At 37.4% G+C, this 254,537-nt stretch overlaps 1 protein-coding gene and 1 pseudogene across 10 annotated transcripts; both read right to left on the bottom strand.

The window, feature by feature from the left end:
• Nucleotides 1-19,633: 19,633 nt before the first annotated feature.
• ANKRD28 (ankyrin repeat domain 28) lies at nt 19,634-216,174 on the bottom strand. Of its 10 annotated transcripts, none has more exons than XM_042956698.1 (29): nt 215,764-216,174; nt 164,048-164,120; nt 138,453-138,536; nt 104,533-104,611; nt 86,563-86,633; nt 80,453-80,653; nt 78,799-78,886; nt 73,402-73,544; nt 69,879-70,091; nt 63,220-63,298; nt 62,188-62,302; nt 60,853-60,935; nt 59,192-59,255; nt 57,671-57,739; nt 55,379-55,519; nt 48,931-49,042; nt 47,881-47,907; nt 47,387-47,461; nt 43,897-44,098; nt 40,330-40,417; nt 39,982-40,099; nt 39,194-39,413; nt 33,259-33,346; nt 33,087-33,170; nt 32,326-32,471; nt 31,640-31,722; nt 31,074-31,156; nt 29,904-29,995; nt 19,634-22,896 (listed from the first exon to the last, which is right to left on the bottom strand). In XM_042956698.1, exons 2-29 carry the CDS (start codon nt 164,063-164,065, stop codon nt 22,610-22,612), a joined length of 3,153 nt encoding a protein of 1,050 aa, XP_042812632.1. In that variant the 5' UTR covers nt 164,066-164,120; nt 215,764-216,174; the 3' UTR covers nt 19,634-22,609. The 10 variants fall into 10 exon arrangements, with proteins under 10 accessions (XP_042812632.1, XP_007087421.1, XP_042812631.1 ...); XM_007087359.2 differs by lacking the exon at nt 215,764-216,174 and adding an exon at nt 205,910-206,017; XM_042956697.1 differs by lacking the exon at nt 164,048-164,120.
• LOC102949322 lies at nt 125,484-127,369 on the bottom strand (annotated as a pseudogene).
• Nucleotides 216,175-254,537: the final 38,363 nt, after the last annotated feature.

Consider the following 254,537-nt stretch of genomic DNA (forward strand, 5'->3'; position numbering starts at 1 on the left):
GAGGTTGGCCCTCTGTAGTCATTCATTAATCTGATCACACAACAGGTGTTTTTGGAAAGCCCACCAGGTGCAGAGCAAGGCCCTCCCACAATAGGAGTTCCAGATGCAGAACCAACGTAATCAGTGAGGGAAGACATTTTTAGGCCACTCATTTCTGTATTACTTGTAGCCAACATTTCAAAGTCATTTTGAATCAATGCCTAGTAACTCAGATAATTTTTAAGTAGGAAAATGAATAATTTTTAAGAAGATGGATAATTAGCCTTCTGTGATTTGCCTCTTCCATGGTGTGGCTGTTTAGTTTTTTTTAATTAGGTTTTTTAAAGCAGTATGTGCATATATATAATTATACAAAGTAAAAAATGGGATTCCTTCCCCATTCCCTTGCAGCATAGCCTTCTAGACCCCTTTTCTGGCTTTTAGGCAGAATAAAGAGTACAGACCCTGGTCTCAAGACTGTCCAGGCTCACATCCTTGGCCTCACGGCTTACTCTTCACTGCATAGACCTTGGACAATTTATTTAAACCCTGTCACACCACGGTCTTCTCATTCATATAATGTGCGTTGAATAATCCATGTGGGAATGATCCAAAAAAGCAAAACCCCTGCTGACTCACTGCTCACTCGCAAAGGTTTGGAGTGAGTCACATCTTTAGGGAATAAGCAGGAAGAACTCAGAATTCCTGAGGAAGGCCTGGGAAGTCCTCCTGGAATGGGAGCGGGACCCCTCCCACCAAATGGCAGAGCCTGCCTGCCGTCCCCAGTGCAGGACCTGCCAGGAGGAGTGAGCTTGTCTCTCTGGATGTGGCTGTCTGCCACCCACTTAGCTCCCTGCCCCAAACACCAGGGAAATAGAAATCATCTTAAAAATGCATATTGTTGCTTCATGCCAAGAGTTTTCAACTCAGCCTGAGAAAAAGACGTACAGAGACAGTAGACCTAAATACAGACTTGGTGGAACTACTCCACCCAGTAAGCACTTATGAAGCACCTGCTGGATACACATTCTGCCCTTCTGAACAGAGCACCTAGAACTTTCCCTGAGTTACTTTCTATTGACAAGTTAGAACCAATTGTTTATGAAGTAGAAATGAGGGAAGATATAAATGATGGGGGTAACACAAAATTATTTTTATAATAAAAAGTAGCTGCCAGCTGACAGAACAAAGAGGAGGATGGGAAAATGAGTAAAATGAATCATTTTCAGGAAAAAAAAAAACACCTATGACTAATGGTTGTGACATGCTTTTGTCAACTGTAATCCTGAAATTCAAGGAAACAAATGGTAATCTTGACCATAACATAGAGGCAGGAAATCAAATGTATTTTTGGTCAAATCAGACTTGGGGGAAGTCGGTTGGTCCATGTGGTTTCTCATGTAGGTGCAGCTGTGCCTGTCTGTGGCTTTCCTCACAGAGGAAGTGAGAGGCACAATGAGCTGTGTTCACACTGGACTTAAAAAGGCCTGTTCCTAGAGAAGACAAAATCCACAGCCTGATCACAGACTGTCAATGCTGGTGCCCACCGCCCCCTCCTGCAGGGAGAGACAGCCTGCCCATGGCCCTGCTGAGGGAAACCCACCTGGGCCGCCCCTTACCCACAGGTGGCCCTGCTCTGTACCTTGTGGCCCCATCCCCTGACCATCACGCATTGAACCGGGAGTATGCACCTGACCCCAGACCAGCCAGCCAGCCAGCCTGGCACCGGAGCTCTGCCCAGAGAGGGAAAATCTGAGTCAGCTGCATGGATTCCCAGTGAAACTCAGAACTGCTCAAACACCCAATTACCCACTAGATGAACAAATGGTTTCTCAACAAAGTGAATGTACATAGGGAAAAACTTTTTAAAAAAAGTTTTAGCAGTATGAAATGTTGCATAAAAAGGCTCTGATTTAAAATAAATGCTGATATGACCTGAAGATCTGTTGAGTAGGATTGCTGTGGAGGCCTTTGGTCTTTTACTGCCATGTCTTCCTCCTTGTGTTGATTGCCTATTCCCACATAACAAATCTTAGTGGCTTAAAGCAATCGTGAACATGATTAATTCACGCAGTTTCCATGAGTCAAGAATCTGGGAGTGGCTTAGCTGGGTTGTTCTAGCTCAAGGTCTCATGAGGCTGCAGTCAAGATGTGAGCTGGAGCTGTGGTCAGCTGAAGGCTTCACTGGAGGTGGAGAACGTTATCAACAACTGTGTTCCCCAAAAAGATGCGTTGAAGTCTTAACCCCCATACATCATAATGTGATCTTATTTGGAAATAGGGTCTTTGTAGATGTGATTAATTAAGATGAGATCACACTTAAATAGGGTGGCCCCTTAATCCAATGTGACCCGTGTCCTTATAAGAAAAGGAGAAGATATAGACACACAGGGAGAAGACAGCCATGTGACAAGAGAGGCATAGTGGAGGGATGCATCCATGAGCCAAGGAACACCAAGGATTACTGAGAAACATCAGAAGCTGGCGGAGTCAAGGAAGGATTCTCCCCTACAGGTCTCAGGAGGAGCATGGCCCTGCTAACACCTTGATATTGGACTTTTAGCCTCCAGAACTATGAGGTAGTAAATTTCTATGTTTTAAACCACCCATTTGGTGGTACTTTTTTATGGCAGCTCTAGAAAACTACTACCCATCAGTTTGGTGCAGCCACATGGCTGGCTGCTGGCAGGAGGCTCAGTTGCTCAACACAGGGTCCTTTCTGTAGGGCTATTTGGCTGTCCAAAGTGGCAGCTGGCTTCCCATGGAGCAAGTGATCCAAGGGAGACCAAGGTAGAAGCCACAGTGTCTATTATGACCCACGCTCAGAAGTCACACTTTATCATTCCATACTATCTTCTTGGCTTACCCAGATCAGCCTTGTTCATTGAAGGAGGGGACAGGACACAGGCCAGGAGGTGAGGATACTGGGCACCATCTTGGAGCTGGTTACCAAACCCCTCAGTCCAAATCCTGCTTCTCTTTTTCCTCGCCTCCCTGAAGTTCATACCCTACACAACCTGCCCCCTGCCTATGCTGAGCCCCACGCTGACCCCACACTATGAATCCAGCTCCCTGATTCCGCCATGGCCAAATTCTCTCAATTCCCTGATATGCTGAGCACAATGTGGCCTTAGCAATGTTGTCTTTGCTAAAATGCCTCTTTTGATGGGGAAACTCCTCCATCCTTGAAGGTCCACTCCATGACATGCACTTTGTGAATCTTCTTCCACCGAATTGACTTTTCCTGTTCCCAGAGCCCTTCCCCATCGGGCCATAATACTTATCCAGGTCCTCTCTGCCAGGATGTGAGCTGCACCGAGAGTATCTGTCCTGTAGTGAGTGACAGCTTTGTGCTGGATGTGGCACATAAATGGCTCCCTTAACTTTCTCCATGAGCCTTAAAGAAGGCTTGATAGGGCCATCTTGCAGACAAGGAAAACTGACAGAGATGCTAGTGAACTGCCCATGTGCTGAATAGAGCTGGTGCTGGAATCAGCATCTTCTTCACGGTGACTATGGAGATGCCATCTGAGAACACAGTCCAAGTGCTACTAATCTTTGTGTCTATGGCTCCTGGCACCCCTCTGTGGTTTTTAAAATCTGGGCTCAATACATGGGTGCTGAATGAATGAGTGAATGAATGAATGACTGAGCAGTCACCAAGCATGCTTATTTCATTTAGACAGGCTGAAACAACAAAAGAACAACAATTTTTTTCTCTTTTTAAAGTTTTCTAGCATTGAAGTAAAAATCTAACAAACGGTTAAAAATAAAATTACCAATAGATCAATGAGCTGCTAGGAGTCATGTATGTGTAACTCACGCACTTTTTTTTTTTTTTGGTTTGAGCAAAAATTATCATTTATTGACTTATGTAACTGAAGAGTCTAGAGAGTAGATCTCTTCAGGCATGGCTGGATTCAGGAGCTGAAACAGTCTGTGAATAGCATCTGTGTGTGTATGGGTGTATGTAGTATGTCTGTACTTGGCGTTCTTTATCAGCTTCTTTCCCAGACAGACTCCCCATATAATGGTAATGATAATGGCCACCACAGCCCGAGGCGTCATCTGATGCTTTAGCAACCCCTAAGGAAAGAGCTTCTCTTTTCACAAAGTCCCAGAACTGAGCCTTCCTGGCTCTGCCTTGGGCCACATGCCCAATCACTGTTCAGAGGGCCATGATATTCTTATTGGCCTGTTGGCCAGCAGCAAATCCCAGGCCCGCCGGGAGAGTGAGGGATCATGGGCATGGCTCTGACAAGACACAGGAAGTGGGCAGGGCTGGATCCCCAAAGGGAACGCTGAGGCAGGGTGGTGGGTGGGATATGCTTGGGCAGAAACAGTAGATGTCCACCAGGCCTGCTTCCTCTGAGCATAAATTTCTCTCTGACACTAGTTACATGCTGTTGCAGTCAGGGTCATAGCAGGAAGGAGACTGCACACCCCATTAACACAGAGGAGTAATAACAGAGCAATTTACACAGGTGTGGGCAGGGGTTATAGGGAAGCCTGCAAAGGGCAGTCCAATATTCAGGGGCTAGCAATAGCAGGAGCCATTAGCCTCCCAGGCCTGAAGGTATGAAGGGCTCAAGTGGTTACAGAATCAGGGGAGGGAAGGAAGCTGTATGGAGAGAGCAGCCCGGCAGGAGCTGCAGCCTTTAGAAGGGAGATCCAGGCAGACTACAGTGATCTTACACAGAAGGAGGCCAGGCAAGAAGTACCATGTCTTTTCTCTCTTCTGCTACCCTTTCATCACCTGCTGCTGCTTCCTATTGGTTGGACCCAACAGCAAGGCAGAGAACAAGAAAGTGCAGCTGGTGCTGTCTGCAGAAGTCAGTGCTACGGTCACACAACAGGATGGAGAAGGGGGGAGTGTGTAGGGAGGAAACTGCAGCACATGATGCTCCCAACACATTCTGGGAGCTTATGAACAAGTTCATTTGAGAGAGGGAGTCAGGGAAGAGACAGCCCTGTGGACAAACAGGTTTCTTAATGAGCATAACCATGGTAGCTAGTCTTAACATAGCTCCCACTGATCCCTATGGACACTCTTGTGTGGTGCCTTCCCACATTGTTCCATGGTTGTTCTATGTGACCACTAGAACATGGCAGACACAATGTCCTGTTATTTTCTGAGATTAGAGATCAAAGACCCTGTGGCTTCTGTCTTGGTTGCCTACCTTCCATGTTGGATCACTTGCTCGGGGGAAAGCCAGCTACCATGTCTCACGGAGCCTTATGGAAAGGCCCATTTAGCAAGAAACTGAAGCCTCCTGTCGCTAGTCCCATAAGTGAGCTGTGTTGCAAGTGGATCCTCTAGCCCCAGTCCAGCCTTTAGATAACTGCCACCCTGGCCAATGTCTTGACTACAACTTTCTGAGAGACTCTCAGCCAAAACAACCTAGCTACGCCACTCTCGAATTGCTAACCCTCAGAAACCTTCAGATAAATGTTTGTTGTTTTAGGGGTACCTGGGTGGCTGTCAGCTAAGCATCTGACTTCAGCTCGGTCATATCTCACAGCTCGTGAGTTTGAGCCTAGGGTCAGACTCTGTGCTAACAGCTCAGAGCCTGGAGCCTGCTTCAGATTCTGTGTCTCCCTCTCTCTCTCTGCCCTTCCCCCACTCATGCTCTCTCTCTCTCTCTCTCTAAAATAAACAAACATTAAAAAGAAAGAAAATTAGGGGCGCCTGGGTGGCTCAGTTGGTTGAGCATCCGACTTTGGCTCAGGTCATGATCTCAGAGTCTGTGAGTTCGAGCCCCGCGTCAGGCTCTGTGCTGACAGCTCAGAGCCTGGAGCCTGCTTCAGATTCTATGTCTCCCTCTCTCTCTGCCCCTTCCCTGCTCATGTTCTGTCTCTCTCTGTCTCAAAAATAAATAAAAACATTTTAAAAAATTAAAAAAAAAGAAAATTAAAAAAAATGTTGTTTTAAGCCTCTAAGTTTGGGGGTAATTTTTTACGCAACGATAATGAATGCAGTAATCTTCCTGACAGCACCTCAATCCCCTGCCAAAATTCCAATGCATCTGATGCTCTGTCTTCCAGCTGTCCTGACTACTGCCCCTTTACAGGTCTCTCTCCCACTATATATGATACAAGTGCTACTAGTAGTTATTATCTGCTGGACTAGCTCAGAAGTAACCTTTCTTTTCTCATGGTTTTGAAGACTGAAGTGCACCTGGGCAATATTCTCAAATAGAGGGAGAAAACCACAAAGAGGGGCCCACAATGAGCAGATGTTGGCTGCTTTGAAATTGGAAGTTCTAGAAAAGGCATTCTGAGAGTGGCCAGGAAAATCTTCCTGTCTCCAGAATTACCTAACCCTCCGCCCCCCTCCCCATACCCGCCCCGTCCCCCCAGCCTGGCATCATACAGACAGTGGTTCTCAAAGGGTGGTCCCAACCCAGAAGCACTAGCGTCACCTGGGAACTTGTTAGGAAAACAAATTCTTGGGCTCTGGGGATAGGTCCCATCACTCTGTGTTTAATAAGCTTTCAGGTGATCCTAATCAAGTGTGAGACCATTACTCCAGTGCTGTGCATTTTTCAAAGCATGTGTGCACGCCTTAGTAATCAGCTCCCCATATCAGTTCTCTGAAAGGGGCAAGTGTGTCCATTTTAAAGAAGAGAGAACTGAGGCTTGGATGGGAAGTGCCTTGCCCAAGGCTAAACCAGTATCCTAGCATCAGAGCTAGAGCCTGGAATCCCCACCCCAGGACCGAGGCCTAGCTAGTTTCCAAATGACCAGTTCAGAACACTCTTCTCTCCTATCCTCATGCTAATTTTCAACCCATTATTCCCCTTTCTGTGGGACTTTTTTTGTCACCCAAATACATTACTTTTCTTTGATCAAAGACAAATCAGTGTGGGGAAAATATGATCTATAGTTAAGGAATTGCCTTGCATCAGATTGTGTGTAACTTTGAAAGTTCACAAAAGGCTTCATGGGAATGCAGAAATCTTATGGAAACTATCTGCAGATATTTTTAAAAAATTTTTAACATTTATTCACTTTTGAGAAACAGAGAGAGACAGAGTGTGAGTGGGGGAGGGGAAGAGAACGAGGGAGACACAGAACCCAAACCAGGCTTCAGCACAGAGCCCGATGTGGGGCTCGAACTCACAAACCGTGAGATCATGACCTGAGCCAAAGTTGGACGCTAAACCAACTGAGCCATTCAGGATCCCCAATCTGCAGATGTTTTCAGTATAATCCCTTTATTCAGTTCCAATGGAAGAAAACTGGCATGGAATGCTTTTGAAATCTTTTAATCTGGTGCTTCAACATTTTGAATAAAATATATAATAAGATGGTTGCTTGTTTTTATGCTTACTGGACATGCCTGTACTAAACCTTCCATGCAAGTCAGATGATCGGTTTTATCAATACTTTCAGTGTTTAAAATTTCTGATATATTACCACCTGATTTGGCAGAATAAAATTCTTGATGCTGTGCCCTTTAACTTCAAGACTTATTTTGTAGTTTATCTTATGAATCCCGAGTTTATTGCCATAGGGTCCTGATGTGATAACTAAAGATACTACTACACTGAAAGTAAAGACACCGCCTTTCTCATTTCCACACTCTAAATATTCCTACAGAACCTGTAAATGGTCAGCATTTGCATTTTCTCTGAGTACTGGAATGTTGAAAGTGGTATCTATTGATCTCAAAGAATTGTAGGGTTCCTAAAATGATTCCTGAATAATCAAATAAAGATAAAATTATGTACAGTGTGATTTTAAGATAAAATATATTTGGGGATTTTAAGTCTTTAAAAATTATTGACTCAATTATGAATATCTTGCAGCTCATAAAATCAGGTGTGAAAATTAAGTGTTAGCTGCACATAAAATACTGTGTTAGAAATTGTACAGTTTGTAAACACATAAGAAAAGACTATTATCTTTAGAGAGAGCTTACCACCTAAGGCTCAATTAAAAATGGGATTTATGCACGCGCGCGCGCACACACACACACACACACACACCCCAAAAGAAATCAGTAAAGCATATTGTGGTAATTTATTTTCCAAAAATGGCTGCAACATTTCCAGTGCTGCTTGCTCCTCCAAAACTTTGCCATTCCCCATCATGAGATCTATGCTCCTTCCCTTGACCCTGGGCAGGACTTCATAACTGCCTCCATGAATGTAGTGTGGCAGATGTGACACAGTGTGGCAGACATGACTTTCAAATCTAGGTCGTGAATGACTTATATGGTTCCTGTCTGGTTCTTTCTTGGGGATTTCACTCTTGGAACCTAACCACACTCCAAGGAAATGAAGGCCGCATGGGGAGATTCATGTGGAGAGAAATTGAGGTCCTCAACTCTCAGCCCCAGTTGGGTTCCCATATGACAGCAGAGCCAGCTTCTCAACCATCAGATCCCACAGCCCTCAGATAACAGCCCCAGCGTGCCGAGCAGAGGTTGGCTTCCTCCACCTTGCACTGACCAAGTTGCAGATTCATAAGCAAAATGAGTGGTTATTTTAAGCCATTACATTTTGAAGTGGTTTGTTACCTATGACAGTCAGAATGATTTAAATCAACCATAGAAGTTTGTCAAACTTCAGGTTATGCAGGCCCTGGTAGGCCATGGCAGGAGTTTGAGTTTATATGGGAAGCAGTTAGAGGGTATTAAGCAGGGGAATAATGGCACAGTCAAAGTGATTCCTCTGGCTGCTGATGGGGTTTTCAGAAACCCCACTCCTTCCTGAGACAGTCACAGTTCATGACCACCCATGAGGACTCACCAAGAAGCTCTGAAAAATAGTTTAAAATTTATAATAAATTAACTAGTAATTGAAGGGAAAAAGTAATTATTTGGGATTATCCATTTTAAGTTTGATATTTTCTAATATAATCCTGCATCAGTTTTTAGAAGACTACTGAATATGTCAAAACAAACGGAGAAAAAGAACCCCTGTATTCACAGATAACAGACAGACATTTGTTTTCAGTAAAATACACATCATCAAAGAATGGCTGCAGTCCAAATTTTTCAGCCACCATTGAAAAAAAACAAAACCAAAAACAAAAAACCAAAAACAAAAAAAACCCACCAAACCTAAAAAACATAGAAGGATGTGTCCTCTGAATCATAATGTGCTGAGTACTGGGGGTGGGGGGTGGGGGGTGGGGAGTGAGTCATCATACAGTGAGTGTGAAATGTATAAGGATAATTAGTGGGTTGATGGAATATAGAGACAAAAAGATACAATAAGAGCCACTATTTTGGCATTACAAATGAATCTGAAAAGGGTGAAGATTTTCATTGTTTTGCAACGAGTATACCAAAATTGGCTCCTACATTCCACAGGCCCTGATAACATTCTGTTTCAGACCTTTCCTAGGGACATGGGCACTGTCTGTTGAATGTGTAAAATGGATGTGTCACAAAATAGATTTGTTCCTGCAAGGTAGCACAACAAAAATATAAATAAACCAAGAAATAAAACAGTATTTTTAAAGTTCTGGCTTAAGAGTGCAGAGGCAGGCCTAGCTTCCTCCTAACTTGCTGTGTGACCTGGAGCGCCTTCTCTCCCTTTTCCAAGCCTAAGGTCCCATCCGTAAAAGGGGGTTAAACTCATTGATTTCAGTTCAAACACCCTTGGAGACTCTTTTCCCTGTGTCCTTTCTAGGAGTAAATAAGGACATAAACAGCATCCACATATGACAGGAACTCTTGTATTTTGTAAAACAACTAAAATGAGGACCTAATTTGTAACATGAGTCATCGTTTCCCTAGGCTAGAGACTACCCACTCCTTCCAACTCATTCATTTGTTTAGTGTTTAGATTTTCATAATCAGTGTTGTGATTACTGCTAAGTAACAGAACTACCCCGAAATGTAATGACTTGAAATAACCATTTCAATTTGCTCATGGCTTTGTGTGTCAGGAATCTGGGAAGGACTCGTGTGTGTAGCAGCCGGTCTCTCTCAAGCTGGAATGGTTTAGGGCTGGCAACCCCACTTTCAAGATAGTTCCCCCACTCACATGCCTGGCACACTGATGGGGGCAGCTGACAGGCTCTGCTGGGTCTCTCCATGTGGTCCTCGAGCGTGGTGGTCTCAAAATAGACTTCTAACAGGACATCTGTTAGAAGAGACAGGAAGGGGGAGTTGTCAGTTTCTGAAGGCTGGGGCAGTGGCTCTTCTACCATATCCTATTGGTAAAGTTGCTACAGAGCCCATCTGCATTCAAGGGGAAGAAACATAGACACAACCCATTGGTGGGAAGAATGTAAAACAATCTGTGACCATTCTAAATCTACCTCAAAGGAGACTGCAATATTGATAGTTTTTATTTATTATTATTGGGCATAGTGACTCAATTAATCTTTCCAATAACTCTATGAGACAGAGATCTATATTACCTGAATTTCACAAAAGAGGAAACAAAGACATTAAGGTTAAACCACAGGCTCAAGCCCACTCAGTTGTAGGAGCCAGGTTTTGAAACCAGGCAGTGTGTGCATGGTAAATCAATGAATTAACTAGGCTTTCTTATCACAACTTCATGTAATCATTAACATCAGTAATGAAGCATATTGCAAGCACTATGCAAGAGTGTGGACTTCCTATATTTCAAATAAACACCCCTTCTCAGGTGTGGATGGTCCCAGCTGCCTTTTTGGTATGGGTTTATGGATCCAGAAGATGGTGCCTGTGGGTGAGTGAGGGGTTGAGCAAAGGCACCTTCTGCAGGAATCTTTGGTACCCTTAATTGAAATCTATTGGCCATAGATGAATGGGTTTATTTCTAGACTCTTAATTCTATTCCACTGATCTCTAGATATGTCTATCATTAAGCTAAAGCAAGTACCACATTGTCCTGATAACTGTAGCTTTGTTGTAAGTTTTGAAATTAGGAAGTGTGAGTCTTCTTTGTTCTTACTAAAATTGTTTTGGTATTATGAGTCCTTTGCCATCCCGTATGAATTTTAGGGTCAACTTGCCAGTATCTGCCAAAAAGACAATGGAATTTTCACAGGGATTGCATTCATGTGATAGATCAATTTAGGGAATGTTGCTATTCTAACATTAAGTCTTCCAATTCATGAATACAGGATGTCTTTCCATTTATTTAGGTATTCTTTACTTTCTTTCAGTGAGGTTTTATATTTTTTGGGTACAACTCTTATACCTCTTTTGTTAAATTTATTTCCAAGTATTCTTTACTTTTGTGGATGCTATTATAAATGGAATTTTCATTTCATTTTTGGATTGTTCGTTGCAAGTGTATAAAAATGCAATTGATTTTTAAAAATGTTTTATTTTTCTGAGAGGGCACAAGCAGGGGAGGGGCAGAGGCAGGGGACAGAAAATCTGAAACAGGCTCTGTGCTGACAGGGCGAGAACAGCAAGCCTGATGTGGGGCTGAACACATGAACCACAAGATCGTGACCTGAGCCAAAGTCAGGCACTCAACTGACTGAGACACCCAGGTGCCCCCAAACACAACTGATTTTTGTATCCAGCAATCTTGCCAAATTTATCAGCAGTAACACTTTTTTGGTGGATTCCTTAGGATTTTCTATATACAAGATCATGTAACCTACAAATAGTTTAACATCCTTTTCAATGTGGGTATCTTTTTTTTCCTAATTGCTCTGGCCTGAACTTCTAGTCCAATGTTCAATACATGTCATGAGAGTGGACATCTTTGTCTTGTTCCTGATCTTAGATGGTAAGTTTTCAGTTGTTCATCATGAAGTATGATATTGGCTGTGGGTTTTTCATAGATGCTCTTTATCAGGTAAGTTTTCCCTATTCTTCCGTTGTTACCATGAGATGTTGAATTTTTGTCAAATGATTTTTTCCATCAATAGAGACAATCTAGTGCCTCCTCGCCTTTATTGTATTGATAATATATTATGTACTTCATTGACTTAGTTTTGTATGTTGAAACTACCTGGCATTCCTTGGATAAATCCCACTTGGTCAAGGTGTATAATAATTTCTTATGGATTGATGGATTCTATTTGATACTATTTTGTGTGTGATTTTTACATCTGTATTCGTAAGAGATATCCCTGGTGTACAATGCTTTCTAGATAGTGATGGGTTCAGTTTGATAGGATTTTGTTAAGGATTTTTTACATCTATCATCAGAAAGGATATCGGTCCGTGGTGTTCTTTTCTTGTGATACTTTGGTTTGATTTGGTATCAGGTTAAAATCAACCACATAGAGTGAGTTGGGAAGTGTTCCTTCCACTCCTTTAAGAAAAAAAAAAGTTTTTGAAAGAAAGATTGGTAATTCTTTACATGTTTTGCAGAACTCACCACTGAAGTCTTCTGGTCCTAAGCTTCTCTTTTTGAAATATTTTATTACTAATTCAACGTCTTTACTTGCTATGGTCTACTCAGATTTTCTGTTATCTTCCTGAAACCGTTTTGATAATTTGTCTTTCTAAAAATGTGTCCATTTTGTCTAGGTTAGCAAATGTGTTGGTATGTAATAATTTGTGTTATTTATTCTTTTATAATTCTTTTTATTTTTATGAAGTCAGTAGAATGCCCCCTCTTCATTCCTGACTTCAGTGAGTATTTTTTTCTTCTTGGTCATTCTAACCACAGATTTATCAACTGTGTTGATCTTTTCAAAGGAACAATTTTGTTTTGTTGGTTTTTCTCTAAGGTGTTTTGAATCTCTACTTCGTTTATTTCGGCTATAATATATTTATTATTTCCTTTCTTCTGCTTGCTTTGGGTTTAGTCTGCACTTCTTTTTTCTAGTTTTTTTTAAGGTCAAAGATTAGGTTACAGAATTGAGACCTTTCTTTCTTTTTATGTTTACAGCTAGATTTCCCTCTAAGCACTGCTTTCACTGCATCTCATAAGTTTTGGAATGTGGTACTTTTGTTTTCATTTATCTCAGATATTTTCTAGTTTATTTCTTGACCCATTAGTTATTTAGGAGTACAGTCACTACCAGCTCTTTTGGTTGCTGTTTACATGGTTGTTTATTTTATCATCTTCTTACTTTCAACTTGTGTCACTGAATGTAAAGCATGTCTCTTCTAGGCCGCGTATAATTGATGTCTTATATTCATTCTATTAATCTCTATCTTGTAATTATAGAGTTTAATCTACTTACATTTAATGTAATTACTGATAAGGTAAAATTTACAGCTGCTGTTTGTTTTCTATCTGCCATATCTTTTTTATTTCTCTAGTCCTCCATTCCTGGCTTATTTTGTGTTAGATATTTTCTAGGGTTACCATTTTAATTCTCATTGTCATTTCTTTTATATTTTATAGTTATTTTCTCAGTGTTTGTCCTGGGGATTACAATTAACACCTTAATTTGTATCAATCTAGTTCAGATTAATAAAACAAAATTTCAATGCTATACAAAATCTTTCCTCCTATGTAGCTCTATTTCCTGTACCTTTGTGCTGTCATAAATTACATTTTTAGGCACACATGGTCCTTATCAACGTAATTTGTAATTGCAGCTTTATGCAGCTTTTATTTTTTATTTATTTTTAAATATTTATTTCTGAGAGAGAGAAAGAGCACAAGCAGGGGAGGGGCGAAGAGAGAGAGGGAGACACAGAATCTGAAACAGGCTCCAGGCTCCGAGCTGTCAGCACAGAGCCCAACGTGGGGCTCGAACCCACGAACCATGAGATCATGACCTGAGCTAAAGTCAGATGCTTAACCGACTGAGCCACCCAGGCACCCCATGCAGCTGTCTTTTAAATCAGACAGGAGTAAAAAAGAGTTACAGAAATACATTTACATATTGTCCTTTAAATTTACTTTGCTGTTACCTTTACTGCTGCTATTTCTTCATGCGCATTTGAGTTATTGTCTAATGTTCTCTCGTCAGTCTGAAGGACTCCCTTTAGTATTTCTTGAAGGGCAGGTCTGCTAGTGACATGTTCTCTCAGTTTTGGTTATTCTGAGAATGTCTTAATTTGTCCTTCATTTTTGAAGGATAATTGTCCTGGATAAAGAATTCTTGATTGATAATCATTTGTCTTTCAGCACCTTGAATAGGTCAACCTACTACTTTCTGATCTCCACTGGACTCTCATGAGAAACTAGCTGTCAATTTTATTTAGGATTCCTTGTACACGGTGATAGTTGTTTCTTTCTGCTTTGAAGGTTCTTTTTTGTCTTTTGATAGTTTGCTTATAACATGCATACATTAGATCTCTTTGAATTTATTCTACTTGGTGTTGAACTTTTTTTTTTTTAATATTTTATTTATTTAGAGTGTGTGAGCAGGGGAGGGGGAGGGGAAGAGGGAGAGGGAGAGAGAGAATCTTAAGCAGGCTCCATGCCCAGTGTAGGGCCGACATGGGGTTCAACCTCACAACCATGAGATCATGACCTGAGCTGAAATCAACAGTTGGAAGCTTAAATGACTGATCCACCCAGTCACCCTGGTGTTGAGGGTTTTTTTGTTTGTTTTGTTTTTGGTTTTGAAGTTTATTTATTTTGAGAGAGAGAGTGTGAGTGGCGAAGGGGCAGAGAGAGGGGAGAGAGATGGAGAGAATCTCAAGCAGGCTCCATGCTCAACATGGAGCCCGATGCGGGGCTGGATCCCATGAACCATGGGATCATGACCTGAGCTGAAATCAAGAGTCAGATGTTTAACTGAGTCACCCAGGCAGCCCCTGGTGTTGAGTTTTTTGAATTCGTACATTAACATTTTTCAAACTTGGTCAGTTTTCAGTCATAGGTCTTCAAATATTCTTTCTGTCCCCCTTTCTGTTCTCCTTCCAGGCTTTCCCTTATGTGTATGCTGGTATGTCTGATTATGTCACACAGGTCTCTCCGTGAGTCTCTCCCACCTCCAACACACATTCCTTAGGCTGGCTACTCACAATGGACATATTTTCAAGCTCACTGATTTTTTCTTCTGCCTACTGAAATCTAATATTGAGACCCTCTATTTCAGCTATTTATTGTACTTTCCAAATCAAAGATTTCCATTTGCTTTTTAAAATATAATTTCTAAATAATTTATTGATAATCTTTATTTAGTGAGGCATTCAAAAATACTTTCATTTAATTTTTTAGACATGGCTTCCTTTAGCTCCTTGAACATAATTTAAGGTCTTTGTCTGGTAAGCCCTATGTCCTTGAAGAAGGACAGTTTCAACTGATTGTTTTTCCTGTGTATGGGCCATACATAGCTTTTGTACGTATCAAAACCTTTTGTTGAAAATTAGACATTTTAAATAATATAACACAGTTCTGGAAATCAGATTCATCTCCCTCCCCAGATTTGCTGTCATTGCTACTTGTTACAGAATTCTGAATGAATAGAATAACAAATTCTGTAAAGTCTGCATACTTTGCCACGTGTGGTCAATGAAATTTTTTACTCAGCTTAGCAGCTGGCTAATGATTAGACATTTCCTCAAACCCCCGCAACAACAACAACAATAACCACCACAACATAAAATTTCCCAGTTTTTGCCAAGGGGCTGTGTGTGTATGTGTTAAGGTATGCCTTCCTAACAGCCTAGCAGTTGAAAACTAGCTTCCACTTGTTTGTACAGCCTCAAAATTAGCCACAGGTGAGAGCTTAGGGTGGCCTTAGGTCTTTCACAGGTGGCAACAGCCCCGTGTGTGCATATGACATTGTAGATTCCTAGAACTATGTAAGAGCTTTTCAAAGCTCCTGTGGATATCGATTCCCTCGGCTTTTCCTTTTCAACTCTTTGGTTAGTCTATTTGCTTGACTCAGCTCTTTTCAATCACCTAAGGCGAGTGCAACATTAAGAGTCTTGCCTACAAATGTTTTTAACAAACACCCCTCCAATGAGAGTACTTTTTATACTGGGTCCACTCTGAGTTAGTTCAACTACAGACAGCCTTATAAATGAGGTATTCCAGGAAACCATCAGGCAGGCCAAACAATGGCATCTCTTTGGGAATGAGGCTTCAAAAGAGCTCTAGCTTTGTTTTGTTCTCTCTGGTGACTAATAGACTGCATTGGGAATGTGGACTGTTAGCCATCTGCTACTGCAGAGCTGGAATGAGGAATGGCATTAGAGCAAGTTAAAATGTCACTACGGTCACTGTTCTTACAGGTCCTTCCTCTGCCATTTTCACTGACATCAGTTAGTAAAAGCTATTTGACCACTTAGTGTCTAATCCTATTAGTTACCTAACTGCAGGCAATTGACAGACTTCTTCCCATGCCTACACATTTATTGCTACCTAGAGGTAGACTGAGACAAATGCCTTCAACAGAATCTCCTATCCCTTGAATTCTCCTCATTCACATTTTCTCAGATTTTAGCATTTCTTACCATGCATATCAGAACCACAAGCTACTTTTCTCTCCTGTGTGCTGGGTCCTGTCATCTTTGTGGCAGACATAAGGGCTCAAAAGCAGGTTATACAAGAAGCAGGTCATGTAAAAAACTTACCTATCAACATAAAAAATGCACTTTGATTATTTCTACTAGGTCTGAGACAGTGTTACTCATAGCACCCGCTATTATTTTGGGTACCAGAAATGAACTTCCCATTTTGGTGGGGGAGGGTTGGCCAACTATTACATTAGCATAGAGCTCAAGTTTGAGAGCTTAGTGCTAACCTGTCCAACCTTAAGCATTGTGCCATCTTCATTTTTAGTTGGAAGGTGAAGCAAGTTACATGCCATGGACTGGGGAAGGTTGACCCAGCAGGCATCTAAGAAACACTTTCAATCAACCCAGATCAAATGATAATCGATCCCTAGGTTGACCTATGACATGCTTTTGGGTCAGTTAGCCTCAGCAGAATCCCCTGGTTTACTTTTGTGGATTAGCTCATCCTCTCAATCTATCCTTTCCTGCTTTTATTATTTTGTTACTTCAACATTCTTCCACTTTCTCAGCAAAATCTGTGTCTCACATCAGAATATTTGTGTAATCCCCTGGTGCACAAATGGCAAAGCATTCTTTATCCTCAAGGACCTCTCCCTCCTATCCAGGTATTCTCACAAATCCTTCTTTACAGAGTAATCACGTTCTGTCATCTTTCTTGTCTGTCTCCCCAACTAAAACATGAGCTTCTTGATGGCAGTGACCTCACCAGGTTTATTATTGTATCCCTGGTACTGCTCCAGTATTTAAACAGTATTTGTCACAGTATATGTACTCAAGAAGTGTTTGCTAAAGGGCTAAATAGGCCTTAAAAGTAAAAACGTGGGGCGCCTGGGTGGCTCAGTCGGTTCAATGTCTGACTTTGGCTCAGGTCATGATCTCACGGTTCGTGAGTTTGAGCCCCACGTCGGGCTCTGTCCTGACAGCTCAGAGCCTGGAGCCTGCTTCGGATTCTGTGTCTCCCTCTCTCTCTGCCCCTCCCCCATTCACGCTCTGTCTCTCTCAAAAATAAACAAATATTAAAAAAAAGTGAAAATGCAGTTTTTCTTAAAGTTTAGAGAAGGGTAAAGAAAAGAAAATATTTTAAGATTAAACTACTGGCTTTTCTAATTAAGGAAATAGCACTTGAGCCTGTATTTCAGTCCTAATTTAAGAGAGAAGACCACTAAAAATCTTAAGTGCAAGAGAGTAAAATAACCATAAAGAAATGAGAACACAAAAAAGAAAAATGAAGTGGAGAAATAGAGACTTACACAAGTGCTGGAGAGGGTGAGATGGAGAAATGATCTAGATAGAGTGGAGCACTTTATACACTAGCTTTTTTTTTTTTTTTTTGCCTTAAAAGTAAGTCACTTAGCCAAGCTTTACTTTCTAACTTCCATTAGACTGGGCTCTGGTTTGAAAGGGATGGTCACAGTTAAGATCCAAAAGGGGACTGGTACTACATTCTTCTGGAGTTTTAGGTAGGCAAAGAGTTGACTTCACCACCTCTGGAAAAGGGCAAATCCAACACCTAACCAATCAGTTCTGCACTGTCAAAAACTTTACAATTCAAAATAAAGTCTTGCTACCCAGTTTTATATCTGAACCACCTACACCACCAGAAGGGGGACCACAAGAAAGGAAGGAGCCAGAAAACAAAAGACTACCAAGAATGCCCATGGACAAATTGCAAACAATGACAGACTGGTTGACTCATCAGTTCAGGGCTAAGTGAATTGTGGGAACTGAACTCAAACTATCCCTCCCCAGTGGGCAGAGCCAAATGGCCCCATCCCACTGAGGCTGGGTTGGCCATGTGACTTGCTCTGGCCAGTGGAGTATTAGCACATGTGACGCACGCAGAAGCATAAACTGTGTTTGTGTGATTAGGCTTGCCTTCTTGTGCTTTTGTCATCGTCACTGAGAACTTCTGGACAACTTCTGCAGTCTAGTCCAAGTCCGAAGAACACAGATGGAGCAGACCCGAGCTCAACTCATGGCAAGTAGTCAAGCTCAGCCAGATCTCCAGCTTGAAGCAGTCACCCAGCCAAGCCTGTCAGCCAACCTGCAAAAGCATGAGTGAGAACGATTATTTTAAGTTGAGCAGATTTGGGGCAGCAATAGCAACTGAAACCTAAGTACGTATCATTCTCTTAGACTCATCGCAAGGGCAAATCTTGTTCCCTTTTCCTTCACTGCAACATGCCCAGAACCTAGCAGTTTCTGTACAGAGCAGATGTTCAAAAAACATCTGTTGTGGTCACATTTATGTTTCTTCTAAAACTGGGGACGGAGGAGAATAACAAACACTGAAAGGAACTTACATAATTGAGTTGTCAGGAATGTGGTCCAACTTGAAAATCACCAATTTCAGCAAAGACCAGAAAGCACGTTAGAGATCATTAGTTGGATAAGAGCACAGACAATGGAAATGACTGCTGGGATTTAAATTTAGGCTTCAGGAATTACTGGCCAGGCAATCTTGGGGAAAAGTCACTTCACCTCTCTGCCTCATTCCTCACCTGTTAAATGGTACTATTAATAGTACCTACCTCAGGATAGTTCGTGGATTAAGAGATGTACTTCAGTTTCTTACAACCTCGCCTCGTACATGACAAACACTGTACAGGCATTTTGACTTATCATTACCAGCATAAGATGATTTTGAGCAAGGTTATTAAAGTCCTTTTTGCCTGCTCCTCCAGTCACCTATTTATATCTATTTGTTCTCACTTTTGTAGCTCATCTCCGTGCATGTGTATAATTAGCTCTTTTGTAGGTCTGCACGGTCTTTTTGTGCTCTGGAGTGCTAAGTGCTAACACCTATTCCATCCTCTCCCTTTCACCAGCCATTTTACAAACTACTGATTTTGCTCTTCTCACCTAGGCTAATATTTGCCCCTCTCGACCTGCCCAAAATATAGCTGTTCCTCCATGTCCAGTCTCAAGGTCATCTCTCCCAGAAAGCCTGTTTTGATCTTCCTTTTGTTCTCTGACCTCCCCTAGCAGTTCATCTCAATTATACTTTTGTCCTTTCTATTTTCAGGTATATGTCTTTCCATGATGAGATGAGAACTCCTAGAGGATACCACCATGCTTCCTAGGTTCTTTCTGCCCATCCCCACCCTCAAGTATATGGCAAGCAAGCAATAAATATTTGTTGAGTGAATATTTGAAAAACCCCATTAGGCTCATCTAAATTCTAAAACAGCTTTTGTGAGAAGTCAAGTTTTTAAAGAAGGGTAAAAACTAGTCTGAATACTAATTAGCCATCAAAAGATAAAGAAGTTTGAAAAAAAAAGTTTGCATGTAAAAATGAAAGACACTTGATTTATTGCATTAAAAAACTTTATTTCATTTAAAAGGTCCAATATAAGCCAAATTAAACCCCAAATGACAGCTACACTTAGAGATCTCCTGAACTAAATGGCACTGTTTGAGATGAGTGTCTTGTTAAAGGAAGTCATTTGCTATTACCACCATTTCCCCCAAAGTAGTTCTAGAGCAGAAGCTGGTTTTACTATAATACACATCAGATATTTCAGATGTCATCTTCCATGCAGAAGTTAAAAAAGCAAACAGGCTCTTCTATTCTGTATGAGGATAAAAACCACTTCAGAGCAGGGCCTGAATGCTTTTAACATACAAGGTGTAACTGTAAAGGAACTTACTGTGGCCCTGTGTTCATTCACTGAAGCTGTCCATGTATGTACTCCAACCATACTAGTGCTGCTCAAATACTATTTGGACCAGTAGCTTGGGATTTCCCCTCATTAGGTTCAGACCAAAGAAGTGGCTGATCAGTTGGGGACAGACTATCACAAAATGCGACCACAAAGCAAGGAAACAGATTTCCTAGTGGGCAAGCAATTGAAATAACCACCTCACAAACAATTTCAGCAGTGGCATCATTTACATAAAGTGATGCAAGACCTAAGTTTTGGTGTGTGTGAGGAGAAATTAAAAACAGCTTGTTACTTTATAGCTACACCTTGGATTTCATTAGATGGGTAAATCTAACAGTGTGTTTCATGAGTCCTTCTGGAAATCACTTCAGCAGGTAAGTCAAACAGCCTGTAAAAGAGAAGACATGGCAGAGGGCGTAAGATTCATCCTTCCAACGTTCTCAGCGTTCTCTTGGAGGACAGACCCGGGCACAAGGACAGAAGTTACCGGGAGGGAGGCTTCAACTCCATCTAAGGAAGACCTTTCTAACAGTTAGAGCTGCTCAACAACTGAATGGACTGCTTGGTGAGGTAGAGTCACTGGAAGTGTTCAAGGTGGAAAGATCACCCTTGTAGAAGGGACTCCTGCATTTTGTTAAGAGGTTAGACTGGATGAACCTCAGGTCTCTTTCAATTCTGAGATTCTAGAAAATTCCCTCAGGGAATTCAGAAGAGAATTCCTAAAAGGAAAGAGAAAGCACACATATGTATACTTTTAGAATCCTCTTGAGTTTTTTTTCATTTTTTTCAAAAGGTACAATAGAAAATGTAGTCCACTGTCTTTAAAATGCATATTCACCTTCCTACCACTAACAATTAGGAAGGGTCCATTATGACTTCTTTATATTATAAAGAAAAGATGGAGGATTACATTTATAATTTCTGTAAATATTTTAGAAAAAAAATGCTTAAAATCTAGTAGTCAATGCCCTAGAAACTTTATAGATTTTTAGGTAATATGCACAGATACAAATACATTATTCATTAAATACAACTCACATCTGTGTTTTATTATACTCTAAAATATACAGGTATCTTGATGTACTGAAAGAGTGCAAGTAAATACAGTATTCAAGCAGTCACTATTTCTATGTACATGCTCATTAATTCTTCAAAAACCCCACAAAATTATCAAATAGATCAAAATACTGTTCTGTGTTTTCACACTTTATATTCAGAAAAACCAGCTGATAATTTACAATGTCATAAAGTTTCCAGTTGCACAATACAAAAAGGATAAAATGAAATTGGGTATCATTCTGTGAAAATTTCTGGAACTTCACCCAGATCTGTAACACCCCTTACATACGTGAAATCACTCTTACTGGGAAAGTGACAGTTACAGTAAAAGCAGAACCATATAAATGGTTATTTAAAAACCTAAACATCAGCCTTTCTGTTATTTGAAAGGCAGTCTTCCAATTCGACAGGCAACTGCTTCCTTCCCCAAGTAGTAGCATGTTTAAATCTGAATAGGACCCAATACAGAAATGCCTTCCAAGAGACCCGATGATGTTAACATATCAGTAACAAGGGATTTTCTTTTGATTATTCACCAAACAGTGAAAACAAAAATCCCCCAATCCATTGTGGAGGCACAAAAGTAACATAAGAGACAAAGCTGTACCATCCAAAGTAGTGAGGTTGAAAACTCCATTTCCCAGGACCATATAGCTGCAATAGGGTGAAAATAATCTACTTTTTTGATTTCACGAAATTTTCTTCTTCTAAGAAATTCTTTACATTTTGAAACAAAAATAGTTCAATTTTAAACCTAAACCATTCAAAAGTGGGCAACAACAGCCCGACTCCAATCTATCTCATGTCAATATCACCAGTATTTTCACCCTGACTGCACTCAGTCAGCTGGTTTTTAATTCTAATATTATAAAAGTTGGAATTTTTAAATTTTTATGTAAAAGAAAAAATGTAAAAATACATCTGCTTTCTCTCATGGTTTAATACAGTATTCGAAGGCTTTCAGATGTTTTCTTAAAAAAAAAAATCAACATTTAAAACCAAATCTCAGCTTCATTTTCAGAAATATTAAAGTTTGGTTTAGATAATGTCTCATTTCACCTATTCCAGTTTCCACAAAATGGCATTCTATTAAAAAACTTTTAAGTTACTTGGTCCTTTGGCAATTTGCTGTGCACATAATGCCTACTATACCAAACTTTTATTGCCCTTAAATTTAGTTGTAGTTTTATTGGTAAATTTTTAATCTAGTGTCCTTATCTCTTCTTTTAGAATAGTGTTGCTTGTGTAAGCAGATTAGGGTGCACAGTGTCCCAAATTATTCCTGGCACTGCAAAACCAAATTAAACAACTCCACAAAGTAACTTGACATCAAAGTGTTTTTCTCTGGTCAAGTCTATTTCAAGATTCTAGAAGTTCCTTTTGCAAAACTTGCCTTTAAAACTCTTCTTCCTAATGTATCACATTTCTCATACTTGCTCACTCTGTGATCTCTCCTTTTAGGTTGAATTTGTACGTGAGTAAGAAAGTGCCTTTTTCCTGAAAAAGCACAATCTGAAGCGTTAGCGTCAGAACTCCTCACTTAGACCTCTGGCTCAGCCTCTTAGTAGGTCTCGGAATCAGAGTCATTGAGCTCGTCCACATCGGTGTATAAGTACTCCTGTTCCCCGCCAATGTTGTTGAAACTGCAATAGGAGCTAGGTTCATTCCTCATGATGGGCAAGGCTTCAAAGCTGACTGTTTTTGAGGTGTTGGTATAACGGTTAATGGCATTGAATGTCAGGGATGATAAAGGGCTACTTGATGAGACAGGCATCATGGTGGCCAAAATGAGAGCCAGGCAATCAGCCACATCCTTATTGGGAGCACAGGCCAAAGCTGGGGTATAGCCTAGAATTAAAGATAAAATTTAAATAATTAGACATCCTGAGACCCACTGCATGGATATAAGGAAATAAGCTCAAATGGCCTTCAATTTCAGACATGTTTTAAATTACCTGGTTTATAATGAACTGTTTGTTTAAAACGATTTAGAAAATTTCCACTCAGTAGAAAAGAGAAAAGTCATAGAAATCTAGTATGAGAGGAGACCTTAGTTATGTTACAGAAGAGGAAAGAAACTGAGGCCCGGAGATGGTGATTGCTTCAAGATCCCAAAACTTAAACCATATCCACCTGAGTTCACAGAAGATACTGAGCTAGAATTTAAAAACAAAAACAAAAACAAAAACAAAAACAAGAACACCTCAGACTGATAAAGCTTCCTTCAGAATGCCGGAAGAATCTTAATCATTAATTTATAGTTACTTAAGAGTTTACATGCTGAGAAATCTAAAAGTGTACACATTCATGAATGAGGCACTGAGCAGGTGCCCAAAGATGTGTATTGAATGAAAGACAGTTGGCTATCGATCAACTTTTTGGTAAACTTTATTATTATTATTTTTAATGTATTTATTTTGAGAGAGAGAGAGAAAATCCCAAGCAGACCCTATGCTGTCAGTGTGGAGCCCTACCTAGGGCTTGAACCCATGAACTGAGATCATGACCTAAGTCAAAACCAAGAAGTTGGATGCTTAGCTGACTGAGCTAACCAGGCGCCCCAAAACAGGTAAACTTTAAAAACTCCTAAGCCAAAACAAATGTTTTGCTTTCAACTGTTTCTTTCGTTAGAAGACTGACTAAGCTTAGCCTTAAGGCACTGCAAAGTATCAACAAACTGAGTAAGTAAACATTTGGTACCCCGGCTGGTACAAGACCCTGAGGATGAAGTGAAAGAGAAGATGGGGAGAGCACACAATATGATGCTCAGTTTAGATCACCCCATATGGAACTTTAGCAGCAAATCTCTTAAAGTTTTAATATACAGCTTCATTTTTGTTGCACATTTGGACACAGTTTTCCCTATTACTATATACACTCATGTTTTAGCTTTCATACTCATATATGTACAAGCTGACCCTTGAACAATGTGGTGGGAAGCTAGGGGCATTGACCCCTGCATAGTTGAAAATCTGTAACTTTTTAAAAAATTTTTGAGAGAGAGCAAGAACACGAGGGAGGGGAAGAGAGAGGGAGAGAGAGAATTCCAAGCAGGCTCTGCGCTGTCAATGCAGAGCCTGACGCGGGGCTGGGAACTCATGAACTGTGAGATCATGACCTGAGCCGAAATCAAGAGTTGGACACTTAACCAACTGAGCCACCCATGTACCCCAAAAATTTGTGTGTAACTTTTGACATCCCAAAACGTAACTCTGAATAGTCTACCGTTGACTGGAAGCCTTACCAATAACACATAACAGTTAATCAACACATATTTTGTATGTTATATGTACTATAAACTGTATTCTTATAAGAAAGTAAGCTAGAGAAAAAAGTCCTAAGAAAATACATTTATAGTACTGTAAAAAATCCATGTTTTTAAATGACATGTGGTTCAAACCTATGTTGTTCAAGGGCCAGCTGTATATATTTTGTAAACTCGTATTTGTTTTTTATTTTTTTATTTAAAAAAATTTTTTTTAACATTTATTCACTTTTGAGAGACAGAGAGAGACAGAGCACAAGCGGGGGAGGGGCAGAAAGAGAGGGAGACGCAGGATGAGAAGCAGGCTCCAGGCTCTGAGCTGTCAGCACAGAGCCCGATACGGGGCTTGAACTCACGAGCTGTGAGATCATGACCTGAGCCGAAGTCAGACGCCTAACCGACTGAGCCACCCAGGCACCCCTTGTATTTGTTTTTTAAATAGCTAAATGATTTATAAAAAAACATTCATGTAACCACCATCCAGATTACGAAAGAATATTCTCAGCATACCAGGAGACCCCATGTTCCTTACTAATCACTACCCTTCTTCTTTTTCACAAAGGTAACCACTATCCTGATTTGGTAATAAACACCTGATGTGGTAATAAATACCTGATGTAGTAATAAACATGGCTATGCTTTCCTTTCTAGTTGTATTCATAAACACTATAGTTTAGACTTTTTTTGAACTCAATATAAATGGAATCACACAGTATATATTAGTTTATACCTTGATTCTTTTGCTTAACATTATGTCTGTGAGATTTATCCATGGTATTGTATATAGTATATACCATTTTCACTGTTATACATTCCACTATTGTGATTATACCATGGTTTAGTTATCCATTCTAACTACCGGCATTTGGTGGTTTCCAGATCTCCTATATATTTTTATCCGTGCTGTATTAGCCTTCAGAAAAAAAAAGTTGTTTTTTCCCCTTCATAAATCTTCCCTTTGTCAAGGGCTGAAGGGAACAGCTGGTGCCCCTACAAGCTTGGCAGGAGTGACTGAAGCGTGTGCATTTTCAAATTTAAAAAAAAAAAAAAAATTTTTTTTTAAATACTTATTTATTTTTGAGAGAGACAGAGTGTGAGCGGGGGAGGGGCAGAGAGAGAGGGAGACACAGTATCCAAAGCAGGCTCCAGGCTCTGAGCTGTCAGCACGGAGCCTGATGCGGGGTTTGAACCACAAACTGTAAGATTATGACCTGAGTCAAAGTCGGAAGCTTCACTGACTAAGCCACCCAGGCACCCCACATGTGCATTTTTAAATTAAACCCTGTTTACTCAAAATGTGTAGGAGAGTGCTTCAATGCCCATACTTCTTTAAAGGGCTCTGCTGAAAGTCTGAAGGTACCTATTGTATTGTAGTCAGAGTGACCCATTAGATAGGCCATGATCCCTTGGATGAGTAGGGATTGGGGGAGAAGAGCATCTCAGGAGTGTTTTATAGCTGGAATATGATGAAAACCAGGCTCCTCTCATCTGCATGGAGTTGATATGGTCAGCTAAAGAGAAAAGTAAGAGAAGTAAACTGCCTGAGGACAAGGGTCTAATTTATCCCATGCAAGTATAAAACATTGCGCTTCCTCCAGAAAATCCATGGAAATATATTGCTATGACATATCAACTTTGGACCATGATTACTATTTCACATTGCAAAGTGTGTTAGAAGATACCCAGGTGGTCATAGGTGACCTTCATTATGATGTTATATTATCCCCTGTATTTCTTTATAAGGAAAAAATATATATAAAATCTTCAAAATGATCAACAAAGATTTGAATGTTAGCTATTGATTCAGAGTCTCACAATGTGGCCAAACATATACGGTTAGCATTTTAGGCTCCTCATTTTAAACTATATATAGTAGCTATATTTCCAGAAATGTAATTTACTGATAATGAAAATTTATTTTAAAGCTATGTAAGTCTGGGGTGCCTGGGTGGCTCAGTCGGTTGAGCATCCGACTTTGGCTCAGGTCGTGATCTCATGCCTTGTGGGTTCGTGCCCTGCATCGGGCTCTGTGCTGACAGCTCAGAGCCTGGAGCCTGCTTCGGATTCTGTGTCCCTGTCTTGCTCTGCTCCTCTCCTGTTTGTGCTCTGTCTCTCTCTCTGTTTCTGTCTCTCTCAAGAATAAATTAACATAAATGAAAAAAAAGCTATGTAGGTCTGAATTTATAGGTGAGAGCATTCACTTCTTTGGATTTCATGACTACATACACTTATGATTCCCACATCTCTATGTCCAATCTAGATCTTGCTTTTGGGCTCCAGATCCCTATGTCCCATTATCCACTTGGGAGTCTAGCTCTAGCTCTTCCTCCTACTTTCTAATCTTAAACAACAGCACTTCCATCTACACAGCACTCGAAGGTAGGTGGTGTGAGACCTCTTCCCTCACACAGTCCCTGTGAGTCCCATCATAAGATCTCTAGAAACAGTTACATTTTTTCATCTCCAGTGCTTCTACCATAATTCTGGTCACTACCTTATCTCAACTATAAATGTTAATTTGTTTTCCCATTCTAATCTAGCAGACAAACTGCTAATTTCCTAGTGCACAGATCCTTTTTGCCACTTGATCTAAGAGACTCTGGTGTACTCCAATAGTTGGTGTCTTCTGTTAGATTTTTAAACATGTCACTCTCTCCCTACTTTTTTTACTTGTCCTTTGGATTTTGGCTTATAAGTTGCTTTTTGGGGATGCCTTTCCTGATCCTGCAAGAGTCTAAAGATTCTCTTAAGTGTTTGCATTGCATTTTAAGTTTATTCCAAACGAACCACTTCCAGGGCACTCTAACAGCCTGTTTATACTCCATTCAAGGAAGTAGACGGTCTTATTCTACATCGTTATCTTCAGAATTGAGTACAGTGCCTGGCACAATCACTCACCCAACAAATAATCACTATATCCAGGCACTCACCTCAGCACTCAGAATATAACAACGAATGCAAATGATATAGATTCCCTGTCCCCATGGAGCTTATCTTATGTTCATTCTAGTGGGGAGACACACAGTCAACATAATAAAAAAGTAAGTCATATACAATATATTAGAAGATAAGCTCTATGGAAAAAAGGAAGAGGAAAGAATAGAGCATGTTAACCAGGACTAAGCATGCTATGGTAGCTGTCTATAGCAGGTTGCAGTACAGATGGGGTTCAGGATAGGCTTCAATGAGAAGATAAAACTTGAGTAAAGATTTGAAACAGGTGAGGGACTTAGTCAAAGACTGAGTGGGGACAGAGTGTTCCAGGCAGAGAAAATAGCCAGAACAAAGATCACAATGCGTGTACATTCCTGGTGTGCAGAGGGGCTGGCATGGCAGAATGGAGTGAGAGAAGGAAGAGCAGGAGATGAGGTCAGAGAGATAATATGGCCACGGACTAGTCATGTAGGGCCTTGTAGATCATTATAAGTGAAGACTCTCACATATTTTAAAAGGATCCAGGCCAGGGTGGTAAGAATAGAAGAGAAAAAAGTGGGCCTTTTTTGGAGGTAGATCAATAGTATATGAAGGACACTACACTAGGTGAGAGAGAGAGAAGTCAAGGATGACTCCAGGTTTTTGTCCTGAGCATCTATAAGGATGAGAATTGTCATCGACTAAGATCAGGTGGCTGTGGGGAGAAGGGGCTTGGCAGGGAAAAGGAGAATCAGTTAACTTCTGAGCAGGTTAGGCTTGAGCTGTTTATTAGACATCCATACAGTACTGTCAATTAGGCAGCTGGATCTGCAAATGGATCATATCTCCACAGAGATTATGAGAGGTCTGGGCTACAGATACAAATCCAGAAATTCTCAGCATGTAGGTAGTATCCAGAACCAAATGACTGGAGGTAGATAGGGAAAGGAAAAAGAACCAAGGACTGAGTCCTAGAGCCCTCCAATATTAAGAAACTGGGCACAAGAGGGAGAAACTCCACAAAAGAAATTGAGAAGGAGTAGCTAGTAACATACGACAAACCCCAAGGAAGTATGAAGTCCTGAAAGCCAAGTAAAGAAGAGTTTTAAGAAAAAAGTATATACCTGAAATTAACATTAATATTGCATGTTAGTTATGCCTCAATATAAAATAAAATAAAAAATTAAAAATTTTGGTTCCACTGAATCTGGTTATTTAATCCAACCATCAAAATACCAAATTACAAACCCTCACCTGGTTATTAATTCAAGGAACCATGTATTTGTGGATGAAGGCAGACTGTGTTCACCTAAAGAAGGATACTATAATCTTTTTTTTTTTTAATTTTTTTTTTTTAACGTTTATTTATTTTTGAGACAGAGAGAGAGACAGAGCATGAACAGGGGAGGGGCAGAGAGAGAGAGAGACACAGAATCAGAAGCAGGCTCCAGGCTCTGAGCCATCAGCCCAGGGCCCGACGTGGGGCTTGAACTCACGGACTGTGAGATCGTGACCTGAGCTGAAGTCAGACGCTTAACCGACTGAGCCACCCAGGCGCCCCTCCCTTTTTTTTTTTTTTTTTTAACACTTATTTATTCTTGAGAGACAGGTGTGAGTGGGAGAGGGGCAGAGAGAGAGAGAGAGAGAGAGAGAGAAACAGAATCCGAAGCAGAATTCAGGCTCTGACCTGTCAGCACAGAGCCCAATGCGGGGCTCAAACCCACAAACCATGAGATCAAGACCTGAGCCAAAGTCAGACACTAAACTGAGCCACCTAGGCACCCCTGTAATCTCCCTCTTACCCTGACCTAAAGTAATCTGTACCTATTTATCCATGTAACTGTGTGCAGTATAAAGGGAAATATGGAGACTCTTTGGATTATTTGCCACAGACACTTGCTATGGCAGATTGCAACCTTCACATCCCCAGTTAGTCCCTTATTCCTGTCTATTTTTAATTCCCTATTAAAAGCCTTATTCCTATAAAAAAAAAGAAAAGAAAAAGAGAAAGGCATAATCAGTTATGCCAAACTCTGATGTCATTGGTGATCTTGAGACAGTTTACCGGTGTGGTAGGGGCAAAGGTCTGACCGGAGGGCCCATAGGAGAGAATGAAGGAGGAGAAGAAATGGGGATAGCAGAAAGCCAACACTTGAGTAATTCTGCTGCAAAGAGGAAGAGAAATATGGCAGTAGCTGCAGAAGTAAATTAAAGGAAGATTTTTTAAGATGAGGGAAATAATGTTTATATACTGATGGGAATAATCTAGGAAGACTCCTACAAAAGGTCCTTATTGCAGGACACAAAGTGAAGAATTGCTAAAGTGATAGTCTCAAGTAGGCAAAAGGGGATAGGATCTAATGAGTTAGTAGGAAGATTAACTTTAGGGCCTTGGTAAGTATTTGTTGACAGAACAAATTCTTTGAATACTAAGATGAACAAAGGTGGTAACACTAAACCAAAGTTAGTGAAATTCCGAAGTTCATCTGTTAGACAGACTTTTCTTATTTTTCTTGCCCTTATTCCTTTTGCCACAAAGTACTATTCAATATTAATTTCAGCTGTTCTCTGTGACCAATAAAAAATATCCACATTTACTTTACTTCAAATATGGATCAAAAGATAAGAGCTTCTAGTAAAATACAGTTTAAGGAAAGAAAATACAGAACCTACTTACCATTTTCATCTACTGCAAGCACACTTGCTCCTTTCCCCAAAAGTTCCTGAACCACCATCGTTAGCCCATTTCGGGCAGCAACATGCAGAGGTCTAGAGGAAAAAATGTATATATGTACACACAAATAGGTACAAGGCCTTGCATGTGCATGCGCGCACATTCTCCCTCTCTCTCTCTCTCTTTCTGTCTCTCTCTCTCTCAATCCTGGTTGTTGAGGAGCACTTTTGCAAAGTTATGATGACCCAGAGATACAAAATTGAGGCACCCAGTCCTAACAGCAATAAAGATGGTAATGGGGGACAAAAAAATCAGCGTGCAGAGTACACTGTCAAATCTTGCCAATGTGCATAAGCACAACCCTGGGCCTCACCAGCAATTCACTTTTACCAATACCTCTTGTTTCCTTCTAAGACTCAATGTTTAAAAAGATTTTACTAACTAAACTGCATTCTTAAGTGGTTGTTTTGAGAAATGAAGTTGGCAAATGCATATAATAGAATATACAATAAAAGTCATAAATTGCAATAGCACAAATTCCAATAGGCTTTGAAAGTAATTTACAGGTTCCATAACTAGTTTCTAGAACCTCAAGAGATATGGCTGATATGTGAATGGGAACCAGTATTATGAATTTTTTGTTGTTGTTGTTGTTGTTGTTGTTTTTACCAAGACTCAAAGTAGAATAGCAAACAGAAATTAGAAGAGAAACATGGGAGATGTATGTCTAAGACTTAAGCAGTCACTTGAAAGATGGCTGCTCACATTAAGAACTTGATTCTTTCTGAAATCTCTCTAGTTTACAGACACATGTAAAGCTTTTACCTCATATACTGCTGGTGTCAAATAACATATCATTCCGGTTCATTTCCATAAAAGACACAGAATAGTATTACTTTTCTTCATAAAATTATGGGTAATCAGATCAAGAAAAAAAAAATCCACAGTATTTTCCATTATAAAGTTTCAGTCCAAAAACTTTTAAAATGATAAGCCTTTTAATTGTGATGACTTTAGAAATGAATTTTGTCAATTATAAAAATGATACTCTACTTTTTAACTGCTTCTGTGACTGAGACTGATGCCAATAGTCCCATGTTAGAAAAAAAATAACTATTAATCATTTTTATAATTCTAGGTCACAAGGTTTATACCAGACATGAAAATACTCACGTTTGCAAGGCTGCATTGGTTGCATTGATGAGGTTTCTATCTGTTATCTTTTCCAGTATTAACAAGGCACTAGTTTCATGACCCTAAAATTATGGCAAATAACTTTTAAAAACGTAGGTATCATTAAAGATAAATTTACAAATACAGTAAACCTCAACTCTAGTCCATACAATATGTACATCACCATATAAATGCCATGAATTTTCTTGGCTAATTATGCCTTAAATATTTGTCCAACATGTGTTGGTGGAGTAGGCTTAGGGCAGAGGACAAGAATATTTAAGATTGGAGAGATTAAAGGAAGATAATAATTACATTTAGGCTTATACTCCAAAACTTACTTGGCCCACTGGAGACTTTCATATATCAGGGTGACTAATACAATATTTTCTTTTTTTTCTCAAGAAATTTGATGTCAGTCAGAGATATCATTACAGAGGTTAAAGAGGTTACAGATCATTACAGAGGTTCGATCTCTAGCTCTGTTCACTTTAGTGAAATGGAAAAATTTTAAATGCCATTGTTGATATTAACAATGAAAACATATCCTTAAAATGAGTACCTACCTTGCTGCAAGCCAAATGGAGGGCGGTGTTTTTACTGTTATCTTGTAAAGTCAGATCTGCACTAGCACTGCTAACCAGCATCTCTGGGAGGAAAATTGCATCAAATCTTATGTTTATGAATACATATCTTGGATTACTAATAAACTCACTATAGAGAAAGATACAAAGCAAAAATATCCCTCTAGTGAAAGTTTAAGGACAAGAAAAATACTGTAATATACAATGTACACACTATATGGTCACATTACTGTCTAAGGCACAGACACAACAGCAACTAACTGTGAGAGTTTAGTGCCCTGGATTCATATTCTCCAGTAACTCTACAAAGTAGGCCCCTGTTATTTTTCTCAACTTTAAAAATTAAAAAATTGAGGCATAAGGTCATTTAATTGGCAGAGCTAGGACTCACATGCAGTCCATCTAACTCCAGAGTCAGTGTCTTAACCTCTATTCTATACTGCCTTGCCACAGTGGACTGTTCAGTTAGTAAGGGCAAATGAAAACATTGTGGCCCTAGATAAAAATGTGGGCTGAAAGCTGGTTAATAAAGGTTTAAAGCTCAAGGGTGGGGAGAAAACTGGCAGATTCAATAGAATCAGAAGGTTTGAGATCTAAGTTTTCCATAAGTTAAACATACATAAGCAACATAGCATTATAATAATAAAAGCCTTAACCACTTTCTTTACCAACTGTATTTGTCTGTCCATTTTCTGCGGCCATCATGAGAGGTGTTTTCCCAGAAGAGTCCACAGAATTGACTTGAGCATTATGGCTGAGCAGCAGCTGTAAACACTCTACGTGGTCTGTGAAGGCGGCCGCATGGAGAGGGGTTCTGTAATGCAAAGAAATGGGAAGACTTCACTAAATCTGTAGGTTGTATACTCTCGAAAAAATTATTCCTGAATTTATGATAAGCAATTTTCAAGGGTTTACATATTAGGCTATAAAATCATTGCGTGGATACAAATAGGTTTACTGGAGCTTACTAATTTCTAACAGAGTAATTTGTATTTCTGATAATGTAAAAGGCCCTTAATCTAATATAACATAAAACTGTTAAAAAAATTACATCATTAAAGAAATAAAGGAAATAAATCCTGACCCAGTATTGCCACCCATTGCAACCACTGGACTTTCCTTCAGTCTTTATTCCTATTTAGAAAGCTGCTAACTTTATTAACAATAACCTCTGGGTAATAAACATACCTTTAAAAAAAGGGAAATCTTTATATTTTAAAGTTTTAAAGAGGAAGACTGGCTAAAAATCATAATAAAAATAAGAAAGTCTTTTATAATGAGAACATAGTTAAGATTTTATAATTAATACTTGCAAATATAAAAATCAGCTTTTAGTTAATAAAGGGTTCTCTACAAATTCTTCCACACTAGTAGCTAAAATTTTTTCCTATTGCAAATCAAACTATTTCCTACACAGTGAAGTTCCTACCTTCCTTTTGAATCTGTGGCGCTCACGATGCTGGCACCTAATGTATCGATTAACATTTCAGCAGCACCTTCGTTGTCATTTATCCTGTGTAAGGTAGCACAGTGGTCACTCACAGCGATGGTGCACTTCGTAAATAGTTAAGAACAAATGTGATTCATCTGCCTTTACTTACACGGCACAATGCAAAGGACTGAAAGCATTTCCCTCCATTTTCTGGAAAACTTCCTGTTCTAAAAGGAGTTCTACACATGTCTCATGACCTAAATAAGTAAATGAGAATTGGATATTAAAATCCAAAAAAGATACTGAAGTGCCCACATATACACCCACACATCCCTAACACAGATAAGAAAAAACTTTACATGGATTTAAAATAACTAGAGTTCAATGAATATGTTAAACATCTCATTTCTAGGAGTTTGAAATCCAAAGCACAACCTCAAGACCTGAAATTCAGAAGCTTCTTATAATTTTATAGCAGTTTATTAACTGCTATAAGCAGTAATAAACTGACACAACAAATGTTTGTTTTATGGGGAAAAAAATTAGTCTCATTATCTTTTTCATAGTAACTAGTTCCAGTCATTTTTAAAGTCATATTTCTATAGCATAATAGAACTTTAAAATTAACATATTTATACAGCATAATTAACTTCAAAATTTAAATATTTTCTGATTTTACTAATGAGCTAATGATAAAATCTCAAATACTACAGAAGTGTCTGGAGGGAAAAAGTACATGCCCCTATCCCTACCCCCAACTCCAGTTCCACTTTCTAGACTGTAATACTATTATCTTAACACTTCCAGAAAATTTCTAGGCATATACAACTACATGCACATAAACATGCACTTCTTTTTAAAACTTTTATGTAAATTTTTAATTCTGCAACTTGTTTTTCACTTAATAAATTGTATACATCCTTCCAAAGTAGCATATAAAGAAATTGTATTCTTCAATGTTTAGAAAAACTTCACAGTATTAAAGTCTATCATAAATGATCTAATTTCTAATTATGTATTTTGACTGCTGGTTTGTTTTTGTTATAGTACCAACAATACTGTAAATGAAACATTCCAGTACTTAAAAAAAAAAAAAAATTTTGTAGGACAATTTTGTAGGACAATTTCCTAGAAATGATACTGCTGGGCTGAAGGACAAGTATATGGATTACTGCTAGATTTCAGGCTCACACTTTTTAATAGCAACTTTGAAGACAAGGAAAAACCCAAACCTCAGATTTTCTTTACCCAATTTTCAAAGCAGGGTTTTAGTTTTAAAATACCCCAACTGCTGTACTAATTGCTGCCAATAAAAGGTTGCATCCTTTTTTATTTTAAAAAAATATTTATTTTTTTATTAAAAAAATTTTTTTAAATATTTATTTATTTTTGAGAGAAAGAGACAGAGCATGAGGGGGAGAGGGACAGAGAGAGGGAGACACAGAATCCAAAGCAGGCTCCAGGCTCCGAGCTGTCAGCACAGAGCCTGACACAGGGCTCAAACTCACGAACCGTGAGATCATGACCTGAGCTGAAGTCAGACGCTCAACCAACTGAGCCACCCAGGTGCCCCAAAATATTTTTTTTATTTTTAAGTAATCTCTACATCCAATGTGGGGCTCGAACTCACAACCCCAAGATCAAGAGTTGCATGCTCTACCGACTGAGCCAGCCAGGCACCCAAGATCTTCCTTTATCTTATAACTGTTTTTACCATAAAAGTATGTTTTAGGAAATCTGTAGTTGTTCCATCTTCTGTCAGTTCTTTTCTCTAATCCAGGGATTCCCAACTGGAGCAATTTTGCCTTTCAGGAGACATTTAATCATGTCTAGAGACATTTTTGCTCACCACAACTGAGGATGGGGTAAAGGAGTGCATACAGTGGGAAAGAGGCTAGGGATGCTGCTAAACACCTTCAATCCACACGTTAGTCCCTCACAACAAAGAGTTATCTGGCCCACAATGCCAATAATGCTGAGGTTGAGAAGGCTTTTATTTAAGTTTAATTTTATTTAATTTAAATGTTTTACTTATTTTGAGAGAGAAAGAGAAAGAGAGAGAGAGAGAGAGAGAGAGCGAGCATGGGAGGGGCAGAGAGGAGGAGACAGAGAATCCCAAGCAGGCTCTCCACTGTCAGCCCAGAGCCTGACCTGGGGCTCAAACCCATGAATCGTGAGATCATGACCTGAGCTGAAACCAAGAGTGGGACACTTAACCCACTGAGCCACCCATAGGTGTCCCTATGTTTATTTTTGAGAGTGAGAGAGGGAGCATGAGTGGGGGAGGGGCAGAGAGTGAAGAAGAGAGAGAATCCCAAGCAGCAGTGCCTGCCACTGGGGGTGTGTGTTTTTGGGGGGGGGGTGGATCGTAGGGGGCTCAGTATCAGGAACTGTGAGATTCTGACCTGAGTCAAAATCAAGAGTCAGATGCTTAACTGACTGAGCCACCCAGGCACCCAGAAAAGCCTTGCTTTCATTCTCTCCAAATGTCAACTCATTACCAAGAAGTAGCCATGGAAATTTGTCCATTATAGATTTAAGGGTTTCCTATTTTCCTAGATAGCAGTTCTCAAGGTGTGGGTCTGGGGAACCTTGGGGTACCACTGATAACTAGTGTTCTGAACTAGCCTGTAAAGAAATTTGCCACTCTTCTAACTAAAATTCTTTTTTGTTTTGAAAAGAGGTTATTTTTTATAAAACTGTTATTTTATACTATGTTTTTATAATGTTATTTATATTATAAATATGTTTTTTATAAAATGTTATTTATATTAACATTTGATGGATCACTTTAATTAATAAATATTCTTAAGTTTCTGTTCTCATTTCCAATATAGTAAATATTAATAGCTCTAACTCCCAGGTCCTGAGACTGAAAGGTTTGAGAATCACTCTCTGAGCAGACTGCATACTGCAAAGACAGAGTTCTGGGCTATGGATTATCTCCAGCAATCATATCAAGGTGAAAACTCATCACTTTGTGTCCTTGTTTATGGAAGGATGAGAAAACTGGTCTCTTCATGTTTCAGAGGGATATTCTGAAGATACACAGAGCTTCACAAAAATTTATAAATTTTTAAAAGCAACAAAAGGATAATATAAATACCCTTAAGAGTGTCCTGTGATTGAATGACTACATAAACTGGAAATCTGGAACTCTAAAACTTAGCATGTATAACCAATTCTTTTGTAATACGTTGTCATCATTCCATTTTAATTTTTAGACAAAGGTTGTTTTCTGGTCTACTGGAGTGCATCCAGTTTTGTTTTTAGCTACACAATAATTACTAGCAGAAGTAAAACCATTTTATATATTCTACTCTCAGAACACCAAACTATAAAATAGACTTTTGGCTATAAATATGGTATTAATTTTAGACTGTCTGTATGGTCTCTTATTGCATATAGCCAATACACATCTAATTCATTCCAGCTCAATTCAGAATCATCACAATTTTGCTACAGTCTGGAAATTAGACACATCTGTTATGATCCTTAAATAGCAACCAGGCATGAAGCTCATGCAAAATTTTGTCTATTTTGTCTCTTGTACACAACATGTTTAGAGTCTAAATTCAGCAGTAATACAGCAGGAACTCACTTTAGGGAAACCATGTTCTTCATAAAGATCTGATAAGAAATGTACTAGATAGCAACTCTCCAAAGGATAGTTACAGCAGTGTATTCACACTAAATACTGTGCCTGAGGACAGATAGCTTACTGTGTGATTTTTCCAATGGTTAATTCTGATATGTTTAAAAAAAAAAAAATCAAGCAATAAAAGTCTGCTTCAAAACACTTTCATTTCTTAAATAAAATTCACATCCATAAGGTGTATCCCTACTATATTAGATCGTTTTGGTTTTCCTCTACTTGCGAAGATGTCAAGTTACATCATAAAAACAAATTCCATTGGCAAAATACAGTATCTTTTTTGACTCTGGACTTCAGCCTGAATATTTGGCCACTTCACTCTACTCATTAAATACCAACTTTACTGAGTTAAAAGGGAAAAAGAATCTAAAATCCCAAAGGTTTTAATCTTCAACAAAACTGTTCTGGCTAGGGATCTGAGGCAGTAAAAATGAAACTGACTAAACTAAGCTTGTGAATTAGTAATACATTGAACTATTCAAGTTTTGATGGTACCATCAGTACTCAGAGATGATGGATGCCCAACAGTAATCACAGAACAATCCTTAAGAAGAGATCAAAACTTTCTCACAGCAAAAGATTAGAACTCTCAATTCTGGCACAAGGATTAATATGAGCATTCAAATACTGCATCTATAAAATACTTATGAAAACATTTAAACTATAATTTTGCAAGATTCAGGTTTCTCTTCTTTCACCATAACTCAATAACATTATTTGTCAAAATGGCTCCAGCACGGGGTGCCTGGGTGGCTCAGTAGGTTAAACATCTGACTCTTGGTTTCAGCTCAGGTCATAATCTCACAGTTTGTGAGTTTGAGCCCCACATCAGGCTTTGTGCTGACAGTGCAGAGCCTGCTTGGGATTCTCTCTTTCTTTCTCTCTCTCTCTCTCTCCCTCCCTCCCTCCCTCCCTCCCTTGTTCTTTATCTCTCTCAAAATAAGTTAAAAACAAAACAAGACAAAAACAAAAAACCTCAAAATGGCTCCAATGAAGAACCATGAAGCAGCACAGTACAGAAAGAGAGAAACCTAAACTCTCTCATAAAGCAGACAGCTGAATTTTAGAACAGATACTATACTTACTTTTTTAAGCACGTCAACATTTATATCAAGAGGCAATTTATATTTTCTTAACATTTTAAAAAAAAAATTTTTTTTAACGTTTATTTATTTTTGAGACAGAGAGAGACAGAGCATGAGCGGGGGAGGGTCAGAGAGAGAGGGAGACACAGAATCGGAAGCAGGCTCCAGGCTCTGAGCTGTCAGCACAGAGCCCGACGCGGGGCTCGAACTCACGGACCATGAGATCATGACCTGAGCCGAAGTCAGACGCTCAACCGACCAAGCCACCCAGGCGCCCCTATTTTCTTAACATTTTGAGGGAAAGTTGTTATGATTATGAACTAGTTTTTTCTAGGTATGCTCCTGACAACTAATAGTAATCTGAATGCTACAATGAAATTCAAAACAAATAAAAATCTTCATATCCCTGGCTAAGCCCAAAGCCCAAAATTTGACAGAACTGATGTCTGGAATGTATGTCATGTATCTTAGCATTTTACAACATGATCAAATCTGTGGCCCTACACAAGGCAAAAATCATTCTCTCTCAACATGCCTCATTACTTATTTTAGTGATATTTCATAAGCCAAACTCCATTTTGAACAGTTATACCTTAAACATAGCTCTATACTTCTCTGAGTGAAGTGAGCTTACCTATAAAAGGAGTATCTGGCTGTGAGCCTCTAGGAAGCTAAAAGTATGTGTGTTCTAACTATGCAGCAAAGTTAACAATAGAAGTTTCTGAAGTTTCTACTTCTGTGATCTGCTAGAATTTAATTCCCTTAAAATGTTGAGCATACATGTTACTATTGACATAAGGATCTATGCAGCAAAGTTAACAATAGAAGTTTCTGAAGTTTCTACTTCTGTGATCTGCTAGAATTTTATTCCCTTAAAATGTTGAGCATACATGTTACTATTGACATAAGGATCTTATCTCACAATATGCTCTGAAAACATGCACAGATTTCAGTTCAGAATGTGATACAGTTTCATTTTCTCCACCTTTTTTTGCCTAACACAAGTGCACTTAGAAAGTAAAAGAACATAATCAAACTACAAGCATACTATACAAAAGACATCACACATGTTATAAAAGTATGTTAAAAATGCAAAATACCTGTTGAAGCAAAGATTTAGAAAAAATTCAGACTTAATGAAAGCTTATCTCAAAAGATCTTTGACAAACTAATGTCTTGGCTTTAGCATGACAAGGGATAGGAGTAAGCTAGAACTATGTAGTAGATGATGTCTATGCTTCCTACCGATCTTACACTTTGCCTTACAAATATTCATGAATATCAGAGTGCTATATACTAGAGTTTCTTGTCTCTACTTGTTGCATTAATGGTACTTAATGTAGATTTGCATGTGTATACTTAACCATTGTAGCAAGCCCAATGAAGTGCTGTATATCCATGATTGTCTGTTATGGCTGGATTTGCATCCACAGATGCTGCTGACTGCAAAAGGGCTCCAAGAACACCAATGTGTCCACAGGCAGCTGATAAGTGTATAGGTGTCCGGCCCCTGCTATCTCGAAATAAGCACTTAGCACCATGTTGAAGTAATGCATCTACACATTCTTCATGGCCTGTAACTGCCTGAAAGAAAAATTATTTGCAGGTAGTTGAATATGTCATCTTGGGTAACATGCCAATTTTTGCTAATTAAAAACTTTTGAAGTCCGTATTTCCCATATTCTACCATCAATCAAAGCATTTATCATTTTTTGAGTAATTCAATATTTTTATTGAAATTTGCCTAAAAGTTTATCTAAAGCATTAACTTTGTCAAAATACACATATTACAAAAAACAGGAACAAAGGAACTTATAAATCAGTGAAAACAACGTAAAAAGGTGAAAGGTTTCAAAGGTGAAAACGACAAAAATGTGTAAGAAAATAGTTGTGATGAGAAAAAGTAAAATTGACATTAATTCTACTTAAGGTCTTAGGTTTTTAAAATTTTGTTCCAACATTATTGTTTCCTGGATTAAGTTGTGTTTTACAGCTGTTTAAAATTCACACTCAAAAACTATAATACTAAAAGAAAGAGTAAAGACTATCTGGGAGAAATTTAATGAAGAAGAATAAACATAGCCTAGTTCAGTTTTAGGTAAAAGGAGATCCTAAGAAATTTTTGAAAGGCAATGGGAATATTTTTGCTTACCCCTCTATGCAATGCTGTCCTTCCCCATTTATCTTTGGCATCTACATTTGCTCCCTTGTTCAGCAGTGAGTAAACACAGTCCGTGTGCCCGTTGAGAACAGACAGCATCAGAGGAGTCCTGAGCAACAAGAGTAATAATAGGTTCAGTGTTACAACTTAAGACTACTCCATGAAAAAAAACTCCTGTTTTCTAAATATGCCTTTTTGTGATACAACTTCTAAAGTATACTTAAAGTGAGAAAACTGTATTTGTTGTTACTCAGTTACATAGTATGACAGACTTTTAGGGTTAAAAGTATGAAGATTAACACACATCTTAAAAATAATTTAAAAATTATTAAAACTTACTGTCCATTTCCATCTTGAATGTCGACTGCATTCTGTGGTTCTGCATTTCCTATTAGTAGCCGTAAGCACTCTGAATGACCATTTGTTGCTGTAAAGTGGTATTTTAAAATTTCAGTAATTACAATGATAAAATAGAAAATTTCTATCATAGAGCACATTTTCTGGATATAACTGTGGGATAGTTTCATTGAATTTAATAGTCTAAGAGAAAAATATATAGATACAAAGTTTTATATTGCCTTTGTTGGTGAAACTGACTACAGGTATCAACTCCTCATGGTTAATTATGGCCATAGCCATCCCTCACCATCTGCCCTGGTATTATAACGCTCGTTTTATCTGGTTTTCGTGGTGGCAATGTGGTCAAGGGAATGCCTTCAGCCAAGGGATGAAACCATGATTAGATCAAGTCCATCACAACTCTGTTCTCTGCCAATGACAGCTTCCAAGATAAGTGCTGATCCAGTTCTGACCACTGAGATGCTAAGTCTGAAGGCTTCTGGGAAATATTTTTATCCCTGATAATGACAAGTCCTCCTCCTTTTCCTGATTTTAGAGGTGATACCGTAAAGAAGCAGTAGCCATTCTGTGCCATGACTGCAAAGGCAAGAGAATAATAGAGAGTTCTGGTACCATTGCTGAATCAGTCAATCCTGGAACTGACTCTACCTCTGAACATTTTATGTAAGAGGTTAAAACTCTTGTCACTTATGCCACCTTTTAGTTGGGTACTATGAGAATTCCAACTGATACATATACAATAAAAGAAAAAATGATCTCTCTAAAGAATGCATTTATATGTCCAAATACATAAAATGGGCAACGGTATAAAGTAGAAGTAACCAAAAGAAAATAATAAGCTTTTAAGGTAAATTAAATTCTCTGCAAAATTCAGGTCCTTCCCATAATATAATAAAATCTGAAGTTGAAAGAAATATGTAAGTCACGTAATGATGCAAAAAGGAATATCTGTCACTATTCTTCCTAATTAAAAGATGACAATATTTTTTAATGTTTATTTTTGAGAGAGCAAGCGCATGCGCGCGCGCGTTGGAGTGTAGGAGGGGAAGAGAGAAAGGGAGACAGAATCCAAAGCAGGCTCCAGGCTCTGAGCTGTCAACACAGAGCCTTACATGGGGCTCAAACTCACAGATCACGAAATCATGACCTGAGTCAAAGTCGGATGTTTAAAACAACTGAGCCACCCAAGCGCCTCGAAATGACAAATTAGTGAAAGCAAGCTAGGTGCCTAATATTCTATAGTAACTTCTAAAAGCTATATTAAATTCTAATAGCGATTAAGATTTGTGGTAACAACATCACTCCACATCTGTATGCTACACTCAGCCAGCAACTCTCATAGTAATCAATAACAGCTGTCACTGAAGCATCCCACCTGGGGATGTGTCGAGGAAATTGTTTGACCCACCATTTCTTTATTTTTTTAACTGCTATTTATTTATTTATTTGAGAGAGAATAGAATAGAATAGAATAGAATAGGAGTAGAATCTTAAGCAAGCTCCATGCTCAGCTCAGAACCCAATCCGGAGCTCGATCCCACAACCCTGGGATCATCACCTGAGCTGAAATCAAGAGTTGGATGCTCAACCAACTGAGCCACCCAGGTGTCCCAGCCCACCATTTCTTTAAGTGACTCGCTTGCACTCAGTACACAGCAGCTACTGAGGAGTTTTTGTGTTTTCTAAGTTCAGTATCTAAAATATCAAGCATAGTACCACTGTAGGAGAAAACTGGCTCACTTTCAGAAAAAAAATAAAAGATCACAGTGTTCTCTTCATGACTTATGAGTACGGTACTCCCTAGCAATCTCCTAATTTGAAAGACATGTGTAGAACCAAAGCTTGTGTTTACTGAATAGGTTGGCACCAACAGTAAACTGCAGCTGTTTCACTGGATAGAATTTATAGACTATATGACATTGGTTAGCTACTTCTGAGGGACTGGCTAGTGTCTTGGTTCAATATTTATCTATAAAGAGTGCAAACCACTCCATAAAAGCTTTAAATCAGCTCTTCAAATGATCTGTGCTTACGGCATAATTTTTCAAGTTGCAGAATGATATATAACTTCATTCTTTTTCAGAATAAGATAACAGAAAATGGCAGCATTCTGACTTAATTCTTACCATATAACAATATACACACATTTATAGGCGTTTTATTCCACTTAAAAATTTTTTGTTTTTGAGTCCTGCTTAAATATCTAACAGTTTCTGAAAGGCTGCTCTGGAGCAACAGAGGGTGTCACCTACCTACCTAGTCTTCAAAAAGACAAGTTTCCTAAAGGACTAGAAGTAAAGTTCAAAACCCATATTAAAATGTGGTTCTTAAAAATCACTCTACAAAAATAGACTAAGTGAAATGTATCTAATCATATAAAGAAGAAAATAGTAAGGTTTTAAGGTAAATTAAATCCTCTGCAAAATTCAGTAGTGGGGGGTGAAAAAAAAATACTTGGCTAGGATTCCTTCCAGTGGACCGGTCTTATTCGTTTTATTCTTTTAAGTCTATTTATTTTGAGAGAGAGAGAGAGAGAGAGAGAGAGAGAGAGAGAGAGAATGTGAGAGAGCACAAGCAGGGGAGGGGCAGAAAGAGAGAGCGAAAGAGAAAGAGAGAGAATCCCAAGCAGGTTCTGTGCTGTCAGTGTAGAGCCTGAGGCAGGACTTGATCTTACGACTGTGAGATCATGACCTGAGCTGAAATCAAGAGTCAGACACTTAACCCACTGAGCCACCCAGGCACCTCCTACCCTTTTTAAAGTTAGTTTTATTTATTTTTATATTTATGTATTTAGTTTTTAATTTTTTAAATGCTTTTATTTTTCAAAGAGAGAGAGAGGAGAAGGGGTAGAGAGAGGGGGACAGAGGATCTGACACTGGCTCTGCACTGTCAGTAGACAGCCCAACGCGGGGCTCGAACTCATGAACCCTGAGATCGTGATCTGAGCTCTAGTTGGACGTTTAACCGACTGAGCCACCCAGACACCCCTAGTCTTAGTTATTTAAAATGAATACTGACTTGTAGTAATTCCTGTGGAGAGTCAGGAATTTGTATCTGCTAGAGATACACAGCTACCAAGTCCTCACAATGACATGGTTACACAATTTTGCATTCTGACACATTTGCAACATCACAAAATCACACCGTGGAGTAGATCTTGCATAAAGTAGGTGCTCTATAACTCCTGTGTGAATACACGTTAAATGTAGTACTCTGGTACAATAAGTCAAAAATTGTTAACCGTTAAATGAAAGCACATACTAATCCAAAATAATTTCCATCAAAAAGAAGTAAAAAATATTGTATTGTTTTGTTGATAAAGTACTTCAGAAGTTAGACTACTACATAAATCCAACTTCTAAGATAGACAATGATTTTTTAAAGCAATTATAATCTTGCTGTTGGCTTTTCCCTGAGAGAAAAATCATTCGACCTTTCAAAGTCAAGATTATTAAAATAATTACCAGGAGTATAACATATGAAAAATTGAAAAAGAAAAGAGTATTAGAAAGTGGTAAATAAAATCATGCGTAATATTTGACATACCTGCTGCATGTATAGGTGTTCTCTTCAAAACGTAATCTTTTACTAAAATGGAGGCTCCCTGATTAATGAGTACATCCACACATTCAACATGGCCCTTAAAGGCTGCAAGATCTAAGGGTGTTCTTCCACTACTGTTTCTCACATCAAGATCTAACAAAGACTGTACCAACACTTCCAGTGCTTGGTGGTGACCATGATAGGCCTAGGAATAAATAAAAATATAAATTAAAAAAATACATATTTAGACTGACTTCTCAGATGTCTTTGAAAACAAAGGAAGTAAACTTGTCTTCACATTATTATTGTATTTGAGATAATCCAAAACTTGCATTATTGAGAATTCAGAAAACTTAACTGTAAGTATTTCTAATAACCAAATAGTACAACATTAGAGTATATGTTAGAGAACAGGTATACTGCAGAAAATAAATGTTCAAATGACAGGTGATTTTATCACTAGTATACAACTTTCTGATTCATAGCATTCAATGAAAGTGTAACACAGATCCAATTAAAACTTTCATCCTAAGTCTATAATTCCAAAGCCTGTGTTCTTTTTTTCTTCTTTTAAAAGTTTTTTTTTTTTTTTAATGTTTATTTATTTTTGAGAAAGCGAGAGACAGAGCATAAGCGGGGGAGGAGGGGCAGAGAGAGAGGGAGACAGACACAGAATCCAAAGCAGGTTCCAGGCTCTGAGCTGTCAACACAGAGCCCGACGCGGGGCTCAAACTCACGAACTGTGAGATCATGACCTGAGTCAAAGTCGCATGCTTAACTGATTGAGTCACCCAGGCACCCTTCAAAGCCTGTGTTCTTAATCACAATTCAGTGCTCCACTTAACTCCCTGATAAAATTTGACTATACTTAAATTATAGAGATGGCCAGCAACTGAAGTTAATACTTAAGTCTTCTGATTTCTCAAATTAAAATAACTATCCTTACCTCATAACATGCTATATCTAAAAAAATAAACATTTGTTTTAGCACAAAAACAGACAGACTAAATCTGGCTCGAGTAACTGCCATGTGCCAAGTTCTGTCTTAGCTGTACAAAGAGAACACGAAAATTTTTAAAGATTTGTCAGAATGAAGTCCTCTTCTTTATCACAGTTGAGGAAGAAGCTTTCCAGGTAATTCATTTCAAAAACCAACATATCAACTGAACATCTATTACTCTCGTTGGACTAGATGCTGAGCAAGACCTAAAGCAATTAACAAGACCCAGTTCTGGCACAAAACGAATGTTGTCTCTAGTTCACTCATATTACCACTTTGTAGCTAAAGGACTTTTACAAGTCATTTCTGACACCATTCAGACCTACAGCTTAGCAGTTTGTTATCACAGGTGAACTTTTCACTGGGAACTGAAAAATGTAAAATTGTACCATACTTGAGCTAAATCTGAAAATATCCACTTAGCCAGAAATGGGCCCCACACTGCAGCAAAGGGCTGTAAAGTTATTTCTTGCAGAAAATGTCGGAAAGTACCAGAAAGAGGTAAAGTTGCTCTGGGCCTTACTGGTCTCTTTGATGTTTCTCACTACCTACAGAGTTTCTTGACCACCTCGAAGATTAAAGTAACTGGAGATTATGGAACTCTACCGTCCTAGGATCACATCTAATCTTGTTCCGTAATAACCTGGTCAATGAGATGATGCTATTAACAGAAAGAAATGTGAGAGATACACCATATGCATAAGACACTAGGAGTGTATAACAAGAAGAGACACAATAAGGATGACAAGAAGCCATGACGAGTTGCCAGAGAGCCTCCCGTCAGGATGTCCTTGTATAGGACTGAGACAACGAATTTGTACACACAGTATGTACAAAGATAAGAACCAAGACCAGTTTCCTTAAGCCTCAAGCTGGTGTGTTTTCACAGCATTAAGGTGTCTTGCATGGGGTGAGTTTGGAAGGGTAAAAAAGCACTTCGAGTCATTTCTGAAAACCTCCTAGGAACAGATATATAATGTGAAAGTGGTGATATAATCACAGTTCACTGAGCCTAATTTACTAAATTTTAACAAAATTGGTTCCATTTCAGCTTAAAACCACTATTTAGCATAGCCATGTTCATATTTTGCACCACTATTCATAACAGCCATGGAGTAAAAACCTAGCAACCGCCCCCACCCCAAAACAAAAAACCTATAGTTTCTGAGGTAACGTATTCATAAACTTGGCAAAATGCTTAGTGTGGCACCTAGTAGATGGGAAGGGACAGTGCTAGTGTAAGAATGGTGGTGACGGAGCAGGAAGAACTGCCTTGCCATCTGCTCAGACTGCATCTCTCGCCACCAACAGTAAAATGGCTGTTTTCTCCACGCTGGCTTTGCCCTTTCACAGGACTTATTTACTGGGCACGTCTGGGAGAGTACATAGTATTTCCAAAGATCCACAGGGCAAGGAAGCAAGAAGCTGCAGCATGCCTCCCTAGTTATTTAGGAAATGGCAGGAAGTACTAGTGGGGAAAAGGGCAAGAAAATTCAATGAACGTGTGTTGGTGTTACGAAATACGCAAGGAGAGTATTATAAAAAATAATAGCATATATAAGAAGAAACAATTAAATGGATCACTGAGCTTGTAGTGATCCATTAACTTAAGTATACACCCTCCTTATAAGCATTTTACTATATTTAAAACCAGAAGTCTCCCAAAAAGCTGGTGACTATATCGGAGTCTCCTGACTCTTAGTCTCTTTCTCACCCCCAACAACTGTTAATGTGCTCTGTTCCAAAAATAGACTCTTCTTGTAGCACAAAAAGAACTAGACTGGGCCCTGCTTGAAATTTCCTAAAGTAATTCATTCCCACATTTGATTTAAAGAATTGTTACACTTTGCTAACCTTCTCCTCTTAGGGACTAATCATTAAGAGGAAAAATCCAGAGGTTTCTTTTTTTTATAAGTTTATTTATTTTTGAGGGGGGGGGCACAGAGATGGAGACAGAGAATCCCAAGCAGGCTCTGCACTGTCATCATGGAGCCAGACACAGCGCTCGATCTCATGAACTGCGAGACAACGACCTGAGCCAAAACCAAGAGTGGACACTTAACTGACTGAACCACCCAGGTGCCCCAAATCCTATAGCATGAGTAACTGAAGGACCAGTGAGCACACACTCAGTGCTCCAAGATCAAAAAGTAAGCAAAAAGTTGTAGAAATACCACAGAAAATACAGTTCTGTTTAGCAAGTTAGAAGCCATTCCTTTAGGGCAGTGTTTTTTTAAATTCACATCACAGGTATATTCTCTCCCTTAGAGTAGAGTAGGCCTTTGGGGGAAATCCAAAGACCACAATTTTTTTTTTTTTTTTTTAATAAAACAAAACATAACAAAGTGCACTCAAGAAGTCTCTGAATTAAAAAAAATTCTTAAGTTTTAATTTCATGATCATCATACATGGGTACTAGTTTGAGTCAAACAAACATATATGAGATATTTTCAGTAAACCAGCCATCAAGTTGGCTGTGAAGGTAGTACTCACAGCCAAATGTAAAGGGCTTATTGTCGCTCTATTGTCTGAATCACTCAGCATGTCTGTCCCCGAGGTTTCCATTAACTGGGAAGGAAAAGCGTTTGAAATGTCAGAAATGGTACTTTTGGATATATTCTAGCAGTTATTCCTGCTCCCTCTCCCCCAAGTTTAAAGCAATTTTAGAGTAAAAATTGACACTTGAACCATTATATTTTAAAATCTTAGTCCATTATATTATGAAAAACTCCACTCAGCAACCTTACACAATAGATCATCATGCATGTGTGGTAAGTACCACAGAATAAGAACTCTGAGGGAGGGCTATAAACTAGCTTGAGGGAAATGCTATTTACTCACCACCAAGTAAGAACCCCTTCCCATCCCCTGCACATATGATTTCTGTCACTATGTTTGTTCTTAGGAATGTGTAAAACAGGCTTCAGCTCTAGTGAGAGCAAAGAAATAATACTCTGAATAGTAAAGGGATATTCATTATTACTTACAACATCTAAAGGAGTTTCGTTTGCAATCTGAAATAAAATTTAAAATAAGAATATTTAGCTTAGGAAGTATTCATATATATTAGAGATAAATGTTAACTACAGGTCTATTTATACAAGGCTTCTGTTAAATTCTATTCTGAACTTGTGCTTCCTTTGTCTCCCAAGATTGAGTCTTTTAAATAAACAAGTGTATAACAGACCACAAATCTACATTCATGGGTCTAAGATATTAGTCTACAAGATACATAGTAACCTAAGATAATACCTGTTATTTCTGATAGCAGGTTTTAAGTGCTATATTGAATATGTCAACCTGCTTTTTCAATCTTTAATACTCACTCTCTTTGAGGGGAAGCAAAGTTTAATACAATTTATAAGGTAAATCTAAATAAAGAAACCTTTAACTTGAAGCATTTGTTACACACTTGAGAATCTTTTAACTTGTCTTTGATTTGGCAAAATGGAGTGAATGGTGCATATATTCAAGGATGAGACCATAACTGAAATAAAAAGTTCCTTTGCAGTATTGTCTCCCCTACCAGGAGAGGCTGTAAAAAGAACAGGCTTTTCAGAACTCTAAATATGTGGGGAAAAAAGGCCTCCTCTCACAGAAGACATGGTTACAGTTCTTTAGAAATTTCTAGAAAACATTTATTTAAAGGAAGAGAAATGCTACACCAATGTGATGTGGTAATATAAGGGAAGGACAATAAGTAGCCCTCTCCAGAGATCTAATTTTCTCCTTCCCTTTTTTTTATTTTTTAAAGTATGAAACTTATTGTCAAATTGGTTTCCATACAACACCCAGTGCTCATCCCAACAGGTGCCCTCCTCAATGCCCATCACCCACTTTCCCCTTCTCTTTCTTTTTGAAAGGGAAAAGGGAACGCAAGATACTGAGGCAAGCAAGTATGAATTTAAGAGGTATATAGGTTCTAAAAATATTAAAAAGTGATAGAGTTTGTATCTTGATTCATTTATTCTCATTTTCATTATGTTATTAGAATATAAAATCACATTAGCCCTTCCACAAGAATTCAGGAATCTTACCAGCTGAAGACATAGACGGTGACCATAAGCAGCTGAATAATGAACTGCATTGTATCCTTGCTTGTCACGGATCCCTGGATTTGCATCATTTCTTAATAAGTATTCCAGGCACCTATATATAGTAATAACACATTCAAAATTCTAAATCTTGCATTTTACCAAGGATTAAAACAGCCTGCAACCAAAAACTATTTTTTTACAATTACAATTTCTTACAATTCTTTTCTTGAGTAATGTAAAAATCATAAATATATCTACACTACATAAATCTGTCTTTAAATGACATTGACTGTAACTATCGTAAGAATACAAGCAAGATGTTCATAAGAATGAAGAAAATTCATTCAGAGTGAGTATCTCCAGAGTCTGTCAATAAGCTCAGTGTACCTGCGGGCTGTCTTTTACACAGTCACTATGTATGGCACCACCTATTCCACTCAAACAATATCTGACAGGATTAAACTTAGTGGTGGTGAACATCCAATGTTGGCAATATTACTGCTGACGTATCTGGAACACACAGTGAGTGTAAGATCTCATTAGGAAGCTGAAGAAAGGATATAAAAAAAAAATCTCAGGAAAACAAGGTCAGATTTCAATGATCTCGAATCAGAGGACTGAGAAGGGTGTTCTCAGTGGAAAGTGGTATGGTGGTAACAAGAAAGACCTTCCCATGGTAGATTTACTTCATTTCTGTGCTATTAAAACATGAGAAAAATAATTTTCAAAGGCATCATATGGTTCATGACTTGTTACAATTTTATTACGTGTTATTGTTACTGCAGCAACAAAGAGCACTGAATTAGAAATGAAAAGATCTGTCCATAGAACTTGTTATATACTAGTGATCTTGAACAAATCAAATAGAAATTTCAACTTTATGGTGAAATGGCCTCTGTTTATTCATTTGACAGATGGGGGGGGGGAGGGCAGAAATCCAACTAAGGAAGCTAAACTCCATTCAGGCTCAAATTCCAAGTTCATAATTATTCATTGATAATTTGTCTAATATTGCAATATTGACTGTAATATTAACTAAATATTAATACAACTACTGGGGGAAAATTTATAGTCAAATATTCCTTGTTAAAAATTGAAGTTTCCTTAAGGAGTGCACTTGTCATGATGAACAATGGGTAATGTATGGAATAGTTTAATCACTAAATTGTACACCTGAAACTAATTTAACACTGTATGTTAAATATACACAAAAAATTAAAAAAAAAAAAAAACCTATGAAAAAATTCGAGTTTCCAAAAGCATACTGAAGTTACACAAAAACAAAACTCTAAAGCAACGTAATTGGTCTTTCAGTAACTATATCATACATACACATAACTATCATCTATATCTTATCTATATTATCTATTATCTACCCAGGCTATTCTTTTCAATGCCAACCCTTATTTCTTTAATACTGAATTGCTTAAAATCCTTTCAATCCCCTAGGAATTACTTGCAGAATCTATATTTATTATACTATCCTCAATGGTAGCAAATGTCTATGCTTTTAAGTGGGATTTTTATATTTATGTACAGCTAAAATTATTGGTCAAACATGGTGAACTGGGTATCATTGTGATTAAAACAAACAAACAAACAAACAAACTCAATCTGACTCTAAGGTAAGAAGACTGGTATTTTTTGGTATTCATAAATTAGCTCTGAGGAGCCAGTACAAATTGTTCTAGGCAGGGCATAAACTGTATCCCGTTTTCCTAGGTATCCAACTCAGAGGTCAATGCTCACTGGAATGCATAAAAGATCTGCAGGGCTGGAGGACAGTCTCACTGCTTTGCAGGCACAAACATTTCACACAAGGGCATATCTATCTTTAATCAAGTTCTCTAGGTGAGAGAGAGAGAGAGAGAGAGAGAGGGAGGGAGAGAGCAGAAATAGTTCTCCCGAGACCTGAGTACCAGGAAGATTCTATCCGTGGAACAAACTATTTTAAGATAACTTGCTGATATATGAGTACTGAAAAAAAGATTTATTTAAGGAAGGCAAAACAAGTAGGTAAGTTCATGTTTACTTTCTGAAGTAGGAAAGCACATCTCAAGGCATTATCCATAGTGACTAGTCCAAATATACAGCATTAGTGCAGTATTGGTGGTATAGCGGTGAGCGTAGCTGCCTTCCAAGCAGTGAATGGTTTCAAATAATTTAAGTGTTACAGATGCAGTAGGTAGTTCTTATCATATTATTTATTATTTTTTACATTCACATTATTCAGATAATTGGTCTCCTGTAACAAAACAAAGGCTAACGGTTGATTCAAAATGATAAAATTCCTTCTACTGGCATGTCTTTTAGATTTTGCTAAGCAATATAAAATTTCTTAACTACTTTGTGAGATGAGCATTACCTTTAACAACTGGAAAAATTACTGTGGCTCACGAAAATCAAATCATTGGTTCCAAATCTTTTGGCTAGCATATGGCAAAGCAAGGACTAGACCTTAGGTTTTCTTTTTATCCAGTGCTCCTTTCATGCTACCAAATGCCTTAGCACAGGAATTAATGAATTAGAGTGATACTTTAACCTGGGTACTTACAAAATACTGAACCACAAATTATGTGATCTCGAATATCTGGACCTCACATTTAATTTGCAAATAAAATGGAGGGGAGAAAGTCTAATTTTCCTTTTTCTGAAATTGTAAGTTAGCACACACACTGATTTTATACAAGTCAAAAAAATTAAGATGAATATTCTCTTTAATCTCTCTTTCCCCTAACATAAGCTGTATGCAAAACCTGGAGCAATATTCATGGTGAAACAGCTAAGTAATAAACTGCTCTTACTGTTGCATATTTTGTTTCCTTCATTTAATATGTTAGACAAATTAAGTATCATTCCAGTTAAGCACGTAATTTAAACCAGAGTACATTTCGAACTATTTAAATTTCACCTACTCTTCCCCTACCACCCATGAGTCCCATGGCTGGTCAGAGCTCTTGGTAAGACCCACTCAGCCCGGGGCAGGGAATGTGGCATTGTTACCAGAGGCCCTCCTTCCTCTATTTTCTCCCATTATGGTGTATAATAGTGTCTGTTCTTATCAAAGAAGAAAAAAGAAAAAGATATCAAGCATAGTTTAAAAAATACAGCTCATCTTTACAGGAAGATTAGAGGTACTGTTCTAGGCATTCAGATACCCTACACCTTATTTGGCCATTTGAGTTAAGTCAGACTATTCCCCCCATTTCACAGACAAAATGGGTAGAGAGATGTAAAGTAACTTGCCCCAAGTCTCACAACAGGTAGCAGAGCCACTATCAAACCCAATGTTGTCTTACATACATTTTCAAAATGAGTTACACAAGCCTGCTGAATATAAAGTCATGTACAAAAGCTAAATGTATTTCCTCTGTACTACAACAAAAGGAAATTTAAAGATAGGTTTATTTTGGCAATAAAAGTATTAAGTACTTGGGAAGAAATCTAAAGATTATAAAGCTTCTACACAAAGAACTGTATGATGCCATTTATATAAAGTTCAAAACAATGATATTAGAAGTCAAAATATACCATTTTTGTGAAAAATGCCAACTATCACCTTAAAAGTGGATCTCAGTGAAATATATATACTCATAAACATTTATATACAATTACATGAACACAGAAAAGGCTAAGGAAAGGCACATACCAAGGCTTTAACTTTGATTAGACTATGATGGACATGAAATGATCTACATACACACACAGAAATATTCAGGTTAATAGTGGTTATCTCAGGAGAACAGGCATGAAGAGGATTTCTTCTTTATGTATAATCAGAACCCCCCCCCCCCAATCTTTTGCTTCTCTTATACATACCACATGGGTATGGAGGAGATCCTTAACCATCTTGCTCAAAGACAGCCCTATTTCTCTTCAACTGGCAAAGAGAATTTTACTTATTAATATTTAGTACATTAAATTAATATTTAGTACATGTTTCTTGTGACAGCAACTATGTATTTGAGTCATGACTGTCTATAAAGAATGCAGACACTAGGACAATGGGGGTGACTAAAAGAATGAGTAGAATGAGTCAAGAAAGATTCTACGTATTTTTCTAATATTTATTGAAACTGAAGACAGAGGGACATTAAGGCAGAGGAGAGTTATAAATACTTATATCGCTCTTGGATAGCAGAAAACCAACGTCAGGTATCAAAAATTCCAAAATATAAATAACTTTCCCTGGAGGTGCTGATAGGAAATTAGTAAGTCATCATCAAAAAAACAAAGCAACAGACACATATTACTGAATAATAGTAATATGAAACTATGGGATTTTGTGTTTTCTTTAAGAAAATATTTCATACTTGCTTTGCCAGAATTATATATGAAATCATGCCAAATTCTCTTATTATTCGACCTATACCTGGGAATTAAATGAGCACAACTTAGAAAAATAAATCTTTAATGCTACTATTTAAGCCTCCAAAACAATCACTTATTGAAAGGATGCCTCTGGTATCCTAAAATGGTTACGGTGGCTTATAGCTTCCACAAAGTTCTCAGGGAACAAATCACTGAGTCAATAAATGATGGCATTAAACAGGATCTCTGGGATTCTGATTCTTTAAGGAAACAGAGGCTCTAAGAAACAGTGCTAGATTCTTTTATACCCATGATCTCAGTTTTCCCCACAATTCTAAGAAGTACATTTCTTTCTAATCTTACAGATAAAGAAGATTTTGCTTGGCAATTACTTGCTCAGGCTCAAAGAGGTAAAATATAGAAACTCCAAGATTTAGACTGGGTCTTTTGGACCCCAAAGCTCATGTTCTTTCTATACATTAGGCTGCTTGGTGTAGACACTGAGAATTAAACGTTTAAGCAATAAATATTAGTAGCTATGGCTCTAAACCATTTGTATGGCATGAGAAAACTAATGATTTAATTCACTTTAGTAGTAGTACACCTCTAAAGAAACAGTACATTGGCTTAAAATAAAACCACAAATCCTAAACAGTATGGGCTGAACACTGTTGCTCTTTTGATTTTTGTGCAAGAAGTAACATTTAATGTAATTTTCTAAGGGCAGGAGAACTTTGGGTAATCTCAATGTGCATGTGTGTGTGTTTATGTGTGTGACCTCTCAGTGGAATTTATGTAGATTCTGCTGAGCAACATCCAATAACCAGTCTGTGGGAGCAATGGTAAAGGATTATTGGTAGTGATATAGTCATTTTAGGCATAACCTATTTCAAGAAAATCTATAAATCGAATCCTGAAAGTACAAAATTTATAAATCAGAGGATGATCTATTTTATCCAAATTTACCAAAATACTTTCTTATTTACAAAGTCTTTACCATAGATTTTCTTTCTTTGAAGAGGCACTACCTAAAAACATAGTCAAATAATTTAACTTCTCCCAAAATCTATCTGTACCTAACTATTCTGGGTATATTTGAAATTGTACAAAGCGATATATTGTTGTAAACAAAAAGTACATTTTACTAGTGCTTTCAAGATTAGAGTTTTAGCTATAAACCAACATAACAAAGTGCTACTGATAGAAATGGCTTTGATATCAGTTATAAAATTTATAACAAATTAACATTTGTGAATAATACCATCAAATTATGCTTTTTATTTTGAGGGTAAAAAGCAAATAGTAAAAACCAAAGAAATAGTTCTATGTTAAATAAAACTTCCTTGACATATATTTTATAAAATCTTTCACTAAGAATCACTATTTATTTTTTCTTAAGGTTATTTTTGCTCTTAACTGACCCAGACACATGGAGAATACCACAGACTGAAGATCACGGTCTCCAAGGAGGTTATTTTTTTCCAAGAAGGCAATATATATAAGGTACTATAAACAGTTCTGATCAACTTTAGCTGAACATTAATTATAAAAATAATTTACACATCTCTCAATCCTTTGTTCTTATTCAGTCATTCTTGGCCAATATTTAGTTAGCCTATTATCTCATTTACTTATTTAAGTAATATTTAGCAACAACTACATGTCAGATTCTGCGTTTGGTTACTCCCTTATTGGATACCAATTTATAAGGGTCTCTTACAAATATAAACTCTCTACCTCTGACGGATACTGGTATTCCAATCTCTGCCCCATCTTCTGTTGGCATTGTCCATCTCTCTTCTCCTTCCCTTTCCCTACGATAAACTCAAGGCTGCTGCCTCTGAGAAGTCAGAGGGAAAAAACACGGAGGTGATATTAAGATGTGCTTTTGGCAGAGAGGACGACAAGAGTCCTTTATCTTTCTTCTACCAGACCAGTCAATAAGGCAGGTTGCTGAGTAGAAATAGGTAGTAAACTATGATTTAGGAATAATTATGAAACCAATTTATTTCCCACACCAGAGACTAAAAAAAAGTACAAAAAGAAAATATAAAATTGCATAAAAAACCAACAGCCATCCACATGGAAGATGCTGGTTTATAGAAACAATCCTTCATTCTCACCACATGATACTTACTTGCCATCTGTGTCTGATGTAGCTGCATAGTGCAGGGGTGTGCATCCTCTTTCATCAAGGTCATTCACACTTGCTCCTGATCCCACAAGAGCAAACAGGCACTGGTAATTGCAGTTGGCAGCAGCATAGTGAAGTGGAGATCTTTTGTGCCCAAGTTAATATCAGAAAAATAAAAGCCAGGGACATATACCAGTAAACAAGAGCTTACTCTTACTTGACCCAGTTACAAATAATGTATTTATAGTGAGCCTGAGATTGATTTCTGCCATATACTAAGTCTTTTGGAAGGCTGGACAGAAAGCCAGCTGAAGAAAGTAAGATGGCAGAGAACCTCTAAGAATAGGGAATAAAACAGAAACACAGTTAAATTATTTCATGGTCCCCACAGTAACAATTCTAGTCTTTTGAGTATATCACAGATACTTTCATATTCTGCTCAGAAACTTCAAAACTTTCATTTTAACAAGGCTTTTCTTATACTAATAAAATGTTTTGCAGTACAGAGGTAGAAGAAACGTCTACTCCTGTCTCAGCAGAAGAATAAAGAGAAACATAGAAGCATTTAAAAGAATGCCCAGTTGTAAAGTATACAGTAAAGGTGCACAGTAATAACAGGATTCTTAAGCAAAAAATGCATATTGTTCACTATTCAGAAGAGTTAGAGTACTGTTTTTAATTTCTAAAGAATGAATATTTATTTGTAGCCATTTTCGTCTCAGTTACTGAAATGCAACAGAATGTTACTAAAGTTAGGAGTCCCTAGTCTTTGGATTACAACTCTATGATGATCCCATGACTTTTCACTTAAAAAAAAAAAAAAAAAAGGGGGGGGGGAGGAGGAGGAGGGGGAGGAGGAGAAAAAAAAAAAAAAAAAACAAAGTGAAGGTAAATACAGTCCAGAGTCTTCATGGTATAATCTCTTCTAAAACATTTACTGAGTGAGATGACAGTAAAACATTATTTTACTTTATTGGATAACAATATACTGTAGTAATCGCATTTTAAGAAATACAGTTAACCCTGAATTACTTTCAAGCTTCTAAACTCAGAATATGCTTCCGAGGCCCTCTCTGCATCTGTAGTAAAAAACTCTTCAAGTACTACAAATTAACTAATACAAGATGGATTACAGTACAATTATAAAAGCAAATTGGCTGTAAAAATATTGCATTGCAAAGCCAAAGTGATTTTTGATTTTGCAGGTCATTAGTTCTATTAGTAAGCCTATGAGAGCAGTCTATTCCTCAAAGTAATTATGGAGTCAAGTAGTTTTTTTTTTTCTTCTGTGCATTTCTGATTCCCTACCATACATAATTCTGTTTACTTCTGTACTGGCCCATCACATGCACTGACATACATCCACACATTTCCTTCTGACACACACTCTTTCTTGTCATGTACTTTGATATAATTCTCAAGACACACAACCTTTTTTGCACTGCCACTTTTATTTTTTAAAGTAGGCTTCATGCCCAGCACAGAGCCCCACATGGGGCTCGAACTCAACCCTGAGATCAAGACCTGAACTGTGAGATTAAGAGTTGGATACTTAACTGGCTGAGCCACCCAGGCACCCCTCCACTTCTGTTTTTTAAACCAATGTGAACTGCCTTCCATCATTTCCTGTATGGCTTTAGCACATGCTGTATCAACTCCTACTCGAAATAACTTCGCAGGTCGTGGTGGATATAAGTACTGCTACCATGAATGCTAGTCACAAAAAGGCCTGGGGCTACACAGTGAGAATAAGGATTAGCTAAAAAGACTACAAAGAGACTGTCACTTCACAGGTGCTTTCCTACCAGTCATATGAAGGGGTATGTGTGGATGTGTTGTTATGTGTGTATGTTTACACGGGAGAACAAAAATTTCATATATATTTATAACCTATTTCCCCATAGGGGAAATGACCATGAAATGACTTATGGGGAAGGAGAAATGTATTACTGAGTTCTGGGTCTTATGAGTTTCTTGAAGGAACTCAGGCACCATGGGGGTTTACATTTTCATGGTATAAATATGGGAGGAGGAGGAATGATACCAAGATATACAGAGGTGCTCATAGGGTAGACCTGGTAGCCTGGGGCTGTGGCAGGGGCCCAAGTGGAAGACGACTGTGGGTAAAAATGAGTATTTAGAAGTTACTGACTTATTTGGGCTTCTCAATCGTGATCACAATGCAAATGATACTGAACGGTTCAGTTAATTCTCAGAAGCCAGTTAGAAGGTCATGCTACTCATTAAGTAAATAACATTAATTACGTTCTATAGAGGAACTATATCACACCGTACCTCCCAAATTTGTCCTTTTTGTTGAAGTCTGCACCAGTATTCAGCAGAAGGTTTAGGCACTCCAAATTCCTAGATGGGAAAATACAGTTATAAGACTTAATTGTCAATAATTTTAAAATGAAATTGGTAGGTTTAAATAAGTATCAAAGCATGCTTTCATTCAAGTGAAGGTAAAGTGAATAACATGATTTATATTTTATAAAAATTAAAACATTAAAATTCACCTTATCTAGAATTTTTAAAAGTTAGGTACACACATATTGATCGGCACGTTGATAGGAAATAACAAACGAATCACGTTTAACCGCTATTTAAAAGAAAGTTCACATTTGTAGTTTTCCTGAGAGTTTTTAGGAACCTTTAAAACAAACTTCAAACAACATGCTTTTAATGGAATGGTTTAAATTTAAGTGGTTTTTCATACCAAAATAAATGAAAATGGGCAAAAAAAAAAAATTAAACCTGATAACACAGATAACATTCCAAGATGCTTTCCTTATTTTCTCCTATACTATAATTGCTTAGATGTTTCCTTAGTTAAAATTACAGGGGAGTACATGTGTGGATATTTCTATAATTTCATTTTCAAAAACCAGAACATCAACTTACTACATTACAATAAAAACTGTGACTGCCAAGTGATCAGATACTCATGTTTTCTTTTGTCCCTCTCTGTGGAGGCAAGTAACATGGAAGCTAGCTTTTAACTGGAAGGTTCTTTGGTGACCTTGGAAGAACAAGAGGACCCAGTCATAATAGTTCACAATCCATCTCTGGAACTGAGACTGACCTAGTGGCAGTCTTGGTTCAGCACACTTGTCATCTGAAACCACTGGGAATTATTAAGGAATTATTATCAGGAATAAAATTCTTATAAATGATGTTTTTGATAAACCATCATGAATTAAATGGCTTATTATAGATTTAGGATCTAAACGATCAGAAACATTAGATTAGCAGCATGCTTCAGAGACCAAGAGTTTTAACTGAAGCTTGTTTATTCAAACCAACAGCCTGTTTTCCCGTAGGAGTAGTATTTAAAACTTTGTCCAAAATCTTTCAATCTCAAATTTTCTTCTTCCTATATATTAGCGCTGAGTAGAGGTAAGACATAAACAAACCATCAACACTTTTTTCCCTAAAATTATGACCAAAAAGCCCCAAATACTTTCCCAAAGAACACTAATATTACTCAAAACATCTCTAAATGTTTTTCTGGCTCTCATTTGAAGACATATATTCTTTTCACTTATCCAGAAATAATTTTTCTCTGATAGAAAGCAATAGTTCCTTTTACAGTTTCGCTCTCTCTCTCCCAATCACAATTTATGACTCAGGTGGAAGATTTAAAAAAAAGCATTTTCTACTATCCTGGACTTTTCTTCTCCCAAACCACTCTTATTACAGTTTGTTTTCTATTTTGAGGCAGCTCAGAACTAATAAAGAGAAACAAAGAGAAGAGAAAAAACTGGCACAACCAACTACCTTCTTCTTTAAAAAGTAAAAATTTTGTTAACATACCCTCCAGCTGCAGCTGCATGTAGACAGGTCCTGCCAAAATCATCTGGGGTATCTATGTCAAATCCTGTAAAAATGGATATATCTTATATAGTATCATAGATATGTTACTTCATACTAAAGTTGTAAGTCAAGAAATGTCAAGTGTCACATACACCACAATCTCAAACAAAACTGAATTACAAATAGGCACAAAATTATTGAAAATAGCTTAATAATGTCTAATACTACCAAAATATGCCTCTAGAGGACTGGGAGTTTTAGGACAAGTGCTGGCATACTTGTTTAAAAGCCATAGGATACAATGCTTAGTTGGTTGAGCGTCCAATACTTGATTTAGGCTAAGGTCATGATCTCATAGCTCATGATATTGAGCCTCACATCAGGCTCTGTGCTGACAGCGTAGAGCCTGCTTGGGATTCTCTCTGTCTCAAAATAAATAAACACTAAAAAAAAGCGCCACAGGATACAATGGAATATTATTCAACAATAAAACAACAACAACAACAACAACAACAAAGTACTGACACATGTTATAATATGGATGATCCTTGAGAACATTTGGCTAAGTGACAGAAAAGACCACATCTTGGGTGACCATTTCTATGAACTATCCAGAACAGGCAAATTTATAGAGACGGAATGTAATGATTGCTCAGGGAGAGGCAGGAGGAAATGGGGACTGACTGCTAACAAGAGGATGAGAATGTTCTAAACCCGACTCTAGTGATGGTCACACATCTCTGCGACTATACCAACACTGAACTATATACTTTAAATGGGTGAAATGTATGTTATGTGAACTATCTCTTAGTACAGTTGTTTTTAAAAGAAGCCATAGGTGCTCTGCTATCTGTGGACTATTTCTAACACTGAGGAGAAATTTTAGACTTCTCTTTCATAGATAAATGGGTTTGTGAATACTTGTGGAAATACACAAACTTTCAAAGACTTAAAGTAGAATTAACTTAAAAAATTACTAAGAAAAAAGAAGTGTTGTCTCACACAAAATGTTAATTTTCACTGAAACTTTCCCGTAATTCTTTCAGTAATCGTGAGTATTAACATACAAAATATGTTCAACTTCAACACTCTGAGAAACAGACTATCCTTTAAAATCAATGAAATCATATATATTCAGTAATTCTATGCACTTAATAAGGATCATAGTTTTGTAATGTTTATAGAAAGCTATAGGCCCTGTTTTGTTTCAAACGGACTATGATTATGGTATTTTAACACAGTAATTAGATATGGTATAAATATTTCACAAACCTGGGAGATATTATAGAATGGCTATCAGCTCCTAAAAAAGGAGCATGCAAATGAAGATACTGTTTCTAGGCATAAAGGGAAAATACAAGAAAACTACCATCCAACGAACAGAAACTGCTCTAGAAATATTCTACAACCCATTCCCCCACTAACAGAAAGAAGGAAATCCCTGAAAGATAAAACCTTTCCCAGATCTGAAGAGAAAATTGAATGTTAAAATTAAAGAACCCAACATCTTCTAAGAGGACTTAATAAATGATTCACATTTGGACATATCTATAAGTAATTTTGGGAAAGCAGGATAAAGAGATTAAATTTGGGGGGATTTTGTGGAGACACACACACACACAAAAAAAAAAGGAGAATCAGTCTGCAATGGTTCCACTTACCAGAAGAAAGAAGTTTCCTGCAGCAATCTGAAAAACCACTTAAAGCTGCCAAATGGAGGGGGAACATTCCATGTATGCCACGCCTAAAATAAGTAGGACAGTAACCTCAATACAAGAATAATATAATCATTTAAATAAGTGACAAAGAAACTAGCTACAGTGGAAAGATAATGAGTCCACACTTTTACACTTTGAAGAGCAATGTGGCAAAAGGCTAAAGGTGACTGCAGCTTATTTATTATCTAGCAATTTTCCTCCAGGAGTAGGATATTTCAACCAGGGCATTATTGTCCTGATGAACTTTGTTGGATGTGGGGGGGTGGGGGGTGGGGTGGCGGCTATCCTGTGCGTGCAGGATGTTCAGCAGTGCCCCTGGGCTCTACCCACACCAGATGCCAGTAACATCCTTCTACCAAATTATGACAACCAAAAATGTCTCTGGACATTGGCCTAGGGTGTGAAATTCAATCCCCCTGCCTCACACTTATTGAGAATCATTACCACAACACAAAACGTTCAAGAAGTTTCACTGTAGTAATTGTTGTAGCAATAAAAAATAGGAAGCAACTTATGTTTGCAAATAAGTCGAATGAATAAACTGTGAATTCTTTATAAATACATTTTATAAAATGAATGAACTAGAGGTATTTGTAGAAATGTGAGGAAAAAGCCTGAATTTTATCTACGTGGCTAAATCAAAAAAGTTGCAAAAAGTGTACAGTGGCATCACAGTTACAGAAAGTTTACAAGGAGATTTAAAACATGTTAACGAATATATATAAATGTAATAAAATGTAATAAAAATATAAAGGCACACAAAGGAATGATAAACATCAACTTCAGTAGGATATTTACTTTTGCAGAACATGCAAGAGAATCAATCTTTCTAACAACATCTTTTATAGAAACTTTTATAAAACAGACAAAGCGAGCTGTTCCCACCAAATGAGGGGGCAAAAGACCTACAGGTAGTAGTATTTGGATGAAAAGGAAAAGCATTCAGCATATAAACATTTTTAGGTCTTTTACTTACATTTAGATTACAAATAATTAGATCAAAACAGTGAAGAGCTCTAACCAAAACTGCTTATTATTCATAATCTAGAATGAACTGGGGTAAAAAACATAAAAATACACTATGCTGCCTTACCAAATGAAATCATACTAAACATCTATTCTAGCATATCATCAACACAAAGGGGAAAAAGCTCAAGCAATGAATACCATATTGGGCACAAAATCCACACTTCTACTTGAAATATCTAGAAAACTACAATTCACTGCCATCTGTGTTTCCCAGTCATCACAGCTATCGACGCTGTGTTAAGTACTTACTTTGCAGTGTCAGCACCACTTGTAATAAGAGTGTTGATTAGCAGCTCATGGCCGTACCTTGCTGCTATGTGCAAAGGGGTGTTTCCATTCTTATCCTCACAGTCGATTACAGCTCCTGCAATAAATAGCATACCATCAGATAGTGGACTAATATTAAGTCGCATCTGTTACGTGGAAAGTAACATAAAACACTATTCAAGCATAAACTAATGAATATAGAGATCTAACTAGAGTTCATTCATAGGACATTTATTGGGCCAGGCACTGCAGTTATAGATCTTACACTTAAAACAATTTTGTAAACTAAGCATACGTTTTTAACATTTTACAATGACAAAAGGGTTCTGGGGTCCAGTAAGTTTGGAAACCACTGTATTAAAACAAAAGTAAACATATTTCTTTAGAGCAAGACGTCAGAGCTTTAATGTGCAAACTTCATGTGTCATCAAGATTGCAAGCAATGCTTCAGGAATTATTTGATCATGAAACTACTACTTTTTCTTTGCAGAACCGTAACAGCTATTATTTTGAGAACTACTAACAGTTGCTTGGAACACGGCTTGGCAAACACTAAAGTAATGTACCGAAGAGTTTTTATTTAAAGGTTTAGCTTGGCTAGTGCTACTTCAAATGCAAAAGAATATAAATTCAGAAAATAAATGAAAATCCTAAAAATAGTTCAAAACATTCAAAGGGGGAAAAAAGATACATGCAACAGAGTTTTGTTAACGTGTAATACAAACTGCGATGGAAAGGCAAAGTCTTCTATTCAGCAATGCTTCAAAAAAGCCCACACTAACTGCTGGAGAAATTATATTTATAATTCAGGGGAAACAAAATGAAAACAAATGAAAAACAAATTGTGAAAGATAAATATACGTGGCATTTTGTACTCTTCATTATTTGATTTTCATAAGATCTGAAATCAAATATTAAAAATATATAGACTGTTATAACAATTCCACAATACCATTCATTTTGTGGATGTTTTTACTACATTTAAGAAAAAAAACAAACAGAAATACTTTTTACCACTCTGGATAATGGTTTGTGATCTGGAGAATCTACCGTGGAGGGCAGTCATGTGCAGTGGGGTTTTCCCATCCTTGCTCTGAAATAATCAAATAAAAGAGATTTAAAATTATTATTACATCTGTCATATGTAATCCTTAGTTTTATTCTGAATGTCCTCTCACATCTTTATTTTGTAAAACTATTACTCAAACATTAAGTTTAGTTCAAGCTTATGGAGGCAGAACAGTTCAAGCTGTTCAAAATTAGGCACTTTTAATTAATTTTTAAACATTTATTAAAAAAAATTTTTTTTAATGTTTATTTTTGAGATAGAGAGAGACAGAGCATGAACAGGGGAGGGTCAGAGAGAGAGGGAGATACAGAATCCAAGGCAGGCTCCAGGCTCTGAGCTGTCAGCACAGAGCCTGATGCAGGGCTTGAACTCACGGATGGTGAGATCATGACCTGAGCCGAAGCTGGACGCTTAACCGACTGAGCCACCCAGGTGCCCCTAAACATTTATCTTTGAGAGAGAGCATGTGCACATGAGCGAGCACGTGCAACATGGGGGAGGGGCAGAGATGGGGACAGAAGATCTGAAGTGGGCTCTGCACCAACAGAGAGAGACCAACGTGGGGCTCGAACTCCTGAACCATGAAATCATGACCTGAGCCAAAGTCAGATGCTCAATTGACTGAGCCATCTAGATGCCCCAAGAATTTTTTTTTAAGTACAGATATTATAAAGCACAAATATACAAAAAACCCTCAATACCGACCATTTATAAAAAGCTATGCATGGTAGATATGGTATAATCTTAATATCTTTCCTATTTCATAGGTGGGTAAACTGAAGCACAAGGATGTTAAATGATTCAACCAAGGTCACATAATCAGTAGTGGTACAGCTAGGATGTGTTTCCCACATTTCAAAAATTCACATTGCTACAATTCTTTCATTCTAAGAAATGCTAAATCCCTCCTCAACAAAGAAAAAAATGAATATCTGAATTAACTCCACCACTATAATTCATTTAGAATACTTTATTAATTTGGTCATAATTATTGATAATAAATAGCTTTTTTCTCAAATGACTTAAATTAATCAGACTGGCTGTGCATGTATGTATTTAATATTCAAGTTCTGAAATTCGAAAGGACTTTGTCAAAACATGCAATATGACTGTTACAAAGGAAAGAAAATATTTTGCAATTCCTAATCCCTCAGCAATACTCAGCATACTTTCTGTGTGCGTATGTATGTTTATATATATATATATATATATTTTTTTTTTTCTTCCAAACTGAAATGTGGCAAGTGTCCTAAGGTTACACTAAAATTGTATAATGCAGATCTCCTTAAGATATGCTCCTGTCATAATAATGGAGTGTTAGACGAACTTCATAATTACTTACATATATTTGATTCCATAATTTTATATTAATTTTTTCAAGCAAACAAGCCATCCAATTGGCAATTTATCTCAAAGAACCTTCAAACCTTTGCAGGCAGTGTGTGCACAGGAGGGAAAACAAAACAAAACAAGCAAGCAAACAAGGTAGGCTCTGGAGTCAATGACCTGTGCTGAATCCCAGTTCTCCAATTACCACAGCAAGATTTAGGAGAAACTGCCTACCGTCTTGAGCCCCCACTTCTCGACTGACAGTGGACACAAATTACCTCTACCTCATAGGTCTGTGGTACAGAATAAATAGAATAATCTTTGTAAAACACCCATATAACATACCAGTGTCTGTTATGTTTGGTGTTTTTATCAATGTACCAGTTGTTATTCTTTCAACCAGAAAAGAACAAAACAAAAAGTACAAAAGCATTTTAATAAAGGGATTCTAGTTTGTAGTATCTTTTCAAAATGTTCCCTATATAACATATCTTGATTTTTTAAAGTTTCTTTACTTTGAGAGAGAGACAGAGTGCGCGAGCAGGGGAGGGACAGAGAGAGAGGGAGAGAGTGAATCCCAAGCAGGCTCCGTGCTGTCAGCACAAGCTTGATGCAGAGCTTGATCTTACAACTGGGAGGATTAGGACCTGAGCCAAAATCAAGAGTTAGATGCTTAACTAAGCCACCTAAGCACCCCAACATATCTTAATTTTGTAATGTTAATTTTTACCTATAGACAGACATGTTTTAACAAAAGAAAAAAACAAAGTAAAAAAAAAAACAACAAACTAAACTGTAATATATATTTTGAATGCATAAAATGATGAACTTTGAAATATAGCTAACATTTACATAAATAGTAAGCACTATGTTCCAGGCAGTTTTATTTTTATTTATTTTTAATCTTTATTTATTTTTGAGAGTGAGAGCAGGAAAGGGACAGAGAGAGAGGGAGACACAGAATCTGAAACAGGCTCCAGGCTCTGAGCTGTCAGCACAGAGCCCGTTGTGGGGCTCAAACTCACAAAGCATTGAGATCATGACCTGAGCCTAAGTCCAGCGCTTAACCAACTGAACCATCCAGACGCCCCTGTTTCAGGCAGTTTTAAAATATTTCATATACATTAGTCATTTACTTCTCAAAACCCTATGAGTTACATACTACTGACCTGATTTTATAGGCCATGGGGTTAAGAAATGTAACAAGGTCTCATAGCTAGTATGCAGTCCTTTACTATATACTATAAGGCTATAAGTAGCACTGGATTAACATTTTTACTTTCTATATACTTACTGATTATAAAAAGTATTCCAAATATACTAAAAAAAAAAATTCAGATTACCAACTGAAAAGTCCACCATAAGCCATGTTAGGAAGGGGGAGGGCACATTTATTTCCCTCTGAATTGGGGAGACAATGGGTAAATTTCTTTTTTAAGTCACCTTAACTAATTTGAGAATCAAATTAGGAGTTTTAAACAAAAAATAAAGATCTACCAACATTCTAAGAGTTGGTTTCACAGGTGACCATAAACAGCAACAACAATAAGTAAGCCACACATACTACTTCCTAGATTTAAGTTTTAAATAAAATATTTGGGTATTTTATCTGACCAATATTTATTCTTAAGAATAAGGTTAAGTGGGAAGATACACATTTCAGTGATACAATCAACACAGTAGGGCTCATGTAAAGCAAGGTAAAAAAACCCGACCTATATTGCCTTTTAAACTCCATTCACTTTATGCAGTACTTTGAAAGACAGCCGATTTAAAAACTTATAAATGAATAACTGAATAATTTCAAGCTTAAATTCACATTCCAATTTCTAGTCATCCACAAGTTGATCAGGGACAGAAACACCAAAATGGAGAAAGAGATGACTTGATACAGAGAATATGAGGGCTACACCAAGTAGTATCTTTTATAATGTAAGGCAAGTGTCAAAGCCTTATTAGCTTCTTAATCAAGCAACAATTTGATAGGCACTATATTTGGCAATGATAGGAAACACAGGTGTCTGGAATGAAGATATATTCTTGAATGAATATACATTCTTATTGGTTGAAAGCACATAGCTATCAATAATTTTTATATAATTTCAGATCTGGAAGGTACCTTAGAAGTCATTAACAACATGGGAATTGTGTTCCAATGGAACTTAGCTAGAAGATAACTACACAATTGCATTTAAATGGGATGTCGTACATCCCTAGGCAAGATTAAGGCAACTTTTATGAAATCTATTTCTTTTTATCTTTTTTAACTTTTATTTATTTATTTTGGGGGGGAGGGACAGAGAGAGGGAGAGAGGGAATCCCAAGCAGGCTCTGTGCTGTCAGTGTGCAGCCCCATGCGGGTTTGATCACATGAACCGTGAGATCATGACCTGAGCCAAAACCAAGAGTCAGATACTGAATTGACTGAGCCACCCAGGTGCCCCTATGAAATCTATTTCTAAACCAACATCATAGGTTGTTGCCTTAAAATCTACTTAACCACCACATCTCAATTGCTTTCCTAAAAAATTCCCTTGTCGTGTATAAAATCCACCATTGGTTTTTTTCTAAATCAATAAAGAGGTAGCTTCAAATAGGACCACTGGTCTAAGCATTACACTGTAAATGAGCCTCATGTAGGACTAATTCTCATTTCTATATTTCAAAAGAAAACAGAGTTAAAACAAATCACAAATAGAGTTAAAACAAGAGTCAGCTACATAGGCAATGACGTATGAATCAAGTGATCTATCATCAAATTATATTCAATATTCATGTCTAAATGGCATTGTACAAATAAAAAGCTTAATTTTTACCCCTTAAAGACAGCACAACAGAAACTAAAACATGTGTCACAGCTAATGATATAGGTAAGCCATGATCCTTAATATTTCACACACAAAAGATAATTTAACTATAGTCACTTGATCATAAACAGATCTCATAGAGACTAAAAAAATTTGGTTGTGGGGCGCCTGGGCGGCTCAGTCAGTTAAGCACCCGACTTAGGCTCGAGGTCAGGATCTTACAGTTCATGAGTTTGAGCCCCACTTCGGGCTCTGTGCTGACAGCCCAGAGCCTGGAACCTGCTTCGGATTCTCTGTCTCCCTCTCTCTCTGCCCCTCCCCCACTTGTGCGCAAGCACGTGTGCGCGCGTTCTCTCTCAAAAATAAACAAACATTAAAAAAATTAAAAAAAAAAATCAGTTGTGATCTTTTGAGGAATCTTAAGACCTAATCTGTATTAAAAAATATTACTAGGCTTTTGAGGAAACAATTAACAAATTTCTTTCCTTCACAAATGTTTAAATATTGTTCTGGTCCCCAATTATCCAAACAGCAGGAATTCTTCAAACCAAAACAAGGAGTTCAAATTTATTATCAAAAATTTTTAGCAATTTTTTAGATGATTAAAAAAAACTTTAGTATGTAATATGACTGAGAACTGGAAACCTGAAACATATATTAGGTATTTTAAATTTAAGCATATAGGGGGCGCCTGGGTGGCTCAGTCGGTTAAGCATCTGACTCTTGACTTGGGCTCAGGTCACGATCTCCAGGTACATGAGTTGGAGCCCCATGTCTGGCTCTGTGCTGACAGCGCGGAGCCTGCTTGGGATTCTCTCTCTCCCTCTTTCCCGGCCCCTCCCCTGCTTGCTCTCTCTCAAAAATAGAAAAATAAACATTTAAAAAATAAAAATAAAAAATAAACCTAAGCATATATATAACAGGAGTTCTTTATGATACCTTATATCATATCCTTTCCTTCCTTAAGTATAGTACGCATAAATTTTGTCCTGTAGCTGAGAGGGTAATTTATAGAGCAAAGACCTAATTATATATGGACTTGCTACTATTGCAGCTGTCAGACAGGAAGTCAGTGGCATCACTAAAGGCTTATCTAAAGTTAAGAGACATAAGAAAATGGATTCTTTTCTCTACCAGTCTGAAAGACACTGGCTCATCATACCCACAAAAGATGAAATCTTAAGAAATTAAAGTTCTGAAAAACACATTTTAAGGTTAAATGTTTTCACTAATCTGAAACAGTTCAATTTTTTTTTGTGCTTTTCTTTTCTTCATAACACAAGATATGGACTGGCAAATACTCAAATAATGAACTGATGAATTAACACAGAATCAATGAAAATATCTTGGAAAAATCAAAATGATGATTACACATTATAAAGTAGTGATGTTCAAAACTGTGGCTGCATGTGGCTTCTCATAGAATTATATACTGACAGTACATTTATCGGGGCTCCAGAATTCTCACGTATTTCAAAATTCAAATGCTCATTCCTAAAAGTAACCGTAACCAAAAAACAAAAAACCAGCTATTCCTTACATGTAACACATTGATACTGGTCTTTCAATTTTTGTAAAATTGAAAAAAAAAAAATTGAAAACAGAAATGTTGAAAGATTACTGTGAACACTCATATACATAGCACCTAAATTCTATCACTAATATTCTACTATAAGCACATCATCATATACCAGTGTGTCCACCCTGCCATCTACCCAATTATTTCATGTTTTTCAAAAGTCGCAGGTATGTCTAAATAGGTTGGTATGCATATCATTAATTAGGGTTCAACATCAGCTTGGTGTGTTACCTCCTAAGGGAAAATTTATAAGCAATGAAGCACATAAATCTTAAATGTATTATTTCATGAGTTTTGACAAATGCTTACTTATATAATATAAAGCCTGTCAAAATATAGAATATTATCATCACCCTAGAAAGTTCTTCTATGTCCCTTTTTCATCAATCCCTCCTCACAGGGGCAACTGTTTTATTTCCACTACAGAATCTGGAACCCAATATAGATGGAATTTCATCTGTTCTAGAACTTCATATAAATGGGAATAATATGTATAGTCTTGTGTAAGGCTTTGACTCAGCATAATATTTTTTTTAATGTTTATTTATTTTTGACAGAGAGAGAGAAACAGAGCATGAGCAGGGGAGGGGCAGAGAGAGAGGGAGACAAGAATCCGAAGCAGGCTCCAGGCTCTGAGCTGTCAGCACAGAGTCTGATGTGGGGCTGGAACTCACAAACCGTGAGATCATGACCTGAGACGAAGTCAGACGCTCAACCAACTGAGCCACCCAGGCGCCCCGACTCAGCATAATATTTTTAAGATTCACCTGTGATCTTGTGTCTATCAGTATTTTGTTCCTTTTTATTGCCGAATGGTATTTGTTATCGATATTGTTTTAAACACCCAACTCCTAAATACTATAGTATGGATTCTGATTTTATTTCATACCTTCATATTGACATCAGCCCCATTGCCTACTAGAAGCTCTAAACACAACGCTCCATGTGTTGATGCAGCAGCAAAGTGCAAAGGAGTAAATCCTTTTTCATTCTTTTGATTTACATTAGCACCACAGTCTATAAGTTCATTCACTACAACATCTTGTCCATTATAGCAGGCTACATGAAGAGGTGTATTTCCATAGGCATTTGGTTCATTCATCTATTGGAAGAAAAAAAATCTCAATGTTATGAAGCAGTCTTGCTTCTTGCTTCAAGAATGAAGGTTATTTTAGCACTGTTGTGGTCGCAATCAAATTATTAAAGTGAGAAACAAGGATAAATACACAGATAAGGTTTATAATCCTAAAGTTCTTTTAAAATAATGAATATTCACAAAAGCATTTTGGTGTGAAATAGATTTTGTACATTCAAGGAATATAATTTATACATACAATGTCTGCTTCATGACAAAATTCAATGATTTTGAGAGAGAGATTTTAGGTAAACGAAAACTAAACGTATTTCTAAAAGCTTTCAAAGTAAGGTACAGTTGTAAGAGTTAAATCTAAGAATCATGACAAATTAATGCAAACTGAAAATTCTGAGATATACTGAATAACATGCATATTTTCAATCTTTTCACTTGAAGTTGTTAATGAAGATTAAGATTTTAAACAATGAGTGGCATCTTTTTCTACTTCATTTTTGCAACAAAGTTGGAGTCTAGATATTTTCCAGCCTTACATGTTGATGCTGTAATAAAATGAATGTGTTCAAACGAATATGCTCAATGTTGAGAAGTAATTCTTGCAGCTCAAGTTTCTTTTTCATTTTGTTTCTAATAAAATAGGTGAATACTTTATAGTTTTTTTTTTCGTTTTTTTTTTTGTTTTTTTAGAGACAGAAAGCATGTGAGATAGAAAGCATGTGAGCGGGGGACAAGGGCAGAGGGAGAGAGTAAGAATCTTAAGCAGGCTCCACACTCAGCCCAGAGCCTGATGGAGGCTTAATCCCATGACCCTGGGATCATGACTTGAGCTGAAATCAAGAGTTGGATGCTCAACCAACTGAGCCACCCAGGTGCCTCTCTATGGCTTTTGTGTAAAGAACCAGACCTTTGTCCAAAGAGATACCTGGCCTTTGCCCTTGTCTTCTGGGAGGTAATCTATGGCATACTTGATAGAAGGGTCCTTTATTTAGGGTGGGAGCTGGCTACACTGGATCTTAGAATAGGCTTGGCCACAGTCAATAGTGTAAGGGCAGGATCTGACCATGCCACATAAACCAACTGTGTCATTTGAGGAGAAGGGGGAGCTTTGGCGCTCTCTGTTATCAGTGGACTTGGAGACTGAAATCAACCATGTGGGTAATTGATCAACCAATCACACTTATGTAATGGAGCCCCAGTAAAATCTCTGAAAACAAAGCTATGGTGAGCTTTCCCGGTTGGCAAATACCATGAGCATATTCTCATATATTGATGCTAGGAGAGTAGGGAGTCCTAACTTCATCAGGAGAGAACAATGGAAGCTTTGTGTTTAGAATACTCCTGGGCCCAGCACTATGTGTCTGTTCCTTTGGCTAATCTTAATTTGTATCTTTTTGTGTAATAAACCATGGGTATAATAGTTTTCAGTAAATTTTTTGAATCCTAGTGAATTATCAAACCCGAAGGTAGTTCTGGGCAACACTCCAAACTTGTAGTTGGTTGGAAGTAAGGGTGGTCTTGTGTGGAGACTGTGCCCTCTAACTTTGAAGTTGGCCCCAACTTACCACAACTCTATTTTACATTTTCTTTTCTGAAATCTCTGGGAACAGAAACTGAAGGAAGTGAAAAAGGAACACACTTAACTTTGGTCAAAGTACCTAGATTTCATCACCAAAAGCTAAGACACATGGAATAGATTCCCCTGAGTCTCCAGAACTTTGAGAGATTGAATCTGTTGTTTTAAGTCCCTTACTTTATGGTAAATTGTTATGGCAGCCCTGGGAAACTAATAAATTATGCAATTGGAGGCCACATGTCACTAAACAGCTCTAAGTCTGACCACTTATTTTGAAGAATGCTGTCACCATGGTTTACAAATGTTATTTTACTGTCAATAAAAGAAATTTTAAAAACTGCACTAGAATGGATGTGAAACAGAGCTATAGAACTGCTGAGCTGAAATGAAACTTCTATCTGTTCGTACTCTACAGGACCCTACTTAACAACGTTAGGATTTTTGCAACTTCTCACAATCCTGACACATTTAGTAACTATTTGCTTGCTTCAGGCAGTGTTTCATATAATCCTTAAATTGAGTCTATTCAGCTCCACAATTCTGCCTCGCATTCTTTGTCCAACCAGACTACCATTTACCTTTTATTGTTTTTATAATTGATCTAAAACACCTCCCTCTGAGGCAAACCATAAGACCCTCTTAAATACTGAGAACAAACTGAGGGTTGATGGGGGAGAGGGGAAAGTGGGTGATGGGCATTGAGGAGGGCACCTGTTGGGATGAGCACTGGGTGTTGTATGGAAACCAATTTGACAATAAATTATATTTAATATTAAAAAAATAAATTTTATGTGAAACTAAAAAAAATAATAATAAAAAAATAAAACACCTCCCTCTGGCAGAGCCTAACCCTCTCTCTCCTTCTAATTTGTTCTTTAAAAAAAAAAAAAAATTATTTTCAAGAGAGAAAGAGCTTGAACAGGGGAGGGGCAGAGAGAGGCTGGGGACAGAGGATCTGAAGCAGGCTCCACAATGACAGCAACAAGCCTGACATGGGGCTTGAATTCACAAAATGTGAGATCATGACCTGACCCAAAGTCAGATGCTCAACCAACTGAGCCACCCAGGTGCTCCCTTCTAATTTGCTCTTTTTAATCTATTTTGAACAATCAGGTGAGTTTGTCAAAACTGTACCTAAAATAAATATACTAAGAGAGGTATATAAGCACAAGTGCTTAAAGGATGGCTTGTGAAAGTGACAGGCATTCTTAACTATCTCAATTCAGAAATCAAATATATTCTGATAAAGCAACAACCTTCCTAACCAAACAGATTTATACAGTAAGGAACACTTACAGTTGATGGGCAAGAAGCCTTGAGTTTTCCTGTCTAGCTCTTGCCATTATTTTGTAATGTGAACTGCTACATTTAATGGGAATACTAGACTAACTACTAAGCAAGTAAGACTAACAGTAGAGACCCAGCCATTTAGGAAAAATAATCCAGGTGTGTCTGATCTGCTCATTTCCATGGCTAAAATGGAGCTACAGGGCTTGAAATATGAAGCAGAAAAACCTGCATCGTCATTCCCCTTTGTAATGTACTTTACCTCTTAATATACTTTGACTAATTACATGATCAGATATTAGTGCACTATTATTATGTAAAGAACTATAAATATCTAATTAAAAGACAAATATTATTGTATAAAATTATCTTTTAAGTTTGAAATAAATTCTGCCAACAAGGTAATCACAAACATACAAAATGCCTCCTTCATTTATACTGCTCAATCTATATACCTACATCAACTCCAAGATCCAGAAGGTACTTGACCACGCTGATCATTCCACTAGAGGCTGCTGCATGAAGAGGTGTATAAGACTTCTTATCCTTGCATGTCACTTCAGCTCCATGTGCCACAAGTAATTTCACTACTTCGATGTGACCTGAAAATGTGTTTAAGAGAAAAAAATAAAAGCAGAGGAGCATATGGAAAATATGAAATATAATCGTGGATATCTTTTTAAAAAAGGTAAAAATGCAAATTAATAAATAATGCACAAGTCACCAATAAATCAAGTTATAACCAGAGAAAGGATGGAAGAAAAAGAAGTATTCAGATAATTTCGATAAATCTTGACAGCAGTAAGTAATTGAAAACTATTGTATTTATTATTTTATCCGGTGACAACCTTACAATCTATAACCCTCCGTTTGTCTAGATCTTGATTTCAAGGTTGTTTTAACACATTCGATTTTTTTTTTTTAAATGTTATTTACTTTTGTGTGTGTGTGTGTGTGTGTGCGCGAGAGAGAGAGAGAGAGAGAGAGAGAGAGAGAGAGCGCGCGCGAGCGCAAGCGGGCGAGAGGCAGGGAGAGGGAGACACAGAATCCAAAGCAGGCTCCAGGCTCCAAGCTGTCAGCACAGAGCCTGATGTGGGGCTAAAACCCACGAATCATGAGATCATAACCTGAACCGAAGTCGGACACTTAACCAACTAAGCCACCCAGGCACCCCAACACATTCAAGTTTTGAAGTTAGCTTTTTATGTCTGATATAACACATAAGTTTATGTTTCTCTGCCTTAGTGGAATCTTATACTTGAAAATCTGGGAGTGACATGGGTTTGGGTTTCTTTAAAATGTTACTCTTTAGAACATGTGGTTAAAGACTTCTTCTCCCCTATTACTTCCACCAGATGTCTTTAATCAACTTAGTTTGTTATTCACCTTTGTATCAATCAGGATAGGCTAGGTTATGTGTGCTGTGGTTAAAAATCAGTTCCCAAATCTCAGCGGTGTTTTATTTCTCATCATCACCATGATTGCTTGGCCAGAGGGCTCTGCTCAGTCACTCAAGGACCCAGGTTCATATAGCTGACACCACCTTGCATGTGGCCAGCCAGTACCAAAAGGAGGAATAGACTGCAGAATCTATCTTGAATCAGCAATTAACTGCTCTGGTCCAGAGGTGATGCTGCTATCAATTCACTAGTCAGAACTAGTACCAGGCCCCACCATACCAAACAAGGAGGCCAGGAAGGGGGACATGTATCCAGAAAGTAGGAGAACCACTATTCTCTTTTTATATCCCCTTGGTCTTTATCAGATTAGATTATACAGCGCTTTTTCCTCCTCCCATAATGCTTCCCATCCTTGTGCCTTTGTTCATGGGATTCCTTCATTGCATGGAATGTTCTGCTTGGATGTCTCTTTCCAAGGATTGTTACTAACCCTTGAAGGCCCACATCAGTTCCCATCTTCCCTGATCAACCCCGTTATCTCTCTTCCCTAGAAGCCTTATAAGCCAAAAGCACTACATACCTGTAAATACTATCTGATAAGTATATAATACCTTCTGATGGTTCTTAAACTTATATCATTATTTATTTAATTGCCTCTAATTACTTTTATGTATTAGCTTCCCAAATATATATTTTCAAAGGCAAAGCTATATTCCACAGGGCTGAGAACAGTGTTATAAACAAATAGGCACTCAAATATTTGTTAAATAAATTGTTCATGACACCATTTTTTTATATCCCTTCATAGGGAATGAATATGTAAAGTTAATAACTATAAAAATGAAGCTTTCAAACATAGGCCCCTCTTCCTTGACAAAATTAGGCCAGGTTATAAGATGCACAAAAATCAAGTAGATTTAATTGTTTATATGTAAATTACCAACTAAAGTGGATACTTTCAGCTATTTTTGCCCCCATCTCAATAAGAAATCTCTACCATATTTTTAGGAAAAAAACCAAAGGAATATCTATCAAATCATTAGGTGCCAAATCAAATGTAATTATCACATAAGAGTATCACCTGGCCCAAAGATCACTCACTACACATTACACCTTCTGATCTATGGCTCTAGAAAGATAGCTACTTGCATTTATTGTAATGTGTGAAAATCAGTACCTAGAAGCCTCACACATAAACATAGCTTTTCAACTGGGCAAATGCATATTATTCACTAATACACCAAAAAGAAACAAAGTTCTCTTGATGTTTAAGACTAAAAGGCTCATAATACTAACATACTAGAAAAACTGTTCAAAACCAAAACATCATTCATATAAATGGCACAGAACGTATTAATTGTGCATATAAACTAGTAGATTTCAGGAAGTATGAACTTCTCCTAACATCAATAAAACTTGAAAAGGGGCTACGCATAGGCAAATTTACAATTTTAAAACTGACAAATACTTATTTAAGCACATTTCAGAAATATGGATAAATTCCTTTAACTGAACCACTGAAAATATGAAAAAAGGGGCCTCTCCACAGCCAGTTTGAGGGTGATTTATTTAAAAGAAAAAAGGGAATAAAGTTCCAGAATGAAATAAATGATATTTGTTCTACCTACATTGTGGCCCTGGCCAGAACAAGTACGTGTCCTCCCTGTCAATTTATAGACTTATGCTACCAGGAAGACTAGATTTCATGTAATTTGTCTAGGTGTAGTTTTAGAAAATGGCATTCTTTGGACATGTATAGTATACATAATTTTACTTGAAAAATTCCCTGAATTTTTCTTTTGTTCATGACTGTGTAAAAATAAGGAAAATGAACTGTGATCAGAATTTCTAAGTCTTTATGAAAAGGAAAGGAAGGAGAAAAAAATACTATTTCATATTCATTCAAATTATGCACTGCTTTAAGAAGAAATTCGGGAATGAGTTGCTAATCAAGGTAATTAATATTTATTCAGTACTTTCTATGTCAAAGTCATCATGGTAAGGTGATTTGAGGTAGAACTTGGCTGAATATTGCTAAAAGTACTGAAAGCAACAGAAAAGATGAGTGTATAAAAGGGATATCAATGGAGGTTCACAGTCAGAGTGAACATAGGGTAGGGAGGGGGATATGATGAACTCTTCTGGGATAGAGATATTGTTGCCAAACACTGACACATAATTCAGTAACAGCATAGGGATAAATGGTAGAGCCTAAGAGAAGAGTAAGGGGAACTTCAACCAGGGATAGAAGTCCAGGGCAAACTGGAAGTTTGTGAGAAATAAATTATAAGAAGACTACATGTAATTTTAATGTCTCTTTCACAAATACTGACAGATTCTCTGAATATAACCCTAGTAGGGCCAAAGACCTGGACACGGGGCTTGTCTATGAGACCAGTCAATAGCTCCCTACTTTTACATGTTTAGCTCTCTTTAATCCTGAATGCTTAGAACAGCTGAACAGTTTTAGAAACTATGTGTCAACATTCTTCTTCTTCCATGCTGAAAGAGATAGGGAAAGGAGAATTATAAATCCCTGAATGTTTATGCTCAAAAATTAAATGAGGCCCAAGAAACACAGAATACCTTTTTTAATCCACAACTGGCCTGAAAAGTGACATTCAGTGCACCAAAGAAAACAAAGCTATCAAAGGAGGGCTCCTGAGATATACACACCCAGCTATTCTGGGAGCTCAATTAGAGGCAACCCACAAAATCTGCTGGCCTTCAATTTCATGAAAACAACTGGTTAGTTAAGTCTTAATTCTTTGGAGGTAAGAGGCCTGATGAATTCTGCTTCATGTTTAAATCCTTTAACATAAGGTGTACCAAATCATTCAGAATAGATGCTCCAAAACTATCTGGAAGGATAAGCTACAGAAGAATATTCAGAAAAGTCCCCAAGACTTAAAATATGAAAAATATACAGGCTGTGAGGAAGGGACTTCCGGATGCTACAGGAGACGGGCTTCTGGATGTTTTACTTTCAAGTTACAGAAGAAAACTGCCCATGATATAACTAGAGGCATGAATCTCTGGTGTGAGAGAAATACCAGAAGCCCAAATGTTCAGCATCTGGCTTTCAAAACGGGGACATCCGACAAGGATATTAACCTTCAAGAACCTTCATTTTTGATCATTCCTTATACTCACACTAAAGGTCAGACTTGCAATTCACTATGGATTCTGCTGCTTTTGGTTTTTTCTACTACAGGCAAAAAATGCTGGACCTTGGGGTTATCTACACAACTGGTTTGAGCTCATTTATTTTCTTCCAATGTCATATTTTACAATTTTATATAGTTTTAAAAATTAATAATCTTCCATCAAATCATCCTTTAATTTTTTATTTTTATGTCAGAAACAGGAAAAGACAAAACCAAGAGCAGGGAGTCCTGAGGATAAGCTATGCCTATAAGAAGGGTGGCCAGCTAAATGTCTTTGTAATTAGGTAGTATGCATGGCAAATCAGGGAATGACTCTAGTATTACACATAAGGTGTCAATCCATATGTGATTTTTCTTAAGCCAGAGGAGCCAAAATAGCAGAAGGAGAATTATAACCTTTGGCAGGGAAGAGAAAAAATTCTGAGGCTCCATCGCTACAAAGGGAGGAAGAGTTCTTTCAGTTTTATTTTGAGAAACTTGAAAAATGAATGTCTATATCCAGCTCTTCCTCCCAGAGGTACAACCCTAGCCTTGTAGGACTTGCAAGGTTCGTGGCAGGTTGTACTTCCTCCATACTTAGAGATTTACTTCCACCTGCATGGTTTTAGCACCCACAAGCCTGTTCTTTTTGTGCACTTAAAAATATCTTGAGGTAGGCTCAAGATCTGCCTGCACTCTAGCTGTCCAAGTCACCTTAAGAACCAATTAATGTTTCTGTTAGTACTCTGGTTGCCTGGTTTTGGGTAGTCTACCCCAAGACTGTTTTCCCACGAGCTCTGTCAGGTTGTAGGGTGCAATTTTGCAAATCCCAAGATTTTTCAAGAACATATACATGTCACAGCAGAAAAGCCTACACTCTAAGCCTTAGTTTCTTTCTGTGAAATTACTGTTCTAGAAATCAAACACGATGTTGCCTATTCAACCTAGTGGCCCAAAATAATAGGCTTCTTAAAGCATCTTCATAACTTCTATCTTAATATTCCCATGAAAACAAGGATGGATATAAGAATGGGCTTCTAGTAAACCACCAACTAAGATTATGCTTCCCAGACTTGTGTCTAGGATGTCTCTCCCTTTAAAAGTAAACAGAATTATTTTCAAACAGCTTTAAGAAAACTGGACCTGACATGTCCCCCACTACCAGGCTGGGTCCACTTGGGCAGCAAATTTAGATATGGTGTAACTTCTCACTATCCTTAAAAACAGATGTTATACCAAATGCAAGAACTAAAATGTACAAATTTTCCTGAATACATAATGTCAAAAAATGAAACTTAAAACATACATACCCATATATGCTGCCCAATGAATTGCCCGTCTATCTTTCTTGTCAAAAGCATTAATATTGGCACCTCTAGACAAGAGTAGTTTGACCATCTGTAATAAGAATAAACACAGTTTCATCAAAATTCAGTAGAAGAACTGTTCATGAATATCCCTTATGATGACTACTCATCTCAATCTCTGTGGCACTGAATTTGTGTTGTAGACTAAACAGTGAAGACCCTTTAACATAATTCAATAAATAATAGGACAAAATATGAAAAAAAGATTTACAGTGCACGTTACTGAAGTCAGGCATCAGTATCTTTTAAAGATGCTCTTTTGTGTCCTGTCCCGGTATTTTATGAACAAAGAAGTACAAATATGGGAAGTCTAAAGGTGGAATATTTAACAACAGGTTTTATTTCTTTTAATAGCCCAAAGTGCTGTTAAGATGTAAAGTGCATTCTTATCCCAGAAATGTCTTAAATTTAATTCAAACACAAACGTAGTATCTATAATACGGTTAGATCCAAAGGTCACTGGGTAGTCTACTTACCTCATGATGTAGTACCTCACAGATTTCTATTCTGTCTAACCATATTTATGATAAGTTTCCCCACAGGAAAGGGCATTCCATGTTCCAAAAAAGGGGATGTATCTTGTGACCTTAACTGCAGTGAAGGCAAGGATTCTTTACGTTGCAAAAACAGAGAAACAGTGAAAACAACACTGCAGCCACTAGCACTCAGGCATGGAATCTTGGGAATGTCCCTTTATCTCTGAGTTTCTGTGTCTGCAACAAAAATGAAGGATGGGCAAGCTGGCCTCAAAGGTTTTTTTGTTACTCTGTCTTTCCTTCTTTACTAAGTCTTTTATGTACACATAAACCTTACTCTTTACCATAACAATATCTAACATGAAGCAATGATTGTTGTAGAAGATAACTAAATATTGGGGTGCCTGGGTGGCTCAGTCAGCTAAGTGTCCACCTTCAGCTCACATCATGACCTCATGGTTCGTGAGTTCAAGCCCTGCGTCGGGTTCTGTGCTGACAGCTTGGAGCCTGGAGCCTGCTTCAGATTCTGTGTCTCCCTCTCTCTCTGCCCCTTCCCGGTTTGTGCTTACTCTCTCTCTCTCTCTCTCTCTCTCTCTCTCAAGAAAAAAAGAGAAAGAAAAGAAAACTAAATATTAATTTTCTTAAATTATTTCCTTTCATGGTCTGTTATCAAAGAATTCTTGACTAAACATTGATAATAAATAAGAAAATATTTTCTAATCTCTGTTTTCCTTTTTTACTGTCTTTCTGGGAGCAAAATGAAACTGCTCTATCTTTCTGGATTATTTTTTCCACAATGCCAGAACATACTTTTCACATTGTGTTTAGCTGGCAGTGCTCTCCTTCATCTTCTGTTGTCCTTTGACCATGAAATTCAAGTGTATAGGGCTATATCTGATACGTAAACTTCAAAATTTGAGAATGTTGTGTCACAAATTTTATCATGAAAAGAAGTTGAGGGTTTGCTAAAGGCAAAATTAGACAAAAATGAGCAAGACGGATATTTCTGTTTGCTACTACCATGGATTGAGTGGCTAAAAAGGGCAAGTTCATTAATAATTAGACTGGTGAGTGGGAGGATGATGGGAGAGAGAATCACTGTCTAACTGAACACTACCTACCTCACCATGTCCACTAAAAGCTGCATGATGTAATGCGGTCCTCCCCGCTCGATCAGACACGTTTACATTACTTAGAAGAGGTACCAAAGCTTCAGCACACTTTACAGCTTTATTAGCAGCAGCGATGTGTAAAGGGGTTTGCCAATTTTTGTCTCGAGCATTAACATCTGCAGAATGCTTCAAAAGTACCTGCACTGCTTCCTAAAACATATGAAGGTAAAAGTTACAAAAGACAAATGGGTTAACAGTTTTAGAAATTATATATATATATATATAATATATACATATTATATATATTAAGGAATCATATATATAACTTATATATGTAATATATATATATATAAAATTTAATTCAAGGTTTATATATGTAATATATATATTACATATATAAATTATATATATTAAGGAATTAAAATTTCCTAAGGAAATAAAAAGTCTGGCAGAACCTGCTATAAATGAGTCGGATTTATTCAAGAAAATAAAATATTCTGAACTAAAGGCAGTACTACTCAGAGCCATTATAAAATGCAATGAGATAAAACATTGCCCTTTTCTGTTGTCCAATTAAAGGCATACCAACATTAAAATGTGCAAGAAATACTAACAAATATTCTTTAAAAACATTCATCAGTTCTCATTTTTCTAGATGGCAAGATACAATTAATTTGTACTCTAAATAGTTTTAAAGAGAATTATTACTTTGACAATAAATACATAAAAATTTAAAACATACTGTCTCCCAAATTAATATACACGTTGTATTTTATAAAAGGAGAAATCACTATGATCTGGAGAGAAACAGACGAACAGGTAAATAAAGAAACAGATGCTGTGATGCTAACTGGTGAGAAAGTTAACAGGCAATTTAAGAGTTTAGTATCCAAAGGGATTTGTCTTCCAGAAACACAAGGAAAACTTCACAACACATCTATAAATTGGCCTCATGGCTAGATACTAAGGAATCCAGTATGCAATCTACAGTAAGCAATATAGTCAGAACTAAACTTAGCAAGAAGTTTTTCCTTGTAGTAATAATCCTATCTTTGGCAGATGAATGACAAACTATGTATGAAATAAAAAGGCCCAGAACAGAAATCATCTCAGTTCATTTACCAGGTATAACTATTTAAGTCTAGTAATAATGACCCTTGGTTTTCTTAAAAAAAAAAAAAAAAAAGTACATGAAAAGTGTTCGAAAGTGTCAAAATAACTAAGTAGCGAGGAAGGCTAAACAAAATACTATCATCTCTGATTCACACATAGCTTTCAAAGCCTTTCAAATAAAAAGTAATCAGAACTGTCTGAAATATGGGAAACAGCATAAATACTTATTAACAGGACTGACAAAGGCTAGAGAGAGACCCAGTAACCTTATCAATCTGCTAAGGAAGTCAGCCAGTCATATACATGTATATGTGCGTATATATATGTATAGGCCTACTCTAGACCCCACAATTCCACTCGTTATCTGCCCAACAGAAATTTAAAAAGACCCATCCAAGAATGTCCACAGTAGTTTTATTCAGAAGAGCCACAAACCAGAAATGCAGACAGCCATTAACAGGAAAATGGATAAACTATTGTACATCCATATAGTGAAATACTCTTCAGCAATAAAAGGAATGAACATTCAATTCACGTAATATGGAAGACTCTCAAAAATATTAAGTTGGGGGCCCTGATTGACTCAGTCAGTTAAGTGTCTCTTGGTTTTGGCTTAGGTCATTATCTCAACAGTTAGTGAGATCAAGCCCTGAGTTGGGCTCTGCACTGACAGCACAGAGACTGCTTGAGATTCTATCTCTTTCTCTCTCTTTCTGCTCCCCTGCTCTCAAAAAACAAACAAACACCCAAAACCAAAAGACAACCAACAACAACAAAACTTAAAAAAGTATTAAGTTGAACAAAAGAAGTCAAGATACAAGAGTACATACCATATGGTTCCATTTTTATAAAGCTCTAGAATAAGCAAAATTATTCTATGGTGGAAGAAATCAGAACAGTGGTTGCCTCGGGGACAGGGAAGACTGACTAGAAAGGGACATGAGGTAACTTGCTGGAGTGATGGAAATCTTCCATATCTTGATTGGGAAAAAAGGTTACATGAGTGGATACATGTGTCCAAACCCAAGACTACACATGTGTTCATTTACTGTAAATTATACTTCAATGAAAAAAAAGGAGTATAAAGAAAAGGATACAGACAGGAAGTGGTACAAACACACCATCAGGATTCTCCAACTCAAGAAGGGTATATTGTGATTTGGAGGATAAAACTAACATTATCCTGGGAAATGTTAGTAGACATGTTGATGGATGTACTAGAAAATAATTAAAAACAAAATGAATTTATAATTGGATTAAGTTAGGCAAACAGTGGGAATAAGTGCCAGGCTTCCCTTATTCATTCCCACTCTGGAATTCACAGTGTATACTTCTGAAAAGTATGGAGAATATTTATGTTCCATTAGCAAGAAATAGAAAAATCAAAACTATTTTTTTGTTTTGCTGAAAAACAAGAATAAATCCAGTTAATGGTAGGTGAGGGTGGGTAAGACGGCACCTAAGAAACGCTATAAACATAGTTACCAAGATCCTAGAATCAAGACAGACCAAAGTTTGAACAAGGGGTTCACTGCTATGGACCGAATTGTGTTCCCCCACAATTCATATGTTGAAGCCCTAACCTCCCAGTGTGACTATATTTGGAGACAGTGTCTTTGGGAGGTAATTGAAGTTAAATGAGATCATAAGGGAGGCAACCTGATCTGATACTTTAGAAGAAGAGAAGTGAGAAAGATCCCCCCCCCTCTTTCTCTTTACCATGTGAAGATACAGTAAGAAGTAGCAGTTTGCAAAGCCCAGAAGATAGCCCTCATTAGAAACTCTGCTGGACCTTGATCTGGGACTTCCAGCCTCCAGACTATGAGAAAACAAATTTCTGTTGTTATGCCACACAGTCAATAATATTTTGTTATGGCAACCCAAGCTGACTAACGTATCCACCATTTATCATTCACAATAGGAGGTCAGATCACAATAGCAGTAATCTTTGAAAATTCAGAAAAAAACAAATCGCTACAGACTGGAGGGAGACACTAAACCATACCAAATGCGGATTTCTAGAAATTACAATCAATAAGCCTGTTGTCAGAACTAGTAAAACTCTAGATCATATTATCAGCACATTATAAGTATTTAGAAAATAATATAGGAATAATAAAAGGTATATACGGTTCCACTAATGATAAATATTACCATAGCAACCTTAATTCCAATTTTTCCATTATTAGAGGCTATGTATGTGTAAGAAATACTCCAGGTGTGCCTTGACTTTAAAAAATCAGCTAAGTAGGGCGCTCGGGTGGCTCAGTCGATTAAGCAACCGACTTTAGCTCAGGTCATTATCTCATGGTCCATGGGTTTAAACTCCGTGTTGGACTCTGTGCTGACAGCTCAGAGCCTGGAGCCTGCTTTAGATTCTCTCTCTCTCTCTCTCTCTCTCTCTCTCTCTCTCTCTCTCTGCTCCTTCCCTTTTCATGCTCTGTATCTCTCTCTCTCTCTCTCAAAAATAAACAAACATTAAAAAAAATTTTTTTAAGAAAAAACTCAGCTAAATATCCTATGACACAGATTTTAATAAAATTATGACATATGGGGTGATGACAAAAGGTTAAATAATTTTATCCAAAGAGTATTTATTCATTGCTTGGGGTCCACCTAGAAGAGTTTCTACAGCACTAGCTGTCCGTGGCTCTACCTTTTTAAAAGCAATTGTTACCAATGATTTGAAGTCAGGCATGGGAAAAAGAAGGGCTAACACATTCGCAAATAAACGTAATAGTGGGAGGGACTGCTAATATCTCATGTGATAATATAAACTTGGGGTCTTGACAGAACTAAGATGTAATTCCTAAAGTTAAAAAAGTAAATGTATATCTTCCAGAGGATTTAGCAGTGTGATGTGGCTTCTTAAAAAAAACAAGCTAAAAAAAACCAAAACAAGAACACACAAAAAGCCCTAATACTCAGTAATCAATTTATTCAGAAGAATACTCAGCATTGAGAGAGCTAAATTGTATGCTCCGACTTGAAGAATGGCAGTCACAAATCACCACTGGAGATGAGATGAGTCAGCCAGCCAATACGATGAGGTGTGTGGAAGCCATGTCACTGAGGGAGAGTGAGGAGTTTAGGATTTGTAACCCAAAGCAGCCTTTCTCAACCCAGGTAAAGTGCAGGAATTAAGCACTAAGGCATCCTCTTTGTGATGAATTAACTTCTCCACTATGTTCTATGATGGTGTTAGTTTCCAAAGGCCTTGGAGGATTGGCACCCTCTTTAGGGCTTTCTTCTCTCACAGTACTTCAAAAACATAAACCAAAGCTGCCTAAAATTTTGTCTTTTCCATACCCTTCTGTGGCTATATTTCCTTATTCAATGAAATTAAGTACAGCACTCTTTTGCTCTCAGGATATAGTAGAAAAAATGAAAAGAACATGGGTGCAACTGGTATTCTTGACTAGGTTTCCTACAAAAGAATACTACTACACAGCCCAGTAATTTTTAGGCTGAAAGCATACTCAAGAAACTTATTAAGATCACTGCTTTCTAACCTACAGCTTGCCTGTAAGTTCAGGCTAAGTACATAGTTTTAAAAAATCAGCTGTTAATCTTTGGGCGGAACCTGCTACCTTCCTCTAATATTAATTATCTTAAGAATTTCTGGTCTGTTTTAATTATCTTAAGAATTTCTGGTCTGTTTTACAATCTCTACAAATATGCAAAGTGTCCCTTATGACTTAATTTGGCAAAACTCCATTAATTTTAATAATCATATTCCCAAGGGTCATACTAAAAACTGGATAGGTATGACTAACTCATTAATAGGTCCCAATGACAGTAATGTTTATCTTCCTTAACTGCCTTGTTTACAGAAACTCTTTATAAGAGGGCTAACCACAAACTTAACATTACCAAGGAATTTCAGAATTCAAAATATTTTGGTTAATGTCTTAGTTTTCATGATAATCCCCAGATCTGCCTAAGATCACAGAGCTAGAAAGTGGCAAGTGATATCTGTAGCCAGTTTCTCCAGATCCAAGTTGCACATTCCAGCAGCTACAGCACATCACAGACCCAGATGTGGTAAGATGTGCTCCAGTGCACCACCCACGGTTCTCTCCCTCCCGTTCCTCCCAACTAGGAGGCTACAGCTAACAGACTGCCGCAGTCACGTTGCAGGGTTTGAAATCCCTCCCAGCCGCTCACCCTCTACTTCTCTTCACTTGTTTAATTCGTGTTCTGGGTTCAAGATGTAGTTCATAATGAGAAATACAAAGAAAAGTGAAGAGATAAGAGTTCTTTGGACACAATGCATTTTTAAAATGCACCGAATACATTTTAGAAAGAGTAAAATGACAGAAAAAAGAGGGTCTAGGTTTTCATCCCATTTCTGCTACTCAAAAGTTGAGTGGTTTCTGGCAAATGATGAACTACAATTCCCTCAAAATATCTATCCTACAAGGATGTCATGAGGACTAGAAGTATGAAAAACATAAAAATGAATGTTCTCCAAAAATGTCAGTTATCTTGAAGAGTAAATAGTATAGGGTTACAAATAAGAAGAAGCTGTTCTTCCCCATAAGACACCTAGAATTGTTAGGTTATATATTTAGAACTGGTAAAATGTGAGATCGAGCAATGTTTTTGAAGCTAATTTCAGTGTTTAACCAAACAATACTTCAATGAATCGTTATATACTGCTGAGATTATTTCTTGATTACACTCAGCAGAACCTCTGCAGCCTGTCCAGTAGAGATATGATTGAGGAGGATTTTATAAGATAACAAATAATTTCTCTTGTAGGACATATACAAGGAGGGTTTTCTATTCTTTGCTATTTCAGACTCTTCAAGAGACCTTAGTCACAAAAGAGAAATGGGGAACACTTAACTTGGTTTGTACAAATTCTAAAGTCAAATAACCAATCTAGGTATTTTCAGTTGCTTTTTCCTACTTGTGAAAACACAGAATTTTAATATGGGCTCACAGGCAGGCCTACTATAATGTTTTTATATATGATGTATTTACTAAGAGAAATTTCATACCTCACTACAAGATGCAACTGCTCTGTGTAAAGGTGTCAACCATTTGCTGTCTTTGGCATTAACTCTAGCTCCTGCAACAAGAAGAAAAAAATAAATTGAAATATTTTACATAAAATATTTTAAATAAATTTCCTGAAATATTAGTTATATATAGTCCAAATTGGGTAAGTAACAACTGAAAAAGTAGTACTTCATTTTTTTATACTTTCTGCTAATAAATTACCATTAAATCACAAAACAAAATTCTCCAATAAGGTATTAGCTCTTTTTATTAAAAATAAAAGAAACATCCTTTTATATATAGACTAGAAAAGCACCTTTATACAGAGCATATTAAAGTAAAAATAAGATCCCATTTTAAATCGTGTCTTAAAAAAGTCAAATACTTAATAAGAATACTCCTATCTAAAACGCAGACCATTACAAAGTCTTCATTACATTTCTTTACTAGGAATCTATCATGGTATAAAGCAATATAATATCAAAATAGTTCTTCAATGAGGATAAAAACTGCATTGGGTATTCCTGTGTAAAATGGATACAATGGCTACCGACTTAAGGAAAAAAAACTGAGAAAGAAATGAATGAACCCACATGTCTTTCTGGGTTACACCTAAAGGTTTAAATAATTACAAAAATATCAACTACGTACAGTTACTTAAAAATCATTGCTGGGGCACCTGGGTGGCTCAGTCGGTTAAGCATCAGACTTGGTCTCAGGTCATGATCTCACAGTTTGTGAGTTCGATCGAGCCCTGTGTCGGGTTCTGTGCTGACAGCTCAGAGCCTGGAGCCTGCTTCAGATTCTATCTCCTCTCTGCCCCTCCCCTACTCACACACTGTCTCTCTTTCTCTCTCTCAAATATAAATCAATGTTAAAAAAATTATAAAAAGTCACTGGCAATGGATAAAAATTATCCTTAATAGAATATAAATACATTTAGTGAGACCAAAAAAAAAAAAAAAAAAAAGGAGGGAAAAATCTATTGGCTATATAAAATCCACTGATTTTGTACCTAAATCCCAACCAAACAGAAGCAGCAACCAAACTGTAGCATCAGTGTATATCTAAGTAAAAACACACAGCCCCAGCTCTTAAAAGTGTAGAAGGACTGGCAATAGGTCCTACACTATAAACAATCCTATATTTATATCCAAGATCATTACTAGCTAGTAAGAAAGGCCTTTAGATATCTAGTCCAAACTCCTTATTTTCTAGATGATGAAACACAGGTACAGTGGATAGCTTAACATCAAAGTATAGTAGAACCAAGGCTAAATTCAGATGTCTAATGTTTACACTGTATGTTTTGAGTGTGAGGTTCCAGGGAATAATCAAGTGCAGTGACTCGAAGTTACAGCTCTAATAACTACTAGCTATGGGTTCCTAACTAGCTGTGTGATCCCTCTCAACCTGTTTCTTCATCTATAAAGCAGATCTCCTAATACCTTGTTACAAAGATTAACATGATAAACACACAATACATGTTTATTAGAATAGATTTAAAAGTCTTGAATGTGAGAGAAAAATGAAATGAAATGTAAGTGTATAAAACCATCCACAAATGTAAGAAGTTGAAATTCTGAGAGTAGCTAAACTCTGAGCAGTGACAGTGAGGACACTGAAAGAATCAAGAACCAACATGAGAGCTTTTCATGATTGTTCAGTTAGGCTTTGGGTGAAAGACAGGGGCTCAGCAAAATGAAGAACAGCTACAGAGAGTAGTATAATATTCATGTAATAAACATCTGAACACCATCTGCTAGGCTCTTGGGAGACCAAAATGGTTAAAACACAGACTGCCTGAGTACAATAAAGTCAGCATTTATTTTGTGTAAGATCATCATCAAAAATCATCATGTAGATAGTGCAAACATTTTAAATGTTTACTGGTTAGGAGGTTAGAGTCCTTAGAGACAATAAAGGGGCAGTATAGAAGCTAGGCTTCTTCATTCTCCCATTTATCTGGTTGGAATTTCAATTCTTCTCCATTATCCTTGTACCTCTCTCTACAATTTTTTATTTATGTGTATAGTTGAAAGGCAAGAATTGGCTTTAAAGCCTCAAAGGTAGTGACACACTCAGAAAAGACAATTACTCTGGACAAAGGCAGAAAAGAATGAGGCCTGATTATGGATCTTCAGCAAATGGGAAGGGTCAAAAGTCTGGTTGCAGATATTAATTAACAAGGAAATAGAATGTGGCTGTCATGAAAAATGAGAAGAATCTTTATGTGCTGATAAAGATCTGAGAAATAAAAAGTGAAAAAAGCAGTGAGAACTGTTAGAATAATATTCTTTAATTTTATGTAGAAAATGGAAGAGATAAGTATCTACGGAAAAGATAAATATCTATATTCATATTTGCTTTATATGCAGAAGGAAACTCTGGAGGAACACTAAGACATTAATAACAGTGGTTGCCTATACATTTGTGTAGGTGGTGGGGTACAATGAGAACTGTGTGATAGAGGACTGGGGTAGAAAGGCAACTTCACTGTACCACATACCTTTAAATATATATTTAAAATTTTTAAAATAAAATTGAAATACGACTTACTTAAAAAAAAAAATGTACTGAAGAAGGAATAAAAGGAATGGCCATAAAAAATTCCAAGAATTTGGCTTCAAGTGCTTCAAATTGGAAAGTAACTAGGAAGAAAGTAAAGATAGTTTTGTCTTTCTTTGGAACAGTTATCACATACATAGTTGAAGGACGAAAATCCAATTTTCATGGCCATTTGTCAGCCCAAAGTAAAAGACTCTGCTGGTACCATTTTTCCACTTTAAGTTATGATAATTAAGTAGTCTTTCTTTCTCTTCACTTATTTTTTTTTAATGTTTTTTTTAATGTTTATTTAATGTTTCTCTTTGAGAGAGAGAAAGAGGGAGAGAGAGTAAGGGAGAGGCAGAGAGAGAGGGAGACACAGAATCTGAAGCAGGCTCTGAGTTGCCAGCACAGAGCCTGATGTGGAGTGTGAACCTACAAACTGTGAGATCATGACCTGAGCCAGTCTGACTCTTAACTGATTGAGCCACTCAGGTGCCCCATCTCTTCACTTTTAATAACAAATTTTATTGTTTTTATTATTTTTTAAATGTTTATTTTTGAGAGAGAGAACGTGAGCGGGGGAGAAGCATAGAGAGGGAGACACAGAATTGGAAGCAGGCTCCAGGCTCTGAGCTGTCAGCACAGATCCTGATGTGGGGCTCAAACTCATGAACTGTGAGATCATGACCTGCGAGGCAAATTCGGACACTTAATCGACTGAGCCACCCAGGTGCCTCATAATAACAAATTCAAAGTTAATTTATCAAAAAACATGAGTGACTGTAACAATCCACTGATAGTTTACCGAGGATACAAAATACTACTACTTGCTATTAATGTAACAGGCAACTTGATTAAAAAATCTGGCTTGTTCTTTGTAGATTCTAAAGATAGTTATCTGAAGGAAGAGGAGCACCATAGGATTTTAGACATCTGATCGTATCTTTTTCAGAAGACACTCATCTTTTGTTTAAACCATGTGTTTCTTCTAATAGCATTAATCAAATGTCTTAATTCCCTGGAAATTAAAAGTCAAGTAGATGAGAAATGGTTGAACTACTTCTAAGGACACCAACAGAACAAATATCTCGCCTGCCCACATCCATTAATTAGTATGCGCTTTACATATTAACAGGCAAATACGGCATAGCAATGCACATTATAAGAGCAGCAGTGGGTATAAAATGAAAATGGAGTAAGAGCAACAAGCATGGCGGCACACTTCAGATGGCCAGGCTCCCAAAAATCATCTTATGAGAATTGTGAAGGTAACCAGACTTCTGTTCTACACAGAGGGCTCCAAAATTAACTATATATTCATAAACACAAACTACAAAGTCATTCCACTAATGGAAAATATATTTCTAGAGTAAAGTTTACTAGTCTAATAGCTGAAAACCAGTCACAATGGCTAACAATGAAGATGGAGACAGAGGAAAAAAGATCATATCAACTTAAAACATAAAACAGCCTTCAAAGAGAGAAAATCAAAATGTAACAGCTCTAGTGACTACACCACATACTCTATACATGGCAGAGTACAATATTTGTGGTTTCTAAATCACCAAGAAAGAATTAATTCCTTTACTATTTCCTAATCATCAAAACAGAAGAGAATATATAACAGCAGCTCCATCCCTAGTGTTGAAGTTAGGTTACTGGGAGGCCCTCGGGTAAGAGGAAGAACTGCTGAGAAATTGAAGAAAATTAAGATAGGAATTTAAGAATGGTATTACTGACTGACTACTGCAAACCAACATTTACAGAAAATCTCTCAGTGCAAGAAGCACATTTCATTAAATCCAAGACAGTTATGTCCAATAGTATACCAAATACTTTCTTTACGAGACTCCCCCCGCCGCCACAAATCCACGTATAAGGGAAATCTATGAGCCTTCCCTTAAGATAATAAATAAGCGGCCAGCACATATGCCATGTCAAATATCTGAATTTGGATCCATCTTCCCAGAGTAGAAATGTGATTAGATTTCTGCAATATTAAAAGCAAAAAAGAAAACAAGCAAACAAAAAACAACTGCAAGGTAACCAAAACAGGTTGTATCCATTTGATACCAGAGTTAATGATTATATAGAAAAATTCAGATAACCAGCTTCTCTTTTCATTTCACACAGTCTTTTCATTTAATAATGCATATATATAAAAATGTACTCTGACAGTTTATAAAAGAAAAAAAATTAAGGTGAGATTTCCAAGATTAAGCAAATGCCTAGTTCATTTGAAGATAAACAGGAAAATAATTTTTTTAAAAATCTGATTTACTTACATCAGTCTATTCTGGGCTCTAGACAACAGTGTAGCTGAAGAGAGGTCTGCACTCATGAAGAGACAGTCAGGGGTTAGTGGAAGGAGCCGGGGAGCAGGAACTGTGATCTAATAATGGCTCTGTAACCAGCAGGCTGTGTGACCTGGGGCTGTTCCCCACAACCCAGACCTTCATGTTGTTAATCATAATCCCTGTCTCCTATGCCTTGCTGTGTACATGGAGGGTGGGGTAGAGGGCGAGGGAGGATGGGCCCCAGGTTGAAACAACAGAGGGAGCTCCTGTTTCCACAAAGTGGGTTCCACACGTCAGGAACTCAGATCAGGAGCATCCCACTTGACTCTAGGTCTCAACTCATCTGTTTTTTCCCCTAATCAGTCAACAAAATGTGCCAATTCTCTGAGCTTTGAAAACTCAGTTATTAGTAAAACAAGGGTTTTGCTAAGTGATCTGTATGATCCATTTCTAGTTACAACATTCTATCCTATTTTGAAACAGGTACCCAGAATGAATTATTTCATACTTATTAAAATACCTTGCCCTACCTTAACATTAGGTAGATGAGGTAGCATCTTCATAATCTATACCAGGGTATCTTCAAATTACAGCCCACAGATTGCCAACCACCTACTGGGTAAATAAAGTTCTACTGCAATACAGCTACACCTATTACAATGTTAACTATGTGGCTTTCACATCAGAGGAGTAGAATTAAAAGTAGTTGCCAGGTGTCTGTCTGGCCCTTTACATAAAAAGTCTATTGACCTCTGAGCTAGGCTAAGTACTTGATAGTAGATATTATTAAAGTTATTTCTATTGTAAAGGTGTTTATAATCATTATAAGTACTCCCACTAATAATATTCTCAAGCTTTTCCTTACAGAGAATAATTCTCTTTGCTACTCCTAAGCTTCAGAGGAGACTGTCCAAATCCAGTGAGCTGGGCCAGGAGCCAAACACTTTCATTACTCTTTTCAAACTGGAAATAATGCTTTCCTTTGGCTGCCTACCATAAGCAGTGGTAAAAGCTTCAGATTCTGTTTTCAGGTTGGGAGTGGAATAAGCAAAAAATAATTACATTTCCACTTTTCCACCTGCAATGCTAAAAAACAAACAAACAAACAAACAAAAAATCCAAAAGCTGCTGAACTGTATCATTTATGATGGTATTATGGACACCAGATACCGTGGTTAAACTGTGTCCCCTCCACCCTTCCCAAATTCATATGTTGAAGTCCTAAACCCAGCATCTCAGAATGAAAACTTATTTGAAAACAGGGTCTCTACAGAGATAAGTTAAAATGAGGTTATTAAGGTGGGCCCTAATCTAATATGACTGGTATCCTTTCAAGCAGAAGAAATGTGGACTCAGATATGTACAGACAGAAGACACAAAAAGAAATGGTCATCTACAAGCTATGGAGAGAGGCCTAGAACAGATCCTTCCCTCACAGCCGCATAATAAGTGATGCCACCAAAACCTTGATCTCAGACTTTTAACCTCTGTAATTATGAAAAAATAAATTTCTGCTGTTTAAGTCGCTCAACTTGTGGTACTTTTTTATAGCAGCCCTAGCAAACTAATATACCAGCAATGAAGGTTTTCAAGGGCCACATACTTTATGTCTAATTCCTAATACCAAAAACGTAATATTCGTATTTCCTTATTAAGGACTATATTGTCTATAACAGACTAACCAAATGAATTTTTGACTTACACAACACAGTCATTTACCAGTTAATCACACACTAGAAACAGTCTGAGGTACTGCTAAACCTATCATTTTAAATACAAGCATTAAATGAATAGCTGTCATAAAAATATATATAGTTTGTAGCCAAGAACATTTAGTCCTTAAAACAGAAGTTCTTCACTAAAAGTAATTATCTACACAAATTTTGCTAAGTCAGTGGGCAGAGTGGAGGGGGCAGAGTGAAGAGGGGAGCAAGACTACAGCAGAGTAACTTTTGGCCAGTTATTATATCTAAATACCTTAGTTTCCCTCTCTATAATAATAATACCTTCACAGAGTTAAGAGTGAAAAAGTAAATTTAGAATAGTACTTGAAAGGTAGTAAGAGCACAAAGTTTCCTCTTACTATTTTACCTCAAAAAATAATAACTGTGAAGTTAATTCCACTAGACTCCAGTGTTACTATAGATTCTACAGAAGGATTTACTTGTTTGATTACACATAACACGTCAAGAATGATACCCCTGATCCAAAAATCTTGGAGGTGCATCATGTATAAACGTATGATTTCCAATGAATTTAGTTCTGGACTGCAGGTTAAAGAGAGTCTGTAGTTTTGCTCTTAACAAAAAACCTAACCAAAATATAAAAGAGAATATGAGGAAATAACATCCTTAATACAACGAGAAAACAGTTGCACCTGCAAACCAAACTGAAAATTTCCACCAAATACAGTGAAATCTATACCAAAATGAGGGAGGATACCAAATGAAGCTTCTTTGGATTTGGGGAAGGCCACGGAGTCTTCTAAAAGAATGTGTTTGTGTGTATGTGCATCTGTCCTTTTTTCCCTGCTGTGTCCCAGAACCTCTTTCTAACAATCTTTTAGATGATCTACAGCAGTATGTGGGTAATTCACAGAACTCTAACTTCACAATACAGAAGAACAAAGTGGGGCAGTTCTAAAAGAGGGACCAACCAGGCATCTTTACTACTTTTGACCCAAATGAAGATGGAGGGTAAGAGCCAAACACCAGCAGATGACTACCTAAGGACCTGTGATCTAAGGAGGTAATGACATGAAGTACGCAAAGAACTGAAGGAAGCTCCTCTGCTAGACTGAGAAAACCCATTTAGCGTGAGAGCTACTGGAACAGACAAACCTAACTGATGCTCACTTTTTGCCCCTGCCTACTCTATTTGTTAGCAAATAGCTGTTCCAGAGAGAAGAATATTCTTCAAAGATACATAAAGATGCAGCATGGGACACTAGGGAAAATATATATGGGAGCAGAATAAACTGAGCAAACAGTCAATAGGTATATCTGAAAGAAATTATCCCAGGAAAGCAGAGGATGAATCTATAAACTACTCTATACACAACCTCAGAGAAAGTAAGCTCTGAAGAGAGACCTTAAAGAGTTCCAAGACAGAGGAAAAACAATGCAAAGGGATGAGAGCTGGCAGAGATAAGAAAGAAGGAAAATAAGACAATCATAGATAAAAGCCTAGAAATTACAGAAGGTAAAATAAACATGATTTAAAACACAGCCAGGAATCTGAACCACAGTCAAAAAACCTACATCAGACCAGGTCACTTCCCTCAAAAACTCTCCTTTGGCTTTCCACGTCACTTTAAGGGCCAAACCAAGTCTTTGCCAAAGCCTATAAGGCCACACATGATCTGGAACCTTGCTACCTCCTCCACTTCTTTTCCTGTTTTTTGCACTTGCCTCCAAACATGCCACCACCTCAGGGTGTCTGGTCTTGTTCTCTCCATTTCCTCTAAATATCTGCATGGTGTACAAGGTTTGCTTCCTCATCTCCTTCATTTATCTGCTCAAATGTCATATAACACTGAATCTTTTCCTAATAACCTAATATAAAACAGGAACTGATCCCCACCCAATATACTATTGCTTTAATCTTCTCATAGCAATTATCACTTACAAGACAAGCTACAGGTATTAACTTCTGACTCCTCCGTCAAAACAAACTCCATGAAGGCTGGGACTTCCATCTATTTTATTTACTGCTCTACCCACAGCACCTAGAATAGTGCTTGATACACAGACACGCTCATTAAATATTTGATGCATGAATGAAGGACAATAACCTAAAACTAAAAGGAAAAGATAAAATTACAATCAGAGAAAAAAGCTCATAGAAAAATATACAGTAGAAAAAATTTACTGACAGAAAAACACAGAAATAAAATATTCAAAGATTCAGTGGACAATAAACATGAAATAAAAATCTAAGTTTTAGGGGCATCTGAGTGGCTCCGTCGGTTAGTCTTGATTTTGGCTCAGGTCATGATCTCACGGTTCGTGAGTTTCAGCCCTGCATTGGGCTCTGCACTGACACTGCAGAGCCTGCTTGGGATTCTGTTTCCCTCTCTGCCCCCACCCCCTGCTCACTCTCTTATCACTCTATCAAAATAAGTAAAAATAAACTTTAAAAAAAAATCTAAATTTCAGAGCTAGAAGTGCATACTGACATTTCCCAGCAAAAATAATCAACAGATTTAGCCTACGTAAGTTAGTACTGGATTTTAGGGATAAAGAATTGAATCCTACAGGCATCCAGGCAAAAGAGAAGTGACCATAATGGTGGAGGTGGTATTGGGGGCAGGGGGTGTGGGGGAGGGGGGGAGAGTGGGGAGATGGAAATGGTCAGTAGAGAAGAGCCTGATCCAAGACTTGCATTTAATGCTAGAAGATACTGAAGTAACATCTATAAAGTTGAGAGTAGAAAGCATGAATCAAGAATTTTATAAGTAGCCAATCTACCTTTCAGTTAAATAAAAAAGGCAACAGTCCCAAATAAATAAGAATGAGCTCTTACTGAAAATTAAAAAAAAAAAAGAAATAACAACAACAACAACAAAAAAACACCCAGCCCCCAACAACTTGATGCTGTCTATACAACCAAGAGATACACAAAAATAAAAAAACCTGGGGCTAGAGAAGCAATGGATAAAGACTGGGGGTGTGTGTGAAAACAGTGGGAATTCTGATTACAAAATAGAACGTAAAGTCATAATTCTTGACAATGAAAACACAAGAGTGAAACAAATTAGAGAACACGGTTTCCTACTTCCCACCATAGGAAGTCAGAAAACAATCAAAATCCAAACACGAACATGGAAGGACAGGACTATAGGCTGATGTCAACCTTTTTATCTTCTTCATTTTTCATTTCAGAGAAATATGTAGCAACAAATAACCTTGTTATCAACACCAAAGTAGTTTTTATAATATAAAATTAATACATTTACTTTATTGTGTTTTTATTGAAGCATATCATGACTTTGGTATAATGCAAGAGCTAAATGGGGATTGTTTCACATTAATTTTCTTAAGATTATTATTTTTTTAATTTAAATTCAATTTAGTTAACATACACTGTAGTCCTGGTTTCAGGTAGAACCCAGTGATTCATCTCTTACATATGATACCCAGTGCTCATCCCAAAAAGTACCTCTTTAATGCCCATCCCCCCACCATTATGACTATAAAATGTCACTAATTACTATTATTTTCCAGTTTTTAATGTTTATTTGAGAGAGAGAGAGAGCGCGCGCACGCACACATGAGTGGGGGAGGGGGAGAGAGAGAGGGAGACACAGAATCCAAACCAGACTCCAGGCTCTGAGCTGTCAGCACATAGCCCGATGTGGGACTTGAATTCAGACCCAAGATCATGACCGGAACCAAAGTCAGACACTTAACTGACTGAGCCACCCAGGCACCCCAAAATGTCACTAATTATTAACATGAAAGGCAGGAGCAATCTGCCCTGAACTTTCTATGTTAACAGTTTTCACCGCTAACGTGGGCAGATTAGCCTACTTTTGTTGCCTACTTTCTCCTCTCCATGTATTCCATTCTCTTCTTTGTTTAGAGACTCGATCAGGTCAAACACCTAGTTTCAATTCTAATTCCTAAGTAAACTTATTAAAAGTTCATTCAATATGATTATAAAGTTGTTTGATGGACACAGAATTTGAAATCAAGGGTATGGAAATCAGAGTCTAACCTGGGCCTCAACAACCACAGCTTTCACACCAAATTTAAGTAGAACTCTTAAAGTACCACTACACAAACTTAAAGTCTACTTTTGCAGATTTAAAGTATACTATTTGGAGACTACTGTATTGAGTGATATTTATACTTTTCCTCACAGTTTTATTGCGATATAACTGACTTATTGACAACAAATTTGATATTAAAAAAAGATATAATTGACTTATATAAAATGTATTAGTTTAAAATATACATGATTTGAAACGTATATTGTGAAAAAATTACAGTAAGTTAACATCCATCACCTCAAATAGTTAAAAAAAAATTTTGTGACAACTTTGACGATCTACTCTCCTATAACTTTCAAATATACATTATTGTTTACTATAGTCAACATGCTATACATTACATCCGCAGGACTTAACTTATAACTAGTAGTTCCTACCTTTTGACTGCCTATACTCATTTCCCCCAACCCTGGCAACCAGCAATTTCTTCTGTTTCAATGAGTTCAGTTTTTTTCAGATTCCACATATAAGTGAGAATATGCATTACTTATCTTTCTCTAACTTATTTCATTTAGCATAATGTTCTCAAGGTCCATCCATCTTGTTGGATCATTGACCAGTTATCTTTTTTATGGCTGAACAATATTCCAGTGTACACATACACACGATTTCTTTATCCATCCATTGACAGACATGTAGGCTGTTTCCATGTCTTGCTTATTGAGAATAATGCTGCCATTAACACGCGAGTGCAGATATCTCTTCTAGATAGTGATTTCATTTCCTTTGGGTATACACTCAGAAGTGGAATTGTTGGATCCTATGGTAGGTAGTTCCATTCTTAATGTTTTGAGGAACCTTCATACTGTTTTCCACGGTAGCCCTACCAATTTACACTCCTACCAACAGTACACAAGGTTTTCCTTTTCTTTACATTCTTGCCAAAACTTTTCACCTCATCTTTTTCATAAAAACCATTCAAATGAGTGTGAGACGATATGTCATTGTGGTTTTGCTTTGCATTTCCCTGATGAATAGTGATGATGAGCATCTTTTCATGTATCTGTCAGCCATATGTAGGTCTCTTTTGGAAAAATGTCTTTCCAGTTCCTTTGCCCAAGATTTAATCAGATTGTTCTGCTATTGATTTGTGTGAATTTTCTATATTTTGGATATCAATCCCTTATGAGATACATAATTTTAAATATTTTCTCCCATTCTGTACATTGCCTTTTCATTTTGTTGGTTTCCTTTGCTGTACTGAATGAAACCTTTTAGTTCAATGTAGTCCCTGCTTGTTATTTCTGCTTTTGGTGTCAAATCCAAAAAAATCACTGCCAAGACTGAGGTCAAAGAGCTTACCCCCTACAATTTCTTCTAGGAATTTTATGGTTTCAAGTCTTTAATCCATTCTTAGTTGATTTTTGTATATGGTAGGAGACAGTGGTAAGGTTTCATTCTCTGCATGTGACTGTTCAGTGTTCCCAACACCATTTATTGAAAAAACTGCCCTTAACCTATTGCATAGTTTTGGCTTTGTCATAAATTATCATATACACATGGATTGAGTTCTGGGCTTTCTTTTTGCTCCACTGATCTGTGTGTCTATTTTTATGCCAATACCATACTAGTTTGGTTACTACAGCTTTGTATATAGTTTGAAATCAGAAAATGTGATGCCCTTAGCTTTGTTTTTCTTTTCCAAGATTGTTTGGGTTATTTGGGGTCTTTGTGGTTCCATACAAATTTCAGTACTGTTTTTCCTACTCCTGTTACAATGCCATTGGAATTTTGATAAAGACTGCATGCATTAAAGCTGTAGATTGCTTCGGGTAGTATACAGATTTAACAATATTAATTCTTGTAATTCATGAGCATGGAATATCTTTCCATTTATTTTTATCTTCTTCAATTTCTTTCATCAATGACTTATTTGTTTTCAGTATACAAATCTTTTACCTCCTTGATTAAATTTGTTCCTACCTATCTTACTCATTTTGATGCACTTTATATCTTTTTGATGGGACTGTTTTCTTTATTTCTCTTTCTGATAGTACATTATCAATCTATAGAAAGAAACACAATGATTTATGTATACTAATTTTGTATCCGGAAACTTTACTGAATTTATTAGTTCTAACAGTTTTTTGGTGAACTGTACAGTTTTCTATATATAATGTCATGTCATCTACAAATAGAGATAGTTTCACTTATTTCTTTTCAATTTGGATGTCTTTAATTTCTTTTTCTTGCCTATTTGCTCTGCCTGGGATTTCCAGGATTATGTTGAATCAAAGTGAAGAGAGTGGGTACCTTCATCTTGTTCCTGATTTTAGAGGAAAAATGTTCAGCTTTTCACTGTTGAGTATGATGGTAGCTGTGGGTTTGTCATATATGACCTTCATTAGATTGAACACTATGTTGAGTGTTTTTATCATGAATGGATGATGAATTCTGTCAAATGTTTTTACTGCACTGAGATGATCATGTAATTTTTATCCTTCATTTTGTTAATGTGGTGCTTCTCAATGATTTGCAGATGTTGAACCATTCTTACATTCCTGCAGTAAACCCCACTTGAAAATGGTGTATGATCCTTTTAATGTACTATTGAATTTGGTTTACTGATATTGTGTTGAGGATTTCTGCATCTGTGTTCATCAGGAATACTGGACTATAATTTTCATTTCTCGTAGTATCCTTGTCTGGTTTTGTTATCAGGACAATGCTTGCCTCATAAAAAAAGAAGTCTGGAAGTGTTCCTTCTTCTTCCTTAAAATTTGGTAGAATCTACCAGTGAAGCCATCTGTCTTGACTTTTCTTTGTTAGGAGGTTCTTGACTACAGACTCGATCTCCTTACTAGTAATTGGTCTGTTCAGATTTCCTATTTCTTCATGATGCATTCTTGGTAGGTTGTATGTTTGTACAAATTTATCCATTTTTTCTTGGTTGTCCAATTTGTTGGTATATAACTATTCATTGTCGCTTACGATCCTTCATATATACATATTTTTTAATGTTTATTTTTGAGAGACAGAGTGTGAGCAGGGGAGGGGCAGACAGAGAAGGAGACACAGAATTGGAAGCAGGCTCCAGGCTCCCAGCTGTCAGCACATAGCCTAATGCGGGGCTCAAACTCATGAACCCCAAGATCATGACCTGAGCCGAAGACGGATGTTTAACCGACTGAGTCACCCAGGCGCTCCTGATCCTTTTGTTTCTGTGGGATCCGTTGGCATGATTCCTCCTTCTGATCTTATTTAACTTGAGTAACTCTCCTTTCTTCTCAATAAGTCTCATTAACAGTTTGCCTATCTTTTGGGGGAAAAAAAAAGTTCTTAATTTCATTAATTTTTCTATTGTTTTTAGATTTTCATTTATTTCTACTTTGATCTTTGTTATTTCCTTCCTTCTGGTAACTTTGGGCTTACTTTCTTCTTTCTCTTGTTCTTTGAGGTGAAAAGCCAAGCTGTTTGAGTTCTTTCGCTTTTCTTAATGCAGGCAATTACTGCTATGAACTTTCCTCTTAGAATTGCTTTTGCTACACCTCATAAGTTTTGGTATATTTTCATTTTCAATTGTCTCAAGATATTTTTTGCTCTTTTATTTCTTTTTTTCACCCATTGGTTGTTCAGTAACATGGCACACCCCTTCTGTATAGTTTTAAAATCCGCCCCCCCCACCTTTTTTTGATTCTAGAATCGAGTAAGAATACTGTGTACAGTCTATTTTGTTTCAACCTTTGTCTTTCTTGGTTGTGGAAATAAACTCTTATCTGTATTTCCCCAATAGACAAGTCACTCCTCCAGTTAATCATTTCAGAATGTGAGTGGATTACACAATGGGGAGAGGAGAATTTTTAGGAGATTGTATCTAAAAGTCACAAAAAAGGTAATTCCTGATATCAGGAATTTATTTATTTATTTGGCAGGACCAAAATAAAGTTGAGGAAAGAAAGGAGTGCTTAAAAAATAATAACCCAGGGACTCCTGTGTGGCTCAGTCAGTTAAGTGTCCAACATGGTCTCAGCTCAAGTCATGATCTCACAGTTTGTGACTTCGAGCCCGCATGAGGCTTCTGCACTGACAGTACAGAGCCTGCTTGGGATTTTTCTCTCTTTCCCTCCCCCACTCTCTCTTTCACTCTCAAAATAAATAAATAAACTTAAAAAAATAATAGCCCAAATTTTAATTATCTATGATGTACCAGGAACTTTTTCTAGATATCTTAATAACATCATCTCATTTGCTTCAAACCTATAAAATTTATATTAGAAATATAAATGATTTATATTTAAAATGTAAATTTTAAAATATATATAAAAATATTAAATCTGAAAATAAATATAAATTTATAAATTCCTTCAGAAGAGGAAGTTAAAGCTGAGAGATTAAACAACCTCCCAAAGTTCACAAAGGTGCTAAGAGGTAGGACTAAGATTTGCACCTAAATCTATCTGGCCACAGAATCTATGCTCTTTATACTATCTTCTATCTACTATCTACTATGCTTCTCCTGGCAACACAGAGCCTGGTTCATTTACTTTTTTTTCATTTGTAAGTAGAAAATGGAGGTTCTGGTTTAGTAGAAACTTAGCCTTGGATTTCATTCCAACTCATTTTATTCCAGATCCAAGTAAGTTTTTATTTATTTTTCTTAGAGCCTACGTGGTTGTCTGAAGAGAAACAAAGTCTAAGGAAGAGCTTGAGTTGCATCCATAAGAAACAAATCATTTGTCTTCTTTCCTTTTCTTTTCTTTTTTTTTTTTTTAATTTTGGTATTTATTTTTTTTTTAATTTTTTTTAACGTTTATTTATTTTTGAGACAGAGAGAGACAGAGCATGAACAGGGGAGGGGCAGAGAGAGAGGGAGACACAGAATCTGAAACAGGCTCCAGGCTCTGAGCTGTCGGCACAGAGCCCGATGCGGGGCTTGAACTCACGGACCGCGAGATCGTGACCTGAGCCGAAGTCGGACGCTTAACCGACTGAGCCACCCAGGCGCCCCTCTTCTTTCCTTTTCCACTTACCCTGCACCCCCACATTCCTACCTCATTCCCACCTCTCCCATTCTCACTTCCACGAAAGACCTTAGAAACTGAGACCAAAATGTGAAGAGCCTAAACTTATATTGCTATAACCACACATTCACTCAACAAGTATCCAAAACTATTGTAGGTATTGGGAATAAATATGTTAGAAAACAAAGCTGACTAAATCCATCCTTGCCTTGGAGTTTGCATTCTAGTAAGGACAGAATGATTGGAAACAAGTAGCAAAATTTTAAAAGAATATCAGATAATAAGTACTAGGAAAAAAGATAACACAAAGGAGAGGGAAAGGATGGTGGCGATGGTGGCAGTGATCAGGCGTCACTTCCCCGAGGGGGTAACATCTGAGCAAGGACATAAAAAAAGGTAAGATCACGTGGCTATTTGAGAAAAGACAGTTTGAGGTTAAAGAAGGAGCAGTTCAAAGACCCAGAATGGAAGGCCAGTGGCATTAGAGCAGAATGTGCAAAAGGGAGAGTAGTAGAAACTGAAGGCAAAGGAAATTTGGAGCCAGGAAATAATACAGTGAGAGGTTAAGGTAAAAATGTAATTTTTTATCCTGAGAACTATAAATACAACTATATGAACTATTACCCATGAAACTGATAAAACATAGTATTAAAAGTATTTTTCAAAGACAAGCTGAAATAGTTTTTAATAAATGTATGGTGGTTAATTTTATACATTATTTCTATTCATATTATTCAAAAGAAATTAAGCATCCTCTCAAATGTTTATTATTTTGAAGCTGATATCTGATATTATCATATCATAAGGTTCATCTGACTATATAACACAGAGACAAGGAAGTCAACCTTCTATAGGTAGCTAAAAATCCTTGGTGCATTCACTTTAAAAGCCAGGGATTAAGTCAAACTTTGAGCATTTGAAAAGCTTCTCCTAGGTTAAAAAATTAAAAATGGGAAAAAAGAACCCTCCATGTTAAGTCATAACATCTTTGCATTAAAATGTGAAGTAAATAAACAGAATTCTGTGTTAAAATTAGAAACCTAGCAGTATAGTTCTTATCCAAAGTCCTAGACATTAAATTAGCAGGAACTGTACTGTTTGTAGCATACCTATTTCTTAACAAAAAAAAGAAACTGTTTCTTGGAAAATGTTTGTAAAGAAAATTCCATATATAAATCTATATCCATCAATTAATATTATTATAGTAGAAACCTTAATTAAGAGGAAATATGATTTTTCTCTTGTACCTCCTCCGTTCTTATCTCTAGTAAATTTAAGCTAGAAACTAGGGAGCTAGCATTCACAGAGGAACAGACATCTTCAAGGAAGTTCATCTGTGATGAAGTTACTCATGAAGAAACTAATATAAGAATATCATCTGGGAAGCACTGAGTAATGTGTTTGTTGTACACCTGAAACTAATATAACATTGTAGGTTAATTATACTTCAATAAAAAAAGAATATTAGCTGGGTCAATATTTAATTATATTTAATTCTATATAAGCATACAATTTGTTATAAAACCCAGATTTTAAAACTTTCATAAACTTATAAAATGGCAAAAGTCTATTTAGGCTATTGAATTGGGATCTTCATTCAAAAATTCTCTCAGTGGTCTTACTCCCCAAAATTAAATGAATGATACTATTTCTCCAATTGCACTGTGTGTATATCGCAATTTGACAACACAAGCACAATTCAAGCACGTGCATCCTTTTCCAACAAATATAATTTATAATAACTTGGCTACAACAAAAATGTATCTGAACTCTGTTTGACGACAGACCGTCTGATCTGTACAATAAAGTACAAGTTCCTAAAATGTATTTTACCGGCCTTCAAAAAGAGTTAGATAGAAGCTACTTACAGATAGACACCTGGCTGCCATCACTTTCAAAATACATCAAATTACTACCACTTCTCAATATCTCCACTACAGCACTTGGTCTGAGCCACATCACCTTCCCCTTGAAGAACTGCAATTGTCTCCCAGTCACTCTACGGTGAATCAGGCCTACTATGAATAGTCGATGTACTGCCTGAGCTTATATACTGCTCATCTCACCCCATAATTCTCACCTACCTTTTTATTTTTCTATAGCAGTTATCATCTTCTAACATGCTATAACATTTATTTACTTGTATTTATAGCCTGTTTTTCCTTATTAGAGTATACACTCCAGAAGGGCAGTAATCTTTGTTTTGCTCTCTGATGTACTCTACGCACTACAGTAGGACCTAGCATGTGACAGAAGGTCAGCTGTAGAATGAACAAGCAAGTTTCAGCTTAGGAAACAAATATAAGGAAATAGTCAACTAGGTTTGATAAACATTAATTATGACAAAAATATGCATCATGTGCTCTTATTATATAGAGCTTTACATACCAGATAAAATAAGCAGTTCAATGATTTCTGCATCTCCAAGATAGGCAGCAGCATGCAGTGGAGTTCTCTTTTCATTGTCCTGTGAGAAGAAGGAAATGTGGAACTTAAGTTTTAACATAAACTTGATTTCAGTGTACTTTAAATGAAGAAGAACCATGAACTACCAACTTACAAGTTCCACAACCCTAGTCTAAGTCAGCAAGTCCCATTAACAAAATATTTCCTTGCTAGGAGAAGAAAGACCTGAAAAAATATTTTGGCCTTAAATATAAAGTACAGCAAAAATAAAACCTAAGGTGAACAGAGAAATAGCTTCTTAGGCTTTCTTTGACTAAAGATGCCTATATGCTGCTGATATACGAATGCAAATTTCTTTGACTTCATCCTATTCCTCCTCAATACATTTCCACAATTTTACATAGTTTGGAATTGTTAACCTAACTAAATAAAACAAACCCTAACAAACCAAAAGTTTTGCCTATCAAAATGTTTCCACAGGTACCCCAGAATATTTCTCTGGGGATTTGAAGCTATCCCTTAAAACAGTCGTAAGGTTTTTCTTAAAATTCCTGCCAATTTTGTTTGTGGCTCTAAAATATATTCCTATCTTTTTAAACATAAAAAAATATACAGTTTTCCATTTTGCACAGCAAAAAAAAAAATAAAGCATCAACAAAACAAACAGGCAATCTACTGAATGGGAAATGATACTTGTAACTGATCTATCCTATAAGGGGTTAATATCCAAACTATATCAAGAATCTGTATGACTCAACCAAAACAAACAAACAAACAAACAAACAATCCAATTAAAAAATAGGCAGAGGACCTGAATAGACATTTTTCCAAAGAAGACATGCAGATGCCCACTAGACACTTGGAAAGTTGTTCAACATCACTAACCATCAGGGAAATGTAAATTAAAACCACAATGAGATATCACCTGTCAGAATCACCAAAATCAAAAAGAGAAGAAATAACAAGTATTGGCAAGGATATGGAGAAAAGGCAACCCTTGTGCACTGATAGTGGGAATGCAAATTAATGCAGCCACTGTGGAAAACAGTAAGAAAGTTCCTCAAAAAATTAAAAATAGAATTACCATATGATCCAGTAATTCCACTATTGGATATTTACCTCCAAAAAAGAAAAACACTAATTCCAAAAAATATATGCATCCCTATGTTTACTGCAGCATTACATACAACCATGGAAGCAACACAAGTGTCTATCCATAGATACATGGATAAAGATGTGGCATATATACACAATGGACTACTACTCAGCCATAAAAAAAAAAGAATAAAATCTTACCATTTGCAATAATGCTAAGTGAAGTAAGTCAGGCAAAGAAAGACAAATATCATATGAATTTATGTGGAATTTATGAAACTGAACAAATGAACCAAGAAAAAAAAGAGACCAAAAAAAAAAAAAAAAAAAAACCAACATACACACACTCTAACATACACACACTCTAAAATACAGAGAACAAACTGGTGGTTGCCAAAGAGGAGATGAGTTGGGGGATGGGTGGAACAGATAAAGGGGACTCAGAGTACACTTATCTTGATAAGCACTGAGAAATGTATAAAACTGCTGAACCATTACATTTTACACCTGAAACTAATGTAACAGTGTATTTAATTATACTGTCATTAAAAAATACATAGTCTTCCAAATCTTCCTTCAAGAAGAGAAGCTACAACTAATGTAAGGCGTCATGTACCTCCCCTGCTCAAACACCAATGATCTCCAGTTTCAGAAGCAAGATTGTGGGGTAAAGTGACATTCAGGGATTTTTAATTCATGTTTACACCTCATCTAAAGTTACAAGGGTATTGCTGACTTGGTTGCATCTGAGAAGGCTATTTACATAGAGTTATTTTGAAATTTACACCCAAATTTTTGGATACAGCTTTGTGATAGACTGTTAGTTGTTTTCCATTATTTATTTTCCCTTTTGTCCATACAAATAAAGTCGTAGCTGGTTATTTACCCATGCAGTAACAGAATATACTCCTAGTCTGCCTTTAGGTTTTGTTACTTAGTGTGAACCAGTGTGGTATGTAAGGTGGAAGTAAAGACACAGCATTCAGGTCATCTTTTTTTTTTTTTTTAATTTTTTTTTTCAACGTTTTTTATTTATTTTTGGGACAGAGAGAGACAGAGCATGAACGGGGGAGGGGCAGAGAGAGAGGGAGACACAGAATCGGAAACAGGCTCCAGGCTCTGAGCCATCAGCCCAGAGCCTGACGTGGGGCTCGAACTCACAGACCGCGAGATCGTGACCTGGCTGAAGTCGGACGCTTAACCGACTGCGCCACCCAGGCGCTCCAGGTCATCTTTAATTTAGCAGACAACCACCTTAGAGAAGGACTAATACTTTCCCACTTCCCACAGGCTGGAAGGCAGATGTGAAACTGAGCCAGCTTTGATTCTACAGAGGTTAGGCCAATATACTAGAAGACTATCAAGCAATTAGATGTTGAATGATCTTCTATAGAACAGAGTTGCTCTACAAACCTGGACCACTAACTCCTATACTATTAGGAGAAATAAATTTCCTATTTATTTATCTATTTATTTGAGAGAGCACATGCATGTGGGGGAGAGGGGCAGAGGGAGAAAGAGAATCTTAAGCAGGCTCCATGCTCAGCGCCAAGCCCAACGCAGGGCTTGATCCTACAAACGCCGGGATCATGACCTGAGCTGCAATCATGAATTGGGAGGTTCGACCAACTGAACCGCCCAGCTGCCCCAATAAATTTCTCACTTAAAGAGGTTTGGTGTCTCTTACCGTATTAGAATATGATAGCTTTCAAATTTTAAGAAAAAGAAAAAGTTTATTTCACGATGCAGTAATTTTCTAGTTTGGCAATACCCCAAATACTTTAAGAAAGAATAATTGGACAATTGAGAATAAATTAGGAAAAAAGTTGCTAGTCAAAAGAGAGATGAAGAAAATATTAATAGGCAGTCCAAAAAAGGTTTAACAGTAGCATATAAAAAGGTATTATAAAAATGTGTGTATTTATCACTTGCTCTTCATTGGCTTTTTCATATAACTTTAATACATTTGTGATACTGTTTTTTATCATTTAGGTATTAACAGATGTTTCAGTAACGGGAGGTTGGTACAGTGGCTATTAAAATTGTTTAGTGATAAGAGCTCATGTCTCTCTAACCACAATTAATTTCCACAAGATCATGTTTTTTATTCCAGTATATACCCCACCAAACAGAATTCTTTGCACAGAAATCACTGAATAGTTGTTGATAACCAACATTAGAGCCACTAAAATCTCAGACTTTATTCAAAGCTGAGTCCTAATTTAGTCATTTTAATAAAAGGATCCTTGGTTTAAGGCTTTTCAGTATTAATCATTAACACAGCAAACTTCCCCAGAGTGTTTAAATATGATCAGACTTACTCAAATTGAGAAACATATCTATTGCAAAGGATAAACCACACACACAGCACACACACAAAGTGAGTCATTTATGTGTGAGAGAGGTCTGGAATTCTATGACTCAATGCATTGAATACTATTCATGTATTTTATGACTCATGAACATAGTTTTCCTCTCTACAAATCAAACTAAAGGAAAAAAGGAACACATTGGATAATTTTAAAAGAAATAAATCTACCTATATTTTACTTTACGATAGTTAAGTATTGATAATTACACAATATTTAAGATTTCCCTCTAGCAAAATTTACTAATATGAAAAAATGACTATCCCCTTGTACACACTAATTCTAGTTCAGGGAATTTTTAGATAAAGATATTCCTACGTATATGCAAACAAAATGATTAAGTATATTTATTGATTATTGTAGGAAGCAAAATGCTGGAAACAATTTAAATGCCCACCAACAGGCGAATGGCGATCTAAAATGAAATACAAGAAGCTCTTAACCAACCTTCATTTAACTGACTCACATGATTAATTGATACTCTGTTTTCCTGTGTAAAACTAATGAAGACTCTGGCACACGGTGTATTTTGACTATTAGGCTACCACTTTTATTCCCACCACTGGGTGTCTATTTATCAAGGATAAGATGTGTTTGTTACCACAAATGTTCGTCCAAATTGCAATCATAACTATGTAATTTAAGTATTATTTAAGCTGATAAAATAGGAGTGGGAAAAGCAAATTGTTTCTATGATCACTAGACTGAATATCACATAAAGACTCAATAAAGGTAAGCTATCAAAAAAAGTGCTACTGAACTGGGTGTGGCTGAGAAATGAATCACTAAGGCAAATAGTCAACAAATGGGCAGTTTTGCCCTAAGTTTGATTCTTTTTTTAATGTTTATTTATTTTGAGAAAAAGAGACAGAGAGAAAGAGAAAGAGAGAGAGAGAGAGAGAGAGAGAGAGAGAGAACAAGCAGGGGAGGAGTAGAGAGAGGGAGAGAGAGAATCCCAACCAGGTTCCATGCTGTCAGTGCGGAGCCTAACCTGGGGCTCAATCCCATAAAGAGTGAGACCATGACCTGAGTCAAAATCCAGAGTCAGAAGCTTAACTGACTGAGCCACCCAGGCTCCCTCTAAGTTTGATTCTTAAGTGTCTAAATTCTCACACCACTTAAAGAAACCCAAAATGGGTTACAGATAATGCACTGGGGGCAGGGTCTATACAAGGAAGATAACAATGAACAGCAGAATCCACATTGTCAACAAAAAAGCCTCGGCTCAATTAAAAAAAAAAAAAAAAAAAAAAAGATGGCTGTCAAGTAAACATTATTACAATAAAAAGCTCAAAGATCACTTTTTATAGTTCCCTCTGTCAAACTTATTAACTACCAGTTATAAAAGCTATCAGATGAGAGAACTTCTAGTTGTACATTCATAAAGTGAAATACCATGTAAGGGTTCTACATCCAGTTTCATTGTGTAGGTTTTTTTCCCTCCACACATCTAAGCAAAGCCCCAATACACAATGGTGTTACCATTCAACTCAGACTAGGGGAGAGCATCAGAACCCATAGGCTAAAGGTTCAGTCTTACAAGACCTCCCCCTGCACTTGAAATGCCAATAGCAAGTCCAGGTTGTGTACCTGTACTTCTTCTAACCAAATGGCTATTAATCAAAGGTTCCCCTGACACCCTCCTTGCTACAGTGCTCACAGGGTTCATTCAGTAAACCAGTTTTTCTCACTACACTGCCAGTTCATTACAAGGACATTAGAGGGTACGAATCAACAGCCAGATGGAAAAGAAACATAGAGTGAGATGCTGAACAAAGAACTTTAATCCTGATAGTGCTTCAGGTCCAGCACAGTGGCAGGTGTAAGGGTTTCTGGTCAACCAACCTGGAAGTTCTCCAAACGCCCTCCTTTGGGACTTTTATGAAGGTTTCCTTAGTAGACATGACTGATTGCATCAACACCTGCTGGCAACTAAGCTTAATCCACTCCCCAGAGGCAGTGGTACTGGGGGAAAGGGGGACTGAGAGTCCCCACCCTCTAATCACAAGGTTGGCTCCACTGGCAAGGAGCCCTCATTCTAAGCTTTCCAAAAGTCACTTCATTTACATAAAAAAAGACATCTTTCATTGCTCTCTCACAGGAAATTCCAAGGGTTTTTAGGAGCTCACTGCCAGAAATGGGAACAGAGACCAAATATATACTTTTTATTATAAATCCTAATATCACACCATGCCCCCAATTTAAAAAAACAAGCAGACCTCAATGTTCCTTATCAATGGAAAAGTCTTTAAAGCACAGTGTTAAATGAAAAAATGCAGGCTTAGAACAATTGTATGATAAAAGGTTCTACATCCACTTTGGCTTGATTATGCATAAAATATCTTTGGAAGGATACTCAAGAAACTAATAGAGTGATTACCTCTGGGTGAACGGGAACTGCCGGACTAGGGTTTAAAGTGTGAGAAAGAGTTTTCACTATTTGTAGCCTTTGGTATTGTTTGGAGTTATTACCATGTACATGTTTCAAAAAGTAAAAAAGGAAAAAATTAAAAATAACATTTATACCAACTGAAAAGCTATTTATTAAAAATCCTAAAAATATTTTAATATCCCAGGCATTTTCACAAGTACCAGGTACACGTTACAAAAACAATGTTTCTCAGATATGACGTCAGTTTTTTAAGAAACCACTGCATCTCAATGTAGTATTCTTAAAATAATCCCAACTAGAATTATTGAATATATACACTAGACTCAAACAACAAATATTAACTTTGATCACATAGATTTGATCATATATTCTGAAGTACACTTTTCTTACAGTTCTTATGTAACTACTCAGAAAAAATATTTTGTGCACATGATTAGGGCAACTAAAACTTAACTGCCCACACTCCCCAAATAAGAACAAACAAAAAATAGCTATAACTCTTACAAACGATAATCCTGAAAGAAGATGGCCTACAACAGATGGGTTAAGAAGATCAGGGATTGCTAACAATTTGGGGTTGGGCCAATATGCTGAGCTGGTACATACAAAAGAGAGATACGCAAGTGATCGGAACATGAAGGAGTTCTTCACAGTGATGCAACAGTTCTGTATCTTAAACGTGTTGGTAGTTATACAAATCTACACATGTGACAAAATGTCATACGATTATTCATAAAGACAATGCCAAATAAATGAATGCAAAATAAATAAATGAATGCAAAACAACTGGTGAAATCCAAGAGAAGTCTATTCTGTAATTAGTTGTATTGTACCAATATCAGTTTCCTGGTTTTAATAATGCACATTTGAAGAATCTGGTTGATGGAAAGAAAGGATCTCTCTGTACCACTTCTGCAATTTCTGATGTATCTATAATTTCTTTAAAGTTTTAAAAAAGTATTCAGAAAAATCCTATTATATTTTGGTTTATATGTTGTGTTATAGTGAGCTCCAAAAGGAGTCTATAAAACATAGGCAAGCAAGATTGGACAACCTAGGGAATGAGGCTGTGAGAAAGAAGGGAATCCATGGTAGATCCCAAGCACAGGTCAGGAAAAGGATTGTATCTAAGGGGAAGTATCTTAAGTAAAATCTGGGAACTAAAACTGTACTTGTACATTCTCAATATTTTGTGTAGGAGTTTTTAATATAAAGCAGATTTCAGGATCAGGTTGGAATGAGAGGAAACATATAGAGTAGGAAAACCAAAAAGTGAAAAGTTAGAAATGCTAAAGTGAAAGTGAAACAGAACATTCGTACAAGAAATACTTAGAGACTGTGAGAATTTATCCACTTACATGGATTCAACCATGACTTTCATAGCAAGGACTCAATTCTGTAATTCTGCCCTTGTCCAGTAACTGAAAGTGTTTATATATATTAGCTATAACCTCTTAAGAACAGTAATCCTAAAAATCTCAACAATCAACACTTATCTAGTGCTTACTTTCTGCTAGGACTGCCCCAAGCACTTTACCCTGCAGGGTTAAGGAACCAATGTATTTCCTTATTCTACAGATAAAGAAATCAAGGCACAGGAAGGTTTAAGGAACTTACTCAAGATCACGTGGCAGTGGCAGAATCAACATTCAAACACAGGCAGTTGGGCTCCTAACTTCTTACACAGCCTCTATTTGTAATGTTCCATTATGCACGGGAGCTTTAAGCACCATGGTCTGCTTAAAACTAATAATTCTCCTTCAAAACATTCTGTGGCCTGACTTCACTTTTCTTACCAAATTTTAGTCAAAATTTTCTTAGTAATTTTTTCCCTTTCTCTTTTATCTGTACTATCAGACTGAAACTCCCATGTATAGTAGTCAGCTATTAACTTCCAATGCTGTTTGTGGTCCACAGAGTTCAGCTGAACTTACCTAGGACTTTATCAGACCCAATCTTGTCTTACCCTTTCATAAATAAGTTATAAGGCCTGGCTGTTCTCAAAACTGCACACAAGGAACCTCAGCCTTGGGATACAGTTCTGTAGGGTGCTGGTGGATGTCTGTAGCTGCTTCAAATAAAACTCTAGCTTACTCTGGTACATAAGTGGTACTTTGTATACTTACAGCTGTTTGGAACAATCCTTACATTGTGTTTTATTTACTTTTTTAGTTTTTAAAATTTCATTTTGGGAGAGACAGAGTGCAATCAGGGAGAGGGAGGGAGGGAGGGAGAGAGAGAGGGAGAGGGAGAGAGAGAGGGAGAGAGGGAGAGAGGAAGAGAGGGAGAGAGGGAGAGGGGGGGAGAGAGAGAGAGAGAGAGAGAGAGAGAGAGAGAGAGAGAGAGAGAGAGAGAATCTTAAGCAGATTCCACACTCAGTGTGGAGCCTGATGCAGGGCTCAATCCCATGACCTGGGCTGAAATCAGAGTCAGATGCTCAACTGACCAAGCCACCCAGGTGCCCTGATTATGTTTTATTTTTAAATTCACTACTATCCTCCAACCTTATCCTCTCATCCTCAAATCACGTTAGAGATCCAACTGGTTTACCTGCTAGCAGATCAAACCTGGAAGGCAATTTCACATTCATTAGCTACCCTCCTCAATCCCTGTAGTGACTGTGACCACCACCAATCATCTCCACTCTACCTCTATAACCTGATATTCAAAAGCCACTAACCTATAGCTGGAACCACAATAGTTAATTTCTATTAACAGAATGAGTAATGGCACATTGTCATCTTTCACCTTTGTTCCCTTTGCCCAGAATGTCTTTCCCCTACCCAAATCCCTTCCAGTCTTCACAGCCCAAGTTCTATCTCCTTTACCAAGGCTTCAAGACCATGTGAGTACACTCAAATCACTCTGTGTTCCCTATTATGACATTATCATCTGTACCACACAGCTGACATTTTGGTTATTGTTCAATTTTGGGTTTATGTCATGGCTTCATTATTAGGTAATAAATATCTAGAGAAAATAAGTTGTCTAATTTTATGCCCATATAGCACTTGACTCAATGTTATATACCTCATAGGCACTAGAGAGGTTTAAATAAATTAAAATATTAATGAATAAAATTTGCCATGAATCATGATATTCTAATGTATTATAGGTTGTAGAAGATTTCTATAATTGACTTTGGGGTCCTAGAACAAAGCACATTCTAGAACTGCCTTCTAAGAGATGGCTATCCAAATTCCTGGGTACAGACAACTCTTCATAAATGAATTAAAAACCAGTTCTAAGATGTATGCTATCGCTCTTTCCCAAGAAATATTATGAAAACCTCTATGGAACCTTAAAGTTTCAGATTATGACATGAAAAATCATTAGCATTTAGCAGACTAATATAACTTGAAATAAAAAGTGTTTCAACTAAGTACATTATTGTCTTGTTCTCTAATTGTCCGTAATAGTTACTATTTATTTAATACAGGTATTAGATATTACTGGGTGCAAGTGACAGAAATCTAAATTAAACTAGTTTAGGCAAAATGGACTTATTAAAAAGAGTGAAATGCCTCATGGAATTGGGTATCAAACAAACAAAATTTAGGTAAGGAAGGGGCATGGCTAGACCATAAGAACTAAAATCAAGCACTTTACACATTCAGGACCACTTTTTGTCTCTGTTTTTCCATGTATCAGCTTTTTTTTCCCCCCTTCACCAACAACATTTTTCCTCATAGTTCAAAAAAACAAAAAAACAAAAAAACAAAAAAAAAAAACCCATCCATACAGATCCTGAGATTTACTCTTAGAACTTCAGTAGTCCAAAGAGAAGTCTTTTAATTCCAAATCCTAAAATAGTATTCTGATTGACTCTATTTTGGTTAGATCCTACTCATGTATCAATCAAGTGAGAATAGGTAAAGAAGTTATATTTTATGTACAAAATACAATATCAACATACTGATCACAGTAACTATGTGGAATGGGGAGAGTTTCTCAGAAAATGAGGGCAACCCTACAGATCTTTATTTTGTGGTAGGCATTGCATAAAGCACTTGAAACAGTTGTTTTACTTTGCAAACTTACTGTATAGTTTAAATATTATTTTTAAAGATGAGGAAACTACCTCCAAACTCATGCTTTTCATTAAAATGTTCTATTGACAATAATAATTAACAACTACAACTAAATGTAAGCAGTCCATTCAATCCCTATCTATTCGAAGCTGGACCAGCTGTAGCTTCTCTTGAGCGTCTTTGAAAGCAGCAAAACTGCTCCAAGTAAACTGCTCAGCAATTTGGGCTGGAGGCGGAGTTTCCCCACACCTTAAGGAAGCTGAAATCTAGCTTATTACTTTTAGACACAGGACAGAACTATCACTAACCTATAAATGATGTGTTTCTCTATTCCCTTTCTATAGTCACACAGAAAGGAAAAGGAATAGCTAAGGAACAATCAGGTAATAAGAATACCACCTTTCTTTTCATCCCTTTAGAAAAGCTGTATTAGCTAGATCGAGATCAGGATGTATATATTTAAATACTAGAGACGCTGCATAGGTATGTATGTCTAAACTCCTAAGTTGCTGAAAATTTAGCAATAATAATTCTACCAGACAATTTACCAATGAACAATGTAATATAATCAGCTATGTTTCAAATAATATAAATGAATCAGTTAATTCTTCTGGTTAAACTAAAAAACAAAAACATTTCATCTCAAATAACATATCTTATACATGGCAAGGGATTCTTCATAAATCCTAATCTCTTCACTACAACAAAGGTAATCCAATCTTTAAGAAATCCAGAACAATACAATGGATGTTTAATAAATATTTCCTAGCTTGAATTTATCAAACTCATGGTCAAAACTCCTAAGACAGATAAAAATTAAAGTCAAACAGAAGCACAATTCAAAATGTAAAGTAACTACAAGAGTTTAGTTTTTGACAGTGACAATCACTTTGGATGACAGTAGACAAGGAGATTTTACATGACCCCTCAGTTATTTTACAAAGAACACTGTAATCAACATATTCTAGGGAAGCTAGGGAAGGGGAGTAAGAGATAAGGAAGGAGAAAGAGAGGCAGGAAAAGGGAGAAAATTATTCTCTTAGTTCAATTCTGTATTAATGGGATTTTTAAAGCAGCACTATCAGGACACAAAATTAATGTTTACAATTAGTGCTTTAATTGTATTCTATGTAGCTTTCCAAGTACAGAAAAACACTAACTAAAAATGGTTTAAGGGGCATCTGGGTGGCTCAGACAGTTAAGTGTCCAACTCTTGATTTTGGCTTAGGTCATGATCTCACAGATCTCACAGCACAGACCTGCTTGGGATTCTCTCTCCCTGACTCTGTGCCCCTCCCCGGCTCACACTCTTTCTCTCTCAAAAAAAATAAGCATTTTTAAAAAATGCTTTAAAAATAAGATTTACTCTTATACAGGACAGGGGTAAAACTGGTTGATTTAGCAACTCAAAGACATCAACCAGGTGTAAGAAATTCTACCTTTCTACTTTGCCAACCACAACCACATAACCAAAGTATAGGCTCATCCAAGCTAGTTCACCCCAAACAACAGCCAGTAGCAGGGGGAAAAAAGCCATCTCTTCTTCTCTTGTGATCTTATTTTTTATATTAAAAAAATGTTTTTTTAGTTAACATTATTGTTGGGGCACCTGGGTGGCTCAGTCAGTTAAGCAACCAACTTCGGCTCAGGTCACAATCTCACAGTTTGTGAGTTCGAACCTCGCATCAGGCTCTGTGCTGACAGCTCAGAGCCTGGAGCCTGCTTCAGATTCTGTGTCTCCTCTCTCTGTCCCTCCCGCCCCCCCCCCCCCGCCAAATAAATAAACATTAAAGAAATGTTTAACTAAACATGAAAAAAACTATATAAAAAAGAGACAATTGTTTTAGATTCACAGCAAAATGAAGGGAAAGTACAGAGATTTCCAATATACTCCCTACTTCCAGGCGTGCACAGCACTCACCATTATCAATGGCCCCTAATAGAGTGATACATTTGTTACAATATACAGTGTAGGTGATGGACCCACACTGACACATCATAATCATCCAAAGTTTACCTTGGGTTTCACTCTTGATGATGTAAATTCTATGGGTTTGGACAAATGCATGATGACACTTATCTATCATTATATTATTAGAGTATTTTCACTGCCCTAAAAATCCTCTGTGTTCTACCTGTTCATCTCCATCCCCCACCAACCGTTCCTGTTTATACTATCTCCATAACTTGATACTCTGCTGTTAGGTGCATACACATTAAAGTTTGTTATTTCTTTCTCAAGAAATGACACTTTTATTATTATTTAACACCCTTCTTTATCCCTGATAACTTTCCTTGCTCTGAAGTCTATTCTGTCTGAAGTATATATAGCTACTCCTGCCTTCTTTTGGTAAGTGCTAGCGTATTTTTCATCATCCATTTACTTTTAATCTATAGATTTCTTTTTATTTAAAGTAGGTTTCTCAAAAACAACATATAATTGGGTCTTGTTTTATGATCCACTAATGACAATCTCTGTCTTTTAACTGGTATACTCAGAGCATTAGTGATACAGATGGATTATTATCTACTATATTTGCTACATTTTTGTTTGTTTCCCTCATTTTTTGTTCCTGTTTTTATCCTTCACTCTTTTTCTGCATTTTGTGGTTTTAACTGAGCCTGTAGTATGACTCCATTTTCTTTTCTCAGAATATTGGTTATACTTGAAAAATAATTTTTTAATGGCTGCCCTAGAGTTTACAGTAGAAATTCACAACTAATCCAAATCTATTTTCAAATATCACGATACCACTTAATAGGCAATGTCTTATTAATAACAAATTAATCCTAATTCTCCTTCCTGTCCCTTGTATCATTGCTGTCATCCATTTCACTTACATAGAAGTATAAACAATGAAAAAAATATATATGTGCGTATACACACACACACGTTGTATATACGTAGGATATATATATACACATATATAAGCACACATAATACGTTACTTTAAACAAGCTTATACATTAGATTAAAAATAAGAAAACTATTTTCATTTTACTTTGACATACTCAATTCTCTTCCTTATGTAAATCTGAGTTTTTGATCTGTGTTATTTTCCTTCCATGTAAGAACTTCATTTAACATTTCTTACAAGGCAGGTCTACCAGTAACAAACTTCTTTAATTTTTATTTGCTTAAGAAAATCTTTATTCTCCTTTACCTTTTTATTTCACTTATGTATTCATTCATTCACTCATTCATTTATGAGAGAGAGCTAGTGAGCGCAGGGGGAGGGGCAGAGAGAGAGCAAGACATAGAATCCCAAGCAGGCCCCACGCTGTCAGTGCAGAGCCCGACACAGGGCTCAAACCCACAAACCATGAGATCATGACCTGAGCGAAAATCAAGAGTCAGATGCTTAACTGACTGAGCCACCCAGGCACCATTCTCCTTTACCTTTTTAAATATTTCACTCCACTCTCTTCTTGCTTGTATGGTTTCTGAGAAGTTGAATATAATTCTTATCTTTGCTCTTTTATAGGTACGGTATTTTTTCTCTATCGTTTTCTACAATTTGCAAAATGATACACCTAGCTGTTGTTTGTTGTTGTAGCTGTGTTACTTATATTTATATTGCTTAGTGTTCTCTGAACTTCCTGGATATGTAGCTTAGGGTCTTTAGTTTGGGAAAATTCTCAGTCATGATTGTTTCAAATGTTTATTCTGCTCCTTTTTCTTCCTTTGCCTTTTGGGATTCCTATTACAAGTTGGTTACACCTTTTGTAGTTGTCTCATAGATACTCTGTTATTTTAAGTCTTTATTTTCTTTGCTTTCTCAGTTTATGAGGATTCTATTGTTAGGTCTTCTAGCTCAGAGATTTTTCTTCAGCTATGTCCAGTCTATTTAAGAAGTTCAACAAAAACTTTTTTTTTTTTTTTTTTAATCTTTTACTGTTTTTGATCTCTAGCATTTCCTTTTGGTTCTTTCTTAGGATTTCCATCTCTCTTCAAACTGTGCTTTTTGCCTTTTATATATCTTCTAATTTTTTCTTGATAACCAGACATGATGTACTGGGTAAAAGGAACCACTGTAAATAGGCCTTTCATAATTAATGTGTTGTGAGGTGTGAGGGGAGGGGAAGTGTCCTATGATTAGGTTTTTTATTTAGTGAGCTTATACCTCTGGTCTGTGAACTTCACAAGTGTTTCCCAGCCACCCTCCCCTGCCTCCAGGTGGGACAGAATGGCTAGAGGGGGCTGGAGTTGGGTATTTCCTTTCCTCCAGAGTCAGTCAGCCTCTGGTTAACTAGTCTCCCCCAGAGGGCAGGCCTTGTTAAGAACAGAGTGCTCTGGGGGCACCTGCATGGCTCAGTCAGTTGAGCATCCAACTTCAGCTCAGGTCATGATCTCACAGTTTATGAGTTCAAGCCCCACATCAGGCTTGCTGCTATCAGCGCAGAGCCCACTTCAGATACTCTGTCCCTCTCTCTTTGCCCCTCCCTGGTTTGCACTCTTTCAAAAATAAATAAAACATTAAAAAATAAAAAAGGATGGAGTGCTCTGTCATATTTCAAAATGCTCCCCACCCCCCCACCGCGGGCCCCTGCTAGAAGCGTGAGGGGTTTTCTCTGATATTTACTGTGAGAACCTCATTTGGCTCCTGGAGGTAAACCTTACAATACTGTGGTGGCCTGTGACTGGATCCCCTGGTGTTTTCAACTCTCAGAATTATCCACACTGAACCCTCAGCAATCTGTCAATTAAAGTTCAGTTTTTCCTTCCCAGCACTGATTCCTGAGCAGTTGCTACTCACGAGTCTGCTCTTCAAGCCTCAGCTTTCTATGTTCGTTTGTGTCTATCTGATCTTAGGGGCAGTGGTTTGCCCTGGGTCACAAGAAGGGCTGTTATGGACCCAAGAAGAGCTGTTAAATTTTCAGTCTGTTCAGCTTTGTACTTGTTAGAACAGAGTGGCAACTTCCAAGTTTCTTACATATGGAACTAGAAACCGGAAGTGTCCTTTATGTCTATTTTTAATCAGTGAGGAAACTGCCCCAAAGGCATCCATGTAACTTTCTCTCACTTCTCATTGTCCAGTCTTGTGTCACCTGCTATGCCTACATCAACCACTTGATTATGACACCCTGGAGGTAGGAAGGGGATCATTTTCCAGTGACATGGGGGATCAAATGCCCAAACAAAATCAGAGCTCTGCTCATTAGAGGAAAATGGGAAACAAATGGGCACTAACAAAATAGTCAAAGTTTCTGCCACTTTGTGATTTTTATATAGCCTTTTATGTGTGTAAGAAAAGTAGAACAAGAAAGACACCTAGAGAAAATATTCAAATCAATATTGTTACCACTCACTGAAAAGGGTAACAGAAGAAAAAAGGAACCATTAACCTGATTCTTAACTAAATCTGCTGAAATACCCTCCCGTTCCCCCCAAATTGTTGTGAAATAACCCAGACTTAAGTGATATAATTTAGAAAGCAAATATAATAGTTTAATGAGTTGTCAAAGTAATATATTAGGGATAGAAATAGCCTTAGAGAGCAAGTTCAATCACCTCATTTTACAAATGAGAAGAACAGGGCTCAGAGAGGCTAAACTACTGAAAGACAGACTAGAGTCTAGTTTGCCTGATTTACAGATCAAGGTCCTTCTTGCTGTTTACATTCTGGACCTCTTCACTTCCTTGGAGTTTAAATAAGTTAACAGCAACAGTGATGTAAGCAATCAGTCATTTTTCATGTGCATGTGTTTATCTCTAAATATCTGAACATACGTTAGATTCTGGAAAATAATGTATTTTTAAAAATCATACCAGTATCAAGGGATTCCTCACCCTTACGTAACTGTAGAAGTATGGTCCCACTCTAGAAAATTTTTTCACAATATGGCAATCTTAATATTCTTTTCTACAGCTCTCTATTTGGGTTAGTTACAAGTAGGTGATACTTACAAAGTCTGGGAAAAAGAGTGAGAGATTTTCATTTCTTAGAAAAGAATCAGAACACAGGTGAACCTACCATAAGACAAATCATTTTAGCATAAAAATACCACATTCTTGTCTACAAGACTATACATGCAACTGAAAGATTTATATATTTAAACCAATTACTAACACTTTCAGTTTATGGCTAGTAAACAAGTAAGATACATCTAACAAATAGCTTCACTACTCACACTTCTTGATCAAACTTTTTTTTTTTTTTTGATCAAACTTTTTAAAAAACTAAATTAGTGCCTTGGAGTGACAGGACATTTCACTCCATTAATAAACAAATACCTGAATGAGGCTACCCAAACATGCCCTCACTCAACTTTAAGTATTAATCTACAGCAGTGGTAACATTTTATACAGTAACAACTTGAAGAAAAATAAATCTAGACTGTCACAAATATATGCACATACACTGTCTATAACCATGATATTTAACTGTTAAATTAAGCATATATTCCAACTTAATAAAGGTAATCTGAATATGCAACACTTGTAAATTATACATTTCATAACCTTAAACCTTAATTTAGAGTAGAACTTTAAAATCATGTAAGTTTCAGATTCTACAGCTACTATCAAAGGGGGGGGGGAATCTTGAACTTGAAATATACCAGTTATTTTTTTTTTTTAACCTTTTTTTTTATCATGAAATTTATTGTCAAATTGGTTTCCATACAACACCCAGTGCTCATCCCAAAAGGTGCCCTCTTCAATACCCATCACCCACCCTCCCCTCCCTCCCACCTCCCATCAACCCTCAGTTTGTTCTCAGTTTTTAAGAGTCTCTTATGCTTTGGCTCTCTCCCACTCTAACCTCTTTTTTTTTTTTTTTTCCTTCCCCTCCCCCATGGGTTTCTGTTAGGCTTCTCAGGATCCACATAAGAGTGAAAACATATGGTATCTGTCTTTCTCTGTATGGCTTATTTCACTTAGCATCACACTCTCCAGTTCCATCCACATTGCTACAAAGGGCCGTATTTCGTTCTTTCTCATTGCCATGTAGTACTCCATTGTGTATATAAACCACAATTTCTTTATCCATTCATCAGTTGATGGACATTTAGGCTCTTTCCATAATTTGGCTATTGTTGAAAGTGCTGCTATAAACATTGGGGTACAAGTGCCCCTATGCATCAGTACTCTTGTATCCCTTGGGTAAATTCCTAGCAGTGCTATTGCTGGGTCATAGGGTAGGTCTATTTTTAATTTTCTGAGGAACCTCCACACTGTTTTCCAGAGTGGCTGCACCAATTTGCATTCCCACCAACAGTGCAAGAGGGTTCCCGTTTCTCCACATCCTCTCCAGCATCTATAGTCTCCTGATTTGTTCATTTTGGCGACTCTAACTGGCGTGAGAAATATACCAGTTATTTAATGGTGAAAGAGTAAATGTTTTCCTTCTAAGATCAGAAACAAGGCAAGGATGTCTACTCTCGTCATTCCTATTCATTCTCATACTGGTAGTCTTAAGTCAGTAAGAATAAAAAGAAGCAAAAGGCATATAGATTGGGAAAGAAAACATAAAACTGTCTCTATTTATAAATGACATATTGTTCATGGAGAAAATCCCAAGAAAATTTATTGTAAAAAATCCAAAAATGAGTTTATAAAAGTTGCTGAATGCAAGGTCAATATACAACAAGCAAATGTATTTCCACATACTAGCAATTAACTGGAAATTAAAAATGTTAAAGACTTTACATTTACAATACAAAAGAAGGAAAGAAAGAAGGAAAGAAAGAAAAGCCAGAAAAATGCTTGGGTATAAATCTAATAAAAACTTGCAGGATTCGTATACATTCACTGTAAGATACTCATTAAAGACTTACAGAAAACCTACATAGAGATAACATGTTCATGAATTAGAAGACTCATTATTGCTAAGATGTCAATTTGATCTATGGATTCAATGTAATCTTACTCAAAATCTCAGCAGGATTCCTTTTAGATATTAATGATCTAAAATTTACATGGAAAGGCAAAGATACTAGAACAGCCAGAGCAATTTTGAGTGAAAAGAACATAGTTGGGGGATGGGGGTCTTACACAGTGTGATTTCAAGAATTTCTATGAAGGGGCGCCTGGGTGGCTCAGCTGGTTAAGCGTACAACTTCGGCTAAGGTCATGATCTTGTGGTTCAGTTCTTGAGTTCAAGCCCCACATCAGGTTCTGTGCTGACAGCTCAGAGCCTGGAGCTTGCTTTAGATTCTACCTCCCTCTCTCTCTGCCTCTCCCCCATTCAAGCTCTGTCTTGCTCTCTCTCAAAAATAAAAATAAACATTTTTACAAAAAGCTCAAAAGCATTAACCATAAAGGAAAATATTGAAAAATTTTACTGCATTAAATTAAGACCTCATGTTCAATGACACAAGAGTGAAAAGTCAAGCTGGACTGGGAGAAGACATCTGCAACATACACAGTTCACAAAAGGTTCATATTCTGCATACATAAAGAAATGTAAATTAATAAGCAAAGAAAGAGAACTCAAAAGAAAAATGGGCAAGAGATTTAATAGGCATTTGATAAAAGAGGCTATGTGAATGTCTAATAAACATATAAAAAGGTATTTGACATTGTCATCAAAAAAAACTCAAACTTTGTACAAATAATGAGACACACTAACTACTACATAACAAATAGAATGGCTACAAAACAAAAAGGATGTAGTCCAAAAATGTGGAGCAAAAAGAAATCTCATACAATTTTCATGGGAGTATAAATTGCTTAATACAGCATTCTCATTTAAGCTGAATGAACGTATGCAGAGCCTATATATCAGAAATTCTGAGTGGGCATATATCCTAGAGAAATGCATGCTCATGTGCAACAGAGGCACGTTTCTGAATAGCTGCATTATTCATAATAGGCAAAAAGCTGGAAACAACTATCTATCAATAGCAGAATATGGATAAACTGTGGTGCATGCATTCAGCGGAATATTATGAATAATCTTAGGTTCATATAACACGGGTAAAGTTTTGAAATAAGATAATGCCGTGCAGAAGAACCCAGATCCGAAAGAATATATGTTGCAAGATTCATTTAACTTAAAAATATGCAAAATTAAATTGTATTGTTTGGAGAGGAAAGATTAAATGGCAAAATTATAAAAGAAAACAGAGAGAGACTATTATACAAGTCATAGTAATGCCTATATTGCAGGATGGGAATAAATACTTCTGATCATAAAGCGGGCACCAAGACAGCTTTTGTAGCAATAGCAACATTGTCTTTTTTGATCTGGGTAGAGGTTACATTTAAATAATTCATTATAGTCTACATTTGTTTTACATATTTTTGAGTATTAAAAGATTTTTAAAAGATTTTTAAAGGTTTTTAAAAGATTCAAAGAATCTTTTTTAAAATTTTTAAATTTTTAAAAGATTAAAAGGAGAAAAAACATTGAACATGATGTTCAATCACTTGTCTAAAATATCAATTAAAATACAACTGAACTAAAAGGAAAAGCATATAAAAACCTGGCAGAAGACACAGGACCTAATATGGTATTTCAGCTTAAGAACAACAACAGTAGCTTCCTTTGTTGGTTGGGCAAGTTTTGTTCTCTTGAACTAATGTTCAAAATGAAAACGAAAAAAAAGTCACCTGAAAATTGAAAAAGAAAACTACTCACCCCTTGCACCCATGCCCTTCCCCCAACCACCAATTTGGGTCTACAAAGGAATTAAGAATAAAAACGGAAATTATGTTGACAGAAATTTGTGTAAGGCAATCTTAAAAAACCCAAACAAAAAAATTAATGTAATCTAGCTTCTATGTAAACAAAACCCAAAACCCTCACTGTACACATTTATCTTCCAAACTAATGATAAAAACTTGACATAAAGCATTTTATAAATCATATTTTTCTCATATGCAGAGATAAATGTATTCTAAAATAACTTTATTATTAATTTATTGAGCTTGCACAAGAGAACATGATTTAAATCACTGTGGTAAGTAATATTCAAATCATTAGTTCTGTATAAAAACTACCAAAGAAAACAATGGTACATTATTAGTTTAAAATATTTATGTTGTTTACCTGTTTTACACAAGTAATTATAATAAGATACAGAAAAACATATCTCAAGATGTGTCACTGTAATTTTATGGAAAATGTTTATTCATTTAGTAATTGATCTATTATTAATTAAATCACTCACTTTCATCCTAGGTAATTTAAGATTATGTAATTAAAATATGTTTTCTTTGTGACTACATGATTTGGGTGGGATGGAAGAAGTTGTTTCCTTTCCCAAATCTGACTCTGGCTATTACAGGTACTTTGTTGCTGTTGCTGTTTTCTTGTCAAACATTTATTTATTTATTCCATGAAACACTCAAAGTTTAGGTCAGTGGGAAACAATTTTAATCAAAGAACTGTACAATTTCTTCCCACATATTTTGATTTGTAATAGGAAATGACATTGCAACCCATTTTACTAAAATATTACAAAATATTTACAAGAAAATATTAAAATAGGTCAAACACAAAAGGCAAGATGGGGTAAAATAAACTTTTTTCAGAAATCTCTACTCCAGTGCCAACAGCACACAAGAAGAGAATCAAAACAAGTAACAAAGATCCCCTGACCATGTTTCCAAAGAATTGGAGAAGGGAAACAAACGGGATGAAAATGGTGGTAAGAAGGGAATAGATGTTAGCAGCCTGGCTTCAATAACCAATCTATTCTGAATGAAATAACTCTCTCTTATATGCAATAAATTCTGAACAAGGCTAAATTTTAGGATATTTCTTGAAATGAAATTTAAAAATACCCTGGCAGCTCTTTCACTAAGTTTAATACGAGCCTCTTTCCCCATGAACCACACATGTGAATAGAAACCCGTTCTGGCATTAAAAGCTGTCACGGCAGGGGCGCCTGGGTGGCTCAGTGGGTTGAGCATCCGACTTCAGCTCAGGTCATGATCTCACGGTCTGTGGGTTTGAGCCCCACGTTGGGCTCTGTGCTGACAGCTCAGAGCCTGGAGCCTGTTTGGGATTCTGTGTCTCCCTCACTCTCTGCCCCTCCCCCACTTGTGCTCTGTCTCTCAAAAATAAACATTTTAAAAAATTAAAAATAAAAAAGCTGTCACAGTAGTCCTTCCATTTCTTTCATGAAAGCTTCATAAACATCATCCTTAGTTTGCCCCGAAATGGGAACAGATGGACCAGATTTGGGGGCTGCTTTGGCAAGAGGCACAGCAGAATCATCCTCTGACTTTCTCTGGGGAGCAGCAGCGGTCCCTTTATTCTCTTGATGTACCCTCATTGCAGTAGGCACAAATCAAGTAATCTCCGCCTAGGGATTGGTGATCCGTGGCTTGGCACTGATGGATGCTGTGGCCTTCTTCTCAATGGTGACTGCGCTTGTATCATCCGCCTTGGGTTGCTGAATCAAGTTGGGTGGAGCACTTAAAACCCCCGGGTTCAGCAAGGGAGCTGGTGGGAAAAGCCCAGGTGGGGCAGGTCCAAGTAGAGGCACCAAAGGTGAGCACATCATGCCAGGACGGGGTGGAGGAATACTTGGAGGTTCAGGGGGAGGTAGCCTTGGTGGGGGTCCCCGAAGAGGAGGGCCAGGAGGCAGACCTGGAAGTGGACCTGAGGGAGGGCCAGGGGGCCAGCCTGGGGGTGGGCCTGGAGGTAAAAGTCGAGGTAAAGGCCCTTGGAGCCCTGGCATTCCAGATGGTCTCAGGAATGGAGGAGCTCCTGGAAGTGGTCCAGGAGGAAGGCCAAGTAGGTGGTCCAGGTGACTGTAAAGGTGGAGCAGGTGGTGGTCCAAGAGGAGGTGGTTCTGGCATGGGAGATGCTTGTACCTGAGAAGGAGGAACAGACTGCGTGGGAGCTTGCTGCTATGAAGAGGCGGGAAATGTGCCATCAGAAAGAGAGATTCCTCTTTATGCTGTTTTTGTGACTGCTTTTCCGCTTCAGAATCATCAGAATCACCTTCATCATCATCCTCTGAAATTTCTTCTACTGCTCGTCCCTCCTCTGGGACTTCCTGACCTGCCATTTAAAGCATCATGGCTTGAAGAGGAGTCAGCTCCTTCATGTTCTTTTTCTTCCTTGATTTTCCAGGCATATGTGCAAATCTTACACTCAGACCTGACTTTTTTTCTTCATTGTTGTCTCTTTCATTATCATCACAGTGCACAAATTCAGACCCTTCACTTTCTCCATCTGACCCATCAGTGTCACTGTCATCAGTACTGTCATCATGCTTATCTTGATCCATGTCCTCAGAATACCATCATCTTCACTGGTGCTGGAAACATCATCATCATGACCCCGGTGAGCAAGTTCAGGACTATATAAAATGTTTTCATCCCACCTATGAGGGGGAAAGATCTAGAGCAAAGCCTACTTTACAGCCATATATTTGCAAGACTTGAGGAGGTGGTGGACCAGGGGGAGGACCAGGAGGTTTTCTGCCAGGGGGCAAATGTAGAACACCATGTCCAAGAAGAGGAAATATAGAAACTACCTGCGTTGAAGGTCATAGGCGAGGACGTTTTAAGGATGGAGCGTGGCTGGGCACCAGGAAGTGGAATGTCCTGGATCAGAATGTTGGAAGGAGCATGTGGCATATCTGGCAAGGGAATGCTCTCCACTTCCACATGCTGAGCATTCTTGACAGCATCAAAATATTGGCTAGGTTGAGCCCTCTTCTGTTCATACTCTACTTCTAGCTTTCTCAATTCTTTGTAAATATCCAGATTCTCTTCCACAGAGTTGTAGAATATGTTAAAAGGTTTCACGCAGCTTTTTACACTTATCTTCAGCACCTTCTCATTTAACTGTTTGCTGCACTGGGTTAAGCTCCATTTCATCCAATTTCTCCATGTCCCGAATAATCTGTTTGGGATCTTTCATCCTTAAAACTGCAGCCCGTACCATCATGCACCGTTTCTTGTTCTTCTTTAATTCTCTCTTCTGGGCTTCTTTTTGATTATTACAGGTACCTTGGTTTATGCACAATTACCAATATATCAGCTATTTAGATTTGTTCATATGTGGCACTGCTCTGGCAACATGAAGAGTGAACCCCATGTTATCAAAAACTATACACTGGGCTTATGAGGCAGCTTTTAACAATGACTGGCAGCTTCCAGCATCTCCTCTTCACCTATGAAGTTTCCATCATTTCCTGTGCTGCTTCTGTGCTGTGTGTTCAGCAATTGTGCAAACTTTACTTTTATTTAATGATGATGATTTGGACGTTAATACAATAATATGAAAGCTGCTTTCTAGTTGGTCAGGGAAACTAACACTAAGAACTTTATTAAATGCCTTCCCTAGAACCAACTTCTATTCCTAAGCATTGGGGGCAAGATGGGATTTAGTCCCCTTGACAAAGAACTCGGTAGAATATCCCATCTCATTGTCTCTTTAAAGTCAATGCTCTGACAGATCATCAAGAGAATACTGCAAATGATAAAGTTATTACAGAAGAGTGCCTTTGTCCACATGCTCCCCTCCATGTTCAAAGTCAGCAACGCAGAACCTGCCTCACATCAAATCCCTTACTGTCTTTGTTTCTGACTCTAGATACACATTTAATTTTTTTTTTAATATTTATTTTTGAAAGAGACAGAGTGTGAGCAGCAGAAGGGAGAGGCAGAGAGAGAAAGGGAGACCTAGAATCCAAAGCAGGCTCCAGGCTCTGAGCTGTCAGCACAGAACCCGATGCAGGACTTGAACCCATGAACTGTGAGATCATGACGTGGGCCAAAGTCGGCTGCTTAACCAACTGAGCCACCCAGGCGCCCCTAGGTCCACATTTAAAGGGTTCATGTAATTAGGTCAGGTCTACTCAGCTAATCTCACCTTCCTAGTCAACTGTGCCAAATGTTATAAAATAATCACAAGAGTGCTATCCTATCATATTTACAGTACAGAAAATTATACAGGATATGTACATGGAGGGGGAGTAAGATTCTTGTGGGCCATCTTAGGAATTCTGCCTACTATCAGGGGTAACCTAAAGAACAAAGAGAAACTGAAGATGAAGCAAAGACTGAATTGGAGACAACGCGGGCACAAGCGATATCCTGAGTCAGGAAAGAGCAGGGAAGAATAGGGGGAAAAAGTATGTATGACTGGACTTGTCTCCCCAGTACCCAGCATAGTAACTGGCACATAATTTTTCAAGGGAATGGACCAACATACCAAGTTATACCAAATTAAGCTAGCAGGTATTTACTAAGAGTTTACATACTTAATAGCTATAGGACAAAAGCTAAGAAACTTACTGTAATGTGAAACCACTAGGCAGAATTGAGGGGTGACAAACCAATGGAGACAACATGGACAGAAAACAAACTGGACATTAAGAAAACTAGGCTCTTATGCTATCTCTGCTAAATATAAGTGACCAAATCAAATAAACTCCAAGACTTTAGTTTTGTCTCATCTTTAACAGAGATGATATAACCACTTAATTTCTAAGATCCCTTTCCAGTGCTACCTATCCTACAAAATGGAAGGCATGGTTCTTGCCCTCAAGCATATTCTATTTAGGAAGTTTAGAATGTAAGTATTAATTCATGTTGTAACCCACACATTGCTCTATCAGTAGTAATATTAAAAAGACAATAGGAAGAATCCTATTTTAAACACTGAATTTACCCTCTTCTATAGATTTAGCAGTAAACAGATACTCCTATGCTAAGATTTACTTGCTCTTCCCAGTAAAAAAATAAAACACCAAAATTACATATCTTTATTTTATTATTTTTTTTAGGTAGGCTCCATGCCCAACGTGGGGCTTTAACTCACAACCATAAGATCAAGAGTCACATGCTCTACCAAGTGAGCCAGCCAGGTGCTCCCAAATTTACATATCAATACCAGGTCCTATTAGAATAAGGCAAAGTAAGGTAATGCCACAGTCTGGGGAGAATAGGGACTAGAATTCTCAGGACAGAGTAACAGAGAGAGGATGGTACAGCTAGAAAATGCCAGAGATCTTCAGATTATGCACTTGTATACTCAACTAAGTACTGAGCAGCACAAGTGTATAAAAATACTACCCAAGTCTGGTGAAAAGAAGCATCTAAAGCAATTAAAGTAGTGCTTCTCAACCATTTTCTCCTTATCATCCTAATCCAGGAGGTTTTTGATACTTTATTTTTCCTAACTGCCCTCATGAAATTTTACTACTACTGTGTATCTATCTAATTTCTACAGTTTAATCCTTTGGAAGGCCATAATCATTGTAATATGCAAGATTCTCTCTCTGTCTCTCTCTCATACACACACACACACACACACACACACACACACACACAGCAAAAAAATAAATTTTGCCAAGTTGGAGGTGATAGCATCACCAGTGAGGATACATGGATTTTGAAGGAATAGTGCCTGGATTGCATACAGGGAAGTAATCTGTTCCCGCCAGCCAGGGTAAAAAACTTGTGTTTCCTGGAGCACTGGAGAGAGTACTCAAAAAGAAACTTACCTCAGCAGTACTGGATATTTAACATATTTTGAATTAAATACCATTTATAGTAAGAACAAAATTTGTAAAATATAAATTTAACAAAGTATGTAAAAAGGCCATCCACAGTGAAATTACAAAATCTGCTGAGAGAAATTAAAAATGACCTAAATAAATGGAGAGCTGGGTGAGAAGACTCAATATTGTTAAGATGTTAATTTTTGCCAACTTCACCTACAGATCAACATAGTCCAATTTTCTCCCCAGAGACGGACAAGCTGATTCTAAAATATATATAAAAACACTAAGTACTGGGGCGCCTGGGTGGCGCAGTCGGTTGAGCGTCCGACTTCAGCCAGGTCACGATCTCGCGGTCTGTGAGTTCGAGCCCCGCGTCAGGCTCTGGGCTGATGGCTCGGAGCCTGGAGCCTGTTTCCGATTCTGTGTCTCCCTCTCTCTCTGCCCCTCCCCCGTTCATGCTCTGTCTCTCTCTGTCCCAAAAATAAATAAAAAACGTTGAAAAAAAAAATTAAAAAAAAAAAAACACTAAGTACTCACACAATTTTGAAAAAGAAAAAAGTTGATGATTTCAAGACTTATTATAAAATGCTACCATATCACAACAGTATGGCACTGGCATTAACAACTGACTTAATAAAGACACAAAGACAATTCAGTGAAATAGTCTTGTTTTTCCACAAGTATCTATCTGAATATATCTAACTGAATATATCTACATATTAAAAAAGTGAACTTTGGCATATACCTTGCATAATATGCAAATATTACCTCAAAATAGTCTGTAGATCTAAATGTAAAATACAAAACTTCTGGGAGATACAAAGAAAATCTACATGATGCGGAGATAGAGATCTTTTTAGATACAACACCAAAACCACAATCCATAACAGAATAAACTGATAAACTGGACATCAACAAAATTTAAAACTTCTGCTCTTCAAATACATTCTTAAGAGAATGAAAACACAACCACAGATTGAGTACTTGTATCCAGAACATACAAAGAACTCTCAAAACTCGAGAGCAAGAAAACAATCCAATTAAGGGGGGAAAAAAAAAACAAAGAAACTAGCAAAAACATTTGAAAGACACTTCACCAAAGAGGATAGATATACAGATTGCCAAGAGGCACATGAAAAGATGTTCAATATCATTAGTCATCACAGAAATGTAAATTAAAACTACAATGAGATACACTGTGGGATGGATACACATCTATTAGAATTTTTAAGAGTAGAAAAGACTGACCTTACCAAATATTGGTGAGAATGTGGAAAAACTGGCATTCTCATGTCTTGATGGTGGGAATGTATAATGATACAACCAATTTGGAAACAGCCAGCAATTTCTTAAAAAGTTAAACATATAGATACCTACCATATGGTCTGACCTTTCCACCACTAAACATTTACCCAAGACAAAGGAAAGCCTATATTCATACAAAGACTTGTACAGAAAGGTTCATCATAGCTTTATTCGTAATAGATGAAAACGGGAAACAACTCAAATGTCCATCGATAGTTAAGTGGATAAACAAATTGTGTTTATAGTTACAATGGAATACTACTCAGCAACAGAAAAGAACTGTTAATACCATGCCACAACATGTGAGATTCAAAATAATTATGCTGAGTGAAAAAATGCCAGACAAAAGGAAGACATATTGTATAATCTCATTTATATAAAGCTCTAGAAAATACAAATTAATCTGTAGGGATACAAAGCAAATCAGAGGTTATGGAGGGGCAAATGGAATCTTTTGGAAGTGATGGAAGCATTAGCTACCTTGATTATGGTGAAGGTTTCACAGGTATATGCATATGTCAAAATTTATGAAACAGTATAATTGAAATATATGTAATTCATTGTATATCAATTATACCTCACTAAAACCTAAAAAAAAAAAAAAAAAAAAAGGCTGAGGTACTAGCTGAGACTAACAGACCAATTAGTAACTTTAGCTCTGTCTAAAATTTAGGACAGAATTTATGCCATTTTTGTTATACTACCTAACATATTACTTATATACAGTTATGAGTATAAAAACTCATCAGCATTATTTCAGACTATGCAAGTAAAAGTACCTGATCTCTATTAAAAATATCACAGCTGGGGTACCTGGGTAGCTCAATCAGTTAAGTGTCCGACTCTTGGTTTCAGCTCAGGTCATGATTTCACAGTTCCTGAGTTCGAGCCCCGCGCTGGGCTCTGTACTGACAGTGCGGAGCCTGCTTGGGATTCTCTCTCTCCCTCTCTTTCTGCTCCTTTCTGAGCATGTGTGCACACACTCTCTCTCCCTCTCTCAAAATAAATAAACTTTAAAAAAAACATATCACTGTTTACCCAACATCTATTTATTTATACATGTCCAGTAAAATTGCTTCAAAGAACTAAGAGGACATTGAGTCTATTTGGAAAGATGATAATTTAATAATTTATAATAAATATAAACATTCCAAAATTTTTGCATGTCCACTGAAGCAGAATTTTTGTTTTCTTGGTGAAAAGATCTCAATTTATTTCCAATTAGCAAGATTCAAAATAATCCAAATGCTCTCTAAAAGGGGACTAGTTAAATAAATTACATTATAAACAATGGAAAATGATGTGGCTATAAAGAAAAATGAGAAGTTCTCATTACTAATATGGACTAATATACTACATTCCCAATATATATTCCCCAAATATATTGGAGATGAAAAATGAAAGATGCAGAATGTGTATATGCTAAATAAAAAACAATACATGAATGGAATATAAAAATAAGTCACCATCAGTCTCTAGCTGCAAAAACAGCTAGTTTCATTAGATAATACCTTCTTTGTTTCAGAATCTTCCAAAGCCATTTATAGTCACAATGACAGGATGTAAACTCATTTAAGATCTTGGGGGAAAACTGACCATTGGTGAAGAAAATTTAAAAATCTGAGGCTAGATGCTAGAAGCACTGGCAAGAATAGAGGAGAGGTGTCATCTCTAGGCACCTAGAAACTATAGAGGAATTCTCTCCTGGGTGTTAACTGAGTTGGTTCCTTGCTCTTCTTCACTCCCCCCCTTACTACTCAATGTTCCATGGAAGCCAGATAGAAGTTGGGTGGGTACACTTGAGAAGGGGTTGAAGGATTGGTCACAGGTTCCATTACTAATTACTGTAAGTAGCTAAAAAAGACCATGTGCACATGTACAATTTTAGGGCAGAGAGTGCACATGACCTCAAGTAACTGAGTGAAGAGGTTTTAAGAACTTAGAACACCAACAGTGTGGTATACTGACAGCCAGCAGAAGTGACATGTGGCCACAAGAAAGACTGGTTAAAGATTAGAGCATTTCTTGTTAATTTCCAGAAAAGACTAGAGAACACAGTGAAGGATGGGGGTGGGTAGAATTCAGGCAACCTGTGTAAACTTAGGGTTTACTACTTTGTGTTAACTGCCAACAATATTATTATAATAATAATGAAAACTAATGATCTGTTTGTATGATGTGTATATATAGATTTGCTGAGCACTTCATCTGACAAAGTAAAATCAACATCATTTCAATGATCCCAGAAAGTACTTTTGAAAGCTTAACGATGTTAATAATTTGGAAGGCTATTTTGGCAAATCAATCCCAAAATACTTTGAATGACAAAGCTAAATTCAGAAGCTAATAAAATATACAAGATAGCATTTTCAAAAATACTAAGTTATATGGTAGATATAGGGAAGATCTACTTATTGACTAGCTCTTAAATCAACTCTTTTGTGTTTAAAAAGGGTCACTCATAATCTAAGCATTCCTGTTTTGAATACTGAGAACAGCATTGGCTAAATTATAATTACCTCTAGTTTGGTATTATCTTGAATGACATTTTTATCCAGCCAAAAATTAAGACATCAGGGAGGCTTATGTAGTCACTCATTTGCAATGCTAACATTAACAGCACTTGGTATCATGAAAATTAGGAATCCACTTGAATTACAGTTTAAAAGATAGGAGTCCATAGAATCGACCTAACTTTTTGGGGGAAAATCCACTTCTGAACCATTACTGCTTTATGGCACTATTTGACAAAAGAAAAAAACTATTTCTCTCTCTCCAATTTACTTTATTTTCCCAGTTACTATCAAGTCTGACATGGGTTCAAATTCCTGTTCCTGCTATACTTACTGGTCCTGGAGATATTTAACCTTTCTGAATTGTAGTTTTGTTATCTATTAGTGGAATGTAAATGCTAACCTACCAACATTACAAGATTGTTGTATGAACTGAATCATAACATAAAAAGATTTAGGCATATCACTGTCTCTGAAATAAAATTCTATAATTAACACCAATTTCTATCACTCTGGATACAGGAAAACAATTTCTTTGTGTAGAAATAATTTTCTGACAAAGTCAGACCTTTCCTCTGAAATATGTTATTGATATTTTAGACTAAATTATTTGGACTCTACAATAGGGCATTAAGTTCTACTAAATCCTCGGGAAAGGAAATAACAATAATTATTATTTTGGCTACATATATTTAGAAATACAAATGAAACCTTCTGGGCAAAAGCAGGAGGTCATTCAAGGTCATTCAGAATTTTTAGACCATCTTAAAAATTTTTTTTTAAATGTTTATCTGATTTAATTTTGAGAGGCATGCAGGGGAGGGGGCAGAGAGAGGCTCCAAAGCAGGCTCTGTGCTAACAGACAGCCTGATGTGGGGCTCAAATTCATGAATATAAGATCATGACCTGAGTTCTGAGCCCAAGTTGGATGCTTAACCCCTTAATCTACTGAGCCACCCAGGCACACCTTAGAGCATCTTAAATTTGGAGAGGCAAACACCCTGAAAGCCATTATTGTAATCCACGCATTTTATAACAACAGAGAGCCTCAAAGAACTTAAACGGATTTGCTCAAGTAGTATATACAAGCAATAAGGTAAGAAAACAGGAGTACTTAGGTCTAATAACTTAAATTCCAATTGTTCTTTACACTATATATACATACCACTCTGCTTTCATAAATTTTTGACAGTATCACCTTTTTGATTAACAGTGTTTCTTCCATAACCAGGTAACTTATTTTTCCAAAAGTTTGCTACTTCAACTGCTTCTAGGCAATCAAAAATCTTCTATTAGGTTACTACCGAAACAACTATTTCCCCTTTATGCCTTCCTATGAAAATGCGAATTTTCTCCACATATGGAATGGTAATATAACCAGTGATGATAAGCCTCTAGTCTTGTCCCAGGGGATGAACCAGGTGAAAAACAATGACTAATCTAAGCAAAACGCTAATCCCATTCTACCTTTGCTGGTGGATTGGTTTAGAGTAAGCCAGTAACCAATCCAATCTCAGGGGGAGTTTGGAGGGGATTTGGAAAAAGATAGTTTTGCTTGATTAAAAATACAAAGAAAAAGGAAACTTACAGGGAGAGTCCCCTTTCCATTTCTTTGGCTGTGTGTCATAAGCACAAAATGCATCAGTCATCTCTACTAGGAGAAGAAAGCTGAAAGCCTCACAGAGCCACTCACCCAGAGCTCTGATAGTACGATCTTAACCAACCAAACTGCCTTCCTCTAGAGTAAATTATTATAAAAGCAATAAACCTGTATTTAGTTAGGCACTCAATTACTTGTGGCCCAAAGCCTCCAAATATGAAACTCCAACATTTTTAAAAATTTATTTGAGAGAGAGAGAGAAGAGAGCGCACACGCATGAGCAGGGGAGAAGCAGGGAGAGAGAATCCCAAGCAGGCTCTACGCTGCTAGTGCAGAGTCCGATGCAGGACCCAAACTCAGGAACCGTTAGATCATGACCTGAGCCAAAATCAAGAGCTGGACGTTTAAGCAACTGAGCCACCAGAACTCCAGCATTTCTAGTGAAATCATCTTACCTAAGCCTCCACAACAGAAGACTTCCTTCTCAACCAAATAATACACATGTATTTTAAATTAAGAGTTTTGTTAAAAATCAATTTAGGTATGTTACTAAGAAAAATGCTATTTGGTGATTCACAGTATCCAAAACTTCAGGACATGACTGAAGAAACTAAATCTAAAAAAATACAATGTTCATTTAACAGTACAGAAACAAATCTGAATTTGTATACCCATTCTAAAAACTGATAAAAACAACTTCAAAAACTGTACGTTTCAAAGAGATGTTATTCTCAATTACTTATTTAAATAAAATTATTTTTAAAAAAACACCACTGTCACACTGACATAAAGCTTAAACATACTTTATTACCTATCAACAATCACAGATTTAACTCAGATCACAGATTTAACAAATTGTAAAATTATGACAATACTCTCAACTACTAAGAGTCACATGAGAAAAGACGTAAAAGCAGCTGTAGAATAACTTGTCAAAAACCCATGAATCACTGAAGACTACTGAAGTCACCCACCCTCAAGAAAAGCCTACTGATTTGAAGTACTAACCTTTTAGTTCTGCCCTAAGTCACAGTAAGGGCACCAGCTAGGAGATGTTAAGAAATGGTGGTTATTATGGAAAGAGCCTAAATGTCCATCAACTGATGAATGGATAAAGAAATTGTGGTTTATATACACAATGGAGTACTACATGGCAATGAGAAAGAACGAAATATGGCCCTTTGTAGCAACGTGGATGGAACTGGAGAGTGTGATGCTAAGTGAAATAAGCCATACAGAGGAAGACAGATACCATATGTTTTCACTCTCATGTGGATCCTGAGAAACTTAACAGAAACCCATGGGGGAGGGGAAGGGGAAAAAAAAAGAAAAAGAGGTTAGAGTGGGAGAGAGCCAAAGCATAAGAGACTCTTAAAAACTGAGAACAAACTGAGGGTTGATGGGGGGAGGGAGGGAGGGAGGGGAGGGTGGGTGATGGGTATTGAGGAGGGCACCTTTTGGGATGAGCACTGGGTGTTGTATGGAAACCAATTTGACAATAAATTTCATATATTGAAGAAAAAAAAAAAGAAGTGGTGGTTAAAAGCAAGTAAAGAAAGGAATCTATAAGTAGAGGCTAAAAATCATAAATGTTTGGGGGTAACACACTAATGACACATACACAATAGTTTCCAAGGACATCACAGTAGAATAAACTTATGCTCAAGATGATTCTGAGTAATTTTTAAAAATTTAAAATAATTTGATCAATATAGCAGAAAACAGTGTTGGCTATGAGACTGCATAATGACAGGGAAATTAATCATGGTAAGTAGCATTATAGTCCAAACTTTCTCACCAAGATAAGATTTGTTAGTACTATTAAGAAAACTAGCAAACAAACCCAAAAAACTAGAGTTCAACAGAACAGAAAGCCATTTTTTTCCTTTTCATTAACTCTATACCCCTGTAACTATTTTCTGTCCTAAGAAAAAAATAGACTCTTCAGAACACCCCAATTAGGTAAAGTAACCAGGCACTCCATTTAAAATAAATAAATATATCCTGAATTAGGTGCATGTTTCCAATAAATATAAATTTAAAGGCAATTCATTTAGGAAGGTTTAAAAAAAATGTAGTAATAGCATTTTGATCACTCTAATGTTAGAATGAACCATTTTAGCTAAAGATTAAATTTATTTGGATAATCCAACTTTTAAAAGATTAATACTTTTTATATCTACTTAACATTATCACAGTAGTACTGTATGAAAGAATGAAAGAAAGATGAGAGCTTGAGATGACCTTGCAGGCTTTTGCAGAACTACCAATCATTTTAGGTCATCTGTTTTGGTGTTGCTATGGCAACTTTATGAATCATGACCCCCTCACCACAATAATTCAGAGGACTGAATTATGTATGAAGAATGTACTGTCAACCTGTTTCCCGTAAAAATATACACATTAATGAATTAGATCTTACTATAGTAAATTATATATCTTTAGCCTCAATTCAGTAAATTAAAGAAACTACTGGCCACTAGAGAAACAGAAAATTATCCATATGCCCAATCTGTATAAAACTGTCTCTCATGTCAGTCCTGAATGTTAAATCCACTACATCTTTCAGTTTGGAGACTTTTCAAACAATATGTCTTTCTTTACTGAGAGGCTCAAACAGATGAGTCTGTGTATAATGCTTACCATACTTATTTACAGAAAACAAATTCGATCTATTATAAACTTAATAGAAATGTCTTTTAGAGTTCACAAAAAAGAACCCTCATCTAAAATGCATACAAGTATTTAACAGTCAAATGTCACGATGTCCACAACTTACTTTCAAATGGATTCAGCAAAAGAAAAAACCGTATGTGTCTGTATATAAAATATGTGTAAATATGAGAGGGAAAGCAAATGTGGCAAAATGTTCTCACTGCTGGATCTACGTGGAGTGTATGTGGGTATTCAGAATATTGTTTCAACTTTTCTGTAAAATATTCCCAAGTAAAAAGCTGTGGAAACAAAGGACCCTCACTGGTTCCTAGTCCTCTTGTGTTAGTTTTTACCCTGAATATACACCCAGTCCCCTTCTTTTGAGGCAACTACTTCAAGACCCTCTGCCCTCATTTAAAACAACTGTTACAGAACTGTTACGTCTTTTTTAACAAAGTCATAATTCTAGAAAAGAGTTTTTATAAGTAGATTTAAAGGCCAGTATCAGTGAATTAATTGTTTTACCTGAAAGTTAACATCTTCTTTCTTAAATATTAGTGCTCGAACTTCATCAGGATCTCCATTAAATATAGCTTGCACCAGTGATGGCTAAAACACAAGAGAGTAATAAAAATATTAATCACACTGCATGGATAATTCTAAAGATATTTCCACATAATTTTTAAACCTAAAATTTTTCTTCTCTTTAGCAACAATAATCAATTTGTTTTTGACATTAACCAATACTTTTATTGAGTCAAACTGTATGAAAGTACAGGATTCCTCCTTGAATAAAAAAGGCCTAATTAAAAAAAAAAAAAAAAATCAATTCAGTATGGCCAAAATTAGGTAGTACAATAAACACAATCAAACCTGAGTAGAAGCCTTTTGTTCATATATATGGTAAAAACAAAGTCTCTTCCAAATACAAGTGTGACATCTCAACATCTACTTGGGGGACATAAGTTGTCAAACAAGCCATTGCCAGGCCACACTGATGCCCATGAAGGCAGGCCTTTTTGAAAAGTTCTGTTTGGGGCATTCAATAACTTGCATGGGTTAGCATTACCTGTTACACAGATTTAAATCCGAAGAAAGAAAATCTGGCAATTGATGAAAATCACTATTATTCAAAGACCAAAAAATAGCATATACCTGAATAACACGAAGAGGCAAACACGTGCATGTCTAAATATAACAATTTCTTAATCAACAACAGTCTCTTTGATAAGGTATCATATTATACTAGTCAAACAAACCAATTGACAACAGCATTAAAAATAAGGTTAAGGAAGTCTGATTCTTTTTCATATAAAAGTGCTGCATGTAAATACATAAAATTCATTACAGAAAAGGTTGTGCCTCGGTGTTGCTAGCAGTAGTAAACCTTTCCTAAAACATACAGTTCCTCATTCTCATTACATCATTTTTTAAAACCACAAAATGAAAACAGAAACGTGGTTGCCAGGACTACAATTCTCAAATTATTTTTTAAAAAGTCTTTGTAAGAGAGTAATACATAGTAAGGAAAGTCTGAGAATGTTAGCTAAACGTCTGAAGAAGTAAAACCAAAACTGTGTCCATTTTATACACAAGTAATACTGCATCATATTTACATACCTATACTGCTTTTATTTGGGTTTTTAATAAAACGAGTGGAAGCTACCTTATGTTTATTCTTAAAAGATAAAATTTGCCCCATGAGTTCAGTAGAAGATAATAAACATAAACTCTCATATCTTACCAATACACTTCCAGAAGGTGGTGGTGAATATGGGGATTTATTTTCCTGTGGCAATTTAGAAATGAATGCAGGAGATTCATCTTCTACCTCCTCCAAAACAACAATACACACTCGACTCATTCGCTCTTTTAAAACACTAAATTCCAAGCTATGTGATAAAAGTCACAGTTGGAAGAGCACAAATAGTTTTTCCTCCTCTTCTGTACAACACTTAGGATCATTCTCTGAACAGCGCAGCTGGTTTTTTAAAGTTAGTAAGTACTATCAGAAAAACTGAAGTTTAAAATTATGACTACATAACATAACTTCCTAAAAACAACAAAATTCTGTTATTTTCTGTTGGGTTACTGTAATACTTAAAAGAAATTTCATATCAACATGTCACTAACTAAAACGGAGTCCAGTACAAGCTCATCTAAAAATATTTTTCCCTTACCAAAATAATCATATTGCTCTCTGTCTCACAGAAATTTACTTGCATAAAAAGATTATTGTTTGGGGTGACAACACCACACAATACAGAATGAAATGAGAAACAACTACTGTGACAGAGAGGATTACAGCTATACCCACTCTTGCCTGCAAGGTCATATAGTTACCAGTAGCTGACTTGCTTATAATTGGAAAAAAAAAAAAAATCTCACTATTCTGTTTCCACTTCTAATTTGTCTTCATTTCTTCAGCTTCTGGTTTAAAGCAGATACTATCCAGAGGAAAAAAAAAATATCTAGAGCTCAGCATAAATTCTTAAAATGAAGCTCAGAGGTTGACAATTCTTTCTGTGTTTGGGAAAGAAAAAAAACAACAACACTCTGCATTAATAGCAAAGCTGCAGTACATTTACATGCGATGAGTCAGACCCCAAGAGACAATAGGACTCTTGGTACTAGAATACAGCTTGATTAATCCAGATATCCCATATAAAGAAGAAACACAGATAGCTTTATTCCCATCGATAGCATAAGCAAGGCAGAGCGTTCATTCTTTCTCCATCAGGCAGTTGTCTGTGGCTGCTCCAGCAAAAGGGCACAGCACCAGGCAGAAATAGTGTTAGCAGAGGATCCTAACGGAACAGGCAGGCTGCGAAGGAATTAGAAGGCATTTGAGCTCAAATTACTGCTTCAGGCTTTTCATTTAAAAAAAGAGAGAGAAAAGCCCAGTAGTTTATCATTCCAGTGTTTCCTTTGATCTCCACATGAATACAGCTTCCATTAAATAGTCTTCATTCACAGGAAAAAACAGCAGACTGTGCATCTTCTTTGAGCCAACTACTTTATTCAATCATCTGCTCTGTGCCAATATAGTTTCCTTCCACTGTGAAAACCGCTACAGTTATCCTTTTCAGTAGATTTCAGATGTTTTCCTGTTCCCCAGATGATCTTGCAAAACGGCCACTGATACCTCCAAATAGGTAGGTCCTTAAAAAATCTCTACAGAACCTCAGGATCGGCCCCACAGAAGCATTCCAACTGAGCAACAGTCTGAATAGCAAAGACTGCAGAACCGCAGGATGAAATGCCTAGTAATGCTCACATGTTACACTTACCAGAGATCTGAGCTACTGCTCGGGGATGTAACTTCCTCTAGCAGGAGAAAAAAATAGTGCATTTGGACAGCCTTCACAATTAGAAGGTTCATGCCAGTTCTGTGACTAATCCAGAGCAAACTGAAAAATTCTATAACTGAAAAATGAGTGCGCTTTTAACATTTTCCACTAAAAGCCACAAGGAAATCTGGTGTACTGCCTCTGCTGACTAACACTGGTTTTAGCAAGTAAACAATTCCAAACAGCTTAACTGCTTTCGTATGTTACAATATAGCAAATGTTTAACCCTATAAATGACAACTGCAATAAGAATGTCTGCAGTGGACCCATAAAAGAGATGGAGAAATATTTTATGATAACAGAAAAACACAAATCGGAGATTTTATTTTTTTACCAAGATCATTTTTAATATACCAGATGCATTTATTTTCAAAAATGCAAAAAAGTTTAAGCAAAGAAATTTAAAATTTACAATTTCTGTTGTTGAATTTAATCAATCATGTCATATTTCAAAGGGAAAAAACAAAAATTTCATAATGTAAAAATCCTAGCTCTAAGCTTCTGTGGATCATCTGAATTTCACTGAAGAAATTAAATAATTCCACCTTCCCACCTGGAAATGGAATAAAGCCTTAAATCCGTTAAATAGCGGCATAAAACTATTGTTTAATGCCCTAAGTATTCATTTTCTCTATGTCAAAAAGGCACGAGGTAACATAAAAAAGTCAGATGTTTCTTCCTCTATAAAATTAATTTCCCCAAAGCTACAAGGAAGTGTCAAAAACAACCAATCTATTGTAAGCTTTCCCTTCTTTCTCTATTAAGCATGCGAGTTATTTTCTAACAGAAAAATTACAAATACTATGGTTTCCCTTCAATTTTTGTTCTTTCTCCTATCAACTAGCATTTTTTTTAATTAAGGAACATAATAGCTATTTTTGAACATTTACGATGTGCTAATAAGTGTTGTACATTCTCATTTAAAACTCACAATAACCTTGCTATGTTTCCATATAATAGACGGAAAAAACTGACTCAAAAATTAAGTATTTTATCCAGTCATACAAATTACTAAACTTGTGTCTAATTCCAAACACATGCTCTTTCTTTCTAATCTATTCTGCTTCCACTGAGTGTACGCACTTGTGCACACACCCCCACCCCACTACTCTCTCAAGATCTTTGCAACCTATACTAGATTGTCAAAGTAATCTTAAAAAACAGGTAACCTATAATGGCTATGAAAAGTTAAGGTAACAAAGAATATACTATTTATTGTCATAATACTCCTAAACAAGTTATTTTTAAATGGGTATTTCAGGGCTAGTGTTATCTCATGTGTTTAAGCTAATTTACTTACCAAAACACAAAAAGAAAAAAAAAAAATCCGCATGATATGGATAATATAAGAAATGCCAGAATTTAAGAACAAAAACCATTAAATATCAATCTATTAAAGAACCTGTAATCCTAACATAATTGTACCAAGGTACTGAAATATGCTAACAATTTGCAGAGTTGTATTTTAAAGTAAGCAAAATGGTTTTAAGCCAAATTAAAGACATGCAAATATTTTTGCATACAAAATGATGTTAACTATCTCCACATGACTAACTCAAAAATATCATCTTGATATATGAAATATGTAAAAATTAAATCACTGTGGTGACAATATCCTATATTCTGTCTTCAGGGGTTTTTTGCACCCCAAACAAAATCTCTTTTTATACAGACAATTTTAACTCGTTCCAAAGTATTCAGTGTGTAAGTTCAGCTACTTAGACTTAAGCAGGTACATCCTATTTCTTGTTCTAGGTCAACTTCCATACTTAGGTCTTTCCCAGCCAGAGAACAAGCTCTTTGAAGGCAGAGACTATGTTTACACACACACACACACACACACACACACACACACACACACACACACACACACACAGTTTCCTTCTACTTTCTCCCACTTGTAAACAATTTCAATGAAATTAATTCTATTATGTCACAAGACTCTGGAATAGAGTGGTAAAATTATAAAGACAACAGGGGATTCATGTGTATATATTAAGAGTGTGTGTATATATATATATACACTTACTTTAATCCAAAAACACAAGAGGCATTAAGGTGTAGAAGTTGAGCAACTTAAAATGCAGAAGTTGACAGGATATAAACCAATGATACAGGATGACAGCTAAAATTAAGGCCTCAGGAGGTCAGCCTACCTGGAATTCAAATTCTGATTCCATTATTTATTAGTTCTGTCCTTGGGCAAGCTACTTAAATGCCCTGGGCCTAAATGTCTTTGCACTTATAAAATAAGAATAATAGTCTTCAGAGATTTTTACCTAGGAGAAATACAATAATAGCACAGTGATTGAGAATGTAGGCTTTGTAGCCAAACTGCCTGTGTTCTCATCCAGTTTCTGCACTAACAAACCTAACCGTGACCTTGAGCAAGTTACTTAATCTCGGTCTCACTTCAACATCTAATAAAGAACATTAACAGAATCTACTTCATAGTGTTATTCAGAGTGAAGTTTAAAATAAAATGTAGATAATCTTATTATTATGGATATTTAGGGGAGTAGAATGATTTCCCATGTGAAGGTAGTGAGGAGAGGACTACTGTCGATTTCTCCCCCTACTGGTGAGATGATTCAGACTAATGTCTAGAGATCTCATTCAGTTGCTAAGTACACTCCCCTCACCCTACCCTTTCCAGGCTTCTGGAGAGACTGCTAGAAGCTTGTCTTAACACTGGAATAACCAAACAAGAATTAAGTAAGCATTACGGAGGGGAGGAAGGAGTAAACTTAGGCAAGAAGTAGGATTATGGGTTTTGCCATTCTTGAACATTCACTGTACTTTACAGTCTACGGAAAGAGAACTGGCCCATGAGGTGCCTAGCTGGCTCAGTCAGTACAGCACAAGACTCTTCATCTCACAGTGGTGAGTTCAAGTCCCACGTTGAGCATGGAGCCTACTTAAAAAAAAAAATGTAAAAAAAAAAAAAAATTCATTAGGGTGCCTGGGTGGCTCAGTCGGTTAAGTGTCCGACTTAGGCTCAAGTCACGTGAGTTCGAGCCCCGCATGGGGCTCTGTATTGACAGCTCTGAGCCTGGAGCCTACTTCTGGTTCTGTGTCTCCCTCTCTCTCTGCCCCTCCCCCACTCGTGTGCTCTGTCTCTTGAAAATGAATAAACGTTAAAAAAAAAAATTCCTGGCCCATGATATCCAATATAATCAAAGGAAGATGAAAAAACTGAGATAATTGCTGCACTATTTTTTATTATTTAAGTTAACAGCACCATATAGCACTGTTTTAAATCTTCTACTGAATGAGACAGACCCCTAATACAAGGAATTCACATCTTAAAGAAAAAACAAAACAAAACAGGTAAGTAACTATTTAAAACATTAGGAATGTACAAAGTATTTATGATAAAAAATTACTGACAAAGATAGTGCAAACTTAAGTTCAACAATTTTTTTTTCAATTGAACAATGGTAAGGGGATGTGGTTTTTATCTTGAGGCATTTACTCTTTAAGCCAAATTAAGTTTTTAATAAGCCAATAAATTACAATTCTGACTTCATAATCCTTCCATTCTTTATACTAAATTGTATCCTATCAACAGCTTACTCCTACTCTTCACAGAATCACATAATGGAAAGCTGGTTTAAACCTTTGTTTAACGATAAAATATTTTAACATCGCAAAAGATTTTTTTTTGGTTCCTAATTTTGTTACACCAAAAGTTTTTCGGACACATGTGATTTTTTCTTTCTGCATACAGATTCAATCCAAAGTTATCTTATCTCTTGAAAATCTGTGACCTCCATATTGATTATCATCGAATAGGAATTTTACTCAGGGTGGATAGAGCAGAGCACGCTAGTGTCTTAGTATTGAAAAATAAAAAGCTTGTGGTGAAAGATGGTAAGAAATGGATTTAAACCATGTTTCAGAAACATTTCTCATAGTTCAAGAATCCTGAACAATCTTCTTGAGCTAGGCCTCATCTGTCCATGTATTTTAGAAAAATCCTATGAACAGATTTTAAAAGAAAATGGGGGAGAAGGAGGGGGGAAAAATCTTAAATAGCTCTTGTTAGGTTATTGGTTAGCTTCCTCAGTATTAGTACAGCCACTGAAAAAATAACATTACGTATTTAAAAAGTGATGAATTCAAGATCCTTATAATACATGCAAATTAACTCTCTACATGTAATATATTTACAAACTAGACCACTTTTTAAATGTTTACCCAACCATACTTCCAAAATGGCTGACAACCAATGTTATCCAATGATCTCAAGTGGTTTGACCCCACTGGTATATTATAATGGTATAATGAATTGTTACCCCTTCCATTAATACTATCATATACTGCATATTGTTAACATATATTAATGTTACCTATTATTACTCTGATGTGTTCTACTACGACCTATCTATATTCTGCATCCATTCTTCCCATATTCCATTTGCCCAGAAGACTTAATTTTTAGGTAAGTACAGGGCCTCCTAGAACAATGTCTATACTTCTCAGCCTAGAAGCCTGAGACTTCTAGGCTAGAAGCCACAAGACAAAGTTGTGACCAGCATTTTAAGTAGAGGTGTTATGTGGCTTCCAGAAAACTGCCTATTCCTACAAGGACAAATGGTATATCCACCCTGCTTCCTGGAACATGGATGACTCACCACCATCTTAAACCAAATAAGGACCAGAGTCTAGGGTGATGGAACAGTGTATTAGAGGGGATCTGGGTCCCTGAGGACTTTGTGGGACAAAACTGCCATAAAAGCCCTAGACTGCCCACTTCCCAACTCTTAGGTTACAAAGAGAAGTTCCACCTTGTATAAGTCTTTGTGATTTTTGAGTCTCTTTACTCAGAGCTGAAACTAACACTAAGTGGTACTCTTCCTCTTCCTCCAATCATCAATCAGTGATCCATACTCCAGTACAGTATAGCTACTTAAATTTTCAAAAATTAAAATGGATTATAAACATTAGCTGCAACAAACTGAAATAGAAATAACTAACCAGAAAACAGCTCAAAAAACAAATCCACTATATTAATCCGTGGAGGGAGAAGGAAACATATTTATCACAAATATTTTCATTGAATCCTCAATCACGTCTTGTGGATACTATTATCCAATTTATATACGGAAAGTAGAGGCTCAGTAACATCCAGTCAGACAATGACTCATCCATTCATCTGTATTTATTCATCATCTACTATGTGTCAGGCTTTCTGCTAGGCTAAGGAAACAAAATTATGAATAAACAGTCAATCCTTATTCTAATGGAGCTTACATACAAATAAATATTATATACTGCAAACTGCAATAAAGTGTAGAAGGAAAAAATTTCTTGGAAAAAAACTAGGTCCACATGGCTGCAGTAAGCAACTATGAGCAACTATGAGGAGCAGATGTAGTTGGGAGAAACAGTTAAACTCAGATTATACAGAACTTTGTAAGCCAAGTTATAAAGTTTGTATTTCCTAAGTGATTGAAAAGTCATTAGAAATTTTTAAGCTAGGCAGTCATGATGATTTGCTTTAAAAAGCTTATGTGGCTTCAGTGTAGAGAACAAATTTGAGGAGAAAAAGGAAGTCAGAGGACTAGTTGAAATAATCCAGGAGACTGTTGAAATAATCCAAAGAGTGGGTAATCTGAACTAGGATGCTGGGCATGTAAATGCAGAGACTGAGATATATTTTAGAAATAGGATTTATAGGACATGCTAATAGACCGGATTTAGGGGTGAGGGAGAAGATGGTAACCACAAACAACTCCTAGGTGTTTTATGCAAGCAACTAGTGCTTGCAAGACTTTAAGCAATCTAGGCCTTCTTCAGTTTCCAAAGGTATTAAAATGAGTAATAAGACTTGTTCTATCATATCTAAGGACCCTTCAAGCTCTAAGTTGGTTCCAATCTTAATCCAAAATATGTATCTTAACATCTACTCTCATGATTTGAAAACAAAGTGTTAACAATCCTGAACCTGTCTAAATTCAAAGAGGAGTATAAAAAAGTTCCTAAAGGATGGTAAGATTGGGTTCCATATTACCCAAGATTCAGTACATTGAAATAATCTAAAAAATGTTTGGCAAAAATACCTTAATCTAAAACATTCAAAATTACAATAGCAACTAATTCAACAAATATTTCCTATTAATATTTCCACTCTACTATACACACACCAAGAGATTATGAAATGTCATATATCATCTCCACATTCAAAGGCCTTACGCAACCTAATGATTTTTTGGCTATGACACCAAAAGCACAGGCAACAAAGGCAAACAGAAACAAAAGGGACTACATCAAACTAAAAAGCTTCTGCATGGCAAAGGAAACTATCAACAAAATAAAAAGACAATCAATGGAATGGGAGAAAATATCTTATCTGTAACCATATATATCCAATAATAAATTAATATTCAAACTATATAAGGAACGCATACAACTCAATAGCAAAAAACATATAAATAACCTTATTTTTTTTAATGGGCAAAAAACCTAAATAAATATTTTTCTAAAGAAGGCCATACAAATGTCCACAGGTACATGAAAGGGCACTCTTGTGCTGATAAGGATGTGGAGAAAAGGGAACCCTTGCACACTGTTGGTTGAATGTAAATTGGTACAACCACCATCAAAAACAGTATGGCACTTCCTCAAAAAGTTAAATATAAAACTACTATCAGATCCTGCAATCTCACTTCTGGGTATACATCCAAAAAAAATGAAATCAGTATCTCAAAGAGACATCTACCCTCCCATGTTCATTGCAACATTATTCACAAAGACAAGATATGGAAACAACCTAAGTGTCTGTCAAAGGATGAATGGATAAAAAAAAAAAAAAATGTGGTGTATGTATACACAACGGAGTATTATTCAGCCATAAAAATCAAAGAAATTCTGCTATTTCCTACAACATGGATGAACACAGAGGACATTTATGCTAATAAAATAAGCATAAATAAGCCAGACACAAAAAAACAAATACTGTATGATTCCTCTTACTTGAACTCCTAGAAACAGAGAGTCGAATGGTGGCTGCCAGGGGCTTGAAGGTAGAGATGGGGAAACTCTGGTCAAAGAGTACAAACTTTCAGTTTTAAGAATAGTAACTTTGGGAGATCTATACATACAGCTACAGTTAACAATACTGTACTGTATACTTCAAATCTACTGAGAGTATATCTTGTGTTCTTACCACAAAAGAAACAAAAAAGGTAACTATGAGAGGTGACAGATGTATTAATAAACATACTTTTAGCTTGATAGTAGTAACCATTTCACAATGGATATGTATTTCAAATTATCACATTGTACACCTTAAGTAATACAATTTTTACTTGTCAATTATACCTCAGTAAAGCAGGGGGGGAAAAGACCTTATATAGTCTAAATGAGGTACACAAGAAAAATTAACCAGTACAAGAACACAAGTGATAGTAAAAAGTAGTGTAAAAAGTAGTATATACAGAGACCTAAATATGAAGTATAAGACAAACCTGCTACTAATAAAGTCATTGGTAAGAGTATAGCATATTAACAATTGTAATTGGTACATAAAGATATCTTCTAATTGTCCATTCTCTTAAAAAAATGATGGCTTTTATGAAACTGTTCATAAACTTCACTGTTGCTACTTTTTCCTCTGATTTATTGGAAGGGTGCTTTCTCAAACCAACAGTCAACTAGCTAGAATATCTAACCAAAACCTCCTCTTGACGATTACATTTCTAAGAAAATCGTTCAAACCATTTTATTTGTTAGTTTTATTTAACATTAATACTATTTACAGGGGCTTCTGGGTGGCCCAGTCAGTTAAGCACTGGCTCTTGATTTCAGCTCAGGTCATGATCTCACGGTTGGGGAGATCAAGCCCTGCAATGGGCTCTGTGCTGACAGCTGACAGCACAGATTCTCTGCCTAGGATTCTCTCTCCCTCTCTCTCTGCCCCTCCCCACTAGTGTGCACATTCTCTCTCTCCCTCCCTATAAATACATAAATAAACATTTAAAAAAAAACTATTTACAATGCCAGACTAATAGTTTAGTTACTCAGAGAGTAGACAAGTGCCAAACAGAAATAAAAAATAAGCCACATACTTTAAAATTTTCTAGTAAATACATTTTAAAATGGTGAAAATTAATAATAGCAGTATTTCATGTAATTAAATAGATCCCAAATATTATCATTTCAGCTTGTAATCAATATAGTTATTGGATATTTTACATTTTTTATTACCTTCAAAATTTGTTGCATATTTTATACTTAAAGCATATCTCAATATGAACATTAAATTTTCATTGGAAATAATAGATCTGTATTTAGAGATAAAAAAATTTACAGTTGAGAATGTAAATACATGTGCCTGAGTTGTTACAATCATATATATATATATATTTTAACATTTACTCATTTTTTGAGAGACAGAGCATGAGTGGGGAAAGGGCAGAGAAAGAGACACAGAATCTGAAGCAGGCTCCAAGCTCTGAGCTGTCAGCCACCCAGGCACCCCACAAACATATTTTTTAAGTTCCAGTAACTAAATCATGTATTCTTAAAATTTAGATTAAACTAAATCAAGAATTCAGTTCCTCAGTTACATTAGCCAGCCATATCTGCCTAGTGACTATCATATTACACAACACTGGTTTAGACCTATAAAGACTAACTTTTTAAAAGTTTAACTGTTCTAGACAGAAACCTAAAATATGCTACCTACATCACTGTCTTACAGAAAAGAACATCGATTTTTATGATGGCTCGGAGTCAATAATATGAACATACACTGTTATTGTTAGACTGCTTCATAGTAAAATAATCACAACAGCCTTAGTTGACTGTTCCTAAATATTTCTGTCATAACTTGAATGGTTCACTAGTTCTCTTTCTTTTCCCCTTTGTTTCTTCCCTAAAAACACATACATCTCTCTAATTTTTCACAGTATTAGCCCTGGCTTGAAGGCAACAACATTATTTTCATATGAAACAAAGTACATGAACTTCTTAAGGTCCCATTTTCTTCAGTATTCAAAGGTCTCTTCACATACACTAGGGTTCCATACAGAATTCATAAGTTGAAGTTAACAAAAGTTGACTAGCTATCTGTCAGCACATTACTTCATTTCTTTAGGCACCTTTGTTTTGCTGTTGAAGCAAATGAAATTGACCAAGTTGTTTTCAGTTCTGGCATTTTATAACTTTATGTCCCTTTTCTGATAAGAATAGGTTGATTCATGATGAAAGGAAGGTACCAAAAGTAGTGGTAGTGACCATCGATTAGATTTCTTCAATAAAATTCGCTCTGAGAAAAGAATAAGTTGGGTAATATTTAACCCAAAAAGGGCTAAGGGGAAAAAAGGCAAAGATCAAGATAAACACGTAGAAGGCTAAAGAACTTGATTTTCAAAAAAGAACTAACCAATCAAAAGATATGGTACGACTGAATGGATTTTAAAAATCCAAGATCCAGGGCTCCTGGGTGGCTCAAGTTGGTTAAGTGTCCGACTCTTAATTTCGGCTCAGGTCATGATCTCACAGTTTGTGAGTTTGAGCCCTGTATCAGGCTCTGTGCTGTCAGCTTGGGATTCTGTCTCCCTCTTCCTCTCTTCCTCTCTTCCTCTCTCTCTCTCTCTCTCTCTCTCTCTCTCTCTCTCTCTCTCCCTCCCTCCCTCCCTCCCTCCCCCCCCCCCATAAATAAATAAACATTAAAAAAAAAAGATCCAACTCTATGTGGTCTACAAGAGACTAACTTTAGATTTAAGGGCACATGTAGGCTGAAAGTGAAGGGATGGAAAAGGTATTCCATGTAAATGGTAACAAAAAAAAGAACAGCGTGGCTAAACTTCATCAGACAAAATAGACTCTAAGTCAAAAAGTGTCAAATGGGACAAAGGACTCTATATAATGACAAAACTAGGAAGAGAAATACACACACCCAACATTAGAGCATCTAAATAGATTTAGCAAACACTGACAGAACTAAAGGGAAAACTTGACAGCAATATAATAATAATAGTAGCAGACTTCAATATCCCATTTTCAATAATGGATAGAACATATGACAGGTAATCAGCAAGAAAATAGTTGGCTTGAACAGTATAGACCAAATGGGCTTAACAGAACATTCCACCCAACAGTAGCAGAATACACATTGTTCTCAGGCACACAAAGAGCGTTCTCCAGGATAAGTTGACATCTTAGGTCACAAAACAAATTTCAACAATTTTAAGAAGAAATCATACCAAGTATCTTTTCTGACCAAAACAGAATGAAACTAACAATCCATAGCAAAAGGAATACTGGAAAAATAATGTGTGGAAATTAAAATAACACACTCTTGAAAAACCAACAGATCAAAGAAGAAATCAAAAGGCAAGTTAGAAATATCTCAGTATCTTGAGACAAAAACAGAAACAAAACATACCAAAACTTATGGGATGTAAAAAAGGCAGTACTAAGAGGGAAGTTTATTTTGATAAACACCTATATTAAAAAATAAAGACCTCAATGTCAGGCACAGAGTTGGCACTAAACTTAGGTCTCTGGAATTTTATTCCAGATTTCTGGGGTCATTTCATTCACCCATACTTTCATTCATTTCTTCATTCAATAAACACTTATTGAACAACTATTACACACAAAATAAAGATAACATTATAGTTAAAAGTGCCAACTTTGAAACCATATTGCATAAGTTATCATTCAGATGATACTTTGCAGGAAAAGAAAAAAGTCAAACAATGGGAAGTAGAAAGAGCAAAAAGTAAACCTCTCCTTTTCTACCAATATTTTTTAGCTGTGTGACCTTTATTAAGTCATATAGCCTCTTTGTATCTGTTTCCCCAAATTTAAGCGAGAATAATGATGGAGCCTCATAAGATTGTTGAGAACACATGAAAGGGGCTTAAAACATCTTGTACTATAAAAATGGTAGCTACTAAAAAAAAAAGAAAAGAAAGACCTCAAATAACCTAACTTTACACCTGAAGGAGCTAGAAAAAGCAGCAGCTAAACCCAAAGTTAGCAGAAGGAAGAAAATAATGATTAGAGCAGAACTAAATGAGATAAGGGGAAAAAAACTGGATTGGTTATTTGAAAATATTAAATTGTCAAAACTTTAGCTAGACTAGGAAAAACAGGGAACTCAAATGAAACCAAAAGTGAAAAAGGAGATGAGACATTATAACTGATGCCACAGGAAAGGAGGGGAAGGGGCGGAGGGGTGGGTGGGAAGGATAAGGGATTACTATGAACAATTATAATGCCAAGAAATTGAGTAACCTAAAATAAATGGATGAATTCCTAGAAACATACAACCTACCAAAGACTGAATCATGAATAGAAAAAGACTGAATCAGTAATCAAACACCTCCAACAATGAAAAGCTCAGGACCAAATGGCATTACTGGTGAATTATACCAAACATTTAAATAATTAATGCCAATCCTTCTCAAACTCTTCCAAAAAAATTGAAAAGGAACACTTCTGAACTCATTTTATGGGCCAGAATCACCCCGATACCAAACCAGACAAAGACACTACAAAAAAAGAAAATTATAAGCGAAAACAGAATTCCTGACAAACATAGATACAAAAAGTGTCAACGAAACACTAGCAAACCAAATTCAACATTACATTAAAAACATCCTATGCCATGACAAAGTGGGACTTATGCCTGACATGAAATCATGGTTCATCATACAAAAATGAGTTAACACACGGTATTAACAGAATGAAGGATTAAAAAAATGACACAATCACCTCAATAGATACAGAAAAAAAACATTTGAAAAAATTCAACACCTTTTCATGATAAAAACTTGCAACACACTAGGAATAGAAGGAAAGTACCTTAACATAATACAGACAATATATGAGAAGTCCACAAATTCAGTGGTGAAAAACTGAAAGCTTTTCCTCTAAGATCAGAAACATGGCAAAGATGCGCTCTCTCATTACTTCTATTTAACATAGTACTGAATTTTCTAGCCAGACCAATTAGGCAAGAAAAAGAAATAAATGGCATCCAAATCAGAAAGAAAGAAGTATTCTGTGTGTAGAAGACATAAACTTTGTACAAAACCCTTTAGATTGCACACAAAAAAACCTTAGAATTAATTAATTCAGTAAAGGTGCAGGATACAAATATTAACCAAATCAGTTGCATTTCTATACACTAAGAATAAACTCTCTGAAAAGGAAATTAAGAAAATAATCTCATTTACAATAGCATCATAAACAATAAGATAACTGGTAATAAACTTGACTAGAAAAGTAAAAGACTTGTACATTAAAAAATTACAAAACATGGATGAAAAAATTAAAATGACATAAACAAAAAGATATCCTGTGTTCATAGATTAGAAGACAGTATCGTCAAAAAAGAAAAGATTAAAAATGGGGAATAACTAAAAAACAAACAACAAAAAAAGAATAACTGGGGAAGGAAGATCTCACAGATACAGAAAAAAGGGGGTTGTAGTATGGAGGTGGAAAATTACCTTGAGTTATGAAGAGAAGATCTTTGTCTTCTGAAGCAAGAAGGAAGGGTTGATGTAGGTAAGGTAAGTGGAAGTGAAAGTATAAAGTTGAAAAGGAATAAGTGTGAATGTTTAGCAGCTGAAAGTAATGGGTCATGAGGTCTAGGCTGGATAATAATAAAAATACAGAAGTGCAGGTAGTTTCAGTACAAGAAACAAATTGTGGGATGTGCTTAGTGGAGTATATGGTTAGAGCCAAGCGGAGAGTATCGCTGGTGTGGAAGTTGGTACACTGGGAAGTATGATATTCAAAATGTCATCCACAAAGAAATGAAATCATGTAGATAACTGATATAACTCTGACCCAGATGTAGAACTGCAGAGTGAGATTTGACAGACAATAGCAACAAAAAACAGGAGTCACCTAGCCAGATGGCATGTGCTTCAAAAGATTTTTTATAGATAGGTAGACTTGTAACATTCAATAGCTGTAGTGGACGACTAGAAGAATGCTGACGCCGCTCCCCTCCCTCCTACACACACACACACACACACACACACACACACACACACACACACACACACTCTCACACTCACATTCCCAAGATATACCGGCTATGAGCAGAGGAACAATAATACTTAAGCAGACCTCTGGAGAAGAATGTACTTATGAAAACACAGTTTCAATTAAGACAGGAAACGGAATGGACTTCCTGAAAAGAGTAGAGATTCAAGAGTTATACATGAGACGTTAAGGTCTAAATCAATATTTAAATGACTGTTTTTAGATTTGAGTCCTCATGGCTCGTGAGCTGAGCCCCACATCGGGCACTGTGCTGACAGCTCAGAGCCTGGAGCCTGCTTCAGATTCTCCCACTTGCTCCGCCCCTCCCCCACTCGTGCTGTCTCTCCCCCGCCTCCCAAAAATAAACATTAAAAAAATTTTAGATTTGAGTCTTAAAAGAAACAATTATTTCCTTCAAAAAGTATGCAAGCAAAAAATTTAACAAGACGAATATAACAATTTAGGTAGTTTTCTAGAGTACACTCAGTATGCTAAAAGTAACAGAGAAAGGGGAGGAAACCATTCTGTTGTCAAGTATGTAGTACTGTATTTAAGCAATATTTTTAAAAGTTAAATTATTTTCTTCATAATTTTGATTACCTCAAGAAGTAGTTTGAAATTAAGCAAAAGTATTTATCAGACTGAAGGCTAGAATGAATTAGTTATTTAAGCTGTGTTACTTTTAAACACCTTATTTGATCTGTCTCTTATTAGTATAATTTTTTGGCTGGGATGTATGTTAACTAGCAGAATCTCTGGCATATGACTTATGTCCCACCAGGCCCAGGATAAGCACATTCTCTGAAATATAATTTTATGTTATTATTTACATAATTATTTCTCAGCAACTGCATCAAAGACAACTTATGTCCAATATTACAAATTAGCAGAGTGTACGATTTTTAAACAGGCTGAATTTCTGCCCTCCTTTAAGAAAAAACTAAGGAGAGGTTATTTGCAATTCATTCTGGTTTCTACAATGTGGTGACACTGGGATAAATAATATCCCTTTAAAAACTGGAGAAACTTTTCAATTTAAGAATAAGTTGCTATGGTTACCCAATGTTTACGTTTATAACCAATAATTACATGAGACATCCAAGGGATTCCCACAAAGTGCAGTAAAATCAGTAAGTAAAGTGTATGCTAGTTATTTCACACACAAACTGGGACCACATACACCACTTCCCTTTCAAAGCAGCTATCATTTGGGAAATACTAAAGAAAATGATTCACATCTTTCTAAACTGTAGAAGGGTGGAGACAAAAATACTAAAACTTGTAACTATTTTAAAGTCCAAGTGATGACTCAGATAGAAAAAGACACTTTTCATATTCTTCAGCTCCCTTTACTAAAAAGTGCTATCTAAAATTTTATAAAATAGCTTCTATTGTTAAAAGAAGGAAAGGGTGTTTCTAATGTGTATCAGGCATGGAATTTTTTTGGATAAATAAGATTTTCATGCCGTTGATAAACCTGCAAAAAGCCATGCTTATAACTTGATGTTACTTCAGAGTAAGACAACATCCAATTCCTTTAGATGTAGTCAATTTTGAACTTCTTAAATGGAAAGAAAGGGCCCCTATCAGAATTGATACTTAGCTCAACTCTTGACTAACTGGGTAATTAAATCTGCATCAGTTACTGCAGTACAGAAATGTTTTTGCCTGTTTTGTTCATAGTCTGAACATTCAGTAGTTGAGAATACCCATGAAGTTTTTGACCCGAATATAATTCTAATGTGATCTTAAAATTAATGAGACTCATCATTACATCTCTGTTTTTTAATGTTTATTTTAATTTTTGAGTGAAAGAGGAGAGAGAGAGAATCCCAAGAAGGCTCTGCACTGCCAGCACAGAGCCTGATGTGGGGCTCAAACTCACAAACCGCAAAATCACGACCTGAGCTGAAGTTGGACAGACATTCAACCAACCAAGTCACCCTGGCGCCGCTCATCACTGTATCTTAATGGGCCTTCCACAAAGTGTCTACTTTTCTGTATAGCAGACTTTCAAATATTTTGTTCTTTAACATTAGGGCTACCCTAAACTAAACTAAAACAGCATGTTATAGTCAACTGGTTTAAACAATAAAGAAACTTACCATAAACAACAAGAAGTGAAATTATGGTGGTTCTAAGGTAACTGACTGACATCTAGGCTCTGGCTGAGTCTTCTCTGTCAGACTCAGTACGGCCCTCAGGATAATTCCCTTCATAGTCACAGATAACCTGCCATACTTCAAGGCCATCATATCAGACACATATTGTTGCCCAGCAGAAAGGGAAGTTTCCTGCTGTGTCTCTCATTTTAGGTGCAAGGAAGACTTTCCTAGAAGCTACCTAACCTAACTTTTCCTGACATGTGACCAGTCTTGGTTCTTATGTTCTTCCCGAAACAAATCACTACTAGGTAGAGGAGGATTAGCTTTACACTATTAAGGACTTTTCCAAGTCATGTATAAGAGGAGTAACCAACCAAACAAAACTGGGGTCCTGCAAGGAAGGAAGTGGGTGATGGCTGGTGAATGGACAACAAATAGTATGCTTTGTATTACACTGAAAAACTGAATCTTGGCATTTTATTTCAATAGTTTACTTTACTAGGGGTGCCTGGATGGCTCCCCTTGATTTCTTGATTTCAGCTTGGGTCATGATCTCATGGTTCATGAGATCAGGCCCTCAATCGAATTCTCTCTCTCCCTCTCTCTCTCCAAATAAATAAATAAACTTTAAGAAAACAGTTTATTTTCTCATTCTTGTTAATGAATCACAACACACTAGTGCTAGATAATACTGAGGGCTATAGAGATTTATTTTTAAAGGGGGAAAAAACAGTCACAAGTAATTTATCTTAAAGCAGACTAAAGGCAATCACTTTATAAATGCCATTAACAAGAGTATATTTTAGTGTATGAAATATTAAAATTACACTTTAATTTTGACCCATTAAAATTAAAGTTTTATCTCAAAAAAAGTTTCTCATTAATCTCATTTTCCTCCTCTAGGAAAGGTCAGGCTAATTCCTAGACATAGGTCAAACTACATCTAGAGTAATGAGACTAGAACACATTTAAAGCCAGGATGATGGTGGATCTAAAAACCATATCATAAGTGTCAATGAAGCTGAAGGTATTTTGTCTGAAAAGGAGTCAGGGAGAATATGATAGTGTTAAAATATCTGAAGTGCTATCACTGTGAAGAGATTCCAAATGTGCACAGGTCTAGAGATAAGAACTAGATCAATGAATAATAATAACAAGCAGCAAGATTAGATTTGGTTCAATATAAGATAGTACTTTTATCTAGCATTATTTTATGTGAAGATGGAACAAGGCTGGCTGATCATATGAGGCTGGGATGAACATCCCAGGTAACGTGAATACCTATGACAATTCTAGGTACTTTATGTGTACTCAGTTGTAACATGTCTGTCAAGTAATTTCTCCTTCCAATTTCACAGATAAAACTCTGAGGTGGAAAAGTAAAACACTGGAAATTACATGGCTAACAAGTAGAGAAAAATGGACTCTAACCCAGGACCATTTGTTTCCAAAGCCTAGCTCCTACAAATCACACATCTAAGAGACGTTAAATTAGCAGTTGTTAAGGAAGCAAACAGGTTCTGAGTTGGTGAGAACCAAAACGCATCTGATTTGAAGTCCCTGATTTCAAAATTAAAATGCCAGAAATGAAAAGTATTACTCCCTTCCATTTGATTCAGCAGTTCCTAGTTTAAGAATGCTCTCACATCTATTCCTACATTGCTTCCTCACAGCTATGCTCTAAGGTAAGCAAGCTAGGGAGACACTATTTCTTGGCGTTCTACCTGAGAGAGAAAGAGAACAGCAAGGATGAGTTCCTTCAACTTTCTTCTGGTTTACTTTCAAAGATATTTGTACCTTTGATTTTCCTCTCTGATCTTTCAGTTACTCATGGCCATTTATTAAACACTTCTTACATGCCAGATACCATACCTTAATGACTTTGCAGTCATTGGGAAGGAGCTTATACTCACAGAAGAAAAAGTATTCAAAGCCACTTGTTTCACCCTTGTTTCACCCTACTGCAATCTGACTTCCATACTCACCATTCAAGTGAAATTGCTCTAAGGTCACCAGTGGTAACTTATTACAAAATCTGCATTATTCTCAACTAGTCTGTAATACTGGATACCAATGATCTTTATTAAAACTATCTTCCAGGGGCACCTGGGCGGCTCAGTGGGTTAAGCATCTGACTCTTGGTTTCTGCTCCGGTCATGATTTCATAGTTCGGGAGTTTGAGCCCTGTGTCAGGCTCTCTGCTGTCAGCACAGAGCCTGCTTCGGACCCTCTGTCTCCCTCTCTCTCTACCCCTCCCCTGCTCTCTCTCTCATTCTCTCAAAAATTAATAAATAAACATTAAAAAAAACCTCTCTTGCATAAAGTTTTCACCTCTATTTCTAAACCTTCTTTTTTGGCCCCTTCCACTTGACTTTTCTTCCACCATCCATATTTAAATACTGGCTTTTCTTTCAGCCCACTTTTCTTACCCCTGTCTAATAACCTCCTCTTGGACAATCTCATCTATAATATCAGCCATCACATTTGATACTTTCAAGTCTTTATTTCCAATCCTAACCTCCAGACACAACTTCCAAATGTACAACAGGCCATTTTACCTGCATATTCTAGACTATCTCAGACTCAGTATGTCAAAAATCAACTTACCATCTCTAGTCCACTCCCCCAAAGTGTTCTTTTCCTAACCTTCCCAGATTGGTTAATAATAATGGCATCACCATATATATACAGTAGCCCAGAACACAAAGAATTATCTAGAAGCCTACTCTCACTTCACCTCCCACTTCTTTTTCTTTTTTTTAATGTTTATTATTTTTGAGAAAGAGAGAGAGAGACAGACAGAGTGCGAGCAGGGGAGGAACAGAGAGGGAGACACAGAATCCAAAGCAGGCTCCAGGCTCTGAGCTCTCAGCACAGAGCCCGACGCAGGGCTTGAACTCACAAACCATGAGATCATGGCCTGAGCTGAAGTCAGATGCTCAACTGACTAAGCCATCCAGGAGCCCCCTTCATCTCCCACTTCTAACTGGTCACCCACTCCTAGGCATTTTACCTAAAATCCTCCTGAACTTTCTTCACAGTGATCTATTTCAGACCCACTTAAGTCCTCAACCTGAGTTATGAAAACCACCTTTTTTTTTTTTAATTTATTTTGATAGAGACAGAGAGCGAGTGGGGGAAGGGGGGAGAGAGGGGGGGAGAGGGGGAGAGAGAGAGAGAGAGAGAGAGAGAGAGAGAGAGACAGACAGAGGATCCAAAGCAGGCTCTGCACTGACAGCAGAGAACCCAACGCAGAGCTCAAACCCACGAACCACAGGATCATGACCTGAGCGGAAGTCAGACACTCAACCAACTGAGCCACCCAGGTGCCCCGGAAAACCTCTTAACTGGTCTCTCAATTCCTGGTTCTCCTTTCTCCACTTCTATCCATCCTTATAGTAAACATAGATTCTTTCACAAGAATGCTTTCCTTTCGGGAGTTCATCTGGTCCAAAGATATACAAGAGACCCAGGAATGGCCAGAAGACCACTTACTCCTAGTCACATGCTAATTCAGGGATGAACATATGATCAAAGCCAGATAGGGTCTTTCTTAGGACTTGCTTTCCTGCCAAGGCTGTCAGGAAAGATACTCTCTTTTCTTTTATAATTATAACTAAGGACAATGTAAGCTAAACTGCCTGTAGGAGAGAAAAAAAAAAAAGGACAAAATGTTAAAGGGGTGGGTGGTGATGGGGAATCTACTGTCACCAAGTCCTGGATCTAGCTCTGCCTGGCCAGTAAATTTCCTTTTGCATGTAAGTCATTTTGAGTTGGGATTTTTGTCGTAACCAAGAGTCTTGATTAATAATTCTCTTCATCACCAGTTACTTTCTAAATCATAGATAAAATATTATTTGCCTTTTATTTAGTCACTAAGTTTTATTAAAATACACTAAAGACATCCACCACTTATCTTGTCTTTAAGTTTCACATATATAAATGTACTTGGTGCAATTCAAATATACCATGTCGTTTCCTGTAGCTGTGCCTCAGAATATGCTGTTCCCCCTGCTTAGAATGTTCCCTTCCTACCTGCTTACATAGCAGGGTTACATTACAATAAGGCTGGAAAATCAGACAGGGGCTAAATCATGAAGGCCCTTGGATGCCACATTAAAGTATATACATTTTAACCTGAATACTGGGGAAACCACCAAAAAAGTTTAAGTCAAAAAGTGACATAATCAGATTATATCTTGAAGCCTCACTGTGCATACAGTGTAAATGATGGCCTAAAAATGAGGTGGTATTAAAGACAGAAAACAACAGCAGGCTGCTGTTATTGTCCAACCTAGGGACTACAAGGGATGATGAAAGGAGTAAACTGGGACTTAGGACTTTTCTGGGGAAAAAAGTTTGCCAACTCTTGTCAATAGCATTGATAAGTCTTTCAAATTTTTTAAGCTAGCATTTCTTACAATAGTGTAAATACAAGGAAAAGGGAGGCCTACAAAACTTTGCATGAAAGATTTTACTGAAGTATCATTTATAACAATAAAACTAATTTTATGTTGAATAAAATGATTTAAAACACAGTATATATCATACAATAAAACTGAATGATATTTAGTAACAAAATTTTAAAGAATTTCTAAAAATATGGGACAAACAATACTCATAAAAGTATTAAGTGAAACACAGTATATAAAATATATTCTAATTATGTTAAATAATGATCAGAAGATTTTTAAGTAACAACAGATTAATTAAACTCAGTGGCAGGATTATGGGTACTCTGTTCTTTCCTTCCTGTGTGCATATAATTATTTTTTTCTGATTCTTATCATGATTCTTTCATGATTCTTATTTGCTAAACCCCATCACTACTTTAGAGGTAAGAAAAATAACTTCTACAAGGGTTAAATGACAAAAGTTCACATTCCAAAAAGTAACAGAAGTTAGGACCAAAATTTGAAGAGTGCCTAAGTGAAGACTGACTGTTCAGAAGCAAACTTGCCAAGCCAGAGCCATTTAACAACTCCATACCCATAGCTCCAGGGACTAGAACCACTTAGCACTGAATGCAGAGCAGAGCTACAGAGACCTGAAACTTGCTGGGCTAAAACTGCCTCTCAATTCATACCTCAAAAGCTATCAAATATCTAGTGAAGAGCAGAATGCAAAGGGTAATTTAAGATGCCTGTTTTCATAATTTTGTTCTCATATAAATAATCCTTTAAAGAACAGAAAAGGAAATAATAATAACAGACTGAATTGGAGAACGAAGGCCTAAACAAAAGGTGTTTAGAGACACTGATGCTCTAGACTCTGTACTTACTTTGCTCTTTAAAACATAAGTGAATGCTTTATTACATAAGATTATTATTTCCTTGAACTGGGATCTCTACAACCTTGTTACAATCCCAAGTAAACTCTACAATCCTACATCAACTCAAATTGCTCAAGCAGGATAACTAAAAGTCACTTGGCTACCAACAAAAGAGAATTTCAATGTGTTATTTGTGAAATAAAAGACTTTAATGGATGGCTACTAGATAGAAAAAATGATCATCAAAAACAATTTTAAAAGCCTGAGCTATCTGTATGTATTTTCTAACATTACAAATCAAGAAATGGTGTTTTATTTAGGTGCCATTTAAATTATAGTATCATCTAAAAAAACCAAAACATCTAAAATGTTTCTAAGGTAGTGGACTGAAGACTGTATTAGAAAATATGGTCAGGCTGGGGTGCCTGGGTGGCTCAGTTGGTTGAACGTCCGACTTTGGCCCAGGTCATGATCTCACGGTTCGTGAGTTTGAGCCCCGCATCGGGCTCTGTGCAGACAGCTTGGAGCCTGGAGCCTGCTTCGGATTCTGTGTCTCCCTCTCTCTCTCTGCCCCTCCCCAGCTTGCACTCTGTCTCTCCTTCTCTCAAAAATAAATAAACATTAAATAAATTTAAAAAAAAAAGAATGAAAGAAAGAATATATGCTCAGGCATAGCTCTTAACCATTTCATACATACTGATTTATCTTTTTAAAAATAATTACTATATATATATATATATATATATACCACAAATAATGGTTATGTTGAACTAGTTTGTCTATATGAAGAACTGTATCACTATCAAAATTTAATTTCATTGTTCTTTATGATGTATTTTAAAATAATATGTAAATTTAGACAGTCTGCAGAAACCAACGCAAAACCACCATCTAGTGGTAAAAGATGAAAATTACAATTTACACAATGATCGTATAGCAAAAGTAGTTTAATTTGTGACTGCATGATCTCTAACACACATTATCAGGAAATAAAAAAATAAATGAGCCATATGATATTGATGATGTCTGCTATTTGTTGCCATTTTTCTAATCAAATTTTATCCTTACTATCTTGACACTTTTTCCTTTTTCTGTCTTGCCTACCCATTACTCAAATCCTTGATTGAATTAGGATAGGAGTACTTCAAGACTCAAAGCTTTTATTGAGCTAATAGTTAGAAAATGATTTATAAACAACAGAAATAAGGTGTGTGAGGGGATGTGTTTCCAATGGAATTCTAGCCAGCAAAAGCCATCCAGGTAACAACAAATGAGAGGCATCCTGTGTGTGTTGTGTGTTGTGTTGTGTGTGTGTGTGTGTTTAAGTGATAATTTAGTAGATAATTCTGAAAGGCCAAGTAAAGAGTCACAGCTGGTTAGTTCAAACAGAATTCAAAATTTCAAGAGAATATGAATCTTTAATGTCATAAAAATTATTCCAATTTGAGGAACACAAACTAACGTTTTCCCAATACTCTTTCCCCTCCTACCAGAATACAGATGGACAAAATCTTTCAGCTTTCAACATAATAGCGTTCTATTCACTTCCTCTTTTTTAAAAAACAAAGAAAATTTTAACTAAGAACAAATTGTAACAAAAACCCGGAAAGGGTGATTTGTTTTGTCATAAAACAACTTTGCATTGACTCTACTTAATATCTAATGGTACTACCATTTAGGAGCAAAAATATTTAACAGAAAGTACAGCAAGGTGAAACTTGATAATAGTAAAGAATCCACTTACTGGGCCATTGGTTTTTCCTTTCTACACAACTTTTCGGTATGTTTGAATTTCAAGTAAGAAGCCTAACAAACAATGCCAATGATACCAAACCAGTTTCTACTGTCTTCACAAGCACCTCAAGTCTAACACTCCTAGGTTTTGTGAGATTTTTAAACTACTTTCACTAAAAACATGGGAGTCACTCACATAACTGCTTCCCCAGTGATTAATGAATGGCTGACGTTTACAGAGTGCACCACAAACATGTAACATGTAAGAGAATGAGCTATGAGCAAAGGGATGCATACAACTTGACAAGAATTAAACATCTAGTAATTTACTCGTTTAAAAAAAGAAACTAACTACAATACCATTATTTTCAGCTATTTCATATTTCTCTTCTTCAAACTACAACACCGAGATCTTAAATCAGATTTTTAAGCCCCTCCACTGAAAATCTATTCAAATTAAGTTGTTATAAATAAGTTTTCCAGGAATACAGGGACCACCACACTTCTAAACAAAATGTCTACAACAAAGGATTTATGTAGAAAAGCTATGCTTAATTTATGATGAGGCATAAATACCAACAAACTAACACATTAAGAGAGCTGCCTATATTACTGCAGAGAGACTACTGGAAAATAACCTACCATAATAGGAATTCCCATACTATTTTCCTCTGGTGGAAGCAGTAGTTGTATTGCTTCAATTCCAATCTCAGGCCTGTGGCAGAAAACAGATATCAAAAGCAAGAATATGCTGACCCTAGAAATGAAGGGCTATGTTATAAAAATAACTAGCACCTTAACAAAACATTGAATTATTAGATAATATTCAAAACCTACTAACTCAGAAGTTTTACCCTTCTGTCAAGAAAGAAAATTATTAAACTATCCAACAAGGCAGTTTTTGTAAAGGTTTCGTTTATATATGAACCAATTAGAAGAGACTCAAAAAGTGGGCTGAGTCAAAATTGCCTGCAAGAAGACATTTTCATCATTCAAAAAGAAAAAACCCAAAACTATTCAAATATATTCACTATAATAAATGAATATATAATAAGTGCTTCCATGGGGATGTTTTAATCTAAGAAACTGTCTATGAAGTATAAAATATTCAATCTATATAATTTCTGAACATTTAAAAACATGTTCATTTTAGAAATACATAAATTTAAGAAATCACAATAGTATCTCCCAAAGGTAAATGTACTTTTTAAAAAACTGTGAGAATACACTGTTTAGTAACTTGCTTCTCCCCATTGCTCTCCATTTAACCACATGGACCTTTATCCATCTCGTTAAATATGCCTCTATTACACTTTCAATAACTACATAACATAAAATTTAAAAGTATTTAACCAATTTCCTAAGACTGAACATTTGGGTTGCTTCTGTTTCTTTACACTCTTATATAACAATTTTTCCAGAATATCTTAATAGCCATTTTTAGTGAAATGGCTTATCTTCAAATAAAATTAGGCCTAAAATATTCTGGAACCATCTTTCTCAGATACGATAACCTAGAAAGAACAAAGGTCAGAATTAAATTCCCTGCATAAAAATATGTTGTCAAACTTATTTCTTATTAGGTTTGAGGTACCAGTTTTTATCATCTTTGTCATAGTGATTTCTGCTTTGCTCTAATGCCTTATAGAAACCAATCTATCTACTCTGGCTAGAAAAAGGTTAGCTACAGTTCTTTTTTTTTTTTTTTTCCCCATTTTTTAATGTTTATTTATATTTGAGAGAGAAAGAGAAAGAGAGAGCATGAGCGGGGGGAGGGGCAGAGAGACGGAGACAGAATCTGAAGCAGGCTCCAGGCTCTAAGTTGTCAGCACAGAGCCCAAAGCAGGGCTTGAACTCACGAACCGTGAGATCATGACCTGAGCCAAGGTCAAACACTGAACCAACTGAGCCACCCAGGTGCCCCTAGCTACAGTTCTAAACATATTAAAATTTGTTTTTTCTTCCGTTGTCAAAACTCTTTCTGAACAAATTAACCCTCCCAAAACAATATTAAAAGGGGCATTACCTTTAGTAGGTCTTTTATAGTGTTAATATAACAGACATAGTAATATTATTAATTTGCCATTTGGTGGCAGTAAATACAAAGGAAAGTAAATTTCCTGTGTACTGCTACTGTATTATTACTACTAACACAAAGGTAGTCTTCTCTGAGTCATGTATTTTAAAGAAGAGTTTCAACTTTAAAAAAAGGTGCTTTATAGGTTTTAAAAGTTGTATTTTAATCTTGTTAATAGTCAAGTTCAAAACAATACCAAGAGCAAATTCCGGATTATTTGAAAATAGTCTTCTGTTACTATAGATTTATAAATAAAATTTAATTGCCTCAAAAACTATGCTACTCTCTTGATGCTTATCAAGCAACATGTGATTATAGTAACTTTCATTCCTATTAACTAAAATCAACAAATTTCATGTAAAGATTACATTCTCTTAATCTAATCAATACTAAATCAATAATCATTGGTTAATAACTACTTATGTGCTAAGTACAAGGAATGTAACAGTAAACAAGAGTAGTTTCTGACTTCATGAGGTTTACGCAAAGTCTCCCATATATTCTTTTTTCCAGACTTATAGAGTAGTAAAAGACCAGCTTGAAAGCCTAAGTATTATACAAATATATATAACACAAAAATATTATAGTTTCCCTCCATATATAATTTACTATAAAAATTTACACCAAAAATTGGAGTATTTATATTTTTATATTATGTTATAATATAAAACAGTTTTCTGTTTTTCTATTATGATTTCCCTAATGCCTTTTTTTTTGTATTTTTTTAAAGCCTGTCTTTTTTAAAATATTAAGTTATTCCAAAAGGAAATCTACAAAATACCAAGTAACTGAAATAACTGTCACATTAAACTGAACAATGTATGTATTTTTTCACATAAAATTATCACACACAAAATTATGTCAAGCTTCTCAGTAACTTACAGAAATCACTGCCAAAGTGTCTTATAGTCCAAGACACTGAGAAGTATGAACCTAAGATCACAAGTAGATTCAAAATGAGAGTAAATCTGCACATATATTGACAGATATATGTGTCTACATTTGAATATTGTAAAGACACTGTCTTCCACAGAGAAAGTATTTCCTTCAAGGGCAGGGGTTATATCCCATTTACATCAGTATATTCAGTTCTGGGCTTTGCTTATAAGCATACAACAGTGATAAACAATTTCTTATGCACTAACATTTCTCACACTGATAACTAGACCTTGTTAGCATAAGAGAATTTTCATCTTCTTTTCTTGTTTTACTGTTTGGGTCCCAACTAGACATAAGATTTTACAGGTTAAATATTAGAAATGGTAATTTCATTTGGTCTAACCTAATAATACCCATTATTTACAATGTAAGTTCTTTGAGGGGAGGCACTATTTCTTATTCCGCCCCAAAATGCTCATCTTCTATTAAGAAAAAAAGATAAGTAAAAAGTAAACAGTGAAGCAGTGCAATAAGTGCTCTGACAGAAGTTCGTGGGGGGGGGGGGGGGGGGGGGACATGGACATACATACATATGGTACACTAGTCAATGAAAGATATCAGGAAAACTGGAAGCCATCTGGAAAAAAATTAATAGCATTCTTCTCCTAAGTGGTCATTATACTGAAATGTATGTGTTAAAAGAACTATAAAAATCCTAGGAAATGGACTGATTTCTCCCTGAGGGGAAAAAACAAGACAGGGATGCCTGCTCTCATCAATCCTATTCAGTATCATATTGGAAGCCCTAGAACTGCAATAGGGCTAAAAGAAGAAATAAAAGGCATACAATTTAGAAAGAAAGAAAACTACCTGTATTAGCGCACATGATTATCTATGTGGGAAATGCCATGGAATCTCTGAAAAAGTTTCCATATCTAGTAAGTTCAGCCAAGTCATGGAATACAATTATATTTATACATACTACCAATGAAGTGGAAATCAAAATTTTAAAAGCAGTAGTATTTATAAAAGCACCCCAAAAACTGACATGTTTAAGTTTATGAATTTAAAAAATATATGCAGAATCTGTATGCTAAAAACTATAAAATATTGAAGGAAATCAAAGACCTAAATAAATGAAGAGATACCACATTCATGGGTTCAAAGACTCAATACTGTTAAGATGTCAATTTTTCCACATTTAATCTACAGATTCAACACAATCCCAATCAAAGTATACTAGTGGTATTTGTAAAAATGAATAAATGGATTCAAAAATTTATATGGAAAGGCAAAATTTACAGAGAAGAGCCAAAACAATATTTAAAGAGAAGAATAAAGTTTGAGGATTCACACTACTAGAAAGCTACAGTAACCAAGACAATGTGGTATTGCAAGACAGACAGACATATAGATCTGATAAAATGGAACAAAAGAGTCCAGAAATAGATGCACATATACATGGTCAAGTGATTTTTGACAACGGCACAAAAACAATTCAACAGAGAAAAAATAATCTTCCCCACAAATGGTCTGGAACAACCAGAAAAGACATTGGCAAGGAAAAAACAAAACAACAAAGGATTTATATCCAAAATAAATAACTCATATAACTCATTAATAGAAAAGCCCATGGGGCGCCAGGTGGCTCAATTGGTTGAGCGGATGACTTTGGCTCAGGTCATGATCTTGCAGTCTGTGAGTTCAAGCCCCGCATCAGGCTCTGTGCTGACAACTCAGAGCCTGGAGCCTGCTTTGGATTCTGTGTCTCCCTCTCTCTGCCCTTCCCCTGCTTGTACTGTCTGTCTGTCTGTCTCTCTCTCTCTCTCTCTCTCTCTCAAAAATAAATAAACATTAAAAAAAAAAATAGAAAAGCCCAATTTTTTAAATGGGCAAAGATGTAAACAGTTTGGCATTTCACAAAAGGCGATATACAGACATTAAACACTAGCAGAATTCGAATTAAAGCACAATGAGATACTATTACGCACCTAGTAGAATGACTTTAAAAAAAAAAACTGACTTGGGGCGCCTGCATTGCTCAATCAGTTGAGCATCTGACTCTTGACTTTGGCTCAGGTCATGATTCCAGGGTAAGTGGGATTGAGCCCTTGCAGTCTCTCAAAACAAAACAAAACACACAAAAAAACAAAACCTGACAATCCAGAATGCTGGAAAAGAGGCAGAGCAATTGTAATTCTCATACATTAGTGTTGGGAATGCAAAATGGTACAGCCACTTTGGAAAGTGGACAGTTCCTTAAAGTTATACATATAATTAACACATAATTCAGTAATTCTATTCCTATATATAAAACCAATAAAATAAAAATTTATGCTCACAAAAATCTTATACATGAACACTATATTGGCTTTATTCATAACCTCCAAAACCTTGAAATAACCCAAATATTCCTCAACTAGAGAGTAGGTAAATAAACTGTGGTAAATCCATGTAATAGAAAACAACCTGTCATAGAAAAAGAAGCAGTCAATAACCGAACACACCAACAACATGTATGCTAAATGAAAGGCTACATAATTAATCAATTTCTTATGGCATTTCACAAAAAGTAAAACCTTAAGGACAGAGAAAAGTAGTTGCCAAGAGCTGGGGACCTTAGGAGGCGATGAATACAAAAGGACACAACTGAATTTTTAGGGATGATGGAAATGTTTTATATCTCAATTTCAGTAGTCATTAGATGCATTTGTAAGATATCACAAAACTGTAAACCAAAAAGAATATATTTTACTACAGCTAAATTACATCTTAATAAAAAAGAGAAAAACTATAAAAGAAAAAAGCACACAATAGTTTTATTAAAATAACCTAATAGGAATGGGGCACCTGGGTGGCTCAGTTAGTCAAGCGGCTGACTTTGGCTCAGGTCATGATCTCATGGCCTGTGAGTTTGAGCCCCGCATCAGACTGTGCCAACAGCTCAGAGCCTGGAGCCTGCTTCAGATTCTGTGTCTCCCTCTCTCTCTCTCTGCCCCTCCCCTGCTCCCACTCTGTCTCTGTCTGTCAAAGATAAATAAACATTTAAAAAAAATTTTTTTAAATAATAGGGAAGACACAAAAATTTAGAAAGCCACAAAAAATTCATAATTTAACCATTTAAAAACATTAAAAAGGAAAAACCATTCCACTAAAAACTAGGTAAAGAATAGAAACAATTCATAGAAAAGGAAACACAAATGTGCAAACATACAAAGATGTTCAATTTCATAACAGAAATTCACATTAAAGCTACACAAATAAACCACTGTTCATCTCTCAAACTGGCAAAGATCAAGAAGTCTGAAACTATTCAGGTTCTAGACTGAAATAATGTTTTAATATAATCTCTGTGGGAGAGCAATTTGTTAATATCCAATCAAACTGTGAATGCATATTCTACTCATATGTCCTGGAAATGTATTTCTGTATTTTTAAGGGAAAAAACAGCAAGTTACATTAGAAACTATACAGTCGAGAAAAAGACCTATACATTTGCTTTTATTTGCATATAAAAACATAAAGGATACCAAGGAAAACATAGATACTCATTTGAAGTGGGTTGCACAAGTTTTATTTGTGGGACTCAAAGTGGGAGAAAGACTTCTCAAATATAGCTTTCCTTGGTTTTGGTTATTAAATCATGTGAAAGTGGGAAAAGAAAGGGGGAGGAGGAAGAGGAATTTATCTTATAGTTGATGTATCTACACACAAAGTAATATATGTAAGTGTTAAATAATAAAAAATTTGTCTGGCCTTTGTCCTGGGTACCTGAGAGCTTCTAAAACCTAGTAATTAATTTCCTGAGTGATACCAGTGTCTTTGTTATTAATGGTGAGCCCCTAGACCATATCAGGGTTTATGCTTAATGAGGTAACTCATGGTAGGCCCTAGATTGTTCCATATTGGGCTGGCCATGCTGAAAAGAACAAACATGTGATAAGAGGGTTTGGACTGTGAGCCATGTCATAATAACCTGACCAGCTGACCTCATGGAACAGGGCTAAAAATTGAGTTTAATCATATAACGAATGATTCAATCTATCATACCTATAAAGTGAATCCTCCATAAAAAATCTTGACACTGAAGCTCGAGTATCCATATACTAAGAGGGTGACATGTCCAGAGGACATAGAGACTTATGACTTTGGGACCCTCTCAGACCTCCTCTTATGAATCTCTTTTGCTGATTCAGATCTCTATAAGAAAATTGTAATTGTAAGTATAGCACTTTCCTGAGTTCTGGGAATCATTCTAGCAAATTATTGAACATGAGGGGATGATGGGAAACCCCAAATTTACAGCCAGTTGGTCAGAAGCCATGGGTGGCCTGGGAACCCTGGAGCTATATATAGTGTCTTAAGTGTCCTGTGGAGGACCTTAACCTACGAAATCTGCACAACTGCACTGTAGTATGTGGGTATTCACTGCAGCATTGTTTGCATTAGCAAAAGATTAGAGACAACCTAGATGTCAACAGGGAACAGGATATAGGACCATAAAATACTAAGCAGCCAGAGGAATGTATAAACTCCTTAAGTACTGATGGGGAATGAACTCAAGATACTGGAAGTAGAGTGAACAATCAAGATGCACAACGGTGTATCTAGTATACTATCTGTTGTGTAAAAGGTGGGGAGTAAGAGAGATACTTGCTTATACAGTCATAAAATCTACAGGAAAAAAGAAGAAAATAATACTGACCTATATTAAGGAAATACAGCTATATAGTAAGGGAAGTAAGGGAAGAAGAAACAGAAACTTTAAACAGACTTGGAACAGGCAAAGAGATTGTTTCAGTATTCAAAACTTTCCAACAAAGAAAAGCCCAGGACTAGAAGGCTTCGCTGATGGAAGCTTACCACACATTTCAAGGAAAGTTAACGTGGATCCTTCTCAAAACAGAAAGGGAGAGAACAGATGCACACTTTCTTCAACACACAGTGCTCAAACAAATGGATATCCACATTTTTTGAGGCCAACATTACTAGAACACGGAACCTAGAAAAAGACATCACAAGGAAAAACAAACTACTGACCAATATTCCTTACGAATACAGATGAAAAATCCTCAACAAAGTATTAGCAAACAAAATCCAGCAACATATAAGAGTTCTAAACCATGACCAAGTGGGATTTATCCCAAGAATGCAAGCATGGTAAATACTAAAAAGAAAATTAATATAATATAATATTATTATATAGTATTAATATATATATTAATATAATATATTATTATATAATATTAATATATATATTAATATAATATAATATAATATGCCAAATAAATAGATGAAGGGAAAAAGCCACACGATAATCTCAAATAACCCAGAGAAAAAGTATTTGACAAAATCCAACATGCTTTCATGATAAAAGCACTCCATAAACTAGAAGAGAAATTCCCTGATATGATAAAGGGTGCTTATGAAAAACCCACAGTTAACATCATAGTTAATATTGAAAGACTCAAAGCTTTTCTCCTAAGATCAGGAACAAGACAAAACACCCACTTATGCCACTTATATTCAACACTGTGCTGGAAATTCTATCAAGATTAACTGAGCAACAAGAAGCTAATAAAAGGCATCCAAATTGAAAAGGAAGAAGTAGGGGCACCTGGGTGGCTCAATCAGTTAAGCATCTGACTTCAGCTCAGGTCATGATGTCACATTTCGTGAGTTTGAACCCGGCCTCAGTGAGCTCGAGCCCCACATTGGGTGAGCACAAGCCCTGCTTCTCTCTCTCTCTCTCTCTCTCTCTCTCTCTGCCCCTCCCTCACTTGCACCCGCTCTTTCTCTCTCTCTCTCAAAAAAAAAAATCTATTAAAAAAAAAGGAAGAAGTAAAACTATCTCTTATTTGCCAATGATATGATCTTATATACAGAAAATCCTAAGGAATCTCCGAAAAAAAAACCTGTCAAAACTGATGAACAAATTCAGCAAAGTTACAGAATATAAGATCAAGTCACAAAATCAGATTTTCTATGCACTAGCCATGAACAATCCAGAATTAAAAACATTATTCCATTGGGGTGCCTGAGTGGCTCAGCTGTTTAAGCATCTGACTTCGGCTCAGGTCATGATCTCTCGGGCTCGTGAGTTTGAGCCCCATGTTGGGCTCTGTGCTGACAGCTCAGAGCCTAGAGCCTGTTTCGGATTCTGTGTCTCCCTCTCTTTGCCTCTCCCCCACTCACACTCTGTCTCTGTCTCTCAAAAATTAATAAACATTAAAAAAAAAACACCCCACATTATTCCATCAACAATAGCATCAAACAAACAAACAAACAAAACCGCACAAAATACTTTGGAATAAATTTAACCAAGGAGGTGCAAGACTTGTACACAGAAAACTATAAAACAGTGTAGAAAGAGGGGCACCTGGGTGGCTCAGCTAGTTAAGCGTCCAACTCTTGGTTTTGGCTCAGGTCATGGTCTCATGATTTCATGAGTTTAAGCCCTGCACTGGGCTCTGTGCTGACAGCATGGAGCCTGCTTAGGATTTGCTCTCCCTCTCTCTCTGCCCCTCCCCCACTCACACTGTCTGTATCTCCCTCAAAATAAAACTTAAAAAATCCATGAACCTGTGTTCGTGGATTAGAATACTTAATATTGTTAAAATGGAAGTATTCCCCTAAGTGATCTACAGATTCAATGCCATTACTATCAAAATCACAACAGCCTTTTTTTTGCAGAAATGGAAAAACTGATCATAAAATTCATATAGAAATACAAGGGACTCAGAATAGTCCAAACATTCTTGGAAAACAAGAACACAGAAAGCTCACACTTCATGATTTCAAATGTTATTACAAAACTACAGTAATCACAACATTGTGGTACTAACATAAGGACAGACCTAATACATAGGTCAACAGAACATAACTGAGAGGATGAAAATAAACCCTTACATCTATGGTCAATTAGTTTGGATTAAGGGTGCGAAGACTGTTCAATGGGAAAGAATAGCTTCTTCAAAAATCAGTGCTGAGACAACTGGACATCCACATGCAAAAGAATGAAATTGGAGCTTCACCTTATAACATTCAAAAAAGATCAAAGACCTAAATGTAAAAGCTAACACTATAAAACTCTTAGAAGAAATTTTCGAGTAAATCTTCACCACCTCGGATCTGGCGAGGGTTTCTTAGATACCACACCAAACCGACAAACTGAACTTTACCAAAATTAAAACTTTTGTGCAAAGGACACTATTTAAAAAAGTGGAAAGATGTCCTGAAAGAATGAAAAACTATTTACAAATTATGTATCTGAGTCTAGTATCCAGAATGCATAACGTATTCACACAACTCAATTTCTGCAAAAAGACTAAACAATGATTTTAATGAGTCATATTCATATATGTAAAGCATCTAGCATAATGAACTGTGCTAAATGAAAAAAGTTTAGAAAGCTACATATACCCTTTGTTTAGAATTACGTATTATTCATTCCAACAGTTAGAGTTGTTATTATGTGCTAGGTGCTGCCAACAAAGAACTAGCACAGCACTGTTCTAAAGGATTTATAGTTTAGTAAAGGAGACAAACACATACCCAATGTGTTTATGATAGAAGGATATACAATGACAACTAAAAAAGCCCATGCTTACAAAGGGTCACAAAGAAAATGTTCATAAATAATTAATAAAACATGTGATATAATCAAAGAGAAAGCACAACTATCCTAATATAGTAGAGTAAGATGACCTAAGTATATTCATGTGCATGCATATTGCCGGGTATCACTTCTGCCAGGATGACTTCAAGGTCTTTAAACAACAAAGAGTTTATCAAATAAAGGTAAAATGGCATTTGTAATAGGAGAGAGCAGGATGCAAAGTTAAGATGCAAAACAATGGAAGTGACACACTATGGGTGGAAATATAAATTGATACAACCTCAGGAGAGGGCAGCTGACAATAGTTAGCAAAACTATGAAGGTAAATCCCATTAAAAAAGATCTCCAAAACATATCAGTTGAGGGGAAAACTATACAACAATCAAGCCACCTTGTATGTTAAAAGGGAGAGGAAAATAGGAACATATTTGTATATGCTTGCTTGGCTTGTGTACTGTGGAATCTGCATCATCAATACCCTATTCTATAGTCTCCTCTGAATCACAGGGCAGAAGTTTGGAACTACACCGGAACTACATTTCCCAGAACCCTCCTCCGCCCCACATGCCGCTACCCCACCCCCTCACCCCGCAAATATTCAAGGATGGAATCTGCCAATAAGGAACACTCATGCAAGATTTAATGAAGAGAAGGTAAAGCTATTATTCTCTGATGTCAACTGTGAGAAAAATGCATGGGGAGACAATAGGAGTAAGGTTTGAGGTAGCTGCTGCATGAGAATCTGCTTTTTCCAGACTCAGTATTGTATAAGGTCAATTTTCCAAATTAAATCTGTAATTTCAATGGAATACTAGTTAAGCTCAAGAATTTTCATGGGGATTTGAAATTTTTAAAAATGTTTATAGAAAAACAAAGGGTAAGGAAAAGTCAATTTTGAAAAAAAAAATTGAACCTCACACCATAAACAAAAATAAAATTCTAGGTAGATCAGAAAACTAAGTGAGTAATGAAACTGCAAATTTTAAGAAGAAACTGAATACTTTTAGAACTTTGATGGGTTCCTTACATAAGAAAGGAAAAAAAGAACATAAAATACTGCTAAGTATGATTATGCCACAATTAAAAAGCCCTGAACAAGACCCCATAAACAAAGTGAAGACTAGAAATCTACTGAGATGTTTACTTGGCAAAACCAACAAAATTCATAATGAACACGAACACACACACACACACACACACACACACACACACGACTACACTGTAAGAAAACAAACAGGTGATTCACACAAAAACTTCCAATTGGTCAAAACACATGAAAACATATTCAATCTCACCAGGAACATGGGATACAAATTAAAATAAGATATTACTTCACACCCATCAAACTGTAAAAACCAAAGTCAAACCAAAACAACTATTAACAAGTTTGAGAGTAAAGAGGCAATATAATTGGTATAACCACTTGGGAGAAAATAAAAATCACATAGTAAAGGTGAATGAATATGTATGTATGCTGTGACCCAGGAAGTCTACTGCCCCACACGGACCTCAGAGAAACTGTGATACACACACAAGGAGACATACCAGAACATCTACTCCAACACTCTTTCTAGTAGCTCAAAACTGCAAACTACCTAACTGCACTATTAAGGAAATAAAATGTTTACTTGTATGAGATATATAGTGATTATAACAAATGTATCAACACAGTTAAATTCTTAAAAGAGAGTTGCAAAAGATACATATACCATTTAAAAGTTTAGAAAACACAAAAATGATAACATATATTGTTTATAAATACGAAATACGGTATAAATGTTAAAAAAAAAAAAAAAAAAAACCTTCAAGCCGATTACCCAGGGAAAAATGGGAATGGGGCTCCAGCTGTACATGTAACTATTTCATTCTTATAGAAACACAAACGAAATGTGTTTATTCCTGGTGATATTTAGATTTCTATCGCATTTTATTTTATCCTGTGTGTCTGAAAATTTCAAATCAAAAAATATAATCTAATTTTGAAATCTAACTTAAAAATCATCAAGAAAGATCATTCTTACAGATTGATGAAACCAGGAGCTGGTTTGTTGAAAAGACCAACAAAATTGATAAACCATAACCTACATACATCAGAAAAAAAAAAGAGAGAGAGAGAGAGAAGGTGAAAGAGAGGACTCAAACAAAATCAGAAATGAAACAACTGACACCACAGAAATACAAAGGATTATAAGGGATTATGAAAAATTACATGCCAACAAACCTAGAAGAAATGGATAAATTCCTAGAAACATATAACCTCGCAAAACTGAATCAGAAAGGCAATTTGAAAATTACCAGCAATGAAATTGAATCATTAATCAAAAAACTCTTAAACAAAAGTCTAGGACCAGATGAATTATACCAATTAGTTAAAGAGTCATATTTCCATCAAACTTTTCCAAAAATAGAAGAGGAAGAAAAAATTAAAAAAAAAAAAAAAAGAGGTTAGAGTGGGAGAGAGCCAAAGCATAAGAGACTCTTAAAAACTGAGAACAAACTGAGGGTTGATGGGGGTGGGAGGGAGAGGAGGGTGCGTGGTGGGTATTGAGGAGGGCTCCTTTTGGGATGAGCACTGGGTGTTGTATGGAAACCAATTTGACAATAAATTTCATATATTGAAAAAAAATAAAAAATAAAAAATAAAATAAAATTAAGTTCTTTTGACAGGGGACCTCTGGAATAAGTTTAAAAGCTTTCTTAAAAAAGGCTGCCAGAGAGCCAGTAAAAGATAGTCTATTAGTGTCAACCTAATATTCCAATAAAAGATTCAAAAACTTTCAAAAAAAAAAAAAATAGAAGAGGAAGAAAAGATTCCAAACTCCTTATATGAGGCCAGCATTACCCTGATACCAAAACCAGATAAAGACTACCAAAAAAAGGAACTACAGGCCAACATCTCTGATGAACACAGATGCAATACCATCAATAAAATATTAGTAAACTGAGTCCCACAATACATTAAACAAATTACTCACCACAATCAAACAGAATGTATTCCTGGGATACAAGGGTAGTTCAACATTTGCAAATCAACGTGATACATCACAACAAGAGAAAGGATAAAAACTATACGATCATTTCTACAGATGCAGAAAAAGCATTTGACAAAGTACAACATCCATTCGTGATAAAAACTCTCAACAAAGTAGGTTTACAGGGAACATACCTCAACATAATAAAGGCCATCTATGCAAAACCCACAGCTAACATAATCCTCAACAGTGAAAGAGCTTTTCAACCCTAAGATCAGGAACAAGACAAGGATGTCCACTCTCAGCACCTGTATTCACACAGTACTGGAAGTCCTAGCCACAGCAATCAGACAACAACAACAACAACAACAACAACAAAGGCAATCAAATTGGTAAGGAATAAGTAAAACTGTCACTATTTGCAAATAACATGATACGATATATAGAAAACCTTAAAGGCTCCACCAAAAAACTACTGGAACAGATAAAATGAATTCAGTAAAGTCACAGGATACAAAATCAATATACAGAAATCTGTTGCATTCTATACACTATCAATGAAGTAGCAGAAAGAGAAATTAAGAAAAACAATCCCATTTACATCTGCACCAAAAATAATAAAATACCTAGAAATGTACTTAACCAAGGAGGTGAAAGACCTATACTCTGAAAACTATAGAACAATGATGAAAGAAAATTAAGGCAACACAAACAAAGGGAAAGATATTTCATGTTCATGAACTGGAAAAACAAATACTGTTAAAATGTCCATACTACCCAAAGCAATCTACAGATTTAATGCAATTCCTATCAAAATAACAACAGCATTTTTCACAGAACTAGAACAAATAATCCTAAAATTTGTATGGAACAAAAGACCCCAAATAGCCAAAGCAATCTTGAAAAAAAAGAAGAACAAAATTATAGGTATCACAATCCCAGACTTGAAGACATACCATAAAGCTGCAGTATTCAAAACACTATGTATGGTACTGGCACAAAAAATAGACACATAGATCAATGGAACAAAATAAAGAACCCAGAAATAAACCCATGAATAAACCCAATTCATCTTCAACAAAGGAGACAAGAATATGCAAAGGGAAAAAGACAGTCTCTTCAACAAATGGTGTTGGGAAAACTGGACAGCTACATGCAAGAAGAATGAAACCACACCACTTTCTTATGCCATAAACAAAAATAAACTCAAAATGGATTAAGACCCTAAAAATGAGACTTGAAACCATAAAAATCCTAGAAGACAGCACAGATAGTCATTTCTCTAACACTGGTGGTATCAACATTTTTCTAGGTATGTCTCCTGAGGCAAGGGAAACAAAAGCAAAAATAAACTATTGGGAGTACATCAAAATGCACAGTGAAGGCAATAATCAATAAAACTAAAAGGCAACCCACTAAATGGGAGAAATATTTGCAAATGTCAGATCTGGTAAAGGGTTGGTGTCCAAAATATATAAAAAACTTACACAACACCAAAAAAACCCCCAAATAATATAATTTAAAAATGGCAGAAGGCATGAACAGATTATCTCTCCAAAGAAAACATACAGATGGCCAACAGACACATGAAAGGATGCTCAACATCACCCATCATCAGGGAAATGGAAATCAAAACCGCGATGAGATATCACCTCACACCTGTCAGAACAGCGAAAATCAAAAACACAAGAAACAACGTGTTGGCAAGGATGTGAAGAAAAAGAAACCCTCATGCACTGTTGATGGGAATGCAAACTAGTGCAGCCACTGTGGAAAACAGTATGGAGGTTCCTCAAAAAAGTAAAAATATAACTATCCTATGATCCAGTGTTTGCACTACAGGATATTTAACACAAAAACACTAATTCAAAGGGATACATATACACACCTATGTTTGTTGCAGCATTATTTACAAATAGTCAAACTATGGACACAGCCCAAGTGTCCACTAATTGATGAATGGATAAAGATATGGTAATATATACATAAGAGAATGTTAATTCAGCCATAAAAAAGAACGAACTGTTTCCATTTGCAACAACATGGATGGATATAGAGAGTATAGTGCTAAGTGAAATACATCAGTCAGAGAAAGACAAATACCATACGATTTCATTCACATGGAATTTAAGAAACAAAGCAAATGAACAAAGAAAAAACTTAAATAGGGTCAAGACTGGAAAAGGATAGATTGGTCAGAGAACTACTACATCAATCCAAGTAAGATAAGACCAATAACATGGAAGGAGAGAAATCTATAATACATATACATAGGAATTAGGAACCCACACAGTTATGAAAGACTGGTAGGCTTATGAGTTATTTTCTTTAGGATCTCCCATGTTGTTGAAATGTTTGTGCATATCCATTAAACCAAAGTAAAAAAAAAAAAATAGTCCAATATGAGCTTGATTTTTAGTCTTTCTTCTAATTCAAGTTCAATTACACCACCTTCTAGTTAGGGAACTTAGGCTGCCTTTCTACAAAATTCTACAGTTAAAATCAAAGCCTGAGGAGCCTCTATCCAGAAGCTCTTCATTTCTATTACTAAATCTGATTCATAATATTATCTTATCTGTATTACTAATACAATGTACAAAAGACACATCCTTGTCAACCTGCACCAAACTTGTCACTTTCACTATTTGTGTATCACACAAAAGCTGGCAGCTTATAAACAAACTCTAAAATTCATCATCTCTAATCATCAACTGAAAATAATTCCACTGACATGGGCTTCAACAGTCATTAACATTGGATCCAAACACAACAATGTTCTGATACATATAATTTGAATCTGAGAGTATCCTTTCATCAAAACTAAGATTTCAGATGATTTCATCTAATATATGTGTGTATGCCTTCACCTTCCCACACATTCATGAGAATGTATAGACAGATGACAACCAAAACAGACCCCACTCTGATTAAGAAAAAGAATGCAGGCCCAGAGGTCCACCAGGTCACCACTCCAATTCCAATCACAAAGCACTTCAGTGAGACCCTAGGACACAGAGAAACACCATACGAAATGTACTGCTCTCAGAAAATTAACAAAAATATGCTAAGCCTCAGCACCCATTTTATATATATAGGTACAGTTTTTTTGTTGTTTGTTTGAATATTAAGGTAATGCAAGTTTTAGAACTGAGTACTAGTTTCTTTCAGGGTTGTCTGCTTATCCGTGTAAACTGCCTAAGAGAGACTTTAAAAAAAAAAAAGGAAGGAAGAAATAAAACAATGTCCTTTCCTTACCCTCTACTCTACTTAATGCTTATAGAGAGCTGCTTTTCAGTTTGTAATACCAAGGTCATCACCCTTCAGAAACTCCACACATATCTATTCATTTCATTTGGGAAAAGAAAAAAGTCTGTTCCTATTAATTTTGAAATAGAGAAAAATTCTTATCTTTTGAGAATCATTCATTTTTTAAGGCAAAGATGTAGGTCTTACACTTTGGCTGTCTGGCTGATAACAGCACTTTGTATAGAAGTGTGATAGAGATACTCTTTCTGGGTATCACTGAGCATAATCCAGTTAGCTATTACTATTGACTATCATCATTTTCATGTTTCTTTTCTTTTTAGTCCTTTATAGAACCATTTTCCTCTTGTTCCTGCTCCTAACCTTTGCCCTGCCTTTGTCTTTTGTTAGATTAAGTCAGATGCAACTAACTCTGATCTTTGGCTTACATACACGAACAACTGCACAGCTATTTGTTCTCTAGTAGTTATATGAAATGGTCAAATTTTAGACTTAGAACAGATCTGGGATTAGCCCTGTGACCTTGGTAAAGTCATTTAATCTCTTTTGAGCCTGAATCCCCATAACTGTAATAAGAATACCACTTATGTCAAATTCATATAAAGTACTCACTACACTTTAAGTACTTAATAAACATATCCCTATCATTTTCCTTCTCTATCATTTTCTTTCTTTCCTCCACCAATCCCCAGAGTAGCTGCTATCTCTCTGGTCTTTAAGAACCTACAGAAGGGCAGACTTTGGAAGGAAGGAAAAAAAAAAAAAAAATCCTTCTAGATCATATCAAGATGTCTCAGGTAGCAGTAGCCAAGAAGAGGACAGAAAAGAGGTAGGAAGAGGAGGCCAGGGCTCTAAACACTACTCAACCAGAAGAGCTCTGCCTGTCATAAGATTTCAGTATACCACAGGCTGCATTTGGTTAAATGGATCCAGTGGCTTTTAACAAATTAATTCTGAAAAATAACCACTGCTGACAACTCCACTTTTCCCCAACATATACACACACACACACACACAAAAACCCTGCACGTTCAAGAGCCACTGAAATGACAGTCTTCTTCAGTGGTTAATTTCTTCCCTATCAGAGAGTTTCCCCAGCACATAGCCCCCACAGCCACCTCTCATCTATCAAAAGTAACCAGGACTGTTCAAGGCCCTAATCAATTCTTTCTGCTACTGCAAAAAGGCAAATTTTTTTAATGCTACTAGGGAGGTCTCAAATAGGAGAAGGGTGGAATAACTAATCATGGCAAGGAAAGGATTGCAGATGGGCATCAGGAACAACTGGAACCACACATTCACGCAGCCAAGACATTTGTCAGACAATAGGTGTCATTTTCTCTCAGTGCAGTCCAGCTTCCTTCAAAGAGTGGCAAATATTGACAGCTCTCAAGTACAGCACCTTTCTGCATCTATCACCACAGAAGGATGATTCTCTTCCCTGGTTTTAGTTAAAAACTCCCAGGGAATTCTGACTGGCCTATGTGAAGGGAGGTGGGGGGTGACCAAGTAGTAGAAAACTCTGGGCAGTCCCATTAGAACTATGTGGTGAGGTACAGAAAGATGGAGAGATGGAATCCAAAAGTAAGGTGGTACTGTTTACCCAGGGCACCAATATGGTAGGTATGGAAAACAATGTATCTATTGTAGTGGAATGGTAGAAAAAGCAGTCTTGGGAATCAAAGAGATCTTGGTTAAAATCCTTACTTGATCCACTAGTCAGCAATAAACCTGGGCAAGTAACAATCTCTGAATCAGTTTCCTCATCTATAAAATGAGACTAAAGTAAGATTTAGAAAAAAAATTCACAAAATTCCTAGTATAGTTCCAGTATACAATAGGTATAAAGATGTGTTTTACTAGTTCACTAATTCATTAAATCTCACTTTTATTTAATTTTTTTTTAACGTTTATTTATTTTTGAGACAGAGAGAGACAGCGCATGAACGGGGGAGGGGCAGAGAGAGAGAGGAAGACACAGAATCGGAAGCAGGCTCCAGACTCTGAGCCATCAGCCCAGAGCCCGACGTGGGGCTCGAACTCACGGACCGCGAGATCGTGACCTGAGCCGAAGTCGGACGTTTAACCGACTGAGCCACCCAGGCGCCCCTAAATCTCACTTTTAGTAATAATTACCTAAATGTTTGCACACTCATTGTATTAAAGTGTTTATGAAAGTTCTTGGTATATTGACAGGTATTCTTCATTTAGCATCACAGAAATTCAGGGGAATCAATCTGATTTTGATTATCTGCAGGAAGAAGTACTGTACGCCACCTCTAAACCAGGATAATTCTTCTTTACAGTGAACTGAAATCACTTCCTACAGTTTTCACCCACTAGTTCTTAGTCTGACACATGATAAATTCATTCCTGCTTCTACACAGCACATCTCCAAATATATGAGGAAGTCATGATGCCTCCCATTCTCCTGTCTAGGATAATTTTCCCAGCTATACATTCCTATTTGCCTTATTCATTTCATATACTCAATTTCAAGTGTACCTCCCCTCTGAACATGCATCTATAGCCAGAAATGTGATAATTCAGGTGTGGAATAGTCAGAATTGAGGCCTCCTTGTCATTTCCCTTGCACCAATGACTACGCTTCTTTTTGTCACATGTGTTGATAAGCCAGTAAGATGTACCTCACCACATCCCACCTTCCATCAACAATATGTTATTGGAATTAATTTTTGGATGGAAAGACAGGATCTTACACTTCTCCCTATTCAATTTCTCTTTGATTCAGCTGATCACATCAGCCTATCAAAAATCAATCCTCTTAGCTTAATATGTCATCATATATCTTTATTCATCTTAGTTGATATTGATATTAGCAATATTTCTGGGTCTCTTCCTTCCAAGTTATGGTAGAATTACACCCAAGTTGGATGTGGTCATATAACTTGCTTTGATCAATTAAATATGAGTTGAAGTGATATGACAGAAGACTTTGAGGGTTGATAAGTAATTCATCAGGTTCCCTTTCTCCTACCACAAATACAAGTTGATGTTCCACAAGTTAAAAACTCCAGACCAGGTTCCTGAATGAGGACAACACAAAGCAGAGTACTCTGCTGACCTGAGAATGGACACGTTATACAAGCAATAAATAAATCTCTTATTTTGGGGGCACTGGGTGGCTCAGTGGGTTTAAGTGTCCAATTCTTAATTTCGGCTTAAGTCATGATCTCATGGTTCATGGGACTGAGCCCCGTATCGGGCTCTGCGCTGATGGCACAGAGCTTGCTTAGGATTCTGTCTCCCTCTCTCTCTGCCCCTGGCCCCCAACTCTCTCTCTCTCTCAAAAATAAACAAACAAAGGGGCGCCTGGGTGGCTCAGTCGGTTAAGCGGCGACTTCGGCTCAGGTCATGATCTTGCGGTCCTTGAGTTCGAGCCCCGTGTCGGGCTCTGTGCTGACAGCTCACAGCCTGGAGCCTGTTTCAGATTCTGTGTCTCCCTCTCTCTGACCCTCCCCTGTTCATGCTCTGTCTCTCCCTGTCTCAAAAATAAATAAAACGTTAAAAAATAAACAAACATAAAAAAAATAAATCTCTTATTTTTAAGCTACTGAGATTTAGGCATTATTACTACAGCAAAATCTAGCCCACCCTGGCTAATGCATTATCCCTCCCATATCTGTGCTATCAGCAAATTTGAGGAGTATGCCTTAAATCTCTCGCATTCCATTTAAGATAGCAAGCTTCATACACAAAGAGTTAGGCTCAATGAATTTAGGCTAATTCTTAATGATTAGTGCTTCACCTGTCCTGAAAACAAGTAACTCTTTAAATAATTTATTCTAGAATCTCACTTGAGAGCCACATCAAGGTTTATAATCTTCTTACCCCTTTTGAAAAATGTAGTAACCTTTCCTTGTCTCTAGTTTTCAGGCACTTCCTTTCTTAACCACACAAGACCTGAAAACATTAAATTAGAGAATTCATTTTCAAATTCTTACAATCCAAGAATATAATTAATTATATCAAGAACAAATAATTGCTATTTTTAATCATCTCCCTGGGTTTCATTTCCCTCATTCTATTACCTCTCACTATTTTGCTTTAACCCAAAGACTGAACTTGATGCATATGGCCAATCAGAGCAATCTTTTCCTTCCAATGTAATACTCATGTCTTTCCACACTAGGCTGTTTTCACTCTCCTGTGCTAGTCACTCATTGCTTAAAATCTACTCAACTCTTACCTAGTACCTACTATATATTATGCAACTACTTGGTCTGGGACATGATCTCTACCCTCAAGGAACTTACAGTTAAAAATGTCAACCAAATACTAGAAAAGTGTGTAAGAATCATAATATGAGGTGTCTTGAATACCCTACTTAAGTAGCATAATATAGTGCCTAGGAACATAAAGTTTGAAATCAGACAATCCTGCATTTAGGCCTCGGTCTCAGCTTCCTCATCTATAAATCTGTGATAATTAACAGCAAAGGCCTATTTAAAGAATTCAATCAGGGGCGCCTGGGTGGCTCAGTCAGTTAAGCGTCCAACTTTGGCTCAGGTCATGATCTTGCAGTCTGTGAGTTCGAGCCCTGCATCAGGCTCTGTGCTGACAGCTTGGAGCCTGGAGCCTGCTTCGGATTCTGTGTCTCCCTCTCTCTCTGACCCTCCCCTACTCACACTCTGTCTCTCTCTCTCAAAAATAAATAAACATTAAAAAAAAAATTTAAGGAATTAAATCAGACAACATATGTAAGGGACTTAGCTGTTATTTAATGCTAATATTATCCCAAAGATAATGGCTAGTAAATGAAAAACTGACACACTGATACGACTAATCACATTCATATGTTAGAAATATTATGCTCTGGATTCAGTAGCCAGAATAAATTAAAGGATGAGTCTAAAGTCCAGAAAGATAGTCACAGGCTATTGCAGTAATCAATGGTTCAGATAGACAGAATAAGAGAAAAATTACTAAAAAGGTTTTAGTCCTGGCTCTGATAATTAACACTACGATCTTGTGTAAAGCTAACATCGTCTCTAGGCCTCAGTTCTCTCATCTAAGATTTTACCTACATGATTAAAGTTCATTTCCAGTGTACAATGTGCTTTTAATGACCTTACATTTTATATCTCTATAATGTCAGTTTTAGGCATCTCTTACACAAATATCTTTAACAACAAAAACTCCAAAGAACAATTAGATGCTAATTAGATACTAATTAGTTACCTTTAAAAGCAAGCAGAAAACACAAAAAATGTGCAAAAAGTCAGGGACTGGAAGATTAACTGCCTATGTGATTAGGCTTTCTGAGATAGCAAAACAAAAACAAAACAAACCCCGTTTTAAATCTATAATCTATTTTCTTTGCAATGTAGGCAGTCTTTATCACTCTGTAAATAAAACCCCCAAGCTTTCCAATGGAACAAAACAGAAAACTTTCAAGATATATTTTCCATAGTAGGTCTTTGGATAAAAAGGTTTCTAAATCAACTCATATCATATCCCATTTAATTTCTCCATCAGTAATACACACGAAAAAAGTAATACACACGAAAAAAGAAAAGGCATCCAAACTGGAAAGGAAGAAGTAAAATTAGCCCTGTTCACAGACAACATGACTTTACAAATAGAAAAACCCAAAGATTACACACACATCCTATATATATTAGAACTAATAAGTGAATACAGCAAAGTTGCAGGATGCAACATCAACATACAAAAATTAGTTGTCTTTCAATACAATAACAACAACCCAAAAAGGAAATTAAGAAAATAATTCCATTTACAACAGCATCAAAAAGAATGAAATACTTGGGAATAAATTTAACCAAGGAGGCAAAAGATCTGTACACTGAAAACTACTTTAACACTGCTGAAAGAAATTAAAGACAACACAAATAAATAGAAACATAATCTGTGTTCATGAATTGGAAGACTTAATTTTGTTAAAATTTACATAGAGAAATCTACAGATTCAATATAATTCAAAATAATATATTGAATATAATCCCTATCAAAATCCCAACAATGTTTTTTATAGATTAAAAAAAAAAAAATCCATCCTAGGGCGCCTGGGTGGTTCAGTCAGTGAAGTGTCTGACTCTTGATTTCAGCTCAGGTCATAATCTTAAGGTTCCTGGGTTCCAGCCCTGTGTCAGGCTCTGCAGTGACAGTGTGGAGCCTACTTGGGATTTCTCTCTCCCTCTCTCTCTGCCTCTTTCAAAAATAAAATAAATAAATCAATAAATCTTAAAAAAAAAATCCATCCTAGACTCCATATGGATCTCAAGGGACTCTGAATAGCTAGAACAATCTCAAAAAAAATTTTTTTAGAAGTTTCACATGTCCTGATTTCATAACTTTTTACAAAAGCCACAGTAATCAAAACAGTGTGGAATCGGCCATTAAGACATGCAGACGAAAGGAACAGAGCCCGGAAATAAATCCTCCCATACATATATGATCAAATGATTCTAACAAGGGTGCCAAGACCATTCAGTGAAGGAAAGGACAGTCTTTTCAACAAGTGGTGTTGGGAAAACTGCATAACCATAAGCAAAAGAATGAAGTTGGACCCTTACCTCACACCATATACAAAATTTAATTCAAAATGGATCAAAGACTTATACACAAGAGCTAAAATTATGAAAAAATCCTTAGAAGAAAACAGGGGAAAAACTTCATGACAGTGGATTTGGCTATGACAAAAGCACAGGTAACAAAAGAAAAAATAAACTGAACTTAATCAAAATTTAAAATTTTGTGCAGGAAATAGTAAAATTTTCACTAGCAATGGAGTGAAAAAGAAACCTACTGAAAGACAGAACATATCTGCAAATCATGTATCTGATAAGAAGTTAATATCCAGAATATATAAAGAACTCCGACAGTTCAAAAACAGTAACAGCCCAATTAAATAATGGGCAAATGGCAATAAGCACATGAAAAGATGCTCAATATCACTAGTAGGGAAATGCAAATGAAAACCACAAAATACCACTTCATACACATTAGAATGGAAATTACAGAAAAAAAGAAAAAAGAAAATAACAAATGTTGCCAAGGATGCAGAGAAAGTGAAACTCTCATGCATTGTTGGTGAGAATGTAAAATGGTACAGCCATTAATGCACAGATCACAGTACGGTATTTCCTCAAAAATTAAACACTGAATTACCATACGATCCAACAATTATAGTTTTGCAGATATACCCAAAAGAACTGAAAGCAGGAACTGAAACATATTGATATGTACAAGTTCATTATTCACCAAAAGCCAAAAGGACACTTAGGAAATAACCCAAGTGTCCACAGATGGATTAAACAGACACACAAAATGTGGCACATACATACGCTGAAATATTATTCAGCCTTAAAAAGTAAAGATATTTTGGGGTGCCTGAGTGGTTCAGTGGGTTAAGCGTCCAACTTTGGCTCAGGTCATGATCTCACGGTTCGTAAGTTCGAGCCCCATCTTGGGCTCTGTGCTGACAGCTCAGAGCCTGGAGCCTGCTTTGGATTCTGTGTCTCCCTCTCTCTCTGGCTCTCCCCCACTCTCTCTCTCTCTCTCTCTCTCTTTTGGATTGTGTGTCTCCCTCTCTCTCTGGCTCTCCCCCACTCTCTCTCTCTCGCTTTTTCTCACTCTCTCAAAAATAAACATTTAAAAAAAAAAAGTAAAGATATTTTGACATATTCCACAACATGGATAAACCTTGAAGACATTATGTTAAGTAAAATAAGTTAATCACAAAAGGATAGGGCATTTTTTTCCTTCTGCAATTGTCATTTTATTTTATTTTCATTGAGCAATAGAGTCACATCTTTTTAAATAATCAGAACTGTATTAAAAGAGCATAAATTGAGTGACAACTGCATGGGTTAGTCGGTTAAGGATCCGATTAGTGATTTCCGCTCAGGTCATGATCCTGCAGTTTGTGAGATCAAGCTCTACATTGGGCTCCACACTGCCAACACTTGGGATTCTCTCTCCTTCTCTGTCTGCCCACCCCCTGCTTGTGTTTGCTCTCTCTCTCAAAATATATAACCCACACACATACAAAAGGGCAAAAATTGAGAAAGCTCATTCCCACCACTGCCCTCCCACCTTCCTGCCTCTATAATCACTTTTCTTGGTTTCCTGTTGTACCCTTCCAGTGTTCTTATTTATGCAGATACAAGGACGGGGGATTTTTTGACAAACCTCATTTTGTTCAGGGGTGGGGGGTAAAGTGAATGAAAAGATAACATTCAATGTGTATGGAGTTTCATTTTGTGAAGATTAAAAAGTTGCAGAGGAGCTAGATGGTAATGATGGCTGCACAATGTGAATGTATTTAATGTCAATGAATTGTACACCTTAAAATGGTTTAAATGATAAATTTTATATATGTATATTTTACCACAATAAAAAATATAAATAATGTTTTGTTTTTACATAAATAATTTACAGTTTAGGATAATAAGTATTTTTGTTTGATTAATTTTAGAATAAGAATTTTTTTTAACACCTGAGGAAAGAAAATAGTATTGATGGATTCTATTGCACACACACAAAATTTATAAAGACCTGTGCCTCTAAAAATCTCTTGTCACTGTTCAGTTAGAATAGAAAATATAAATCTAAAATGAGAAAGTGGAGAGTATAAAAGAAAAAAAATAACATGGAATTTATACAACAGTACCTGCTTGTTTCCAAAAAGTACACCAGTAATTAGAAAAAATCTACTCCCTTTTTTTTTTTTTTTCAAGAGAAACAGAGACAGCGCAAGTGTGGGGAGGCAGAGAGAGAATCCCAAGTAGGCTCCGTACTACCAGCACAGAGCCTGATGCAGGCTCAAACTAACAAAACTGTGAGATCATGACCTGAGCCAAAATTAAGTCAGATGCTTAACCACTGAGCCACCTAGGTGCTTCAGAAAAAAAAAAATCTTTGTTCCAAGGTGAAACGTGGGGGGGTTTTTTTGTTTGTTTGTTTCTGTTTTGCTTTTTTGAGAGAGAGAGAGAGAGAGAGAGAGAGAGAGAGAGAGAGACAGCGAGTGCACAAGCAGGGTAGGGGCAGAGGGAGACGGTGCAGGGGGGAGAGAATCTCAAGCAGAGCCTAATGTGGAGCTTGATCCTGTGACCAACCATATTATGAACTGAGCCAAAATCAAGAGTTGGACACAACCGACTGAGCCAACCAGGAGCCCCCAAGGCAAGATTTTTTTTAAAAACAGAATTTCCTCACATTTAACTAGTGAAAAACATCCAAGTATACAAATATCGATGTTAGTATTATTTCTACTAGGACTTGAGAAAAAAACAAATTATTATCTTTTCCTAATACTCTAGTTCTTAATCCCTGCTAAGAAATGATTAGGGGTCATAAACCCACGATGAACTAAATAAAGTACTACATATAAAAAAGCATATACTTTTTAATATTTTATATATTTTATAATTAATACTTTATATTAATACTTTATTATACTTTATAATAATAAACTTATTAATATTAAGTTTATTAATATCTGGGGGGGGAACCACTGCCTATAAGTTTTTAACTTGACCCCTGACAAATTTTCCTTCCTGATTTCTTCTGAATCTTCTACAGCTTTGCACACCACACTGCACTTATTCACGGACTTCACAGATATTTCTCAAAGTCTTACCTAAACAAGCCAAACTAACCCTCTACAAAGGTTTAACCAGACCAGGACTTTAAATCAAAGTATTCCTGATTAATGTACAGATTAAAAAAAAAAAAAAATCCATGGAAAGTCTCTTTTCTTCTAAATTACTTTCAGTAAGGTTCTCCCAAATGTTGCCTGAAATAAATTCCATAGTAACCCACCAACAATTCACTCAACCCACAGAGCTTATTTTCAGTGTTTACAGAAACAGAAAACCTGTTATTTCTTTATGGTTAGATAAAGCTATAGTGCATGTCGATAATTAAAATGATTCTATCATAACCCCTTTTCATGAGCATGCAATCTCTTATATGTAAAGTGCTTGCTCAATCTTATCCTGTTTCTCTGAGACTCTCATACAATGCTTTTTCTATAATCATTTGCCTAGAAACTTCTAGAAAATAATTTATTTACCATTTCCTGCAATTCTTTTTGTCATTCTTCCAGATAGAATTCTCCACTCATCTGATCTAGAAATAATACTTTTCTAGCCATATGAAATCAGAATGTAACCATGATAAATTCTATGTATTTTGCACATTAAAAATATACTCAGGTAAAAGTAAAAAGCCAGAACTTTCTGCCAAAGCCCAAGGAATTTAAACCTGCTAGCCTGTGGTAGCCTAACCCCACAAGAGACACAAACTTAGGTTCAACAATATCTATGGGATGAATCTCAGGAAGTCATGTGTTCAAAAAATTTTGGCCTCAACACTCCTTCACACTTTTAAATTACTGAAGAACCTAAAGAGTTTTGTCTGTGAAAGCTATTTATGTTGATGTCTCCTATACTCAAAATTAAAACTGAGAAATTGTTTAAATATTTATTTGAATTCACTTAATACATTACAAATCAATATAAATAACTGTATGAAAGTAAGTTTTAAAAATCAGTAGGAAGAGTGGCACTGTTTTACATTTTTACAAATCACTTTAATGTCTAGCTTCATAGAAAATAGCTGTAGTCTCATATATGCTCTGTGTTCAATCCATGATAAATTATCCTGATTCAAGTAATATGAAGAAAATCTGTACTCATAACTAGACAGAAAATGGTAGCATATTTTAAAAGCCTTTTCAGATAATTATGGGTATCTTCCTTTGATTTTACATCAAAACTTGTCAAGTAGGATCTATTAAAGGCTAGTTGCAATGTGAAATATAAAACTATTATCCACAAACTTTTCATACTTTTCACATGAAATCCATACACTTTGAATGTATCTTTGACCCATGAGTGTTTTTATAACATCACAAATCAGTCCTTAAGAAAATACTATTTCATGGAGTTATTCAGGTCTTCCAACCCTTGACACATTTCATTATCTACAATATCAAAAAGTTACCCTTATTAAAATCATTACTAACATTATCAGAAGTCTTTTAAGTACTGTGAAGTTGCTAAACTCAAGGTGAACAATACAGATTCTCTCTACAGAAAATGAGTTTTCTGATTTCTTTCTGGAAAACTCAAATTTTATTAATAGTAACAAATATTGACAACTCCTTTCCTCGAAATGACGTCTCCTTTGTTCCTTTTCAAGAAAATATTTGCCAAATATCCAACTCTGAATAACCAGTCTGTCAGTTCCTCTTTCAAGTAAAAAGGGATTTATTTCATAGAAAATGCCTAGTTCAGCTGGCAAGTCCATCCCCAAAGTGCTTTTCCTGTGCAGTGCATACCCATTTTACCATACAGATGTTCAAGATTCAAGCATAATAAAATTAAATTATACTTAAAAACATTCTTAAGGGAAATGGGCGGTTTTTGTTTTGTTTTGGTAAACTCTGAGTGCATGGCAGTAAAGGATACACACAACTAGAAAGATTGGTGCCACTGGTGAGATTCCTAAAACAGTTATCAGCAGTTTTACTCACCATGACTTTTGTACCATTAGTTCAAATGTTAACAAAGTAAAAGGGGCACATAATATTTTACTGTTACTATGAGAACAGTTTTGATCTCAGGGACTCCCAGAGGTCCACGAAGCACACTTTGAGAACCACAGATTTATATGTACCAACAGGTCTCTAAGATATAAGATCTAGGTATAAACTACTGATCAATAACAAAACATCCTAAACTAGCCCCCTAAGAATCACTCGGATAGCTGTTTCCAAAGAAAGAAAAAAACAGCAGGCCCAAAGTGTGCAGTAAAGGCTTCACCTTGCAAAAAAAGATTTGGCCTTTCCCCAGCTTCTAGAAGGTAACCTCTAAGCCCTTGGAATGTCCTGTTTGGCAAAAGTGTCTCTGTTTACCTGGAGAACATGGGCCACAACAAATAGTCTAATAATGTGATTTATGGTGAAGGATTTAGGCCATGCAGCATCAGCCTGACCTCTTAAGGGACTGAAGACTATGTGACTGACCCCCAGTAAAAGCCTGGACCCTAAGGCTCAGACAGGGTGGCAACACTCCTAATTGCTAATACTCCATGTAGGTTGTCATACATTGTTGCTGGGGGAAATAAGCACTGTCCACATGACTCCACTGGGAGAGAACAACTAGAAGATCGTATCTGGAACTCACCTAGACTCTGGTCTGTGGGCCTTTACCCATTCCTGGTTTTAATCTATATCCTTTCACTGTAATAAATCATAACCATGAATATAAAAGCTTTGCTGAGTTCTTGGAGTCCTCCTAGCAAATTATTGAAGCTGATAGTGGTCTTAGGGATCTCCCAAACTAGCACAAGGTTAGTTACAATCAAACTCCTGGGTATATAAAAGCCAATTCCACACCTAGAGATTTTTCTACACAAGATACTCAGTTTTGCCCAGGGCCAAAACCTGGTGTGTATGTGTGGACGTACGCACATGCAAGCTCCACAGGCTCCCTAACTGCCAAACTCCAAGGTAACTACCAATGTTTTCTCCAAGCAGCCTGTTTAAAGAACAGCTTCTCAACCTCTGCAACGTTGACATTTCAGAACAAACGATTCATTGTTAGGACTGGATGTCCTGTTCATTGTTGGACATTTAGCAGTACCCGGACTTCTATCCAATATATGCCAGTATTATCCTTTCCCCCTGCCCAGTTATATCAAAAATGTCTCTAGTCATTGTATAATACACCTACCCCTCCTACTGAGAATCACTTTTTTAAAGGAAAATCATCTAGGAAGACTGTCCTTGCCGTTTTTTAATGTTTATTTATTTTGAAAGAGAGCATGCTCGCACATGCATACACAAGCAGGGGAAGGGCAGAGAGAGAGGGAGAGAGAGAATCCCAAGCAGGCTCTGTGCTGACATGGCAGAGCCTGAGGCAGGGCTTGATCTCACAAACCATGAGATCATGACCTGCACCAAAACCAAAAGTCAGATGCTTAACTGACTGAGCCACCCAAGTGCCCCTTCTTTTCGTGCTTTTAAAAAAAGGAATAAATTTCATTTTAGCTCTATCTTCTCATCCTCCTCTAAACTTAATTGTTTGATGATGGAAAGCAATTGTCCATTCTGAGTCTTACCTGCAAACAATACTTGGAAAACAGTTCTAAACTAAACTCTTCCTTCTAGGGAACTCAGTCACAGGTTTCCAATTTCAAGAGTGAAGGATGCCTCTAACAGTGATCTTTTAGTAAAGGTACATATAAATCTTCTGTACTTCATACACATTACTGCACATAAGAGAACGAAGATATAGGCAGTGTTTCTCAACCTTAGGAATGCACTTCAAAATAAGTGGAGATGCTTCTCTTTAAAAATATAGGTACCAGCATCCCATCCCAGATACACCTAATCAGAATCCATTATTAATCCAGCAATTATTTGAGTGTCCACCATATATGCAAAGCATTACTATTAGGTAATGGGGATATGACAATAAATAACAGACAGATATGGTTCTTACTCTCTACAAGCTTGCATTCCAATATAGAGAGAGACAGACCATAAACATGTAAACAAATAAACAGAATTATTTCAGAAAATGCTACAGAGAAATAAAACAGTATAATGGGACCAATTTCCTGCATTCCCACCAATATTAGTCAAGATATTATCGAAGTATTGAATGTGATAGGTAAAAATGTTATTTTTGCATGCTAGTATTTAAGAAAGCCTGTGACATAATTATATGCCTAAACTCCTTGCTATGTAATTGGTGCTGGCCAAAACTGTGGCCCTTATTCTTTGGGAAATTATAAGCTCAGGACTAAACAGATAAGTTTCCTTGTAGTTTCAATTCTAACTTCCATCAGTTAAATGAAAACAGTATATTCGACTCTTGAAAAATATAGTTTATTGACTTTATGAGTAAGGAGAAAAAGAGCTCCTGCATTCCTAAAACCTACTGCAGGCAATAAGTGAGAGTAGTCCAGAAAGAAGGTCGTCTCCTGCACAAGTTATTCAAAGGTGAAAACAAATTGACAAGTTGACAATCACAAGGATAGTTTAGAATAGAATCTGAGAAGACTGGAGAAGGGGACTTATTTTTCCTTTCATTTTATATTTCTGGAAAGAACTGGTAGCAAAAACCTAGAATGAATAAACTTTCTGCTCTTTAATTTTTCCTAACAAGTACTATATAAAAGAAAACTATATAGTGTGTGTGTGTGTGTGTGTGTGCACGCGCGCACCAAATAAGAAAAAGATCAAACACTTCCCTGTCATAGAAAAACTACTAAAAGATACAGCTTAGGTATACCCAGCTTTAAGAATAAAAAGAGAGAGAAGAAAAAAAAAAAAGGTCAGATCCCACAAGATGTTTCTATGTTTCAATATACACTCCATTCCATATACACAAAAGGTAAGCAATCTGTTCATCCTGTAACAGTGGTTCTGAAACTTTGTTTCACAAACTTCACAGACTGCTCCCATGGTTCCTACTCTACAAACTATATTACTCTGTCACAAATCCATAAATATTTTATGACTGCAAGGAAGTAGCTACTTGGATATAAACAGCATTTAATTGCTCAAAAGAACAAAGAAGGAATTCCAGAGAAAAAGGCAGATTTACTTTCCTCTTACAGCCCACGGTTTGTCACTGCCATCTCTAAACAAGCATTCAGAATCCAGTCTTTGCAAAGTCCTTTCCTCAAGGCTCAAGTATGACATAAGAATTCTACATAAAATCTTCCAATAGTTGCTCCCCACAGCTATAAGGTTCAAGTTCCATAGCTTAGAACATAAGATACTCCAGGAATTGACCCCTACATACTTCCCCACTCCAGCCTCATCTCCTGCCAACCTTTCACAATCCTCACTCAACTAATACCAGTGTGTAAGATAAGGCATATGAGTCTCCAACTGAAAAGATGGGAGAGGGGCTCACTAATACTTACATGTATTCTTTGAAAGATATAGATGTAAGCCAAATACTAAAGGAAGTTATTCAGGATGAAAGGAAGTGATAACAGATAGTAATTCAGAATCCATATGAAAAATAAACATTGGCACAGATGATTACAAGTAAAGGAAAAATGGCTATAAATACATTAAAAATAAATGTTTTACTATATTGATTTAAAAAGTAACCGTATAAAACAATTATAAAATTGTATTATTAGGCTTATAACATATAAAGATGTAGCATCTCTGACAATAATAACACAAAAAGGAAAAAGGGAATGAAGCTACACTGGAGGAAGGAAATGACGCCAGAAGGTAACTCAAATCCACAAGAAGAAACAGAGATCAGAAATGGTAAACACAATGTGTAAAATACATTTACAAAAGACTATAAATATTTTACTCTTTTCTTCTCTTCTTTAAAAGACATACATTGTTGGGGCACCTGGGTGGCTCAGTTAAGTGTCCAATTTTGGCTCAGGTTATGATCTCACAGCTCCTGAGCCCAAGCCCCACATCAGGTTCTATGGTGACAGCTCAGAGCCTGGAGCTTGCCTCCAATCGTGTCTCCTTCTCTCTCTGCTCCTCCCCCACACATTCTGTCTCTCAAAAATAAACATTAAAAAAACCTTGAAAGACATACATTGTTAAAAAAATAATAAAAACATAAAAGACATATATTGTTTAAAGCAATAATTAAAACACTGTATTGTCCACTTTATTACATAAGTGAACTTATTATATACTGAGCATAATTAGTATTAATCTGAAGTAGACTGTGATAAATTCTAAGGTATGCTGTAATCCCTAAAACAAACACTAAGAAAGGTATAAAATCATTATTGCAGTATATGCTAACTTGGATGTAAATTATGAGTATTTTTAAAAAAAGGATTGGGAAAAAAAAGGAAAGTATAATTTTAAAAAGTTATAAAATTTAAATGCTAAAAAGAAAACACAAAGGTGATAAAAGAGAAACAAAAAAAATACATGAGGTATACAAAAACCGAAAATCAAAATGGGAGATGCAAACGCAACTATTTCAAAAATAATATGAAACAGGAAAGGATTAAAGAGTCCATTAAAAAGACATATCTGTTACATGGATAAAAAAGCAATACCCAAATATATGCCATCTACAAGATACATTTTAGATTCAAAGGCACAAATATATTAAAAGGATGGAAAAAGATATAACATGCAAACAATAACATCAGAACTGGAGTAGCTCAAAAAATATCTGACAAAATAGACTTCAGTAAAAAAAAAAAAAAAAAAAAAAAAAAAAAAAAAAAAAAGTTGCTTGAGACAAAGAGGGCTTTTTTTTTTTTCCAAAGAGGGTTATTTTATAATATTAAAAGCATCAATTTAACAGGAAGATATAGTAAATGTAAACATATTCACCTAACAAAATAACCCAAAATAAGGTAAGCAAAAAATGAAAGAGATGAAGGAAGACATAGGCAATTAAACAATAGAACAAGTAAACAGGAAATCAGGAAGAATACTGAATTTAAACAACACTATTAACCAACTTGACCTTACCAACATATGTGGAAGGCTCTACCCAGCAACAGCAGAATTCACATTCTTCTCAAGCATGCACAGAACATTCTTTTTGATACATCATATGCTAGGTCCATAAAACAAATCTCAAATTTAAAAAATTGAAATGAAAATCAAAACCACAATGAAGTATCTCATACCAGTCAGAAAAGGCCAGTATCAAAAAGACAAGAGGGGCACCTGGGTGGCTCAGTCAGTTAAGCTTCTGACTTCAACTCAGGTCATGATCTCACGGTTCACAGGTTTGAGCCCTGCATCAGGCTCTCTGGGGTCAGTGTGGAGGCTCTTAGGATCTTCTGTCCCCCTCTCACTCTACCCGCCCCCCCCCCACTTGCTCTTGCAAGCCCATGCGTACAGGCTGTCTCTCTCACCCACACCCACACTCACAAATAAACAAACATTAAAAAAAAAAAAGATGATAAGAAATAACCAGTTTGGGCAAGGATGTGGGGAAAAGGGAACTCTTGCACACTACTGATAGAAATGTAAATTGGTGCACCCACTGTGGAAAAGAGAATGGAAGTTCCTCAAAAAATTTAAACAGAAATACCACAGGATCCAGTAATTCCATTACTGGGTATTTACCCCCCTCAAAATGAAAACACTAACCTGAAAAGACATACACACCCCTGTTTTTATTGCTGCATTATTTACAGTAACCAAGATACGGAAGTAACCTAGGATAAAGAAGATGTGGCATATATACAAAATGGAATATTACTCAGCCATAAAAAGAGTAAGATCTTGTCATTTGTGACAACATGGATGGATCTAGAGTGTGTTATACAAGGTGAAATAAGTCAAAGACAAATACTATATGATTTCATTGTATGTGGAATCTCAAACAAAGAAACAGAAACAAGAAACAGACTCATGAATACAGAGAACAAAGTGATGGATGCCAAAGGGAATGGGGGATGGGCACAATAGGTAAAGAGGACTGAGAAGTACAGACTTCCAGTTATAAAAGAAGTAAGTCACAGAAATAAAAAAATGCAGCATAGGGAAAATAGTCAATAACACTATAATAATGTTGTATAGTGAAAGATGGTGACCACACTTAACACGGTGAGCACTGAGTTACGTATAGAATTTTTATTTATTTATTTTTTTAATTTTTTTAATGTTTATTTTTGAGACAGAGAAAGACAGCATGAATGGGGAAGGGTCAGAGAGAGAGGGAGACACAGAATCTGAAACAGGCTCTGGACTCTGAGCTTTCAGCACAGAGCCCGACGTGGGGCTCAAACTCACGGACCGCAAGATCATGACCTGAGCCGAAGTTGGACGCTTAACCAACTGAGCCACCCAGGCGGCCCCGCATAGAATTTTTAAATCACAATGTTGTATACCTGAAATTAATAGAATACTATATGTCAACTATACTTCAATAATAAAAATTTTTTTAAAAAGTATGTAACTTATCTTACTCATTATTCTGGTATGGATTATAATTCAAATAATGATGTTGGATTTCTTAGTTAAATAAATTGTTATAAAAATGTGGGAAAAAATGATATGAAGAATACAAAAAATATTCCTCAATCACAATGGAATTAGAAAAAAAAAGAGAAAGAAACTTGGGAAATCCATAAATGTCTGGATATTAAATGAAACACTTTTTTTAATTTTTTTTTTTAACGTTTATTTATTTTTGAGAGAGAGAGAGACACAGCATGAACGGGGGAGGGTCAGAGAGAGAGGAAGACACAGAATCCGAAACAGGCTCCAGGCTCTGAGCTGTCAGCACAGAGCCCGACGCGAGGCTCAAACTCATGTACCGTGAGATCATGACCTGAGCCAAAGTTGGACGCTCAACCGACTGAGCCACCCAGGCGCCCCTAAATGAGACACTTCTAAATAACCTACAGGTCAAAGACAAAAATCTCAAGATTCTAAGCTAAATGAAAACAAAAACAAAACAGGGGCGCCTGGGTGGCTCAGTCAGGTAAGCATCTGACTTCAGCTGAGGTCATGATCGTACAGCTCAGCTTGTGAGTTCAAGCCCAGTCAGGTCTGTGTTAACAGCTCAGAGCCTGAAGCCTGCTTCAGACTCTCTGTCTCCCCCCTCTACGCTACTTCCACTTGTGCTCTGTCTCTCTCTCTCTCAAAAATAAACATTAAAAAATTTTTAATAAAAAAAAAATATATCAAAACTCCTAGGAAGTTTACAGCTGCACACAGCAATATTAGAAAGACCTCAAGTAAGCTTCCATCTTAAGAAATTAGAAAAAAAGCAAACCAAACCCAAAACAAGCAGAAGGAAAGAAACTGTAAATATTAGAAGGAAAATCAATACCATAGAAAAGATAAAAATCAAAACCCAAAATTGGTTCTTTGAAAAGACAAACAAAATTAACAAACCTTTAGCTAGGCTGACCAGTTAAAGAATGGAGACAAATAACTAAAGTCAGACATGAAAAGGGGTACAAAACTATCAACCTCAGGTAAATTAAAAAGTTTATAAAGGAATACTATGAACAACTCTATGCCAAATTAGATAAAATGAGCAAATTCCCTAAAAAAACACAAATTACCTAAACTTAAAAATAAAAAATCTGAATAGACCTACAAGACTGAATTAGTAATTTAAAAGCTTACCACAAAGAAAAGTTCTTGCCTACACAACTTCATGACTGAATTATGTCAAATATTTAAATTAAAAATTATACTAGTCCTTCACAAACTCTTCTAAAAAAAGTTCCTAAATCTTTGGAATTTCCAGTGCTGTGAGCTATAAGTCTTTTGTTATGTTAAGTGACTTTTGGAAACCACCTCAAGATAACCAACCAAGGTGATCAGAGGGTTGTAACTTTCAGTCCACCAGCATCCCTACCCCTACCCCTGACTTCTAGGGAGGAGAGAGGGGCTGGAAATTCAATCATCAATGATTTAGTCAATTGTGCCCATGTAACAAAGCCTCCATTAAAAGCCAAAAGGATGGGGTTCAGAGAGCTTCTAGGTTGGTGAACACATTAAGATTGGGGGAGAGTGGCATACCCAGAGAGCACAGAGGCTCCATGCCCCTTCCCACATACCTTGCCCTATGCATCTCTTCCATCTGGCTGTTTCTTAGTTATATCCTTTTGTAATAAACCAGTAATCTAGCTAGTAAAATGTTTCTTTGAGTTCTGTGAGCCACTCTAACAAATTACTTGGGAACTTAAAATTTATAGTCAGTCAGAAGCACAGGTGATAACCTGGATTTGCAACTGGCATCAGTAGGGGAAGGGGGGTGCGTCTTGTGGGACTAAGTCCTTAACCTATGGAATCTGATGCTTTCTCCAGGTCAACAGTGTCAAAATTGAGTTGAATTGTAGGACACCCATCTGGTGTCATTAGTGTGACAAGTGTGGTAATGGTATGAGAATAAGAGAGCAACACTAGGAGAAGAACTGATGTTTTCCAAAACAGGTTATCTTTTTGGGTGATGGAAATGTTCTAAAACTGGATTGTGGTGCTGAGTGCAAACTCTTTAAATTTACTAAAAGAACTGAACTGTGCTCTTAAAACAGATGAATTTTATAGTATGTAAATTATACCTTAAAAATTGTTTTTAAAAAAGGAACCACTGGTCTAACCAATTGCCAGGTCCTTGAATCCAACTTGAAAGGTTGATCAGCCACACAGGATCCTTACTATAGACAACAGAACAAAAAATGACTGAATTATAGCTGGAGAGAACTGAATTGGGTAAAAAGGAAGATTTTCCAACAGGGTGCTTAGGGACACTGGAATGTGGAACCAATGACAATTATACAAAATCAGCACATTTTACAATCAATGTGGTTCAGAGAGAAGACTACCTGAAGGGTGGGTCAGATTTGTCTCCAGGAATAATAATAAAAGGATACTCTTTCTAAAATATTACATGTAATTAACCTTAACAAAGGACAATGAAAAGGAAAATGTTTTCACTATTCTAATCAAAAAATTTCAACTCAAATGACCTTGACTTACTGCTTTACAATGAAGTAAGCAATATTTTAAAAGTTATATTATAACATATGGCATACTCAAACATAAGTAACACTTGTTAAGGCCGAATTCTACAAGGGGTATTGCTTACTTGGTTTTGCACAATCTGAGTATTAGAATCTTGATTAACAGGTAGTGTCCATCCAGACACCAATATATAGCAATGTGTGAGAGCAGGGAGAGAAAGTGAAAAAATATGAAAAAATAAGAAATAATACATTTAAATCACAGATGAGGATATGACTAGGATTACAGCAGAAAAAAATGCTCTGAGAAAGAAAAACGTATATTCATTTCTCTCAGCCAAAATAAGAAAAAGAAGATAGAGGGGAAAAAGCAAAGTGCAGAAATAAAGCATGTGCAATAAGGAGGGAGATCCATAAGAAAGCTTCCATGGGTAAGGAGACTTCTCTTAGTAAATTAGGAGACACAACTATGTGTTAAAATGGAGAAGTTAGAAATGAAGATTAATGGACACAGAAAAGAAATGATAAGGATTAAGCAGCTTTGAAGGTGCAACTGAAGTTGGATATCAGCAAACTGGAGTGTATTCAACTTGGGTTCCTTACTTTCCTCACCAATTTTAGTGGTCCCAAAGCTAAAATAAGAGAATATATACTGTAGAAGTAATTGATTAGTTGACTGAGAAAGTCAAGGGAATACAGGAATTTAAGTTGTTTGGTTAAGTGATCATTAATTGAGCTACTACATACTACATGCTTTATCAACATACCCACAATTCTCACAATTAAATGAAGATATCGCCATGCCATTTTACTTCATTCAGAAAGTAGAAACAACCCAATACAGCAATAAAAAGAAATGAACTTCTGATACATGCTACGGTATGAATGAACTTGAAAACCTTATAAGTGAAAGAAGCCAATCATAACAGATAACATATTTTATGACTCTACTTATATCAAGTGTCCAGAATAAGCAAATGCATATAAACAGAAAGGAGATTAGTGGTTGCCTAAGACTAAGGGCAGGGCAGGGCAGGGGGAAGGGAGTAGGTGGGGATTTAGGAGGAATGGGGTGACTGCTGGGTATGGGGCTTCTTTCTGAGGCGACAAAAATGTTAAAAAATTAAGACTACAGTGATGGTTGCACAACCCTGTGAATTTACTTAAAAAAAAAGAAAGAAAAAAACAACAACACTGCTCTGTATATTTTAAATGGGTGTATTTTGTGGTATGTCAATTATATCTCAAAAAAGATGTTAAAACAACCAACCAACCAAACTCAGGCTCAGATTTAGCTTCTTTGCCCGAGGTCATCACACAGTAAGACAAAGGTAGAGCTGCCCAGATCACTCAAGCCAAAGTCATCTTCAGTACAATAGTAGCTACCATTTAGCAAATACTAACTATGTATTAGAGTTTTTATACACTCTCATCTTAATTCATTAACTCTGTGAGACAGACACTATTATCTCCCTTTTTAGGTGAGAAAGCTCAAATTCAAGTGAAATAACTGGCCCAAGGTCACAGAGGTGATAAATTAATGAGCCAGAATTAAAAGCATGTATTCTACCATTTCAGACATTCAATTAAGATTATCATCAGTGTTTGCCATATCCATGCATGGTGACATCCACTATTATTTACTTAACATTTTTCTTAAAGTCATTTGCTTCCCTTGCCTGACACAGCTGCAGGGAAGAATGGAGCTACAAGGTAAAAGGTGACACTGGGGCTAAAGACAGGAGTATAAAACCTAGAGGACAGGACATAAGACTGACATGATAACAGCATTAAGGGAAGAAACTGCAGGGAAAGTTCCCACTGAGAAACAAGGCTTGCTGAGGAAAGGATCCAGCCTGAGAAGGGTGTGGGAGGGGGAAAAATGGACAAGTTGTAAAAGGCAGAAGACAGACGAAGAGGAAGAGACTAAGTTTGTAGTTGAGGTTCAAGAGGCAGGGTCAAAAAGGATTAAAAGAAAGGAGGTAGAGGTGGAAAAACAGAAATGAAAGCAGCAAGATGGTTAGGAATGGGGTGATAGTTGAAGGGAGGAGGGAAGCGTGTTGAAGAGGACAAAATGAAACCTACAGAACAGTTACCACGAAAGGCTGCAATGGAGTGAGCTGGGAGATTTCCGAATAGGCAAGAGGAAAGTGAGAACGAAGCAGGATACCAGGAAATACTCATGAGTCTGGATTGGAACCAAGGAAGCATCAGTCAACATCTGGTAATCAAAGTAGACAGGTCACCCACAATAAATCTCAAGTAAAAGTTGTCCCATGCTTCAGAAAACACTACCCTAACCAGTACTGCTCAAACCAGGAGGTCAAAGCTTCTCATTAGGCCAGTTTGTGGCCAAATCAAACCCAGTGGACTAGGTAAAGCAGGTTCCAATACAGCAAAGCTCAGGTTCACTAGGGTGAGGAAGTAAGAGAACCAACAACGAAAGAAGCTGCTGTAGTCAGAGAAAAGAAATTCCATGTTCAAAACTGTGGCTCCAAGATGCTGAAGAAACTACAAGGTGAGCTGGTAAAAAAGTTCATTTGACTTCATAATGGAATCTTATAGTCTAATAGAAGTCTTAAAAAGTAGAAATTGCTGGTAAGGAAAACAAAATACAAATAGGTTGTTTAGTGACATTTTAAAAGCAGTAATTCAACAGCCAAAACAAAGGAGTTTCTAAAGCCAATAATGCACCAGGACATCCAAAATAATCCATGTGTTACTGACCATCTATAATAGCCGAACAGCCAGTATGTCTACACTTAAGGTGATATATACAATTTCAGCTTTATGGTAAAAGATAAACTGAAGGATAATTTGTTTTATTAACAGACTCTATATTTAAAGTAATTTACCCTAAGTTTCATTAAAATAGAAAAGTTACTCTCTTAAAAAATTTTTTTAATGTTTATTTATTTTGAGAGAGAGTGTGTGTGTGTGAACAGAGGAGAGGCAGAGAGAGAGGGAGAGACAGAGAATCCCAGGCAGGCTCCACACTTTCAGCGCAGAGCCCGATGTGGGGTTCGAACCCAAGAACCATGAGATCATGACCTGAGCCAAAATCAAGAGTCAGACGCTGAACTGACTGAGCCACCCAGGCACCTTGAAAAGTTGCTCACTATTAAATGAGTGGATTAACCATTATTTAACATGTATACAATGTTCCAGAACATTTCTATAGTACATCTATACTGTATTCACTTACACCTTTTGATGTTTCTAAATTGGGAAATACTCCTACCAGGTTCCTTCTCCCTGTCCCTGCTACAATATCAAATGAGAAGGTCTGAAAGGTTATAGCCCTTTGGCTTCATCTATTGAAGTCCTTTGATTTCAGACATCTTCTCTGTATGAATCATTCAAGCTCTAACAGACATGCTAGTTGTTAACTACCTGCCTATACCCTGGATTAGGCTACTTATTGGATCTACATGATAAATACTACATATGCTATTCTGATCTATTCATCTGATTTCAACTCCACTGCTCACTCCTGATGCTGCAGTTTGCTTTTACATCCCTTAAAAACCAGGTGTTTTCAACCCTCAAGTTCAACTCCTTTTCTTCAGGACGTGGTCGTTGCTTGCCTAGCTGTTTTTAGTTCTCCCAGAGACACTCTTCTCACCCTTGGCATGACCCAGTGTAACACTTTGGAACTACACACTGCCTAGCATGTAAGCTTTCAAAAACTGGAGGAAGTCTCTCACCATTCAGAGAACTAGTCAATATAGAAGGCTCTTGTTTACCTATTTACACACACACACACACACACACACACACACACTCTTTCAAAGTCCTGTTTGAATTATCTGACTTTTTCCTAATTTACACTAATAAGAATACAACACTAATAGTAAGTAGGTCCTTTCTGACTTTCACCATTTCTAATCAGAAAGTTCCCTCAAAAAGACAACATATAGTATTTCTTTAAGAACAAGACAAAGCAAAAAACAACAACAAAAAAAACAACTTTAGTTAACTCCAGGAAAAGTTTAACAATATAATCTGCATCAAGACTAAGATTTGCAGTTCTCTAAATAAAGTATTCTATTCTTTCCTGGTGGTAGAGATTAAGAAAATATATATACACATGGGGTGCCTGGATGGCTCAGTCTAAGGTTAAGCATCTGGCTCTTGGTCGCAGCTCAGGTCAGGATCTCACAGTTTCATGGGTTCAAGCCCCGAGTCAGGCTCTGCACTGGCAGTGTGGAGGCTTCTTGGGATTCTCTCTCTCCCTCTTTTCTTTCCCTGCCCCTACCATATTCACGCTGTCTCTCTCTCAAACTAAATAAACTTAAAAAGAAAGAAAGAAAGAAAGAAAGAAAGAAAGAAAGAAAGAAAGAAAGAAAGAAGAAAAGAAAAGGGCACCTGGGTGGGTGGCTCACTCAGTTAAGCATCTGACTTTGGCTCAGGTCATATCTCGCAATTCAGGAGTTCAAGCCCTGCATGGGCTCTGTGCTGACCACTTAGAACCTGGAGCTTGCTTCAGATTCTGTGTCTCCCTCTCTCTGCCCCTCCCCTGCTCACACTCTGTCTCTCTTTCTCTCAAAAATTGACAAACATTAAAGAAAATTGAAAAAAAAAAAGGAAAGAAAAAATATACACTCAAATAAAATACCCACATGTAACACAAACCTACCAAAATTGACTTGTATTATTTGTCCCTCTAAAAGGATATTTTATATAGGCTATGTATGGCTCTTATCTACCAACAAGAAGAGAGAACAAGATTACAAAAGGAACATGGGTAAATAAAATCCCATTAAAATAACTTTGAGGACCCCCAACTCCACAACTGGGTTCAATCTGCCGTTTCTCCCTTGATGCTCTCAAAGCACACGTAAGATAATTGCCCTTATCTAATTCCATCTTATCCCATACTAGAAGACAGAGACCATGTTTTATACACAGCTGTATCCCTAGTATCAAGGGCCAGCACATAGCAGGCATACAAATGTTTGTTAGATAATAAAATAATCAGGATGTTAATTATAATCATTTCCATGAAAATTTTTACAAAGAAAACACAATATTAATGTATAAGGTCTGGAAGTCAATAGCTGAAGACTAACTTACCATATAAACGAGTTTTAAAATGCAAAACAGTATAAACCAAGGGCAATGGATCCCAAAACAGAATTTGTGGTTAATAAGCTAAGGAGGTATACTGACTAAAGTAACAATGGATGTTATAATAGATAAATCCCAAAGTGTGACATAATAGCTTATTTTTATTTCATGCTTACATGAAGTCCAAAAATCCATGTTAATGATCAGCTGTGGGCATGAGGAGGCTGGAGATGACCCAGGCTGACAGAAGTTCAGCATCCTTGGACCCATCAATTCCAAAGTTGCTTTGGCAGACAACACCCAGCCAGCAGGAGAGAGGAGAAGAGAGAAGAGAGGATTGTTCAAGAAAGGTTTGTATTTGCCAGGTCTGAAGAAACACTCAACACTTCTGCTTAATTTCCTATGGCCATATCTCAATCATATGGCCATCCCAAATGCAAGAGGGGCTGGAAAATATAAGTTAGCTGGGATCCAAGAGAAAAGGAAACAAGCTTGGTGAAGAGCAAACCACTCTTTTTACCTTAAGAGGTTTTACAATATAGATTCTGGGACATTACCCCAGGTGATTCTTATTCAGTATGTCTAGTAGGACACTAAAATCCTGTATTAAAGCTGGCCAACTGATTTTGATGTATGCCCAACTTAGGAATTACTGGCTTAGGAAGTAAACAAATTGGGGCAAATAGGAAAAATATTTCCACGGAAAGTTTACAACAATGTGCTGGATAAAAAGAAACCTGAAAAGTGATGAAAAAATCGAGACTTTGTGCCTAAGAGAACAACACAGGTACAACTTGGAAAATTCCTCCCTCCTCTGGCCTGTGATCAGTCTCTCAAGGCTCTCTTCCTAACTCTGGTAGCTTCTTCTCAGGCTTCCTTTCCTCCACGCATTCCATATTCCCCATTATACTCTCCTAGGCCATGAACTTTTCCCATTAAGTGATCTCATTCACCTCTATTACTACTGAAAACACTTTTCTCTGAGCCCAGCCTCACATTTAACTGCCTCCTATAACAACTTTCCCAATTAACTGTTCTACTAGGACCTAAACGTATATAAAACTGAATTCATCTCACCCTCAAGCCAACTCCTCTTCTTGCATACCCTACCCACGTAGGCTCCCTAGTCAAAACCCTATGAATCAGACAAGTTGGACTTCATAATTAAAAGCTTTTGTGCTTCAAAGAATACTAACAAGCAAGCAGAAAGACAGCCTACAGAATGGGAGAAATTTTTTGCAAATCATATATCTGATAAGGGACTTGTATCTAAAATATTTAAAGAACTCCAACTCAACAATAAAAAGACAAATAGCCCAATTTAAAAAACTGGGCAAAGGCTATGATGAAAAGATGCCCAACATTATTAGCCATCAGGGAAATACAAATCAAAACCACAAGGAGATACCATGACTAAACAATGAAAGAAGATAAACAATAATAAGCATTATTGAGGATATGGAGAAACTGGAACCCTCATGCACTGCTGGTGGGAATGTAAAATGGTGCAGCCACTCTTGGAAAATGGTCTGGCAGTTCCTTAAAAGGCTATAGAGTTCCCATATGACCCAACTAGTCCATTCTAAGCACCAAGAGAAATGAAAACTTTTGTCCACATAAAAACATTTGTACACAAATGTTCTCGCAGTATCATTCATACTAGCCAAAAAGTGAGAATAATCCAAGTGCCTATTAACTACTGAATGGATAGGTAAAACGTGGTATGATACAATGTAATATTATATTATTCAGCAATAAAAATACTGACACATGCTACAATACAGATGAGCCTTACAAACATGCTAACTAAAATAGGTAAATATATAGAGACAGAAAATAGACAGACTAGCAGTTGTCTATGGCTACGAAGGATGGGGGGTTGAGGGAATGATAGTTTAGGGATAAGAGGTTTCTTTTCAGTATGACTAGAAATGATCTAAAATTGATTGAGGTGATGCTTATACAGCTCTGTGAATATACTAAAAATCACCGAACTGTACAACTTAAATTGGTGTGAATTATATTGCAGTAAAGCTGTTTAAAAAAGAAAAGGCTATCAAACTTTTTAATCCAGAAAATGATGCAAGAGAAAAGGCTGCCTCTCCAGACTAATTTATACTTCCTATTATAAGATACAAAGCTTGGGGGGGGGGGGGGGGGGGAGGGGCTGGTACCTTAGGTAACAAGAAATAAAGTTAAATGTAGTAATAAACTATAATAATTCTCATTCTAGGCTTCTGAACAAGTAGATATTTCATAAGCAACTGCTTTCTGATTTTCCTTTTTAAATATTTTAACTGTCACATGCTGTATGTTTTGATATTATCTGTGTTCTTAAATCCTTAAGAGTAGAAAAGATATACCTTTAAGTTTATAATAAATTTAAATAAACCATCACCAATTAAGAAGTTGAACTTAAATTTACTAGGCAAAGTGAACTTTTCACTAAAGTTGTGGGAGTAGTAGTTCTACCCAGACTTTGCCTTGCATGCCAATCAGTATACACAGAGAAGAATTCTTCATTCTTTTCAATTTTAATGTTAATTTTTGTTTTTAAAGAGAGAGTGAGCGTGCACACAAGTGGGGGGAGGGGTTGAGGGAAAGAGAGAGAGAATCCCAAGCAAGCTCCACGCTCAGCCTGACACAAGGCTCAATCACCCAACCCTGGGATCATGACTTGAGCCAAAATCAAGAGTTGTATACTCAACTGACTGAGCCACCCAGGTGCATCCAGAAGAATCATTTTTTAAAAAACCAGTATCATATAAGGAAGGTGGATGAATCACTTAACTAAGAACTGGGACCAAGGAGCAGGAGTAGAAATTAAACTTGAAGTATTTGAGTACCTTTAACCATTGTATACTAATGTACCGTTACATTTTAAAACATTACTGGTTAAAGTAACTGGAGATTTCATTAATATTTGCTTTAAATGAGAAGCACTGTATAACTATATGATTCAGTATCACTGTGTGTGTTTGATGTGAACTGTCCACAGAATACAATCTCCAGAACAAAAAGACTTTACCCTAATATATTCTTCCCAGGCACAAAACTGTCTCCATGAGCGTCTCACTTCAACCCAGGTTGAGTGTATTCACTGAATACTAATTTTACATTAGACTAGAAAAATAAAAAGGAAATAAGATACAATACTGGAAAGAAAACCTAATACAACCCAAATTTAACCACTTGGATTATCTGCTCTTTTTTACCACCATAATCAACATTAATTGCATTTTCATATTTAATTTACCCTAGTGGAACTATGCAACAAAAAACTGTCAGGTGTCATATAAGACACTCTTAATTGTATACTTATGTGAGCCATTAATATAGCTATGAGGATCCTTTAAAGATATACTCATTCCCATTCAAACTTCTGCTTATTACTTAATGTGCTTGGCTTGCACTAAAATGTTTTACGTATGTTCTGAATGATAGCAGTAGCCACCTAACTGGTCTTGGGTGTTCCTGTTTGTCTTCTGTAATCCACTCTTCTAAAACCCATAACATAGTGGCTATTTAACTTGTGGGTGTTGTGGACTCCTCACAGGTTCTAATAAAAGTTATGACACCTCTTAAGTACATATATGCATATTCCTCCAGAAGCCCTTCACAGACCTTAGATTAAGAAAGCCCACCTATTAGAACTTCCCTCAACTACCAATCAAGTCCAAACTTCTTAATATCTTGTATTCAAAGTACTTCACAATGTAGTCACTGTTAGTTTAGCTGATCTATCTCCCATCCTTTCCAACTACCCACACCAATCAGATCTATCTCCTCAGTACCCCAGCACAGATAGATATACTGTATTCTTTTTTTGGCCTGTCTTCATAGCTCTCTCTTGTTGCTTTCCTTCAAAGTATTTGCTTTCAACAAATCCTTCCTGTGAACCTCAAATACTTCCCTTGCCATAAAAGTTTCCTTCCACCTACAACCAGATCACCTGATCCTTTCTGAATTCTGAAACATGTTATCTACATCTTTTATGTTCTACAACTTTACATGTTCTATTACTATACAAGGCATCAAAAACCCAGTAAACACAAGACACACTTACTTTTTAACTGTTAGATACATGTCCAAATAACATGCTCCATATGCTTTCTTCAACCTCTATAAACCCTTTCAGGTGAAGTGTTTCAGATACTGTGCATTTATGTATCATTTCTCCTTTTCTAGCCAATAAGACTTTTAAGGGCAGAGATGGTGGCTACTGTACCTTTGTGTGCCCCAAAGTCTCCAACACAAAGCAAGGGAACACTCAATAGAGAATACTTGGATATATAAGCATTCAGTGTTTTTCATGCATTTCACATATTCTGTACCCCTAATTATAAGTTTTTTTTTAGGATCTTTTTTTTTCGACTGAAAGGTCAAAAAATGCTCTACCCTAAGTAGATACTTGATCAAGTGAGAGCATACTAACTATCCAAAACAGCAGTCAAATTATTCTCACCCATTCAATATCTATTTATTGATATATGCTAACCCTGCTCAAAAAAAAAAAAAAACCCTTCAACATAACAAGAATCCTTACCTAATGACCATTAACCCAAAAGAGAACACAAAGATGGCTCCTACACAAAAATAATCCAAATATAAAAACTATTATCCTTTAGTGCTACTGCAAACAAAGTCTAACTCCAGTTTTAAAACAAATTCAAAAAATAGAAACAAACATCCCAGATTATACATGTGCACACTACAAGAAGCAATAAAACAACATAAAAGTATAGAAATTTTTAAAAGAAACTCTTTAATATGATAAAAATTTTATGAACTGATTCATACTACATGAATGGATGACCTTAAAGATACTATACTAAAAGAAGTCAGACATAAAAAGTCACATGTTGTATAATTTCACTTGTATGAATATCCAGAATAGGCAACTTCATAAAGACAGAAAGTAGTAAATCAGCACTCCCCAGGGGCTAGAGGTAAGGGAAAATGGGGAGTAACTGCTAATGGCTACACAATTTTGCAACTATACTAAAATCTACTGAATTGCACACTTTTCTGGGGGTGTTACTTATTGAATGTTTTTTTAAAATTGAAGTACAGCTGACACACAATGTTACACTGGTTTCAGATATACAGCATAGCAACTCAACAACTCTATTCATTATGCTATGATCATCACAAGTGCAGCTACCATTACAATGATGGTACTGTGATATACTATTATATACTACTGACTGTATTTCTTATGCTGTATGAAAATCCCTGTAGCTTATGCATTCTGTAACTGGAAGCTTGTAGCTCCTACTTCCTTCATCCCCTTTAGCCCATCCCCCACTCCGTTCCCCTCAGGCAACCACCTATTACTTATGGGACTGTTTCAGATTTTTGTTTGCTTGGTTGTTTCAGATTTCACATGTAAGTGAAATTCATATGGTATTTGTCTTTTGCCTACTTATTTTACTTACCATAATACCCTCGAGGTATACCCATGTTGCTGCAAATGGCAAGATCTTGTTCTTTTATTATGGCTGACTAATATTCCTGTGTGTGTGTGTGTGTGTGTGTGTGTGTGTGTGTGTGTGTGTGTGTGTTTGAGGAGCCTCTATACAGTTTCCCACAGTAGTTACACCGATTTACGTTCCCAGCACACCTTTTTCTCCACATCCTCACCAACACTTGTTTCTTTTCTTTTTGATTCTAGCCATTTTGACAGGTGTTAGGTGATATCTCACTGTTTTCTTAAATTTGTATTTCCCTGATGATGAGTGATGTGGAGTATCTTTGCTTGTATCTGTTGGCCATCTGTATTTCTTTGGAAAAATGTCTACCTAGGTCCTCTGTCCATGTTTTAATCAGATTATGATTTTTCCCCAATGCTGAATTGTGTAAATTCTCCATATATTTTAGATATTAACCCCTTATTAGATATATCATTTGAAAATATCTTCTCCCATTCAGTAGGTTGCCTTTTCTGGTTTTTTGTTTGTTTTGTTTGTTGTTGTTGTTGTTTGTCTTTTACCCATTGTATATTCTTGCCACCTTTGTCATATGGTAATTGACCAAATAAGCAAGTGTTTATTTCTGGGCTCTCTATTCTGTTCCATTGATCTATGTATCTACTTTTGTGACAGTATCATACTGTTTTGGTTATTACAGCTGTGCAGTGCATCTTGAATCTGGGATTGTGATACCTCCAGCCTTTTTTCCCCCCTCGAAATTGCTTTGGTTGAAATGTACACTTTAAAGGATGACTTTTATGGTATATGCATTACATCTTATTTTTTTTAAGTTTATGACCATTCTAACTACTTTATCTGAAAGAAAACTGCTCTTTTAAAATAAGAATCTTATTTTGTAGTTTGTTTTCTCAAGCTAAGCTAAACTCATGATTACAAACTGGTCCCCTACCAGCCTATTTGTAAAACTACAGCTTTAACTTTTTAATCAATGGTAACTACCAACTTACCTACCAATACTTATAGAGAGATTTTTTTCATAAGTATCTGGATCTCTAACTTCCTAAAGAAAACTGGAATTTTAAAAATACTAGGCACACCTGCACAGTAACAATGTCCTGGAGCTAATAAGCAGCAGCTAATATACCTGCTCCTATCTGCCATGATCGCCATCACTCCCTACTATCTTCTAGGTGCTAAAGCCAGGGCCAGTTACCATTTAGCTTCCCAATTGTGAGTTTGTTACCCTACACAGTCTGAACAAAGACAGTCTTCTCTCTCTTATGAGGGCAGACTATGAATCATTTCTGATAAATTAAAATGTAATTGCTGATAAATTAAAATGTAATTATGTAATTGGCCAAAAGGTACAAATTTCCAGCTATAAAGAAGTTCTAGGGATCTAACGTACAGCAAGCAACTACGATTAACAATACTGCATTATATATATGTGCATGCATGTATGCATACACACACACACACACAAACTTCAAAGCTGTGAAGAAAGTAGACCTTATCTACACACACACACACACACACACACACACACACACACACAAAGTAATTGTGGGAGGGGACGGAGGTGTTAACTAACCTTATTATGTATCCCTTTTGCATTATATGTATGTATCAAAACATCACACTGTACACCTTTAACTTACGTGTTATATGTCAATATTTCAATAAAGCTGAAAAATATATTTTTTTAATTTAAATATAATCATATGATTACATTTTTGCTAACTGCAAAGATAAAAATCTGGATAGTGATACCTGTTGAATATAATCCTACAATTGTAAGAGATTCATGCTGTATAAACACTTTAATGTGAAAAAAATCGAGGGGACAGTTCATGTTTCTAGTCCTCAAAGAGAAAACAATTTTCACCTCATTTACAATTAAAAATTATTTTCATCTACTAACGAAGAATAATGCACTAGTCCAAGTTCTTGTCCAAATATCCTAAAGTTCACAGGTGACATTTCACATATTATCACTACAGTGAGTATTAACAGATACTATATAAAACCAGAGTAGCATCCCAACTGCTTCATAATTGCAATTCATGAATGCAATGGTACAATCAGATTTGATGTCCAACTGAAAACTCAATCCTGTTCTTACCCCCATATTAGGTATTGCCATGGAAAGGGGGAAAGCTGTCTTATCCAGATTTACCGGACATGAAAACAAACTGCTTTATTTAATCACTGATTTTATATTTAAACCATCTAGAACCCACCTGATGCTTATGCACACAAAGAACAACTCCTATCCATTAATAGGTTCTATTTATAATAGTTGTATTTGCAGAGCTAGAACAAAATACAAGGTAAATATGGCAATAATAGAAAAAAAGTAGGTTGAACTATTTCCTATCCCAAATGTAAATGAGGACGGAGTTAAATGCTAGGTTAAGTATCTTCCAGCTTTAAAATTATGTGTACTTATCTACACTGTCAGCTCCTTTTCCCCAAATAAAATAATTCATCTACCTGAACTGTTTTTCATGTAGGTTAAAATTATATTTGTATTCCATTTCGTTTTTACTCTCATTTCTAATAGCCAATAAAATATCAACATACAAGATGACTTATAAAAGCAGCTATTCCCTTTGAAATAGGCAAATCAAACTCATTTCTCAAAGTCTTCCAAAAGAGAGACCAGATGAGTCAATTACTTTGTAGTTTAGAGGTAAACCTCAACGTTCTTCCCGTCTGAGCTATGTCACTTCATTAACTTGTCCAAGTAGCCTTAAGTTTACAGGTGACATTTTACATATCATCACCACCACTGAGTATTAACAGATGCTATATAAAACTGGAGAAGCATCACAATTATTTCATAATTCCAATTCCTAAATACACAAATGCAAAGGTGCAAGTAGACTTTATGTCAATTTGAAAACATAATCTTGTTTCTGTTTAAACCCGATGGTGAATAAAATGAGATAATCTCCTAAAAGTGCACCAAATTCCTAATGCACCCTATGATCCAAATCGCAGAAGTAACGTTTTCAAAAAGGAGGACTAGAAACAAAATAAAAATCAATCATTACTTCAACTATAACCTAGGGAAGCACAAAGTGCCATTAGATTGGTAAAGATTAGAGAATCTAGATCTTGAATTTTACACCTTTAAGAGTATATCATGACTTGATTATACAGGAATTAGTTATGTTTTACCTGTTATTCTTCAACAGTGCTATCCCATAGAACTTTCTGATGATATAAATGTTCTGTATCTATGCTGTCCAATACCACAGTCAATAACCACATGTGGCTACCAAGCACTTGAAATGTGGCTGCCAAGACTAAGAGTAATGAACTTTTTATTTTATTTAATTTTAACTAATTAAAACTTATGTTGCCACAGGTAGGCTAGTAGCTATCATAATGGACAATGCTATTCTATCACTTGAAATACAATGTATAAACTTCACTGAACAGGAGAGTTTTTCAAAGTATCATTCCTGACGCTGCTAACACCAGCTAAAACCTTCCTGATACCCAATGATACACGCGTTAAGCCAACGGCCTAAAAAAGAAAACAAAATTCATTTATGAAATGAGAATTCATGATACCAAGATTCAGAATTTAAGGCACAGTATTTACTAAGAGATGATATTAAAAAAGACATCTCAAGTTTTTCCTCATTGTTTCTGAAAAAGGGGTACTCACTTTAAGAACAGTTTCCCAATATATGTAAGTTACTTTCCCTTCAAATCTGCCCAGTACCTTCTGTTCAAAAAAAAAAAAAAAAACAAATGGCAAAAATAAATTCTCAGCACTATTACGTCTACTGCCTCTCGGTAAATTTCATACGTTAATTTCCCTCTCCTTAAAGAGACACAAATGTTTGGAAGCCTCTGCACCGCCTGAAAGCCTTCTTACCCTTATTTCCATATTTTCAGGTGTACAAATCATTCTGATATAGTTGCCATTTCGTTCCTAGACACAATTTTTTTCTTCAGGGCGAAAGAGTCACTACTCTTTTCGGCACTTCAGGTATTCTTCGACCAGCTCTTCGTAAGTCAAGAAAAGTAACCAAAATGGTGCACAAAATGTCAAAAGAAAACAAGTCTAGGAACTTGCAGGTTGAATAGCTAGTCCCGAAGCAGAATCAACCGACTTTAACCCGGAGAGAGCGTGCCTCAAACTATCCGGCGAAGCAAACAGGCGAGCAAGGTCGTGACCTAAGGTCACGGCCGCCAGCACCGCTCCCGCCCGGCAGCGGAAAGCCACCTGTTAGGCCCGAGCCTCACCTGGCAGGAGAGAGGAGGTGCACACCCGGCAGCGCGCCGGGCGCGGGCGCCTAGGCGGCCAGCGCGGGACCCGCCCCTCACGCGGCGGCGACCGGAGACGGCGGCGAGCCCCCCAGCCGCACGTGGGCTTCACCCGGCCGGTGCTTCGCTGACAGGCGGGTCGCCCGCGGTCCCCGGCCCGGCCTCAGCGCGCTAGTCCCCGGGGCGGCACCCCGCCTCCCTCGCACCCACCCCGCCGAGCGGGCGCCCGGGCGGCCCACACAGCTGGCCCGCCGCCCTCCCTCCCTTCCTTCCTCTCCGGTCGGCGCGATCCCGCCCCGCCGCCCCTCACCTACCTGGTCACGGAGTTTGAGGAACGCCATGGCGGTCGCCTCCGCCGCCGCCCCGGCCCACCGCTTCCGCCCCCGTAGCTTCGGTCGCTGCCCGGAGCCAGCGGGTCCGCGGCTGGCTGCGCTGAGGAGTCCGCGGGCAGGGGGCGGTGCCGCCTCCCGGGCCGCCCGCCGCCGCTACCGAGAGGTAAGGAGCCCGGTCGGTCCCGCCTCCTCCTGAGTACTCCCCCGCCCTCTTCTTTCCTTTCTTTCTCTTTCTCTCAGCTGCCTCCACACGCTGCCGCAGCCACAGCCGCCCACCGCCGCAGCCGCCGCCTCCTCACGCCCCCTTCCCGAAATACCCTGGCAGCCCCCGCGGCCGCGCCGCTCCAGCCCGCGGCAGCGGCGGCATCCAAACTCCACTCCACAATATTACCACCACCGCCCGCCGCGATTGGCGGCTGCGCGGGGGAGAGGCCAGAGTAAGCCGAGCGCCCATTGGCCACGCCACCGCGCCCGTTCGTTGCCCCCCCCCCACCTCCTGGAGAGGGAGGGGGCGGAGAGAAGGAAGCTGCGAGGGGTGGGCTGCGAGCTACTGCGCGCGGGGCGGGGGAGGTGGGAGGGGAGCGGCGCCAAGCCGGGGGAGGGGTGGCCAGGTACTCCTGGGCGCGCGCCCCGGGCGCGGTGGGCGGAGCCCTGGCTAGAGGTGGCGCGGGGGTGGGGGGGGAGTATCTGGAAGCGGGGTAACGGCCCTGGGCTCGCACGTGGAGGTGGAGTGCGGACGCTCCCCAAAGCTAGAGGACGCTGAAGGAACTGGGTGAGGGGCCGGAAGGGGCGTGAGAGGTGGGCACCTGGGGGCTGCTGCCTTCCTGCGAGGAGAGAGAGGCGAACCGGACGGACACGTGGAGGGAGAGTGAGAATGCGCCCCTGGGCTGGGGGAGGAAGAAGGAGTCACACGAGTGGGGGGAGAGGCGTTCGCCAGGAGGCTGCTGCTCTCTCGGGGACTGTGGGCAAGGCCAGAAGGAGGGGGCTACAGGGGAGCGTAAACTCCCCGGGTCTCGCGCGTCGAAGGAGAAGGAGTGCTCTTCCCCAGCACACGCCCCTCCGGACTTGGACTGGGCACGGCAGGGAGTGAGAGGTGACTCTTGGGGGCTGCCGCCCTCCCAGGGGCAGCACGGAGCCGGAGGGAGGGGGGAGGGGAAGGGGAGCGATGCTGCACTCGGGGCGGAACAGCGGCATCTTTGCAGGCCAAACAGGTTGTGGACGCTGGCTGGAGTCTTTCTCTGCCTGTAGTCCCAATCCGAAGCAAAGCTGTGGTTCTCCAAAATCCTCCTGCCCGGCTTGCATTTTTTTTTTTCCTTTTCTTCTCTCGCATCTAAAGGGTTTTGCCTCCCACTCGAGAGAAATCAATTGAAAAAAAATAATAAAAGATGTGCTGGATTTCCAATAAATAGCATCCTTGGATGGAGAAGAAGAGAAATGATTCCCTCACCCTGCCACACACACACCCCCACGCCACCCCACAGTTCTGAAACGGCTTTTCTTTCTAAGGCAGCAGCACACTGTTGCCATTCCAGGCTTGTGTGGGAGAAGGCTGTTGTGCGCCTGTGTCTGTCCGCCTGGGCGGCTCCAGCCCCTGGTTAATAAAAGGTACAGATGGTTAGAGCACAAATGTGTGACGTCAGGCTCGGTTTAAAAAAGTCCTCTTTTCCGACATCAATTGTGTCTCTTGGGACGGACTGTATTTAGAGGATCGATTTGAGCCTAGTGGCAGTCAGGAGAAAAGGGGACCTATGCCAGGACTGTCAGCTTATAATAATGCTGTCCTTAAAACAAAAAGCTTATCTTTAGCCCCATAGAAAATGAAAATATCAGAGTGCAAAATGAAGAACACTGCTGATTAATAGTATGATCCTTCCAATATTCTATGACATATCAATGCCTTGATTTCATAGAAACAATTTCTTATCTAAAATTAACAATCCTCATCATAAATTATATTTTCTGCTTGAAATGGAAAGATTCTCCTAAGAGGTAGCAATCATGCTGAGGCTAAAAAGGAAGCTAAACTATTCTTGCTTTGTATTATTTTCAATATCTCACTCTCCTATACTTCAGTAACTTCAGCAGATATTGTCATTCAGCCACTCCTTGTCAGTTCAGTGAGTGTGAATGAGTTAGGTTGTGAAAGCATTTGAATTTTCCAAAACAAAAGTGTGATGATATTACTAGACTACTTTGTGATTACAAGTCACCTTTGTAAATAATTACCCACAGGCTATACCCAACATAGTTCTTAGTCAAGGGGTGTAAGAATTTACCCTCATTCCTACGTGAACCTGTTAAGCACTGTGGATGTCTAGCCAGGAATTAATATGTCCCCTTCTCCCCCAACTTCACTCTCAATATCTTCCCCAGGTTAAAGTTCTAAAATTTAAAAGCACAACGGGAACTTGATTCACAACACGGCAAAGATTAACTTTTGGGAGAACACAAGTGCATTTGAGAGTATGAATTTAAGTTGTGGACAGAGTGCATTTTAATAGGTTTTACAGTTGAGCTAATGAAACTTTTCAGAACTCACCTGAAAATCCTAATGAACAATAATTAGTGAAAATATTTTAGAATGTGTCATCTTTGACAGTCTTGCAAATGGTAAGCTCTGAGCTCTCCTGGTAGAGAATGCTTAATATCTAGCTCAGTTCCCACCCTTCTTTGTCCTGAACAACATGTAACTTGAGTCTTAATTTCACAATTTGTAAAAATTAATCGTAACATTACCTGGCCTGTTCATCTCACACAATCAAATAAGATAATGATAGGAAAGGCTGTGGGAACTCTGCAGGACCATTCAAATATAATGTTATTACAACTACATTTCCAAAGCTGGAGAGAGGATAACAATCATTCTGGAAAGTAAGAATAAAAAATGGATATGATTGAACAATACAATGAAGTAAGATTTGTGTTCAGATTCTGATAAAATTTTTCAAATCTTTATGATAAGGTTATTCCTCCCTATTATAAAACATTCAAATATTAAAGGAATCTATAGTATTGAAAAATCCCATATCATCAAAGCTAATGAAGCCAGGAACTTGAATGGTCAGCAATCTCTCCTACCCATTCCCTCACCCCCACCCCCACACACACTTCTTAAAATGTCATTTTCATTCTTTTTTACTACAGCCAGCAGCTCTATTCACATTTTAAGTACTCTATAGTCAAAAAGGAAATGTCAAATTTAAAGTTTCAAGGAATGACTAATCAGTTGGGCTAGACTCATGTGACCAGGCCTCAGTCCAAAGGAGCAAGGTCTTAGAACTGAAAACAGCTTCCATTCAGAATTCATGTCTAAAGTGGTAGAAGGAAAGGTGTCATACAGATGTGACCACCAGGGAAACTGCTTTGATTTAGGCAGTCACAGTAAATTTTATGTAGTGTGCTGCTATGTCTGGAGAACTTGTCAGCACCTTAAATGTGTCACTTCATTTACATTTTTCAATAACCTCAGTTATCTCTTTGTGTTGGGAAACGGGCCCAGAGATGTTGTGAGCCCATAGTTACCTAACTAATGTCAGCGTCTGGATGCATGAGAGCTTTGAAAGCCAGAAGAGCAATTAATGTGGTAGGAAATTTTGAACCAGATGACGCTTATATAAATGATTTTTATATAGAGACTGAAATACATGGAAAATGCATATAATAACCTGCCAGAGCAGCCAAGATAAGTTCAGAGACCTGAAGGATAGATATAGAAGAGCCAGTATACATCTAAAAGAGTTTCTGGAGGAGAGAAAATGAGAGGCAATATCCAAAGAGATGATTGTGAGAATTTTTCAGACCTGAAGAAACCATGGGTTACCAAATCAAAAGAAAATGCTGAGGCTCAAGCAGAATAAATTTTTGAAACTAAGACCTGTATAGAGGAGTGAAATTACAGAATACCAAATGCAATAAGAAAATGTTAAAAGGTACCATTTTGACAGGAATGAGCTGTCAGCAGATTTATAAGCAGCAATAGGTGACAGAAGGAAAATATCTTCAAAGTACTGACAGTCCATAACTGAAAAACTAGTATTCTATACCTAGCTAAACTATCTTTCAAAAGGAAGAACAAAATAAACACATTTTCAAATTTAGTACTCACAGATGCTCATTGGAGGACATACTAAAGAATTTGCTCCAATAAGAAAAGCTGAACCCAAAAGGAGTAAGTAAGTATGGGATAAGGAAGAATAAACAAATAAATTAACAAATATATTGGTTAATCTAAATCAGGATTATTTTTTTATATTACAGTATTTTGGAATTTTAAAACCAGGTGAAATTAAAATATTAGCCCTTAAAAATATCATAGATGATGGCAGAAAGGGAGTTCTGAATTAAAGACTCAATTTCTTTTACTCAGGAGTGAAATATGCCTTAACTTCAGACTTTCACAAGTTATTATATTGGTTAAAATCCTTTGTTGCAAACAACAGACTTCAAGCAAGAATTTCTTAAATTGACATTCAGCAGCTCCAGGGTCATTGGGTAAGAAGAAAAAAGAAAAGCTTGGGTTAAGGTTCTAGAAAAAAAATTGCCCTAAACCATGCAGCAGAACTTTCATGGTAAAGAAACTGCTGCTATTCCCATCAAACACTAAATGCCGTGAACTCAACTTTTCTTCCCCTGTTCCTGCTATCAACATCAGGACTTTGCAATGACTGCCGCCGTTATAAGCTTGATGTTTTCATCTTTACCTACACCAGGAAAATGAAAGCTGTGTGCAGAGCTTGTATCCTCACATTCCTCACATTTCCACAGGTGCTTCTGGCTAGCACAGCATATGTCATAGGCCCACATCTTGGTTGCAAGGGAGGCAAGAAATCAGAGTTCTGAATTTTATATTGGGAAGGTGAGATTTATAACCAGGGAATTATCCTAAATATAGAAATGTTATTTAAAAGATTATGGCGGGGCACCTGGGTGGCTCAGTCAGTTGAGCATCTAACTCTTGATTTCGGCTCAGGTCATGATCCCAGAGTCCTGGGATCAAGGCCCCCATTGGGCCCCACACTAAGGGTGGACCCTGCTTAAGATTCTCTCCCTGTCTCCCTCTTGCCCCTCTCTCCTGCTAGTGCTCTCTCTCTCTCTCTCTTTCTAAAAAATAAATTAAAAATAAAAGATTATGGCAGCCTTGAATATGACAGTCTATTACTGATATATATATATAGATAGATATAGATATAGATATATATTAAACATTGAAAGGTATTCACCAAAATTAGAGAAGTAGAATAGAATGTCTAACTTCCGAATCTATAGAGGAAAAAAATGACCTACAGAAAACTTAGTTACTGGATTAGCAGGCAAAAAAGAAGAGAAAGAAAAGCAAAGGATAAATAGGAAACAAGATTCTAGAGAGAAATCAAAGTGATATTAATAAATATAAATGGTTTATATTATTAAAAAATGACACAAAAAACACATTTAGACAGGGTTTTTAAGGGAAGAAACACAGCCATGTGCCGTTTGCAACTATATGGTTAGAACATATTACCAAACATTTGGAGAAAGGCAATTTATTTTTTAAAAAACTACCAAGAAAATACTAACCAAAAAATTGTTCATCTAATAATATCAATATCCAACATAAGAATTTAAAACAAAGATTGATAGAGATAAAGAGTGACATGTAGTAATTATAGAAGGAACTATCCACCAGGACAACCTACAGTCATGATACAATGATGAACTAATGCGCACTTAACCACATAGAGCAAAGTTTGCTAAAACTACATAGAGAAATTGATAAATGCAAAAACTAATAAACAAGCAGATAAAAGATTAGAATACCATGGGATCAATAAGCTTGATATCATGTGAGATTATAGATATGTACACACACATACACACCCATAATCAGTAGTAAAATATAGTCCATACCATTCCTCCAGACATTTAGTCCAGCCATTTTATAGGTAAATTTTACAAAACGTGCAAGAGAAAATGCCTCTCCTTTGTTTTACTTCACAAAGTAGGAAGCTAAAAACCAAGTGCATAACCAAGACTTCTGATGTACCAAGTGCTTTTCAGATACCTTGTCTTCCAAACACCCTCTGACCTATCTAGTATTGTGTTTTTGTTTTTGAGAGAGAGAGAGAGAGCATGAGCAGGGGAGAGGGGCAAAGTGAGAGAGAATCTTAAGTGGGCTCCATGCTCAGCAAAGATCCAGATAAGAGGCTTGATCCTATGACCCTGAGATCATGACCTGAGCCAAAATCAAGGGTCAGAAGTTCAACCAACTGAGCACCCAGATACACTTGTCAAAAACATACCCAGTTTTTGACAAGTGTAATTGTTTCAACAAGGCCATGCAGAACCATTTCATTTGGTCAAAAGCTCTTCCAAGGAGATCTCTGCTTATCTGCTTCAAATATCTTTGCTGGTGATAGCTGCTTTGTGTTTGAAACACAGAAAACGCATATAATAGACTACATAGGATAAAGATAAACAAATGTGTGCAGAGTATGATATAAACTATGTAAACAAAAACAAAAAAAGCAAAAATCTGAATAGGGAAAATTTTAAGCCTGCAAAAAAAATATACCCCAATATTAAATAAAGTTATGTTTAAATAACAGAAGTAGAAGTCATTTCTTCTATTTTTTGTACCCTGCATATTTTGTTCAGTGAGAAATTGTTTAAGTAGTTTCCAAATATATTAGTGCTTCATGGCTCCATTACTTCACTGGAATAAAAAACACATGAGACATACAGAAAACAACTGTCAAAATTGCAAAAGAAATTCTGACTATAGCAATAAGTACATAAATATGATTGGACTAAACATGCTACTCAAAAGGCAGATACTATCAAACATAATAAAACAGCAAGACCCAACTCTATGTCACAGGCCTACAAGAGACACACCTGAGTTTAAAGGTATTATATTGAAAGTAAAGGATGGAAAAGATAGACCATACAAACAGTAACCATAGGAGGCCTAGAGTGACTATATTAATATCAGGCATATTGAAAGACAAGAAATATTATTGGAGATGTTTTTGATAAATGGTCAACACATCTAGAAGATATAATAGTTATATATACATCAAAGAACCATCTCCCAAAATGTATGACACAAAAACTGGCAAAAGTGAAAGGAGAAATAGATAATAATAGACATTTCAATATCCCACTTTCGATAGAACAACTATAGAAGACTTTAACAACACTATCAACCAACTTGTCTTAACTTTTATAAAATACTCTGTCCAAAAGCTGCAAAATGCACATTTCTTTTCACGTGCATATGGAACATTCTCCAGGCTAGACCATATACTATAGCCTAAAACAAGTCCCAATAAAATAAAGAAGACAAATTATACAAAGTATGTCCTCTGGCCACAATGGAATTAGAGATCTATACAGAAAGAATCTGAGAAAACACTAAATAGTTGGAAATTAAGCAACACACTCCTGAATAACCAACGAGTCAAAGAAGAATCACAAGGAAAATTAATCAAAATTCATGGCATGTATCTAAAGCAGTGCTTAGAGAGAAATGTGTAACTTTAGATGCCTATATAGGAAAAAAGTTCTTACATCCAGATGGCAAACAGACACATGAAAACATGCTCAACATCACTCATCATCAGGGAAATACAAATCAAAACCATAGTGAGATACCACCTCACACCAGTCAGAATAGCTAAAACTAACAACTCAGGAAACAATAGATGTTGGCAAGGATATGGAGAAAGGGGAACCATTTTGCACTGTTGGTGGGAATGCAAACTGGTGCAGCCATTCTGGAAAACAGTATGGAGATTCCTCAAAAAATTAAAAATACAACTACCCTATGACCCAGCAATTGCACTACTAGGAATTTATCCAAAGGATACAAAAATGCTGATTCAAAGGGGCACATGTACCCCAATGTTTATAGTGGTGCTATCAGCATTAGCCTAATTGTGGAAAGAGCCTAAGTGCCCATCCCATGATGAATGAATAAAGAAGATGTGGTATATATATGTACATATATATACATATGCATATGTATATATGTATATACAAGAAATGTATATATATGTATATATATAAACACATACGTACAATGGAATACTACACAGTGATGAAAAAGTGAAATATTGCCATTTGCAACAATGTGGATGGAACTGGAGGATATTATGCTAAGTGAAATAAGTCAGAAAGATATCATGATTTCACTCATATGTGGAATCTGAGAAACTCAACAGATGAACATAAGGGAAGAGAAGGAAAAAGAAGATAAAAACAGAGAGGGAGGCAAACCATAAGAGACTCTTAAGTACAGAAAACAAACAGGGTTGCTGGGAGGTGGGGGAGTGGGTTAAATGGCCAACGGGCATTAAGAAGAGCACTTTTCAGGAGAAGCACTGGGTATCATATGTAAGAGATACTCACTAGGTTCTACTCCTGAAGCCCAAGACTACACTGTATGTTAACTAACTTGAAAATTAAATAAAAGAAAAAAAAGTCTTAAAAACCTAAGATTCTGCATTAAACTAGAAAACAAAGAGCAAGCTAAACACAAAGCAAGTAGAAGGAATTAAGTAATTATTATAGCAGAAAAACAATAGAGAAAATTTTTTAAAGCTGATTCTTTGAAAAAATCAATAAAATTGACAAACCCTTAACTAGACTGACCAAGAAGCTAAGAGAAAAGGCACCAATTACTAAAGTTATAAAAGATAGAAAGATTGCTACCAACTCTGCAGAAATTAAAAGGATTATAAGGGAATATTATCAACAGCTAAATGTCAATAAATTAAACAACTTAGATAAAATGGAAAAATTTCTATAAGTACACAAATAACCAAGACTGACTCAAGAAGAAACAAAATATCTGCATAAACCTTTAACAAGTAAAGATATTGCATTAGTAATTTAAAATCTCACAAACAAAAGCCAGGCCCAGATGGTGTCACTGGTGAATTCAATCAAACGTTTTAAAGAAGAAATAAGAATGGGGTGCCTTAGTTGGTGGCTTAGTTGGTTAAGCATCCAACTTTGGCTCAGGTCATGATCTCATGGTCCGTGAATTTGAGCCCCGCGTCAGGCTCTGTGTGGACAGCTCAGAGCCTGGAGCCTGCTTCGGATTCTAGTGTCTCCCTCTCTCTCTGCCCCTCCCCTGCTCATGCTGTGTCTCTCTCTCAAAAATAAGTAAACATTAAAAAAAAAATGTTTAAAGAAGAAATAAGACCAACCCTTCACAAATTCTTTGAGAAAACAAAGAGAATACTCTCCAATGTATTTTATGAGGCCAGTAATATCCTGAAACCAAAGCCAGTCAAAGACATCACAAGAAGAAAAGACTGCAGACCAATATCCCTTATGAACAAAGATGCAAAAATCCTTAGCAAAATATTACCAAATAAAGTTCAGCAACATGAAAAAAAAAAAGAATAATATATCATGGCCAAGTTGGATTTATTCCAGGAATGCAAAGTTAGTTTAACATCCGACAATCAAGTAATGTGCTATATTAATGTAATAAAGGACAAAAAAACTCATAATCTTCTCAGTAGAGCAGGAAGAGTTAGCAAAGGAGATTGAGTGGGATAAGAAAAACCAGAAACCAAGAATGAATTTCAAGAAAGAAAGAGTAGTCAACTGGTTGATTGCTGCTAAATCCAATAAAAAGAGAAATTGGATTTTTTTAGGGCCATTGGATTAAACCATATGGAGGTTGCTGACAACTTTAGGAAGGGTTTCAGAAAAAATGGTATAATTAAAAACCTGATTGGAATGAGTTAGAAGAGAATGAAAAGTGAAGAGGTGGAAAAAAGGAATAAAGACAACTTTTTAAAGGAGTCTTATTCTAAAAGGCTGTAGAGAAATGGAGCAGTAGTTGCAGGGAAACGAGAAGCCTAAGGGAAGCTGTTTTTGTCTTTTAAGGTGGTAGATATTACATCCCATGTATAGGCTGAGGTGTGATACAGATGAAAGGGAAAAATTGACTATACAAAAGAAAGAGCAGTTACCTGTAGAACAAAGTCCTTGAAAAGGCAAGAGGAAATGAGATGTAATTCAGAAGTAGAAAGTATCAAGAACTCTGCAATGTATGAGATTTCATCCACCTTGCATGCTAACAGTTAGCCTGTCATAATTTCATGGATGCTGGCAAAAAAAACAAAAAAACAAAAAAAAACAAAAAAAAAAAAACAAAAAAACATGAGACCCCTGGGTCAGAGACAAAGGATTTCATCTCTCACAGTAAAAGCAGTAGCCAGAGATCAGAATTTTATTATATCAATTTCCTGAGCCTCAGTTCCCACAGAGCAATGTGAAGAGAGCCAGGAGATGCCTGTACATGCAGTGGGTTGCATTACAAGTAAGGAAATCTGAGCTTAGTGAACCTGAATCTTTTACACTGGGAAGTAAACATGCCTATCCTTTGCTCCAGAGAGAGACATTATTTTTATTATAGTGGACAGTAAGTATTCCTGCTTTTTGCTCCAAAGGAAGATACTATCTCTGTCTTCCCAGGCTATTCACTCTACAAATATCCTTGATAAGATCGCCTGAATCAAAACAAATATGAGAGACACATGGAGAACTATCTCTCAACAGAGAGTTTAGCCTTATTAGAATGGACACTTCATTCATTTTAGGACATGGAGGTTGGGAAAGTGGGGAAGATAAGATTATTGGAAAAGATGCTGGTACCTCTCTTTTGCTTAATTTTATTTTTTCCCCCAGTATATCAGTGGGTGAGAATATCAGGTAAGAGTGAGTATTGGGCATTGAGAGTGTGGGATTTTTTTTAATTTTTTTAATGTTTATTTATTTTTCAGAGAGAGAGAGACAGAGCAAGAGTCAGGGAGGGGCAGAGAGAGAGGGAGAATCTGAGCCGTCAGCACAGAGCCCCACGCAGGGCTCAAACTCGGAACTGGGAGATCATGACCTGAACGGAAGTGGGATGTTTAACCAACTGAGCCACCCAGGTGCCCCAAGAGTGTGGGATTTAAATTAAAAAAGTCTAGAAGAACGAGAGTGGGTTGACTAAGGAAATGAGAGATTACTGGGCATTGTTGAGGGCCCTCCTCTAATTTATAATCATAAGTTTAAACAGTCAGCACAAGTTTTGACTGTTTTAACAAGGTTTTTTCCACTGCTTAGGTGTAGGGACAAGATAGGTAGAGAGTTGGCTTTAACCAGGATTGGCATTTTTCCAGGCAAGTGATAAAGAAAGTGGCAATGGAGTTGTGGATGTACACAAAGGACTGATTGCAGTGAATGACCAGGGATTCTAGGCTGGATGAAGAAGAGAGTGAGGAGAGGAAGGGACAGTTGAAACACTGATGGGGCCAAAGGATCAGAGCTCCTGATGGGGTTGCAGAAGGGTTGGAGTCAGGCTATTATAATAAGTGAACTGGAAGACAAGAGGCAGTAGTCAAACAATGGAATGCTTAAAAATCAAGATTTAGAATTACAATACATAACCATGAGAATGGATGGCTGAGGTGGGTGGAGAAAAATCTCATTGGAGGTGAAGAGTTCAGTAAACTAAGTGGTCAGAGTGTCATATAGTTCATTTATGAGCTTATTGAAGTCACCAAGAAAAATGAGTCACATGGAAAGAAAGGTAGTGAACCAGTTGCTAAAATTTTCAATGAATGAGGGGAAGTAGCTGGAAAGTTACAGCTAATTATGACAGGGAGGGATGGCAACTACTCTTTTTTTAATGTGTTTTAATTTATTTTTGAGAGGAAGCGAGAGTGGGGGAGGGGCAGCGAGAGAGGGGGCCGAGGATCCAAACCAGGCTTTGCACTGACAGCAGTGAGCCTGATGCAGGGCTTGAACTTATGAACCGAACTGTGAGACCATGACCTGAGCCAAAGTCAGACACTTAGCCAACTGAGCCACACAGGTGCCCCTTTTTTTAAATAGATATTTATATATATAACCAAGGAAGCACTGTGGGAGAGACAAATTATCACTATCTCCAAGAATTGTGTGAACTAACTTGAAGATAATACAGACACCCAGGAAAAGCTAAACAACAGCAAACATTGCAGTAGGGGAGGACAAAAAACACTGGTCTAAGGGTCAGAAGATATGAATTCTAGTTCCAGTCATGCTAGTAATTAGCTGTGAGCTTAGGTAAGGTATATCACTTACCCTCACCAGGCTTCAGTTTCCACATTTGGATATGGATTAGATGATTCCCAAGATACCTGAGGGCCTAACATTCCATAATTCTATGATCTAAAATAATGCATATTTCACAAGGAAGTCAGGAAGAATAAGCACTATTATCCAGATGTTACAGAAAGAGGAAATTGAACCATGAAGGACTATATAATTTGCCCAGCGTAAGACTGTTAAGTCAGGTTCATTGTCATTTGTGTTAGATCTTAACAGCGTGCAGAGTAGATCCCCTAATCTGTGTTTGTTTCCCTTCACTTAACACAAAGTTGTGTTTGTCTTTCCATTATCTCTATTTGGTTCTAGCTAGGTCATGATTGCATATGTCAAAGAACAAAGAAAGTACTATCAGAAACCATAGCTGGAGCACCAATGTTTAACACAGCCCTGAAAGAACACATTTTTTACAGGAAGCAAAGAGGTGTGTTGCCCTCTAGGAAATGCATACCACTGTGGAGTAATTAGGCTGACGTGCATTTCCCTGGTGGCAAATGTAATGAAGGGGTCCAATAATTCTTGACATCAGCATAATGTTGGGGTGGGATTGGAAGTCAAGATTTAGAAGGATATGATTGGAATAAAGGGTATATAAACAGTTTTTCTTCTATAACAAATTCTTCCTTTATAACTAAAATGTTACTTCTGTAATTTTTAATATATGCAAGCACATTCAGTCATACAGTTAACAAATATTCATTGAGATCCAACTATATGCTAAGCGCCATCATAAGAGCTGGAAATATTATGGAGAGTAAGACAGCTACAGACCCTTTCCTATCTCCCTTTGCCAATGTATACTGAATAGAGTGGGAGATGGACCTAAATAGGAAGATGATTAAGATATCTTTCAGAGTATGATCAATGCTATGGAGAATATAACAATAATATATCCCTTACCATGTAACAATATATTCCTTACCATGTTCTGCATTCTCTCCATTTAAAATGTTAAGTATCCCAAGAGCTAGAACTTTGTTATATTATTCATCATTGTGCCCTCTGTGCCTTGATTAGTGAATTTTAACTGTGGGCTTCTTTAAATTAGGTTGTCAGGAGAGGTATCTCTAAGGAGGTGCCATCTGAACGGAGACCTAAAAAATGAAGAGTTTGCAGTCATGCAAAGAAGAGGGGCAGGGAAAGAGCAATGTAGAGTTCCCAAGAAAGCCACAACTTCAGCATGTTTTGGAAACAAAGAAGCCATTGTGGCTGGAGAGCTGTAAGGGCGGTAAAGTGTAACGTAAGGTGAGGCTGAAGCAAGAGTCAGGGCTAGAATAATATTGGGCCTTGTAAGCCAAGGCTAGGAGGTTGAATTTTAATGAAATTGCTATGGTAAGCCATTGGAGGATTTTTTTTTTTAATCCATTGGAGGATTTTAATGAGGGATATTATATGACCTTACTTTTATTTTTTAAAAGTTTTACTCTGATATCTATGTAGGTAATAGACTGAGGGAAGCGTGAGAGGAGGCAAGAGATGGGTTAGGTTGTGAGAGGTGATGGTAGTTTGGTGCAGGGCAAGAAGCGTTGAGTAGTTGAATTTGAGATCCGTTCTGAAGGTAGAACAAACACCAGGACCAACTGATTAGTTGGAGATGGCGTGTTAGAAAAAGAGAGGGGTCAAGAAAGACTCCAGTGTTTTGGCTTAAGTAACTTGGTGCTGGTGGTGCCACTAAGTGATAGGGAAACTGGAGGAGGATCAGGGTTTTTCCAGGGAAAATCAAGGATTCCATTTTGGCCATGTGAAGCTTATTAGACTTCCAAATGAGTATGTAGATTATAAATGGTTGATATGTGAGTATGGCAAGATGTCAGAGCTGAAGATGTCCTTTTGTGAGTCATTGGCATTTCGATACTATGTAAAGCCATGTAGCTGAGTGAGATCACCAAGGGAGAACATGTAGATATGACAGCCAAGGACAAGGCCTTGAACATCTGTCATAGAACTCCCAATTTTGGCCTTTGAATAATAGGATATTTTATGTAGAACTGCATTTTAAAACCCCATTTGGGGGGCACCCAGGGAGCTCAGTCGTTTATGTGATCGACTCTTGCTTTTAGCTCAGGTCATGATTTCACAGTTCATGAGTTCAAGCCCCGCATCAGGCTCTGTATTGACAGTGTGGAGCCTGCTTAGGATTCTCTCTCTCTCTCTCTCTCTCTTAAAATAAATAACCTTAAAAAAAATCCATTTTGCCTTTCCCTTTCTCTCAGCACGTAGTAGGAGGCCATCTTGTAGGGAAGCCATCTTGGTGAGAACCTTTAATCACACAACAACCCCTGGGACTTGCCAATATGTCATCAGAGACACAGAAGAAGCCTCTGGTCCCTACAATACCTCTCTCCCATAATGCAGTGTTCCCTGACTTCCCCAGGCCACAATGATCCCTCCTTTCCTCTATTTTCCTTTGAACCTCTCCTTTCCTCAGATTTGTACTTCAGCGGTCAGTCCTGTTAGTGTTGTAGCTATTTATGCAGAGCAGGTACTCTGTGTTTGTGTCCCTCCACTTGTACAAAATGGTATTTGCCTTTCCATCATCTCTATTTGGTTCTAGGTAGGTCATGATTACTTATCCCCACTTTCAACTGTACATTGAAATTTCCTCAAGGGCAGGATATTCTCTTACATATCTTTCTATCCCTTACCATGTTCTACATTTCCCCATTTAGAAAGTAAGTACTACAAGAGCTAAGACCTTGTCTGTTATTTTCACCCCTTTGAACTCTTTGAACCTGGAACAATGTTCTTGAATAAACAAACAGAATGGATGAATATAATAGCTGTTAGTAGATTTATGTTCTAGATAGGTGATCAGGAACCATGCCTCAAAGCAAGACTTTCTCCCTTTTCCTTGATAGATGTTATCTCCCCTTTGGGTCCCCTTGAGCTTTACCATGCCCCACACTTAACACTGCAGCATAAAAAGGTGTTTCACTTACCACCTTTATGGACTCTTTCCAGATTCTGCTGATGCTGAAGGAGATAAGAATAGGGCATGTGTTTTTGGTCTATATAATGCATATGCAGTGGTGATCTGTGGTAGATTGCCTGAAAGATGGCCATTAACAATTGTTTTCATCTCTATGTACGCATGTTATTCTTCCCACCAGAGGATAGGGTTTATTTTCCTTCCCTGTGACTCTGGATGGCCATGAGACTTGCTTTGGCCTGTGGAATGCGGAAGTAACAGTCGTATGAATCCAGGCCTACACCTTAAGAGGACTTGCAGTTTCCTGTTTTACTGTCATGCTTAAGAAACTTGGAATTGTGGATAACTTGAGACCACATGGAGAGAGAGAAGCCCAGGCAGTGTCCAGCCATTCCAGCCATACAGCTGAGGCATGAAAGGTGTGAATAAAGTCCCATGGATTCTGTAGCTTCAGCCAGGCTGTCCCAGTGAACCGAATGGAACAGAGAGAAACCATCCCTGGGGAGCCCCACCCACACTGCACAATGAGGAGAAATAATAAATGGTGTTATTTTAAGCGACTACTTGTGGGGGGGATTTGTTATATTGCAATAGATAATTAAAATAGGATCTGTTCCAGGATCCATTTTATAACAAAACTTCTGGAAACACATTGCATTTAAAAGCAGAACTTCTGGAGGCGCCTGGGTGGCTCAGTCAGTTAGGCGTCCAACTTCGGCTCAGGTCATGACCTCACGGATTGTGGGTTTGAGCCCCGTGTCGGGCTCTGAGCTGTCAGCACAGAGCCTGGAGCCTGCTTTGGATTCTGTGTCTCCCTCTCTCTCTCTGCCCTTCCCCCACTTATACTCTGTGTGTGTGTGTGTGTGTGTGTGTGTGTGTGTCTCTCTCTCTCAAAAATAAATAAACTTTAAAAAAATAATTTAATTTAATTAAATTAAAAAGCAGAGCTTCTGCAATTTCTAGCAAAATTACAAATGCAATTATCCTTTGTCTCAGCAGTTTCCCTTCTAGGAATCTATTCCAGAAATACCCAGACAAAAATACAATGAGAGGTATTGGCTATTCATTGCAGCACCATGTGTAGTAGCAACAAACTTCAAACAGTTCACTTGTCTATCAGTAGAGGACTGGTTGAATAAGCTATGTAACATATGATGGAGTAATATGCAGCTATAAAAAAGAAATGCGGTATTCCTCTGTAAACTGTGGTGGAGTGATCACCACGATATAACATTCAGTGAAAAAAAGCAAGGCAGAGAAAGTGTGTATGGTATGCTACATTTTTACTCTTGTTTTTTAATGCAAGGATAAAATATAAAAATCTCAAAAGAAATTAGCTTAGGATTTACCTATAAATCCTAGATCTGTACCTATAGAGGGACAGAATGAATAGGGGTAAATGGCACAACAGAAATATAATATGCAAACTCCAGACTGTGGGAAACCTTATAGAACAACCAACCCAGTTTCTTCAGCAAATAATTTTTAAAAAAAAAACCCAAAGGGGGGTCCATGGGTGGCTCAGTCGGTTAAGCATCTGACTCTTGATTTCAGCTCAGGTCATGATCTTACGGTTTGTGAGTTTGAGCCCTGTGTCGGGCTCTGCGCTGGCAGCATGAAGCCTACTTGGGATTCTGTTTCCCTCTCTCTTTGCCCCTCCCCAGCTTGCTCTCTATCTCTTTCTCAGAATAAAATAATAATAATAATAATAATAATAATAATAATAATAATTAAAAACCCAAAAGGGAAAGAATGAGAACCCAACAATTAAAAAGAAGGACTTGGAGCGCCTGGGTGGCTCAGTCAGTTGGGCGTCCATTTGTGGCTCAGGTCATGATCTTGTGGTTCCAGGGTTGGAGCCTCTCATCGGGTTCTGTGCTGACAGCTTGGAGCCTGCAGCCTGCTTCAGATTCTGTCTCTCTCTCTCTCTCTCTCAGAAATAACTAAACATTAAAAAAAATTTTTTTTAAAAAGGAGGGATTTAACTGCATGTCAACCAATGGCAATTTATAAACCAATTGTATTCTGAATACACCAATACAACTTGAATACAAGTTGTTTAGATAAACAAACTGAAAAGGTTTATGAGACAATGGGAAAATTGAAACACTGGTTAAAATACTTGATGATTTTGGGGCGCCTGGGTGGCTCAGTCGGTTGAGCGTCCGACTTCAGCTCAGGTCACCTCACTGTTTGTGAGTTCAAGCCCCGCGTCAGGCTCTGTGCTGACAGCTCGGAGCCTGGAGCCTACTTCTGATTCTGTGTCTTCCTCTCGCAGTCCCTCTCCCCCTCACACTCTGTCTCTCTCAAAAATAAATAAACATTAAAAAAAATTTTTTTTAATATTTGATGATGTTAAGGATTTATTAAGTGTGATAATGACAGTGTGGTTATATTCTTTTTTTTTTTTTTAAGTTTATTTACTTATTTTGAGAGAGAGACAGCACAAGCCAGGGAGGGGCAGAGAGATAGGGAGAGAGAAACCCAAGCAGGCTCTGTGCTGTCAGCTTAGAGCCCGATGTGGGGCTCAAACTCATGAAATGTGAGATCATGACCTGAGCTGAAACCGAGGGTCCAACACTCAACCTGAGCCACCCAGCCACCCCAGTGTAGTTATATTCTTAAAATAATCTTCAAATATTAGAGATACACACTGAAACTTTTTATGTATGAGCTGATATACACTGGGGGTTGCTTCATAAGAAATACATGTATTACTGAAGTGAGTGAAGTTATAGATTAAACAAGATTTGCCAAGAGTTGATCATTATTGAAGCTAGATTATTCGTTCATGAAGGTTCATCGTATTGTCCTCTTTACCTTTATATGTATTTGAAATTTTCCAAAATAAAAAGTTTTAAAAAAAAAAAGAAGGGTCTCTGAGACCAGTGGGTTTATTTTTATTTTTTTAAAACATTTCTTCATTTTTGAGAGACAGACCAAGAGCAGAGGGAAGGGCATAAAGAGGTAGACACAGAATCTGAAACAGGCTCCAGTCTCTGAGCTGTCAGAGCCCAATGTGGGGCTCGAGCCCACCAACCACAAGATCATGACCGGAGCTGAGGTCACAGGCTTAGCCGACTGAGTCACCCAAGCGCCCCTGAGACCCAGTGATTTAAGGGCACCGAAAACATTTTCTTCATAATAACATGCCTTACAAGTCTATCACTCCAAGTAACAGCATCTATGTCAAATGGAAGTTGTGTCTGTAAAACCATGATAGGTGTTTAGAACTGTGTGTGATTGACACCATGTAAGTGATATTAAAGTTATAATGAGTTCTCAGGAGGTCCAAGTGTGTCTGTTGTTTTTTGGGTTTTTTTTTTTTCTTAACAATTTCTTGTGTCATTGTTATCTCTGATACTTGGGAAAGTTTTAACTAACATGTGAATAGTCCTCTTCTTGTTTTCCAAACATGAATCATTCATTCACTCAATCATTCAATACTCTTTGGCCAAGATAGTTCTATGAGAGGTCCTGGTGTTAGGGAGAGGGTGCTGCTAGCCAAAAGAAGTCTCCAGCCCTACTGCACATGAATGTCAACATGCATGCCCAGATGCTTACAACATCAGAGAACAATAGAGGGCTGTAAAAGAGGTCTGTGAAAGACAGAGGCCCCGTTGCTCTGCCTCTAGCAGGAGACTGGGGGAGAAATCTTGGAAGAGGAGGTGTTCGAGCATGCTAAGATGCCGGTTCAGGGGAAAGAATAACGACAGAACTGGGTTTGACTTATTTTGGAGGAAAGATGTAACCTGATGCTTTTCACTTCCCCAAATTCTTTCACTTTCAGATACCCAAAGCCTCTCATCTCCTTCCTGCACTGAAATGAAAGGTAAATATCAGTGGTTCTCAAAGTGTGGTTCCTGGACCACAGCACTGCCATCCCCTGGGAACTTTTAGCAATGCAGATGCTCAAGCCCCACCTCAGACCTACTGAAGCTGAAACTCTGGAGCTGGACCAGTGATTTAACAAACCCTCCAGGTGAGGCTGATGTTCACTCAAGTATGAGAACCACTGGTTTAGGGAAAACCAGTAATGGTGCCATAAATGCAGTTTAAAGAAGAAAAAGGAGCCTGTTCTTTTCTCCAAGTTAAAAAAATTATGGTTATAGGAGAAACTTTGAAAGAATCCAAGGTAGAAAAATGGTTCAGCTTTGCTGAGGGCCCGACAGAACGGTGGTTGTGGAGAGACCAGTGTTCCACAAAAAGAACCACAAATGCCAGGCTGGGCAGCTGCTGCCTACCACCCAGCAGTAAGACTAGAGAGAGCTAAGGCTTGGAGGGACCAGGCCCCCAGTCTCCTCTGAGATACCAGTCCTTGGCCAGAGATACTCCAATAGCTAAATGTAGAGATTATTCTCTAAAGATGACAGTATGTACACAAGGTATAGAGGTAATAAAACTGGTCGAATCCTTGTAAAAAGGTGTTAATTTCTCTTCACTTTTTCATATGGCTACTAGAAAATTTAAAATAACCTACATAGTTCACATTTATGGCTTGCATTATATTTCTGTTGGTCAGCACTGGTCTATAATGTGTATATAAAATGGAGGATAGATAGGAGACAAAATGTGACCATTTTCTCTCCAGCTCTGAGCAGGAGAGTGAGTGTCCAGAACCACAAACCATCATTTCTTATTTATGTGTCCTTTGTGTTTATACTGTGAAGATGCCTCGGTGATACTAACCATACAAATCTTGCAGCAAACATCTTTTATATCCTTGTTCGCAAAGCAGTTTTTCGATTCTAGAAAACAGACTCTCCTATCAGGAATCCAGCATGCATTCACTGGTTAAAAACTGGAACATATAACAATATGTAACAACAATAGCCACTCCCACTTTCCCCATTTTGACTGCTTCAGACATAGTTAATTAACCAGGACATTTTTTCCTACTGACCCCAGACACAGCGTCAATGTCCTTATCAACAGAATGCTATGGACGAGCTTGTAGCTACTGAGAGCTGCTGCCGTGGTGCAAAACTAGGTCTGCCTGACTCCAAAGTTCCTTCATTATGCCATTCAAGTTCCCATTTAATAACAGGTGCACATTCGCAGTTTCATTTCTAAATCAAGTCAATAAACTGTCTTTCTGATTTATATATCAGTTTCTTATGAATTTGGTTGGTGCGAGTCCATCCCTGAGATATCAGATATGTTTTCGTATGCTGCCAGACTTGGATGGCTGACCTTACCAAGAGGCAGCCTCTAGATTAGGAATGGCCTGTCCAGAGCAGATACCCTTACTCTCCTCTCCCTTAACTGTGACAGACGTTGCTAATCAATTGCGATGCTTTTTTCTGTTGAGCCTAGACATCGTCTGAAAGTCCTTTTTATTTATTTATTTATTTATTTATTTATTTATTTATTTTAACGTTTATTTATTTTTGAGACAGAGAGAGACAGAGCATGAATGGGGGAGGGTCAGAGAGAGGGAGACACAGAATCTGAAACAGGCTCCAGGCTCTGAGCTGTCAGCACAGAGCCTGACGTGGGGCTCGAACTCACGGACCGCGAGACCATGACCTGAGCTGAATTCAGCTGCTTAACCGACCGAGCCACCCAGGCGCCCCTGAAAGTCCTTTTTAACACAGTAATCCAGGAAGGTACTGTCACTTGACCCATAAGATTCTCTTGATTGCTAGCCTGGATGGATAGCGACTTCACAAAACAAATTTCCTTTGTGCCCAGCTGGCTTTCCTCAGGTAAAAACTTGACTTCTTTTCTTTTTCCCAGAAGGGTAGATAGGTTCCAAAACCAAAACAATGCCTTGTGGTGCACCCAAGGGGGTCCTGGGGAAGAACAATGGCATTTTAGGAAGTCAGTACTCAATAGGATGGGAGAATTCATATAACAACATGCTTTTTTGCTTGTCCAGAGGCAGACTCCCAAGGTTTGTGGACAGTTCTCTTCAAGTGCTACTACTATAACTGATTTAGAACTCACCAGGAAGTTTTCATATGGAATTTACAACAATAATAGTAATAATGCTTCCTATATCATGATTATTTGGGTTGCAAATAATACATAAGTTTCTACAGTGAGAATGTTGACACTGCAGCTATTCAAGAAACATAGGTACACAGCCAGAAGGCAAATTTATCATCAGTGAGTGGTGTGGCAAAAAGGAGGATGTCTCAGGGGAAGTGACATGGACAAAATTTTCATATTTAAAAAACTCTAAAGTTATACTTACACTGTAAGTGTAAAGGATAAAATGTTAGAAGCTGCTCTAAACTTAGAATGACATGACAATTTGCCAAGGCAGAGAAAAGATGCTCTGAAGATAAGCACTGTTCAAACGACTCAAATTTTTCAAAGAAATAGAACATTTAATCAATGTTTCCAATGTTTTAAGTAACATTGTATCAGATAAATGTAACTTTTACCATTTTTAAAGTACCCCCATATGTTTATAAATGAAAGTAAGAGTTTTTAGTATTTTAGAAAAAACTTTCATGCAACAGTTGTAATTTTTCCTGTTAATTATTAAGATTGCTTGGTATAGATTCAGCTTTCAGGGTCATTTTTTTGCTCCTGCACTATCCTGCAAAGTGAGGACTGAATGTGTATGGGTAAAACAAGAAGAAATTCAAAATGATAGGATTATACTAATGCTTTGGCAGTATAAGTCTTTTAAAGTGTAATTGGAGTTTGAAAAAAAAAGGTGCAATAATATTGTAGACACATATGCCAATGCAAACCAATAATTCACATAGATATTTCAAAGGTGTGTGATACATTTGAGACAGAGATTATCTGGATATTCATTTGCTGGGGTGGGGGAAGAATATAAGAAGAAAAGGCTGGAGAGCAGGTGTGAATCACTCTATAATGTCTCATCCTCAGAAAACACGGCAGCCACTGTCAAACTATCTTAACATTTGCTTCCTTAAAGAATATGTCTGTGCCAATTAGAAAGCCATTGGCTGCAGGTACATCAGGACTTCAGCTCCTCTTGCTGGGCATTTCTCTCGGCTCTCCTTTTACTTGCATATTGGCTCTATTTCAGGCGGGCAGCAAATGGTGACAGCTGTACCAGGCATCACATCCAAATGCCACGTCATCCAGAGGCAGCAGATAGGGGCTGTCTCTCCTACAGTCTGCTTCTCAGAGGTAAAGAAAAGCACTCCAGCCTATTGGTCAATACTGGACCCCTGGCCACTGTATCAGTCAGGGTTCAGGATGGAAAACTAAAGCCACTCGATGCATCCTGGATCTAACAGACCTATCGTAGAATCTCCCACAACTCCTGGGAGAGCCAGGGGAGCAGAGTTTAGAAACTCTATCCTTAAAGATCAGAGGAGCTGACCCTGAACAACCTTAGCCTCAAACACCTAAGTGTGTAATTCCTTACATTTGTGCCAGGAAGCTGCGGGGACTTTCTCATCTGCCCACCCATGCAGCTACAACTATCTCTAGAGGAATAACACCGTCCTCTTTGCAAATCCTGACCCGAGTTCCTCTTGCGAGCAATGAGCTGGAACAGGGCAGAGATGGTCATTCTGGACAGCACAGGTCCTCGACTTAGAGGCAAATAGTGGTACCATGCTGGCAGCAGACAGTCCAGTACACCCACCCCTGAAGTAGCTCCAGCGAGGGGAATGGGTCACTGGGATTGGCTGAGGCCCGTGAGGATTTCCCTTTGGTCCTGGGGGGAGGGCGAAGTCACTCTCAACCCTGTCACTTGGGGGAGAGTGGAAATCTAGCCACCCCCTCCCAACTCAGTGAGATTTCCTTGACTAGCAAGGAAAATGGGGAAAAGCTGTTGGTTAGACAACCAGCAGCGCCTGCTCCATGCTGAGTCACACCATAATCGTAATTTTCTCTGCAAATAAACATATTCGTTACCAAAGTAGCCCGCTATATATTTTAAGGAAATATGCTATACAACATTCACCATGCATACCTATTATTACCCACAAGGTACAATCTCCTGCAGGCAGTTCAAATTCCAGGCTAAATTGTAAAATTATAGTCAGCTGATTGATAATGCATAGTGTTATTGCATTCAGTAAAAAGTTAAAGTTCCTTTTAGAAAAATTCCTCCATTAGCTCTTCTCCTTCAAACAACTGGCTAGATTTATTTGTCTGCTGCTCCTTTATATGTCTTACCAGCACCCCGAGCATATCCTAGACTTAATGAACTTATTTGCAGGGCTCAAATTTACAAGATCGGCCATCCCCCCTTCCTGCTGCCTGTCTTCCTAATCCCCATTTGGCTGTCGCTTTACATCCCAGTTAATGCCATTCCAGTCTCCTCAGAGACTGTGGGACCAGTTTTCTTCTGGGAAAAGGGAAGCTGATGGCTCTGAATCCATTTGGGGGCTGAGGAAAGCAGGCAAATGTCAAGGATGCTAATTTCTGATCTTCTCACCAGGGTCGTATACAGTAAATCCTTTTTATAAGAAAGCCCTGAAGATGAGCCTTTGGGATGGTGGGGGGGGGGGGGGGGGAGTAGTGCACGGAGGGATGTATCAGGAAAGTTATGTATGTGCAGGTGCCAGGGAGTGGCTTCTGTTCTAGAAGGGCCCCACAGCTCAGCGTTTCCTCCCACATGCCTCCTCGAATATGCAAGCTGCATATGTATTTATAACTCTGCAGTAAAAAAGTGAACTTTATTAGCAGAGATAACTGTCATAATTCAAGCAACTGTACTCTGCAGAGCAACCAGAGACTACAAGCATCAGGATTATATATGTTCAGTCAAATCATGTGCAAATGCAGGGGAATTATGAGTCACTAACTGGGCATAAACCAGGAAGGAGGAAGGGCTAGAATTGACTATCCCTCTAGGGGACTCTGGGGGTCCAGAGAACCTGTCGGAAAGCTTCTTCTAGGGGGTTGTTATATCCTGGAGGTTAGTGACTTCATCATGCATTTTTGCATCTACCCATTCTAGTGGCGGGCCTCAATAAATGTTTGTGGACTGAATGAGTGAATGAAATGTTCACCCTGGCGATGTGCAACAGCCCATGAATTGTTCTGTGTGTGTGTGTACATCTCCTCCCCTTCCTAGTCAAACATTTATTCTAAATCAGTGGAGCCACAGCTGTGCAACTGAAGAGCTACACTCGCAATCACTATTAGCCAAGTGAGGCTCTGAGCCAGTGGTTCTCAGCCTTGGCTGCACACTAGAACCGCTTGGAGGATGTGTGAAGAGCCCAGTGCTCAGGTCTAACCTCAGATCAGTTAAAATCAGAATCTCTAGAGCTGAGGCCGAGGCATCAGAATCCCAAGACTGAGAACCACTGCTCTAAGGGCAGCATGGAAACATCTCTGGCTCAGGAATTAGGAGACCTAGAATCTATTCCTCATCACAAAAAAAAAAAAAAAAAAAAAAAAAAAAAAAAAAAAAAAGCCAGTGCCACTTTCACGGAGGCCCAAAGTGCAGATAGAAAAGAAATAATTCTGATGCAACTTAGGAATTTGTTTTTGTACTCATCTGGAATTTGAGGAGGGGAGGGTGTGTCACATGTCTTGGGAATACATAACACTTCAAACAAAGTGATGCCATGCTGTGAAATGAGATGGGAAGCTAGTGGATGTCCCCGCTCCGCCCTTGCTAGTGACCCCTCTCCAGCCTTCCCGCAAGATCTGGGGCTCTCCACATGCTTCCCAGGAACCCCAGAATCCTCTCTGGCGGCCTCGTCTGGTTCTTGGGAAAGGCTGTGGGGAGGTAGGTAACTGTTGTTTGGGTTTGTAGACACCTTGGGGGAAGGGCGGCTGAGCTGGCACGAGGGGTAGGGGAGCTGTGACTCAGGGGAAATTCTAAGTTGCTACAAGCTGCAGAAGTGTGTGTGTCCGTGGGAGGTGAGAAAGGCAAACAGAGGGCTGAAAACCGTGCCAGGAACCTGCCTAGAGGATAATCAAGACTTGACTATAAATAACTGATGAACTGATGAATGCGTTAGCGAAGTTATTTTGTAAAGTAGCATAAAGGCAAAATGAGTGCTTCCCTTGAACAAATCCTCACGGTGTTTTCAGAAGGCCAAGTGAAAATGCAGGACCCCTGTCTGGTGGTGTGCCTCTGCATAAACCTTTTTTTTTTTTTTTTTTTTTTTCCAGATAACTGAAAGCTCACCTCACAGATGCCACAAAAACCCAAACATTTTAATCGTGTAAGGGAAATATTTCTAAAATAGATTATATTCTCCCCAGAAATGGTGAACAGAGCGTATAGTCATATAGTGGCTTTTGGTGGTCCGGGAAGCAGAGCCCAGATTTCCTTTTGAACCACCCTTCTCACACACCCTCAGTCCAGGCTCCAGGAGAAGAGCATGAGACCCAGGCTGAAGGCCATCAGGGTGTCTTGTTTCTCCTGGCTACAGGTCAGGGTCTCTAGTGCATGGGCTTTGCGACAACTATTCCCTTTGCTTTGAGCCCTTTCTGGCTCTCACGCACTCAGATGTGTTTTGAATAGATACAATTACTGCAAGTCTGGCCCCCATATAAGCAGAGAATACAGAAACGAATTATTTCTTTTAGTATCCTTCAAATTCACTTTGGAGTTTGAATATTTTCAAAAGATTTGTAAAACTGTGGCTATTCCACGACCTGAAAACACACTGTGGAAAAAGAGCTCAGGAAAGTAATCTAAAATAATCCACACCAAGTTTCCATCTCATTTCTTGAAATATTTTGTGCACAGTCTTATCCTATCTTGGTACCCTAGACATGGCAATATTGACATACCCACAGTGGCACAATAAAAAAAAAAAAACAACCAAAAACCAAAAAACATCATACCATTTATCCCGCAAACAGCTTTCATGAGACTCACATCATTATACACCTTTAAGAAAAAAAAACTGTGTATTGTGGAAAATTTTATACAAAACCCTGTGTACCTCAGTTGTGAAACTCCCCCAGGCCTAATGGTTTAGAATCGTGGGTGAAATTAAGCTCACTAATGGATCAAGTTCCTGTACTTGGTTCGTTGCTGAGCTAGTGAAGGGAGGTGGGATGCTGTCAGAAGCCACCACATCAAGATGTGACAAGGAGAGAGGAAACAGCCAAATCGCTCCCAGCTGTAGAGACGTTAAGTGTGGGGAAGACAGCCCTGTAAGCCTCACTAGGCCCTGTTCTGAGGGCCTCATTATTATTCCCCAGAGTGACAACTGAGGTTCACACTCGGTGTTATTAAGAAAAGTCTACAATTACGGCCACATGGCTTTTTTCCAAGGCAGGGACGTGTGCAGTACACTTCAGAAAGCTTGACATCAACGAATGGTTAGGTGTGGACACTTAAAGTAGCAAATTTGAATTACCTGGGAAGATCCTCTGTGTGGATTCCTCAATTCCAACTAATGGGATGGAAAGATTTTAAAGACAGAGGAGAGCAAGCATTCAGTTCCAGTTGTGTTATTAACTAGCTTTGTGGTCTGGGAGCTCAGTTTCCTTATCTTTAAACTACACTGCCTGGTATGGTGGCCACTTGCTATATATGGCTATTTAAATTTAAATTAAAAGTAAATAAGATTAACAATTCGGTTCCCCACACACATTTCAAGTACTTGACAGCTCACATGTGGTGAGTGGCTATCACATCTGAGCGTGCAGATACAGAACATGTCCGCCATCCACGGAAGCCCTACTGGTCTCGCCTGATCTAGATCCTAAGGAGAAAATGTGTTTCATCTTATGCCACTGCCTGTTGATTGATAATAGTAATAGAAAAGATCTCTGACTTTTCTGCTCAGGCTGTGAGCCATCCCTGCCCTTTCTGAGAACTGCTCGCCATTCCACGGGAGCGGGCACTACATAGCCATTTTGAACGCTGTCCCTACCTTTTAGATGAGGGTTGACGGGGTCAGAGGTAGTCACCTGATCTAAGCACAGTCAGTCAGAGCTTCTCCCTTGGGAATCTGATGCTGAGATTCAGATACAGTCACTGTAGGAGGCTATAATTGGAATAAGAAAACATGGGTGCTAAGAGTGGCCGCATGACCTCAAGCAGATTGGAGATGAAGAGAAAGCCTGACTGAAGAGAAAAAAAGTGAAAAGAAGCAGGCAGAAACATGCAGAGGTAAGGGACAGAGGCCTGATGGCTTTCTGGTTCCTGGTTCCTGAGGCCTAGCTACATACTTGTGCTGGACTTCTTTAGGACACCCTTGTATGTTTCTATGAATTTCCTCCTTATTTGCTCAAGGTGGCTCAAGTTGGTTTCTATTACTTGTAACTAAAGAGCCTTATCTAAAGTAGTAGTCATTTCTGGGAATGGAGAACTCAGAAGCCCTATTCAAACTCAGCAGAGGAATGTAGTGATGAATTGATGATGTCTGCCACGGGCACCAGTTGGGAAGTTGAGGCATCCATGCTAAATATTTGCCATTCCTGATTAGTCAGTCTCTGGATTGATCTTCAGTTCTCAAATTCCTTTTGTTTCTCTGGTGATTCTTAAGGTTTTCTTTTTCTAATAATGCTTGATGAATAACTTGTTTTTGTTTCATTCCCTAACATTTACTATTTACTGTTTTCATTGGTGAAATAAAGTATAATGACACTTTAAGACCTCAGAGAGGTAATAAATTGGAGGTATTAAGCATCAAAGTCTTCAAATTTTACATAAAATGTGAGCTCTAAATTCAACAAGCTTTCAGCAAAATGTGACTTTTAGTAATGCCGGCCAAATTCCCTGAAGCTGGTATCCTACAGATGTTGTTTAAAAATTACCATAAGGCTAAACTAAAAATCTAAATGATGTCAAATTTATCAAGGTAGTCAAGTACAGTTAATCTAAAGTAACTCCTTCTTATCTGAGGAAATTTAACCAAGATTTGCTTTTTAATTATTATAATGTGTTTTGTTTGATCCAGTGAGCTGTAGCTTTTTCCCATGTGACAGTTTTGATTGAATATATGAAAACCAAGGCAGGAAATTAAGTGGGAAAAAAAAAAAAAAAAGACTATTAGGTGTGGGACCAGAGGCAACAGCTGTAAGAATGCAGAGATAGGGCTACGTAACTAGCCAGGGCAAGCCCAAGACCGCACCCGTGGTCTAGAGATACTGGTTGAAAATGTGTTGTCAAAATGCACACAGATATGAGAGGTCAGAAAGCAAGACAATAGATCAAAATCATTTAGGGTCTGCACAAGAAAGACCTTGCTTGCTTGCTTAAGACCAGGTTGGTATGAATGGAAGAATTAGAAATACAGCAATTCTTTCTCTTACATGGCAAGGCTTTTACCAAGAAGCCTCCAATTAAACATCATTCCTCTATAACCAGTGTGGTGGACAGACACTAGTATGGCCCCATTTTTATGTCCTGTATCATGTCCTCCCTTTGAGTGTGGGTAGGACTAGGAACTCACCCTAGAACATGGCAAGGGTGTCACTTTCATGATTATGTTGTTATATATCACTCATGATTATGTTATTATATACATATATAGCTCTATCTTGCTAGCATAGACTAGAGAGACTTCATTATGCCTTGAAGGAGTAAGCTGCCTTGTCACAAGAGGGCCTATGGAGGGGCCCACCTGGCAAGAAACTTTGGGTGGCCCATATTTGCTGACAGTCAGCAAGAAAACAGGCCCTAGTCCTACAGTTACAAGGAGATCAATTCTGCCAACAGCCTGAAGGAGCTTGGAATCAGATCCTTCCCTAGTCAAGCCTCTGATGAGACCACAGCCTGTCAATACCTAGATGGCAGCCTTATGAGACTCTGAGCTTAGCTGTGCTTGGACTTCTGACCTACAGAGACTGTGAGAAAAAAATGTATGTTATTTTGAGCTTCTAAGTTTTGGGCGATTTGTTATCCAGTGATAAAAAAAAAAAAAGTAATACACTTATTTTGACCACGGCCTATCACTGTAGTTTTCAAGGCTTTCTTTTAGCTGTGGAGACCTCTGGTTAAGCAAAATCATCCTTGGAAACCCAATGCATAGGAGAAAATAAAAGTAGAACTGCTTCATTTTTAGCCAGGTAGAGGGCATGGAGCCCTTACCAGCTGGGCTCTCCTGGATTTATAGTGACCCAAAAGGAAACTCTGTAAGAACAGTCTGAAAACCAGAAGGTGAATTGAAGAGAGCACATAAGGTTGCTGATCCAGCTACACTCTTCAGGCTGCAGGGAAGAGTTGTACGCAGGTGACCTTCCAAGATGGAGTACAGTGGAGGCTGTTGATGCACTACCCAGAATCCTTAAATTTCTTTACTATGTCTGGTCACTCCTCCCCTGGCTTCAGCGTGCTTTTGCCTTCAATAGTCTGTACATGTAACTCTTTTTCTTAGAACTCTCTTTGGGCTGCTAGAGCTGCTTTGCCTAGGATCACAAGTAGGAGGTACCCAGGAGTTTAGGTCTCCTGCTGAGTCCTTTGACAAGGGACTGATTGGTGGGGGGCTTTGAAAACCAGCCTCCCTCACCTGGAGTTGAGACAACCTCTGAAGTATAACTTATACTCCAGAATTTGCCATCTGGGTGAAGCTTAAGCTGCCCTCTGCAGACTGCTGAAATCATTCCCGGTTTTCCCCGTTTCCCTATCCTGTCCTCCACTTCCTACCAGATTTTCGGCAATAATTGCTTTGCACATTAATCCTCATATCAATGTCTGTTTCTGGGGAACCCCACTTGAGACATGGGAGTTGCCTGAGAGGATATATGAGCAACTGTTTTATCTTAACATCTCTGGGGCTCAGTATCTCTAAGTCCTTTTTGGTCACATTTCAGTCTGGACTCCAGTACCCTGCCTGGTCCTTGCATTTAATTCTTATTACACATGTAATTAGTACATATTCTTATTATGTACATAATTAAACATTTTTCAAAGCCATAGTTTAAATACTAATAACATTTTATTTAACAAAGTAAATAAAATATTATTTTAACATGTAACCAATATTAAAAATATTAATGAGGGGTGCCTGGGTGGCTCAGTGGTCAGGCATCCTACTCTTGATTTTGGCTCAGGTCATGACCCCAGGGTTTGTGAGATCAAGCCCTACATTGGGCTCTGAGCTAACAGCTCAGAGCCTGCTTGGGATTCTCTCTCTCTGCTCCCCCCCTCCCCCGCCCCTTCCCAACTCTCTCAAAAATAAATAAATAAACATTTTTTAATTAAAAAATAAATAAAAATATTAATGGTATCTTTTATGTTATCTTTTAATACTAGATCTCTAGAATCTGGTGTACCTTTTTAATACATACAGCACCTCTCAATTTGGATGCTAAATTTCCATTGGAAAAATCCTTGAACTGTATTTGGATTTCATAAGATTTGCAACCTGAAATTTATCCAAAGGATCCTGGTGTGCTGTTTCGAAGGGGCACATGCACCCCAATGCTTATAGCAGCACTATCAACAACAGCCAAAGTATGGAAAGAGCCCAAATGTCTATCGACAAATTAATGGATAAATTATATATATATGTATATGTGTATATATATACATATACATATATATGTATACATATACATATGTATATACATATACATACATACATATGTATATATACATGTATATATATATATACATATACATATATATGTATATATATATACATATACATATATATGTGTATATATATATACATATACATATATATGTGTATATATATATACATATACATATATATGTGTATATATATATACATATACATATATATGTGTATATATATATACATATACATATATATACATATACATATATATGTGTATATATATATACATATACATATATATGTATATATATATATATATACATATACATATATATATACACATATATATATATAATGGAGTATTACTCGGCAATCAAAAATAATGAAATCTTGCCATTTGCAACCATGTGGATGGAACTAGAGGGCATTATCCTAAGCAAAATTAGTCAGAGAAAGACAAATGTCATGTGACTTCCCTCATATGTGGAATTTAAGATACAAAACAGATGAACATAAGGGAAGGGAAGCAAAAATAATATAAAAACAGGGAGGGTGGCAAGATATAAGAGACTCTTAAATACAGAGAACAAATTGAGGGTCGCAGGAGGGGAGGTGGGTGGGGGGATGGGCTAAATGGGCAAGGGGCATTAGGGAGGACACTTGTTGGGATGAGCACTGGATGTTATATGTGGGAGATGAATCACTGGATTCTACTGAAATCATTATTGCACTCTATGCTAATTAACTTGGATGTAAATTTTTTTAAAAAAGATTTGCAACCTGCAAAGATGTAGATTTACACACCCAAGTTGTTACAAATATGCTTAATAGTTTCCTAATAACTGAATTGAGTACCAATTTTTTGTTTTTTTAATTTTTTTATTTAAAAAAATTTTTTTAATGTTTATTTTTATTTTTGACAGAGAGAGAGAGACAGAGCATGAGCAGGGGAAGGGCAGAGAGAGAGAGGGAGACACAGAATCCAAAGCAGGCTCCAGGCTCTGAGCTGCCAGCACAGAGCCCGATGCGGGGCTTGAACTCAGAGACCACGAGATCATGACCTGAGCCGAAGTCGGAAGCTCAACCGACTGAGCCACCCCGGCACCCCGAATACCAATTTTTTAAATTAAAATAAAGTGAAATTAACTATTCGGCTTTTTAATTGCATGAGCCACATTTCAAATGTTCAGCAGTCACCTGTAGCTAGTGGCTACCATTTTGGACAACACGGCTCTAGATTCTCATCGCTCTCTCTTAGAGTTGGCTCTGGGGCCTCCAGGGGCTGATGGGAGTGGGCGGGAGATGCCAGTATAAGTCATGTCGGGCTGGTGTCGAGATGGTGTCTGCTGAGCCCTCAGGATCCTGAACACAGAAACCTTGTTCTGCCACTCAATCCCAAAAGCGCTGTTTTCGGCCAGTTTTCCTGGAACCAGAGCCTGACAAAGAGTTTCAGGTGCACACAGTTTATTGAGGGATGCCCTAGAAGGAAACTTGTAAAGGAGTAAAGGAAGCAGAGGAATGAGCTGGTCGGGGATGTGGTCTCAGGTAAATTCTAGCCTTGGCCTGATCTGTGGGAACTCTGCAATGTGAGCTGCGCTACAGAGTTCTCTCACCTGGAGACAAAGGTGCTGGCTTTTATACCCCTATATCCTTCAGTCATTGGTCCCTTGGGGTGAGAGTGAGGATGACATATATCCTAATTTTCTAGGTGAGGTGGCTCATTCAATAGCAATTGTCCAAAGAAGGTCACAGGTGGGAGCTTCAGGCCCTAGCACTTGCAGCAGCTGGGTGACGTGCGTACTAGCCAGTGAAGGAGATTTGGACAGGATACCGATAGCCCATAGCCACCTAAGCACAGAAGGCCAGGCCAGGACCTGACAATACTTTCTGGCAATTTGGTCTCAAGCCCCAGCATGTTATCATAGTGAGCAGGGCTGGACCCTGGGGGCCACAGGGGCTCCCTTGCATAGAGAATTGAGGTCTAGAATCGTAACAAGTCAGGCATTCTCATTGGTTCTTTCTTTCTGGGTCAACATTGAATCTCAGCCTTCTGCATCACACTTTTGAGATGGCAAAGAAAAGTGGGAAAAAGGAAAAGCAAAGAGACTGAATCCCCAAAAGGAGATACAAACCCTGTGGCCCAGTATGAAGGCTTGTTCTTCATTCATTCCTCTAAGGAATATTTAGTTAGTGACTCTGCTGGGCCAGGCACCGTGTGAGGTTGTAAAGGCAAATTCCAAGGAGCGGTTCCAAGGCCATTTTGAGCAATGGCAGCGTGACTAAAATACGTGCTGTTGTGGAGTTTTTGGTGTCCAAAGGCAGCGATGGGCCAAGAGAGGTGGGGCTTGGGGAGAGCAAGGATAAGTCTAGGACAGTCTAGGTCAGCAGGGAGTGCTGAAAAGTATAGCAACAGGCCCCAGTGAGTCTGCCAGGGACTCCAAGGAAAGAGTTTAGGTCAGTCTGGGGCACTGGCCAAGTGGCAGGGTCTGAGTAAGCAAGTTAAGGTCAGCTTTCAGAAGCCCAGGCCAAGAAGAAGGGCTCAGGCAGATGGAGACCGAGCACAGAGGCAGTGCAGGGTGCCGGGTAAAGAAGAGGATAAAAATGTATTTAGCACTTAGTTCTTGCCAGCCACTTTGAACATATTTAATCCTCACAATAACCTTGCAAAATAAGTATGAGGCTCAGAAAGATTAAAACAGTGCTTCTCAAACTTTAATGAGCCTATGAATCACCTGAGGATCATGTTAAAATGCAGATTCTGATTCAACAGGGCTGAGGTGGGGCCTAAGATTGTAGACTTCTAACGAGCTCCTGGTGATGCTGATACTGCTGGTCCACAGACCATACTCTGAGTCTGGAGATGTTAAAACCCTTACCACAAAGTCAATGCTTTCATTATCATGAAGGGAAAGGCAGATCACGAGAGGCAAGAAAACAAAAGTAGTCTGGTTTGAGAGTCTAATTTCCCAAAAACACAGTCATGGCTCCGGGCCCTGGGCCCTGGCCTATGGCTGTCTTCCCGGCTGGGCGTGGGCAGGGAGGTGTCCTGCCCTGAGGAGGGGAGTGGTCCACTCTGGATGCCTGGGGAGGTGGGGGAACTCCTCTAGGTGTTTTCCTGGGGGGACTCACTCATTTCAATGCATCTGATCCTGTGTGTTTTAGTCATTGTTCATACGTGGCTTAATGATCAGTGAATTTGGAAAATATATTGTGGTAGAAATTCCTTTTCAGGAGGTGCATTTAAATGGGTAGGCTTAGAAATGAAACCAAATCCATTTCTCAGAAGTTTTCTTAACCTTTTCTTTCTTTCTTTCTTTCTTTCTTCTTTCTTTCTTTCTTTCTTTCTTTCTTTCTTTCTTTCTTTCTTTCTTTCTTTCTTTCTTTCCTTCTTTCATGATTTGTTCTTTACCTGAGACCTTCTCATGGGTCTTATTATTAAATTCCTTCTCCATCTCATTATGGATAATGGCATGAAGACTTACTGAAACATGTCTTTAGGGCCCCCGCTAGTTTTTCAATTGTGGTAATTATTATTACATTTTTTTTTTAAACAGGCCTTGTATTCATAAGATGCTTAGAGCTTCTAGAATGCTTTCATTGACATTTTCTTCATTTTGATCTCCTTGTAATGCAGGAGGTCTGTGTTACTTCTCCAGTTGATCAAGGAGGAAATGGAGGCACAGAAAGGTGAAGTGAACTGCCTAGGGTCGCGTGGCTACGTAAGCGGTGCAGATAGTAACAATTTTGAGCACTGGCTGATGTCAGGTGCTGTGCTAAGAGCTGTATATGTAGTAGGTCATTTAGTCCTTGCCCCAAACCCATTATTATCCCTCATTTTACAGATGAGAACACAGAGGCCCAGAGGGATTACCTATTTATTCAACGTCACACAGGTACCAAGGGGTAGAGCCAAGGTCTGAACTGAGGCAGAGGTGCATCTAGGTTCATGCTAGAAAGGGAATGTTGCAATGTTTGCAAAAACAAAAGCAAAAGCATATATGGGGGTTTCTCCAGCTCTGTCCTGGAGTAATGGTGTCCTGGCTGGCCACAGTGAAGACCATAGGAGGCTTGGATTATCATTCTCCTATAGAAGGAAGGGCTTTGCCAGGCTCCCCAAATGGGTGGATGGTAAATAAGTCCTCTTCGAAGCATCTGTTGGGCCCAGCCAGCACTATGAGAGTATCTGACATTTATACTTTGGTGCAGGGCCAGCTCCCAAACACTCCCACCCCAATCTGCCCCTTACTTCTTCTGACTCACCTTGCTCAGCCCATGTGCACACCTGGGCACCTGAATCAGAGTCTCAGCTGAAATCAACTTCACCCAGATGGTACAACCGAGGAGACTTTCAGGAGGGATCTGCTTACAAAGGTGTGTTCAGGTCAAGGGAACAAACAGGATGTTGAGGCATCCAGAGACTGGCGGGAAGATGTTACCACCCTTTTAGGCTTGGAAGGAGAAAGGGGCAAAAAGGCGGTCTTACCAGAGCTCGTATGAGCTGGAGCCATTGAGGAGCTGTGTCTGTGGAGGGGTGCAGCCAAGGCCACAAATACGGTGCAGAGCTGAATCCTCTCTCCTCCCACTTTCCAGTCTCCGGCCAGTGCCTCTCATTGCTGAGTCCGATCAGTATCCACCTGACAAGGGAGCCCAGCTGATGCAGTCCCCTGGGATCAGTTTCCCTGAGCGCAGAGCAGGGCAGAGGAAGGGGGAGAGTGCATGCAGGAGAGCAGGGCCAGGCAGAGAATAGCCAGCACATGACCACATCAGTTGTTTACCTCACAACCCAGACACTAGGCAGACCCCCTACCTCCTCCCCACTGCAGTTCCACATGTTGGGCTGAACTTCCCTATCGTGCATCATTTACTCCCTTGGCTCTGAGTTTTCCGACCCCAAGTTCTTTTTCCAAAGAGGCTCCCCTGCTATGAGGAAAATGGAAGACTGGCCAACAGGAGCGTCCTGATGTGCTTGAGAGTGGATTTGCTGGGTGTGTAAGCTGGTTTTCAGGAATTTGAATTGCTCTGGTGTGAAACTGAGTGTATGCCATGCCTGGCTGACGGAGAACAAGAACTTACAGACTGAGAGAGGCAGTGGTGAGCCAGAAGTTACATCACGGTGCCTGGAGCATCATGGCCCCATAAAGAACAACAGTCTGTGAGGTCCACACCTTCAACATTTGAATGTTGAAGAAGGTTCTGAGTTTATGTAAAGCATTTGACGTTGTGAGAACAGACTTAGAAGCCAGATTGCTTGCATCCAAATCTAGACACCACCACTTACTGGGTAAGTTACTTCACTTCTCTGACCCGCATTTTTCTCCTCTATAAAATAAAAGTAATAAAAGCACCTACCTTGTTATCTGTTGCCATATAACAGATCATCCCCACAGTTACTGGCCTAAAGTAACAGGAGTCTATCAGGAATCTGCAATTTGGACAGAGCTTGTCTCCGCTCCATGCCACGTCTGGGCCCCCAGCTGGAGTGACTCAAATGGCTGGGGCTGGATCTGCTGAGGGCTGGCTGGGCATTTCAGTCTCTCTTTGCACAGAGCCAAGACTCTCTATGAGATTTCTCATGTGGTACTTCCAGCTCGTGGCCTCAGGATAGATGTGCATCTTACATGCAGTTCAAGGCACTAGGAGCAGGTAATCTGGAAGAATAAAGTAGAGGTTTGGAGGCCATTTTGCTCGAATCCAGCAGTCACACAATCTACTAACACCAAATTCTATTCGTCACACAGGCCAGCTCTAATGCGTTTGGGAGGGGACTCCATAAGGTCATGCTCACTGAGTGGGGAGCAGTGTGGAGGCTGGGTAATAAGAGTTCGTACATCTGTGTAGACTGAGTGTGCGAGAGGGCTGTTCTGGGGCCTCCGAGGGACTTGTTCAGGAGCCATAGGTTATTGTGGTTGGCTAACTCTTAGGCTTCCATTTTGCAGAGTGAAGTATTATATCTGAGAAGATCTGAAGTGCTCGGGGCAGCAAACAGGGCTTTGGAGGCTGTCTGGGGAAGGAAGCAGGGAGCAGCGAAGGAGCTGACTAGAAGAGGATTTGGAAGGGAACCAAGATACCCCTTAGGAATTGAAGAAGTCTTGTGTTGTGGTGTGTGAGGTCAATCCTCTCCCCATTCTCTCCAACAAAACCTTCAGTAAATTGTCTCTTCTGTGAGTGCATTGTGGATCTGTCTTGAGGGGCACATCAAATGGTGAGTTCTGTTTCCAGGAGGTTCAGGGTGAGAGCAGGTGCTGCCCAAGGGAGCCTGGTTACACTGGGAACACTAAAGAAAGGAAACACTAAGCAAATATACTGAGTGAATACGTGAACCCTGGAGCTCCCGTGATCCTCCACTAAATCATAATCTCTGGCAAGGCCTATAATCTCTTCAGCCCAGTCCCTAGCCAAATTCTGGAACTGGTCAGCCTACCTACTCCATTTCCCATTTCCTTCCATCCCCACTTCCCTTCCGCTCTCTTTTGCTTCACATTGTGGGTTTTGGGATTGAAGTGATTTCTGTAGCATGAACTCTTAGTTTATTCATTCCTCATTCCACATTCTGATTCATTCCACATTCTGATGTGTGTTGAATGCTGTGTGAGGCCTGGCACCACGTGCAATGGAGAATTCTAAGAAAAGATGGAATTCATGGTCAGCAAGAGAGAAAAGACTGGGCTATTCTAAACGGCAGGAGGAAGCAGCTGCCCCAGAAGAGGCAAGAATAAAATCCTGTAATTATTCACAGTGAGGGAAGCAGGTTCAGTGGAGACAGTGAAGGATAGAGGGCCAAGAAAGGCTTTGCACACACGATGGCATCTAAGCCAAGGTTTAAATTAAGGGTGACATTTGGACATGAAGAAATAAGGATTTCAAGGGTAGAGATTGGGTGAGGGGATAATTTCTGACATGCTCACTCTGCCTTCCACACCAAAGTGCTGCTGACCTGTGTCCAGGCCCCTCTGGCTCCTTCCTCAGTGCTCTCTTGGCCCAGAAGGGAGCTTCACGGACATACTAATAAAAAGAAACCAGCCCCTGTCTTCTCTACCCACTCCTCAAGAACCCAAGGTTCCTTTTCATCTGTGACCTTCTGGAGCCGGTTCTCTACCCTGGTCACCCAGTCAGAGAAGGGAAGAGCTAGTGTCGAAAAGAGCAGTGGGATGGTACACCAGAAGCCTGGGATGTGAGGAGGGAAACTGAGGCCCAGAGAAAGAACTTTGATGCTGTATTCCCTTAACAGTGCTCAATGAGTAAATGAATTCATGTCTATGTCTATTTTTTGCTCCATGCCTTTGACTCCTCAAGGGCATGAGATGAGTCTCACCCATCTTGGTGTCCCCAGCACAGAGCCTAGCCCATTGTAGGTGTTCAATATATGGTAACTGAACTAGCATTCTAGGGCTAGGGCAGTGGTGCTCAATGTATGGTCCCAGACCTATAGTGTCAGCATCAGCTGGGGACTTGTTGGAAATGTAAATTCTTGGGGCCTCATCCTAGACCTACTGAATCAGAAACCCTGGAGGCGTAGTCCAGTAATCTGTTTAACAAGCCCTCCAGGAGATTCTGATGCAGGTTAAAGTTTAAGAATGATTGTTATAGAATATTTGAGCTTAGAAGACTTGCTCTGGCTTTGGGACATCAAGAACTCAGATGCTTTTTCTCTGTAACAGACACTTCTTTATACTATTCTATTGCCACCCACCATCTTTGCAAAAAAAAAAAAAAAGAAAGAAAGAAAGAAAAAAACACAAAAAAGAAAAATACCACAAAGATATCACCAATGACCAGGAAGAAATAAATCAGTAATGGCAGGTGGTTATCCTTCCTGAAAAAAACAGAAACTTTGCCTGTAAAAAAATACATTCAATGATTTCAAAACAGACTTTTTATAGCATAGGAAGAGAGCAAAGAAAAATGTCAAAAAAAATTGAGCTGTGGTTTTATGTGAAAGTGCCACTCCTTTCAGACAAAACCACCTGCTCATCTTCCTTGTCAATCTCCTTTGTCATCCCAGATAATTCCAAGGAGCTGCCACCAGCTGATTCCTTCTGGAGTGAAGGATCCTGTAAAATTCATTATTTTCTTGATCATTGACAATGTTCTAGTACTTATGGGATGGGCAGAATTGACGGGATCCTCTTTCCAGCATATGCTTGTACCTGGCAGATAAGAACAACGAGGATGATTTACATATGCCCATAGAATATCAATTCCCAAGTAATCTTGGTCCTCACTGCGTGGTCAGTACTCTGCTGGCTTTGTATGGAATGGTTTTTTTCCTATCCTCATGGAACCCACAATCTAACAGGATGGTTTGATAA

The sequence above is a fragment of the Panthera tigris genome, chromosome C2, assembly GCF_018350195.1.
Source record: "Panthera tigris isolate Pti1 chromosome C2, P.tigris_Pti1_mat1.1, whole genome shotgun sequence".
Taxonomy (NCBI): Eukaryota; Metazoa; Chordata; class Mammalia; order Carnivora; family Felidae; genus Panthera; species Panthera tigris.

Bases quoted from the DNA above. Each gene is read 5' to 3' on its own strand.
- ANKRD28 (XM_007087358.3), bottom strand. From the start codon at position 139,791: ATGAGTCGAGTGTGTATTGTTGTTTTGGAGGAGGTAGAAGATGAATCT. The intron at 138,537-139,671 runs GTAAGATATGAG...CTTGTGTTTTAG, and splicing joins CACCTTCTGGAAGTGTATTG to CCATCACTGGTGCAAGCTAT. The intron at 33,171-33,258 runs GTAAGTAAAGGC...TACCTTACACAG, and splicing joins AGTCCTTTGCATTGTGCCGT to GATAAATGACAACGAAGGTG.